Genomic DNA, 282,571 nt, shown 5'->3' with positions numbered 1-282,571 from the left:
CTGAGCAGATTGGAGCAACTGCAGATTTGGGTCTTCTCTCTCCCCCTCTGGTCCAGAAACTCATTGAGATGAATGATGGGTAGAATCCCCGATATTATTCAAATCATTCGTTTTCCTCTCAGTCTCTCCTTTCGGTATTTGCTGAGCCCATGTACCTGAATCGTCATAGGTTACTTGAGCATATGGTAAAAGGACTCCATCCAGCTGGGCAATCTATAACTACAATCCAGGGCTTTTGGTTAACTGCGTTGAGAATTGGGCTTAGGCCTGGGCCTACATCCGGCCTTTCTACCCTCAACCCCAGAAATGAAGACAGCTGGGCCTACAGTGCGAACTGACTCCCCTTCTAGCAGGTGTAGGTGGAACAGCTGCGAGAGGGTGAGACCAGCCCTCTGCCCCACACAGCTTCTGACGGGGAGAACGGAAAGGCCACGGCACCTGCCCACCGTTTAAACGTGACCCCACCCACTAGTAAATTATTAACTCTAAGCCTTAGGCTAGCTCCTCTTCCCTTAAGGAGAAGCAAGGAAGAGGGAGAGAGAAAGGCTGGAAGGGTTCTTTGTGGGCATTTGGATGGAAACACTTCCTTTACAGTGGAGGCAGCCACGTGAGGAGGGGATTGTAAACAGTGTGTGCTCCCCGCCTTCCCCCCCCACACACACACTTGCTGTGCAATCATTCCCTGGAGAGGGCTTAGCACAGGGCCTGGCACACGGTGAGGCTTCAAAAAATGTGAATTGTAGCACATAATAGTAGGTGACAATAGAATTACAAATATATTTTTAATAAATACAGATAAGGAAAATGAAGCTTAGGGGAAGTTGAGTAATATAGCCAGATTTATACTGCTAGTGGATTTACAAGCCCCTGTAACCTGGCTTCAGAACCATGCTTTTTTTTTTTTTTTATGCTTTTATTTTATTTTATTTTATTTTTAATTAATTAATTTATTTTTTTTTATTGCTTAAAGTATTACAAAGGGTATTACATATGTATCCATTTTATCCCCCCGCCCTAGACAGTCCCTTAGCCTCCCCTATCCGCCAGTGTCTTATGTCCATTGGTTATGCTTATATGCATGCATACAAGTCCTTTAGTTGATCGCTTACCCCCCTACCTCCTGCCCCCCAACCCTCCCCGGCCTTCCCGCTGCAGTTTGACAATCTGTTTGAGGCAGCTCTGCCTCTGTATCTATTATTGTTCAAAAGTTTATAATGGTCTCTATTGTCCATGAATGAGTGAGATCATGTGGTATTTTTCCTTTATTGACTGGCTTATTTCACTTAGCATAATGCTCTCCAGTTCCATCCATGACGTTGCAAATGGTAAGAGTTCCTTCCTTTTTAGAGCAGCATAGTATTCCATCGTGTAGATGTACCACAGTTTTCTAATCCATTCATCTACTGATGGGCACTTAGGCTGTTTCCAGATCTTAGCTATGGTGAATTGTGCTGCTATGAACATAGGGGTGCATATATCCTTTCTGATTGGTGTTTCTGGTTTCTTGGGATATATTCCTAGAAGTGGGATCACAGGGTCAAATGGGAGTTCCATTTTCAGTTTTTTAAGGAAACTCCATACTGTCTTCCATAGTGGCTGCACCAGTCTGCATTCCCACCAGCAGTGCACAAGTGTTCCTTTTTCTCCACATCCTCTCCAGCACTTGTCGTTTGTTGATTTGTTGATGATAGCCAGTCTGACCAGTGTGAGATGGTACCTCATTGCTGTTTTGATTTGCATCTCTCGGATGATTAGTGACTTTGAGCATGTTTTCATATGTCTCTTGGCTTTCTGAATGTCCTCTTTTGAAAGGTGTCTATTTAGGTCCTTTGCCCATTTTTTGATTGGATTGTTTATCTTCCTTTTGTTAAGTTGTATGAGTTCCCTATAAATTTTGGAGATTAGGCCCTTATCAGATATGTCATTGGCAAATATGTTTTCCCACACAGTGGGTTTTCTCGTTGTTTTGTTGATGGTTTCTTTTGCTGTGCAGAAGCTTTTTATTTTGATGTAGTCCCATTTGTTCATTTTTTCTTTAGTTTCAAGTGCCCTAGGAGCTGTATCAGTGAAGAAATTGCTTCGGCATATGTCTGAGATTTTGTTGCCTTTGGATTCTTCTAGAATTTTTATGGTTTCCTGTCGTACATTTAAGTCCTTTATCCATTTTGAGTTTATTTTTGTGTATGGTGTAAGTTGGTGGTCTAGTTTCATTTTCTTACATATATCTGTCCAATTTTCCCAACACCATTTATTGAAGAGACTATCTTGGCTCCATTGTATGTTCTTGCCTCCTTTGTCAAATATTAATTGAGCATATTGAAGAACCATGCTTTTTTTAAATTTTAATTTTTTTATTTTTTTAAACTAGGGGCCCGGTGCACGAAATTCGTGCACTGGGTGTGGTGGTGGGGGGGTGTCCCTCAGCCCAGCCTGCCCCCTCTCACATACTGGGAGCCCTCAGGCGTTGACCCCCATCACCCTCCAATCGCAGGATCAGCCCCTTGCCCAGGCCTGACGCCTCTGGCACCTGACGCCTCTGACAGAGGCGTCAGGCCTGGGCAGGGGACCCCCATTTCCCCCCCATCACTGGTTCTGCCCCCAGCCCAGGCCTGATGCCTCGGCCAGAGGTGTAGACCCCCATCACCCTCCGATCGCCTGATCAGCCCCTTGCCCAGGCCTGACGCCTCCACCAGAGGTGTCAGGCTTGGACAGGGGACCCCCATCTCCCCCTGATCACTGGCTCTGGCCCCCGCCCAGGCCTGAGGCCTCTGGCCCAGGAATCATGCCTGGGCAGGGGACCCCCATCTCCCTCTGATCGCTTGCTCCACCCCCCGCCCAAGCCTGACGCCTCTGACCCAGGCTTCAGGCCTGGGCAAGGGGACCATCATATCCCCCCAATCCCCGGCTCCGCCCCCGACCCAGGCCCGATGCCTCGGCCAGAGGAGTTGACCCTCATCACCCTCAGATCACCAATCACCGTATCGGCCCCTTGACCAGGCCTGAGGCCTCCGGCAGAGGTGTCAGGCCTGGGCAGGGGACCCCCAGCTCCCCGTGGTTGCAGGCTCCGCCCCTGCCCAGGCCTAACACCTCTGGCCTAGGTGTCTGGCCCGGGCAGCAGGGACCCGCAGCTGCAACGGCCCCGCGATCGTGGGCTTCGCTTTAGGCCCAGGCAAGCGACCCCTAGCTCCTGGGACTGCCAGCTTCGACTGTGCCCAGCTCCCATTGCTGGCTCCACCCCTACTTCCTGCTATCACTTGCCAGGGCGGCAAAGGCACCTGGGGCCGCCTTTGCCCTGCCCCCCAGCTCTTAGCTCCCCCCTGGGTTTCCGATCACTGTCAGTGGCAGGGGGCTTCTTCCTGCTTTCCCTTTCGCCTCCCTGCATTGTGCCTACATATGCAAATTAACCGCCATCTTGTTGACAGTTAACTGCCAATCTTAGTTGGCAGTTAATTTGCATATAGCCCTGATTAGCCAATGAAAAGGGTATCGTCGTACGCCAATTACCATTTTTCTCTTTTATTAGATAGGATTGATTTCAGAGAGGAAGGGTGAGGGAGAGATAGAAACATCAATGATGAGAGAGAATCATTGATTGGCTGCCTCCTGCAAGCCCCCTACTGGGGATCAAGCCTGCAACCTGGGCATGTGCCCCTGACCAGAATCGAACCCAGGACCCTTCAGTTTGCAGGCTGATGCTCTAACCATTGAGAAAAACTGGCTAGGACCAGAACCATGCTCTTAAGAATTCCACTCTAGCCCTGACAGGTTTGGTTCAGTGGATAGAGTGTCAGCCTGTGGACTGAAGAGTCTCAGGTTTGATTCTGGTCAAGGGCATGTACCTTGGTTGTGGGCACATTTCCAGTTAGGGGGTGTGCAGGAGGCAGCTGATCAATGTTTCTCTCTCATCGATGTTTCTAACTCTCTATCCCTCTCCCTTCCTCTCTGTAAAAAAAATTAAAATAAAATAAAATCAATAAAATAAAATAAAGAATTCCGCTCTACTTATTCACTGAAGTTGGGGCATTTTACTTTTCTAAATAATAACTGGTGATCCTGGAAACCTGCCAGATGAAATATAGTTGGTCCCCATCTTGAACTGTAATCAGGAACTGGTGTAGAAATTGGGGAGTAATTTGTTGATCCAGGTAATTATGAAACCCAGGGGAGGTATGGCTGTAGGCATGGCTGGATGGTACAGGGTAGATAAGGCTCTCCATTTCTTTCTTTCTTTTTAAAATTTTTTAAATTTATTGATTTTAGAGAGAGAAAGAAACATCAATTTGTTGTTCCACTAATTTACGCATTCATTGGTTGATTCTTGTATGTACCCTGACCGGGCGTATCAGGACAATGCTTAACCAACTGAGCTACCAGCCAGGGCCGAGGCTCTCCGTTTCTGACCCTGCTTGTTCTTATTTCTCTTTTCATGCTTGTCTCATTTCTTTTAGCCACAGCCAGACTCTCTCTCCTCTCAAATTCACAACCTAAGAGAAGAATCCTGTCCGTTCTATAATGTTCCTTCAGCAAATGGACTGGGAAGAACTGATTGGCTAAGACTAGGCTACGTGCCCCTTTGACCAGTCACCCGTTACAAGTGATGGGGCACCATTACTGTCCAAACCGTGACTACAGGGCCCAGTCCCACAGTTAGGTGGCAGTCAGTGCCCTGTGAGTGACCATCCCACTATGCCATGGAGTGGGGTCAGCCTGCCAGCGGAAAAAGAGGTGCCAGGAAAACTAAAGCAGGCATCCATTACCGGGAGGCAGACACTGTGGTAGGCACTGGGTTCTTGCGAGTTTGGACTCTGGGATCTGTCATTTCTGGTTGGGGTTGAAGGAAGCCTGGCTGGCGTGGCCTGGCACCAAGGGCGATGCAGCCGAGGGGTGATCCTATGCTGCTCCCACTCTCCCTGGAGGCCCACCTCCTCTGTGATTCCCCAGCTTCCCCAGCTCGGAGCAGTGAAAAGGGCAGTGAGTGGAGACATCAGAGCACTGGAATTCATGTTTAGCTCTGCTACCCACGCTGTGTGACCTTGTACTGATGGCATCAGGCATCAGCAAGGGAGGAGTTTGCACAGCAAGAGTGGGCCCTGGCTGGTGAAGCTCAGTGGGTAGAGTGTCCGCCCATGTACCAAAGGGTCTTGGATTCGATTTCTAGCCAGGGGCATGTATCTGAGTTGCAGGTTCCATCCCTAGCCCCAACCAGGACCCTGTGGGAGGCAGCCAGTTGATGTGTCTCGCACATTGATGTTTCTCTCTCTCTCTCCCTCTCCCTCTCCCTCTCTCCCTTCCACTCTTTCTAAAAATCAATGGAAAAAAATATCCTCAGGTGAGGATTAACCAAAAGAAAAAAAAAAGTGAAAGATCACCCCTTGGCTCATTGCTAAGTCTCTCCATGGACACTCCATACCCTTCCTTCTTTCTACTCAGCCCTTCCCTCTGCTAGGCTCTCTGAATTTGCCTGGCAGGGAGGAAGACAAGAGCAAAATGAAACCTTTTTGCAGCAAGCTGAGTGATATAATTTTCCATCCAAAATTTTAAATCATAAGCGGTGATAAGTAGTATATGTGCAATATACACGTGTGCGCCCTTTCCATCCACTACTACTGGTACCATTTTATTTCCCTCTACTTCATAAGGCAAACATTCTAATTATGATGATTGAATGTTTATAAATATTTTAAGGATGTTTATTTAACATTAAGGTAAGGTGCAAGTTACATCAATGTAGGAATTTAATTTTTAAAATAGATTTGAAGGGTTTATTAATCAGAAATGATAAGGAAATAGAAGCAATCAAAGTTAAGAATCACAGAACAGCTAATTACATGATCGTATATAGGCTATCTTGACAGCATGCTAAGCAGCCATTACAAATGAGAATCCTCAGCACAATGTCGCAACATGAAAAACCACTCCTGCTACATTATGTGAAAAAGCAGAACTAGAAATTTCATGTACCTCTACAGTTGTTTGTCTAGCACCCAGGAAGCCCTCGATAAATGGTACATATTATTATGATCAGTTGTAACAGTGTAAAAATATGTGTGCCTAGCCCGGCCGGTGTGGCTCAGTGGTTGAGCGTCAACCTTTGAACCAGGAGGTCTCGGTTTGATTCCCGGTCAGGGCACATGCCCAGGTTGTGGGCTTGATCCTCAGTATGGGCCATGCAGGAGGCAGCCGATCAATGATTCTCTCTCATCATTGATATTTCTATCTTTCTCTCCCTCTCCCCTCATCTCTGAAATCAATATATATATATATATTTGTTTTTTAAAAAAATATGTATGCCTATGGAAAAGAGCATCAAAGGACCACACCAAACATAACTGTGATTTTTGTGCTGAACGGGTATGGTTTTTTTCATTCTATAAAGTATATTCTCTAAGTAAAAATTTGGTTTTTATAAAAACTGACAACCCAATGAAACAATGAAATAGAAAAATGGACAGAGGATATGGACAGACAGTTCTCATAGTGAAAAATCAAGAGTCACACCAATGGAGAGAATGTTCAGGGTTCAGTGTGTGCTGTTAACTGATAAGGAGCAGGGTGTGGGACGGCGTGTCCAGTGCGTTCCCTTCTGTGGGAATAAGAGGGGAGCACGTTTACCACGCACAGACTACCTCTGGAACAATGCACAGAAGTCCTTACAGAGGCACCTGGGGCCGGGGTGGGGCAAAGCCCCTAAGAGACCAGGAGAAGGAGGTTTTGCATCATGTACTTTTTTATTTTGTTTTGTTTTAATTTTTTAGCTTTGGCATCTATAACTAATTCAAAACTAACTAACTAAAATAATGACTATTTAATTTAAGGACGTCAAAAGGTAATCACGGTTCTTTTAAAAATCAATAAAACCGTGGTCCTCCAAAAGATTTCTTAATTCAAACTTACTTACTGAGAAAACATAAAGGAGTAAATAAACTTACTTGCTGAGGTCACCTAGTTCAGTGGAATGGGAGCCTGGAGGTTCTGAGGACCCAGTTCTGGTCCTTCCCCTGACTCCAGGAGCCTTCCTTTCTCATCAGCACAACATGGAATCGGATTGGGTAATCCTAAAGTCCCTTTCACCCTATGAGGGCCTTCAAAAATATTTTGTCTACAAAAAAGAAAATATCATTCATAGATTTTTTAAAAATATATTTTATTGATTTTTTTTACAGAGAGGAAGGGAGAGGGATAGAGAGTTAGAAACATCGATGAGAGAGAAACATCGATCAGCTGCCTCCTGCACACCTCCTACTGGGGATGTGCCCACAACCAAGGTACATGCCCTTGACCGGAATCGAACCTGGGACCCTTCAGTCCGCAGGCCGACGCTTTATCCACTGAGCCAAACCGGTTTCGGCTATTCATAGATTTTTGTGAAAGCAAACATTTTATTGAAGTACTAGGGGCCCAGTGCACAAATTCGTGCACCTTGAAAGGAATTGTGGGCCGTGAGGCTGTGGTAGGTACAGGGGCGTGTCTCGGCCCATCCTCTGTACTCCCCCCATCCCCAGCCCCTCCCGCCGTGGCCCTGGTCCCCTGTCTGCTGCAGCCCTGCTCCTGCCACAGCCACTCCCATGCGCCGGTGGCAATGGCCCCCTAGCAACCACTGATCGCATGGAGCAATTGGGGCCGGCGCCAGCAGCGAGTGTGAGCAGGGCTGGTGCCATCAGTGGGTGCGAGCAGCGGCTGCTGCCCCGATCGCCCATCTGGAGCAGGGGGAGGTGGAGAAGCCCTCAGGGGCAATCAGGGCCAGCAGCCACCACTCACACCCGCTGATGGTGCTGAGTGATTGGGACCAGCGCCAGCCACCGGCAGTGGGTGCGAGTGGGGCAGCGCTGGCAGTGGGTGCAAGTGGCGGCTCCAGCGCCAGCAGTGGGTGCGAGCAGGGTTGGCACCGGCAGCGGGTGCGAGTGCCAGCAGAACCGTGGCACGCGAACAAAGAATTTTCAGTAACCACCAGGGCTAGCCCCAATGACAACGACCGGCGCCCTGCCTTGGTCTGGCGCCCCTGCTCACCTGCTCCACCATCCTGCCGTGACCAACGCCCTCCTTGTTCCGCACACACCCCCTGGTGGTCAGTGCTCATCATAGCGACCGGTTGTTCAGTTGTTCCGGTTGTTCCACCGTGCGGTCTATTTGCATATCAGCCTTTTATTATGTAGGATAACACACACGGAAAAGCTGGTGAGTAAAGTCAACATTCCCCCCTAGAGCAACCCTTCCCTAAATGGAGGGAAAACCATCACCTGCACCCCCAGAAACCCTCCCAGTCACCACCCACCCCAGGGCAACCATTACTCTGGCCCCCTAGATTCTTGTTTTGCCAAAGACAATTATAAGCAAATGCTCCCGGCACCTAGAACAATGGTTTCCGCATCTGTACTTTACTTTCCAGGCTTTTCAAGATGTAAGAGGGTGTCGTTGACAGAATACCGGTGACACCCAGGTTTGTCCCACCCCCTGCCCGTTCTCTGCCATTCCTAACCTAATGGCAAATTGTCATGAATAGCGTGTTTCTTTCCGCTGCCTGTTACAGTGTTAATAGGAAAATGCCATTACAGGCCTTTCTGGACAAATCGCTCTGGAGCAAAGTAAAGCCATGAACTGCCTGGAATCCTCTCTCAGGAGCTAAGGGGGAGATCCAGGCTGCCTTCTGACAACCTGCGCGAACAGGCAGGACTGTGCCCTGGTCGTCGGGCCGCAGTCCCCTGGCCTTGGGCTCCCGGGTTAGAAGAATCTGGATTCGCCGGGTCCACCTCCCCACAGTGTGTGGGGGTGACTTTTACCGCAGACTCTCCAGTTTCCATCTCTGCGTGAATATATATGTACACGCAGCCTCCCCCGTAAGCCCACGGCGCCTCTGTTGTGTGGTGTGGAAAGGGCTGTGGTGTTAAGAAGAGTTTGCCCAGCAGGATGCAAAGCCGCCACCCGGGACTTGAAGGCAGCGGGTGGGGTTTGGGGGGTGGGGGAGGGAGAGGGTTTCTGAGCCCCCGCCTGCCTGCCCCCCCCCCCCGCCCCATCCCCCACGGCCTGGAGCAGCCGGCAACCAGGCTCAGCTGGTGTCACCAGTGATTTATGGCCCGCGGGGCCCAGCTGTTGGCGTGGCCTGGGCAGCTGCTCAAGGTTGAGAGGCCTTACGTGAGGGACGCCTGCCATGGGGCTGCCCCAGGGCAGCTGCTGCCTCTCGGGGGTCAAGGGGGCGTCATGTCGCCGGTCTGGGAGCCAATACGAGCGAAGGAGAGGCTGCAGGCTCCCCACGTCCCCCACACGCACACCTCTCCCCCTTCCAGCGAAGGCGCGAACCTCTGCTCGCGGTCCTGGCCCTCAGCCAGCCAGCCCTGCAGGATCCGAACTGGGTTGTCCGAGCTGCCCCCACTGCTCCTGTGAATGTCACCCAGCGAAGGCACGCATCAGGGCAAGGGCTGAGAGCAGAGGGGCCATCAGCTCTTTCCACGGAACCCTGCTGTTCCCCGGCCCCGTGCCAAATGGCCTACTTGCAGTTTCTCATCGAATTCTTGCAATAAGCCAGTGAGGTTGATTTTGCTAATATTCCCCTGGACCTTCCGAAAACTGAGGTTCAGAGAGGTTAAGGAAACTGACCAAGATCACACAGCGAGCTGGAGCCAGAGCTTTTAACACCTAAAGTGCCCACTGCGAGGCAGGCAGTGTGCATGGGCTGCCGTCTCCACCCAGGCTCCTCATCCACCCTCACCCGCCAGCAGTGCCTGCTGGTCCCACTGGAGGGGAGGATGCAGGCTGTGTCTTTCCTAAGGTCGCGTAAAACACGAGTGGCAGAGCTGAGATTGTCCCTGTTGTATGGGACAGCAGACTTTGTGCTTTTTTTTCTATTCCTTCTATACCTTCTGCTACTTGGGGGGGGGGAGGGGGGGCGGCACCATTGACTTTTTGCCAAAGATGTAGGACAGTCTGGGTTGGGCCCTGCTTCCTACCTGCACCTTCCTGCCCACGTTGCTGCCTTGACACACAACCCATCCCCCTTCCCAAACACTCCTCTCTCGGCCTCAGCTGCACATTACCCAGGTTTCCCCTGCTCCAGTGACTGCTCCTAGTCAGCCTTCTGTCCTCAACCCCCTTCGTTCCTCCCTCCGACGAGGAAGGGTCTCAGGACTTGATCCCGAACCCTCTGACCCTCGATGCGTCTTTTCAGTGAGAGCTCAGCCAGGTGTGACCCGATAGCTTCTGAAGTTGCTCCTATTGCTCCAGTCTCTCCTCCAAGGGGCACACCGACTGTCCCCTAACACTCTTATTTTTTTAAATATATTTTTATTGATTTCAGAGAGGAAGGGAGAGGGGGAGAGAGAGAAACATCAATGATGAGAGAGAATCATGGGTCGGCCGCCTCCTGCACACCCCCTACTGGGGATCGAGCCCGCAACCCGGGCATGTGCCCTTGACTGGAATTGAACCCGGGCCTTCCAGTCTGCAGTCCAATGCTCTATCCACTGAGCCAAAACCAGCTAGGGTTTTTAAAAATATATGTCTATTTTTATTGATTTCAGAGAGGAAGTGAGAGGGAGAGATAGAAACATCAACGATGAGAGAGTGTCATTGACCCTTAACATTCTTTAACAAATTTATTGAGATGCACTTCACATACCATACAATTCATCCACCGAGAGCAAATAATTCATTGGTTTTAATACACAGAAGTCCCCCTTTAACCGCGGGTGATACGTTCCAAAACTCCCAGTGGAGGCCTAAAACCGTGGGTAGTACTTAACTCCTATACATACATACCCATGAAAAAGTTTAATTTATAAATTAGGCACAGTAGGAGATTAGCACAATAACTAATAATAAAATAGCACAATTATAGCAATAGATTGTAATAAAAGTTATGTGAATGTGGCCTCTTAAAATATGTTATTGCCCTGTACTCACCCTTCTTGTGAAGATATGAGATGATACAATGGCTGTGTGATGAGATGAAGTGAGGTGAATGGCGCAGGCACTGTGACACAGCACTAGGTTGCTGTCAGGGTGACTTGAAAACAAGCACTTTTGATACTGTGACAGCTGATCTGAACCCCAAGACGGCTACCAAGTGACTAATGGGCGGATAGTACACACAGCGTGGATATGCTGGACAAAGGGATGACCTACCTCCTGCGTGGGAAGATGGTACAAGATTTAATCTCGATACTTAGAGCAGCATTCAATTTAAAATTTATGAATTGTTTATTTCTGGAATTTTCTATTTAATACTTTTGGACCACTGTTGATTGCAGGTAACTAGAACTGGTTTGGCTCAGTGGAAAGAGTGTCGGCCTGCAGACTGAAGGGTCCCAGGTTCAATTCCAATCAAGGGCACATGCCTGGATTGCAAGCTTGATCCCTAGTAGGGGGTGTGCAGAAGGTTGCTGATCAATGATTCTCTCTCATCATAGATGTTTCTATCTCTCTCTCTTCCTCTCTGACATCTATAAAAATATATAAAAATAAGTAAAATAAAAGTTGTTCAACAGCCCTGACTGGTTTGGCTCAGTGGATAGAGCGTCGGCCTGCGGACTCAAGGGTCCCAGGTTTCATTCCAGTCAAGGACATGTACTTTGGTTGCGGGCACATCCCCAGTAGGGTGTGTGCAGGAGGCAGCTGATCGATGTTTCTCTCTCATCGATGTTTCTAACTCTCTATCCCTCTCCCTTCCTCTCTGTAGAAAAGTCAATAAAATATATATTTTTTAAAAAGTTGTTGAACAAAATATGTTACTTTAAAACAAACAAACAAATAAATAAATAAAACTGCAAAAAAGGAATCCATAGATAAGGGGGGACTTCTATATCCACACAGTATTTCAACTGTCAATTCTGTTTCAATGATCTGCATGCCTATCCTTCGTTTTGAAATCAGAAAGTTTCAGTCCTCCAACTGTTCTCTTCTTTTTCAAGATTATTTTGGCTATTCTTGGTCCCTTGCATTTTCATTTAAATATTAAAAACAGCTTGCCAATTTCTTTTTTAAAAGTCAGCTGGGATTTTGATAGAGATTGCATTGAATGTATAGATTAATCTGGGGTATAATGCAACCTTAAAATGTTAAGTCTTCTGAACTATGAATGTATAATGTCTTTCTATTTATTTAGATTTTATTTAATTTCTTTCAATGATGTCCTGTAGCTTTGATTGTGCAAGTCTTCCATATCTTTTGTTAACTCTATAGCTAAGTATTTTATTCTTTCGTTGCTATTGTAACAAATTGTTTTCTTTTTTATGTACATATTTTATTGATTTTTTACAGAGAGGAAAGGAGAGGGATAGAGAATTAGAAACATCGATGAGAGAAACATCGATCAGCTGCCTCCTGCACACACCCTACTGGGGATGTGCCTGCAACCAAGGTACATGCCCTTGACCGGAATCGAACCTGGGACCCTTCAGTCCTCAGGCCGACGCTCTATCCACTGAGCCAAACCAGTTAGGGCAACAAATTGTTTTCTTAGATTCATTTTTGGGATGTTCAGTTGCCAGCACACAATTGATGTCCACATATTGACCTTGTATCCTGCAATCTGTTGAGCACGTTTATTACTTTTAATAGTTTTCTTAGAAGTTCATATATACAAGATCATGTTATCGTAAATAGAGATAGTTTTACTTATTCCAGTCTAATATGAGTGCATTTTTTTCTTTTTCTTGCCTGATTACCCTGGCTGGAACCTCCAAACAGTGTTAAAAACAAGTGGTAACAGTGGACATACTTGCCTGTTCTGGATCTTAAGAGAACAATATTCAGCCCTAGCTGGTTTGGCTAAGTGGATAGAGCATCAGCCTGTGGACTGAAGGGTCCCAGGTTTGATTCCGGTCAAGGGCACATGCCTGGGTTGCGGGCTTGATCCCCAGTAGGGGACGTGCAGGAGGCAGCCAATCAATGATTCTCTCTCATCATTGATGTTTTTCTCTCTCTTTCCCTCTCCCTTCCTCTCTGAAATCAATAAAGATATATTTTTTTAAAAAAGAGAGAGAACAACATTCAGTCTTTCAGCATTGAGTTGAACCCATTAGCTATGGGTTTTTCTTATATACCCTTTCCCACCTTATAGAAGTTCCCTTCTGTTCTTAGTTTGTTGAATATTCTTATTGTGAAAGGACATTTCATTTTGTCAAATGCTTTTTTCTGCACCTATTGAGATGATCATATTTCTGTCCTTTATCCTATTTTTTCAAAATACGTTTTCATCAATTTCAGAGAGGAAAGGAGAGGGAGAGAGCGATAGAAACATCAATGATGAGAGAGAATCATTGATTGGCTGCCTCCTGCACGCCCACAACCCCGGCGTGTCCCCGCAGTCCGCAGGCTGACGCTCTATCCGCTGGGCCAAACCGGCTAGGGTTTTTATTCTGTTAATGTGATACAGAACATGAATTGATGTGGGTAGATGTGTTGGGGATCCCTAAGAGTACCTTCAGGATCAGCGAGTCACCAGGAGGAGTCGGAGGACTCAGCATGTCGTCCCACGCACAGCCAAGATTTACTATAGTGAGAGGACACAACGCCAAATGAGCAAAGGGAACCAGCACATGGGCCAACGTCCAGAGGAAACCAAAAGCTCCCAGAGGAGGCTCTGCCAGCGGAGTCAACATAGGACATGCCCATTCCTTCAGCAGCCGTGACCGCGTGTGAAGTGCTGTCTGCCAGGGAAGCGCACCTGAGACTCAGAACCCAAGGTCTTCATAGGCGCTGGTCAGGGGAGCACCCTCTCAGACTCCCAGAGGAAACCAGGCATTTAGCATAAACCGCATTGTCTGTACAAACAACGGAGGCACAGTGAGCCCCTCCTACCAGTCCTGACGGCATGTTCCCAGACGGCAGCCAAGGGCCAAACTCACAGGCAGGATGGCTAAGGACGGCGTCCTCCAGCTTGACATGGTCACTCTTTCCTGCACGTGGTGTTAAATCAACCCTGTATTCCTGAGATAAGCCCCACTGGATCATAGTATGTGATTCTTTTCTACATACAGGGTGTCCCCCAAACACGTTTACACACTTTAACAGCCGCTGGTTCAGCTTTGAAAGTGAAATGTATTTTAATGAACACTACCTTTATAATTATTCAAAGTGTGTATATACATTCTTTTGGAACATTCTTTATTGTTGGATTCAGTTCCCTGGTATTTTGTTCTGGATTTTTGTGTTTAAATTCATAAGGAAAATTGGTCTGTATTTTTTCTTGTAACATCTTTGTCTGGTTTTGGTGTCAGAGTAATACTGGCCACATACAAGGATTGGAAAGTGTCCCCTCCTCTTCTGTTTTTATTTTTTTAATTTAATTTCAGAGAGGAAGGGAGAGGGAGAGAGAGATAGAAACATCAATGATGAGAGAGAATCACTGATCGGCTGCCTTCTGCACGTGCCCTACTGGGGATCGAGCCTGCAACCCCAGGTGTGTGCCCTTGACCGGAATTGAACCTGGGACCCTTCAGTCCACAGACCGACACTCTATGCACTGAATCAAACTGGCTAGGGCCATCTTGAGATTCTTAATCACACCTGCAAAATCCTTTTTGTCCTCTAAATTAACATTCAAAGGTTCTCCAGATTAAGACATGGCTATCTTTAAGGAACCATTATTTAGCCTAAAAATGAATCACAACTAGTATTCATTCTTTTTATTTTTCTTGATTTCGGAGAGGAAGGGAGAAGGAGAGACAAATAGAAACATCAGTGATGAAAGAAAATCATTGATCAGCTGCCTCTTGCATGCCCCACACTGGGGATCGAGCCGCCAGGCATGTGCCCTGACTGGGAATTGAACTGTGACCTCCTGGTTCATAGATCAACGCTCAACCACTGAGCCACGCTGGCCAGACTCTTCTTTGAATGTTTGGTAGAATTCATCAGTGAAGCTATCTGGGGCTGGACTGTTCTTTGTGGGAAGTTTTTAATTACTAATTAAGTAGACATTTAATTCATGTCTTTACTTGTTATAAACCGATTCAGGGTTTCAGTTTCTTCCCGAGTCGTTTGATTTCCTAGGGGCCATGCTAATCTCTGTATCGTTCCAATTTTAGTGTATGTGCTGCTGACACAAGCACTAGTCAGTTTTAATATGTGTGTTTTCCTATAATTTGTCCATTTCATCTAAGTTATCTAATTTGTTGGACTACAGCTATTTGTATTAGGAGTTTATTCCTTTTTAGGGCTGAGTAGTATTCCATTGTATGGATGTACCACAGTTTATCTATTCACCTGTTGATGGTAATTTGGGTTGTTTCCAGGTTTTGACTATTACAAATAAATCTGTTCTGAAGAGTCAGTATTTGTATGGACATATATGCTTTTTTTCCCCCTCTTGGGTAAATATCTCCAACTTTCTTTTTTGCAGTAAAATATACTTAACAAAATTTGCCATTTTTACAGTTTTTAAGTATTCAGGTGGCATCAGGTATATTCACATTGTTGTGTTACCGTCACCCTATCCATTCCTAGAAATTTTTCAGCATCCCAAGTAGAAATTCTATACCTGTTAAACAATAATTCCCCTGCCCCTTCACCAGCCCCTCATAACCACTTCCTGTCTCTATGACTTTGTTTAGTCTAGGTCAGCTGTGGGCAAACTACGGCCCGCGGGCCGGATCTGGCCCGTTTGAAATGAATAAAACTATTGAAAAAAAAGACCGTACCCTTTTATGTAATGATGTTTACTTTGAATTTATATTAGTTCACACAAACACTCCATCCATGCTTTTGTTCCGGCCCTCCGGTCCAGTTTAAGAACCCATTGTGGCCCTCGAGTCAAAAAGTTTGTCCACCCCTGGTCTAGGTACTTCATAAAAGTAAAATCATACAATGTTTGTCCTTTTGTGTTTGGCTTTTTTTTCACTAAACATAATGTTTTCAAGGTTCATCCATGTTATAACATAAATCAGTACTTCATTTCTTTTTTATATATATATTTTATTTATTATTATTATTATTATTTTACTGATTTCAGAGAGGAAGGGAAAGGGAAAGAAAGATAGGAACATCAATGATGAGAGAAAATTTCACACTGGGGATTGAGCCCACGACCCGGGCATGTGCCCTGACCAGGAATCGAACCAAGACCTTCTGGTTCATAGGTGGGTGCTCAACCACTGAGCCATGCTGGCCAGGGCGTACTTCTTTTCTTTTATGGCTGAATAATATTTCATTGTATGTACATTTCATGTTTTGTTTATGCTTCGATCTGTTGATAGACACTTGGCTGTCTCCACCTTTTGGCTCTTTTGAATAATGCTGCTATGGAGAGGCGTGCACAAGTGCTTGAGTCCCTGCTTTCCATTCTTTGGGGTCTACATCTAGCAGTAGCATTGTTGGGTCACATGGTAATTCCAAGTTTAACTTTATGAGGAACCACCAAACTTTTTTTTCACTTTTGAGTGAAAAGGAATGGCGTTACTAATTATGTGGGACAACAGTGTAAACCACGACTGTCGCATGCAAATTGGGATGTCATCTTTCATGGACATGGATGTATGGGTGGAATGTGGCAGAGAAAACTATTTGTTCCCCGATACGTGTTCTGCACTTGGTCTGCGAAATGCAGGTGGGCACATGCCACTCGGAGCGAAATCCCCGCTTCCAAGGCTGCCTCGCAGCCAGGTGTGGCCATGGACCTAGGTGCTGGCCAGTGGGAGATGCAATGGCCGTGCAGCTTCTGGGAGCGCCTCCCCCCCTGCACACACACACACCCTCCCCGGGCGGGGCGCGCCTCCTCTCCCATTCCTCCTTCTCCTGGCTGCAACGGGAGTGTGATGGCTGCTAGAGCTTGGAGAGAGCTAACTCAGGAAAAGAAGAGGCACAGGCTGAGAGGGTAGGAGGGTAGGCTGGCTGGGTCCCCGATACCAGCTGAAGTCCCCAACACCAGCCCTGGGCCACCTACCTCTGCACTTTTACTGGAGAAAGAAAGACATTCTTATTTTATTTGTTTCGAGGTTTTCTATTCCTAATTCTTACAGGTACTCTTAGCAGCTAGTCACTGATTATTGTAACACTCTGAATGGGATCGTCGTAGGTTACTGACACTGTGGCCCTGCAGGAAGTGTGTGGCGGTCCAGCCCAGGCTCTGGCTTTCTTTGCTGTGTTGAACCCTAATCTATTTTGAGGGCCTCGCCCTTCACACCTCCCCTTGCCTTTTCTCCTTGGCCCTCGGCTCCCCCTTCCGTGGCAAACCAAGCCCCTTCCTCCAGCAGCGTGTTTTCACGCGCCAGCCTGGCTGCGTCCCTGGCTCCCTCACCTCCTATGCCTCGGGTTCTCACCTGCCGCCTCCCCTTGCTGGCTCTCACCTCTGTTCCTCAGTCTCCTCATGCCATTGCCTGTCACTCTGTCACACCCCTGGAGAACGAGGCATCTGGCCCATCAGGGGCAGGCGGCGGAAAGCAAAGGGCCTGAGAGTGAAGGTGCTAGTGACGGACCGTGGGAGCCATAGGAGGGTCTCAGCATCTCAGAAATCGTAGTCCCTAGCCTAGATGGGCCTGGCCAGTGTGGCTCAGCACTTGAGTGTCAATCTATGAACCTGGAGATAACGGTTTGATCCCTGGTCCAGGCAGATGCCCAGATGTCCGGGCTGTGGGCTTAATCTCCGGGGCGAAGGGGGGTGTGCAGGGGGGGCGGGGGGGGGGGTTGGGGGCGGTGTGCAGGAGGCTGCTGATCAACAATTCTCTCTCATCTGCCCTAACCGGTTTGGATCAGTGGATAGAGCCAAGCTAGCCTGTGGACTAAAGGGTCCTAGGTTCGATTCCAATCAAGGGCATGTACCTTGGTTGCGGGCACATCCCCAGTGGGGAGTGTGCAGGAGGCAGCTGATCGATGTTTCTCATCAATGTTTCTAACTCTCTATCCCTCTTCCTTCCTCTCTGTAAAAAACAATAGAATATATTTTTAAAAAAACAAAAACAAAAACAAAACCCAATTCTCTCTCATCATTGATGTTCCTATCTCTTTCTCCCTCTCCCTTCCTCTCTGAAATCAATTAAAAAAAAAAAAAAGGAGGGAGGAGAAAAAAAGAAATCTTAGTCTCTAACGACCCTCTAGCTGTCCCACTCCACCGCTCCCTCTGCCTCTCAGAAGCACTCCGCCCCCCAGTCCTTCCCCCTGAACCTCTTTCCTTTCTCTCCGCCTCCCCTTCATGCTGCTTTTCCTCCTGGGCTTGGGCTCACCGTCACCCTCTTGAAGCCGTTTATTATCTCTCCAGCCTCACCAGCCTCACCAGCATCTTTGACGTCTGTGCCCCAATCCCCGCTCCTGCCTCCTCTAGGGCAGGAGGCAGCCAACTTTCTGGAAAGGGCAAGAGAGTACACAGCACACAGCTGGCTCTATCGGGTACCCCTGTAGGTGTCACTTCATTAAGACTTGCCTCCAGCCACACCTTCTATTGAGGCGCCCCCAGCCCAGAGCGGATTCCTCTCTCCCGCTCTGTCCCCAGCAGCATCCTGTGGCCACCTGCTCCTCTCAAAGCAGGAGGCTCGCCAACCTCACTCCTTGGCCCTGAACTTCCACTTGGAGGTCAAGGATGGGGTCTGGTTTGTCTCTGTGTTTCTTGGGCTTGGTGGTCGCTGGCACAAAGTATTTGGTGATGCTTGGAAGGTGCTAAATGAAAGCACGAATACATGTGTTGGATTTTTTACTACCTCTTTCTCCATATCAGCCAATCTTCTGCTGCCGGCGTTATCTTCCCATAACAGGATTAGTGAGAGAGGATTGAATGACAGAATCAAGCCAAATTCTGGGCAGGTGCTACCACTTAGAAAATCCTTACCAAATATTAGCCTTTGTTGTTATAATGATCCTCTCTCTCCTTTTACCCCATCACCCAGCCGTTAAGTCTGTAGAGTCGACATTTTCACTATCTCTTAAGTCTGCCCCATCCTTTCTGCCCCCACTTCCTCCTTCTTAATTCAGCCTCTTGTCCTCTGATGACTGCAGAAGCTTCTTAACCGAGTCTTCTTGACTCCACGTGTGGCCCTTTTCAATCTTTTTTCCATATTTCTAGTGTGTCTTTTTCTGGAAACCGACTCAGCTCATGTCAGCTTCCGGCTGAGCTGAACTTTCAGTTCCTCAAATGGACGGAGTCCTGCTCTCCCTCAACAAACGCTGCTTCCTCTGCTGGGGCCTCTGGTCTCCGTGAGCCACCGCCACTGGCCGGCTCCCTCTTCTTTCTGCTCCCCACGTAAGCGTCAGGCAACCTGTCCACCTCCTAGACTCTGTGAGGTGCCCTGCTTGGTGTCACTTTCCTCCTAAGTTCCTCACTGTCCCCAATAGAGCACTTGCCACCTGTCACCACAGTGACGGCTCCAGTGACTGTCTTCCATCACTGGACTGGGAGCTCCGCGAGGCAAAGTCTCTGTGTTATTCACCACCGTATGCATTGCTAGTATTTGGCCAAGGCCTGGCCCATAATGGGAGCTCAATACATTTTAAGTGTATTTAATTTCTTTTTTATTTTTTTAAATATATTTTATTGGTTTTGTGTTGTTTTTTTACAGAGAGGAAGGGAGAGGGATAGAGAGTTAGAAACATCAATGAGAGAGAAACATCGATCAGCTGCCTCCTGCACACTCCCTACTGGGGATGTGCCCGCAACCAAGGTACATGCATGCCCTTGACAGGAATTGAACCTGGGACCCTTGAGTCCGCAGGCCGATGCTCTATCCATTGAGCCAAACCGGTTATGGCTTTAATTTATTTTTAATGGGTAATGCGTGTACCTAGTAGAAAATCCAAAAGGGTCAGAAAAATAAGTCTCTCTCCACCCTGATTCCCCAACCACCTTCCAAGTATCCTTCCAAGATAGTCTATGCAAACACAAGCATCAGGCACATATACTGTGGGTGTGGCAGCACCTTACCCCCAGTATTCTGCACTTGGTTATTTTCTCACGTAACAATGTATCTTGGAAGATATTCCTTTTCAGCCTATATAAAAATTTTTTAAAAATATGCATTGGTGTTCCCTTGTAAATATATGTCATACATTATTTAAGTAGTCCTCAGCCATTGGGTAATTAAGTTTCTAATATCTTGTTATTATAAACAGTGTTACCATGAGTATCCCTGAACATGTTACTGATAAGTTCCTAGAAATTGAAATAGCCGAGTCAAACCGTACATGCATTTCATAGCATGTTAGATATGCCAAATTGATTTCCGTACAAATTCACCAATGTACATACCCAACCTGCAGTGTGCTACTGAACATTCCTCCACCCGCTTGCCAACACAGCGTTATCGAGCTGCATGATCTTCGGCCAATCTGATAGTGACAAAAAGGATAAAGAACATCATAGTTTCGCTATCTCTTTTATAATTGAAGGTGAGCATCTTATCATACTTACGGATCCACTTGCAAAGTTGGACAAATAACAAACTGGGATAATACAAATTATATTAATCAGACAAGGACAAACAAGCCAGTGGAAAATTGAACAAAAACTTGAACTGGCGCGTCATAAAAGAAGAAATCCAAATGGACATGAAGAGAAATACAAATAAAAATCACACTAAGGCCCAGCCAGTGTGGCTCAGTGGTTCAATTCCAGTCAGGGCCACATGCCAGGGTTTCAGGCTTGATTCCTCAGTAGGGAGCCTGCAGGAGGCAGTCAATCTATGATTGTCTCATCATTAATGTTTCTCTCTCTCTCTCCCTCTCACTTCCTCTCTCTGAAATCAATATATGTATATATCTACACTAATAAAAGAGAAAAATGGTAATTGGCATACGGCGCTACCCTTTTCATTGGCTAATCAGGGCTATATGCAAATTAACTGCCAACTGAGATGGCAGTTAACTGCCAACAAAGATGGCGGCTAATTTGCATATGTAGGCACAATGCAGGGAGGCGAAAGGGAAAGCAGGAAGAAGCCCCCTGCCACTGACAGTGATCGGAAACCCAGGGGGGAGCTAAGAGCTGGGGGGCAGGGCAAAGGCGGCCCCAGGGCCGCCTTTGCCCTGCCCCCCAGCCATGATCAGAGAATCAGGCACCTTTGCTGCCCTGGACAGTGATAGCAGGAAGTAGGGGTGGAGCCAGCGATGGGAGCTGGGCACGGTCAAAGCTGGCAGTCCCGGGAGCTAGGGGTCCCTTGCCTGGGTCTAAAGCGGAGCCCACGATCGCGGGGCCACTGCAGCTGCAGGTCCCCGCTGCCCGAGCCGGACGCCTCAGCCAGAGGCATCCTGCAGGAGCAGGGGCGGAGCTCGCGTGATCGCGGCGCCCCCCCCCCACCCCCCCCCCAGCTGCCACTGCGGGTCCCCGCTGCCAGCCCAGGCCAGAGGCGTTAGGCCTGGGCAGGGGCGGAGCCTGCAACCGAGGGGAGGTGGGGATCCCCTGCCCAGGCCTGACACCTCTGCCGGAGGCCTCAGGCCTGGTCAAGGGGCCGATCCGGTGATTGGTGATCGGAGGGTGATGAGGGTCAGCTCCTCTGGCCGAGGCATCAGGCCTGGGCGGGGGGCTGGGGGTCCCCTGCCCAGGCCTGATGCCTGGGCCAGAGGCATCAGGCCTGGGTGGGGGGCGGAGCCGGGGATTGGGGGGATATGATGGTCCCCTTGCCCAGGCCTGAAGCCTGGGTCAGAGGCATCAGGCTTGGGCGGGGGGTGGAGCAAGTGATCAGAGGGAGATGGGGGTCCCTGCCCACACATGATTCCTGGGCCAGAGGCCTCAGGCCTGGGCGGGGGTCAGAGCCAGTGATCGGGGGGAGATGGGGGTCCCCTGTCCAAGCCTGACACCTCTGGCGGAGGCGTCAGGCCTGGGCAAGGGGCCGATCAGGAGATCGGAGGGTGATGGGGGTCTACGCCTCTGGCTGAGGCATCAGGCCTGGGCAAGGGGCAGAGTCAGCAATCGGAGGGGTCTGGGGGTCCCCTGCCCAGGCCTGACGCCTGGGCCAGAGGCATCAGGCCTGGGCTGGGGGCAGAACCAGTGATGGGGGGAAATGAGGGTCCCCTGCCCAGGCCTGACACCTCTGTCAGAGGCGTCAGGCCTGGGCAAGGGGCTGATCCTGCGATTGGAGGGTGATGGGGGTCAACGCCTGAGGGCTCCCAGTATGTGAGAGGTGGCAGGCTGGGCTGAGGGACACTCCCCCCCACACACACCCAGTGCACGAATTTCGTGCACCAGGCCCCTAGTATATATATATGTGTATATATATATATATATATATATATATATATATATATATATATATGATGTATATATATTAAAAATCACATGAAGACAGCACTGCATACCCCCCAGAGTGGTTAAAATGAAGAAGTCTGACAATACCAAATGTTGGTGATGAAGTTCAGCAGTAGAAACGCTCACACAGTTGGCAGAGTGTAAGTTGATAAAACTGATGATATGAATGTCCTACACCCCAGAAATTCCACTCCTAGTATCAAGCCTGCTTGAGAAAGTCAGGTAAATGAATGTTCAAAACAAAAGTGTTTCTAATAGAACAAAAATGGAAAGCCTTAAATGTCCGTCTATGGTAGCGTGGAAAAAAATTGTGGTTTATTAGCACAGTGGAAAACCAGGCAGCAAGAGAATGAGCAAATTGCAATTTCATGCATCAACATGGCTAGTTTGCATAAAAAGTTGAGCTAAATAAGTAAGTCACAAAAGGAGAGTATGATTCCCTTTATGTAAAGGTCAAAAATGGACTAAAATAAGCTGCTCTACAGCATCTGAGAGGCATGCATCGGAGGAAAAAACTCTATTAAAAAGACAAGGGACTGATAGCGGCTGGAGTCACCGTGGTGGTGGCCATGTCCTCAGAAAAGCAAGTGTGATAAGAGAGGCTACATAGCCAGGGGCGGGGCTCCCAAGACACTGGCTCTCTTTTATTTCATGACCTGGATGAGGGTTACACAAGTGTTGGCTTAGTCTTTAAATAGCACATATTTGTTTCATGCACTCCTCTGTGTGTGCGTGCTGTATTTTATAATTTAAAAAAAAAAGGGCCCTAGCTGGTTTGGTTCAGTGGATAGAGCACTGGCCTATGGACTGAAGGGTCCTGGGTTTGATTCCGGTTGGCGGCACATTTCCCGGGTTGCAGGCTTGATCCTCAGTGCAGGGGTTGGGGGGAGGAGGGCAGTGCAGGAGGCAGCTGATTGGTGATTCTCTCTCATCATTGATGTTTCTATCTCTCTTGCTACCTTCCTCTCTGAAATCATAAAAAAAAAATATTTTTTTAAAAAATGAAAAGGTTCAGAACAGCATATATATAGTAAGTAAGGAAAATATAAAGAAATATAAATTTGTTTGCTCAAGCATGCACTGATTAGCTCTGGATGCATATGCAAGAAATTGGTGACAAAGATTATCACTGGCTGGGGCACTGGGTGCCTGGGGGACAAGGGTAGGAGGAAAAATATACCCTTTATAATGTGTTGAACCATGTTAACATATTACCTACTTAAAAATACATTTGCTTTTTTAAAGAAAGAAGTCCCATTTGTATTTTCTTTCCTGATCTGTTGTATTAGTTTTCTATTGCTACATAATAAGTTATCATAAATTCAAATGATTTATACATTTATTGTCTCACAGTTTATGTGGGTCAGGAGTCCACATAGATTAGCTGGGTCCTCAGCACAGGGTCTCCCAGAGTTGTAATCAGTGTTGATTGGGTTGAATTTATTTATTTTATTTTAATTTTATTTATTTTATTTTATATTTTATTTTATTTTAATTTTATTTATTTTATTTTATTTTATTTTATTTTATTATTTTATTTTATTTTATTTTATTTTATTTTATTTTATTTTATTTTATTTTATTTTATTTTATTTTATTTTATTTTATTTTATGTTTTAGGGGAAGAAGAGGGCTAAGGGAAAGGAGAGGAAAATGGTGGGGAGAGTATGCTGGGCTGCATTTTCATCCAGAGGCTCAAAGCAGGAAGAATCTGCTTCCAAACTCATTCAGAGGGTGGACAGAACTCATTTCCTGGTAGCTATGTGACTGAGGGCCCCAGCCTTTTGTTGCTTTTGTCTGTTGACCTGCAATTCCTAGAGACCACCCACGTAAAACCTTCTTTTAAAAAAAAATATTTTTTTTTATTGATTTCAGAGAGGAAGGGAGAGGTAGAGAGAGATGGAAATATCAGTGATGAGAGAGAATCATTGATTGGCCGCCTCCTGCACGCCATCTATTGGGGATCGAGCCCGCGACCCAGGCATGTGCCCTTGACCAGAATCGAACCCGGGACCCTTCAGTCCGCAGGCTGACATCTATCCAGCCAAACCAGGTAGGGAGTAAAGGCTTCTTAATGTGGCTGTCAACTTTATCAAGCCAGCAAGGAGAATCTCTTTTTGTTCTTTTTTTCTTGTCTAAAGTTTTACATATGTCTCCCTTTTCCCCAATTGACCCCCCCTCTCCCGCCCAGCCATTCCCACCCTGGGCAAGCCCCCACTGCCCCAGTGTCTGTGTCCATTGTTTATGCTAATATGCATGCATACAAGTCCTTTGGCTGCTTTCTAACCCTCCTCCCCCGCACTCCCCCCCCCCCACCGCCATTTGTCTCTGGTTCTATTCTTGTTCATCAAATTAGCATGTTGATCATTATATCCCACATATGAGTGAGATCATGAGATATTTATCTTTCTCTGACTGGCTTATTACACTTAGCATAATGCTCTCCAGTTCCATCCATGCCGTTGCAAATGGTAAAAGTTTCTTCTTTTTTATAGCAGCATAGCATTCCATTGTGGAGATGTACCACCGTTTTTTAATCCACTCATCTGCTGATAAGGAGAATCTCTTGATGCAACCTTACCGAAGACTTGGTGCCATCTTACCTAACACAGCATGTTCCGGGAGTAAATCCCATCACCTTTGTCATATTCCATTAGTTAAACATGAGTCACAGATTCCGCCCACACGTAAGAGGAGGGGATAACACAGAGGCATGGACACCAGGAGGTGGGAATTATTGGGAGTCACCTGAGGGTGTGTCAACCACAAGTGACTTTTGTTGGAGGAGGCTTGCTTGCCCACTTTTTTTTCTATTTTTTCCCCCCTTATCCATTTGCAAGAGCTCTGTGGAGTCAATGGATTAACCCTTTGTTTGCCACGTGAGGTGCCAATTCAATACATTTATGATAAATTTTTAAAAAATATGTTTTTATTGATTTCAGAGAGAATAAGGGAGAAGGAGAGAGAGATAGAAACATCAGTAAGGAGAGAGAATCATTGATCGGCTGCCTCCTGCATGTCCCCTACTGGGGACTGAGCCTGCAACCTGGGCATGAGCTGTGACTGGGAATTGAACTGTGACCTCCTGGTTCATAGGTTGACGCTCAACCACTGAGCCATACCGGTTGGCCCATTTTTGATAAATTAATAAAAGATTTGGTGAATGTCCTACATGCTTTTAGCTGCAGCAACAGCGACTTCATCAGGCCTTTGTGGAGCCTGTTCCCATTACCTGGAAAGCTAAGCAGAGTCAAAGCCCAGAATCTAACTGAGGTTCAAGGATAGGGGAGAATATGGATTGGGACTTGACTTGAAATTGCTCTGACTTTGATTTATGCCAAGATGAGTCAAAGATGTAGTGCAGCCTGGCCCATGCTGCTTAGTGGTTGAGCGTCAATCTATGAACCAGGAGGCCACAATTCGATTCCCAGTCAGGGCACACGCCCGGGTTGCGGGCTCGATCCCCAGTTGGGGGCATGCAGGAGGCAGCCGATCGAGGATGCTTTCTCACCATTGATGTTTCTATCTTCCTCTCCCTTCCTCTCAGAAATGAATTTAAAAAAATATTAAAAAATAAAAAAAGAAATAGTGCAAAGGATAAAGCTGCAATGAGGCTGCAGGGAGGAGGCCAAGGCAGGACTCCACCTACGTCTTAGGGAGAAGTGCCTGAAGTCCTGGGGAGTGAGATGTTTGTTAGGTTGGCAGAGTGCGGAGCCGTGGTTTGCTGCCTCGTATGCCTCGAACCACCTCAACACCCCAAAGCATTGTATGCCACTGGGTAACACCACGCATTCAGCTCCCCGGCAAGCCGCATCACTGGCGCCCACTGTCCCGGCTCTGGGCTTCATGGTGTTTGCTGTGCCAGCTCAGGACACCCTCTCTTCAGTGTGCCTGGACTGCAGAGCCCAGGAGCGATACAGTTATTATTACTTTCCCCGCCGGGATTTACACTCTGAATCATTCGACGCTCAGCTCCTAGCCTGTCTCCTGGAGGAACATCCCAACTTCCAGGCCAAGCAGTTGTGCCATGGTGTTCTTAGCAGCTTCCATGTTAGCATTCACCAGAGTATTGTACTTGATTTACTGTATTTACATTTGTGTGTGTTTTTTAAAATAAATCGAGTAACGTTTCTTCTTAAAAGAAATATTTTTATTGATTTCAGAGAAGAAGGGAGAGGAAGAGAGAGAGAGAAACATCAGTGATGAGAGAGAATCACTGATCAGCTGCCTCCTGCACACCCCCTACTGGGGATCGAACGCGCAACCCAGGCATGTGCCCTTGAGCTGAATCGAACCTGGGTCCCTTCAGTCCGCAGGCCGATGCTCTATCCACTGAGCACCCAAAGCAGCTAGGGCCGTATTTCCATTTCTGTCTCTCACTCGATAGCGAGATCCTCCAGGGCAAGGATTGGGTCTGATTTCCCTATTCACCTGTACGTCCAGCTGTCCATGGGAGATCTCCATATGCGTTTTCCACAAGCACATCACCATGTCCATAGGAAGTACCCCTCTGAGTGTCAACATAGCACCCACGCCTCTCTCAGTGCATCCTGTGTGTTAGATTGCACTTTCCTGTTTCTAAGACTATCTCTCAGCAACTGAGAGCAGACAGCATGTGAACTGTATTTATTTTTACATCTCTGGAGCCCAGCAGAGTGCCTCTCATATAGGAGCCAGTCAAGAAATGTTCACTGCACTGAACTGGATGTCTGTATCTTCAGGGGCCGGTTCCGGAAGGGTACCTGGGAAATGCTCAGGCCGTGTTCGTTACATTAGATGCTGGGAAAGATGCTTCTCCCAAAGCCCTCTTCCCGCCCTCCGCTGGCAGGCTTGGATTAACACTGAGCCAATAGTTTGTCACATAGCAACAATAGTAAAGAATGAGCTACTGCCCAATAGAGCAGACGCTCGCCTGCCGCAGAGCGCAGAGCAGAGCTATTTTGAGATCCTTTAGGTAGAGTCACATTCTGATAGGCCCACGCATTGCGGCGATAGTTTCCATCAGCTGAGGGGTATAAGGCACTGAATATCTTATTTGCATATCCGTCTCTTTTGCCATCCTTTGGAGCACTGTTTTAGAATACAAAGGACCAAATTTGAGACCCTGGTTCTCTAATTTTGAAGTCAATCAGATTTTTATTTGCAATACTACTGAATTGTTGTACAGATGTGCAGGTTTATAGATCAAATGACCGCAAATTTCAAACGCAAACAAGTCCGAGGCCTCAGCCCAAGCTTCCTAGCGTGGCACACGAGGTTCTTTGTGGCCTGGCTGGGCCCCCTTGTTCCATAGCCTCTCCTACCTGGGCACCCTCATTAGCACGTGCTTCCGGCTTGGTGAGCAGCATCCAGGCGCCAAGGTGACAAGTGCTTTCACTCACAAATTACCCATCCGTGTTTGCCTTGAGAGAGCCTCCATCGCTCTGTATGGTATCTGTTTAGCTCTATGAGTTTCTCTCCAACTAGATAGTGTGCCCAGAGGACAGGAATAGTGGCTTGTCCATCTTAGAATGCACAGTACTCAGCACAGTGCTGGGCACAGAGAAGATGCTCAGTAAAGGTTGGCTCAGTAAAGGTTGGCTCCTTGGTTACTAGAGGCTCTGCTAGTCTGCTTCAGTCCTGCTGGTGGGACACCATGCCTGATGACATGGAAAGTTAAACATTCTGTGGCTGCTTTGGTGGCTTTGTCCTAATTTTATAGAAAAGATATTGTGTGTGTTTGTGAGGGTGTGTTTATGTATAAACCTTCATTCATTCATTCATTCATTCATTCAACAAACACCCATTTGCTATGAATTATGTGGTAGTTACTGTACGAGGACCGGAGACTTGAGGAAGCGTAAGACCTGCTTCCTGCCCTAAAAGTTCAGCGGTAAGGGGCCTGAATGTGGTGTTGGAAGACCTGAGTTCGAGCTTTCCCTTTGCCTCGGCTTGGGGTCTCATGAAGGTCATTTTACTTGCTTTAGAGCCCTCATTCCTAGATCATTAATGGACACAAATACTTATTCTCTTTATCTTGTAATTATAAAGACTCTGAGTCGAGATATTCAAGATCCCAGGAGAGAGGGAGATTGGCTGGCACCTTGATGGACAGAAAGGATGTATCACACCTTTTTCAGGACCAAAAGTCCTTGTTGCCGCAGTAGAACGGACCCACCCAGCCAGACCAGATTCACAAACCAATGCTATCTATTCTTTTGCTCAAGAAGTTGGAGTGGAATTCCTACTGTGCATCAGGTCCTGAGTTAGGAGATGGGGGTAGACAGATGAACAACATGGCCACCCTTCGGGCTGTTACAGGGAAAGGCCGACCAGGACTATAATTCAGTGTGAAATGGGAGGTAATTCAGAAGTGTAGGATATTAGCCATGGGAGGGCAGAGGAGTGTGTAGCCAGGATTCAGGGGGGACCAGGGAGGGCTAAATGTGCATAAAAAGGGATGTGTTAGCTGAGATCTGAAGGGTGTTGGAATTAGGTGAGTCAAAGGGGTGAGGGTGGTAAGTGTTTCAGACTGAAGGAGTGTATGCGTGAATCTCCCAAGGACAGAGAAAGCATGGCACAAGCAGAATAGAAATGATTCCACTTGGCCATAAGGAGAGATGATGAGAGAAATGAGATAGATAAGCCATGGCCATCTCTTGCCCATGGAATTTTATTCTGACAGCAAAGAGGAACAATTGAAGGTTGTTTTATTTGTTTTATAATGCTTTTTGGTTCTGATTTCACGTACCTCACCAAAAATGTATTATGTAGAATGAAAGCTCCCAGTAATTGCCGGAAGCCGGTCCATCCTTGCTGCTTGACACAGTCACTGCAGGGAAGAAACATCTGCACAGCCTATGTTCAAGGGACCTGGCGTATATGGCATACTGTTCTTGATATGTTTGCTCCCCTTCTTGGCACTATGTGTTTTAACCAAGGTCACCTCTCCGAGAAAGGTTGTTTCCCCAGGTAGGGATTTTTCCCTGAAGTTAGGGAGGGAATAAAACCCCTTAACTAAGTGCCAGGCGGGTGGTTAATCACTTTAACTACGAACAATCACACTTAAGCTACATAATCTTTACTCCCTGGAATGGAGATAAGAAACGCCCTAACCTTTGGAATAGAAATTGACAGGATTAAAATCAACTGGTATAAATACAGATGTAACAAGACAATAAAAGACAGAACTTGGCTGGAGATCCTGGCTAGATATCCTGGCTAGGCTGCTGATCAACTGAACGCTGTGTCCGTGTCATTCCTTCTTTGCTGACTCCGTCCACACCTTTGGGGACCCCTGGACCTGCTGGGGTTGAACCCCAACAAGTAATCATTTCGTTACCCCAACACTGTTAACAGTTTGGTGCCTATTCTCTCAGCTTCTAACTCATTGTTATTTACTACGTTTATAAAAATAGAACCATTCTATATCTGCTGTTCTTTTCTTTTTGTCCTTAGCAATATATGGATATCTTGCTATGGAAGTACCTATGTAGCTATTCATTTTTAAATTACTGCATAATATCGGCATCGTCGTAAGCCTAGGGGATATTCATTGTTTTATTTTTTACTGTGGTAAAATATATATAACATAAAAGTTACCATTTGGGCCCTGGCTGGTTTGGCTCAGTGGATAGGGCGTCGGCCTATGGACTGAAGGGTCCCAGATTCGATTCCAGTCAAGGGCACATGACCTGGTTGTGGGCTCACATGAGGCAGCCAATCGATGATTCTCTCTCATCATTGATGTTTCTGTCTCTCCCTACCTCTTCCTTCCTCTTTGAAATCAATAAAAAAAATATATTTTTACAAAGTTACCATTTGGACCATTAAGATTTTAAAATGAATGGTGGTAAAATACACAAAACATAACATCATAACCATTTTTAAGTGCAGTTTAGTGGCAATCAGTACATTCACACTGTTGTACAACCATCACCACCACTGATCTCCAGTTTTTCATTGTACCAAACTGAAACTCTGTTCCTATTAAACAGTATCTCCCCATTCTTCTCAGCCTCTGGCAACCACTGTTCTACTTTCTGAATCTATGAATGTGATTACTTTAAGGACTTCCTATAAGTGGAATCATATCCATAATGTATGTGGGTTTTTTTTTTTTAACCATTCATCTAGAGATGGGCTGTTGGTTTGTTTCTTCTTTTCTTGAGTCGGGGAGAGACTACTACGATGCTACAGGGAACATTTTCATATACAGTAGTTCCCCCTTATCTATGGGGCATATGTTCCAAGACCCCAGTGGCTGCCTGTAACCACAGTACTGCACCCTGTCTATACTATGTGCATGTTATGGCTTCTCTTTGGCATACCTGAATTGCCAGCATCACTACTCTTGCACTTTGGGGCCATTATTCAGTAAAATAAGGAGAACTTGAACATATACACTGTGATATCTCCACAGTCAATCTAATAACGGAGACAGCTATGCATATACAGCGTGGAGATGCTGAACAAAGAAATGATTCACATCCCAGGCAGGACAGAGCGGGACAGAGTGAGAGCTCATCACACTACTGAGAACGGTGCACAACTGAAAATTTATGAATTGTTTATTTTGGTAAGTTTCCATTTAGTATTTTTGGACAATGGTTGACCAAGGGTTACTGAAACTGTGGCAAGTGAAACCGTGGATAAAGAGAGACTACTTATACATCTCTGTACACTTGTAGAATACATCCTAGACATATTGGGATTTTCAAAGTCTACAAACATTTGGCATGAACCTAAAAGTTTATGCCATGCGTTATTACCACTAACAGTGTATGAAAGCAACAATTCTCAATGCCCTCACTAATATTGACTATTAAAGTTTTTTCAAGAACAGATTTAATTGGTTGATTCTTGTATGTGTGCCCTGCCAGGGATCAAACCCACATCCTTGGCATATTGGGACAATGCTCTCACCAACTGAGCTACCCGGCCAGGGCTCAAGAAGAGATTTTATTAAAGGTGTGATGAAAATAAAAATGTGTTCTTGCAAATGCTGGCAACACTGTAGAACAGTATCTAAATCGATAATCCTATCTAATAAAAGAGAAACATGGTAATTGGCGTACGACCGCTACCCTTCCCATTGGCTAATCAGGACAATATGCAAATTAACTGTCAGCCAAGATGGCGGCCGGCAGCCAGGCACCTTGAAACTAACATGAGGCTTGCTTGCTTCAGGGACGGAGGACTCCAACGTTCCCCGCCTGCCGCTGCAGGCCTCTGAGCTGCAAGCAACTATGTAACAAACATAGAAGCTAAACATGAGCTGCAAGCAACTATGTAACAAACATAGAAGCTAAACAAAACCCCAGAAACCTGCCGGGCTTCAGCCAGCAGGATCGCAACATTGTAAGCAAAGGCCAGAAACCTACTTTCAGCAGCGGAGGCCTAAGAGCTGGAGCCAAGCCTCAAAGCTAAAGCTGGCCCAGAATAAAAAAAAAAGAAAAAGAAAAAAAGGAGCGGTTGGGAGCTTCAGTCACCCCCAGCCTGAAAACAGCCCTCAGCTCCTCACCCAGACTGGCCAGGCACCCCAGTGGGGACCCCCACCCTGAAGGGTGTGTGACCAGCTGCAAACAGCCATCATCCCCTCACCCAGGCTGGCCAGGCACCCCAGTGGGGACCCCCACCCTGATCCAGGACACCCTTCAGGGCAAACCAGCCGGCCCCTACCCGTGCACCAGGCCTCTATCCTATATAGTAAAAGGGTAATATGCCTCCCAGCACCGGGATCAGCGTGACAGGGGGCAGCGCCCAAACCCCCTGATCGCCCTGCGGCTCTGTGTGTGACAGGGTGCGGCGCCCAACCCCCTGATCGGCCCTGTTCTGTGAGTGACAGGGGGAAATGCCCCAACCCCCTGATGGGCCCTGCTCTGTGCATGACAGGGGGCGGTGCCCCAACTCCCCAATTGGCCCTGCTCTGAGCCCGACCAGGGGCTGCACCTAGGGATTGGGCCTGCCCTCTGCCACCCGGGAGCAGGCCTAAGCCAGCAGGTCATTATTTCCTGAGGGGTCCCAGACTGCGAGAGGGCACAGGCCGGGCTGAGGGACCCCCCTCCCCCACGAGTGCACAAATTTTTGTGCACCGGGCCTCTAGTTTCTTATAAAAAATGTGCAGCCACTGTCACAATCCCAAGCACATTCACATTTGTGGCAGCAGCCCAAGCTCCTGAGCCATTTTCCCCTTGACAAGTATTTTGAAAAATATATATTGTTGAGGCCACTCCTTTGAGAACCCTTTTTAATTTTTGTTAACAGGTAATACTTGCACATGGTTCAACGTTCATTTGCTTTGGAAGGTCATTCAGGAAGTAGAATCCAGAGGACTTGATGACTGGGTGTGTGAAAGAAGGAATAGGGAGGACTATGTGGATTCATGGATGGCGTCTAGTTTTCCAGCTGGAATAGCAGGGGGACAGGGGGATCCTGCCTGGGAATAAGGCGTAGACCCTGGGGAAGGCTATGGTGCCTGTGGATCATGTGGGTAGCATCTTGATCATACGCAACTGATGAATTTATCCTGAGGTTAAACCTTTCTCCTATTCTTGTGTCCACTATCTAGGGGTCTCCTTTTTGGCAATCAGGGCACCTGGGAAGCCGGATTCGTCATCAGAAGGCTTCGAGGTGAACAGAGACGGTCTTAAAGGAGATGGGTGATCCTGTGAGACATTTCCTTCTGACTATGGAGAAGCCAAGGTGGTAGCCGGGAGCATTTGCCAGGCTCTGGGCTCTGCTAAACTCCTTCCGTGCAGCCATCACCTTTCATTCTCTTAGCAATTCTTTTGAGTTAGGTAAGATCCCTTCCCTTTTAGAACAAATAGGACTAGAAGCAGCTAAGGTATATTGAGTGCTTACTATTTGCCAGGCACTGTGGTGAGCATTATTCATAAACTACCTGCTTAATCTTCACTACAATAAAGTAGATCTTCTCAAGAAATTCCCTTTACAGATGAGGAGCCTGCCGGAGTCACACAGCTGCTAAGTGGCAGCACCAGAATTTAAACCCAGTTCTGGCTGACTTCAGTGCAACTGCTTATATCCGACGGTCTCTACTATCTCAGGTGTGTTTCTCTCCCCGCCGCCCCCCCCCCGCCCCCCCGGCTCCTGGCAGACAATTCCTTCTTCATGAATGCACTTTTAATCTACACATAGCACTACACAACTGATTACACTTCGTTTGATTAGGTTATATACAATCCATGCCGATGATTCAATTCTGCTTTCTTGAAACCATCTGAAGTCCCATCTTGATTGCATTAGTGTGATTCTGTTTTCTCCAGCACTTCCAACTCAGCTGACTTCAGGGTTCCAGGTAAAGACACAGAAAAGGGTGGCCCAGGAAGGAGCGGAATTCCCGTTTACAGCAGACCTCTTCCTTCTGGCCAGGTCCATGGCTCCTGACCCCAGACCTTCCTTTGATCTTGGAGAGGCTTCCCGTACCTGGCCCCACAGTCTTTTTGGCTAAGCTGGCCAGGTATGCTCGAATGCTGCTGAGACTCAAGATGGAGCCTCTGCAAAACTAGGCAAAGGTTTTCCCGAAGGTTAGAAATTCTTCCAAAAAATCAGGTGAGCAACCTCCCACGAGGAAATTACCGGCCACGCTTCCAGACATTTCTTTCCTCTGTTCTGTTTACTGTGAATGTGGGTCTAAACGATTAAAAATAACTGAAGGCCAATTTTGACCTTAGCCCTACATATTGGACCCATCCTATAACAACTTTTATTTTTTTATTTAAAAATAATATTGAGTTCAGAGAGGAAAGGAGAGGGAGAGAGAGAGAGAAATATCAATGCTGAGAGAGAATCACGGATGGAGCCTGCAACAGGGCATGTGCCCTTGGCTGGAATCGAACCTGCGACCCTTCAGTCTGCAAGCCGACACTCTAGCTACCGAGCCAAACCAGCCAGGGCCCATAACAACTTTAATAAGCGGGTATTGCCCTTTTCAGTTTGCTGCTTTTCTACTGCAGTTTGGATGAAGTAGGCCTGAACATCACACAACTTAATTTATCCTTGTTGGCAACCTGAGTTTCAGCTTGAGATTTTCACTCCTAGGTTCTTATTTACTCTCATCATTCATTTAAAATGCAAACCATAACAACAAAAACTGAAGTGAACGCAACAATAAGCCAGCACCAAGCGAGGCGCCGAATACTTTAAGTTTGTTAAAAAGCTTTTAACTCTCTCCACAGATGCTGGTTTGGGGGTTTCCTTGGGGAGCACTAACAACTTTCTCAAGTACCAATTTACCCAAGGCCAAACCCAGCGGAATCCTGTAATGTGCGGGAATGTGAGAGCAGGAGGCGGCTCGCCTCTGCAGAGCGCTCGTCTCGCACAGCGCACTTTATTTAAGCATTTCCTCCATCCTTACATTACCTACAGCACAGCACGTCTTTGCTTTTTTCCATAATTACATTATCTTGAAGGCACTGCATACACGTGGCTTTTTTATTAAGCTGATCTATGGGGGGTAAGTGAAAGGGAATGTCTTCCAATGTCCTCAGGTCCCAGAGGAGTTCAGAAAAAATAATTCAAGGCCCCTGTGGTGGCAGGGATCTCGGGCAGGGGCGTGTGGACACGTGGTCGGCAAGAAACGAATTTAGGTCTGGTCTTCCCACTGCTGTGATTTTTTGTTTTCCGATTCTCAAAATAATGTATGCTCGTTGTCAAAAACATTTGTAAAATTCAGAGAAAAAGTAAACAACTCGCAATCGGTGTGATTTGGGGGAGTAAACCGTTCGCTTTGGGAAAGCGATGGAGAGGAGAGGACACATTAGGTCTCCGGCCCGGAACACCGGGCAGCAGGGTACCCGATGGGCGGATTCAATCGGGGTTCGGAAGGCCGGCCACCCCGGGGACCAGGGCGCAGGGCCACCTCCTTTCCGCCGCCTGCGCGGCGACTGGCGCCTCCCCGGCGGGGCTGCCGGACTCCGTCGCCCGGTTCCTACGGTCCCCTACGCGGAGACCCTGCCCGGGGACCTGCCCCGTAAGTGTCTACCGACCGAAAATAGATGCCGAGTCCGTCCCCGGCCCCCTCCGCATCCTCCCCTTTAAAGGGAGCCACCGAGCGACTCCGGGGGGAGTTTGCGGAAGCGCCAGCCGCGGTCGGGCCTGGGCGGATCCCGCACGGGGCTGGCCCCGCCCCCGGCCCTCTCCCCTATTGTGCGAGCCGCTCGAGCCCAGGCCCCGCCCCCGGAGGCCCGGCCCCGCCCCTTCTCTCCCCCCCCTTGGCTCATTTCCGGCCGCCGCCGCTACCGCTAGCCCGTCAGGAGGGTTCGGCGGAGGGAAGAAACAACAGCCGCCATCTTGTTTGTGTGCTAGGCCGGGGGGAGCGAGGGAGCGGGCCAGCGGGCCAGCGGGACGCCAGGCTGCGTGCGGACTGCGGGAGCCAGAGCGCGGAGGGGCGCCGGGCCGGGGAGAGGCGGCAGGGGCCACGACAGTAGCGGGGGGCCCGGGGCGCACGAGCCGAAGCGATCGACCCCGAGCCCCCTCCCGCCTGCACACACCCCCACCGCGGCTCGGGAGCCGGGCCGGCGTCGACGCCTAGGGGGGACCATTACATAACCCCGCGCCCCGCGGCGCCTTCCCCGCCGCCGAGGGCGGCCCCGAGCGGAGCCCGGGGGGCGGGCGCTCCCGGCACCTGGCCCCGAGGGTGGGGGCCGGAGCGGCGGGCGTATTTATCTTCCGCGGGCGCGGAGGGCGAAGGAGAGCGCGGAGCGAGCGGAGGCTGCCTGCGCCACCGCCGTCGCCGGCCTCCTCGGTGGCTCGGCGTCCGCTCGGGCGGCGGCGCTGTTCGGATCGGCCCTCTGGTCGGGGAGCTGCGCGCCCGGCGTCCTGGCCGCGCCTCCGCCGCGCGATGTGAGTCGGCGGCGCCAGCCTGGCTCTCGGCTCGGGCGAGCTCCGTGGGGCCATTAGGGGCCGGTGCGGCGGCAGGAGAGTCGGGAGGGTGGGGGCGCAGGTCCGGGAGGGGGCACCGGGAGGAGGTGAGTGTGCCTCGTCGCCTCCTCCTCTCCCCCCCTTTCGCCCCCGCCTCCTGGTGGCGATGAGAAGGAGGAGGACAGCGCCGAGGAGGAAGAGGCTGATGGCGGCGGCGGAGCTCCGAGGGACCTCGGCTCGGCGGGGACCGGCCGCGGCGGGCCGGGGACTGCGCCGCTAGAGCCGCGAGTCGTCGGGAATTGGCCGCGGCGGACCCGCTCGGCGGATCGGTGTGCGCCCTCCTCCGGGCCTGCGCCAGGCCCGGCCCCTCGCACTTGCCCTTACCTTTCTGTCGGGTCCGCATCCCTTTCCAGCCACCGCGGCCCGGCAGCGAGAAAAAGGAACTTCCCCCAACCCCCCTCGGGGGCCGGCGGAGCCCCCCGAGCCCACCCCGGAGAGCGGGGCGGGGACCCCCTCCGAAGAAGAGATTTCCCCGGGATTCTCGTTTTCTCGCCTGGATCTCCGAAAGAATTAAAAATGGCCGAGAATGTGGTGGAACCGGGGCCGCCTTCAGCCAAGCGGCCTAAACTCTCATCTCCGGCCCTCTCGGCGTCGGCCAGCGATGGCACAGGTTAGTCCCGGAGCCTCGCCTTGCACATTCCCTTTCATCTTTTCGGCTCCGTGCACCTTTATTCTTCTCTCTGTGTATTTTTCCCCCCTTTTCTTTCTCCTCTTAGTTCTCTCTCTCTCTCTCTCTCGATTAATTTTAAAGGTGTTTGAATGAGCTGGTCGAAGACGTCCAGTCGCCCAACCATTTTCTTTGCTTCCTAATACATTCGTTGCAACATTATGTCATATCGATGTGTGTTCTGGAATTGGAGCTCTTTAGTGGTGCTATAGAGATGGCCTTTATTATTGCTCCCGTGCACTTTAATTTTGGAAATGCCAATGCATTTGTGTGTAAAGGTTTTTTATACAATTTTACTTTTTTAATTTTGTTGTTGGCAAATGAGGAATTACAAATCTTTTCTCCTTGGTTTCTCTTACTCTGTTTCCACTACTTTTCACTCTTCCTTTTCAGTATTTTCGTTGCACAACATTTTCTGTTGAGAATGAGGGTGTAAAAAAAAAATAAATCTTTGTTTTATTTATTTATGTGTATGTGTTCCAGGATTTCAGGTTTGACGTGAGGTTTAACGTCAAATGTGAAATTTGGTTGGAATTATTTTACCTACCATTCTTAGCTTTTTTTTTTTTTTTTTTTTTTGGCTTTAAGAATCAATATGGAGCGCAGTTCATTTTACATCTTCCATTCTTTGGTTTAGGACCGAAATACCTGAAACTCTGGGTTTTCAAGTTGGGAAAGAAGGGGATATTTTATTTGCAGTTTGTAGTCACTTTCTCTTTGGGGTGGGGAAGAAAAGAGATAACTGATTTTGTGGAGTTAGTTACTTGGAAATCAAGATAAGAAATGGAAAGAGTCCCAATTGTGGATTGCAAACATGAATTGATCGAACATGTTTGAAATGTGCATTAGGTTTAGCATCTGCGTGTTTTTACCTTTTTATGCTTTAAACATATTTGGAGATTTCTGTTTAAAAAGTTCTACGAATTCTTTACTTCACTCAGTTGTGGACTAGCCCTTTCTCAAGAGATAATTCAGGGAGACTTTCTTCCATCATTCCTTCCTTGCAGTTAGTTTGGTGCTGTCCTGGTGGCCACCGGCCTCTTTTGCTGTCATAGTTGTTGGAGGTGCCAGGATAATGAAGAGGAAGAATGGCGGGCCACCTGACAGTCCACAAGGTGTTCCCCCTGCCCACCAGCATCTCTCAGCTCCCCAGGAACAGGCTCAGCGCCATCCCTCCATCCACCAGCGAGAGTGCTTAATGGAGTTAAATGGACCCTTTGAATTTGTAGAGAACTTCTAAGCACGTTTCTAAGTAGGCTTCATTTTAAAGGGTGAAAATGTAAGGAGATAGCAAATGCTTTCGTTTCTTTTGCTTTTATAAGAAAGATAACCTGCAAAATTTAAGGATTTTTGCAGAGTTCCTCTACTTTTGCAGAGTTCCCATTACTTCAGGATGTAACATTGGCAATGCATGAACTCTGATCTGTCCTTATTCCTGTCGCCTTCAGGGATTTTTCTTAACCTGTCTTTTTTTCTCAATTCATGCACATAAATATTGTATTCCTTTGCACTTATTAAAGTCACTCAGAAATTCTTATAGATTACTATTAGACATGTTTTCACGTATAGATTTTTGGATTGTTTCTTTAATTTTTGTGTAATGTGGTAATGGATTTTACATTTGAGTTAGCTAGTGACTTGGGACATTTTAGAAACAAACTTCTTTTCTATGCATTATTTTGATGTCTCCTTATTTGAGCAGCTTAGTCTTGGAGTAATGCAAGGCCTGAAAGGAAGGCTCTGCTCAACTTCCAAACACCTCTGTTCAGTTGCACTACTGCGTTCTCCATACTTGATCTGTGTAGTTGGTAACTTTAGCTAACTCATCCTGGGATAGTGTTTCACATGTCTGTTACACAGAAACTATTTTGCTACTTGATATATCTTTGAATAGTTGAGTCCTAAATGTATCAAGTGGGTTTTTATAATTAAAAAAACTCTCAACATTGAGATTAACTCAGTCTTGGTACTAAGTGTTTATTTTTGTTAGCTTTCTCTAAATTTTATTGTGAAGGTTGGTTCCCACCCACCCCCCAAACACCCCAAGTCGCCCAATTAAGATTCTGTTCCAAGATTTTTTTTGTTCATTCTTAAAATCTTAATAGTCTGGGTTTTGTTTTGAGTTTTTGTTACTGTTGTAGGGGTGGGGAGGCAAGTGTCAAGAAAATACTGTCCCCCTGTGAACTTTAAGTTGGTTCCCATTACATTTTTATTTTTTTTGTCCACTAGTGTGTAGTATAAGTTTGCAGGCAACTTCTAACAGATACTTCACTTTTAACAACTTTAAAATTTCAAACTTGTAACTTCTACATTTTGAGTTTTGAGTTGTCACCTAGATATTTTACAAATGTGAAAGTAAGTTGTTCCTTATACTTGGCTGTGAATTTTATCTGGAGCTGGTCAAAATGATGCCATAATTCTAGACCTCAGAAACTTTTTTTTTCCTCTTAATAGTATTAAGTTTGCTTGTGCCAGTTTTATAGGACGGAAGACTAGAATCTAATTGGGTTGACATTCGAAAGCATTACAAAACAAATTAGCATAGGACTGGTGCAGAATAAAAATGTGTTACTCAACGATTCTAAAAAATGTCCAGGTTGATTCAAATAACTTGAATTAAGTTTTCATGTGTTGGAATGAGGAGGAAGAGATTTATTTTTTAGCTTTTGCATCTTTATGTTCCTGTTTCAGTATTTGCACTTGAGTCATTAAAAGTTTTACTTTACTATGGTTAGGTCGGAACTACTTGATAAATCAAATGATTTATTCTCTCCCCCCCCCCCCCAAAAAAAAAAAGATCATAAAAGCCACTTGTAAAAAAATGTTGGTACAATTATTGACAGAAAAGTTAACAGGTAAGTCCTGGAAGAATTTCTTGAACCTATTTCTAATAATAACCTGAGTGATGGGAATGAGGAGGATTACATGTTGCCTTCATTGCACACTGGACATGTTCTGTCACTGCTCTGTAAACACTTAATGCTGTATGCACTGAAAGAACAGACTCCAGAAAGATGGGTGACAGCAACAGCACTAGGATCTGGCATACTAAGTAGGTAAAGATCTTTCTGGTCCTGGTATAGTTTTGTGTCCCTACTGTGTACTCCCATGTCAGAATTGGCTTGAAGTTTCATGCCTGTTTTTCATTTTAAAGGCACAGGACAGCTAGAATGTAAAATATCCTGCATTTTAAATATATATATTTTTATTGATTTCAGGAAGGAAGAGAGAGAGAAGCATCAATGATGAATCATTGAGTGGCTGCCTCCTGCACACCCCACACAGGATTGAACCCGCAACCCGGCATGAGCCCTGACCAGAAATCAAACCATGACCTCCTGGTTCCTAGGTCGATGCTCAACCACTGAGCCATGACAGCCAGGCTAAAATATACTGCATTTTAACCACTAGAATGTACACAATAGAGAAGTGGCAAGGATTTTTTTTTTTTTTTTTTTGGTAGGGAGTGAGGGAGGGGGGTGGATGTAAGGGGTAGGGAGAGAGGAAGAGAGGGAGGGCCGGGGAAAAATCAATGTAAAAGAGAGAGAGAGAGAGAGAGAGAGAGAGAGAGAGAGAGAGAGAGCGCGCGTGCGCTAGAGATAGATAGATAGATAGATATTAATTGGTTGCCTCTCACATGCACCCATCTACATGCCCAGATGGAGCCTGCAACCCAGGTAGGAGCCCTTGACTGGGCATAGAACCTAAGAGCCTTCCCTGCAGGGGCCAACATTCTAACCACTGAGTAACACCTGCCAGGGCGTGGCAAGGATTTTTTAAATGTCCATTTTACTTCCTCAAAATACCATGGTATATTAGTGGCTTATCATCCTAACCAATGTTTTCGGTGGAAGCCATTTCTTTTTTCAGCTCTTAAACCTGCCAGATTATGTTTTAGTTTTTACACATTAATGTTTACATTAGAGTTTTGCTTCTGGAGTTTTTCAGTTATAGCTCTTTGACCCAGTAAGATATTGCTGTTAAAATTAAAGTGCAAGACATTTTACCAAGTGCCTTGAACTCTGGCAATTGCTTATTCTCAAAGCTTTGTAAGTTCATTTATAGGGCTTCAGGACGGCTATCTGTGCTTGATGTGAGGTAAAGTGCCTGTTGTTAAATTGTAATAAGTCTTCTATGTGTTACAATATGGGTGCCCTTTCCAGCGTAAGTTCATGTTCTGTTGCAGAGGTAAGAACTGTATTGGCATATCCAGTGAATGGATGATGGGGATGGAGGAAAGGGATCCTGCCTTGGTTGCCTTTTGGTATTTTCTGTTTTACTTTGCTTTTCTACCTTCTCCTAGTCTAGTCTATAAAAAAAGGGTGAAGGGTGTGTGATTAAAACAATAAATTGAGAATTGGTGCCTAGTGTTGTTTGTAGGGGCATTAAGTGATAAATAAGAAAGGGAAAAAAATAGCAAAAATGTTGCAACTATAGTGGGAATGTAACTTCCTGGTATATTTATAAAAGTATTTCAGGAGTTAATTCTGCTAAACACCCATTAATAATGGAAAAATAAGACATGCTTCTTTAGTGGGCTTTTTTTGTTGAGATTTTAGGGTCTCTCCTTTTAGAATTTTTGAAGTTGAATTTTTTTAGTGTGGCTTACATTAGAAAGATTAATGAAACATGGCCAGGTAACTCAGTTGATTAGAGCAGTGCTTGCCAACTGGTGGTCCGTGAGGTCTGAAAGGTTGGCAACCACTGGGTTAGAGCATCATCCCCATATACCAAGGTTGTGTGTTCCATCCCTAGTTAGGGAACATGAAAGAATCAACCAATGAATGCAAAAGTGAGTGGAACAAGTTTCTCTTTCTCTCTCTCCTTCCCTCCCTCGCCCCCTTCCTCTCTAAAATCAATCAATAAATGTAAGAAAAGAAATTAATGAGTAAGATAAAACTTAAATTATGCCAAGTGTAAAATTTTTACAATACTGAATTTTGCCAATGATTTTTTTTTTCATGTGATGGATGGTAGTTTTGAAATTTTCATGGGAATTTTTTATTATTCAGTTCTCAAAAAAAGGTTTAAGAGAATATTAATTGAGGTGTTAAGTCTCTTCTAAACAATTTGGATCTTACTTGTTTTTATATGTAGATCTTTTTAGATAAATGGCCAGGAAGGTAATTAGAAGCAATTTAAAGTTGAGAGAGAGAGAGAAATTAAAACTACTGAAAAAAAAGTGAGTGGTTAAAAGATTGGGTTTTGAAGTCAGCTACGTACTAGAGTTCAGGTCCCAGACCTACCTTTATTAACTAACTGTGAGCCTTAGGCCAGTTTCTTAACTTCTCTGTATTAGCTTCCTCTCCTATAGTACCCACATTATAGTATTGTGGCAAGGAATAAGGGAGAATTCTCTTTATCATATGCTTAAGATAGTGCTTGCTGTAGCATAGTATGTGTTCATTAATTGTTAACTGTTTTTAAATTAATAAAATATGGTAGATTTTAAAAACTTTTAAGATTTATTGATTTTTATAGAGAGGGGAAAGGGGGCAGAGAGGAAGATTGATTTGTTGTTGCACTTTTTTATGCATTCATTGGTTGCATTAAACTTTGGCATATAAGGCGATGCTTTCTAACTAATTGTTAAGCTACCCAGCCAGGGCAGTGGTAGACTTTTTAATGACTATATAGAGACTAGAAAAAGAAAGCCAAGTGCATGAAGTTCAGAGGGTAGTCTTAGAAGTAAGGCTTATGGTACAGAGTTAGTCTATATATCACCTACTCAGATTAAGTTTTTTGAGAATATAAGAATGTGGCAGCAGAGATAAAAATAAAAGTACTACATATACTACTGTCACATAGGATGTCTTGTTTATGTAATTGAAATTAAAAATCAAAGTTTTAAGACATAATGATAAATCAGAAAACAGATTTTCTTGGAAATGCTCCCGATAAGAATGGCTTTTTGCTAAAGAATTGTGTGGTTGAGCACTATTTTTTCTGTTACGTATTTGCTTATCTGGGTCTTAAAAGAATACTTTCTTATAAAGGAGGAAGGAAAGTAGGAGCAGTGCAGTGCTTCTCAAATTTTTTTTTACTACAAGAACTACATTTTGCGTATAAAAATAGAGACCCTGTCTTAGCAAGTGAACACATAATACCCTTACTATTTGTAATATTTGCATTTTTATTTGTAATAATTGCATTTCATAGTTGTGACCCACTATATTGAGTTCTTGCCCCTCTATTGGCCTATGACCCACAACTTGAAAAACACTGGCTTAGAAAAGTTGACAAGGTAACAGTTGTCCTGTATTGGACCAACATTTTCTCTGTTCTAGGTATTTGTCTTCAGTACAGGGAGTACTCTGATAATCCAGGCAGGCAGACCCTTCCTTCCTGGAACCTATAGATAGGGGAGAAGAACAACATTCAAGTCCGATGTGACCAGCATTGTACGTACTTGGGAAGTACAGTGTATAGTGGGAGAAACAGGAAGACCTAACCTGTAATTACTATTAATCTGGTGGCTATCTTTGAGGAATTGGTGTCTGATCTTGGGATCTGAAGGATAGATATATGGTTAGTAAGAGCGAACCAAGCTGGGAACAAGAGAGTATGGCCTGTTCAGATCCCCAAATGTCCGGAGAGATGAACAAGGGGCCAGTTATGCAGAGCTTATAATGCTTATTGGAGTTTAGACTTTCCATTTTAGCTCTTTTATTTTTTTTTATTTTTTTCTTTTTTTAAATGTGGAACACGTCACAGGATTTGCTGGACAGCCTTACGCAGGGGCCATGCAAATCTCTCTTCTCTGTATCGTTCCAATTTAGTATATGTGCTGCCGAAGCCAACACTTAGCTCTTTTAAATGAATGGAGCAGTATTGTACCTTAGATGATTGACTAAGTGAGGAATTATTTGGATAGGAGAGGGAAAAATATGAAGCTGAGAGACCAGTGAGATGCTTGTATTAGGATGCTAGCTGTGATGAGGGTGGCCTGGATTAGAAGACGGAAAGAAGTGAAAAAGATTTGAGGGAAGGTGATAGTCAACAGAACTTAGATGTTAGGATATTGCAGTGGAGGAATCAAGAATAAGTTCCAAGTTTCACGTTAGGGTAGCTGGATTGGTAAGGATGCCATTTACTAAAATAGCAAACATAGGAAAAGAAGTATTTATGTGTAGCCATGGGAATGGGGTGGTTATGATGAGTTAAATTTTGGACCTTTTGAAGTTGTGTGATTTTCCTAAATTGAGTAGTCACTGTTTCTATTTGGTATGCCTTTCTTTCATTTCAGCCAACAAACATTTACTACTCACCAAATTGTAGGCACTCTGAATTAAAGATGAATTAAAGTGTAGTTTCTGCTCTCAAGTTCTTTAGGATGTGGTGGGGTTGGTATACATGTATACACAATTTTCCCATAAATTATACTCTGGTAAGTTTTTTAAAATCTGAATAAAGGCAGAGAATAGGAATTATTTCTAACAGTGTGGGTTTACTGTATTTGGGAAAAACTTTATAAAGAAATGGGGTTAGAAGTAGGGAAAGTTGGATATTTCAGGTGGAACAAATACAAGTGATTCTTTTTTTATTATTATTGAAGATGTAGTCATTGATTTGAGAGAGAGAGAGAGAGAGAGAGAGAGAGAGAGAGAGAGAGATTGATAGATTGCCTCCGAGAGGGAGGGGGAGAGAGAGAGAGAGAGAATGAATTGATTGATTGATTGCCTCTGGCATGTGCCCCAACAGGGAATTGAACTTGTAACCTAGTTATGTGCCCTGACCAGGAATGGAACGGACAACCTTTTGGTGTACAGGACAATGCTACAACCAACTGAGCCACCCAGTCAGGGCCAAATACAAGTGGTTCTTATGTGACTGGAATATAGACTGTATGGTAGAGTGTTTTTTTGTTATTGTTTGTTTTTTTTAATATATATTCTTTATTGATTTTTTACAGAGAGGAAGGGTGAGGGATAGAGAGTTAGAAACATCAATGAGAGAGAAACATCGATCAGCTGCCTTCTGCACACCCCCCTCTGGGGATGTGCCCTCAACCAAGGTACATGCCCTTGACCAGAATCGAACCTGGGACCCTTTAGTCCACAGGCTGACGCTCTATCCACTGAGCCAAACCAGCCAGGGTAGTAGAGTGTTTTAATGGGAGACAGATTAAAAAGGATGTTGGGGTCCTTTTATGAAAAAACAGGCTAAGGAATGTGACATTCATCTTACCATCAGGATAGAAATTATGAGCCAGGGGAGTGACGTGGTCAGGGAAAGTGGGAAGAAGAATTCTGGTGACGGTGTACAGAATCAGTAGCAGGAAAAGATCCTAATGACAAGAGGACCATGGGTACGTCATTTATCTCGAAATGCATTTATCATTTGCTTTTGCAGTTTTTAGTAAATTGTAATTACCAAAGTGAATTTTTTTAAGATCCAAGTTTTGCCTTGGCCTGGCTGCTCAGTTGGTTGGAGTGCCATCTGGTGCACCAAAAGATTACGGGTTCAATCCCTGGTCCAGGCGTGTAGTGAGGGCAACTGATCACTATTTCTCTCTCACATAATGTTTCTCCCCCCCCCCCCCCCCCCCATCCCTTCCTTGGGTGAGGATTTAAACATATCCTTGGGTGAGGATTAAAAAAAAATGCAAGTTTTGTTTACCAGTTGACATAATTTTAGAATATAGCAGATAGTCCTACCAATATAGAGTTGATTATTTACAGGTTGAGTTAATAGGGTTCATATTCAATAACAAAATAGTGTAATCTTAGGGAAGCCAGTGTTAGCACCAGTTACTGCAGCTATACAATGATGAATCAGTTATTTCACACTTGAGTCTTCCCTAGCAGGGGCCATGTTCTAAGAGAACTGAGTAAGATGGGTCTTTATTTTCCCAATTGCTCTTCAACCAAAACTGTTCTGCTTTTTAATTTTATTTTTTTGTTTCCATGTAAACACTACTAAGATGATCCCGAAGGATCCTTTTGCTCTAGGTTAATAAATTTACACATTTATATGCTTTAGAATCTTTAAGAGGCATTTCATTGGTTCTTTTTTATTTTTTAATATATTTTTATTGATTTTAAGGAGGAGGGAGAGAGAGATAGAAACATCAGTGATGAAAGAGAATCATTGATCAGCTGCCTCCTGCACATCCCTACTGGGGATTGAGTCCACAATCTGGGCATGTGCCCTGACCGAGAATCAAACTGCGGCCTCCTGGCTCATAGGTTGACACTCAATCACTGAGCCATGCCAGCTGGGTTCACTGGTTCTTAAAACAATTCCATGAGGGAGGGAGGTAGAATAAGTGTTTTACTACCACAGTTGGAACGTGATGGCTCAATGAGGTCAGCTTGAAGACGGGTTTAAATCCAAGTCTTTAGACTCCTTGAGCAGTGCCAAGTTATATACCAGTGGTTGCTGATGGCATTTAGGAATCAGAAATGCCCAGAACTTTGAGGAACAATCAAAATAGCAAGAGTAATGACAGTCAGTGATATCAGATTAAATAATAGGGTCTGTTTGATTGGAGGTCAAAGTATATGTGACTTTTTTTACATAGTCTCCCAGTTTTAATCAATATAGTTAAAAGTAAATGGTTTAAAGTTGATGTAAGAGAACTTTCTATAAAGTTACTACTGGTAGCCCTGCGCACGAATCTGTGTGCCAGTAGCTCTCTGTGGGGCCTGGCTGCTCCACGCCCGCTGCCCAGAGGCCCATCCGTGGCCAGGTGCGGAACACTTGCCTCATGACGATGCAAGCGTGTCCCCCCCACCCCCACCCCCCGGCCACTTCATGCCTGCTGCCCAGAGGCTCTCCATGGCCAGGGTGGAACGCTTGCCTTGTCGCCATGGACACTGCCCACTCTCTGTGGGCACCCCCCCTGCCCCGGGACTGGGGGACTCGGCGGGGCAGAGAGTACTGGGTGCCACCATCTTGTGGCTATGGGCTCTGCCATCTTTGTGACTGAGTGACCATTAATTTGCATATTACCATTTTATTAGATAGGATAATACCCAATTAGATACAAGTAATTATAGTATGCAGTTGTAGAATTGCTAGAAACATCTTATTTCATGAGCATATCCTAGGTGCTATAGGAAATGTAAATAATAAATGAGACCCCTATTTTTCAGATACTTATAATTTGGTAAAGAAGTAAGATGTACACAAATACTATTTAGCTGTAACAAAAGATGGAAGATACGAAGTACATAGTTGAGGTTGTAACAAAGTGAGCCATCTTGGGAATTAGGACTACTGGGACCAGTCTTTGAGTGAAAACCTGAGTGGTAACTACAATTAGGTCTGTTGAATGTATAAGATTGCCATTAAAAAAAAGAATGACCCTAAACCTTTATTTTTCAAGATCTACCAATGTAAACTCTCCTGTCTGTTTCAAAATGGAGCCTAATTGTGTAATGTGAGGTCACATGTTTTTCATAAACATAAAACAGCAACCAAGTGCATTTGGCTTTAGAATCCTTCTATATAATAAAAGGCTAATATGCAAATTGTCCCCTCAACTGGGAGTTTGACCAGGGAACGGGGCCATCCGGCCAACCGCCTATGGTCAATCGGCCTGGACCCCACCCTTGCATGAATTTGTGCACTGGGCCTCTAGTAGGTTACATGAAAATCATAAAGACTCTAGGGTAGCCGTGGGCAAACTATGGCCCGCGGGTGGGATCCCGCCCGTTTGAAATGAATAAAACTATCGAAAAAAAAGACCGTACCCTTTTATGTAATGATGTTTACTTTGGATTTATATTAGTTCACACAAACACTCCATCCATGCTTTTGTTCCGGCCCTCCGGTCCAGTTTAAGAACCCATTGTGGCCCTCTAGTCAAAAGGTTTGCCCACCCCTGCTCTAGGGCCTAGAGTAAGATTTCTATATTACTGAAGTTAATTTCTCCTCAGTGAACTCTGTAAATGGCTGTTATCTACTGACATTGAGAGGACTACTAAGAATAATACAAATATTTTTTAAAAAGAATAATACAATTATTGAGGTGTTAAGAACAACGCTTGCCTCATTGAAAGTGCCTGATGAAAGCTTGCTCTTCTTATAAACCAGTCTTATTTCCTAGTAGGGTTATGATTCTATTGAATAATAATACTTAGTAACATTTTCATATTTTTAATATGTGCCAGCCAATATTTTAAATACTTTACATATATTAACTCATTTAATCTTCACAAATATCCAATGAGTATTGAAGTAATAAGCATATGGAAGTTCTCTATCCTATTGAATTTGAAATTTCCAATACATGGATTTTACTGGCCATGTAAGTATTCACAAATAACTTTCTTATTTATACAGAGTTGGAAACTAGGTTCTTCTGTATATACTTTAGAATCATCTTGTCTGGTTCCCTTAAAAACTGTAAGAATTTTTTTATTGGCACTGCATTGAATCTATTGGGGCAGAATAGATGTCTTTATGTAATACCAAAGATTTGTACCTAGGTGTTTAGGATATTATTCTATTTATTTATGTAGTTTTTACTTTCACAATTTACATATATTTTATAGTAACATATTGTTAGATTTTTTTTCTAAGTTTTCCCCATGCTATCATAAATTGTATTAAAATTTTTTTTTCTAAACATCACTGATGTACAGAAATGTAGTTTAATTTCTTTATATTTGTGGTATATTTAATCACCGTGCTAACCTCTCACTATTTCCATTTCTTTGCTTTGGATTTTCTATATTGATTTATCTCAATAAAGTTGTGTTTCTTCCTTCTCAGTTTTTTAACTTATAGTTGTTGTTTTTTAATATTATTGCTTTGGCTAGATACTCTAGTACAAGATTGAATAGAAGTGGCTGTCATGAGTATCTTTGTTTTGGTCTGATGCTAGACTACTTTTAATGTTGGTCCATTATGCATATTTGCTGTCAGATTTTAGAAAAAACTTTTTATCAATTTAAAGAAGTTCCCATCACTTTCTTGATTTTTTAAAATGTGATTTGGTATTGAGTTTTATGCAGTGCCTTTCTTGTTCCACTTATTTACGCATTCATTGGCTGATTCTTGTACGTGCCCTCACCGGGGTTCGAGCCTGCAGCCTTAGTGCATCGGGATGATGATCTTCCCTTGTGAGCTACCGGCCAGGGCCTCCAGTGCTTTTCTTGTAGCCATTGAGATTCATCTTATCCTTTCTTCTTTGTTAATATGGTGAATGACCATCTACATACCTGTAGTCTAAGGTTCCATTGCAAACCTTTCCCCTTTGGATTCCTGAGATATCCCAACTTGATCATGACAATACATTTTTAAGGCGCTAATGAACTTTGTTGCTTTCTTTTATTTTATTTTTTTTTAAGGGTTTTTGCTTCTGTGTTCATGGTTTTTACTGGCCATGTATGATTTTTAGAGTAGTCTGTTTTTTTAAGATATATTTTTATTGATATCAGAGAGGAAGGGGAAGGGAGAGAAGAGATAGAAACATCAATGATGAGAGAGAATCATCAGTTGGCTGCCTCAGTGAGCCCACAACCAGGGCATGTGCCCTTGACTGGAATTGAACCTGAGACCCATCAGTTTGCAGGTCGACGCTCTATCCACTGGGCTAAACCAGCCAGGGCTCTTTCTATTTTCTAGAAGTGTTTAAGATGAAGTTGTCTTTTCCTTGAAAGGTCAGAAGGACATGTCTGTAAAAACATTTAGATCTGGTGTTTTCTTTATGGAAAGACTAATAAGTGATTTATTTTTGTTAATAGTAATGGGATTATTCAGGCTCTTTATATCTCCTCCTTTTGAACTTTTTAAATGGGAAACTTCAATTTAGTAGGATAGAGAACTTGCATATGCTTATTAGTTTAAGTTACCAGTATTTTTGTGTGCCCCTCTCCCCCTCTTTTTAAAACTGGTTTGAATCAGAAGTTAAACAAGGTATATCTGGTTGTTGACTCTTTTACTTGATAATATCTTCTCTCATTCTCTTTTTTTGCCATTGATTTGTTGGAGAAACTGGGACATTTATCCTTTATAATTTATTTTTGATAAGGTTTGGTGAGTGTTTTATCAGGAATTTATTCATTTATGTCTCTTCAATTTTTTTTGCATGAAGTTGATTAGTATGTTGCTTTCTCCTTTTGTTTTATTTTTTCCTTAATTTTCCCAGAAATTTATCTTTATTACTCCTTCAAAGAACCAAATTCTGGTTTGTTGATACCTTCTCAGTTATATCTCTGTCTTTCTCATGTTAATAATTAACTGCTTTTTATCTTTTTAAAAAATATGTTCCCCTAGCCGGTTTTGCTTAGTGGGTAGAGCACCGGCCTGTGGACTCAAGAGTCCCAGGTTCGGTTCTGGTCAAGGGCACATGCCTGGGTTGCGGGCTCGATCCCCAGTGGGATCGAACCAGTCAGTGATTCTCTCTCATCATTGATGTTTCTATTTCTCTCTCCCCTCTCCCTCTCTGAAATCAATAAAAATATATTTTAAAAAATATGTGTTTTTTTTTTTAAGTGACAGGAAGAGATAGGGAGAGAGAGAAACATGGATTGGCTGCCTCCTGCACGCCCTCTACTGGGGATCAATTCCCTGACCTCTTGGCACAGGGTATCTTGCTCAACCAACTGAGCTACACCAGCCAGGCTGCTTTTTATCTTTGATCATCTTCCTGCTGTTCTTCTAACTTAATCATTTGGATACTTAACTCGTTAATTTTTAGCTTTATTTTCTAATAAAGCCTTTAAGTTTTGAAATCTAGTGTTGTTGTTACTCAGTTTCTTTTCTGATTTCATCTTTAATTTGTCACTTAGGTATATGTATGTTTTTTTAAATTTCTAAATGGGTAGAGATTTTTATTTTTCCGTAACTGTGCAACTGTAAAAATATATTTCTTTGTATACTTCAGGGGGAAAGTAGAATGCAAAATTGCTCATAAAGTATGTATGATCCCAGTTTTGTGAGTTATGTAAGTAGAAATGATTAAGGCAGGGGTTCTCAACCTGTGGGTCGCGACCCCTTTGGGGGTCAAACGACCCTTTCACAGGGGTCGCCTAAATACATCCTACATATCAGATATTTACATTACAATTCATAACAGTAGCAAAATTACAGTTATGAAATAGCAACGAAAATAATTTAATGGTTGGGGCTTACCACAACATGAGGAATTGTATTACAGGGTCGAGGCATTAGGACGGTTGAGAACCACTGGGTTAAGGAAATATATCAATATATTAAAGTTTTTTTTTTGAGTAATGATATCAAAAACATTTTGAGATCTATATTTCAAAACTATTCATAAGACATCTTTTATTATTTTTATATATATATATTTATTTATTTAGAGAGAGAGAGAGCAGGGAAGAGGGATAGAGAGATAGACACATCGATGAGAGAGAAATATCATGATTGATCGGCTGCCTCCTGCACACCCCCCACAAGGGATTGAGCCCTCAATCCAAGCATATGCCCTGACTGGGATCGAACCGGTGGCCTCTTGGTTCCTGGCTTGATGCTCAACCATTGAGCTACACCAACCGGGCAAGACACTTTTTATTCTTATGATGGATGGGCACATAGGATTTTTCAGAAGGAACGAAATTCCGTAAAAGTCTGGACTCTAAACAAGTCCTGAGATCCTGGGACCATTTGATTCGATTAAGATATGACCAGAATGCTTAACTGTGTTGGGCATTAGGCAAGGAGTTGGTCCATAAGTGATAAGATGTGTGCTTTCTAAAGAGCTACATGGGTGCAGGGGTGGGTGGGGAGGGGAGGGAGAGACAGACACACTATTTCAGTGCTGTGATAGAGAGCTATAAGAACTGGAAGGGCACGTAAAGGAGTTGTGCTTAAAAATCAAGATTGATTGGACCAAATAGATCATTTAAAGTGGAACCTTCTTTAAGCAATGAACTATTTTTAATGGGATAGTCCATTGTAGAGTCAGGTATATTTAATTATTAAATACCCAGTAATGCCTATTTAATATGAAAACGACTCGGAGAGCCGAAACCGGTTTGGCTCAGTGGATAGAGCGTCGGCTTGCGGACTGAAAGGTCCCAGGTTCGATTCCGGTCAAGGGCATGTGCCTGGGTTGCGGGCACATCTCCAGTAGGAGATGTGCAGGAGGCAGCTGATCGATGTTTCTCTCTCATAGATGTTTCTAACTATCTCCCTCCCTTCCTCTCTGTAAAAAATCAATAAAATATATTTTTTAAAAAAAGAAAGAAAACTACTCGGAGAATTAAAAAGGAAGAAAACTCAGCAGTAAAGAGAAAAAAAAGACAACTCAAATACCTAAATATATAAAATGAGTTAGGACTGTCAACAGGTCAACCAGGGACAGTTTTGCCCTTCCAAGAGATATTTTAGTGATACTGAGGACATTTTTGGTTGTCACAGATGGGGTATGGATACTAATGGCATTGAGAAGAGAGCGGGGATCTGTGGATTATCTTAACAATGCTCCCTTCCCTCACAACAAAGAATTATCCAGCCCAAAATGTTTAATAGTAGCAAGATTGAGAAAAACCTGGGCTAATCTCTAATTTCATCCTCTTTTTGGTGGCAGTGGGGCAGGAGTGTAGGGTGGGAGTGATTTGTGTGTTTTTCTATCCTATTCCAGCTAGATTTTGGTTAAGGAATCTAATCTGTAGGCTGAAGTCAGGTGAAAGCAAATTCACTCAGCAGATTGAGGATCTGTTTTGTGATAGAATTTGGCAAAAAATGGTAGACAGCCCCTTGTTTCATGAAGCTCACGCTGAATGTTCTACAAATGAAGGGTCTTTTGTATCAGTTGTCTTTATTATTATGATAGTTTAAACCTTTTGTTCTGAATTCGTTTGCGTTTGGTAAATAATTTTAACCTCTTCTATGGAATTCTGGAATATTATCTAACTTAATTGTACATCTTTTTTTATAACTACTAATACAGACTTTTAGCAACTCATAATGGGTGTTGTGCTGAGATCTAGTCCTTTTTCCTTGGTCTTATTTAAGTACAGTTCATTAAGTGTTTAAACTTGTTGGTATAATCAAACATTCTCCTGTTTTTAAATATGTAAATATCAGAAAAGGCTTTTTAGTATAACATGAAAAACCTCAATAGATAGTATTCCATAGAGTGAGGTATAAAAATGCAATGTTTATCAATAAAAAAATATAAAGCAGTTTTTAATTTTGATTTCGTCTAACTATAACCATTACCTTTTCTCTTGCTTTCAGATTTTGGCTCTCTATTTGACTTGGAGCATGACTTACCAGATGAATTAATCAACTCTACAGAATTGGGACTAACCAATGGTGGTGATATTAGTCAGCTTCAGACAAGTCTTGGCATGGTACAAGATGCAGCCTCTAAACATAAACAACTGTCAGAATTGTTACGGTCTGGTAGTTCCCCTAACCTCAACATGGGGGTTGGTGGCCCAGGCCAAGGCATGGCCAGCCAGGCCCAACAGAACAGTCCTGGATTAGGTTTGATAAATAGCATGGTCAAAAGCCCAATCCCCAACATGGGAATGGGCACTAGTGGGCCAAATCAGGGTCCCACACCACCATCTGCAACAGGTATGATGAACAGTCCAGTAAATCAACCTGCCATGGGAATGAACACAGGGATGAATGCTGGCATGAATCCTGGAATGTTGACTGCAGGCAATGGACAGGGGATGATGCCTAATCAAGTCATGAATGGTTCAATTGGAGCCGGCAGGGGGCGACCTAATATGCAGTACTCAAACCCAGGCATGGGAAATGCTGGCAACTTAATAACTGAGCCCCTGCAGCAAGGCTCTCCCCAGATGGGAGGACAGGCGGGACTGAGAGGCCCCCAGCCTCTTAAGGTAAGTGCAGTTTGGGTTTGTGTGCACTATCAGTATGTTTTTTAGTGTTCCAGTGTTGGAGGGAGGGGTGAGGTCAGTTCATTTATTTTTATTGTTCATATTTAATCTTCCATTGTGTAGCGTTTTCCACACATTTTTTTGCCAAGGCTCTACAAACCCTAAGTATTGTCACAAATTTTATGAAGCTCTTCTATTAAATTCAGTACAACATTTTACACAGCTTATTGGTATTGTATACCTTCACAGTTTGTTCCAAATTATTGCCAGCTAATTCCTGTTCTCTCTGGCACAAGTATTAGAATATTTTCATTTTATTTCTAAACCCACTTTAGTCTTCATAGCCTCCTTATAAAAATAAAATTTGAGATAGCTGCCATTATACTGTCTTCAGGTAGACATCATTTGTTACCACTGCTATGAATGTCCCTGGTTTTTAAGAGATATTTCTTTATTATAAGATTTTTTTAAATGTTATTTTTCCTTATTGCTTGATGGAAATTAAGGTGTATTCGTTTACTATGAAACCTTAGCTAATATTCCAGGTTTTCCAATGCCTACTGCTAGTTTTATGAATTAGAGAATGCTAAGTATGTTTTCAAAAAAAACCTTAAGATGAGTTCTCTCTATTGATTAAGACATTTTAAACACATTCTTGATGCTTATTCTGCCATATTTTTCCTGTATATTTTATTCCTTTTTCTTAAAATGGTATCACACTGTAATTGCCACTGCCTGGCATGTGTTTAGTAAATACTTGTTGAATAAAAGAGATGGCTTTGCTTGAAAGGTATTATTGGAGATTGGTAAGATTCTCACAAGGAGTCAAGAGCAGGTTTTTTCTGTAAGGAATAATTTTTAGCAGGCATTAGGATATTCGTGCTTCTGAGAATCATGATGGTGAGAGCCCTAGGATTAAATTAAGACGTAGGCATGAATCAGGAATATGGGAACTAGGGTCACATGTAGCTGTATGAAAGCCCTTAAAGCTTTTTTACTACATAGTAAAGAATATTTACCTTAAACTTGGGAAGGGATTCTGTTTGGCATCCCTACCTATGCTGTAGATTCTCTCTTGCTGGCACTTTTATGTTGCTGTGTTGATGTAGTTTACCTAGCATATTTGGAGTGAAAACCAGAAACAAGAGGTAAAATATTTATTAGGCACCTCTTCTAGGTTCTAGGAACATAGTTGTGAAGAGTCCCTGCCTTCCTGATACTTACATTCCAGTGGGGAGAAGAGGGATGACAGACAGTAAATCTTCACTGATTGATCAGATATTTATCAAGTACCAGCTTTGGTGCTGAAGATAGAGCAGTGAATAAACTTATTTCATGGAACTTACTTTCTAGTGTTCACATAAGATGTAAATGTATAGTATTCCAGGTAAGTGCTATGAAAAATAAAGTAAGGGTAAGGCTCATGGGGAGAATGACTCAGTTGGGAGTTGGGCACCGTTGTATTTATAATCTAAATCACAGATTTCTTTTTCCTTTTTTAAAAGATTTTAAAAATCGATATTTGGAGAGAGAGGAAGGGAGAGGGAGAGAAAGGGAAATACTGATCGGCTGCCTCCTGGGCATGGCCCTGACCATGAATTGAATCCTTGGACTTTTGGTGCATGGGATGACATTAACTAATTGAGCCACACTGACCAGGGCAAAATCACAGATTTCTTGCATTGCCATTGTTTGAGGAACTGGGTGTATACAATGAATAAAACAGACAAAATTCCCTGTCCTTGTGGAGCTTTAATTTCACAGGAAGGAGGGATCCAAATATAAAAACTTCATTATTAAAATATTTCCTTATTTCAGCCTTGGCCAGTTGCTCAGTGGTTAGAGAGTCTGAAGTATCTTGGGTTCGATTCCCAGTCAAGGGCACATACCTTGGTTGCAGGTTGGAGCCCTGGCCCTGGTCTGGGCACTTACGGGATGCAGCCAATCGATGTGCTTCTTTCACATTGATGTGCGTCTCTCTCGCGTGCGCTCTCTCGCTCTCTCTGTGTGTGTGTATTACACAAACACACATACACACACACACACACACACACTAGAGGCCCGGTGCACGAAATGTGTGCATGGGTAGGGTCCCTAGGCCTGGCCTGCGATCAGGGCTGATCAGGTACCCTGCCTCCCCGCCTCCTCCTTCCCTCACTCCTTCAGTGCCCTGCCACCACCGCTGGTTGCCTGCCATGTTCCACACTGCCCCCTGGTGGTCAGTGCATGTCATAGCGAGTGATCGAACTCCTGGTCTCCCAAACTCCTGAGGGGACAATTTGCATATTAGGCGCTATATATATATATATATATATACATACATACATACATACATACATACATATATATATATATATATATATGTAAATAAAATAAAAGGGTAATATGCAAATTGGTTCTAACAGCAGAATGACTGGGAATGAGTGGTCACTATGACACACACTGACCACCAGGGTGCAGACGCTCAATGCAGGAGTTGCCCCCTGGTGGTCAGTGTGGAGCTCTGCTCAGCCACAAGCCAGGCTGACAGCTGCCAGCACAGCGGTGGTGGTGGGAGCCTCTCTCGCCTCCTCAGCAGCACTTGCAGCTTAGGCCTGCTCCCCGCTGGCAAGTGGACATCCCCCGAGGGCTCCCGGGCTGCCAGAGGGATGTCTGACTGCCAGCAGGTGGACATCCCCAGAGGGGTCCCAGACTGCGAGAGGGCACAGGCATGGCTGAGGGATCCCCCCAAGTGCACACATTTTTGTGCACCAGGCCTCTAGTATATATATAAAAATAAATTAAAGCCTAATATGCTCAGTGTCCGGTTGTCCATTCAACCAATCAAAGCGTAATATGCTAATGATATGCTAAGGCCACTCAGCCACTTGCTATGATGTACACTGATCACAAGGGGGCAGACAGTCGACCAGTTGCTATGATGTGCACTGAACACCACGGGGCAGACGCTCCATCCAGTAGGTTAGCTTGCTGCTGGGGTCTGACCGATTGGGACTGAGTGAAACTGAGTGAGATGTGCTGGACATGCCCTAGAGCCCTCCCGCGATCCTTCCCCAGCTGCCCAACCTCCCGTGTCCCTCCCTGGCCCCAGTCCTGCACCGGTGGGATCCCTTGGCCAGGCCTGTGCCCTCTCACAATCCGGGACCCCTCGGGATGTCAGAGAGACGGTTTCGGCCTGATTTCACAGGCCAGGCCGAGGGACCCACTGCTGCATGAATTTGTGCACCGGGCCTCTAGTGTGTATATATATATATCTTTGCCTTCCTCCCTCCCTACTTTCCATTCTGTCTCAAAATCAATGGAGAAAATATCCTCAGGTGAGGATTAAAAGAGTACATATATTTCCTTGCTTTAAATGAGTGCCCAGGTTTTGAACCATACTACCTGAAGGATATGGGCTACCCCACATCCTCCTCTAAATTCAGCTGCATTTTGTGAAGCTTCTTGATTAAATCATTTCACAAGATATTATTATATCTGCCTCCTAAAAAATGCTGGTGACAAAAGAAATTTAAAATTTTGAAAATTATTTTTTTAAATAGCTGTCCTTTGTGTATGAAAGAAGAAATGAAGTTAACTAATACAAACATCATAATTAATGGTGTGGACTATGGAACTACACTACCTGGGTTAAAAATGGATCATCCACTTACATAGTAGCTATATTACATCAGGCAGTTTGCCTGCCGTGCCTCTGTTTTCTCATCTGTAGAATGTGAATAGTCAGAGTGAGGTGTAAACTACCTCAGAACTGTTGAAGAACTAAATGAATTGATAAAATAAGCTCTTTATGCGTGGTATATAGTGAGCACTTATTAGTGCAGTAGGAGGAGGAGGAGGAGGACTAGTAGTAGTAGCAGCAAGTGCTCAGTATTATTGTAGTTGCCATTCGTGATGATTTAAAGCATTTTTATGGGGTAGGAAAGAAATCAAAACTACATCATATGGTTAAGCTACAGTCTTTTAGAAGGGCAGCTGTCAGCTATAATGGAGAATAAATGGATGTACCACATGAACAGCAATTGACTAGAGCAGTGGTCGGCAAACTGCAGCTCGTGAGCCACATGCAGCTCTTTGGCCCCTTGAGTGTGGCTCTTCCACAAAATACCACGTGCGGGCGCGCACGTACAGTGCGATTGAAACTTTGTGGCCCATGCGCAGAAGTCGGTATTTTGTGGAAGAACCACACTCAAGGGGCCAAAGAGCCGCATGTGGCTCGCAAGCCTCAGTTTGCCGACCACTGGACTAGAGGATGTGGAAGATGCTACTAGTAGAGACTTCAGTGTGTTAATACATACTTTTGAAGGAAAGTTTACTTTCTTTGGACTAAGGATTATTTTAAAAGTGTTCATTAATATTCTGGAGTTTTTAGTTTTTGGTTTTTGTAGAAATAAATACAAAATAAATCTGTCTATGAAATAGCTTATTGTGATTAAGGTGACACTCAACCACTAAGCCATACTGGCTGGGCTCAAATTATTTTTAATGAAAGAAAAAATAGCCCTAACCAATTTGGCTCAGTGGATAGAGCGTCGGCCTGCAGACTGAAGGGTCCCAGGTTCAATTCCGGCCAAGGGCATGTACCTTGGTTGCAGGCACATACCCAGTAGGGAGTGTGCAGGAGGCAGCTGATCGATGTTCCTCTCTCATCGATGTTTCTGTCTATCCCTCTCCCTTCCTCCCTGTAAAAAAAAATCAATAAAATATATTTTCTGTTTTAGCTTCCTAGAACTGTTTGTGATTTCCTGGTCATTTGCCTTTTCAGTTTAGGTGGTTATCTGTATTGCTGTGGTCTAGGTAGGTGATGGGTAGTTGGTCATCTTGATCATGTTCACTATAGAGAAGGGAAAAAGAACACATCATTACAGTGTAGCAGAAATTAAATACAGTATATTCCCTTCCAATTATATTTGGTGAGGGAGTAGTTGGGTCTGGGGTTACTTCCGAACAGGCTGAGGAACTCTAAAGGAGACTGTAAAACTAAAGCCTGAGTCTGTTGGTCTGAGTGACCAAAAGTGTGGGGAATGAATACTATCAACTGACTAGCAGTCAGTATATTTGAGACCAGTCTGCTAGAGAGTAAACTTGGAGTTTCTAGGTAATGCATTGTGATTGAGGAAACAAGCAATTCAAGGAACTAATTGAAACTGTTAGTATAGGCAGGCAAGAAAGTGACTATATGAAGGACCAGATTCTGCTGGGATGTATTTGAATAAAGACAGACATTGTGCTTACTAACAAGAGACATTAAGGCAGCTTATAATCCTCTGCATTTTATTTATGTAAATAATGGGTACTTAAAAGCATAACTTATTAACTGTTGGTGTTTTATGTCCTGTCATGCAGGTTCTGTGATAGAATGGCTTCCATTTTATGTCGAGCACGAATTTCCATGCTAATAGCAAACACAATTAAGCGAAATATAACTCCCCCAGGTGTAGGTGTGCATATTATTGGAACTGTCTGTCTATATATAAAAGCCTAAGTGACCATTACGACAGAACGACCAGTCAACCAGTCGCTTTGATGCACACTGGCCACCAGAGGGCAGGCACTCAACACAGGAGCTGCTCCCTGGTGGTCAGTGCGCTCCCCAGAGGGAGAGGAGCGCCGCTCATCCAAAAGCCCTGCTCACAGCAGGCGCAGCAGGCCAGGGTGAGCAAGTGGTGCGGCCTGACTCGGGCTCCTCCCTGGCTGCTTGGTTCACTGCTACATCCCAGATGGTGGGGTGGGGGGGGTCCTGGATTGTGAGAGGGCGCAGGCCAGGCTGAGGGAATCCATGCACCAGGTCTCTAGTATTTGTATAAATATTAGTACTTTAAAAGCATATGTAGCAGCAGCAGCACTTGCAGCCACATTTGAAACTACCAAAAGGAGCCTAAACTTGCATCGAAGCATATTTCTGTATCTGATTGTCCTTATAATCTTACTGGCCAGATACACTTAGGAAATTCCAATTATTGGAGACCAAATCAGCAAGTTTTTTACTTTGGATGCTTTTCCATTAGTCTGCCCCATTCTTTTTTTTTTTTTTTTTTTTTAAATTCTTTATTATTGAAAGTATTACATATGTTTCCTTTTTACCCCCTTTGACCTCTCCCAGCCTGCTCCCGCCCCTTAGCACAGGCCTTCATCCCCTACTGTCAGTGTCCATTGGTTATGCTTATATGCAAGTCCTTTGGTTGATCTCTTACCCCTCTCCCCCCCCCCCCCACCCCATTCTTTTATGCTTTCACCCAAACCATGCCACTTCCCTTTCATCATTAGAGCACTAGGCAAGTTACTTAATTCCTAGGCTCCAATCTCATCTGGAAAATATGAATGTACTTACATTTTTTTCTTTATTATTTTGCCTTTCCATTAAAAGCAAACCTTTGAACTGATAAATATGTCATATTATAAATTTGTAGAGTATAGATATTGCATATGATTTTTAAAACTGAATTTTATTTACGGAGGTTTATGCCATTTATTTTGTGCCTTTTATAATTTGTTTTCCTGAGTTAACAAGCTCTGTTGTCAATCAGGTTATGGTGGTGGTGCTATAAAGATAAAATAAGGTTCTTTCCCTTTTGTGCATTTTCTGGGAATAGAGGCATACATTTTAACAAGTTATTTTGTCACCTGTATTGTATTATAAATAAAGTCATGAACATTTGTATCAAGATAGAAAGAGAGCTCTTTAGCTGTTTAGGACAATAAGCAGATGCTTCACAAAGATGGTAACTTTTGGATGAGTAGAATATGTAGCTGCTTCCTAGTGATAGTTGTACCAACTGACTAAGCAACCAAAAAAGTGAAAATTGGACTGCCTCTTTGTGAACTTGACTATTTTATTTCTTTTATAGGTTAGAATTCAGGAGTTAAATAGGAAAGGAAGATATGCCACTGCCTAGTTTTAGGGAAAAGGAAAAGCTTAAGGCAAATACTGGAGATTTAAGAAGCATGATGCCCTCAGATTTGCAAGTTATAGGATACCATGGAGAAATAGGCCTCATGCACACCATGAAGGCTCTGGTATACCATGATTTTTTCCCCCTTGCGAATTGAGTAAGTGAGGACAGAAGGCAAGAAAACCTGCTGGACACAGCCTCCATAGGCTGCGATGAGGGGTTTGAATTAAGACAGTGACAGCGGGCATGGATATATGGGAAGGATTTGGGTGTAGTGGTGTAGGAGGTAGAATTTGAAGGACCCTCTGATAGAATTGGATCTGACTGAGGAGAACAAAAATCTGGTATGACTCCTTTTAATTGGACAGTAGCTGTAGTGTCTTTAGTTTCTACTGAGTGCTTGCTGTATGTTTCTAGTAGGCAATGATTGGCTTATGGTGGGAATTTCTATGGAAGAATAGAATTGTAAGTTGCTTGCATTATCACCAAAACATTTGGCTCTTTGAATAATTAATACTCTGTTTCAAGTAATTATTATACAGTATGATGGCTCCAGATGGACCTACATAAACACAGGACCTGGGGAGGGGGTGGCGAGGGGTGAGGGGAGACTACTACTTTTTTTTTTTTTTTAATGTATTTTATTGATTTTTTTTACAGAGAGGAAGGGAGAGAGAGAGTTAGAAACATTGATGAGAGAGAAACATCGATCAGCTGCCTCCTGCACACCCCCTACTGGAGATGTGCCTGCAACCAAGGTACATGCCCTTGACTGGAATCAAACCCGAGACCCTTCAGTCCATAGGCCGATGCTCTATCCACTGAGCCAAACCGGTCAGGGCGACAGCTACTTTTTAAAGTACATAAAGGCTGCAAAGAAAATCAAATTACTTTTAAGTACCAAGTAGGTAATTTAATGAATAAAGAAGCTAGGTTTAAGAGAGCAAGAAGTGTGTGGACTCTGAAGTTTACATGCTTTGTATAAAGGATTTGGATTCAAAAAGTTTAAATCTCTCTGCCATCATGTTCCTAAATAAAAAAGGACATATCCCCCGATCTATCAGTCTTCTACCTTATATAAACAAAATGCCTGGAATAAACATTCACATGCTTTGACATATTAAACTCTTAATATGTTTAGGGATTAGGCAAGTTACTGAGTTGAATTCATTAAGCCCCATAGTTTGTACATTAAATGAAAGTGCATTTAATGCATTAAAAGTGGAGATGAATGATAAACATTGCTTAGCAGGTATAGCTAAATAAAAATGTTTGTAAGTTTTTCTGAAGTGCATTTATCTCAAATATTTACAGAAGATAGCCCTGTAAATTTGCTGTAACTTAGGGCCTTAAATCTTAATCGTTATTTTCTTGAGCATACTTCTACAATGTGTTCATATATGCAGAGGGTGTCCTTTATATTTTTCTTTGTTATTTAGGAAGTGACAAATAAAAGGGTCTATTAATGTTCTATTAATACTACAGGCCCAGTGCACGGGATTCGTAAACTGGTGGGGGACATGGACTGTGGGGATTGGTCCACTGTGGGAGCGCCGCTCATCCCAGTCAGCCGAGCAGCTATGGACCCACCCTCTGAGTGGTTCCGTGGAACTGGAGCCCTCACCTATCCCTGGGACCGGGTTGGGGCCGGACCCAGGGACAATAGAACTGAGAGGCAATGGAGTAGGCCTCAGCCCCGTGGTGACCACGAATCAGCCTCCAGGGTTATCTCTGCAGCCCGCGGCAGTGGTGCCTGCGAACCGCTCATCCCTGTTAGTCGAGCAGCGCTGCCCCTGGTGGTCAGTGCGCGTCATAGTGACTGGTCAACCAGTCATTCTGGTCGTTCTGCCATTCTGTCGCTGGGCTTTTACTGTTAGGATGGGGAATAAGATTTAATTTTTTTCTGTTTCTTGTTCTTAGATGGGAATGATGAACAACCCTAATCCTTATGGTTCACCGTACACTCAGAATTCTGGACAACAGATTGGAACCAGTGGCCTTGGTCTCCAAATTCAGACAAAGCCTGTACTGCCAAATAGCTTATCTCCATTTGCAATGGACAAAAAAGCAGTTCCTGGTGGAGGAATGCCCAACATGGTGGGTAGCAATCTATTTACAAATTTGTCTTCAAATTGGCATTTTAACAAAAGAATTATGTTAAACTTTCTTTCATCCCTTCTATGTACACATTACAATCACTGACCCCTGTGATTGAGGAGACTTGTATCCTCCTCCTCATTGTATTTTGTCACTTGTGAACAGTAAGGGTGCAGGCCCAAATAGGAGTAAGTAGGGTTTCTCTAGTGAAAGTTTTGGAGGTTTGCTATAAGCTTCTCTTGTGAGCATGTCTGTAGGATAGGAAAGTGGAACCATTCTCCCTGGGAAGGATCTCTGGCAAAGGATTCCAACTCCTAATGAACATATCTGCTGATTTGAATCTAATACTACACAAAAGGAACATCCCTCTTAAAGTTATGCATTGTTTTAAACATTGATTTTTTTTTTTTAATGAAAAAAATTTCTAACACTTTTAACACTGCTCTTTTTCTGAAGTAAAACTATTTCTAGTTGTAACTGTGTCAAGTTGTCCACATTCACTTTTTGGAAAAAAATTGTCCTATGGGAATACTTTTTCTCACTCAGATATTTTTAGTTTTTTTTGCTTTGTGTCATGTATTTATTGAATGCCGCCTATATTTGATACTCTAGGAAGTGAGGCAGTAACGATAAAAGGATGATTAAAACGTGGCATCTCTGTCCCCAGAAATGTTTGCCTTTTTATTGGGGAGAAAAAAACACACCAATTTCTTCCAGAATATTTAAAAGCTAATTTTTCAGCCGCCTAAATGCTTCTCAAGAAGCTCCTTTGTTTTTGTTTTTTTTTTTAAATATTTTATTGATTTTTTACAGAGAGGAAGGAGGAGGGATACAGAGTTAGAAACATCGATGAGGGAGAAACATCAATCAGCTGCCTCCTGCACACCCCCCATTGGGGATGTGCCCGCAACCAAGGTACATGCCCTTGACCGGACTCGAACCTGGGACCCTTGAGTCCGCAGGCCGATGCTCTATCCACTGAGCCAAACCGGTTAGGGCTCCTTTGTTCTTCAAAACCTTACTTGGACATGCTCCTCGCTATAGATGTCTTGCTTTTCCCTGTTCCCCTGGAGTTTACCATGTCCTTCTCTTTCTTCCCCTCTATGTTATACATTCTTTGATTATGTCATTTGGTAATACAGTATTTTGTTTTCTTAATAAGTTGAACTTCTCAATGGTAGGACCATTTATTTTGGAATCTTCTGTATCAAAAAAATGGAGTCTGGCTTATAGTAGACTGTCCTTAAAGGTTTTAATTGAAAATGTCCAGGTTTGTATTTATTAAAGAGATAGCACATTGTAACACCAAACACTAAGTGTATCTTTATGGTTTTCTCCCTTAGGGCCAACAGCAGGCCCCTCAGGTCCAGCAGCCAGGCCTTGTGACTCCAGTAGCCCAAGGGATGGGCTCTGGAGCCCACACGGCTGATCCGGAGAAGCGCAAACTCATCCAGCAGCAGCTTGTTCTCCTCCTGCACGCTCACAAGTGCCAGCGCCGGGAGCAGGCTAACGGGGAGGTGAGGCAGTGCAATCTTCCCCACTGTCGCACAATGAAGAACGTCCTCAACCATATGACACATTGCCAGTCAGGCAAGTCCTGCCAAGGTGCGTGTTCTCAGAGGGTTTGTGTGCTCAGCAAGTAATGTTTATATCAGAGAGAAGAGAGACAATAATGGTCAACTGTTTTGAGGCTCCTTTACTGATGTCTTCCTCTATGTAGTAGGATATTCTAAAATACAGTATCATTTTGTAAGTGAGTATCTAGGGATGTGGTAGGAGAAGAAAGTTTTAAAGGACTTCTTTTTTGTGTTGATACTTATTGACTCTGATTTCCCAGCATAGTATACCTAAAATATTGAGGGTTTGCTAACTGACATAATACAATTTATGTATTTGTGGAATCATTAGAAATCTACTTTTATAGAATAAAGTACACTGAACAGCTTGATGGTGAAAAATATGGGGCCTAGCCCTTGCCGGGTGACTGCCCTACACCAAAAGGTTGCAAGTTTAATTCCTGGTCAGGGCACATACCTAGGTTGTGGGTTCCTTCCCCTGTCAGGGTGCACAATGGAGGCAACTCACCGATATTTCTTCCTCCCTCCCTCCCACCCCTTTCCCTTCTCTCTAAAAATCAATTTTTCAAAAAAACATATCCTTGAGTGAGGATTTAAAAAAAGTGTGTTTTTTAATATGGGCTGTGGAGCTAGACTGCTTGAGATTGAATCCCATTTTGGGTACTCTGACTTTGTTTGTGTACATTGCCCACTTTTTGCCTGCTCTCTTAACTATGAAATGTGAGTACTAATAGCTACCCTGTAGGACTGTTACAAAGATGAAATCAGTTAATAACATCTGTGGCACTTGTTAAGTAGTCAATAAGTTAGCTGATACTAATGTAAAGATGTAACCTGCACTTGAAAAAAAGTTATTTTTCTTTTTTTTAGTGGCCCACTGTGCATCTTCTCGACAAATCATCTCCCACTGGAAGAACTGTACGAGGCATGACTGTCCTGTGTGTCTACCCCTGAAAAATGCGGGGGATAAGAGAAATCAGCAGTGTAAGCGATTAAATCTTTTATTTTTTTTTATAATATATTTCTTTATTAATTTCAGAGAGGAAGGGAGAGGGGAGAGAGATAGAAAGCAATTAAATCTTTTATACCAAAAGTATTCCTAGACTCCCTTCATACAATTTGGTGGGATTTAGAGTATTTGATTATGTGAAGTTCCTTTAGCTGCCTAGTTGTTTTCAGTTTTCATTAACTTCATATTAATAAAGTTAGAATTGAACTGTTTATTACCTAAAATAAGATCCAGAAACTTAGTCATTTTTTATGAAAAATGATGGCTGGCCTGGCCGGTGTGGTGAGGCTCAGTAGTTAGCATTGACCCAGGTACCAAGAGGTCACCCTTTGATTACCAATCAGGGCCATGCCTGGGTTGAGGCTCAATCCCCAAAAGGGGACATGCAGGAGGCAGCTAATCAATGATGTTTGTCTCTCATCGATGTTTCTGTCTATCTTTCACCCTTCCTCTCTAAAAATCAATAAAAACATTGAAACAAAAATGATGGGTGAATTTATGTTCCATTTTTAAATTCATGAAAATGTAAAAGATTAATGCTTTAACATTGGGCAAGTCATTCCTCTATATCTATGATCTAAATATTTAGATAATTTGAAATTATTTAAAAAGAGTGAAAAAATGGAAATTATTTTTAGAAACCTGAAGCGATGATATGCTTTTCATAGAGAAAAGGCAAGTCAAGAGTCGACAGATGAAGTTCAGCTACCACATCTCCACAATAGAAACAAAACATTAAGCATTTAGGATTGAAAGACAAATTCAGAGATACATATGGAGCATGTGTAAAAGAAATTAAACTTCATAAATTAATGAAGAAATCATAAGTAGCCCAGTAGAAAATTTAGACTGGGAAACAGACAATTCCCTAGCGGGAGGAAATACCAAAAAGTTCACTGTAAAGTAAGAAATGAAGTGCCATCTCTCCCATCACATCGGCAGAAGCAGTGCTCCCTAGTGTTGGCGTTGGTATGGCTCTGAGGGCTTCCTACACTATTGCTGGGACATTAACACAGCTTTCAGGAAGGATTTTGGGTATTTTGGATCAAAAGCCTTTTCATGCCAATGAACTCCTTTGACTAGTCAGTTCTCCATCTAGAAATTTTTTCCAGGGAAATAATGGGGGAAAGATGCATGTACTGAGATGTTTCACAAAAACAATTTTATGGTTTTAAAAGTCATTTAAACATGTTAGTCCTTTTTTAAAAAAAACCATCTTTAATACTGTAATTCTTTTTCTTTCTATAGCAATTCTGACTGGAACACCAGTTGGACTTGGAAATACTAGTTCTCTAGGTGTGGGTCAACAGTCTACACCCAGCCTAAGTACTGTTAGTCAGATTGACCCCAGCTCTATAGAAAGAGCCTATGCAGCCCTTGGACTACCCTATCAAGTAAATCAAATGCCGACACAGGCCCAGGTACAAGCAAAGAACCAGCAGAATCAGCAGTCGGGGCAGTCTCCCCAAGGCATGCGGCCCATGAGCAACATGAGTAAGTTTGTGTACTCCTAGTGAGAAATGTGATGTTGTGTCTGTAAATGCCATGTAAGATATAGGAGTAACTCCTTAGATTATTTACTCTATGTGTGTGTACCTGTTTCTCCCACACTCAATTTTTTTGTCACATGTTTAATTTTTGAAGTAATTTTTTTTTAAAGATTGTAGTTGCCTTGTAATCCACATACCAGAGGCAACTGCTACTGGTTTATATCCTTCTAAATCCTTTTAAGCATGTGTATCTTTAATTTCTAGAATAGAATCCCATGTGTTATTCTATAAGATAATTTATTTAACACAAAGTTGCCATCTTTCATTTTTTGTACTCAGTATTTCCTTTTTAGTGGTTGCATAGTGCTTCATTGTATAAAACAATCTCTAACAGATGGATATTTGGATTTCCAGGTTTTTTGTTTCTTTGTCTTTTGTTGTTATTTTACTTTATTTTTTAAAATATATTTTTATTGCCCGAACACTGTCGAACTATGAACCAGGAGGTTATGGTTCAGTTCCTGGTCAGAGCACATGCCCAGGTTGTGGGCTTGATCCCCAGTGTGAGGCAGCTGATAGATGTTACTCTGCCTCCCTCCTTCCTCTCTTTCTAAAATCAATAAAAATATTTAAAAAATAATATATATTCTGGGTTCTTAATAGTCATTGCAGGTTTAAGGTACAAAGTAGTATTTTGGTGACTTCTCCTTTCTGAGTACATTTTCTCCTAAATTTTAATTTGGACCAACATTTGTTCACTAATGTCATGTAATGTACAGTTTATATTTTAATTACTCCATTTGGTATGAACTAATTTTCATCTACTTTATGGAAATTCTGGAACTATTACCATCAAAAACTTCCCAAGTTTTGCACCCTCTTCTGAAAGCTTTGTATCTTGCCCTAGCTAGTTTGGCTCAGTGGAAAGAATGTCAGCCTGCGGACTGAAGGGTCCTGGGTTCGATTCCGGTCAAGGGCATATGCCCAGGTTGCAGGCTCGATTCCCAGTAGGGGGCGTGCGGGAGGCAGCCAATCAGTGATTCTCGTCATTGATGTTTCGTTCTCTCTCTCTCTTTCCCTTCCTCGCTGAAATCAATAAAATATATTTTTAAAAATAAATAAATAAAAGTTTGTATCTCAGTTATTTAGTAGATATCTCTATTTTATGCTTCCAAGCTGTTGGATTTTTAGAGAAAGTATTTATGTTTATGGGTCTCTGTCATAGCATCTTTATCTGAGGTGTGTAGTACTGGGGAGGATGAAACACCAAAGTAAACATTTATACTGATGCTTCCATGGGGAAGCTATAATCACCATGCCAACTTGATATTACAAGTGTGTCTCTGGCAGAACTGGCTGTAATGCTAGAATATTCTCAGAATTAAAAATTTTAGGTAGCTGTGATTGACAAGAGCATTTGGATAATTGAATAAGCAACATTCATTCAGATGTGCTTTGTGCTGAAAAAACATACCATAGGGAAATGTTCTTTGTAACATTTCTAGTCTGGATGGGCGTGTAAATAAACAAAAATACAGAATCTCTATTATATGTCAGGTTATCAAGATTCTGTATCAGGGAGGGGAAGAAGGAATCCCCTCTGGAGCCCCAAATTAGAGATTTTTACTGTAAAACTTCCACAATCACATTCTCAATCTTCTAGTTCCTATTTAATTCCCTTATTCTGGAAAGATTTTTTAGTGCCCACCTGGTGTGGCTCAGTGGTTGACCGTCAACCTATGAACCAGGAGGTCACAGTCAGTATAAAAATTTCTTGTGATAATTTCTTCAACACTTTTATAACTTTTCCTTCTTTTTTGGTGTTTTGCTGCTGCTGTTGTTGTTACTGGTATTTAAAATATTATATCTTTTTTTTTTGTTTTAACCTAGATGCTAGTCCTATGGGAGTAAATGGAGGTGTAGGCGTTCAAACATCAAATCTTCTTTCTGACTCGATGTTGCATTCAGCCATAAATTCTCAAAAGTAAGTTTTATTTTGGATGTGGTCTGTGTTGTTTTCTAAACATGTTAGAATTTCTTACAGTTTTCTTAGTTTCTTTGATTTGAAGATATTCTTAACGTATAAAGACAAATATGGTATTTGAGACCATACTTTTAGGCTTTCTATAACATATTTGAAATCGTATTAATTATGTGGGGTAACCTACAACTTCCCACATACTTCCTGTAGGAAGTTGCAAGTCTGTGCAGCTACTTAAAAAATGAATTTGCTCTATCCCATTGTTAAGAATTAGTCCATTGTCCAACGAATTCCCTAGGATAATCTGTGTCAAAATGCCAACATAGTCTTACAATACAAGAGTTAGGTGTCTTCCTCCCCTTCACACAATGAAATATTGTGGGTTAACACTTTCCCTCACAGAAGCACAAACACATTTACACTGTCTCCCCATACCATCCAACCCCACCCCACCCCACCCTGACTTCTTTATGTAATAGATAGACCTGTCACAGTGTATTAGACCTATCACTTTCCACTCTAGTTAAATGAGATCTCACTCCTGTCCTCTTCACTGAAACTATTTCTCCTTTTTAAGCCCAATGATGAGTGAAAATGCCAGTGTGGCCTCCTTGGGTCCTATGCCAACAGCAGCTCAACCATCCAGTACTGGAATTCGGAAACAATGGCATGAAGATATTACTCAGGATCTTCGAAATCATCTTGTTCACAAACTGTAAGATTGTAGGCATGTCTTATTCATAAAGAGTTACCATGTCAGTATGCTTCTAATCTGCCAGCCACTTAACCACAAGAGGAATATTATTGATTTTTCTCTAGCCTGGCTGTTGTTGCTAATATACTTCTGCTCCTGTGGCATTCTTGCTTCTTAGTTTCTGCTTCTCAAGTTTTTCATCATCTTTGTTAGTATCTCAACTTTAACTATTCTGCCTAGTGACAATAATAAATATATTAATTAAAAATTATTCACTTTATTGTTATTGCTTTTACAAAATTCATAATTTTAAAAGAAAAACTAGGTCTCAGCTCATTAGAATGCGGCAACAATTTTTTGTTATCCCTGGTAAAGCTTTTATTATGTTGACAAGTTAAATCTGGTAGGATGTTTTTCTGATCCTCCAATAGTATATGTATATGTGTGTGTGTGTGTGTGTGTGTGTGTGTGTGTGTGTGTGTATCAATAATTTGTGGAATAGTTCACACTATTTGATGAAAAGTTTATATTGAAAATTTCAGGCACTCTGCCTCACAAACACTGTCTTATTTTAAGAGTACTTGTTAGAATAAAGAGGGGAAAGGCAGATAGAGTGGGAAAATGTAATGCACCCAGTATCAAAAAGATAGAGCCTGGACCTCTCTGATTACAGAACTTACACTTCAGCACACAGCATTTTTATTTTTGTATAAAAGTCTTTGTCTCTTTTCTTCACTTAATAGAGGGATTTTGTTCATTCCATCCACATTTTTATTTAATGAACAGAGATAATTATTTGGGGTTGGTCATCTGACTTGATGTTATTTTTTTTACTAACTCAAGTACTCATCTAAACTTCCACTTATTTCTTCCTCTCCTGGCTCTTCAAGTACTATTAAACTGAACATGAGATAGCCAAATGATAAAATTAGTGGCTTGAAATCACATTGGTCAATTTTTAGGAATGCTAGTGCCAAGCATTTTGTAGGAAATGACCAGAGAGTAAGAGACTTTTAGCAGAATTATGATGCATTTCTGCCCCCTCCACTTCAAGTTTTTTATATTTTAAGATTTCATAGTGATGATTAGGTTTTATTTACTAAGCTGAATAAATTTAGGAAAGTAGAAGGATCTGAAGGCTGTTGCTAATTGATACTGTACCAAAGGTCAGGTTTCCTCACTTCCTTTATGCAAATTGTACAGTATAATTGTTTGTTACAAATTATAGTCATAGAGAGGGGCCAGAGTATTTTTATGGAGTCATTTCTTTATTCAGATCAGGAAAACCTTTTGTTTACCACAAAAGGACAATTTCATCTTGGTCAGTATTTTATATTAGAGCACATTCCACATCTTCCCTTTATTTATTTTTAAATGTTTTATTGGTTTCAGAGAGGAAGGGGGAGAGAAACATTAGTAATGAGAGAGAATCATTGTTTGGCTGCCTCCTGCACGCCCCACATGGATCGAGCCCAGCACGTGCCTGACGGGGAATCAAACCATGACCTAATTCATAGGTTGATGCTCACCCACTGAGCGACACCCACCAGGCTCACCCCTCACTTTTAAATTTAATTCAATGTGTACATTGTACAAAAATGAAAAAATTTAAAGTACTGTACTAGTATATTTCTATGATGAGTTCAAAAAGCCTTTGTGATATAACTGTTAGGATTCTCTATTCTTAGTGTTCAAGCCATATTTCCTACTCCGGATCCTGCTGCTTTAAAAGACAGACGGATGGAAAACCTAGTTGCATATGCCCGGAAAGTGGAAGGGGACATGTATGAATCTGCAAATAATCGAGTGAGCACCTTTTTTTATATATATAATGTCAGAAATGGCCCTGTTCTGGTTGCTTAATTTATTCCTCTTTGTAATATGTACTTCAGAAGATACCTTTAGCTGTCCTGTCTTATTTTCACTGTGCATAGTCAAGATAACAAAGTAATTTTCTTAAAGTGTACATCATCAAGACTTTTACATTTTTCCTCTTATTAATACAGTCCACTCATGTGGCACTTTATCTGGGTTGTCCTTCTGTCAACTTAGAAAGTGGTTGAGCTGTTTCCAGCTCTGTGCTATTTTCACTAGAATATGGTGAATCAGCTGCTTAGTCAAGTAGTATTGCAGTTTCTTTGAATCATTTGAACTTTCTTCTCTAAATTGGCACTTCTTAAAATATGTAGCACAGTCTTTGCATGTGCTGTAAATTGCCAGCACATACTTTGTAAACCGACTTTGAGAAGTCATACTTACTTTATAGATTCATAGTGAAGCTGCTTTTCACATGATCATTCCAAAATGAGCTCATGTTTGGAATGATCCAAGAAAGTAGACTAGGTTCTTCCCACTTTTGGTTTCTGCCTACTTAAGTGAAGCTAAAATCTCTTCTTAGTTCATTTTTTCTGTTACCAAATGGTAGTTCTTTTTTCCTCATCTCCATTTTATTTCCAAAACTTAAAAAGGCGGAATACTACCACCTGCTAGCTGAGAAGATCTATAAAATCCAGAAAGAACTAGAAGAAAAACGAAGGACTAGACTACAGAAACAAAACATGCTACCAAATGCTGCAGGCATGGTGCCAGTTTCCATGAATCCAGGGCCTAACATGGGGCAACCACAACCAGGAATGACTTCTAGTAAGTGCTTTTTGTTATATTTGATTTGGAGAAAATTTGGTAATAAATGATTTCTCACCAAAGTGATTAATTTGCATTAGCTTATGCAGCTATTCTAGTTTTCTTTGCATTTTTTGCCTATGCAAAGAAAATTTATCCTCTGGTAAAAAACAGTAGCTGAGCAGCACATTTAAGATTTCTGAGCATGGTACTTAACATGTCCTGATAATCTGGCATCATTTGAGAGCCCCAGATACTCTTCTCTCATAGTGACACTTAGGAAATGATAGCCCACAGGTTTTCACTAACTTGTACATGGTAGGCAACCAATAAATGTAGACTGAGCAGGTTCAAAGGCCCCACCAGTTTTCATACATCCTAAACACACACATGTTATGTATGTTGACACAATATGTTCCAAGTCTAAGAACTATTTTTTAGAAGCATCATTTAAAATTCATCTTGACACTTTGTATTCTGGTTATAGCAGCCTTCACAGCCTGATGATTGAACCAGATAGCCAGGATTGTTTACTTCCTTATTCATTCATTGACTGGTTGGTAGGTTTCAAGCAGTGGAGTTAGGGTACACAACAGTGAGAAAGAATATAGGTTATTTAAATGATGTGAAGAAAGGCTGTGATAGGGAAAACGCTGTATTTCTTGAGTCAGGGTAAGCCTACTACCTATAGGTAGCACCAGCTGAGCCAGCAGGTACCAACTCTTATATGCCATTAGTGGATTTATAGATGGATTTAGAAATTCATCCTCCTCAGGCCTCAACATAGTAAAGTAGAGAACTGTTGGTTGCCACTGGCCTGTAGCAACCTCATTTGTTAACTGCCACGCGCTAGGTATGTTTTCTCATTGGCTTATGATATGAAAAGAATTGAGAACACTGACATTTCTGACTGAAGAAACAGTGTTGTACACAAGGTCCACTGCCAAATGAGAGTGTGGGTATATTTCGAGTAGGTAAAGAACAGATGTTCAGAAACAAAGTCAAGACTAGAGTTGAGACTCCTTTAGTGCTAATGGTTTGAACTAGGGGCATAACTAAGTTACAGAGACAAGTGGACAAACTTGAGATACTTGGGTATGGTGAATTTACTTGAGTTTTTTAGAAATTTGAGCCAAGTTTAATGTCTATCATATATTAAATTGTAGTACTGTGTTAAAGACAGTATGGTACAATGCAGGATCACGTGTTAGTAGAAACACGTAGTCCTAAATATATGTTGACTTTTAGCTTATACTAAATCTGGCATTTTGTAGAAGATTAAGAAGGAGATTCCTACCATACCCAATACACAGATATTAATAGTAGAGAATTAAAAGTTTTAAACTTTAAACAAAAAACTAAAAGTATAATATAGAACTCTGAAGAAAACATAAAATGAAATGAGAAAGGTCTCTAAACCAAATGTTACCTGAAAGCTCTGAGGAAAAAAATCATAACAAAAGATACCATAATCTTAATAATGAACAAACCAAGGAAAATTTTTTCTTTTTTTTTAAATTTTCACCCTAGGATATTTTTCCATTGATTTTTAGAGAAAGCAGAAGAGAGAGGGAAAGACAGAGAGAAATATTGATGTGAGAAAAACACATCAATTGGTTGCCTCCTGCACGAGCCAGAGAGGAGCTTATAACTGATTCCTTGACTGGAATCGAACCTGGGACCTTTTGGTCCACAGGCCGATGTTATATCCACTGGGCCAAACCTGGCTAGGGCTCAAGGAAAATTTTTCCTCCCTCCCTCCCTCCCTCCCTTCCTCTCTTCCTCCCTCCCTCCCTCCCTCCCTCCCTCCCTCCCTCCCTTCCTCTCTTCCTCCCTCCCTCCCCCCTTCCACTCCTTCCCTCCCTCCCTCCCTCCCTTTCATTGATTTCAGAGAGGAAACGAAAGTAAGATAGTGCCGGGAGCCGGTCCATCCTTGCTGTTTCAAGGGACCTGACATATATGGCATACAGTTCTTAATATGTTTGCTCACCTTCTTGGCGCTGTGTTTTAACCAAGGTCACCTCTCCGAGAAAGGTTGAATCCCCAGGTAGGGATTTTCCCCTGAAGTTAGGGAGGGAATAAAACCCCTCAACTAAGTGCCAGGCGGGTAATTAATCCTTTTAACTACGAACAATCATGCTTAAACTACATAATCTTTTCTCCCTGGAATGGAGATAAGAAACGCCCTAACCTTTGTAATAGAGATTGATAGGATTGAATCAACTGGTATAAATACAGTTGTAACAAGACAGAAAGACTCAGAACTCAGGAGACAGAATTCAGAAGACAGAATCTACACGGAGCCTAGAGACAGAAGAACTTCGCTGGCGAGAGCATGCCAAAGGATCCTGGACCGGGACTGGCCTCGGAGCCTAGAGACAGAGCCTAGCGGGAGAACATGGCAAGGGATCCTGGACTGAACCTGACTACAGAGATTGGCAGGAGAACCTGACTGGAACCTGGACACTGAACCTGACTGGAGAGCCTGGACAGAACCTGGCTGGAGAACCTAGCGAGGGAACATGGCTACAGAACCTCGCTGGAGATCCAAAGCAGAGCCTCTCTGGAGATCAAGACCAGAACTTGGCTGGAGATCCTGGCTAGGCTGCTGATCAACTGAACGCTGTCTCCGTGACATTCCTTCTTCGCCGACTCCGTCCACACCTTTGGGGAACCCCTGGACCAGCTGGGGTCGGACCCCGGCAAGATAGAGAGAAACATCAATGATGAGAAAGAATCATTGATTGGCTGCCTCCTGCAAGCCCCCTACTAAGGGGAATCGAGCCCGCAACCCCAACATGTGCCCCGACTAGAATCGAACCTGGGACCCTTTAGTCTACAGGCTGACACTCTATCCACTGAGCCAAACCAGCTAGGGCAGTGTTCGGCAAACCGCGGCTCACAAGCCACATGCAGCTCTTTGGCCCCGTGATATGGGCCATGAAGTTTCAATCGCACTGTTTGTGCACGCCCGCACGTGGTATTTTCTGGAAGAGCCGCGCTCAAGGGGCCAGTTTGCTGACCACTGAGCTAGGGCAAGGAAAGTATTTTCAGTAGTGAAGATACTAATCGAAGAAACATTTGTGAAGAAAAGTAGGAAAAGGAAATTAAAGAATAAGTAAAATCAGTACATACCTTTTTGGATCTCTAAAGGTTAAAATGGGCGTTAGTGACAACATAACTTAAGATATGTACTGTTGGTAAGAATTTAAATGGTTCATTCGCTGAAATCTAATTGCTCCATTTCTAGGAATTTAATTCCAACCAATCTATACTAATAAAAAGTTAATATGCTAATTAGACCGGATGTCCTTCCGATCATCCTCCCTTCGGGACAAAGCAGGGAGCGAGGGCAGAGGCGGCAGAGGCCCCCCGGCTATGGCCACGGTGGGCGGGGGCCGGGGCCAAGGCCCTTGTTTGAATTTCATGCATTGGGCCTCTAGTAATGGTATAATTGCACAGAAATCATGGTAGCATAATTTATACTGTGGAAACATCAGAAATATCCTAAAAGTGCCCCAGCATTTAGCTTGGAGTACCCATGCATATTATTGACAGGAGAAAAAGTTCCTCTTATATTAAGTGAAAACTTCTTATTTTATAAAGTGTATGTGAATACATAATGTGGAAGATTAAAACTTTTAATAGAGGTTTATCTCTTTTTGCTATGTTCTCAAAATATTTATATAGTCAACACAGGTTACACATTAATTTTGCAAGTCTTCCACAGTTGCAAATAAAATTATATGACAGTGTTCAGCATTCTTCAGTTTTCAATTTGACTATATTATTGTTTTATTAGGAGCAATATTAGTGATAAGTCCTTATGAATTTAGTAACTTGAGTTGCAATAAACCACATAGTTGTGGGATCATTTTATTAAATGAACAAAAGTGACAGTAAAATTTGAGAGTTGTCTGATGTGGTGGGTTTATCTTTACAGCACAGTGTGCCACAAATGTTCCGAAGGCTTGAGCACACAACACTGGGTCGGGGGTGTACGGGATAGAACTGTTTCACTTCAAGCATTCTACCTTCCCCCCAGGGCTATAGAAATATTATTTTCTCTGTGCACTATGGTGTGAAATGGGTTGGGAATGTTGCACCAGAGGATGTGCACATAATCCAAGAAAATGTTAGAACCTTATATATTCACTAGAGGCCTGGTGCACAAAATTCTTGCACTTGGGGGCGGGTCCCTCAGCCTGGCCTGTGCCCTGTTGCAGTCTGGGATCCCTTGGGGGATGTCCTAAGCCATCAGTTAGACATCGGACATCCTTAGCGCTGCCGTAGAGGCAGGAGAGGCTCCCGCCACCGCCACTGTACTCGCCACCCCTGAGCCCTGCTCAGGGCTTCTGGCTGAGCGGCGCTCCCCCTGTGGGAATGCACTGACCACCAGGGGGCAGCTCCTGCGTTGAGTGTCTGCCCCCTGATGGTCAGTGTGCGTCATAGCTACCAGTCATTCTGCTGTTTGGTTGATTTACATACTAGCCTTTTGTTATATAGGATATTTTAATTGTATCTATTTTTTGTATTTATTTTAAGAGGTGCATAATATGTAATGCTGTATAATAAGTATTTTATTTAAAGCCAATATTCACAGCACTTAAAAAAAAAACATTATTGGGGTACACAATCAAATTTTGTTACTGGGCAAAATCTGTGGCCCTTGTCTCTGGAGGTATTCTGCTGCATACAAACCAAAGAATCTGGCTTAGTTAAATAATAGCATATTAAGTGCTATAATAGCATTTTATCTTTAAGATCTTCCTGTCCATACTGAAAGCACCATAGTTCATAAAGGAATGTACTAAAACCTTTTGGAGGCATTTTAAAAAATATTTCAGAACTAACATTTTCTTCTAGTTCCTGTTTGAGTCATAATTTTTTTTGTGTGGTTCAAACCAAATTCTTTAAAATATAACTAAAAATATTATGTGGGTTTTGTTTTTTTTTTCTTTTAAAGGGAAAGAAACCTAGCTGAAAGATGCTTTTCTAACCATTTCTCTATTCCACTCTAGACGGCCCTTTACCTGATCCATCTATGATCCGTGGCAGTGTGCCAAACCAGATGATGCCTCGGATAACTCCTCAACCTGGTAAGTTATGGAAGAAAACCATGCATTTACTGTGACCTCTATCAGAGTCCCTGGTTTAATACGAGATTATACTTGCACCTCAATTCTTGCCCCAGGCCAGCAGTAGGTATCATAATTGCTTGCCTGAGAAATCTGAAAACCTTTTGGTGTTTGGAGCCCAGGGAGGAAGGGAGGGGTGAAGAGCAGGTTGGCTGGCAGGTTGAGAGGCAAAAGACATTAAAGTGGTCAAGCATCCATTTAAAAACAATGGGCCAATATGAAATTGATGATAATAATGCCCCTCTATTGCTATTGTGAATTACACAGATTCATTTACAGTTGAAAACTGGTTCATTTATTTGTCCTTATAAAATGATGTAAAATCAGAAATAAGACCTGTCTTTTATTCTTTGATCCCATGAAAGTGTTCAGATCTAATATTTTACACTTACAGGTTTGAATCAATTTGGCCAGATGAATATGCCCCAACCCCCTATTGGGCCCCGGCAAACCTCTCCTCTTCAGCACCATGGACAGTTAGCTCAGCCTGGAACTCTCAACCCAGTAAGTTTGGCCTGTTTGGGTCATCTCTTTTGACCTTTACCCGACAATTTTAAAATCCTTTTTTTCTTTGTTTCTACTTTGTATATAAAAATTCTGACACTTGCTTAAACAGCTGACTATAAGTGATTCTTGTGTAATTCTATTTTATTCTATGGCCCTAATATAGACATTATTAAATGAGTATGTGTTTCAGAAATGAGAATAAATAGGCAGTCAACACTAAAATTAATTTTCACCTTTCTCTTTATCTACAAATTGTTTTTTCACAATTTATCCTACCGAAATAATCATTGAGATACTAAAAGGATATACTTTGAAGAAAATTTGTGTGAAAGATGTTACATTATATTCTCTCTTTTGAAATAAAACCATATCCTGAATGTGCATTGGGGGATTTGTTAGGTCAAATTATGGTACATCTATAAATTACAATGCTCTGTGTCAGAACTTATATAATGGCTTGAAAGCTTTAAATGGAAGAACCAGGTTTCTAAAGTGTGTGTGTGTGTGTGTGTGTGTGTGTGTGTGTGTATCCTGGGATTCAATATATATGTTAAGAACTGTCTTGATTGTAATCTATATAAAATACTATAGGAAAGATTTGCTTCCAACTACTGTTCATAGTCATAGTATTGGAAAGCTTATAAGAATGGCCAGTCACCTTTTGCTGGAATCTCAGTGTTTGGTAGCTTATACACTTTTACATAATCACCTCTCTTCTGTAATGCCTGTCTTCCCTAGGAAGGTAACTGTCTTTTGCAATGGAGGGGCAGTTGCCTGTTCTTAGAGACTGGAGGAAAAGGACTCTTAACATCTCATTGCTCCTATTGCAAACTCTAAACCTATTATCAACCTTTGGTTGGCCTCAACCCTTACCTTGTCTTTGCATTAGCTAGTGCCTCTAATTCCTGAGCCTCTCTAGCATTGTGTAGCATAATGTCTTCCATATTTAATGAGGAGGCTTATTAATCTTCATTTTAATATGTACATACCTTTCTTAGATTATGGCATTTTGGGGCCTTTGGTACTCCATAATCCTTCATTAAAGGCCTGTATTTGTTTGAGATAATTTTATAAATGAAATGTAACAATTCATTGGGGACCATGAATGCTACACCTTGTTCAGCACAACTTGTAATATTTTACTTCTTTGTACCCATTATGGAATCTTACTATTTACTCTATTACAATATCACTGACATAAGCAAAGAGCAAATGTCTCCTGAAATTTTTATTCATCCTTCTTCCTTAAGCAGCGTTTGTGAAGAAACAATTACCTCTATCAGAGTTCTAGGTGCATTTGTGTATCAGAGAATTCATTTGTCACCTCTTGTAATTTCTCTAAAGTAGGCTTAGGTAAACTGTGAGACTTTCCTACATTATCTTGGCATGAATACAACTGTTGCACCACTTTCTTCCTTTCTTGCCCTACCCCATCCTCCCCATAGCAGGGCCAGACCAGTTGGTGATTCCAGCTGCTCTAGTAGAATAACTGTAATGAAGCAATTTGGTGCTGTGTTTTTGTTTGCAGCCTATGGGCTATGGGCCTCGAATGCAGCAGCCTTCCAGCCAGAGCCAGTACCTTCCCCAGACTCCGTTCTCAACACAGGGAATGAATGTAACGAATATGCCTTTGGCTCCGCCTGGAGGTCAAGCACCAGTGTCTCAAGTATGTCTGACAAATGGATTTTCTTGGTTTTGTGATTCTTTTTTTTTTTTTTTTAATATATTTTATTGATTTTTCACAGAGAGGAAGGGAGAGAGATAGTTAGAAACATCGATGAGAGAGAAACATTGATCAGCTGCCTCCTGCACATCTCCTACTGGGGATATGCCCGCAACCCAGGTACATGCCCTTGACCGGAATCGAACCTGGGACCTTTCAGTCCGCAGGCCGACGCTCTATCCACTGAGCCAAACCGGTTTCGGCAGTTTTGTGATTCTTGAACCTGAACCTCTGGTCTAGGTTTTATACAGGGGAGGATGGCAACAATAGTGCATAAGAGTAGATGATTTTTTAAAAGTTTTTATTAAGAACAGTATAGCCCTAGCAGGTTTGACTCCGTGGATAGAGCATTATCCTGTGGACCGAAGGGCCCTGGGTTCAATTCTGGTCAAGGGCATGTACCTCGGCTGCAGGTTCCTCCCCAGTCGGGGCCCTGGACAGGGCACATGCAGGAGACAACCAATCGATGTGTTCCTCTCACATTGATATTTCCCTCTCTCTTCCACACTCTCTAAAAAGAAGAATGGACAAATGTCCTTGATGAGGATTGAAAAATAAACAGTATAGACATGTGGTATTCTGAACAGTGAAGTGAGTACTCTGTGGCATAGGCATGTTAATTGTTATAAACCAGGAAAGAAATTAAATTGATAGTTCATTAAATAATGAACACATTAAAATGAAATCTTGTTACAACTGCTGTGCAGAAGGAAGAACTCTAGCTGAAGAGAGCATAGGAAGGCCAAAATCCACTGTGTATGTGTACTCACCTGTCCCATGCCCCTGTAGAGACTGAGGCCGTTCAGCTGAATTTTTTGCCGTTTACTTAACTGTACTATATTATCCAAAGATATATGCCCCCAATAACAAGTTTTATCACATTTTTAAATGGAGGCATTCATTGTCATTTTTGTTTAATCAGTTTGTGTCCTTAAATGCATATAGCCTGCCTATGTAAATATTGCTTTAATTCTCTTCTTAATTTCCATCTTATGTTTCTCATTTTAACAGGCACAAATGTCCAGTTCTTCCTGCCCTGTGAACTCTCCTATAATGCCTCCAGGATCTCAAGGGAGCCACATTCACTGTCCCCCTCTTCCTCAACCAGCTCTGCATCAGAATTCACCCTCTCCTGTACCTAGTCGTACTCCCACCCCTCACCACACTCCCCCAAGCATAGGGGCTCAGCAGCCACCAGCAACAGCAATTCCAGCCCCTGTTCCTACACCTCCAGCAATGCCACCTGGGCCACAGTCCCAGGCTCTACATCCACCTCCAAGGCAGACACCTACACCTCCACCAACGCAACTTCCTCCCCAACTACAGCCTTCACTTCCTGCTGCTTCTTCAGCTGACCAGCTGCAGCAGCAGCCTCTCTCACAGCAGAGTACATCGGCGTCTGTTCCCACCCCAACGGCACCACTGCTGCCTCCACAGCCTGCCACTCCAGTAAGCAGACTTGGGTTTGGGTGGAATTGTTTCAACTGTACTGTGGTGTTAAAGTACTTTTGTGCTGTGTTAATTCTCTTGTCTCTTGTTGTCTGCCCAGCTAGACTAGATTCTACTTTCTTTTCTTTCTTTCTTACTTTCCCTACCCATTTTACTTTTCTTTTTTCCTGTTGTAGTACTAGCATAGATGGAGTTGAGAGATTTTGTTTAGGTCTGATGTTGACCATGCTGTTTCATGTTGTATTCTGAGGCTTTAAGGCATATAAGGGGACCATGAGGGGAGAGACTCAAGTACATTTAGTATACTCACATAAATTTTAAAGAATCTTTTTCAAATAGTCTGAGCTGTAGTATATGAGGGCAAATGAACAAAACAAAATCATGAATTTATAAGTGTTTGTGGTCCTAGCCAAGGTTAGAAAATTATGATCTAAGATGAGAAAAGTATGGGCTTGGAACAGCTTGTAGCTTCCTTGTGAGAGGCTCGTTTTATATATAGTAGACATCTAAATTCACATCTAATAGTTGCATCCTACTAACAGAACTCGATGGGTGAAGGCTTAGAATCTTCTACTTGATCCCTGATACTGTTTTTGTTCTCTGTCAATATTGAGCTAAAAGTCTACTTTATAAAACACTGTTCACTACTGACTGGTTCATCCTGGCCTTTGATGGGCAAGAGAGGGCAGAGTGCAAAAGGAAACTTGATTTTATTCTACGTAGGGTAGTTCCTGAAAATACTAATCTCTCATTATGAGGTTTCTTATTGGAAGACTTCAGAGAATGGACATTTACCCTTTAGAATGTGATTATTCCAAACAGCCATGCAGTATGAGGGTTCATTATATTCTGCTTTTCTGTACATTTGAAATGTCCTAATGAGAAGTGTTAAAAACAAAACAAGATAGGCAATCATCCTTTTTTCTTTTCTTTCCATTTCTCTATAAATGTGAGCTCCTCTAGGCAGTCACCTCTGAAACCTTCACCCCTCACACACTACCACAGAATGAGAATCAACAAAAGCCAGTTGATGGCTCTTTTATATGCAACTGGTCAACCAGTATTTTTAAGTCCTAAGTCTCCTGTTCTGAAGCATAATTTACGCTGGCCAGAGTGACTTGGTTGAGCGTCATCCCATGTACCAAAGGGTTGCTGGTGCAACTCTCAGTCAGGACACATACTTGGGTTATGGTTATGATCCCCAGTTTGGGAACATACGCAAGGCACCCAACCCATGTTTCTCTCTCACATCTATGTTTCTCTTTCTCCCCTCCTCTCTCTAAGCATATCCTCGAGTGAGGGTTTAAAATAAAATAAAGCATGCTTTATTACAAGGGGATGAAATAAGCAGTAAGTGAAAGCTCTATAAGATGTAATGATACCAGCCTAGAAATAGGGGGTTAACCATGCCATCCTATTGTGTAGCTTAAATTCTGGTTGTATAATTGGCAAATTTTTTGTGTTGTCCCCCCTCTCTGCCCAGCTTTCCCAGCCAGCTGTAAGCATTGAGGGTCAGGTGTCAAACCCTCCATCTACTAGTAGCACAGAAGTGAATTCTCAGGCCATTCCTGAGAAGCAGCCCTCACAGGAAGTGAAAATGGAGGCTAAAATGGAAGTGGATCAGCCAGAACCAGCAGATACTCAGCCAGAGGATATTCCAGAGGTGAGAGTAGGGCAATTACTATGATTTGGTAAGGAACTCAGTCTAGAAGCCCAATTAAACATGTTACAGGAACGTATTCTGATAATTAAATCTCATTTCATTGATTTCCATTTGAAAAAAGGGTCTTCAGATACTCGTGGGGGCGGCTGGGGGAGACAACGTAAGTCAGTCAGTGATCTTTACTGCTTCCAGTTGCATGTGTTCAGAATACTAAAATACCTACCTTGCCTTTTAGACTAAAGCAGAAGACTGTAAAGTGGAACCTACAGAAACAGAAGAGAGAGGCACTGAAATAAAAACTGAGACGAAAGAGGAGGAAGACCAGCCAAGTACTTCAGTTACCCAGTCGTCTCCAGCTCCAGGACAGTCAAAGAAGAAGAGTAAGTCCCGGGCTCTGTGTTCCTGAAGGCAGGGACAAACAGAACTTGAGAAGAATGGGATGAGGCTTCTTGGACCTCGGAAATGGACTCTCATGTGATTTCATTAAGCTTGGAGCCCTTGTCCTGGTCTTTTCGTTAACTAATGTTGGAAAAGAATTTATTTACCTATTTACTTACTTTATTTATTTTAAGGTATATTTCCTTCCTGGAATTATTGGGTCAGTCATACCCATCATTTCTTCAGGGTTGTATGTCAAAATTGTATTTTCCAGAGGAGAGAAATTAAGTAATATTCTTGAAATGCAAAAAATAACAGCAATAATAACATTGTTAACCTACTGTGCACCAGGCATTATGCCACACAACTGCATTGTCTCATTTGATAAGTTTATAAAAACTCTGATGCTGTTGATCCCATTATACAGAAAGGAAAACTGATGCTCAATAAGTAACTTGCCCCAGCTTACTCAGCTGCTAAGTGAACCCAGGTCAGCTATGAAGTCTCTGCTTTGAACCACCCTGCTGAATATTGATGAATCAAGTCGACAAAGCAGTGCTGCTTAACGCAGTGTTAAACTCAAACATTCCCACAGAAATTAGTGTAGGACTAGAACTTCCTGTAACTCTAGTGACCTCTTCAGTGGCACAGAACAGACAGGGCTTATCTCAAGGGAGAGTCTCCTGGCTCCTGGAGAGGATGTTTATAAAAGTGTTCCATTAATGTACTTTAAAATGTTGGGGTTAAGAAATTATTTTCACTTAAAAGTAAGGTTGTATATATTGAGTAGTTGTTTTAATGTGGGCTGCAACAAACCCAGTCTTACTATTCGGATTCTCTTTAAAACAGCTAATCACACAAGTTTGCTCAAAATCTGTTTATTTTGAATACAACCTAGTATGAGAGACAAAAGAAGCCATCTGTTTGTCTGATTTTTCTTTTTATGGCAGCCCCCATAATGAGGTGAAATATACCTGAAGTGCTAACATATCCCTTCCCGAAGATAAAATTTATTTGTAAATAGCAGAAATAAGGCCTGTGCTCTAAGTGTAATTTTAAAGCTCAAAATTGGACCTTTTATGGCTAGCTTCTTGAATGACAGCTTAAATTGATTCCATTTGGGACACACATGCAACTCTTTTCTGACTTTTGCAAAACACACTGGAACATAATTTGGTAAACTGAGTCCAGTGTTCTGGCAATAACAATTTAGTCTGTTTCCTTAGACTTAAACCTAACATTTGCCATTAAAATTGTAAATATGTCTTCCTCCTAAGTTCTGAAACATAATGAGGGACTATTCTTGGAGTGCTTCTGGTACCTTCAGCAATAAAACAATACCAGATCCAATTTCTAGCTTGTTAAATACTGATATTGTGAATGAGTTCTTTCTATTCTTACTTGATAGCATCCTCCTCCTCCTACATTACTTTGACAAGTCTCTTCATAAATTTTTGGAAGGTTTGGGATTCTTTTTCTACTTGGTCAAGACCATCTTAACTACCCTGACCATTGTGGCTCAGTTGGTTGGAGCATCGTCCCATACACTGAAAGGTCATGGGTTCCACTCCAGATGGGGCACGTACCTAGGTCCCAGGTTCAATTCCCTGTCAGGGCACATATACCTAGGTTGTAGGTTCCTTTCCGGATGGGGCACATACGAGAGGCAACCAACCTGTTTCTCACATTGATGCTTCTGTCTCTCTCTCCCTCTCTCTAAAAAATCGAATGGTTCCTTGGGTGAGGGAGAAACAAAATTTCTGACTGAAAAATTAGCTGAACCATAAAAGGTGTTTAAGGATTACAAGACATGGTGCTTTGAAGGTGCTACCCACCCTTAGTGATACTTCCATGGGGACAACATAGGCATTTTTGTATTTTGTGATTCTTGAGATATATTCATAGCTTTGACTTGAACTTTTTCTCTTTTTATGGTTAATTGGTAACTAATTTTAAATGTACTCTTAAAGTTTTCAAACCAGAAGAATTACGCCAGGCACTGATGCCAACATTGGAGGCACTTTACCGACAGGATCCAGAATCCCTCCCATTTCGTCAACCTGTGGACCCTCAGCTTCTAGGAATCCCTGTAAGTATGTGGTGGCACTTCTGATTTTGTTTTTTAACTTGTCAACAGCTTTATTCAGATATAATTCACATATGGTGTAAGTCATTCATGTGAAGTATATAATTCAATGGTTTTGTGCATTCACAGAAATATGTAACCATCACCACAGTCAGTTTGGGGTCATTTTTACCAGCCCACCAAAGAAAAGAAACCCCATATCCATGAGCAGTCATTCCCATCTGCTTCACAGCCGCCACTGCCAGTACCCCCAGTCAACCATAAGCCTGCTTTCTTGATTGTCCATTCTGGACATTTCACTAAACGGTGTTATACAGTATGTGGTGCTGGTAACTGGCTTATTTCACTGAGCATAATGTTTTCAGGGTTCATCCTGTTGTAGCACAAGTCAGTATTTCAGTTCTTTTTATGGCCCAGGAATAGTCCTTTGTGTGGTTATACCATATTTTCTTCACCAGTTTATTTTTTGTTAGACATTTGGGTTGTTTACACATTTTTTACTGTTGACACTGGTGTTGCTGGGAATATCCGCATCAAATATTTGTGTGGTGGATGTTTGTTTTTTGTTGGTTTTTTTTAATATATTTTTATTGATTTTTTACAGAGAGGAAGAGAGAGAGACAGAGAGTCAGAAACGTCGATAAGAGAGAAACATCGATCAGCTGCCTCCTGCACACCCCCTACTGGGGATGCGTCCGCAACCAAGGTACATGCCCTTGACTGGAATCGAACCCGGGACCCCTCATTCCGCAGGCCAAAGCTCTATCCACCGAGCCAAACCGATCAAGGCAGTGTGGTGAATGTTTTTATTTCTCTTGGATATATACTTAGTGGAATTCCTGAGTCATATAGTTTATCACTGGAGTAGCAGTATTTTTTTTTTTTTTTTATGGAAAAGATAGACCCAAATTAGCTTCATCAGCTTTTATTTTAGCTTTTATTTTTTTAAACTGGAAGACCTTAAAGGCCTATTTCAATCAGCTGCTATCTTAAGTTCTCCAGAGGATTTTTGTGGAGTTCTTTTGTTTTTTACTTTATTTCAGAGAGAGGGAGGGGGAGAGAAAAATGGAAAAAACATCAGAGAGATTGCGTCCTCCATGCCCCTACTGAGAATCGAACTGTGACTCCTGGCTCATGGGTAGACGCTCAACTTCTAAGCCACATTGGCCAGGCAACTTCATCTGCTTTTAAAGTTGCCTTTACACCAGTCTGCTAGCAGGTTCCCTTTGAGGATTTTAAGTAGTATTGAATAAGGCAATGGAGTGCTGCGAAGGATGGAAATCCGTCGGGAATTCCCTCTCCCACCCCCCACCCCCCTATATTTTCCTGTGGCCTTAGATGGAGCACTGATGTTGTGGACTTAGTTTCCTTCTAGTACTAAAATTTTAGGGTCTTTAAACTGATTGTACTTATACTATGTGGTAAAGCACCTGCAGTTGTTTCTGTAGACCATAAGCCTGGCATATGGAAAGTCTGTGGCAGCTCTGTTCTCTGCTCTTTCCTTTGACCTGCCTCACATCTCTGTAGACTAATGATTTAAAGGGTGTTGAATCAATCAACTCTTCTGAAATATAGACGGGTCAAAGACTCAACATTACCTGGAAATTAATGATGATAATAGGAAGATAGGCTATCTGCCTTAAATGTACTGAGACTTTGAGTAATGTTGCTTGGTGTTACTTGTCCTAGGATTACTTCGATATTGTGAAGATCCCCATGGATCTCTCCACCATCAAGAGGAAGTTAGACACTGGACAGTATCAGGAGCCCTGGCAGTATGTGGATGACATTTGGCTTATGTTCAACAACGCCTGGTTATATAACCGGAAAACATCGCGCGTGTACAAATACTGCTCCAAGCTCTCTGAGGTCTTTGAACAAGAAATTGACCCAGTCATGCAAAGCCTTGGATATTGTTGTGGTAGAAAGGTAAGAATTTTTTGCACAGATAATTGTTGTGTTGAAAACTTGACTAATTAGAATCCTGAATCATTAGATTATAAATTCATCTGGAGTAGGGATTTGATCATAACCTCCTGTGGGTGCATTCCACCTGTCGTGTACTTGTCTGCCTGTGCACCCCAATTCACATTAAGCTCCTCTTGTCCTATTGAGTTCTTTGGTAAGTCCTGAGAGGATATGACCACTAAGTCTACTCACAGTGGTGAAATAATAAATTAGTAAACTAGAACGGTTTTAGTTCTGTGAACTGTCTTGGAAACAGCACATTATGATTAACATAAATGAGAATTAAAACTTCACTGACTTGGTTTTTTATTTGCCCATGTAAATATTCTAGCTTGTCCTTCAGGCCTGTGTACTACTTAATGAATGGTTTCTTTTGCAGTTGGAATTCTCTCCACAGACACTCTGTTGCTATGGCAAACAGTTGTGCACAATCCCGCGTGATGCCACGTATTACAGTTACCAGAACAGGTAAGCTTGACCATGTGTGGCCCATGATCCATGTGTGTGCTTGTCTAGAGAGTGCATGCACATGGACCAACACACATAAGGTCATGGTTCATCTGTAACTTGCTTGAGAACAACTGTACAGCACAAGTTCTGGTTTTGCAATTTGCCTTTGTAGAAATACACAGTTTTATAGAAGAAAGTAGCCTTGCATCACTTGTTTGGGCCCTGGCTTATAATAATACTAGTGTCCAGTGCACGAATTTGTGCACATTGAAAAGAAACTGATTAGAAAAAATGTTTTAGTATTGCTATGTGCCCTTTCTCTATGATGTTTCCTTTTGGGCAGTAATTACAAAAATTTACTCACTGTTATCTTAACCATAATTTGTCTCCTGTTTTCAGTATGGGTATGGGAGTGTTTACTGTGGGCTCTGAGACAGTAAAGAGCAAGGCTAGTGATTAACACTCTTCTGTAATAAAACCAAGCCCATGGTGGTGTTTTCTCTGAACTTGTGTGCTACAGATGTAGTCCTAGCTTTGAAAGAGTCACTTCAACTTTTTGTTTTATTTACAAAAAGTTTGGTGCACTCCCTTAGTGCTTTGTAGTCATTCGTATCCATAGTGTTTTACTGATTAAAACCTGGAAAAAGTGGGTCTCAAGTTGTTTTAAGCACCTTATGTTCAAAAAATCAAATAACCACCAGCATGAAACTTCTCATGCTACAATCTTAACATTCATACCATTTTTGTATTTTTAACATCAATTTACACTGTTTGAAATCTTTGTACCAAGGAATCTACACACACCATTGCCTTCCTTTTGTCTTTTTAACTATATCAGTTGGTTACAATCCGTATTTAACTGCTTGTGCAAACTTTTCATTGAAAAACGTGTGGGCTTTTTTTTAATGTGGCTTCCTTGGGATCAAAAAGAAAATTTTTTCCAACCCACAGTTGGTTTTGGATTAGTTGTTCCCTGGTACTGTATCCATAATGGATTTTTTTTTTTAAAGAAGTGGGGAGAAGTGTGTGAAAATGATGTTTAGGTAACAGGATGGCAATTATTCTCTCCCCAGTATATTCTCCTTCCTTCTGATTAATTTGTATCAATTAGCATTAATTACTGAAATGAAGGGTGTAGGTCTATGTAAGTGAAACTTTTTTATTTGCTACTTGTGATCCCATTTGAGATATTTAATGCTAATCTGTGCTTTGCCTTGGCTTTCTGCTTTGTGTTGTCTTGTCTTGCATTTAATGTTGTTTTGTTATCCTGCAATCCCTCATTTCTTCCTTTGTTTTGTTTTGTGTTTTTTTTTTCCTCCCTCATGCTTGTCGTTGTCTGCATTTGGCTTTGATTGCAAAAAAAAAAAAACCAAAAAAAAAACAAAACCCATACTGTGGGGCCCATAAATCTGCATCATTGAATGTCCTTGTCGCCGTTGATGACCTGCTCTCTGCTCCCGTCCCCCTCCTTGGCCTGCTGTGATTGGTGGCTTCGTTGCTTGGCTTGGGCTGTGTTGTGTGAACGGAACAGTTCACCCCAGTATGGCCTTCTTGCCGACAGGTATCATTTCTGTGAGAAGTGTTTCAATGAAATCCAAGGGGAGAGCGTTTCTTTGGGGGATGACCCTTCCCAGCCTCAAACGTAAGTACCTGCTTCTTTTCAAAAGTGCCATCCTATTTCTGTTTATTTCCAGGTGATTATGCTTAGGCTTCTGAGTAGTCTTGGATTATGCTGTCCAATATGATAGCCATTAGCCCCAGACGGCTACTTAAATACAAACTAATTAAAAGTAAATACAATGTAAAGTTGTTTCTCACTTGCACTCGCTACTTATTAAATGCTTAATAGACATCTGTGGTTAGTGGCCGCCATATTGGTTAGCACAAATAAATTTCTATCAGTTCTGTTAGTGCTGACAGAGGGACTACATTAGTACTGGGTGGTCATTTTAGATATACTTCTTCTATAAGGAAACATTCAGCTTCTTTCCTAAATGTTGAAAGTGTGTAGTGCCAGGGAACTTCATTATTAACAGTTTTGAATTTGCGGGGAATTGAACAAAATCTTACAGCCTTCTCATCTTAGATAATAATACAGAAATCACTATAATTGTGAATAGCATTAAACAACCTTAAGGCTTTGTCAGAGTGGCTTAGAGACTTCGTTGGGCTTTTTGAGATCTTACAAGTTCTTTTTTGGTAAATGCCAAGGAAAAAAAATTTCAAACATGTCCCTAACTGCCTCATTGTACTTATTTTTTTGTTTTTTGTTAATCCTCACCTCAGTATATTTTTTCCATTGATTTTTAGAGCGAGGAAGGGGGAGGGATAGAGGGTGGAAGAGGGGGAACATCGATGTGAAAAAGACATATCGATTGCTTGCCTCCCACACACACCCTGACTTTGGCCAGGGCTCAGAGTACTTCTAATCTCTGAGATTTAGACAAACATTGTATTTCAAATTTGGACTGTTTTAGAATGAAAGAACTGTTTGGTATACTTTGAATATTCTTCAGCTTCTTTTCTGGTTTAACCCATAATAAACAAAAGCTGCTCCGAGCACTCCAAAAAAATATGGAATTGTGTTATGTTACTAGTAAAACAGGGCTTCTTTGAAAAACTGATTAATTTTTCCAAATTGGGCTTTTTGAAGTTGCACTTTAACTTTAATCACCATTGAAGTACAATTTAGTACAGTCAGGCTTTGATCTGGGGAGTAGGTACTAGGTCCCTTGAGCCTTATGGAGATTTTCTGACCGTTGGCTAAACCAGGGAAGTCAGGACTCTAGCTCGGTTTCCCTGATGCAGGAAAGGAAGGCAGCCTTCCTGTTGGCACTGTGGAGTGTCTTAGCACGTGTTCTCACAGTGCATCTGTGGCTTTGAAGAGTCAAGAAACCTCCTGCTGGTGCTGCAGGAGTGCTGTGGACCTCAAAGTCTGAGTTCAGGTCCACTGGTGCTGCTGGTCTCCAGAGTAGCGAGGCCTAGAGCCATGTAGAGATGTCCTGCTAGAGTGTAACTAGTAGGAAACCGTGTAGATGTGGAAGTGCCCTCATTTTTGTGAAGAATCACCCCAGCAGGCAGAGTTGGGCCCCCTGAAGTTTATCCTGGATGAAGCATGATAAGAGTGTTAGCTTCTGTGTTTGTGAGTCTGTCAGTGTGTGTGATGTGTCAGTTCCAGATGGTTGGGAGGCCATGTGAATATTTTTAAATAAATACTATAAGGAATTTTCACCTTTAAGACTAAAATATGTTTTCTTGATATTGACATTTTCTATTAATATAAAAAGTTATTTGACTAGACTTCCCTGAAAAATGGACTTAAATAATCCACTTATCATATGAGATTTGTTCCTTGGGATAGAACGGTGGTCAGAATGCTCACCTTTCTACATCGCTTTTTCTCATTGTGTCCCTCTTCTCTCTTTAGTACAATAAATAAAGAACAGTTTTCCAAGAGAAAAAATGACACACTGGATCCTGAACTGTAAGTAGATTTCCTTGAATAGTCAGTACACTTTGATTTTCCTTTCTTCCCTTCATTTTCTTGGTTTGCATGGCCAGTGAGATGATTCTATATCCTTGGACTGAATCTATATACATACAACTAATAACATAGACAGTAGAAATGTAGATGTTTACATTACAGTTAGTATTTGTTTACATTTCAGTAAAGCGACCAAATATTGGTGTTGCATAGGCCCGAGAGAAGCACCAAGCTACCTCTGCCCAGGGCCATGTGTTCATCCCTGTTGTCCTCCACATTTTGAAACAAGCTCACAGGCCCTCCTTTCTGGTGAGGCCTTGCATAGCGCTGGCATGTACCATTGTGGTGAGCATTCCTAGAGTGGCCAGGGTGGTGGCAGACTCATTTGGAAGCTTAAGCAGTAGAGATCATTCACATTTTACTGCCTTTCCAGTCACATTTTAAAATGTCACATTTAATTTCTTTGAAATTTGTTCTACCTGTAACAGTAAAGAGCTTTTAAAAACTTCTAAAAACTATTATTTCGAGTCTTTAGATATTTTGGCTTTTTTCTTCCAGGTTTGTTGAATGTACCGAATGTGGAAGAAAGATGCATCAGATCTGTGTCCTTCATCATGAGATGATCTGGCCATCTGGGTGAGACACCAGTATTTTATCTAGACTCTTTCTTTATCATGAGTCTTAATGAGTTTTTGTTTTTGTGGTTATTATATCTTCAAAGTTACTATCTCTGAAAATTGTTCTTTGGGTTGGGAAAAGCTAATTTAAACCCAGATTTAAAACATTAAATAACCTAGAATCAAAAAAACCATTATCTTGTTTGCATGCAGTTTTTTAATCCATATACAATTATTCTGCTGGTTTTTATTTTAAACTAGAGGCCCAGTGCATGAAATTCATGCACGCGGGGCGGGGGTGTCCCTCAGCTCGGCTTGGGCCCTCTTGCAGTTCAGGAGCCCTGGGAGCGGGGAGCCCTCAGAGGATGTCCAACTGATGGCTTAGGCCCCCTGGGGAGAGGGCCTAAGCCTGCAGGCGGACATCCTTAGCGCTGCCACGGAGGCAGGAAAGGCTCCTGCCACCACTGCTACAATCGCCAGGGTGAGCCCAGTTCAGAGCTTCTGGCTGAGTGCACTCCCCCTGTGGGAGCACACTCACCACCAGGTGGCAGCTCCTGCATTGAGTGTCTGCCCCCTGGTGGTCAGTGCACATCATAGTGACTGGTTGTTCTGCCATTTGGTCAATTTGCATATTAACCTTTTATTGTATAGGATTATTTTGTGATCTTTGGTTACATCAAAAGTAAATGCTTTTTAAAGATTTATGAATAGAGGTAACAAGAAATCTCTAGCACCTGGAGACTAGCAAGGAGATGTTAGATGCAATTAAATTTACCAAATTTTGAACATTTGCTTGTACTGCATTAGAAAAATTAGAAGATACAAGCCCTAACCAGTTTGGCTCAGTGGATAGAGCGTTGGCCTGCGGACTGAAAGGTCCCAGGTTCAATTCCGGTCAAGGGCACGTACTTTGGTTGCAGGCACATCCCCAGTAGGGGGTGTGCAGGAGGCAGCTGATCAATGTTTCTCTCTCATCGATGGTTCTAACTCTCTGGCCCTCTCCCTTCCTCCCTGTAAAAAATTAATAAAATATATATATTTTTTAAAAAGATACAAATATAAGGGGTGCTAAGGGAACACCTCTTTTTCCCTTTTGAGAAAACATTACACTGAATAGTATATTAAATGGTGGCCCTGGTTAGGATTAGACTTAAACATCTTTTGGGAGGTTGGGCGATAAGGTTAATGGCTATAGTAATAAGGTACATAGCTGTTGTTCAGTGAAAGGCAGAGTTGCATAAAGTGACTAGATACAGACTTCAGTTAACTAGCTGTTCTTGGGCCACATGTTCTATTTCTGAATATTCTGCATATATTTATCCAAGCTGCCCAGCGTCACTGGCTTCGATGTGGATTTTTTTGGACACTTAACCTGCTATTGCTATGGGCCACTTCTCACTCTCCAATAATGGGGCTGGTCCCCGCTCTGTCCAAGGGAAGGGGACGAGTGGGAGAGTCTGTGCATCAAGTGACTTGTTAGGATGGGGTCTCTGACTATACTGTCCTCTGCTCTTTCCTTGGATTATTGATGCTGATTTGAAGGTCACAGGAAAGAGAAGGCTAGCAAGTTTCCAGAAAATAACTCAGGAAACTCGTAGTTGGTATTTATATAGCTTGTCTTTAGATAGGAATTTTTAGTGTTCTCCTTAATTACAGAGTGGGTGAGAATAATGAACAGATTGGCAGTGATTCCAGCAACTTCTGATAGTCAGCTAGCTGATGACCTCTCAGGTTTTTGTAAGAAATTCAGCTCAGGTACACATCTTATGTAACTGCAGGAACAAAAAGAATGCACATTTTGCCCTGGCCGGGTGGCTGTTAATTGGAATATCGTTTCGTGTATCAGAAGGTCTCCGGTTCAATTTCCCATTCAGGAAATTTACCCGGTTTGATCCCTGTATGGGAGGCAACTTCTCTCTTTTTCTCTTTCTCTCCCTCTCCTTTCCTCTCTCTCTCTCTATAATCAATTTTTTTAATTAAAAACAAAATCTCAGGTGAGGATTTTTTTTAAATGTAAATTTTAAATCTATTGGTACTTCTGAATGTACTCACTTAAATACCTATCAGAAGCAAACAGACTGATACCAAAATTTTGCCAATAAAACCTAAATTCCTATCTTAATCTGTAATCCTTCATCATTTTCACATGTAAGGCAGTTTATATGCCCTTCACATTTCTTCATGTCTTTTATTTTTCAATTAGGTTTTTCCTTTTTTGTGTGTGAATGGTATCCACAAGCTCTTCACATGTTGCTTGTATTAACTTTCTGTTGCATATTTAGAAATGTTTCTATTTCTCCCAGGTCATCTTTTGAATTTTAACTTTATACATACCAGTATATAAGCTAGATTATGTAGTATACATTACTTTAAATGTTTCTCTAAGTTTTGTAAGCTAAGTCTTGGTTTACATTTTAGGTTTGTCTGTGATGGCTGTTTAAAGAAAACTGCACGAACTAGGAAAGAAAATAAGTTTTCTGCTAAAAGTAAGTTTCATTTTTACAGGTACAGCTTGGCAAAACTTCACTAAAGCATAGTTAAGAATAAACTATCTAAAATGAATGCTTTGTTTCAACCTTATTTAAAATATTTAACCAAATTAAAAATAAAACTTTTCTATACTGTATGTACTTAGAATTGAACTGCAGTGTACTTTTTGATGTGAAATTCGTTAGACCTAAGAAAAACATTTCAGGGATCAGGGTTTGTAAAATGTAGAATTTGTTTTCTTGTTTCTGCATTTCTCCATATTTGGACCATTTCTTAATGGGGGCCAGGTGTGAAAATATTTGGCCAGAATTGCTATCCCATGAGTGGTTCTCTAAGTTTTGTCCATACCATTAGTGGGGGCTGCTTTTAGACCTGTGACTTTTTCAATTGAGGGTTGGGGGGGGGGGGGGTTAAAAATTTTATACTATTAGTATTAATTTATCTTACAGTATTTGGTTTAGTTTCGTAAGTGCCTTTGCAATTCTTTGCTGACCTACAGGTCACTTTTATTCCTGCAAGGTTTCTCATAATATCCAACATTTTTAAAAAATATTTTTGTAGCACTGTGGCCGTGTGGCTCAGTTGATGGGTGTCATCCTGTGCAGTGAGGGGGGAGCTGGTTTGATTCCCGGTCAGGGCATATGCCTGGGTTTCGGGTTCGGTCCCAGGTGGGGGTGTGTACAGGAGGCAACTGGTCAATGTCTCTCTGTCACATTGACATTTCTTTTTCTTGCTCTGAAATAAACTTTTTTAAAAATTAGTTTTGCAAATTGAGGCAAACTGCATATGGATATTTGGTCTATTTTTTAACTTCTGAAATTATAAAGTTTTTCAAAATAAAAAGTTGGGGGAAATGACATTTAAAAAGTATTGACTACCATGCTTGCTTTAACTGCATATGCACTAAATTGGAATGATTCAGACAAGACCAGCAGGGCCCCTGAGCAAGGATGAGTGCACATTCATGCAGTCTTCCGTGGGGGGAATGCTTTGAGTATTGACTACATTGCTTGCTTTTAACAGTAATGATTTTGCATCTTGGTTACTACTGAACTTTTAACTTCTACATTCCTAGGGTTGCCATCCACTAGGCTTGGCACCTTTCTAGAGAATCGTGTGAATGATTTTCTGAGGAGACAAAATCACCCTGAGTCAGGAGAAGTCACTGTTCGTGTCGTTCATGCTTCTGACAAAACTGTGGAAGTCAAACCAGGCATGAAAGCAAGGTATCTAGTAATTTACTTTTTTATTCTCTTGTGGATCCACAATTGTTCATCCGCAGTTACTATTGATGACTCTAATCTGAATGACATGTTGTGTTTTTTCCCTCCAATCTGAATTGTGTAGATTTGTGGATAATGGAGAGATGGCAGAATCCTTTCCCTATCGAACCAAAGCCCTCTTTGCCTTTGAAGAGATTGATGGTGTTGACTTGTGCTTCTTTGGCATGCATGTTCAGGAGTATGGCTCGGACTGCCCTCCACCCAATCAGAGGTAAGGTTTACTAGGGTGGAAGTTTGTAGTTAATGAAAGGCAAAATGGGCAAAAGAACGTGTTTGATGTACTTGGTTTGGAAATGCAAACTCTCAAGTGTAGTATTGAAATGAAACCAAAAACACAAAGTACTGCTCAATACTGCTTTCCTGTGGTCATAGTAATAAGGAAAGCGTTGTGAGTAGCAGCCTGGAATGGGAAACAAACACTACTTTTCAGAAAATGGGCTTAAATCTAGATAGTACCTTGCTGAGAGGTATATGAATGAGTGTCATGCAGATCAGGTAGCAATATGGCTTAGAATCTGTTTCCAAAATAGTATAAAGGCCAGAATAAGAATGCTGCCAGAATACATTTGGATGCATAAATATTGGTTGATACACTATGTTTCAGGCACTACTGGGTGCTGAGATTAACACTAGAAAGACTGAAATTTAGTATATACCTATATTGCCCAAAAGCAGTCAAAATGACTGCATTGTGAAAGAATAATATTGGAGCACTCTTCACTTATGTTCCTTTGCTTTTCCAATAACTCACTTCTATTCGACATTTCTTTCATGAATTTAGGGCGCAAAAGAAATAAACAACTTATTAGAACAAGTATCACTGCATAAAGATTCGAATAACAAGCACTAGTTTAGCTTATTGAGCAACTGCAACTTATCAAGTATCGACAATTTATCATGTACTTGTATGTTATCATGTGACGGTAATCGAAAAAAATGAAAACTGTTATTTCAATACAGAGCCGAACTGGTCATATAAGAAATTTACTCAATTCAATAATAAGAGTTAAAATTTCCCAAGCAGTCAAAATGACTGCTTTTGGGCAATATAGGTATAACACATATATATATACCGGAAATGAAGGAGGGGGGGGTAACTACAATTATTAATAAACGCATTTATATGTTGTACAAAAAGTCACAAAATTCTAAGACATTGTGTCCTTATATACATAATTGTTTTTCTAATTGAAATTAAAAAGCACTCAAAATGACTTCCTTGGGCAATCTAGTGTTAAAATAGAGCCTTAGGCTCACTATGCTCCCCTAAAGGGTTCACAATCTAGTCATTTAAATACTTGACAATAATAACATGTTGACAAGGTGAGCTTTAAAAAACACGGAGAGAGAACATGTATTTTTAGCCGCATTGGTAAGAAATCATGTGATGACCTGACTTGGTTTCTTTCTCCCCACTTGTTACAGGAGAGTATACATATCATACCTCGACAGTGTTCACTTTTTCCGCCCGAAATGCTTGAGGACTGCAGTCTATTATGAAATCCTAATTGGATATTTAGAATATGTCAAGAAACTAGGGTAAGCGCATTAATAACAAATGGCATTTTTTAAAAATGGTTTAAATTAATTACCACTGTGGTATTGTGGTAAGATATAAATGGAAATATACAAATATATGACTTTTTGCCCTTTTTTCTCAGCTTTGGTTTTTATCTAATAGAATTGGAACCTCACTTTCGCTGGAGAGCTTTGATGTTATACCCATCCCAGATTAGTTTTATTTTGTCCAGTTAAGCTGTTTGGTACAGTTTTATTTCAGAGTTGATTGCTACTCATTTAGGATCAGAATCTTAACATTTGCATTGATCCTTTTACACCTAAGAATCAAAACCAAAAACAAAGTTCTGGAGATAAAAATTTGTCAGACTGGTTCCTTACACCTCACCTTGCAGGCTGTTCTCAACAACTTGCATTTTGTTTAGTTTTCTTATCGAAATGGATCTGTTTCCCTTTGCATTGTAGCTTTCATTTGATTTTTTTAAAATAATTTTTATTTCTTGAAGTATTACATATGTCTCCTTTTTTCCCCCCCTTGACATTCCCCCGGCCCCTACCCCCTAGTGTCTTGTGTCCATTGGTTATTCTTATATGCGTGCATATAAGTCCTTCGGTTGATCTCTTAACCGCGCCCACCTCCCAAACCCTCCCCAGGCTTCCCACTGTAGTTTGACAGTCTGTTCAATGCTGCTCTGCCTCTGCATCTACCCGTGTTCATCAGTCTATACTGATCCCCATTATCTGTCCCAACCTCACCGGGGCCGTTTCGGCCTCATTTGATTTTTAAATGCAAATTTGGGGTTTTGGGATCCCCCAAGAACTAGCCTCTGTGAAACCTCTAAGAAGCACCAGGCAATGTGAGCTCCATTGTTACTGGTGTGGGTTATGCTAGTTCTGGCCTAAGAACTTGGACCTAATGCTGGATTATATACTTTGTATTGTCTTGAGGGCGAATCATTGGTTTCCCTTTTGACTTCACCGTGTAGTTTAGTGTGTCGTTCTTCCCAGAATGATCATTTCTCTTAAATGTTCCTTCTCTTTGTATTGTTAGTTATACAACAGGGCATATTTGGGCATGTCCCCCAAGTGAAGGAGATGACTATATTTTCCATTGCCATCCGCCTGACCAGAAGATACCCAAGCCCAAGCGACTACAGGAGTGGTACAAAAAGATGCTTGACAAGTCCGTGTCGGAGCGAATTGTCCATGACTACAAGGTCAGGAGGAGTGGGGGGAGCGATAGAAGAGGAAATGCACTGATCCTGCTGCTCTGTGTTCTGTCACTTCACTGTCTTAAAAAGCTGCTATGTGTTCTCCCTCTTCCATGTAACTTGTAAAATTATGCTGATTTTGTAGTGTTTTTATTTTGCTTGGATTATTAAGATGACTTATGTCTGGCAAAATGTTTAAAAACTGTTAAATCTAGTCAGTTGAATATATCAGTGTTTAATATTCTCTTTTCTAGAGTCAAACTTTTTCAAAGTAAGAAAAACAAGAGTCTTAAATCAACAAATTTCTGTTTTAAAGATTTGACTAAGAATGTATTCTTAAAAGCCATTTGTTAATAATAGGGTCTCTCAAAATAAGAACTTGTACTGAATTTCGTACCTGTTTTTACTCTTGGGGAGGAAATCATTAGCTGGGTATTTTCCCAGCAGCACAACAGAACCTCTGTAGCCATTCAGTTCCTGGTATTTGTGTTGAACATATTGCTCAGTGAAAGCTGCTGGAACTCCCAAGGATGGGTCTGAGGCAGGCGTGCCTCACATGGCGCTGCCTTTGTCATCAGGAGTGGTCAAAGCCATCGTTCCTGCCAGGATAATTTACCACTTGGCTATGTAAAGACAGATAATCTTCCTGCCTTTGTGGGTAGAGGAAAAAGAAAACCAGAAATACTAACTTGAAATAGCCCTTTACTATTTATGACACTAAATGTCTTCCTAGGCATGGTGCTTAAATTTAAAAAAAAAAATCTCTGCCATCATTTTAGAACTTTTTTGGTAATCTTAACCGAAGGGTATTTTTTCTACTGTTTTGTTGTTGTTGTTTTTAAAGAATGAGGGGATGGGGGAGGGAGGGAGAGAGAAACATTGATGTGATTAGTTGCCTCCCACATGCACCCCTCCCCAGGGCCGGGGATTGAACCTACACCCCAGGTACATGCCCTTGACTGGGGATCAAATCCACGACCCTTGAGTGCACAGGCAGGCACTCACCACTGAACCACACGGCCAGGACTAGAAGACATTTTAATCTTTGGTGTTTTGTATGTGCATTAGCTGTGACTGCTTTTGTATAATACATGCCTTTGTAAAAAAAAATATATATATATAGAAATTTCATTTTGTGCATGGGTATTTTCACAGGATATTTTTAAACAAGCTACTGAAGATCGGTTAACAAGTGCAAAGGAATTGCCCTACTTTGAAGGTGATTTCTGGCCCAATGTTCTGGAAGAGAGCATTAAGGAACTGGAACAGGAGGAAGAAGAGAGGAAGCGAGAGGAAAACACCAGTAATGAAAGCACAGATGTAAGGGCTTTTCATTTTCCTTTCCAACTTGTACCTTGATTCTCATCTGTAAACCGGAAGTGTGCGTAAACTTTCAACTTGGTCTTACAGCTCTCAGGTGTGAAAGAGCTCTTTAATTTTTGTCTTTGTTAATCCTCACTGGAGGTTATTTTTAGAGAGTGGAAGGGAGCTGGGGGAGAGAGACATCAATATGAGAGAGCCACATCAATTGGTTGCCTCCCCAACAAGGGCAGGGAACCTGCAACCCAGTAGGTACCCTTGACTGGAATCAATTCCATGACCCTTTGATCCGGGGCCGATACTCTATCCATTGAACAACACTGGCCAGGGGCTGGAAGACCTCTTTAAATTGGGCAAGAAATACTGGCCAAGTTACCGAGGTTCCGTTTCTGTGGTTTTAGACCTTAGCATGAGACCCCTTTGTCAGTGGAATCTCGGATTTCCAGGATGGAAGCTGATCATGGAAACGGAGAGGAAACCTTGAATAACTGACACAAAAGTAGAAGGGGGTTGGTAAACTTCAGTTTCTGTCGAAGTCCAGATTATGAATATTTGGGGCCATGTATTGTCTCTGACGCTTTTTTTTTCCTTTTCATAACAAAACAGGCCTGACCACAGTTTACTAGTCCCCTGTGTACAGAGCCTGGTTTTGTAGGAGGATCATCTGAGGAGCTCTTCCAGTCTGTTTACTCATAGCCTGTCTAGAATTGCCCTCATTTAGTTTGGCCTTCTAAAGTCATCCTTAAATAGTCTGTAGAACTCTTTACAGCCTTATTGTTTAAATTCATTGATTGAATGTTTTTCAAGAGTTTTTTTTCAAGTAGGTCCATAAAATTCTAGAATGTGAGTATAAGGCAATGAGTCCAGGTCCTTGGCTCACCACTTCCGTGCACCCTTCACTGCCCCACACTGTGAGTCACTACTTGTTTCCTGTCCTCAATTCTGAGAGAGGATTGCTGGATCTGAAAGGTCTCCAAACTATGGGACTCTCCTGGTCAAAAGCTAAATTGCCATAATGAAGGGTCTCATGAAAGAAAATGTTTACCGTAAATAACAGCTTAAAAACAGAGTACAGAGCATTTGGTGGAAGACATAATATGATCTCTAGTTTCAAAGAAAGGAATCTTTTTTACCATTATTCCAATCACTTCCTAACAAAACATTAACATTTTATTGTCTCCTTTCTGCTATCCTGCAGGTGACAAAGGGAGACAGCAAAAATGCTAAAAAGAAGAATAATAAGAAAACCAGCAAAAACAAGAGCAGCCTGAGTAGAGGCAATAAGAAGAAGCCAGGCATGCCCAATGTATCCAACGACCTCTCGCAGAAACTGTATGCCACCATGGAGAAACACAAAGAGGTAAGATGGTGCCTCCAAGAATAGGAAAAAAGCAGGGCAGGACTTCTCAAACAACTGCCCACCATGGTTGGCATGTACTATGTGAGCCCCAGATTGGAAATTCAGAACAAAGAAGTCATTTGAATTAGAAGGAAGGGAGGGGGGGATGGCTAGGGTGTGTGATAAGAACAGGAAAATAAGGATGCTTTGAGTTGCAGCTGTCATAAATCTAGATGGTGTTGGGTTGTGTCTTACACGATCGTGTGCTGCCTTCTGACGTTTGGCCAGTGGTGGACTGCATCTACAGTGGTGGTCCCGTAAGATAATGAAGCTGAAAAATTCCTGTCACCTAGCAACATCACAGCTGGTGTAATGTCATAGCGCAAGATTACTCACGTTTATGGTGATGTGGTGTAAACAAACCTACAGTGTTGCCAGGCGTATAGAAGTATAGCATATACATCTAGGTTTGTGTAAGTACACTATGACTTCCGCATAATGATGCATTTCTTAGAACATATCCCAGTTGTAAGGTGGCACATGACAATGGATTTCGAAAGCATAGTTTATCTTGTTGGTGCACCATTGTTCAGGAGACCAAGTTCCTTAGAACACCACTGGAATGGGACTTTGGCCAAACAAATGAATCAAAACGTTGACTGTTGACCTTCCTGAAAGTGAATTGGGAGGTGGAGAGAATTGAAGAAGAAAAGTTAAGCCGTAACCGGTTTGGCTCAGTGGATAGAGCGTCGGCCTGCGGACTGAGAGGTCCCGGGTTCGATTCCGGTCAAGGGCATGTACCTGGGTTGCGGGCACATCCCCGGTGAGGGATGTGCGAGAGGCAGCTGATCGATGTTTCTCTCTCATCGATGTTTCTAACTCTATCTCTCTCCCTTCCTCTCTGTGAAAAATCAATAAAATATATTTTTTTAAAAAAGAAAAAAGGAAAAGTTAAACTTTCATAAATATACTTGTAACCTCTTAGAAAAGTTAAAACTTCGGAATTATTTCATCATTTAAATTACCTATTTGTTGTAGGGTGTGTTAGGGTTCTCTTTCCTTTCAGCAGCATCATTGGTGAGAGAAATCTTAAAGGGTAACTCATGTCAGATTTTTAATGTCACAGTTCAACTCTATTCAGACATCATAATCAAGTTCTTATAGGAAGTGACTAATTATGTGGGGAGGGAACTGAAGGCTGGAGTTTAAATATGGAATTACAACCAAATTAATTAAGCAAACTCCAAGAGAGAAGTGGTTATGGCAGAACCCTTCTTTAGAGTGTTACTTATTGTAGTGGTATTGACCTATACAGCTTTTGAAAGCATCTTTTCCCATACACCACTACTCTACCCCCAATGCCTTTTTATATATATCTCTATATATATCTGTGTGTGTGTGTATAAGCCTAAGCCACCGTTAGGACCAGTCGACCGATCACTATGACGATGCACTGACCACCAGGGAGCAGATGCTCAATGCAGGAACTGCCCCCTGTTGGTCAGTGCACTCCCACTGCCAGCCAACCTCCCGGATCCCTTGCCCCAACACTCCAGCCTGATCGTCCCAATCAGGGCCTACCAGCCAACCTCCTGCAGTCCCTCTCCCCAGTCAGCCGGCCAGCCAGCCCCTATCGGCCCCAATGGACCCTGATCGCCGGCCAGGCCGAGGGACCCCACCCATGCACGAAGTCGTGCACCAGGCCTCTAGTGTATATATAATTTTCTTTTATTGATTTCAAGAGAGGGAGAGATAGAAACATCAATAATGAGAGAGAAACACTGATTGGCTGCCTCCTGCATTCCTTCTACTGGTGTTCAAGACCGCAACCCTAGCATATGCCCTGACTGGGAATCAAACCGTGCCCTTCTGATTCATAGGTCAATGCTCAACCACTGAATCACACCAGCTGGACCCCCATGATCTCTTTGTTGAAGCCTAAAGAAATAAGGTCAACCGGCTAGCCTACAATGATAGAGGATGATACCACTGCCTCAGCCATGCTAATGAAACGGAGGAATTTCTTTCTAATGGGTGCCTTTCTGAGATGATAATTAGCTATTTAGAGCAATACGTAGTGCCACAAAATTCTAATATAACAGAGCAATTGGAAAAGGTCCTCTTGTGATTTGACTTAGATTGGACGTGTCCACTATTTAAGATGTAGGTAGTAGTAATCACCTGTTAGGAATTAAAATCTAAGGTGATCGATTCAGGTTAAATTCCAGTACTGTCTTAGCTATAGAGTGGCATACAATGGAATCAATCATGGTTGTTATTAGAGGGTTGGCCATGGTGCAAATTTCCTAGGGAGGCACCGGCTGGTTTTTGTTCGCCTCTATTTTGAATGGGTTAGGCATTCCCCACTTGTTAGAGTCAGTGTTTTCCTCTGTGTCACATTTTCAAACGCTATTTCTTGATTTATGAGTGCTTCCTTTGAGCCACAATCTTAAACCCAATATTACACAGTCAAACACCCATCACAGTCCTCCCTTTATGCTTTTAACTTCCGGCATCTGGTATTTGCCTCTACTCAGTGTGTGTTCTCTTCTCCTGTGTATCTTATCTGAAATGACTTGTTTTATGCAGACATGGCTTCCCAAGCTTATTGTGAGGCTCCCTGCTAGTTTGCACAGGCTTTAGTCTCTGGAAAACTGGCACAGCACAGAGGGCAGAACAGCACCTGCTCACAGCATCCTGGTCTCAGGAAGGTACCATTTTACATTTCATTAGGTTAATAAGAATTTATAGTTTATACACTAATTAACTTCAAACACATATATACCAGCTTCTTATGGCAGCCTTTCCACTAATGGTAATGAGAATTAATGGGTGTTGTGTGTTTTCTAACTTCCATGAGCAAAACATTTGCTGCTACAGCAAGGAATAAGATTTTGCTTTGTTTATCTTTCCCACTCCCATCAACATTTTTGTTGTTTCAAACTTATAGGAAAGTTTCATAAAGGACCTCCTCCCACACCCTTCACTTAGAGTCACCAATTGTTAACATTTTGCTACATTTTCTTTATCTCTGTTTCAGCAAGTATCTTCTAAAAAAGAAGACCACCTCTGCCTGGCCAAGCGGTGGTTTCGTACTCAGTGTCACTGTATGATGTCTGGTCCTTTTGTATGATCCAGTTCAGGAGTATGTTGAGCTGCCATGCCTTAGCTCCCAGCCTTATTTTCTTTCATGACATGGGCATTTGGTTGAAGTGTGCAGGCCAATTGTTTTGTAAAATTTCTTTTCTTTTTTTTCTCGTGATTACATTCAGATTAAACCATGGGGTTGCATCTTAAAAGTAGACTTTTCTGAGATGAAATGTCCACTGTACATGTACTGTACCTGACCTGTTTGTTCTTTATTTTAAAGAACTTATTGAATAAGGTAGAAAAGCTCAGGTGTAGATTGCAGGCCCATTGTAGACAATCTCAGAGGAAAAGACCAGAGACATGTGAAGCAGGAGGGGGACAGTGTCACTGACTCGGTGTTCATCGGCCTCACAGGGTCCAGTCTGGCTCACCTGTCCGCTGTTACTGACCCAGCGCTATGCGGTGCTCTAGTTCCAGAGTCAGAATGAGATCATCTGTTTTGCAGGTTTTCTTTGTCATCCGTCTCATCGCCGGCCCTGCCGCCAACTCCCTGCCTCCCATCATTGATCCTGACCCCCTCATCCCCTGCGACCTGATGGATGGGCGGGATGCCTTTCTCACCCTCGCCAGGGACAAGCACCTGGAGTTCTCATCCCTCCGGAGAGCGCAGTGGTCCACCATGTGCATGCTGGTGGAGCTGCACACCCAGAGCCAGGACCGCTTTGTCTACACCTGCAACGAGTGCAAGCACCACGTGGAGACGCGCTGGCACTGCACGGTCTGCGAGGTGGGTTCCAGGGGCCTGGCCTTCATATTTGAGTGATAGGACTAAAGGGGCTTTTGAGCTCGAGCAGAATATGTAAAACTAGAGGCCCATGCACCAGTGGGGTCCCTCAGCCTCGCCTGCGGGGATCAGGCCAGAACTGGTTCTCCGACATCCCCTAAGGCAGTGGTCGGCAAACTTAAGTTAAACTATATAGGTAGGTACATTGTTAGGCTTAGGAAGAGCCACACTCAAGGGGCCAAAGAGCTGCATGTGGCTCGCAAGCCGCAGTTTGCCGACCACGGCCCTAAAGGGTCCCAGATCACAAGAGGGTGGTTCTTGGGTGACACACAGCAGAATCGGGCTCCCTCCTCTCTGGTTCCGGGTGTATCAGAACCACAGCTGCCAAGTCACCACAGCTCAGCAGCTCCTGCATTGAGCATCTGCCCCCTGGTGGCCAGTGCACGTCACAGCACCGGTTAAACGGTTGCTTAGGCTTTTATACATATAGGTGCTTTTGAATGACTTCAGCCTTAGAGAGTTGACCTTACACCTGTGTTTTCCCCACCAGGATTATGATTTGTGTATCACCTGCTATAACACTAAAAACCATGACCACAAAATGGAGAAACTAGGTCTCGGCTTAGATGATGAGAGCAACAACCAGCAGGCTGCGGCCACCCAGAGCCCAGGAGACTCTCGCCGCCTGAGCATCCAGCGCTGCATCCAGTCTCTGGTCCACGCCTGCCAGTGCCGAAATGCCAACTGTTCCCTGCCCTCCTGCCAGAAGATGAAGCGGGTTGTGCAGCACACCAAGGGTTGCAAACGGAAAACCAATGGAGGCTGCCCCATCTGCAAGCAGCTCATTGCCCTCTGCTGCTACCATGCCAAGCACTGCCAGGAGAACAAGTGCCCTGTGCCGTTCTGCCTGAACATCAAGCAAAAGCTCCGGCAGCAGCAGCTGCAGCACCGGCTCCAGCAGGCCCAGATGCTCCGCAGGAGGATGGCCAGCATGCAGCGGACAGGTGTGGTGGGACAGCAGCAGGGCCTGCCCTCCCCAACTCCTGCCACTCCAACCACGCCGACCAGCCAACAGCCCACCACCCCGCAGACACCCCAACCTCAGCCCCCTTCCCAGCCTCAACCCACCCCTCCCAACAGCATGCCACCCTACCTGCCCAGGACTCAAGCTGCTGGCCCTGTGTCCCAGGGTAAAGCACCTGGCCAGGTGACCCCTCCAACCCCCCCTCAGACGGTTCAGCCACCCCTCCCAGGGCCCCCGCCTGCAGCAGTGGAAATAGCAATGCAGATTCAGAGGGCAGCTGAGACGCAGCGCCAGATGGCCCATGTGCAGATTTTTCAAAGGCCAATCCAGCACCAGATGCCCCCCATGGCCCCCATGGCCCCCATGGGTATGAACCCACCTCCCATGGCCAGAGGTCCCAGTGGACATTTGGAGCCAGGGATGGGGCCCACTGGGATGCAACAACAGCCACCGTGGGCCCAAGGAGGACTGCCTCAGCCCCAACAACTACAGTCCGGGATGCCAAGGCCTGCCATGATGTCAGTGGCCCAACATGGTCAGCCCTTGAACATGGCTCCCCAACCAGGATTGGGCCAGGTCGGTGTGAGCCCTCTCAAACCAGGCACTGTGTCTCAACAAGCCTTACAAAACCTTTTGCGGACTCTCAGGTCTCCCAGCTCTCCCCTCCAGCAGCAACAGGTGCTTAGTATCCTTCACGCCAACCCCCAGCTGTTGGCTGCATTCATCAAGCAGCGGGCTGCCAAGTACGCCAACTCTAATCCGCAAAACCTCCCTGGGCAGCCTGGCATGCCCCAGGGCCAGCCAGGGCTGCAGCCCCCTGCCATGCCTGTTCAGCAGGGGGTCCACTCCAATCCAGCCATGCAGAACATGAATCCCATGCAGGCGGGTGTCCAGAGGGCCGGCCTGCCCCCGCAGCAACCACAGCAGCAAATGCAGCCACCCATGGGAGGGATGAGCCCCCAGGCTCAGCAGATGAACATGAACCACAACACCATGCCTGCACAGTTCCGAGACATCCTGAGACGGCAGCAGATGATGCAGCAGCAGGGAGCAGGGCCCGGGATTGGCCCCGGGATGGCCAACCACAGCCAGTTCCAGCAACCCCAAGGAGTTGGCTACCCCCCACAGCAGCAGCAGCAGCAGCAACAAAGGATGCAGCATCACGTGCAACAGATGCAACAAGGGAACATGGGACAGATGGGCCAGCTCCCCCAAGCCTTGGGAGCAGAGGCTGGAGCCAGTCTGCAGGCCTACCAGCAGCGACTCCTTCAACAACAGATGGGTTCCCCTGCTCAGCCCAACCCCATGAGCCCCCAACAGCATATGCTCCCAAATCAGGCTCAGTCCCCACACCTACAAGGCCAGCAGATCCCTTCTTCTCTCTCCAATCAAGTGCGTTCTCCCCAGCCTGTCCCTTCTCCACGGCCGCAGTCTCAGCCCCCCCACTCCAGCCCTTCCCCGAGGATGCAACCTCAGCCTTCTCCACACCACGTTTCCCCACAAACCAGTTCTCCACATCCGGGGCTGGTAGCTGCCCAGGCCAACCCCATGGAACAAGGGCATTTTGCCAGCCCGGACCAGAATTCAATGCTCTCTCAGCTCACTGGCAATCCAGGCATGGCAAACCTCCATGGTGCAAGCGCCACGGACCTGGGACTCAGCACCGATAACTCAGACTTGAATTCAAACCTCTCACAGAGTACACTAGACATACACTAGAGACACCTTGTAGTATTTTGGGAGCAAAAAAATTATTTTCTCTTAACAAGACTGTTTTGTACTGAAAACAATTTTTTTGAAACTTTCTTAGCCTAAAAGACAATTTTCCTTGGAACACATACGAACTGTGCAGTAGCTGTTTGTGGTTTAAAGCAAACATGCAAGATGAACCTGAGGGATGATAGAACACAAAGAATATATTTTTGTTAGTGCTGGTTACCACCAGCCTTTTCCCCCTTTGTGTGTGTGGTTCAAGTGTGCACTGGGAGGACGCTAAGGCCTGTGAAGCCACCCACGTGCTCCTGCCTTGCACCTCCAATAGGTTTTATTTTTTTTTTAAATTAATGAAAATATGTAATATTAATAGTTATTATTTACTGGTGCAGATGGTTGACATTTTTCCCTATTTTCCTCACTTTATGTAAGAGTTAAAGAACATTTCTAAAACCAGAGGACAAAAGGGGTTAATGTTACTTTAAAATTACATTCTATATATATATATATATATATATAAATATATATAAATATATATTAAAAAACCAATTTTTTTCTCTGGGTGCAAAGATGTTCATTCTTTTTAAAATGTAAAAAAAAAAAAAAAAAAAAAATCCTTTCCTCCCCTCAAGTCAACTTTTGTGCTCCAGAAAATTTTCTATTCCATAAGTCTGAGCGTAAAAACTTCAAGTATTAAAATAATTTGTACATGTAGAGAGAAAAATGACTTTTTCAAAATATACAGGGGCAGCTGCCAAATTGATGTATTATATACTGTGGTTCTGTTTCTCGGAAGATTTTTTTTTGTTATTTTTACATCTAACAAAAAAAATTAAAAAGAGGGTAAGAAACAATTCCATTGGGATGATTTTAACATGAAACTGTCCCTGGGGTTTCTCTGCTTGCTTTCTTCCTCCTGACCCTGCCCCCTGACACACACACTTTCTGTAAAACTTGAAAATAGAAAGCAGAAACCCTCAACTGTTGTAAATCATGCAATTAAAATTGATTACTTATAAATATGAACTTTGGATCACTGTATAGACTGTTAAATTTGATTTCTTATTACCTATTGTTAAATAAACTGTGTGAGACAGACAGCTAACTTTGTTTCACTTCTTTCCGACACAACTTTGTCTTAGAAGGCATCAGTGTAAGTCCCTGATGCATAGGGTTCAGAGGAAAAAGCAAAGCCACTAACACACAGCCTAGCCTCTCTCTATATTCAAGTGAACTGAAAAACGGACTTTGGTAAATTTGTCCAACATTCAGGGAAAAACACTACAAGTACCAGCCAAATGTTAATTTTATCTATTTGAGTTGGTATTGATTAGTGTTTAACATGTTCTGTGATCCCCTATGGATGATTCATGGTCTTCCAATCAACCTTATCGGGATGAAAATGAGCAACTAAGTCACAGCTGTTTCTTGGAAAAGGAGTACTTACAGGGCTACAATACATCCATCTTCTGTCACACTCTGTGGCTGCTAACTGCCAACCAAGATGACAAGGAGTAGGGGGAAGAGGGGTCTAGCAGGAAAAGAAAACGGGTGAAAATAAGACTGGAAGGCTAAGAGAGAGCTTAATTATAACAGGGAGACCAGTACTTGCCAGGTATTAAAAAGAACTGAGGTGCTGGCTGGTTGCTCAGTGGTTAGTGTTGCCCACAGACCAAAAGCTTGCAGGTTCGATTCCTGGTCAAGGGCATGTACCTTGGTTGCAGGTTCTCAGTCCTGATAGGGGCTTGTGTGGGAGGCAACCAATCATGTCTCTTCATGTCTCTTTCCCTTCCACTCTAAAAATCAATGGAAAAAATACCCTAAGGCTGTGGTCGGCAAACCGCGGCTCGCGAGCCACGTGCGGCTCTTTGGCCCCTTGAGTGTGGCTCTTCCACAAGATACCACGTGCGGGCGCGCACGTACAGTGCGATTGAAACTTCGTGGCCCATGCGCAGAAGTCGGTTTTCGGCCTGGGCAAGTCTATTTTGAAGAAGTGGCGTTAGAAGAAGTGGGGGTACATTCGCTGAGGTCGACTCAGATTGAGGACGTTTTTAGCAAAGTTCAGCTTAGGAGAACCCTAATTAAGTTAATAACACTGTACCTACCTATATAGTTTAAGTTTAAAAAATTTGGCTCTCAAAAGAACTTTCGATCATTGTACTTTTGGTATTTGGCTCTGTTGACTAATGAGTTTGCCAACCACTGTCCTAAGGTAATTTTTTAAAAGCCCTAGCCGGTTTGGCTCACTGGATAGAGCATTGGCCTGTGGACTGAAGGGTCCCAGGTTTGATTCCTGGTCAAGAGTACATGCCCAGGTTGCAGGCTCATCCCCACTGGGGGAGTGCAGGGGGCAGCCTATCGGTGACTCTCATTGATGTTTCTCTCTCTCTCCCCCTCCTTCCTCTCTGAAATCAATAAAAATATATTTTAGCCCTGGCTTGTTTGGCTCCATGCATGGAGTGTCGGCCTACGGACTGAAGGGTCCCAGGTTCGATTCCAGTTGGGGGCACATGCCTGGGTTGTGGGCTCGATTCCCAGTGGGGTATATGCGGGAGGCAGCCGATCCATGATTCTCTCTCATCATTGATGTTTCTATCTCCCTCCCTCTCCATTCCTCTCTGAAATCAATAAAAACATATTTTTTTAAAAGTTTCTTAAATAAAAATAAAATTTTATATATATATATATATATATATATATATTTTTTTTTTTTTTAATTTGCCCCCCTGGTGTGGCTCAATGGTTGAGCATCAACTTATGAACCAGGAGGTCATGGTTCAATTTCCCATGAGGGCACATTCCTGGGTTGTGAGTTCGATACACAGTATGAGGCATGCAAGAGGCAGCCAATCGATGATTCTCATCATTTCTATCTCCCTTCCTCTCTGAAATCAATAAAAATATTTTTAAATAAATAAAAATAGAGATAACTGGTCCTCCAACTTCATATTACATTGGCTATGAACAAATTTGAAAAATTAGAAAAATACGGTTAACAAGCTGCTTTGGCATCATTTGGCAGGTCTTGTTTTTGTTATTCAAACTCCTTTTCATTCCTATTTTATATTGTCTCATCAAAAATAACTAGTATCGCCGAAACCGGTTTGGCTCAGTGGATAGAGCATCGGCCTGCGGACTGAAAGGTCCCAGGTTCGATTCCGGTCAAGGGCATGTACCTGGGTTGCGGGCACATCCCCAGTAGGGAGTGTGCAGGAGGCAGCTGATCGATGTTTCTCTCTCATCGATGTTTCTAACTCTCTCTCTCTCCCTTCCTCTCTGTAAAAAATCAATAAAATATATTTTTTTAAAAAATAACTAGTATCTTAATGTGAGGTAACCTTGTACACTCAGTATTTTTAGAGTCCTCCCCAGGAAGTGTATCAAGCATACACCTGCTCAGGTCAGCGGTCCAGCAGATGTACATGAAGCTACAATCTGTGCCAGGCCAGAGTACACATGGACAAGACGTAGCCCTGCCCTCAAGCAAGCCAGATTGCGATGCAGAAAAGAGACAGAATGATGCTGAAATAAGATGAAATAGAAAATGTTCACTGGTGTAAGCAGGAACAAGGTTCAGAGAATGGGGGTGGGGGGTGGGGGGAACCTGGCTGATGGGAATTGGGAGAGTTTCTGGAAAGGCTAGTATTTAAACTAGATTGGAGAGGAATGGGGAACTTCACCCAGAAGAGTGCAGAATTAGATCCTGTAGAGGAAAGCACTTCAGAACCACTTGGCTGAGACTAGACTGTAGATGATGGTGAATGCCTGTCACAGAGAGACATCCCCCCACTTTGCTTCCTATACTAGGGGCCCAGCATCTGAATCCCCAAAAAGGAAATATTTAGAATTCCAAGCAGTAAATTTCTGGCTTTTATAGTTCTAGCCTCTGACTAAAGACATGAAGGTTGCAGCATTAGACCACATTTCACCGCAATGTTGTACAGAAGTGAGGGAAGAAACGTAATTAAATAGGAAAGGGGGAAATAAAGCCGTCCTTGCCCGGGCCAGAGATAGTGCTGGTGCTGAGGAGGGGCAAAACAGAGATTATTCTAGAGCAGTGATGGCGAACCTTTTGAGCTCGGCGTGTCAGCATTTTGAAAAACCCTAACTTAACTCTGGTGCCGTGTCACATATAGAAATTTGTTGATATTTGCAACCATAGTAAAACAAAGATTTATATTTTTGATATTTTTTAAAATATATTTTATTGATTTTTTTACAGAGAGGAAGGGAGAGGGATAGAGAGTTAGAAACATCGATGAGAGAGAAACATTGATCAGCTGCCTCCCACACACTCCCCACTGGGGATGTGCCTTCAACCAAGGTACATGCCCTTGACCAGAATCGAACCTGGAACCCTTCAGTCCACAGGCCAACGCTCTATCCATTGAGCCAAACCAGTCAGGGCAATATATTTTTGATATTTATTTTATATATTTAAATGCCATTTAACAAAGAAAAGTCAACCAAAAAAATTGAGTTCATAGGTTCACCATCACTGTTCTAGAGTCAGGAATACAAGAACATGATTTCAATACTAATGAATATTTGAAAATTACCACAATGAAAAGCTGGCAAGAGCTAAAAGCCACAAATTGGGCTGTTTCTAACATGTCAACCTAGGCAGTGACCCCCTGGGGCTGGCAGTCCTCCAGCTGCTCTCACTGATTCAGCTCACTAAATCCCCCACAGCCCCAGCGGAACAATGAGAAAACTACAGCGCGGATGAGACAACTTGCTCAAATCTCACAGCCAGTAAAAGGCTTACCAGAAAGTCAGTCATCTCCCGTACTGTAGAGAAGCCCTAGTGATGGCTGCAGATTAACTAATACATATGACACGGTCCTGTTCCTGGTCCAAGCAAATTTAAAATACAGACAAAATGAAAGGTTTGGGGCTGAGGAATCATAAAGGTAAGATTTCCAGGCTTCTTTTTTTTCATTCCTCACCTGAGGATGTGCTTACAAAGGGGACTAGAAGGAGGGAGGGAGGGAGGGAGGGAGGGAGGGAGGGAGGGAGGGAGGGAGGGAGGGGCTGGGGAAGAGGGAGAGAGAGAGACAGAGAGAGAGAGAGAGGGAGAGAGAAAAACATCAATGTGAGAGAAACATTGATCAGCTGCCCTCAACACGCACCTCAAATGGGGACCAAACCCACAACCCAGGTATGCACCCTGGCAGGGACCGAACTGGCAACCTTGCAGTGCATAGGACGATGCTCAACCAACTGAAGCTCCCCAGCAGGGCACTCCAGGCTTCTTTTACAACCAAAGAAACTGGCCTCCATACAGATGGTTTCCTGGAATGTCATGTTCCTGATGACGTCACCTTAATTACAGAGCACTAAGACCAGCATCAAAAAGAATAAAATTTAACAAAAGAAGTACAAGACGTGCACACTGAAAACCCAAAAACATCACTGAAAAAAATCAAAGACCTAAATAAATGAAAAGACATCCATGGATGGGAAAACCAGGAGGACCTAATGTTGTTAAGAAAATACTACTCCCCTTGCCGAACCGGTTTGGCTCAGTGGATAGAGCGTCGGCCTGCGGACTGGGGGGTCCCGGGTTCGGTTCTGGTCAGGGGCATGTGCCTTGGTTGCGGGCACGTCCCCAGTGGGGGGCGTGCAGGAGGCAGCTGATGGATCTCTCCCATCGATGTTTCTAGCTCTCTGTCCCTCTCCCTTCTTCTCTGTGAAAAATCAATAAAAAAAAAATATATAAAAAAAAAAAAAGAAAAAAGAAAATACTACTCCCCAAATTGATCTAGAAATTCAAAGTAATCAGTATCAAAATATCTGCTGGTTTCTTTTTATAGGCAAAATTGACATGCTGATTTTAAAATGCATATGGAAATGCAAAGAAGTAAAAGTAGCCAAAACAAATCTTTAAAAAGAAGTATAAATTTGGAGCCCTGGCCAGGTAGCTCAGTTGGTTAGAGCATCATCTCCATACACCAAAGTTGCAAGTTCAATCCCCAGTCAGGGCACATAGAACAATCAACCAATGAATGCATAAATGAGTGGAACAACAAATCAATGTTTCTCTTTATCTCTCCCTCCCTCCCTCTCTCTAAAAAAAAATCAATAAATAAAGTGTTTTAAATAAAAAAATAAATTTGGAGAACTCACACTTTCCAATTATAAAACTTAAAACTACAAAGTTACAGTAACCAAGATTATAGTAGTGGCCTAAGAACAGACCTTCAGACCAATGAAACAGAGTCCAGAAATAAACCCACATATTTATAGGCAACTGATTTTCTACAAGTATGCCAAGACAACTCAAAGGAGAAAAATTAATCTTTTCAACAAATAATGCTGGGACAACTAGATATCTGCATTCAAAAGAATGAAGTTGGATCTCTAACACCAAATATGAAAATTAATCTAAATGGAAGAGCTAACCCTAGCTGGTTTGGCTCAGTGAACAGAGCATCAGCCGGTGGACTGAAGGGTCCCGAGTTCAATTCCTGTCAAGGGCACATGCGTGAGTTGTGTGCTCGATCTACAGTAGGGGACATGCAGGAGGCAGCCAATCAAATGATTCTCTCTCATCATTGATGTTTCTATCCCTCTCCCTTCCTCTCTGAAATCAATAAAAAAAATTTTAAAATAATAATAAATAAATAAAATGTAAGAGCTAAAACTATTAAAACCATAGAAGAAAATATAGGTATTAATCTGTATGACCCTGGATTAGCCAGTGGTTACTAACATATTATACCTGGAACAAAGATGACTGTAAATTTCTCATCAAAACTATGCAGCCAGAAAAAGAGAAAAGGAATAAAAATGTCAACTTAGAATTCTACAATCAGAAAAAATAACCTTCAAAAATGAAGATAAGCAGACCTTTCAAATGGAATTTTTTAAATTACTAAATTAATGTAAAAGATAACAGGGCAAAGGAGAAAATGTAATAAAGAACAGATAGAAAAACGAACAGCAAGATGTAAGATTTAAATTCAAACATAATAATTATAGTAAATGCAAATGTCCCAAAGTCTCCAGTTAAAAGGTAGACACTATTGCCCTGGCTGGTTTTCCTCAGTGGTTAGAGCTTTGGCCTGTGGACCAAAGGGTCACAGGTTCGATTCCCGGTGAAGGACACATAACTTGGTTGCAGGTTCCCCAGGCCCTGCAGGGGCGTGTGCAGACGGCAACCAATCAATGTGTCTTTCACATTGATGTTTCTCTCCGCCCCCACCCCCACCCTCCTTTCCACTCTCTCTAAAAATCAATGGAAAAAAATATGCTCAAGTGAGGGCTTTAAAAAAAGGTAGACAGCCCTAGGTGGTTTGGCTCAGTGGATAGAGCGTCGGTCTGCGGACTGAAGGGTTCCAGGTTCGATCCCAGTCAAGAGCACATGCCCGGGTTGTAGCCTGATCCCTAGTAGGGGGTGTGCAGGAGGCAACCCATCAATGATTCTCTCTCATCATTGATGTTCCTATATCTCTCTCCCTCTCCCTTCCTCTCTGAAATCAATAAAAATAAATTTTTTTAAGAAAAGGTAGACATTATCAGACTGGATTTTCAAAAAGACAAGACCCAACTATGTGCTCTCCATAAGGGCATATTTTATTTTTCTTATTTATATTTTATTTATCCTGCTTAGGGCTCTAACCACTGAGAAAACTGGCTAGTGCAGAAACCTGCTTTAAATGTAAAGACACAGGTTAAAAGCAAAAGATGGGAAAAGATATATTTGCAAATGTTAAGCAAAAAAAAAAAAAGAAAGAAATGCCAATCTATATATGTAAAAGCCTAAAATGCAAATTGTCCCCTCAGGAGTTCAACAGGGAGACTGGGAGTTTGATCACTCACTATGACGTGCACTGACCACCAGGGGGTGGCACAAAACTAAGGAAGGCCCCGGCCGGCAGCCAGAAGGCCCCGATCCACCTGATCACCAGCCAGGCCTAGGGACCCTACCCATGCACAACTTTTGTGCACTGGGCCTCTAGTGTTAACACAGAGAAAGAACACAGAACATCATAAGGGATAAAGAGGGACCTACCCTTGGCCCTGGCCAGGTAGCTCAGTTGGTTAGAGCGTTTTGTCCACATGCCAAGGTAGCGGGCTTAATCCCTGGTCAGGGCATACAAAAAGCAATTAATAAATGCATAAATAAGTGGAACAACAAATTGATCTCTCTCTCTCTCTCTCTCTCATCAATCAATAAATAAAAAATTAGCCCTAACCAGTTTGGCTCAGTAGATAGAGCATCAGCCTGCAGACTCAAGGGTCCCACGTTCGATTCCGGTCAAGGGCATGTGCCTTGCTTGTGGGCACATCCCCAGTAGGGAGTGTGCCGGAGGCAGCTGATCAATGTTTCTCTCTCATCGATGTTTCTAACTCTCTATCCCTCTCCCTTCCTCTCTGTAAAAAAATCAATAAAATATTTTTTTAAAAAAAATTAAAAGGGATATTTCCTCATGATAAAGATGTTAACTCATCAAGAAGATGTAACAAGCCAAAACCGGTTTGGCTCAGTGGATAGGGCGTCGGCCTGCGGACTGAAGGGTCCCAGGTTCGATTCCGGTCAAGGGCATGTGCCTGGGTTGCGGGCACATCCCCAGTGGGAGATGTGCAGGAGGCGGCTGATCGATGTTTCTCTCTCATCGATGTTTCTAACTCTCTATCTCTCTCCCTTCCTCTCTGTGAAAAATCAATAAAATATATTTAAAAAAAAAAAAGAAGATGTAACAGCCCTAACCAGTTTAGCTCAGTGGATAGAGTGTCGGCCTGCAGACTGAAGGGTCCCAGGTTCGATTCCGATCAAGAGCATGTACCTTGGTTGCTGGCACATCCCCAGTAGGGGGCGTGCAGGAGGCAGCTGATCGATGTCTGTCTCTCATCGATGTTTCTAACTATCCGTCTCTCTTCCTCTCTGTAAAAAATCCATAAAATATCTTTTTTTTAAAAAGAAGATGTAACAATCCTATGTGTACACCAATATATCTGACAATTTATATGAAACAGAAACATTCCTTGAAACACAAAATTACCAAAACCAATATAAGAGAAATAGAAAACCTGAATAGCTCCTAATCTATTTAAGAAATTGGATTTATAATTAAAACCTTCCCACAAACAAAATTCCAGACCAGCCAAGGTTATTTCAATGATGAATTCTATCAAACATATAAGGAAGAAATAATATAAATCATATACAAATTCTTTCAGAAAATAGCAGGAACACTTCTAATTTTATGAAATCAACACTACCCTGATTCCAAAATATTTTTTAAATTATAAGAAAAGTAAAGACCAATTGCCCTCATGAACATAATATGAAATAATCCTAAGCAAAATATTAACAAATTAAGTCCAGCAATATATAAAAAGGATACTGTATCATAATCAAGTGGGGTTTATCCCAAGAATTCTAGGTTTGCTTAATATTCAAAAATCAGTCTAATCCACCGTACTAACAGAATGAAGGAGACAAACAATATGATCATCTCAATAGATCACCTATTCATAATAAAAACTCCTGAGCAGCCCTATCTGGTTTGGCTCAGTGGATAGAGTGTCGGCCTGAGGACTGAAGGGTCCCAGGTTTGATTCCGGTCAAGGGCATGTACCTTGGTTGTGGGCACATCCCCAGTAGTGGGTATGCAGGAGATAGCTGATCAATGTTTCTCTCTCATCAATGTTTCTAACTCTATCCCTCTCCCTTCCTCTCTGTAAAAAATCAATAAAATGTATTAAAAAAAAAAAAAAAAAACCTTCTCAGCAAACTAGGAATAGAAATGAACCTCATAGACTAAAAATCTGCATCTACAAAAAAACCCACAGTTAATACCATCCCTCCTATATAATAAAAGCCTAATATGCAAATTGTTCCACCAAGAGTTCAACCACTTGCTATGATGTGCACTGACCACCAGGGGGCGGCTGGAACATGGCAGGTGATGGCGACACTGCACTGGCAGTGGGCGACAGTGAAGGCGCTGCCGGCCCGATGGGCGCTGAGGAGAGCAGGACCACAGGACCGCAGTGGGATGGTGGAGCAGGTGAGCGGGCGGTGCCAGACCAAGGCAGGGTGCCAGGTGGGGCTGTGGGACTGCAAGGCTGGGGGCAGGAGCTGGGGCTGTGAGCCTGGGGGTGTGAGCTGGGGCCTGATCCCTGCAGGCCATCCCAAGGGACCCCCCCCCCCCGTGCATGAATTCATGCATCAGGCCTCTAGTGTATACTATAAAGAGCAAATGCTTTGTCCCTACTCTAAGGAAGGAAGCAAGAATCTCCATCCTCACCAATTCTTTTCAACATTATGCTGGATATTCTAGCCAACAATATAAACCAAGAAAAATAAATCAAAGACAAAATTGTTGAAAAGAAAGAAGTAGAAAAGGTGTCATAATCATGTAAGTAAAAAACCATAGGGATCTATAAAAAAGCTACTCAAACTAATTAATGAATTTAACAAGGATGCAGGATACAAGAAAAATTTACAAAGATCACTTGCATTTCTATATACCAGCAATTAAGTTAGAAAATAAAACATATATTCCAGATATGAATCTCTGTCAAATATGTGGTTTGCAAATATTTTCTGCCTGTTTATGGTTTGTCTTTTCATCCTTTTAGCCAGGTTCTTACGGAGTAAAATTTTACATTTGATGAACTCCAATAACATTATCATTTTTTCTTTTATAAATCATGCGTTTGGCCCTAGCTGGTTTGGCTCAGTGGATAGCGCATCAGCCTGAGGACTGGAGGGTCCCGGGCTTCATCCCCGGTAGAAGGCGTGCAGGAGGCGGCCGATCTATGACTCTCTTACCACTGATGTTTCTACCTCTCTCTCCCTCTCCCTCCCTCTCTGAAATCAATGAAAATATATTTTAAAAAATGATGCTTTCTCCATTGAATTGCTTCTGCACCTTTGTAAAAGCTCATTTGGTTGTACTTTGTGTGGAGTTTGTGGGTTCTCCATTCTGTTCCATTGATCTGTCTGTCTATCCCTCTGCCAATACAACCACAGTCTTGAAAAATGTAGCTATAAGTCTGAAATCAGATAGAGTGGTTCTTCCCACTTTATTAATCTTGTTCAGAATTGTTTTAGCTCTTCTAGCTCTTTTGCCTTTACATATAAATTTTAGAATAACCTTATATATACTTATAAAATAAATCTTGCTGGGAGGCAGCTAACCAATGATTCTCTTTCATCATTGATTTTCTGTCTTTCTCTCCCTCTCCCTTCCTTTCTGAAATCAATGAAAATATATTTTTTTTAAAATCTTGCTATTTTTAAATTTATCTTGTAGTTTTAATAGGAATTGTGATAAACCTGTTTATCAATTGAGGGAGAATTGACATCTTTACTACGTTGAATCTTCCAATCCATGAATACAATGTCTGTTTATTTAGATCTTCTTTGATTTCTTTCATCAGCATTTTGTAGTTTTTAGAATACAAGTCCTGGACATGTTTTCTTTTCTTTTTTTTTTTTTAATATATTTTATTGATTTTTTACAGAGAGGAAGGGAGAGAGATAGAGAGTTAGAAACATCGATGAGAGAGAAACATCGATCAGCTGCCTCCTGCACATCTCCTACTGGAGATATGCCCGCAACCCAGGTACATGCCCTTGACCGGAATCGAACCTGGGACCTTCCAGTCCGCAGGCCGACGCTCTATCCACTGAGCCAAACCGGTTTCGGCTGGACATGTTTTCTTACATTTACACTTAATTTCTTTTCCTTCCTTCCTCCCTCCCTTCCTCCCTCCCTTCCTTTTTTCCTTTTTCTTTCTCTCTTTTGTGATTGTAAATATTATTGTACTTTTTAAAAAATTGATTTTAGCCGAAACCGGTTTGGCTCAGTGGATGGAGCATTGGCCTGCGGACTGAGGAGTCCCAGGTTTGATTCCAGTCAAGGGCATGTACGTTGGTTGCGGGCACATCCCCAGTGGGGGGTGTGCAGGAGGCAGCTGATTGATGTTTTTTGTTTTGTTTTGTTTTTTGTTTTTTGTTTTTTTTTTTAAATATATTTTATTGAGTTTTTACAGAGAGGAAAGGAGAGAGATAGAGAGTTAGAAACATCGATGAGAGAGAAACATTGACCAGCTGCCTCCTGCACACTCCCCACTGGGGATGTGCCCGCAACCCAGGTACATGCCCTTGACCGGAATCGAACCTGGGACCTTTCAGTCCGCAGGCCGACGCTCTATCCACTGAGCCAAACCGGTTTCGGCTGATGTTTCTCTCTCATCGATGTTTCTAGCTCTCTATCTCTCTCCCTTCCTCTCTGTAAAAAATCAATAAAAAATATCTTTAAAAAAATTGATTTTAGAGAGAGGAAGGGAGAGGGGGAAGAGAGAGAACATCGATTTGTTGTTCCATTTGTTTATGCATCATTGGCTGTTTCGTGCATGTGCCCTGACTGGGAATGAACCCACAACTGGCATTTCGGGAGGATGCTCTAACCACCTGAGCTATCTGGCCAGGGTTGTACTTTTAAGTGTGATTTCTATTTTTAAGGTTCTTAAATTTTCAGCCTCATGAATGGTATATAGAAATAGAATTGATTTTTGTATGTTTATCTTGTATCCTGTAACCTTACTAAACTCATTTATGAGGTCTAGTGAGTTTTTGTTTAACACTAGATTGCCCAAGGAAGTCATTTTGACTGCTTTTTAATTTCAATTAGAAAAACAATTATGTGGGAAACCAAGATGGCGGCATAGGTTAACGCCGGAGATTGCTGCCTCGAACAACCACTTCAAAAAACAACTAAAAGACGGAACGGACATCATCCAGAACCACAGGAAGGCTGGCTGAGTGGAAATTCTACAACTAGGAGGAAAGAGAATATCATACCCAGACTCAGAGGAGGCGCAGTGCTGAAGTGAAATACTCAGGTGCGGAGTGCGCGCGAGCGGGCTGGCGGCGGAGGGCGCGGTTGTTGTTTTCAATCGGGAGGGAGTTTCAGACTCTGAGCTCCAGATCCGGGCGAGTCTCTAGGGACCCAGACTCAAACGGGAGAAGCGGGACTGTCTGGCTTCGGTCGGAACTCGAAGGCAGCTTTCTCTCCGAAGTTTGCAGCGGTTGCTGGGACTCTGTGAGGCAGAGCCCCTAGGGACAGAACTGAGAGCAGCCATAACTGCTTGCTCCGCCCGCCCTGTGGATCCCCGGAACCCGCCCCGCCCAAGCCCTGCACAGAGCCATTTGCCGGATAGCCTCAGGCAAACACTAGATTAGCACCGCCCTAGAGATCCAGCACAGAAGCTCTCCCACTGCAGACACAGCGGACTCTCATAGCCAGTTAGCCTGGAGGTCAAATCACCCCCGGTATTGCCGACAACAATCAAGGCTTAACTACAACAAGACTGCGCACAAAGACCACTAGGGGGTGCACCAAGAAAGCATAAAAAATGCGGAGACAAAGAAACAGGACAAAACTGTCAATGGAGGATATTGAGTTCAGAACCACACTTTTAAGGTCTCTTAAGAACTGTCTAGAAGCCACCGATAAATATAGTGAGACCCTCAAGAAATCTAATGAGACCCTCAATGTTGTGATAAAGGACCAACTAGAAATTAAGCATACACGGACTGAAATAACGAATACTATACAGACTCCCAAGAGCAGACCAGAGGAGCGCAAGAATCAAGGCAAAGATTTGAAATGCGAAGAAGCAAAAAAACACCCAACCAGAAAAGCAAAATGAATAAAGAATCCGAAAATACGAAGATAGTGTAAGGAGCCTCTGGGACAACTTCAAGCGTACCAACATCAGAATTATAGGGGTGCCAGAAGATGAGAGAGACCAAGATATTGAAAACCTATTTGAAGAAATAATGACAGAAAACTTCCCCCACCTGGTGAAAGAAATAGACTTACAAGTCCAGGAAGCGCAGAGAACCCCAAACAAAAGGAATCCAAAGAGGACCACACCAAGACACATCATAATTAAAATGCCAAGAGCAAAAGACAAAGAGAGAATCTTAAAAGCAGCAAGAGAAAGAAACTCAGTTACCTACAAGGGAATACCCATACGACTGTCAGCTGATTTCTCAACAGAAACTTTGCAGGCCAGAAGGGAGTGGCAAGAAATATTCAAAGTGATGAATACCAAGAACCTACAACCAAGATTACTTTATCCAGCAAAGCTATCATTCAGAACGGAAGGTCAGATAAAGAGCTTCACAGATAAGGAAAAGCTAAAGGAGTTCATCACCACCAAACCAGTATTATATGAAATGCTGAAAGGTATCCTTTAAGAAGAGGAAGAAGAAGAAAAAGGTAAAGATACAAATTATGAACAACAAACATGCATTTATCAACAAGTGAATCTAAAAATCAAGTGAACAAATAATCTGGTGATCATAATAGAATCAGGGACATAGAAAGGGAATGGACTGACTATTCTTGGGGGGGAAAGGGGTGTGGGAGATGCGGGAAGAGACTGGACAAAAATCGTGCACCTATGGATGAGGACAGTGGGTGGGGAGTGAGGGCGGAGGGTGGGGCGGGAACTGGGAGGAGGGGAGTTATGGGGGAAAAAAGAGGAACAACTGTAATAATCTGAACAATAAAGATTTAATTAAAAAAAAAGAAAAACAATTATATATATAAGGACACAATGTCTTAGAATTTTGTGACTTTTTGTACAACATAAAAATGCGTTTATTAATAATTGTAGTTACCTCCCCCTCCTTCATTTCCGGTATATATATATATATGTGTTATACCTATATTGCCCAAAAGCAGTCATTTTGACTGCTTGGGAAATTTTAACTCTTATTATTGAATTGAGTAAATTTCTTATATGACCAGTTCGGCTCTGTATTGAAATAAGTTTTCATTTTTTTTGGATTACCGTCACATGATAACATACAAGTACATGATAAATTGTCGATACTTGATAAGTTGCAGTTGCTCAATAAGCTAAACTAGTACTTGTTATTCGAATCTTTATGCAGTGATACTTGTTCTAATAAGTTGTTTATTTCTTTTGCGCCCTAAATTCATGAAAGAAATGTCGAATAGAAGTGAGTTATTGGAAAAGCAAAGGAACATAAGTGAAGAGTGTTCCGATATTATTCTTTCACAATGCAGTCATTTTGACTGCTTTTGGGCAATATAGGTATATACTAAATTTCAGTCTTTCTAGTGTTAATTCCATGGGATTTTCTATATAGACCATCATGTCATCTGCAAAAAGAAATATTTTATTTCTTCTTTCCTAATCCACATCACAATTTTGGCCAATCCCTCAAGTATTGGTGTTTTTTAGATTGCTGCTACTCTCTTGGATGACCTCCTCCACTTTCTAAGTTTTACATAATAACCTCTATCTTGGGCCCAGATCTGGCCCATAAGCTTCAGGCCCACACTTTTCCCAAAGGTAAGGGAAACAGTCCCACCTCCAATGTGCTATAGACTCCTCCAACTCCATGTGCCCTGTACCAGGCCAATCACCCTCTCCTTAAACATGCCATGGGGGCCCATAAATGACCACTGACCCTCAGTTGCTCAACTAAGAAACCAGGAATTCTTCCTATATTCCTCCCTCCTATTAGTTCCCCCATCTAATGCAAGTCTTGCCTATTCTTTTTTTTAAAATATATTTTATTGATTTTTTTACAGAGAGGACAGGAGAGGGATAGAGAGTTAGAAACATTGATGGGAGAGAAACATCGATCAGCTGCCTCCTGCACACCTCCTACTGGGGATGTGCCTGCAAGCAAGGTACATGCCCTTGACTGGAATCGAACCTGGGACCTTTCAGTCCGCAGGCCGACGCTCTCTCCACTAAGCCAAACCAATTAGGGCAAGTCTTGCCTATTCTGAATCATTCATGAACTGTCCCCTTCTGTCCACCCCCACTGAGCTGGGTCAGGCCCTCAAAGATTCTCTTTCCTAGTCTATATGGTAACTTCCAAACTAGTCTCCTGATCTCCAGCCCTTCTCCCTCCAACGCATCCTCCTAACAACGTCCAGATTACCTCTGTCATTCTCTTGATTAAAAACTTTCTAGAACACAGCTTACCTATAGGTCAGATTCCAAATTCCAAATTGGCATGGCATTCACATCCAGTCTTGCTTCCTTCTCCATTATCACCTTCTTCCAACATCATCTTGCAACAATTCCAACCCATAAAACATCCACTATTTCTCATTAAACCACGCTTTGGATGTTTTCTCTTCCCCGGGCTCATGCTCCCTTTGTCTTCAATGCCTTGGCCATTGTTTCCTGGTAAACAATTCCCACTCGTCCTTCGGGACCCAGTACCATGTTCCCTTTCAATGCTCTCAGAACATGCGACACCTGTATTCCCCTCTGTAAGCATGTATCACCCTGCACGATCACTCTCTGCACTTGGCTCTGTCTCCACTAGATCGTGAGCTCCTAAAGCAGTCTCTCTCTCAGTCATCTGTTTCTCCACAGCCTAGAGCACACAGCACAGTGCTCAGCACAGAGTAGCTGCTCAGTAAATTTGGAATAAATAAATAGATGGGTAGATGGATGGATGAATGACTAAATGAAGTAAGGGAAGCCTAACCGGTTTGGCTCAGTGGATAGAGCATCGACCTGAGGACTGAAAGGTCCCAGGTTCGATTCCAGTCAAGGAATCATGTACCTGGGTTGCGGGCACATCCCCAGTAGAGGGTGTGCAAGAGGCAGCTGATCGATGTTTCTCTCTCATCGATGTTTCTAATTCTCTATCCCTCTCCCTTCCTCACTGTAAAAAATCAATAAAATATATATTTTTTTAAAATAAATGAAGGGAAAAAGGAAGTTCTTGGACCCCATGATTTCTACCTCATAATATTACACATCCATCTTCAATTCACTCCTCCTAAATATTCCTCTGATCTTTTCTTTCTATTTTATAAACAACTGAAAATTCTTGTATAAGCCATCACAGTGTTGGCCTGGTCAAGCAGTTGCCATGGAAACAGGAGAATTATTGCACAAACATCTCTAGAGATCCCTGATGCTCTTTACATCAACCCTGTTTCTTCTTCCTTCCCTAGCCAGTGGAGTGCAGAGAAAATCTACAAGGGCAGCCAAGGGGATTCAGAACTTTGGCCCAAATTTTCCCTTGCAGCTGATGAGTTCCAGGAAAAATCTGAAGTTAGAAGAAGCAACAACGGAAGAGCAGGTTCAAGGAGAAGTCTGGATGGTTTTCTTCTTAAAGAACTAAAGCAAGGCCCAGCTCAAGGTTCAGCTTCTCCATGGAGCCTACCCTACCACACCCTCCAGCACATGCCCAGTCCGTGTTGAACTCCAGCACATGTTGAACTCCATGCCATGTGCTGTGTTTATACACTTCATTGCATTGAACTCTCTAGATAGGACATTCTGTGATGGTGAAAAGTTCTAGATATGCACTGTCCAATACAGAGCCACTGGCCACATGTGGCTACTGAGTACTTGAAAGATGCCTAGTGAAAGTGGGGAATTGAATTTTGTTTAATTTTTTAAAAAATATTTGTATCGCCGAAACCGGTTTGGCTCAGTGGATAGAGCGTCGGCCTGCGGACTGAGGGGTCCCGGGTTTGATTCCAGTCAAGGGCATGTACCTGGGTTGCGGGCACATCCCCAGTGGGAGATGTGCAGGAGGCAGCTGATCGATGTTTCTAGCTCTCTATCTCTCTCCCTTCCCCTCTGTAGAAAATCAATAAAATATATTTAAAAATAAAATAAAATAACTCCTGGTGTCTTCACCTTTTAGAAAAAAAAAGTATTTGTATTGATTTTAGAAAGAAGGAGAGGGAGAGGGAGAAGCATCACTGAAAGAGAACCATCAATAAGCTGCCTCCCATCTGCCCCCCATTGAGGGTTGAGCCTGCAATGCAGGCATATGCCCTGACCAAGAATCAAACTGGCAATCTATCAAAATGGCAATCTCTCTTTTTAAATATATATATATATATATATATATATATATATATATATATATATATATATATACCAATTTCAGAGAGGTAGAAAAGGGAAAGAGAGATAGAAACATCAATGATGAGAGAGAATCAGCTGCCTCCTGCACACCCCCTACTGAGGATTGAGCCCAAAACCCGGACATGTGCCCGTGACTGGAATTGAATCCAGGCCGCAGGCTGATGCTTTATTCATTGAGCCAAACTGGCTAAGGCTTAAACGGATGAATTTTATTGAGAGAATTTGATTAGGATTGAATTGAATCTATATAGATCAAGTTGGGAAGAAATTACAACTTGACAATATTGAGTCTTCCTATCCATGAACATGGAATATCTCTCTGTTTAATTAATTCTTTGATATCTTTCATCAAAGTTTTATAGTTTTCCTCATACAGATTTTGTATGATATAATTTTTAAAAATGCAATAGATGTATTCAGTACATCAATTGCATTTTGTCCATGTAATCACTATCAATCTTTGAGGTCAGAGCCATGTCTGCTTAAGTAACAGATGGTCATGACAACATTTGCACATGTGGGTGTCAGAAATACTGATGAAAAGGAAAGCAATCTGATGGATTCCATTAGAATCTGGATTCTAGTTCCAGGTCAGCACCTAACTTCCTATATGACCTCTGGCAAGAAATATCCCTTGTAGTGTTGTATGAAAGGAGAGGTTAGTACCCCCCTTGACAAGGATGGAAGAGGCTCTCGGGCCTAACAACACGCATATGGTTAAGGCATTGCCACCTACTTCGTGGCATCTAACCACTGTTTTTAATAGATACAGAGGCAGAGCAGCATCGAACAGACTGTCAAACTACAGCGGGAAGGCCGGGGAGGGTTGGGGGGGGTAAGAGATCAACCAAAGGACTTGTATGCATGCATATAAGCATAACCAATGGACACAAGACGCCGGGGGTAGGGGAGGCCGGGGGAAGGTCAAGGGGAAAACAAAAAGAGAGACATATGTACCACTCTTTGTAATATTTTAAGCAATGAAACAAAATTTTTAAAAAATATCCCTTGTAGGCCTTAATAAGCAGTTCAACTAGACCAGAGGATCCCAAAACTGAACCAGGTTCCTAGAATCAACTTCCAAATGTTTTTTCAATAGGTCTGGGGTGGGTCTTGAAACAAAACCTGTATAATTAAAAATTTCCCCTGGTGTTTCTGATCTCTGGGATCCACTAACTTATTGGAGTAAAGGTTCCCAAATTTTCTCCATTCACATTGGCTTTGATGTTTCAATAACTGTTTGATGATACTCCTAGGCCTATAGAAATAACAGTCTGTTCTTTAAGAAGGTAAGTCCAGCCCTAGCTGGTTTGGCTCAGTGGATAGAGTGTCAGCCTTGGGACTGAAGGGTTCCAGGTTTGATTCCAATAGAGGGCACATGCCCAGGTTGTGGGCTTGATCCCCAGTAGAGGGCGTGCAAGAGGCAGCCAATCAATGATTCTCATCATTGATGTTTCTATCTCTCTCTCCTTCTCCCTTCCTCTCTGTAAAAAATCAATAAAATATATTTTAAAAAAAATAATAATATTTTTAAAAAGGGTAAGCCCAAAGAAACAGTATTTATGTCCTAAGAACACAATGCCTTTGGGACACCACACACCTTCTCGAACCTGGAATCACACAGGACACTGCTGTTGTTATTTCTTATTCCATATTAATTTGTACACAATACTTGCTTTTTACCACAAGAACATCCAAAACCTCAGCTTCAAAAAGATATGACATTATCAAAAGGAATGTAGTGCGAGCTAATGCAAAAACTGCCTCAAGCTAGCAGCCTGTGCAGGATCAGACAGATGTCACTGTGTTGTGAGCTGAATTATGTCCCCCCTTCAAATCCACATGTTGAAGTCCTAACCCGCAGTACCTCAGACTATGACTGTATTTGAAGATAGGGCCATTGAAGAAATAATCAAGGTCAATGAGGTCATATGGGTAGGTCCTAATCCAATATGACCGGTGCCCTTATAGGAAGGGGAGAGTAGGATGCAAATATGCATGCACCCAGAGGAAAGACCATGGAAGGACACAGTGAGAAGCTGGCCACCTGGACGCCAAAGAGAGAGGCCTCAGAAGGAACATAACCTGCCAACACTTTGATTTTGAACTTCTAGCCTCCAGAACTGTGAGAAAATTAATTTCTGCTGTTTAAGCCCCTGGCAACCTAGCACACACATACGCTGGGTATCCCCTAAGATTCTAAAACCCCCCTCAGCACCCCTGTGAGTTCTCTAACTGTGAGCACCTCAACACACAATTGGAGAGCCACCACCTGGGGGCTTACATATGCCATGAGTCTGACCCCACTCAAACCACTAATGGAAATAAATGGACATATTGCCAGGGTATAAGTCAGCTAGCAAATTTCCTTCAACACAAGTCAACATTTCTGCCCTAACACACCTGGTTCCTGGCTTCAGCAGGTATTAATCACCAGCTGGAAGCTGCCCCAGGCCAGTGACTTAGGGAGCCGTTGGGAGGCTGCTGTGGTGGTCGAGGAGAAAGCTGGTTATGACCCGGACAGGATGGTGGCAGTGAGAATGCAGGACAGGGGGCATATTGGGATATATTTTGTGGCGAAGTAGTTCTGACTCAGAACTTGCAGATGGATTTGTGAGTGGGAGAGAGCAGGATCAAGGATAATTCCTAGGGTTTGTTTATAATGGAGTCTATTTCTATTGTGACTGCACAATTTTTATTGAGAGCCTGCTTACTGCCATGCCATGTCCAAGGTGCTGTGCCACCGGGGTGGGAAAAATAGTGAAGTATCCATCTTATATAAAAACTGTTGTTTGGCCCTGACTGGTTTGGCTCAGTGGATAGAGTGCCGGCCTGCGGACTGAAGGGTTCCAGGTTCGATTCCAGTCAAGGGCATGTACCTTGGTTGCAGGCACATGCCCAGTAGGGTACGTGCAGGAGGCAGCTGATTGATGTTTCTCTCTCATCAATGTTTCTGACTCTCTATCCCTTTCCTTTCCTCTCTGTAAAAAATCAATAAAATATTTAAAAAAAAAACTGTTGTTTGAAACTTTAACCCTGATAGTATGGCTTCTGTCTTAAATGATAAGGAAAATAAGACTACTCCCATTCCAGAGAGGCCGTAAACTATGCCCCAGACAGAGTTGTCAGTGCTGACACCCAGACAGTTGCCAGGCCTTGAGATATGGTCTCATGGCCCCTTCCCAGCACACAGGCCTTCTCTCTCAGAAGGCCTGGAAGTCTCATTCCAAGTTTGGGAGACAAAGGACTGGAAAAAGTATAAATAAAGAGAGTTTCCTCCATACTGGGGGGCCCAGAATTTGAAAGACACATTTTTCTCTGGGCCTGCACAGAATCTAATAATAAAATGTAACTCCTGTAGTCGGCACTGCAGTTCAGCCTTTGTTTCGGCAGGGTGCTGTAACTGTAGTCGCTGGCCAGCTTAATAAAGGCTCCTTAATCTTGATTTGAGTCCGTGGTAGTCATCTCCACGGGTTGCCCCATTACAATAGAATTCTTACTTTTGCTTGATTAAGAGTGTGATGTTGGAGCTGGACTGCCTGGGTTCAAATCCCAGCTCTCCACTTATTTGCTGTGTGGCCTTGGGCAAGTTACTTAACCTACCTGGCTCAGTTTTCTCATCTGTAAAGTGGGGATAATAAAAGTATCCACCTTCTATTAGAACTGTTATAAGGATCAAATTAGATAATATATTAAAACACTTAGAATAATGCCTAACCAGTATAAGCATTCTATAAGTTTTAGCTTTGATAGTCCAGGGAGCTTTCATTCTAGTGGAAAGAGGCAGAAAATAAGCAAACAATACTATATCATGACTAGAGGCCCGGTGCACAAAAATTTGTGCACTTGGGGAGGGGTCCCTCAGCTCGGCCTGTGCCCTCTCGCAGTCTGGGACCCTTCGGGGGATGTCCACCTGCTGGCTTAGGCCCGCTTCCTGGGGGATCGGGCCTAAACTGGCAGTCAGACATTCCTCTGGCAGCCCAGGAGCCTTCAGGAGATGTCCACTTGCCAGTGGGGAGCAAGCCTAAACTGCAGTTGGACATCCTTAGCGCTGCTGAAGAGGCGGGAGAGGCTCCCGCCACCACCGTTGTGCTGGCTGCTGTCAGCCTGGCTTGTGTTTGAGCAGAGCTCCCCCTGTGGGAGCGCACTGACCACCAGCGGGCAGCTCCTGCATTGAGCGTCTCCCCCCTGGTGGTCAGTGTGTGTCATAGTGACTAGTCATTCCCAGTCGTTCTGCTGTTAGGGTCAACTTGCATATTACCCTTGTATTATATAGGATAAGTTTAATGAAGGAAATTTGAAAGGGTGATAGAAGACTTCATGAACTTTGGGTGCTCACGAAAGGCCTTTCAGAGGAGATGACATTTAAACTAAGACTTAGATGGCAAGAAGGAGCCAGGCGTGAGCATATCTAGGAAAAGAATAGTCTAGAAGGAATCAAATGTAAATTCCCTCAGGCAAGAACAAACTTGGCATGTGCCAGCGACAGGAAGAAGGGCAGCAGGGCTGGAATTCAATGAGGGAGCGAATGATGCCAAATGCAGTTGGCGAGGCTGGCAGCTGACAGATCAGGGCCGGAAATTCAGTTTTATTTTAGGAGGCATGGGAGCCAGGGGGATGGTGTGGTTTGACTCACATTTTAGAGACCAGCTGGACGACTGTATGAGCAGGTTTTGGGGTGGCAAGAGAGGACGCAGGGAGACTAGTTGGGAGGCTACTGAGGACTGCAGGCAAGAATGATGGCTTCCTCCGAGTGGAGGGGACAGGTCGGACAGGTCTGGGATGTGTCTTAGATGGAGCATCAGCTAGACTTGGACTTTACACACGGTTCTGCTGGACACAGTTCTGGAGAGTCCGCCCAGCACCGTCTTGGTGTTTCAGGGTGCAGCACAGACTTAGGTAAAGTTGAGGACAGACCGGAGCAGGTGGAACTGGGGGCAGGGAGGCCAGGAAAAGAACTCTTGCAGTTAGTTCAATGGAATGAATGTGGAAATGTCCAGTGACTGATAAAAATGTAACAGCCAGCATTGGCTGAGCTCTTTCTGTGTGGCCAGATTCCGAGGGAAGTGCTCTGTGTGCATCATCTCGTTCAACTTTCACAACTACCCTCTGAGCTAAGTACCAGTACCCCGTTGGACAGGGGAGGAGCTGTGAAGATGACTTGTGTAAGGGTCACACGGTGATGGAATTCAAAGCCCAGTTTTAAAAAAAGATGTTGTTTATATATATATTTCAGAGAGGAAGGGAGGGAGGGAAGGAGAGGGGGGAGAGGGAGGGAGGGAGAGAGAGAGAGAGAGAGAGAGAGAGAGAGAGAAACATCAATAATGAGAGAGAATCATTGATTGGCTGCCTCCCGCACGCCTTGTGCTGGGGATCAAGCCTGTAACCTGGGCTTGTGCCCTGACCAGGAATTGAACCGTGACCTCCTGGTTCACAGGTTGATGCTCAACCACACCGGCTGGGCGCACCCCTCCTTTTGGGATGTCAGGAGCATATTAAAGGAACCGATGCTGTTGGCACCCCACAGCACCATATTACCGCTAGAAGGGGAACTCTAACTTAACAATGGACTTACGAATGCGTATCTCCCCTGCTGTACAGGCTACGTTTTTAAGGCTCACTAATTGATTTCAATGTGATCAGCTGAAATGAGCCGAAGGCATGGTGGGCTGTCACGAGGACTCAATACAATACTCAAAAGCACCTGGCCTAGGTGGGTGTTCATTAAATATTTGTCGGCTCTGAACCTGGATCAACAACATCCGGTTTGGCTCAGCGGATTAGAGCGGCCGCCTGCGGACTCAAGGGTCCCAGGTTTGACTCCGGTCAAGGGCATGTACCTTGGTTGCAGGCGCATCCCCAATGGGGAGTGTGCAGGAGGCAGCTGATCGATGTTTCTCTCTCAATGTTTCTAATTCTCTATCCCTCTCCCTTTCTCTCTGTAAAAAATCAATAAAATATATATATTTTTAAAAGTGTTGTTTAGTGAAAAGGTGCCCGCACACCCTCTCTGCCTGTTTTATTAGTGAATACACTCCTCAAAAATGGGCATGTGAAAGGCACCTACCAATGAACTTTATACATCCAGAAATGGTACCACCAAATTTAAGGTTATTACCCTATAAATAAACAATTTCAGTTCCTTTAACGGATACTTCAAAATCTCTACTTACACTTCTCACGATCCTTCCAAGAATCTGCCAGAAGGTGGTCCTGTCAATAGAAAGGACACAAGCCATTATTTACCACCAATGCCGTCAAGATAACTGTTACTGAGAAAACCCAAAACGCTCAGCTGGAATTTTCAGAATTCAATCAACACACCGCCACCCCCACCCAACGACCTCCCCACTTTGCCTAAAGGACTCCTCACAGTTGATCCGGCCCAAACCACAGAGGAACATTAAAAAAATAACCATCATCAAAACTGCTGTGTCCTGGTCATCTGGTTTGCTGGGCTGTGGTGGTTGGTAGTTGGGGAGGGGCAAGCAGATCCGGCAAAAGTGTTGTTTTAAACTGGTAGCTAGGAGCTCGGATAATGAGGTCACAGGGTGGTTGTGTTTTGGAACTTTCTGCTCGTTCAAGGCAGTTGTCCCGAAAAGCCTTCGAGTTGGTCAGTGGCGCTGCTCCATCCTGCTCCCGGGGCGCATGAGCCGCTGGAGGACAGAACCCCTTCATCCCTAACCGGCGGCTGATCAGCTCGCCCTCTCGGCGAGTCAGCGTGAGGCGTCGCCTATGACAACGTCGCTGGAAGCGCTTTCCAAGTCGCATCGCACGACTTACGGGCGGTTCTGTTCTCCCAAGTCCGGCCGTTCCCAGGGGAGGAGACGGGTCCTGGAGACCACACGGCTTCCCACGGCCTCCGAGGATCAGGGCGGAGCGCGCCCGGGCGCCCCCTCCATCCACCCATCAGCCCTGCCCACCGCGCCCGGCCCCGCTCCTCCCCAGCCCAGCGCTGGGGACCAGAGCGCAGCGCCCCAGGTTCGCATCCCGGCTCCGCCGCCTGCAGGACCCGCGGCCCCTGACGGCTCCTGCCCGCCCGGGTGCGGGGCGGCCCCGGGGCAGCGGGGGCGTCATGGCAGTTGCCCAGGAGCTCAGTTATCGAACCCTCCCGCCCCGGGCGGTGCCCGCGCTGCGGCTGCAACCCCGGCCGGGACCCGCGGGCCCGCTCCGCGCCGGGCACCGAGCTGCTGGCTCCGGCCCCGCTGCTGGCGCGGCCCTCACCTCGGGGCACTGACCCGGGACGGGGTCTCGCCGTCCGCTCCCGGCTCTCCGGCTTCGCCGCCCGCCACGCCCCCCGCGCCTCCCGCCGCCCCGGCCATCGCGGACCCCCCGCCGGGACCCAGCTGCCCAGCGAGCCCGCGCCGCGCTCCGAGCCGCGGAGACCGGGCCGGCGGGGGCCGACGCTCGGCTTCCAGAAGCGAGTGGGGGCGCCGGGGGGCCGCGCGGGGGCGCCGGGGGGCGGGGCGGGGCGGGCGGAACGGCCGGCGGTTGGATTCCGCTCGGACGCGCACCGCCCCGCCACGTGACGGTCAGCCCCGCCCCGCGGGCCGGGAGTTGGCGGGGTGGGGGGTGGGTGGGGGCGGGGTGGGGGGTGGGTGGGGGCGGGGTGGGTAGTGTAACCACCACCTACCACGGGGCCCAGGGGCTGAGCTCCCTGTTATCAGCCCATTTTGCAGATGCGGCGAACTGAGTCCCGCCCAGGGGAGCAGGGAGCAAGCCGTGGGCCAACGCCGTCAGCGCCCCGCCGGCCGTCGTTTGGACCTGAAAGCACTGGCCTCCTTTCCCATCCAGCGATCACAGGCCCCAGTGATCAGATTGGAATGGAAGCCCCATGAGAGCAGGAACTTTGCTGTCCTCTCATTCACTGCTCCCTCCCCAAAGATTTTTTTAAAATATATTTTTGTTGATTTCAGAGAGGAAGGGAGAGGGAGAGAGAGATAGAAACATCAATGATAAGAGGGAATCATTGATTGGCTGCCTCCTGCACGCCCCACACTGGGGATGAGCCCACGACCCAATATATGCCTTTGACCAGAATGGAACCTGGGACCTTTCAGTCCACAGGCCGAAGCTCTATCCACTGAGCCAAACCGGCGAGGCTCTCGCCGCTAGGGCTCTCCCCAAAGAGCTTATAAAAATAATTGGGGGAAAGCCAGACAGAAGAGAGTGATATGATAAAGAGCATCCAGCCCTGGCCGGTGTGGCTCACTGGTTCCAGCGTTGTCCTGTGCATAGAAGGGTTCCGGTCAGGGCAGGTACCCAGGCTGCCATGTGGTCCTTGATCTGGGTGCTGCAGGAGGCAATTAATGGATGGTTCTTTCTCACATCAATGTTTCTCTCCCTCTTCTTTCCTCTCCCTCCCTCTCTCTCTCTCTCTCTCTCTCTCTCTCTCTCTAAAAATCAATAAACTCATGTGAGGATTAATTTAAAACAAAAGAGCACGCAGCCTATAGGTTTGGGGTAGTTAATTGATCGAATTTATGGGACAGCTCGAACACTTCAGTGGAATATAGAGGAGGAATGATGGTGGTCTGGAGTTGAGTGGTGACAGTGGAGATAGAAAGAAGTAGAAGTTGCCCCAGCCGGTTTGGCTCAGTGGATAGAGCCTTGGCCTGCAGACTGAAGGGTCCCAGGTTCGATTTCAGTCAAGGGCACACGCCCAGGTTTCGGGCTCAATCCCCAGTAGGGGGTGTGCAGGAGGCAACCAGTCAATGATTCTCTCATCATTGATGTTTCTATCTCTCTCTCCCTCTCCCTTCCTCTCTGAAATCAATAAAAATATATATTTAAAAAAAAAAAAAGAAGCCGAAACCGGTTTGGCTCAGTGGATAGAGCGTCGGCCTGCGGACTGAAAGGTCCCAGGTTCGATCCCGGTCAAGGGCATGTACCTGGGTTGCGGGCACTTCCCCATTGGGGGATGTGCAAGAGGCAGCTGATCAATGTTTCTCTCTCATTGATGTTTCTAACTCTCTATCTCTCTCTCTTCCTCTCTGTAAAAAATCAATAAAATATATTAAAAAAAAAAAAAAAGAAGTGGAAGTATTTGAGGAAGGATGGGGAAAAAATAAAAGATTTGCTGGTGGGTAGAAAGTGAGGGGTGGAGAAGGAGGAATCAGGAGGTTCCTGACTTGGTAGTGCTGTGCACTGACATGGTTTGGGGTGAGGAAATAAATTCCGTGGTTTATGATGCAATGTCGAGTGGGCATCTCTACAGAAGGACATAGGAATCTGGAGCTCAGAGGACAAGCGCATGGGCTGGAGATGTGAATCTGGGGCATATAAATGGCATTTACAGCACTGAGAATGAAAGACATCACTTATGGTGAAAAGTGAAAAGAAGAGCCCTGGAAAATGCCAGCCAATACTTAGCATTCAGGTAGAAGAAAGGAAAAAATAAATAAAAAGAATTCAGGTAGAAGAGGAAGGTCCTGAAAAGGAGAGAGAATTGGCCAGAGAGGCAGGGGCCCAAGAAAGGACAGCGGGTCATGAAGGAGGGGCGTGGCTATGCATCAGAGAAGCTGTGTGTGAACGCGACCAAGCAGTTTGGGTGGGGTGTGAGGATGCAGGGACTCTCATTCTGTCTTAAAGGGAGGATGCCAACACTGCAGAATTTAGATCTGCAGTCAGGGCTCTCTGATGAGCCCCAACTGCCTTCTTGCCCCCCCTTTTTTTTAATCCTCACCCAAGGAGTGAGGATATTTTTTCCCATTTTTCTTTAGAGAGAGAAAGAAACATTGAGGTGACAGAAATACAGCAATTGGTTGCCTCCCACCACCGGGGCCAGGGACCAAACCCGCAAATAAGGTACGTGCCCTTGACTGGGAATCGAACCCTCAACCCTTAGGTCCAAGGGCTGATGCTCTAACCACCCTGAACAACCAGCCAGGGCCCTTCTTGCCCTCTTGGAGACATCTCAGACGAAGTAAAATTCTTATTCCTCTATTCAGCTACCCAAACAATGTCTTTAATTTTTTTTTATTGATTTTTCTTTTTGTATTTAAAGAGAGAGGGAGGGCAAGAGAGAAAAACATCTATGTGAGAGAGAAACATTGGTCTGCTGCCTCCTGCACACCCTCTACCGGAGACAAAGCCTGCAACATGGGCATGTGCCCTGGCTGGGAATCGAACGGTCATCTCCTGGTTCATGGGTCAATGCTCAACCCACTGCGCCACACCGGCCAGGGCCCTCCTAAAATTGTTAACGATTACAGATCTCACTGTCTACCCAACTGACATGTTTGGAGTGATTCTGGATTCCTCCCTCTTCCAAACCCACTCCATGCAACTAATTACTGCTTCCAACTTTTTTCTCAAATTCCTCTACCTCTCTGCATGCCCTCTGCGCCTGCCCTGGTCCAAGCCATGATCACCCTTCCCCTGGATCATTAGAAGAGTCGCCCAACTTGGTCTCCCTGCTGCCTCTCTCCATCCTCTTCTAACCTATTCTCCACAGGGCAGCCAGAGAGGGAGCAATTCACACACAATCTGAGCCCTGGCTCCTGTGGCTCAGTTGGTTAGAATGTTGTCCAGGACACCGAAAGGTTGTGGGCAACCGATCAATGTTTCTCTCATATGTCAGTGTTTCTCTCTCTCTCTCTCTCTCTCTCTCTCTCTCTCTCTCTCTCTCTCTCTCTCCCTGTCTCGATCTCTCTTCTATTCCTTCTCTCTCTAAAGCAATAAACACATATCCTCTGGTGAGGAATGTAAAAAAACACAAATCAATTCACTCCCCTGCTTAAAGCCTTCACAAGTTTCCCATTATATTCTCCTGCGACTGGAGCAGTTCCCCTCCTTCCCTCAATTCTGTATCTCTGCCTGGGATGCCCTTCCCCTCTGCTCCTAACTGGCTCCTTCATACCCTGTAAGTCAAGGCTGTTTCTTAGGTAGCAGGCCTTCTCTGAACATCCCCGAACCGGGCGCTCCCTTCCCGTTTCTCCCGCACAGCGCCCTGCTCAGTGCCCTGCTCAGTGCCTTCCCGGCTGGAACTAGCTGTTTTCACTGTCTCCCTGCAGGAGGCAGGAAACTCCCGGAGGAAGAAATACGCACCCATGTCTTCTCAGAGTGCACACAGCCCTGGCACACAGTAGGCACTAAATAAATATTTAATGAGCACGGTGGTTCGCCATGAGTAGGTTCTCTACCTGTGAGATGTGCGGTTGCTCTCTGATAAAACTTAAAAGATTAAGTAAACCATGCCCTGACCAGATAATTCAGTTGCTTAGAGCATCATCACCATATGCAAAGGCTGCAGGTTCAATCCCTGGTCAACCAGTGAATGCAACTGATATTATTCTGGTTGCTGCCATTCTAATGTCTAGGACAGTGATAGCGAACCTATGACACGCGTGTCAGAGGTGACACGCGAACTCATTTTTTGGGTTGATTTTTCTTTGTTAAATGGCATTTAAATATATAAAATAAATATAAAAAATTTAAGTCTTTGTTTTACTATGGTTGCAAATATCAGAAAATTTCTATATGTGACACGGCACCAGCGTTAAGTTAGGGTTTTTCAAAATGCTGACACGCCGAGCTCAGAAGGTTCGCCGTCACTGGCCCAGGAGGATGGTAGTAGCTGCCATTGACTGCGTCCAGTCTATGCCATGGCAAGTGCTGCACATTGTGACTTCTAACAACAACCCAATGAGAGGGGCCCTGTATTTCCATTTTACAAATTAAAACCTCGACTCCATTTATTTATCATGTTTGACGTTTAGTCTTTTTTTAAAAAAATATATTTTATTGATTTTTTACAGAGAGGAAGGAAGAGGGATAGAGAGTTAGAAACATCAATCAGCCGCCTCCTGCACACCCCCCACTGGGGATGTGCCTGCAACCAAGGTACATGCCCTTGACTGGAATCGAACCCGGGACTCCTCAGTCCGCAGGCCGACGCTCTATCCACTGAGCCAAACCGGCCAGGGCTGACGTTTAGTCTTGAATTGCTTATTGTACTCTGAAATCATGGAACTCTTCAAGTTGAGTGAGATGAGCTCAATCCCGTTTACCTGATGAGGCAGGTGAGGCCCAGAGAAGGAAAGCCTAGCTCTCTTGGTGGGGGATCTGGGCCTGGACCCCGTTAATGGTAAAACAAGAGTTTGCAAGCGTCAGGAGAGCAAGCTACCCGCTCTAGTGTTCTCCCTGCAGGCAGCAGCGTCTTGTCAGACACAGAGAGACAAATACCGTACGACTTCACTCTTATGTGGAATCTAAAAAGAAAACAAGGAGACCAAGCCAAACAGAAACAGAGATTCACAGAGACAGAGAATAAACTGATGCTTGCCAGAGGGGAGGGGGGAAGGGCAAACAAGGTGAAGAGGATTGAGAGGAACAAACTTTCAGTTATCACATAAATAAGTCACAGTGATGTCATGTACAGCACAGGGAGTACAGTCAATTATAATGATTAATGTTGTTCGGTGACAGATGGTTACTAGACTTACTTCATAAAGTATAAGAATGTTGAATCACTTTGTTGTACACCTGAACTAATATAATATTATATGTCAACTATATTCTTTAATTTTTTTAAAGCAGCGGCCTGTTGTAATCCTTGAAGTCTTATTATTTAGCTCTTTAGTTATGAAGCGCCTCATGTATGCGAGGCTCTGTTCTTGGCTCTGGAAATACAGCAGAGAACAAGAGAGCCTGGGTTCCTGCCCTCATGGGGCTTACAATCCAGTGGTGGGAGAACGGCAATGAACAAGTAAATAAATGAACAGGATCATTTCAGACAGAAACGTCCTACCAAGGACTGTAAAACGGGTGAAGGGATACACAGCGAGGGGAGAGAACAGCTACTTTAAATAAGGTTCCTGAGAAGGCGACTTTGAGCTGAAACCTGAAAAATGAAGAGCCATCCTGGAGAAGAGCCATGGAAAGAATTTCCCGCACAAATGGAACAGCGAGTGCTAAGGCCCTGAGGCCAACTCAAGCCAGGCAGTCAAGAACAGGAAGAGGTGAGTGGATGGACACAATGGAAAGGTGGAGAGGATGGTACAAGAGGAGGCTGGAGAGACAGCTGGGGCCAGTCACTTAGGGTTCTTGGAATGTTTGGATTTTATTCGTCAAGTTTTAACCAAGAGAATAAACATGAACCAGTTTATGATATTAAAAGAGCACCTGTGCGGATTAAAGAAGGTGAGTTTTTCAAATAAGGAGACCAATCAGATGGCTGTTGCAGTGCACTGGTGGCTTATATTAGGATGGTGGTCGTGGAGGAATAAGGATATATATTGGAGATAGAACAATCAACAGTACTTATTGATAGCATGAAGGTAGAAAAGGTTGAAGGAAAGAGCCCAGGGAAGACTTTCACTTCTATGTAGTGGAACACAAATTTAGAAATATAATGCCCTGGCTTTGTAGCTCAGTTGGTTAGAGCATGGGCCAGATACAGCAAGTTTGTGGGTTTGATCCCCAGTCAGCACACATGCAAGAGTCAACCAATGAATGCATGGAAGGGCAGAGTGGCAAGTTGGTGCTTCTCTCTCTCAAACCAATCAATTAATAAATACATTTAAAATATATATATTTTTATTGATTTCAGAGAGGAAGGGAGAGAGAGAGAGAGAGAGAGAGAGAGAAACATCAATGATGAGAGAGAATCATGGATTGGCTGCCTCCTGCAAGCCCCCCGCTGGGGATCAAGCCTGCAATCCAGGCATGTGCCCTTGACCGGAATTGAACTTGGGACCTTTCAATCCACAGGCCAATGCTCAATCCACTGAGCCAAACTGGCCAGGGCAAATAAAATTTTAATACATTTTTTTTTTATTGATTTAGAGAGAGAGGAAGGGAAAGGAATAGAGAGAAACATTGACAAGAGAGAAACATCGATTGACTGCCTCCCGCATGCTCCCCACCTGGGGTCAAGCCCACAGCCCAGGCATGTGCCCTGACCAGGAACCAACCAGTGACCTCTTGATTCATGGGTCGCACCCAACCACTGAGCCACACTGGCTGGGCAATTTCAAAAAAATTTTATTAAAGAAATATATTTAACACATATTTAGCCTCCACTTACTACAGGGGTAAGATCAGGGGTCCTCAAACTACGGCCCTTGGGCCACATGCAAATACAAATATTGTATTTGTTCCCGTTTTGTTTTTTTACTTCAAAATAAGATATGTGCAGTGTGCATAGGAATTTGTTCATAGTTTTTTTTTTTAAACTATAGTCCGGCCCTCCAACAGTCTGAGGGACAGTGAACTGGCCCCCTGTTTAAAAAGTTTGAGGACCCCTGATTTAGATTCTCAATTAAATCAGAGCACAGCATAACATAGGGAAAGAATTTGAACTAATTCTTAAACTCCAATCCAGTGTGATCTTGGAAACTGTCTAAACACAAAGATGTTTCCTCATCTTTCAAAGGGTGAGGCGTCCCTGGATTTGAGGTGTTTGTGAAGCTCCAGGACAGCACCTGGCACCGGGAGCCTGAAGAAGGTTGTGGGAAATCCAAACGGAATGAGGCAGAGAGCCTCATACTTGAGGTTTTATTCAGGAGAGGGTGATGTAGGGCCAGTGTTGCAGGATTTTAAATATGCAGAACATGTATAGCATTGGGCATAAGAGTATTCCTGTTTCTCCCTGAATAGGAAATGAGTTTCTCTGCTAGGCACCTGGTCCTGGAAAAGCACCTGACTATCGCGGGTATCAATAGCTGACTAAGGCAGATGGGATCTGGGTGACGGGAGGAGGTTGTCTTGCAGTGGTTCTCAACCTTCCTAACTCCGCGACCCTTTAATACAGTTCCTCATGTTGTGGTGACCCCCAATTACATTGTGACAAATTGATCATAATTAAAGCATAGTGATTAATCACAAAAACAATATGTAATTATATATGTGTTTTCCGATGGTCTTAGGCGACCCCTGTGAAAGGGTCGTTGGACCCCCAAAGGGGTCGCGAGCCACAGGTTGAGAACCGCTGTAGAGAAATAAAAAGAACCAGCGCCCCGGCCACAAGCACCCCGGAATGAACTACAAGTCCCACAAGACCCCGCCTCAATGGGAGGCGGGGCGCAGGCGAGGGCGGCACCGGCTGTTCCTCTTTCTTGAAGCGTGATTGGCTCGCGGCTCTGGGAGGCGACCAATGAGCGCACTCGGGAAAAGCGGCGAGGCCAATATGGCCTCCTGCACCTGGTGACGGTTGTGGGAACTGTTGGGTCTCATGGAGAAGCCGCGCGGCGTCGAGGTGAGTGGGAGAGGACTTCGGCGGGAGGGAAAGGGAACCCCGAGAGCCCAGCTCGAGGGACGCCGCTGCGGGCCTTCCAGCGACGCCTTGCGGTGCTGGGTGGGGGGATGGATAAACAGGCTGAGCAGGGCCAGAGGGGTCGGTGCTGCCTTCTGGTCCGAGGTGGCTGGGGTCGGCGTCTGGGAGCAGTTCCCGGAGGAACCGCCTCCCTGGCCTCGGGAAGGGGAACCGGGTTGGGGGTCTGAGAGCTCCCGAATCCCCGTCGTCCCTCCTGTCGCGCGGCCCCGTTCTTTAGGGCTTGCGAGGCCTGTCACATCCCGGGTGACGTGACGGGAGACGAAGGCAGAATCAGCATTCCGTGTCTAGGCTGCCCACGTGCGCCGTCTCCCGGGACACGCACCACCGTCCTGGGTACTCTTTCGCTTTTACGGTTCTACTGGCTGCAGCTTCGGTAGCGAGACTCCAGGAAGTTCACGCCCCGGGAGGCGCAGGAGGCCGGCGCCACGCCCGGCCGGCGCCCAGACTCCATCTGTTAGGTCCCCGCTCTGCCGACCTGTGCCCCGCTCACTCGTTCATCATTGGCTTCCGGTCGCCTTGTGTTTTGTGTGTTTTTGTTTTTGTTTTTGGAGACCAGAAGGGAGAGGGAGAGAAACATCCATCGGCTGCCTCCTGCGCGCCCCCTACTGGGCATTTGGGGATCGACCCCCGCACCCCAGGCTGGTGCCCCGACGGAGATCCCAACTGGCCACCTCCTGGGACGCCGCCCAGCTAACAGCCTCCACGGCCAGGGCCTTGTCACCCTGTATTTGAATTCAGTTTCCTTTCTAGCACATTTGCATGTGTAGTTGGAACTATAAAGTGGAATCGCCCTTGAACCAGGGGGTCACGGTTGGATTCCGGGGGTTGGATTCCGGGTCAGAGCACACGCCTGGCTTGCGTGCTCCATCCCCAGTAGGAGGCCTGCAGGAGGCAGCCAGTTGTTGATTCTCTCTCATCACTGATGTTTCTCTCTCTCTCCCTCTCCCTTCCTCTCTCTGAAATCAATTGGAAAAAATAAATAAATATATATATTTAAGAATAATAGCTCACGCTTGAGAGCTGTCACTAAGTCCTGGAAACAGATCTCGGCTTTACATATCTCTATCTTCATAACAGTCTTCTAAAGGAGGCCTGCTTTTATTTCCCGTGCACTAGTGAAGAAACACAGAGCGGCAAGGGTGACTGTCTTGCACCAAAGCACACAAAAGTGGCAGAGCCAGGATTCAAACCTGGGCAGATCTGACTTGAAATGCCATGCTTTTAACCAGTAAAAATTGCCAATATTTATTGAATACTTACTATGTGCAGGTCACTGTTCCAGTGCTTTACATGTATTAATCCTTACTCTCCCCCAAAGCCTATGAAATAGGTGGTCTTGTGCTCATTTACAGATGGGGAAAGTGAGACACTGAAAGACTGACTGACTGCAGAGCATACCGCTGGTAAAAACTAGCAATGGGCCCTGGCCAGTGTACTCAGCGATGCAGCGGTTCTCAACCTGTGGGTCGGGACCCCTTTGGCGGTCGAACGGCCCTTTCACAGGGGTCGCCTAAGACCATCCTGCATATCAGATATTTACATTACGATTCATAACCGTAGCAACATTACAGTGATGAAGTAGCAACAAAAATAACTTTATGGTTGGGTCACAACATGAGGAACTGTATTTAAAGGGCCAGAAGGCTGAGAACCACTGGATTAGAGCATCACACTGCGCACCGAAGGGTTGCTCGCTCCCACCCGGTCGGTGGATGTGTGTGGGGAAGGCAACCAATAGATGTGTCTCTCTCAATGATGTTTCTCTTTCTCCTCCTCCCTCCCTCCCTCCCTCCCTCCCACACTCTCTCTAAAAGCAATGGAAAAAATATCCTCAGGTGAGGATTAACAACAACAACAAAACTAGAGATGGTGGTATTTGAGCCCTGACTTAGAGTCCAAATTCTTCACACCTTTTCTACTACACGCCAGGTAGATTCATATACACTATCTCATTTACATCTCACATCCTGTGAGCCAAGTTTTTTATTTATTTTATAGATAGGAAAATTGCGTTCCAGAGGTTAAATGCCTTGCCCCAGAGCCCCAGCTAGTTAGGCTCAGAGCTAAGTCCCAAGTTGTGGTCCATTCCACTGTGCCATAGCTAGTGTGTCTTCTGCCTTCCAAATCCTTCTTATGGCAGTCTGGGTCCCAAATTAACTTTTCTCTGACTTAAGTTGTTTTTGAGGTGATTTTGATGTACATATGCTGAAGGGCAAAGAATACATTTCTACTGAGTTCAGTTCCAGACCACCGCAACAAAGACAGTCGTAATCTTTTTGCTGGTGGAGAGTCTTGCCTTCAATTTGTGAAAATTGCAACATCTGTGAAGTGCAATAGACACCAAAATCTGCAGATGCTCAAGTCCCTTATATAAGATATCATAGTATTTGCAAATAACCTATGCACATCCTCCCATACACCTTAAATCATCTCCTGATTACTTATAATACCTAATACAATATAAATGCTATGTAAACAGTTGTTATCCTGTATCACTTGAGGAATAATGAAAAGAAAATTGTCTTCATATGTTCAGTACAGATGCGACCACAGGCCTAACTATATGGTACATGTCAGCAACACTAACATTGTGTTGATGTTTTTTTACGGGAATGTGGAACCCACTGATATGGAGGGCTGGCTGTATATTTCTTTCCCAGAAAGTCTTCATGAGGCACGTCACTTAGGATATTTTCATATCATTGTGTTCTATTGAATCATGTAAAATATCATCATTTACAAATCCACAGAAGGAGCTTGCTTAATTCCTAAAACATGTTTTTTTCTGTTTTAAGCTATTCTGTTGAAGTGTGCCTGCAAAGTGTATGAACAAGAGTAACAATTCTGGTGTTCCCAAAGGGGTGTTTGATTCTGCCTGCCATTTTGCCCAAAAATGTTGACTGACCAAAAACTGGAAAGGGAGCAGCTAGCGATCTGCAGCTGCCCTCCCTGTACACGAAGCCAACCAGGATTCCTGCCTGCTGTGTGTCCTCCTTTCTTGCACTAGGAGATTCCTTCTTCAGAACCCATGGAGGAGGAAGAGGAAGATGACGACTTGGAGCTCTTTGGTGGCTATGACAGCTTCCGGGGTTACAACAGCAGTGCGGGCAGCGAGAGCAGCTCCTATCTAGAGGAGTCCAGCGAAGCAGAAAACGAAGAGAGGGAAGCAGGGGAGCTGCCCACCTCCCCCCTGCATCTTCTCAGCCCTGGGACTCCTCGCTCCTTGGACGGCAGTGGTTCCGAGCCAGGTGCCCTCAGAGTGTTCCTGAAGATGGGAGGTTTCAGGAGGCTGTGGCGGAAGAGGGGGGGATATAGGCCGTGTGGACAGAGTTGTCAGGTGTAAAGGGCTGTTTGGTCTTAAGTATGAGGGATCCGATGTGTAAGGACCTGTGAGAGACAGAAGCACCCCAAGTATCCCCAAAGGTCATTTCCGCTGGTGCAGTCTGATTTCAAACTGTGATTTCACTCCTTTCATACAGCTGATTTTATTCAGCACATATTAGGTGCTAGTCATTAACATGGCACTGCTTTTACATTTGTGTGAATAGCTGGTGTATTTTTTAAAAATATTTTTTTAAATTAATTTCAGAGAGGAAGGGAGAAGGGAAAGAGAGATAGAAACATCAATGATGAAAGAGAATCATTGATCGGCTGCCTCCTGCATGCCCCCTACTGGGGATCGAGCCCACGACCCGGGCATGTGCCCTTGACCAGAATCGAACCCAGGACCCTTCAGTCCACAGGCCAATGCTCTATCCACTGAGCCAGGGTAACTGGTAGATTTTTTTAAAATATATTTTTATTGATTTCAGAGAGGAAGGGAGAGGGAGAGATAGATAGAAACATCAATGATGAGAGAGAATCACTGATTGGCTGCCTCCTGAGGATTGAGCCCGTAACCCAGGCATGTGCCCTTGACCGGGATCGAACCTGGGACCCTTCAGTCCACAGGCTGACGCTCTATCCACTGAGCCAAACCAGCGAGGGCAGCTGGTGGATTTTTAAGCGTGGATGTTGAGAAGGTAGGATACCTAAAGTGTTCTGATTATTATCCAGGAAGCAACAAGAAATAGCTTATGGTTTGGAAGTGACAGTGAGGGAAATAGAGAATAAAGTGACGCCTGGGTAAGAGGAGTAGGTGGTTGGGCAGATAAGAATCCCCATGGAGCATATGGAAGCCAGTTGGCTTCAGTGATGTGATGCTCGGACAGCTGCTGGACCCATGTCAGGGTCTCCACGTGTCACTGCCTGTGAAGAGAGGCAGGTTAGACGGTCTCTGAGGACTCTGTTCCTTGGTGCCCAGACTCTTCAGAACAATTATCTAAGACACTCTGCCACTTGAATCTTATTTCCTTTCTATTCATCCTGTGCTCTCTGCCTTCGTGTGTCTGTCTCCCTTCTGTCTTCTAGTTGTTCTCTTAGAATCTCAGAACTTTAGGAATAGAAAGACCCAAGAGAGACCATCGAGCCCAGGGTTCTCTAGCTCTGGCTTGGGCATTTTTAAGAGCCCCCAAGTGATTCTAATGTGAAGCTGGGGTTGAAACACTGATCTAGTTCAATCTCTTTATAGATGAGAAAAAAATAGACTCAGAAGTTAAATGATTTGGGCACTTTTTTCTACTTTTTTCCTCTGCAAACTTTCCAACACATGTTTCTTCGTGGATTTTTCCCCACTATTGACACACAGCCAAGGGATGCCAAGCAGCTTATCTTAGGTGAAGTAGATTCAGGATTTACCTGGTTAATGCAGTGCCAGGTTTTGAAGGGCCTATCATTCTGTTTGATTTGGGGTGACATATCAGGTGAGTCATGTGCTAAGTTCTCTTCCCAGCTGTCTGTGAGATGTGTGGTATCGTGGGTACAAGGGAAGCCTTCTTCTCCAAGACCAAGAGGTTCTGCAGCGTCTCCTGTTCCAGGAGCTACTCCTCCAACTCCAAGAAAGCCAGTATCTTGGCTAGATTACAGGTGAGAGGCAGTCACTTGGGAAGACCCTTCCTGGGGCCCAGGGTACTGAGACAGGAACAGCCAACTAACTGATGGCAAGGGGCCAAGAGGGCTTGGGGAGGATGTAAATTACCTGGTATTTATTATGATCTCAAACTTTAGAGGGCAGAGGAATCTATTTATGGAGCTTATTAACTTGCAGGTTCCTGGAGCTGCATTCACTTCATTCCCCACTCTGGGGAGGTTCAGTAAGTTTTAAACAAAAATGCCCTTGGTCCTTGCACCACACTTTTATAAATGTTCTGAAAGGAAACTGGGAGCCAGCCACAGGCTCAGCCATAGTGGGTTTAGATGGTTGATGCCTCATCTCTGACTCCATGTCATAGGCAGCCAGAAAGTCTTACCAGTCTCCAGTTAATTACTGACATTCATAGCAGTTTCACACATGGAGAGATTCTGATGTGCTGTCCGACCCGACGCTAACTGGGACGTGTGCTGAAGTCCAGAGGAAGAATGACTTGCTAGGGTGGCTCTGGGCTGAGGCAGCAGAGCGAGGCTGGAAGCGAATCTCAGGTGCTGGCCTCGTGTTGTTTGTGGTGACTGGCCGCCGTCCACAACGCCTGTTCTCAAACTTGACTGCATGTTGAGCTCACCCAGAAGGTTTTAAAAATATTGACGCTTGGGTCTTGCTCCCAAAGAGCCTGACTTAATTGGGATGAAGTGTGGCCTGGACACAGGGGCTTCAAAGAGCTCCTCAGGTGAACCTAGGGTGCGGGCAGGCTCCGGCCCCTGCTCTGATGTGTAGGAGTCAGGGAGCCAGTTCTGCTCAGTGCTTCCTACACTCGCTCACCGTCACGAGACCACTACTGTTGTTGCCCTCATTTTGTGGATTGTAGTCAAGGCATGGAAAATCCTTCCTCCGTGAGCTAGTAATATTGTAAATAGCTGCAATTTGGAGGTACTTACTAAGGGTTTGGCACTCTCAATGTAACCAGTGATCTCTAAAAATAATTTTTAAAAAGTCCTTTTAAAGGGCCAAAAATTTTTAGTAACTTGCTGAAAGGTACACAAATACACTTGATCTTAGCCAAAAGGCCGAGAAGCGATGAAAGGCACACAAGTAAAATTGAGCCAGGATTTGACCCCAGGTTTGTGTGGGTTCTAAACCCACATTTCTACTACACTGATCTCTAGCAAATTCTCTGGGCCTCTGAGCAGTGCTTAGGTTACAAATTACAGAATGGATCGACGTCCTTCAGCTTTAGGGGAGGACTCTGAGCACCTGATGGAAGCGGAACCTCCATGTATATACAAAATGTCTCCCGGTTCCGTTCACAGATCCCCCGAAGCCCATTCTCTGCCATAAATCTGTAGAAGCGCAGGAGCAAGTAATGGCTGAGAGTTCAAGCCACTAGGAAAAGGTTGCTGGAGGAAGCAAAAGTTTGAAAGATGGAACAGGTGTCCCTCTCTGCCTTACTGCTCAGCCATCTGTCCCCAGTGCCTCCCCAGTGAACAAGAGTTAAGCCCTTCTCCCCTCCTTGCAACCCTTATTGTTATTAGCATCACCTTGATTTACAAATGGAGAAACTGGAGCCCCGAGAGCTTACCAGGAACTGACCCATGTTAAGATTTAAACCTAAGCAGTCTAAGTCCAGAGCTAGATTCTTAGCCAACATTCTCCACACATCCTCTCTGCCCTGCAGGGAAAACCACCTACCAAGAAAGCCAAAGTCCTGCACAAAGCAGCCTGGTCTGCCAAAATTGGAGCCTTTCTCCACTCCCAAGGGACAGGACAGCTAGCAGATGGGACACCAACAGGGCAAGATGGTAAGCGGACAGAGGACTGTGCTCAGGGAGCTGCTGGGCATCGGTATGGGGGGCCAGGACTGGGTGGCCCACTCTGGGAGTGAGGAGAAAAGATGGTCTGCTAGAAAGAGCCCTGACCCAGTCTTACTGTGGGTTGCATCTTCCTCACCTGGTAGCTATTGTGGAAATGACTGCAGAAAATCCCTTCAGACACCGTAAATGGCAGGACCCCCACTGATCATTCAAAAGCCATGAATTAGCCTCTATTGTTTTGCAATGATGTTAGCTCTATGCTTTCTGTTTCCCGGGCGGTGGAAAACCAGGTCTAGTTGGGAGGGGTGGTGCAATAAGAAAGGGAACTTTGAGTGCCGAGCAATTTCTGAGCAAGTTAAATACAGGCACAAAGCAACTCTGCTCTGAGTGGTCTGAGTTTCTGACAGAAATCGAGCTCCATAGGCGTGAGGGTTGCCTGCTGTAGCCAATGACAGGTCAGGGGAGGTCTGAGGAATTTAAACTCAAGGGTCTTTGAATTTCATTTTCCTTTGGGGGAAGAAAGGCCAGGCATTTCCTTCTGATTGTTTACTCCTGAGAGTGGCAGCCTTTGGAGAAGGTCCTGATGGCCACTCGTGGGGCAGGTACGGGACAGATGGCCTCGCCATGCACTTGGGACTGAGCCGCTGCTGTGGTGGGAAAGGGACCTGCCTCCAGGCTCCTCAGGGGCCAGCTGCCTGGGGTGGCTGCTGCCTGAGCTCCGGACTCCACTCTCTTCAACTCCTTTGTCTGCAGCGCTGGTCTTGGGGTTCGACTGGGGGAAGTTCCTGAAGGATCACAGCTACAAGGCTGCTCCTGTCAGCTGTTTCAAGCACGTGAGTGCCCTGGCGGGGAGGAGAGGGAGCCGGGAACCCAGGGGCTCACCACCCACCTCACCTCACTGCCTCGCAAACACGGTTCCAGGCTGGACGCTGCACTGGCACCGTGAGAGGACAGTGGTGGTGGAGCAGGGTCCTGGTGGTCCAAGTCCAGCTTTGTTACTCGTTTACCTTTCTGTTCACTTCTTTGCAAGTCTTCCCTCGGACCCTCACTGAGGGCTTCTAGCACTGCACTGCCCCTCTGAGGGGAACTTGTTATTTACATAATGGAACTTGGTGCTAGCTTATGTCTGAGCACCAGATATGAACTCCTGTTCTCCTTTCTTCCCATTGTCCGTGTTTCCCATTGAAAGCTTGGTGCTTCTGAACTACCCTGGGCCACTTGGTCCCTGGGAGGCGGATGTGGATGCCTCCTGGAGCCCCTTCTGCAGGCGGCTCCCTGGCCCTATCATTGAGAAACACCAGCAGGGTGAGGCCCTGGGGGCTGGGCGTGGAGTGGAGGCACTGACTGTGTTGCAGGCCAGGAGGGAGGCCTAGAGCAGCACTCTTTTGTCTTTCAAGCCAATTTCCAAAACACCAGGAAATGTAGGTGGAGGCCTCTTACCAGAGTAAACCCGCCCCCTGGCCTCTCCTTTCTGAGCTGCTGCTGAACTCTGCAGGGTGCCCTGAACAGTGAAGAGCTGACCTTTGACTCCTCTGAATGGCTGGTGCAGGTGGCCTCTCCTAGTTGCCCTGAATTCTCTAGCACTCCTGGCACTGGCACCTTCGCTGCAGGGGAGTTAACAGCACACTTGCATTTAACATGTCCGGCTCATGTGCTCTGGGAAAAGCCCGCCCCTGTGTGCCTGGGTAGCATTCTGGGTCTATGATGAACCCAATCTCTGTGGCCAGGGACATGGGACAGGACACCCCGATTGGCTTAAGCAGGCTGGGATGCAGAAGAGGTGAGTTTCCCCGAAGGAGATGAGGTGCCATGGCAGCAAAGTGAGGGTTGGTCGGTGGGAAGGCACCCAAAAAGCAGCCCCTGCTGTCGGGGCACTTGTCCGGGCGGAGAGAGGACCAGCTGGAGGGGCGGGGAAAGAACACGCCGGAGTGGTGTGTGCTGGGCGGCTCTGTGAGAGCCCGGGGTCATGATCCTTACTGCCCAGGCTTGAGTGACGATTAAGGTGATATTTGTGCCAAGAACAGGGTTTGGCACGTGGTAAGCACTAGCAGCTGTAATGTGTCCTGCAGGGTGGCATGCAGGCTGGCACAGGTGTGATGTGCTCAAGATGCTACAGCGAGGGGCTGGTCCTGTACCGACTAGTACTCGGGGCTGCCTGACTGATCCCTGACGTCACCCTGGCCACCCCCATCTCCATTCCCTGACTGCTCTTCAAGGGCAGCAGACACACCTTGCTCACCTCTTCCCCCCTCGTCCTGTGCCTGTTTTCCTCATCAGTGACTGATGCGAAAGGCGAAAGACACAATCAGTTGGGAAACCGTGGGGCCAGCGCTCTTCTCTGCCAGCCCAGGCAGTGACTTCACTGTTTCCTTTGGGTTCTCTCGTCCCCACCCAGGTCCCACTCTATGACCAGTGGGAGGATGTGATGAAGGGGATGAAGGTGGAGGTGCTCAACAGTGACGCTGTGCTCCCCAGCCGGGTGTACTGGATCGCCTCTGTCATCCAGGCTGCAGGTGGGTGTCCTCTGGCCAAAGAGGAGCAGGGTCTGGAGAGGGGCGTCTGTAGATGGGTGGGCAGTGCTGTGGGCAACAAAACCCCACCTGCTGGGGTTGCTGGCGCCCTGGCAGCCCTACCTCGCCTGCCTTAGAGGGGACCACCGAGCTGGGTGAGTTTGGAAACTCCCATTTTTTTAAGGTTTATTCCAGGGATACTCAAGCTATAGAAAATTAATTCTCCCCATTATGCCGCACTGCTTTCCAAGTAAGTGGCATGGGTTTGTTTTGGCCACAACTCGGTGGACAGCAGAGACCACAGTGTCTGCAAGGAGTTCTTGGAGGTGGCAGCTGGAAGTCTGGGTTAGGCTGCGGAAGGAGGAAGGCCTAAGAACACCTTTCCCCTCGCACCTCCCTCACTGCGGCTCCTGTCCTCTCCAGGGTACCGAGTCCTGCTTCGGTACGAGGGCTTTGAAAACGATGGCAGCCACGACTTCTGGTGCAACCTGGGAACCGTGGATGTCCACCCCATCGGCTGGTGCGCCATCAACAGCAAGATCCTGGTGCCGCCCCGGAGTGAGTTTGAGGGTTCCGTGTGCTGGTGTCCGAGAGCCCTTCCGTTAGGCGGAACAGAACCCACTTGCCTCCTCTGTCCCAGAGGCCTCGTGGCAGCTCCAGGTTTAGAGCCTGATTGTATAGGATGAGGTGATTGCAGACCGACCGAAAGGCAGAAATAAGTCGTCCATCTCCTGGGGTGGCTCTGGCGCCCCCTGTCGGTGGAAGTGCTGTCAGCGTGTAACCAGGAATCTTCTGTCTCGCAGCCATCCACGCCAAATTCACCGACTGGAAGGGCTACCTCATGAAGCGGTTGGTGGGCTCCCGGACGCTTCCCGTGGATTTTCATATCAAGGTCTGGCACTGAGCCCTTTGGGTCTCCTAAGTGGTCTCCTTCCTGCCCCCCTATTTGATTTGCTTCCTGCTGCTTGTTGGTTCTTCCTAAGACCCTTGTTTAACAGTCATAGTGGCTCCATGGGGGCAGGCATTGCTACTAAGGTGCTACAAAAGCCATTCAGAGTCGCGGCCTGGTGAGGCCAGAGCTGGAATTGGATGGATGGAAGCAAAGGCGACTGCTCAGGAGGCTTGTGTGTGCCACCAGCAGGAGGCGGGCAGGAGAGGGGGGTGTGGGACACCTGTGGGTCAGAACACAGGTCCCGGAAGGAGCACAAGGCTGGATACTGGGATCAGGTTCAAGGCTCAGCTCTGGCACGAATGACTGTGACCCTGGGCAGGTCACCTGACCCTCTGGGCCCCCGCTTCCTTAGTCTGCAAAGGGTTCTGTAATTCCCTGCAGGTTTCTTTTCTTTTATTTTATTTTATTTTAGATAATGGGTTTTTTATTTATTTATTTTTTTAACATATTATTGATTTTTTACAGAGAGGAAGGGAGAGAGATAGAGTTAGAAACATCGATGAGAGAGAAACATTGATCAGCTGCCTCCTGCACATCTCCTACTGGGGATGTGCCCGCAACTCAGGTACATGCCCTTGACCGGAATCGAACCTGGGACCCTTCAGTCCACAGGCCAATGCTCTATCCACTGAGCCAAACCGGTTTCGGCCCCTGCAGGTTTCTTACTGGCATTCTGGTGTGCGCGTTGTGAGCTGCGTGCCTTCTCAGTGTCATCCTCAGGACGTGGAGGCCAGGGTGGAATCGGGGGACAGGAGGGCTCACTTCCTGACTCAGCGTTCGGGCGGCTCCACCCCACTTCCCTGTCCTCTGGTTGCTTGTACAAGGTGGTGGCAGGCCATGCCCACAGCAGCCTGTGCTCTGATGTTGCAGATGGTGGAGAGCATGAAGTACCCCTTCCGGCAGGGCATGCGGCTGGAGGTGGTGGACAAGTCCCAGGTGTCTCGGACCCGCATGGCCGTGGTGGACACGGTGATTGGGGGTCGCCTACGGCTCCTGTACGAGGATGGCGACAGTGACGACGACTTCTGGTGCCATATGTGGAGCCCCCTGATCCATCCAGTGGGTTGGTCACGGCGTGTCGGCCACGGCATCAAGCTGTCAGGTTAGCAGAGCCCCAGGCAGCCTGACCCCAGCTCTGCCACCCCGAGGCTGAGTGGGAGCACCTCTGTACCCCACAACAACCCCCTGTGGTATGGGTGCTCATCTCCACCCTGCAGTTGGCAATACTGAGGCCCAGAGAGGTTGAGTGACTTGACCAAGGTCACTCAGCTTGCAGGTGGTAAAACTGATTTGGAACTAGAGACCACAGGCCCCATCTTCCCCCTGTCACCTGGGAGGAGAATGGGTCTTGGGGCTAATAGTTCCCATAGAGCGTGCCTGACGCTTTTGTCTTCTAGTCCAGGCGGGTGGGGGCTGAGACACAGATTGCAGCATCTGCAGGGCAGCACCCGCGTTTCTGGGGAGTGTAGCGATGGCCCTGTTAGCAGCCTTCAACTCCCTTCTCTCCCTCACTCCCTCTGCCATCTCCCCAAAAGAGAGGCGCAGCGACATGGCCCATCATCCCACCTTCCGGAAAATCTACTGTGATGCTGTTCCTTACCTGTTCAAGAAGGTGAGGCACAGCTCTTGGGCCCTTTCCCCTTGATCTTGGGTCCAATCCAGGCCTTAGGACCCTGGCCCTCCCTGTTCCCTTCCCAGGCCTCTGGCAGGAGAGGCCTGCTCCCTCTGCCCTGCACTTGGGCTGTCCCAGGTGCCCCAGCTGTCCCATTCCTTTAAGGTTCGCGCTGTCTACACAGAAGGCGGTTGGTTTGAGGAGGGGATGAAGCTGGAGGCCATCGACCCCCTGAATCTGGGCAACATCTGCGTGGCAACCATCTGCAAGGTGAGCTTGTGGCTGCCTCAACCTCCAGGTGGCTCAGGGGAGGGAGCTGGTGCAGAGCCCTCACTCCATGTCCACCACATTCCGGCTGCATGCTTCTGGAGCCCTAAGTTCCATGAGCTCCCCACTGAGAACACAGTGGCACAAAGACAGACGTGGGCCCTGTGGGCACGCATTACTGTCCAGTGAGGAGGGTCAGTAATCTCAAGCATAGGCTTCAGAGTGCCGTAGCTGGAGCAGCAGCTCAGGGGAGCCATGGCCTCGTGTCCCACCACAGCCACCTTGCCCTGGGATGGGGTGCAGCTCATGATACTATGTTCTCTGGGTACCCCTCTCGACCACCCCCAGGTTCTCCTGGATGGCTACCTAATGATCTGTGTGGACGGGGGGGCCTCCACCGACGGCTCGGACTGGTTCTGTTACCACGCCTCCTCCCACGCCATCTTCCCAGCCACCTTCTGCCAAAAGAATGACATTGAGCTCACACTCCCAAAAGGTAAGACTGGCCTGACCAGGCTACAGGTGCCCCTTTGGCTGGTGCTCCCTCCTGGACTTCTCCCACTCCCCCTCCTCCTACTCCCCCTCCTCCCTCCACATCTCCTTCTGCTCCTCAGGCTACGACACACGCACTTTCAACTGGGACACCTACTTGGAGAAGACCAAGTCAAAAGCAGCTCCATCGAGACTCTTTAACATGGTGAGGAGACTGAGGACTGGGTACTTGGGTGACCTCGGATTGGCCCTGCCCACTGTCAGCGAGTATCTGCTGCTGAGATCAGCCACTTCCGGGGAGAGGGCCCCGCTCCTAACACAGGCACTGCGCCCTAATAGTCCAGCGGTCCCTTTCCCACAGGGACTGGTGCTTGGGCACAAAGTACAGGGGGGCCATTGGTCAGAGGGACCTTCCCCTGCAGGCACTCACCACTGGGGCAGGGAGCTGGCTGGCTAGGTCACTGCCTTCTTCCTCCTCCCAGGACTGCCCCAACCATGGCTTCAAGGTGGGCATGAAGCTGGAGGCCGTGGACCTGATGGAGCCCCGGCTCATCTGCGTGGCCACGGTGAAGCGGGTGGTGCATCGGCTCCTCAGCATCCACTTTGACGGCTGGGACAACGAGTATGACCAGTGGGTGGACTGTGAGTCCCCGGACATCTACCCCGTCGGCTGGTGCGAGCTCACCGGCTACCAGCTCCAGCCACCCGTGGCCACAGGTCTGGGTTCTTGCAGCCCTAAGGGGCTCCTGACTTTCATTTTTCCTTCCTTCCAACCACGCCCCCTGCCCCATGCCCACCTCATTCTGTGGCATGAGATCGAGAAGTCTCCTGGCCCACCCTTGCTCCTGACTTCTCTGTCTCCCTTTCCCTCTGGCCTGCAGAGCTCCTTCCTTGATCTTGCCCACTCTGTCATATGCTCGTGCCCTTATGCACCCAGGTAAACTACCCAGGTCCCTCGGTGCAGCCCTGGTGACGAGGGTGGGAAGGGACAGCTGCTCTCCAGTCCCTCCCCCAGCCCCTTCCCCTTTCTCATGCCCAACTTTGGCTTTCCTTCTTGGGGTGTCCCGAGTGTCAGGGAGGCTATGAGGGGTGGGCAGGGGTCTCGGGATGTGCCTCTACCCTGTGTCCTCTTAGAACTCTCTCCTCACCTCTTGTCCTTTTCTTTCAACAACAGAGCCAACCACACCTCTGAAGGCCAAAGAGGCCACGAAGAAAAGAAAGAAGCAGTTTGGGAAGAAAAGTAAGTGGCTCTAAAGCTGCCTGGGCTGGTGTGGGACCTGGATCAGCGGGGCCTGTGGCCCTGGGAGCAGAGCTTGGGTGTTGTCACTGAGGTCATGACGACGGTCCCTCCATCTCCTCCCCTTCCCATTTGGCCTCACAGGCCATCATCCTGTCTTCAGTGACCCAGAGCAGAGTAGGGAGCCTTTAGTCCCTGGCAGTGGTCAGATGCCAGGAAAAGACAGGAGGTTGTATTTGAGAGCAAGAAGGGGAGGGAGGGACCCCATGCTGCCCATGACAGGAACCGACCCCTCTGCTGTGCTCAGCTGCTGAGTGTGGAAGTCAGAGGTGCTGGAGGAAACGAAGCTGCTCCCCAGGCTGCCGGTCTTCCCTCTGCCCCCTCCAGGATGGGAGCAAAGGCAGCCACAGCTTCAGGGTCACTTCCCCAGGCGGCGCCACTCTCAGCAGGTCCTGAGTCCAGCAGGGGCTTGGCTCGGGGCAGCCGGTTGGAGGGGTCAGGGAGTAGAGGAGGGTGGTGGCGAGGTAGCCTCCATGATCGGCACCACCCAGAGAAGAGGTGCCCGCAGTGGGAGGCCACTGAGCAGGATTAAGGTTGTGAAGGGCTCTGAGCCTCGGGCACAGGGCCCGAGGGGTGAGGTCAGAAGTTCAGGCCAGTTCCCCTAAATCGGTACCATCCCCTCTGCTCTGCTGCCCAGCCGCTGGATGAGATCCAACCTTCAAGCCTCGCATGGATGTGACCCTAATGCCGGGTTTAATTCCGATTTTATTCAAAGGGAAAAGAATGCCACCGACCAAGACGCGGCCCCTGAGACAGGGGTCCAAGAAGCCCCTGCTGGATGAGGACCCACGGGCCACAGAGAAGGTCTCGGCAGGGGCCGCTCCCGATGAGAGTAAGAGCCCAGGGCGGGCTGGCGGGCAGGGCGGCCTGCGGCAGGGCTCAGGGGCGGCGCCTCTCCTTCCCCACCTGACACAGAAGGGTACAGTCAATTTTGAAGGGAATTTTTTGGGCACCAAGCAGCCCTTCTCAGACCACTGGGCAGAAGAGCTTCCGAAACACCCACCCCCAGATCTGAGCGGAGCCAAGCAGCTCAGCCTGGCCTCTCCACCTCTGCCCACCTCGTGCTTGGCAGGGTGAGCGGCAAAGGGGCAGGTGCAGCGTCTCTGGCACAGCCAGCCTGGCGGGCATGACGGGGCCTGGGCCTTCTCCGCACCTCATCCTGAGACCCCCATCTAGGGAGTGAGATCCCTTCCCCAGATCCGGAGCCCCCACCCTCCCAGCGTTACATGCACAGCCTCTCTCTCTCCCCCCACCCCCACCTCCTCCCTCTTCAGTCATCGCTGTGCGCGTGAAGGAAGAGCATGTGGAAGCTGCCACGCCTGACAAGGCCCTGAGTCCAGAGCTGCCTGTTTCCATCGAGAACATCAAACAGGAGGCAGACGACTGAGCCGCCCCTGCTGCCAGCCTGGCCACCGGGGCGGCCAGCGCAGGCTCCTCTGTCGCCACCTCCCTTCCACCCTCCTCAGTTTGGAGACTCAGCCTTTTTGCATAAATAACGCCTGGTGCTGAGGGCCCGGCACTGAAGGATGAGCCGGGTCTCCTTTGACCTGCCTTGTGACATCTGCCCTCTGGCAAGGCCTAGTGACTGGGGCTGCCTGGGGTCCCCACATGGTCGGAGTGGCTCCCTCTCCAGCTGCAGTTCCTGAAGCTCTCCCTTCCAGTAGCCCCCTCCACACCCCTCAGCCGCCGGGGTTGGGGGCTGTGGCCTGTGCTTGCCACACTGCAAGACAAAACAGTGAAGTGTGCGTGCACCTGTGTGTGCGGCCCAGCACGGCACATAGATAAAGGCCTGCAGCCGCTCTTGAGGGGGAGGCCTCGCCTGGTTGGGGTGAGTGGTGTGATGGTCTGAGCATTTTACCAAGTGGCCTGTCTTGCCTCCTGGGCTGTGCTCTTTGCTCCCAGCACCGCAGGGACAGCCATGTCTGTTGGGCAGCTGAGAAGCAGTGACCAGGAGGTGGGTTTCAGTGGCTTGTGAGGCGTCCTTGACCTATGTTCTCTGTTGGCAGGAGCACCAGTTCCCATTTCTAAAAGGGCAGAGGTGGGTTGTGCTCCCTGGCTGGGGGCTTGCAGGGACCTAGCAAGGGGAAGACCACACCAGCCCGTGCCCCTGGGGGAGCAGCAGGTGTGGGGGCCTCACCTGATTGGGAGACGACCTCCAGCCTCGATCTGAACCTGCTCCAGAGGCCGGCTGGGCTGGGGCCTGTCCTTGCCACTCCCCTTCTGTGAACCAGGGTCAGAGGCACAGGGCTGCGAGGGGAGTGTCAGCCCTGCTGGCGGAGGAGCCCGTGCAGGAGCTCCGGAAGCAGGGAGCAGGGGTAACAGGACACACTTCCTGGTTCCCTCTCCTCTGCTGTCCAAGCCCTTAACTCCTTAACACGGGTTTCCCTGCTCCTCTCGGAAATTACATTCTAGTTCACCTCCTGTTTGCCCAAATTAGTCTCCTTTGAAACTGTCTCCTTTCTGATCAGTCCTGTCTCTTCATTCGCTCCCCTTTCTGGAACCTAAGGCGGAAGCTGCAGGCCTCAGCCCTTTTCTTTCCTCTGCTGTGGGTAGGGAGCCGCACTGTCAGGGTCCACCTCTAAGGCGCAGCTGTGCTGGCCCGGAGTCCAGCTGCCGCCTCTGAGCTGGTCAATCAGGCTGCTGTGGCCTGTGTTTGCCACACGGGGTGCTGTCTGCTTGCTCAGGGCCTGGCTATGTGGTGTCATCCCAGAGATGGGTGATCAGCCCAAGGGGAGCCCATTTCCAGTCAGTGGGGAGAACATGGTCTGGTCTCCTTTGCTGAAGGCATTAGGCAGCCCCACACGGTGCAGAAACGAGCCCCAGAAAGCACCTTGTTGGTGCAGCCTGATTTCTCCAAAAAGTGACTCGATTTGCAAACAGTGAAGGCCAACAGCAGGGACAGACCTGGGTGTGACAGGCCGTGGCATCAACCCCCAGGGACGGAGACGGCCCAGGTGTTCCCTGTGGCTTCTGGGAAAACGAATCGCATGGCACTTTGGCCTTTAGTTCTCCTTGAATGAAGAAGTGACGCCTACAGGTGCCATGGGCACAAAAGCTCCTGGCGGCGGAGCTGAAGGACAAGTTTAGCTGCCACTCAGGCCCTGGACTGGCCTCCCCAGACAGTGAGATAATGAAATCCCTTACTTGCTGAAGTCCAGTTTGTCTGAGTTTTGTTCCTTACAGCAGCGTGTATTCTGATATACCGCCTCATAGTAACAATTGCGAGGTGAGTTCACATGTGAAGAAGCAATAAAGAATAAATGGCACCTGTCTCCTGAGCACCTGTCTCCATAGCAACCACACGTAGTGCCCTTATTTCTGCCATTCCCCTCCCCCAGACCCTGAGTTCCCCCGAGGCCGAGCGCCAGTGATGGCGAACCTAGGACACGCGTGTCAGAGGTGACACGCAAACTCATTTTTTGGGTTGATTTTTCTTTGTTAAATGGCATTTAAATATATAAAATAAATATCAAAATATAAGTCTTTGTTTTACTATGGTTACAAATATCAAAAAATTTCTCTATGTGACATGGCACCAGAGTTAAGTTAGGGTTTTTCAAAATGCTGACACGCCGAGCTCAAGAGGTTCGCCACCACTGCCCTAGCCTGTGCCTTGTCCCTCGTGCCCTCCGCATGGTCCTGGTACAATGAGTGTGTACGACATGAAGGGGTACGGATGGGGCCTAAAGGTCCGTTTGATGTGTCGCAGGTGCAAGAGTTGACCTCTGGGGCATTCTTCCCCAGGGCACAGAATGACCCTGTGTCTCAGCTCCCGATGGTCTCAGTGAGGCTGCTGGCTGGGAACCTGAAGGGCCTTCCGACTCCCTGCTTCTGCTGGACATGCCGCGGCTCCCGGTGCCGATTCGCCACGTCCAAATGCACCTCACACTTCCCTGCCACCTAGTCCGGACCTTCTCTGCCCAAGGGACTGAGAAGCAAGGGGACGGCCGTTTATGACAACTTCACATGCCGGCCCTGGTTTATACACATTTACAGCTTCATCTCCACAGGGGCCTGCAAGGAACATGCCTTCATTTTACAGACAGGAAAGGCTCCTGAAGGTCTAGTAACTTGGTTGCTTAAATTTACCACTTAAATGACAGCAGCGGGATTAAACCCTGGCTGATCAGCCATGTTGCTGCTGCACTTCATTCCCTCAACACTAAGCATCTTCCATGTGCTGGGCCCAAGCTAGAGGTTAGGCTCCAAGGAGAGGCAAGGTCAGCATCCCGACCCAGAGCATCCTGCCACAGCTCAGGACCCTTATCCTGCAATTCCTTTGTGTTCCTGGGGGAAAACTGCCACTTTCAACAAAATAAAACAAGCCCAGAACTCCAGGCTGGCCTTTGGTGGGGTATCTGCGTCTCAGGAAGGGTGGCTGGAGAGCATGGTCTGAGGTATCCCCATTCCTGCCGCACCACCGTACTCTGTGTGTGTTGGGGGGCGGGGGGCGGTCCCTTTGAGCTAAAGCCCTGGCCTGGAGCTGGGGCCGGCAGGTGTGCTCCAGGAGCTCCGGGCTGGCACCAGGAGAGCCCCGTGCTGTTCGTCAGCACGAGCCTGGCGCAAGTCCATGCACACGAGTGTCAGCTGGCCTCTGCTGCCGCTGTCACCACTCTTCCAGGCCTTGCTTCTAAGGCAGAACTGCTCACCTTCAGCTTAGGGTCCTATGAGGGGTTCCTTTCTACCCCCACAAGGAACACCGTTAGGGGTTGCATTATGTCCTCCAGAGAAATACCTCAGAATGAGACCTTATTTAGAAATAGAAACTTCACAGAGGTAATCAAGGTCAAATGAGGTCATTAGGGTGGACCCTAACCCAATAGTCTGTGTTCTTATAAGAAGGGGGCACAGGATGTCGCGAGATGATGTGAAGACAAGGAGATAACAGAAGTTGGAGCTGTGCTGCCACAGGCAAGGAGCATCCGGGGCCCCCAGAAGCTGGAAGGGGCAGGAAGGACCCCCCCAGAGCGTCAGAGGGAGCATGACCATGGCCATGCCTTGGTTCAGACTTTGATCTCTGGAACAGTGAGGTGATAAACATACCGTTTGTGGTACGTGGTTCTGCAGCCCCAGGGAACTGCTCCATCATCTAACGGTCCCCAGGCACCCCAAATCTTCCGATGCGGGTCCTCTCCCTCCCAGTGCCTCCTTGTTGTGTTCTCATTTCCCTCTGAGGACTGGCTGCTCCCCTATAGACCCTCCCGCCCCAGTGCCGTCACCACCCTGCACGGGCCCCACCTGGAGAGAGGTGCCCGCATCTCGCTCACTCTCCGCTGATGTGCTGAGATCTGGCTACAGCTGATCTTTCAGGTGTGAATGCATTTGTCAGGATGGTGAACACAGTGCCCAGGGGCTGACGGACTGCCGCAGAGTGGAGTCCCGCTGGTGGCCGAGCCGCAGGGGGCATCGGCACTGCTGGCCTGCCGGCCCCAGGGATAGCCAGGCCCTCGAGGTCAGAGTGGGAAATGGCTGAGTCAACAGGGATCCAGCCTTTCAGCGACAGTGGGATTGATTTCACGAACACGTCGGTCCAGTGTGCTGTGGCCTAGCGGAAAGGCCACTGTCCCACAGGATGAAATCACGTGAAGCAGCGAGCCCGACACACCCACCCCAGGCCCCGCCCAGAGGTAGAGGAGGTGAGGAGGCGGGCATGGGCATTCCTGAATGGAGGCAATGGGTCCTTGCCCAGATCTAGAACCACATGAAACTGAGACCAAGAGAAGCCAGAGCCCTGCTGCCCGGGAGCTCTGGAACCTGCCCCCCCCCAGGCCTCCCCGCACCTGCCAACCTTGTCTGCTCCCCGCCGACTCCCCTTCACGCGGGTTCTCCGGGCACTGGGGCCCTTGGCCTTCCTGGAAGCCCAGCTCGGGCAGGCTTCAAAGACAGCAACTGCAGCCTTCACCCTCTGGCCGCGGGCACTGGGCGGGGCGGCACAGGTGGCCCCCACGCGCAGGTTCAGCCCAGTGAGCCACCTGAGGAGAGAGAGTTCGGGGAACCCATGGTGCTGAGCTTTCCTGAGGCGAGGGCCTCGGGAATTTGGGGCAGTGGGGCCTCGTGCCTGAGAACCGACTCCAGAGAATCCTGGTTCAGCCGCTCACCAATTATGTGACCCTGAGCAAGTCTCTTCCAACCTCACATCCCTTCTCTGTAACAAGAGGGCAGTCGTGGTGATAAACACTTACGCAGGGCTGTAATGGCTCACACCAATCTATACACGTAACTAATTCAATGTAACTGCTCACAAGCCGCCGCCATGAGGTGGACACGATTACTATCAGCCCCTTACAGAAGGGGGTTGTGTGGCCCAAGTCAGACGGCCAGACAGGCAGGACTCCAGGTAATTGTTGCTTTCTCATGTAATTATGTGAAGCGCCCACGAATATTGATGAGGTCCGGCCCCGCTGGGCTGGGCAGATCTCATTCCCACTCTATGGCTGAGGGACTCGAGGCTCAGAGAAGCCACCCCAACTGTGCCCTGGCAGGACCCCGCTCCCCGAAAGCTGCTCAGCCGGGCAGACACGGGGCCCTGGAGAGCCAGTGGGGACTGGACTGAGAGCAGCTGGCGGGTCCCGCTGGGGGTCCAGGTGGAGGTGCTCACCTGTGAAGTGGGAGCAGCTGGCAGTCACAGCGGAAGGGATTGCCACTGAGGTCGACCAGCTCCAGCTGGCTGAGCTCGGGCAGGGCGGGCAGGGCCTGCAGCTGGTTCTTCTGCAGGTGGAGGCTCTGCAGCCGGGGCCCCAGGCCTGAGAAGGCCCCGGGAGAAACCTGCAAGGAAGCGCCAGGCCCTGGGGTGAGCTCCTGTCGGGCCAGGGAGGGAGGCCCGTGCTCCCCTAGCACAAGGCAGTGGGGACCCTCAGGTGGCCAAGCAGGAGGCAGCGCCTGGGTGGAAACGTAGGTGCCTCTGACGCCAAAGCGCTTGCCCTTTGCAAGTCACCTGGACCCGGTCACGGTGCTTTCTGCTTTGCCTGAGCCACCCCCACCCCCATCGCTGCAAAGCCCCTTGAGGCTCCACCCTGCCTCACAGTGCACAACAGTAGGGGACCCTGAGTCCCCGCCTCCTCCCTCCTCGGAGCCCCAGCAGTGCCCTCCCGGGCAGGCCTCTGTGTGGCATGGATTCAGATGCTCTGTCGCCCATACCCAGTTCCCTGGGCAGAGTAGTCTGGCTTATCTAAGGGTCCCCGTGCCCAGCCTCGGGCCTGGCACTGCCGGGCTGGCAGAGTTTGTTGAGTGAATGTTCCCTACATAGGACCAAGCTGCCCTCCCCCCCCCCCCCCCTGCCCACCTGCTCCAGGCCACTGCTGTTCAGGAAGAGGTGCTGCAGCGACCGGCCCACAGGCTGGAAGGCGCCATCCCGCAGGGCCCTGAGCGGGTTCCCCGAGAGCTGCAGCTCCAGGAGGGCAGGCAGCCCCTCCAGGGCCCCCGTGGGCACCTCTCGCAACTGGTTGCCGTCGAGGTGCAGCTTCTCCAGCTCCGGGGCGGGGCCCAGGGCGCCGGGGGACACCTGGGAGAGGCGGTTCCCGCTCAGGTAGAGCCAGCGCAAGGCCGGCGCGCCCGCCAGGTCCCCGGGCGCCAGGCGCTCCACCGCGTTGTCCTGCAGGTGCAGGGAGAAGAGGCGCGGCAGGGCGCGCAGGGCGGCCCCCGGCACCTGCAGGAAGCGGTTGCGCTCCAGGTACAGGTAGCCCAGGCGCGGGGCCCCTTCCAGGGCGGCGGCGCCCAGGCCCGAGAGCTGGTTGTCGGAGAGGTAGAGGTACAGCAGGCTGCCCAGCCCGGCCAGGGCGCCCGCCTCCAGCGCCGCGATGCCGCAGTGCTGCAGGTGCAGCGACACCAGCTGGCCCAGGCCCGGGAAGGCCGCGCGGGGCACCGCCGGGAAGCGGTTCCGCCGCAGGTCCAGGAGCTGGGTGTCGCCGGGGAAGCCGCGGGGCACGGCCTGCAGGCCTCGGCCCTCGCAGCTGCTGTGCCGGGACGCGGAGGCGCACACGCAGGCGCGCGGGCAGGGCTGGGCCGCGCCGTCCTCCTCCGCGGGGCCCGGAGGGGCGCGGGGCCGCGCGGCCGCCGGCTCCTCGTCCTCGTCCGGGTCCTCGGCCGGGTCCCCGGGGCAGCGCAGGTCTGCGGGCCGCAGGGCGTCCAGGGCCTCGCCCCGCAGGCGCCGGGGGCCCCGGCACGCGCCATCGGAGCGCACGCGCGCCCGCGCCAGCCACTCGAGCAGCGGCCGGGCCTGGCAGCCGCACCACAGCGGGTTCCCCTGCAGCCTCAGCCGGCGCAGCTGCCCCGGGCCCTGCAGCGGCGGCAGCGTGTCCAGCTGGTTCCCGCGGAGGTCCAGGGTGTGCAGGCGCGGGCAGTGGGCGAAGGCCCGGGCGTCCAGGGCCTGCAGGGCGCCGTGGTCCAGCACCAGCTCCCGCAGGCCGGGCAGGGCCAGCCCGTCCTCCTCGCCCGCGTACGTGAAGGGGTTGTGGCCCAGCTCCAGGCGCGCCAGGCCGCGGGCCTGGGACAGAGCCGCGCCGGGCAGGGCCTGCAGCTCGTTGTGGTGCAGGCTGAGCCTGCGCAGGGCGGGCAGGCCGGCCAGCGCCTCGGGGGCCAGCACGCTGAGCGCGTTGTGGGCCAGCCGCAGGCCGCGGGTGCGCAGCAGCCCCTGGAAGGCCATGGCGGGCAGGTAGACGAGGGCGTTGTGCGCCAGGTTGAGGGTGACCAGTGCGCCCAGCGCCCCGAAGGTCCCCGGCCGCAGCTCCTCCAGCAGGTTCCCCTCCAGCTCCAGCCGCCGCAGGGAGCCCAGCCCGTCCAGCGCCTCCTGGGGCAGCGCGCGCAGGCGGTTGGAGGCCAGGTTGAGGAAGAGCAGGCGGCCCAGGCCGCGGAAGGCACCCTCGGCCACCAGCTCCACCTGGCAGTGCCGCAGGTCCAGGTGGGTCAGGTAAGGCAGGTCCTGGAAGGCGGCGGGGCCGAGCACCTTCAGCAGGTTGCCCTGGAGGTCCAGCCGCTGGGTCAGCTGAGGGGCAGGGGAGAGGAGACAGCGCCACAGGAGGAGTGCGGCCCGGGCCCCTGGCCGCCCCTGGCCACGTCTCCTCCCCCTCACCTCCCTCATCCTCCTCCTCCCCTGCCACCTGGGCCTCCCCAGCTCTGGCACTTTTTGCGGTCAATTATCACTGCCTGTTTACTTTTTTTTCTTTTTTAAAAATATTTTTATTGATTTCAGAGAGGAAGGGCGAGAGAGAGAGAGAGAGAGAGAGAGAGAGAGAGAGACATCAATGATGAGAATTATCGATTGGCTGCCTACTGCACAGCCCACAGTGGGAATCGAGCCTGCAACCCAGGCATGTGCCTTGACCAGGAATCAAACCGTGACCTCCTGGTTCATAGGTCGACGCTCAACCACTGAGCCACACCGGCTGGGCATGCCCATTTACTTTTGTCCCCACTAGTTCGTGTCTCTAGAGCAGACACCATATCTTCCTCCAGTATATCTCCTGTTCTCTGCCACAGGGTCTGTAATTAATTCAATATTTATAGGTCAACTACTTATGCCAATCACAGAGGATTTTAAATAGCTTGTCTTCTTGTTGTTGCTTATTATCATTCCCATTTTACAGATGTGAAGACTGAGGCTCAGAAAGGAAAAGTGACTTTCCAAGGTCTCCTCCCAGCCAGGCAGAGGCAGGTCCTCTCATGCCAGCCAGAGTCCTCCTGCCACCCTCCCCCACCCCCTCACCCTGCTGACCTCAGGGATGGCGTTGGGCACCTCAGTGAGGTTCTGGTGCCGGCAGGCCACATGCCGCCTGGAGTTGTCACAGACGCAGGTCTGTGGGCAGCGCTGGGCGGCTGTGTGCCCAGTTGGGCCCAGGGGCAGCAGCAGAAACAGCAGCAGGACCGAGGAGATGCTTTGGGGACTGGGGGAGAGAGGGAGAGCCCATGTTCACAGGGCCAGGGTCCCACATTGTCCACTCACGGAGCCCAGGCTCTGGTCCTTTGGCCCCAGGGAAGGTGTCATCTCTCCCCTCCCCCACGCAGCAGAGGTTCTGTTGTTAGCCTTGCTTTACGCTGGAGGAAACTGAGGCTCAGAGAGGTGACCTGGCACCTGCCTTTGGTTGTCAGCCCTGTGTGCACGGAGGCCTTGCTAAATCCTAGAACGCCTCTGGGTTCAGCCTGTGCAGCTATAGGGAGGCTCCCAGTCCAGGGAGGCCTGGACCTCCCAGCCGAGGTGGGAGGTGTAGGCAGAAGCAGCCCCCGTGGTGGCAGGGAGCATAATGACACTCACCTCAAGAAGACAGGCTGCCAGCCAGAGGGGAGGGCTTAGGTCCAGCCCAGGTTGTGGGGTAAGACTTGGGGGACCAGGAATTATGGGGTCCGAGAGCCTTGAGGACCCTTAACGGCTGGTCAGAGCCACCTGACAGGTGAGCCAATGGCTCAGCCCTCTCCTCTCCTGTTTATTCCCTGTTGTCCTTTTCATTTTAGTGTCACTAGCTGGCCAGGACTGGGAAGGGAAACTGAGGGTCTGGGATTAGGGCTGAACTTTGGGCAAGGTCTGTCCCTCCACCCCCACCCCCACTCCTCCATCACCCACTGGGACCTCTTCATGTCACGTCAGCCACTGCCTATTGCTTCCTGGGGACAGTCGCTGCCACAGTGTGTCTCCTGCCTCAGCAACGCTCCGCTCAGCCCCAAAGGGAGCTTTCCAAAGTACAGATGGGCCCTGACAGCCCCGCTGAAAGCCCTCAGCACCTCCCAGCTGCCTGTGATGGCAAGTCCCGCTCCTGGTTCCAGTGGGAATCCGCTCAAACACTTGAGGTTCAGCGTGTGGCTCCCCCACCCTAAGCCCAGGGCTCCCTCCTCACCTGCAACACCTAACGCACCGGCTCTTCCTTCTGTTTACAGCTCTGTCAGGGCCCCTAGCAGCCTGTCCTGACCCCTGGACTCCGTTCCACCCTGGGCCTCCCCCATTTCCACTCACTGCTTTGTCACCATCTGTTTTTCACTCTCCTTGGGGTCTCAGGGCTCAGCCCTGGCCTTGGGGCTGGTGGCATCCCCCAGTCTGTGGCGAGGCTGAGGCTCAGGGTGGACCAGGGAGGGGGGCCTGGAGGAGGGGACAGATCCCTGAGGGACAAGCCCCCTCCCTGCCTCCTTGGAACCCATTTTGAGGCGACCCTTGGAGTCTCTGCCCAGGCAGATCCCAGAGGCCCGGAGAGGGGCGGGGTGGGCTGGGGGGGAAGGGGGCTTGACTGCAGCCGCTCTGCTTCTCTACTCCCCCCACCCCACTCTCCCGGGGCCCGAAGACTCACCCCTCCATGCCGTCTCATGGGCAGTCCAGCCTGGAAGAGCAGCAGCACAAGGGAAAGGCTGCGTCTGTCCCTGTCTGGATGCTGGCAGGAGCCCCCTCCCCGCCTGCAGGCCTGGCAGCGGGGACAGGGCTGAATGGGAGGCATTGTGGGCAGCTCAGCAGAGGCTGAGGTGAAGGAGGGGCGGGCAGGGGCGGGAGCAGCGGCTGGAGTTACACGGCCTCCTGCCCAGCGCCAGCTCAGGATTCCGGCCCAGGCCTGAAGGCCCGGCCTGGGCAGCCAATTCCCAGGGCGGCCCGGCAGGGAGGGACCTGGGGGGGCTGAGGGGCCTCCAGCTGTGGGGTCCTGTGTGGGGCTGTGCCTCACGGAGCCTCAGTTTCCTACTCTGTGAGGAGAAACCATAATTAGTAACTAGCTCAGTGGGTTCCTGTGGGCATTAAATTAGGCACCTGGCACATAGGTGCTTAAGAATGGTTAACTCTGTCTGTTCCGTTTGTGATTAAACATTACCTACATTGTTTAATACCATACATACAGCATTCTGCAATGTTTTTTTCCCACTCAATATCAAATTATTGTAAGCTATTCAAATTGATTCTTAGCCATACTCATTCATTTTGACAGCTGCATAGTATTTCCTGGTATAAATGTATCAACTTCACTTACCCATTAATTTCTGTTACTTCCAAGTCTTTGCTACAGTGTTGCAAAAAATATACAAATAATTACCTTCTTGGAAACATGTGTATTTATTTATTTAGGTTAATCTCACTTGAATATTTTTTCCATTGAATTTTTGAGAGAGTGGAAGGTAGGGGGAGAAGGAAAGGAGAGAGAGAAAGATAGCTGGGGATCAAACCTGCAACCCTTTGGTTTGAGAACGCTCTAACCATTGAGCACACAGTTGCATTTTTGAATGAAATAGTTCATCCAGACCATAGCAAACATGAAATTGCGTTTTTCATTATTTTAATTGACTTAATTTTTAAACATATTTTTAAAATTGATTTCAGAGAGGGAGAGGGGGAAAGAGAGATAGAAACATCAATGATGAGAATCATTGATCGGCTGTCTCCTGCATGCCCCGACTGGGGATTGAGCCCCCAACCCAGGCATGTGCCCTTGACAGGAATTGAACCTAGGACCCGTCAGTCCACAGGCCGACGCTCTATCCACTGAGCAAAACCAGCTAGGGCCCTTTTTATTTTTACTGATTTCAGAGAGAGAGGGAGAGATAAAACATCAGTGATGAGAGAGAATCATCAATTGGCTGCCTCCTGCACGCCCCCTACTGGGAATCAAGCCCAAAACCTGGGCATGTGCCCTGACCGGGAATTGTGGGCTGGCCTCATGGCTCATAAGTCAATGCTCAACCATTGAGCAACACCAGCTAAGCTTTTGTATCTTGTCTAAGCAGAAATAGACCCCCATCACACACAACCTCTGCATGTGCTATTTCACTCAGCAAATCCCCTATCAATGGAATCATGGTGCACACCTTTTATGTCCGGCTTTCTTCACTCAACGTTTAGTCTGTGAGACTCGCCTGTGATGCTGTTTTTTAATGTGTTCATTTTCACACGGCCCCCAGCATCCCCTCTGTAAGGACTCCACAACAGTGGCGGTTTATTCTCAACACGAGTCCTTGTTTTATGCTCCCCACGTTGCCAGGTCTTTCCACTCTCTCACCTTGTCTTCACTTCCATGGTATTTTCCCATCACACAGGCCAAGGCCCCATTTTAAGCTTTTTGTGTGTCCAGAACACTGCTCTCCTGTGTTCTATCTCCACTTGAAGAATATGGCTCTGAGGTGGACGGACTTGGGTCACTTCGAATGCTTGGTGCTCCCACCCCACCCTGTCCCCTGCCTTTCCCAGACTAAGTCCTATTGTGAATGCTGGGTTTAGCGCCACCCCCCCCCGTTTTTAAAAATATATTTTATTGATTTTTTACAGAGAGGAAGGGAGAGGGATAGAGAGCTAGAAACATCGATGAGAGAGAAACATCGATCAGCTGCCTCCTGCACATCTCCTATTGGGGATGTGCTCGCAACCAAGGTACATGCCCCTGACTGGAACCGAACCCGGGACCCTTCAGTCCACAGGCCGATGCGCTATCCACTGAGCCAAACTGGTCAGGGCAGCGCTCCTTTCATTGATAACAGTATCGCACATACAGACGGATGCCTAAACACACGTTAACGTGCTACTGCACCGCCCTGAGATTTTCTTCACTCAGCACCGTGTGGACTCACCTGTGGGTGCGTGGAACGCTCCCACCTGGCTGACACGTGTTCACCGTGTGGACCCTCCACTGGCCGGCATCGCATCTGGCCGATTTCCCCGATACTGGCCCCTGCCATCAGGATGTGCGGCTGGGGGCACCCCTGACCACACTTCCTGGCTTTCCTAGCGGAGCTTCAGAATGGGATTGGTGGGTTAGCCCCGAGCCAGAGGTGGAGTTCCCTTCAGTGGGGACCGCCTGGTGCTGAGCAGGCCCTTCACACGTGGGGCTCCCAGGCCAGAGCTCCCATGATCTTGCAGACCCCCAACCACGGTGCTTAGGGACTTGCAGCCTCTGCGATCTCAGGGTTGGCTAGAGCTCTCAGGACCCAGAGCTCTCCCGAACCTGCAGCCGGTGCGGGGGTCCCCACAGCTGAGCTGGCCTGAGATGAGTGGGGCTGGGCAGTCAGAGCCTGCACCCCTGGGACCGAGAGGAAAGCACAGCCAGGCCAGGAGCCTATTTCTCCACCTGTCAGTGTCTCCTGTGAGAAGTCCTATTTGAACCTCAAGACTCAGCTCTTGCGTCCCGAACTCTGGAGCTTCCCTGCCCTCGCTGCCACTGTCCCCACGATGGGCCTCGATTGTGGGTCTCCTGCACTGGCCTGGGGGCTCCCCAAAGGCAGCCGGCAGCTCCAGAGCCCAGCATTCCCGAGGCAGAGGTCTTCCCTGCTCCTCCCCCACCTGGTGAGGGTCACCTGAGTGGCCCATAGCCAGTAGGAAAACCTGCCCCCAGAAAACCAGAGGAGCTCTCCATCCAGTGGACCCCAGGGTGCCTGTTCTCCCGGCATGAGGTGAGGAGGGTCTGCGGGCCTGTCCTTCCACCACATGTGGCAATGGCAGGAAAGACCCTCCAGGGAGGTGTCCTCTCGTCCAGGCCCCACAGCCCAACACCCTTCAGTGGCTTCAGCCAGGCCCGGCCCTGTGCAGTGACCTTGTTGGCCAGCCCAGGGGGTCCTGACTGCAGACAGCGGAGCCTGTGGTGAAGTCAGCAGTGTCCAGCCCAGCCAGGCCCACAGATGGGGCAATGCTGGGACCCGCGGCGCTGTGCTCAGGGAGGGGGGAGGATGGCCTGGAGCCCGGCAGGTGAAACAGGCCTGGAGGGGAAGCCCTCCACCCCCCCCCAGCGCCCCCGAGCTGGAGCCTGGTCCTCGCACCACCGCTCGGCTGTCAGGGCGCTGGCGTGCCCACATGGAGGACGCATCGGGCCCTGGTGGGAGACCTGTCCCAGGTGATGACCCGAGGCTGGCACGGGGACTCCTCGGCAGGAATGACTGCCCCTTCAGCGGAGGTGGGGTGCCAGGTACGCAGGCCCCAAATGGCCGTGGGGGGAAGAGCTTCTCAGTCTCCACTGTTGTCACACGACTTTATTATGAAGCCTCAGGCACAGCCCGGACACGGAGCACGAAGGGAACACAGGACGCTGAGGGCATCGCTGGCCAGTCCAGCCCCCTGGCCCCACCCCTTCCTTTAAGAGCTCAGTAACACAGCTCAGGCAGCAGTGGGCCCGGCCCCCGCCCCCGCCCTCGCCCCCCAGGCTAGAGAACAGGTGTGGCCTATCCAGGTGCCCCTCCAGGCCAGTCACTGACATCTCCTCGGAGTCCAGAGCCAGCACCGTCGGGGCATCTTCTACTCCAGGACCCTCTGGTGTCGGCCCACTGGCTTTTGTCTTGTCCACATGGCACGGCACCAGGGTCTGGCCCTCTGCTGACCACCCCGGGGCTCCACCCACAGCCGTCTCCGTCTCTCACGGGAGGGTCAGCACAGCAGGGATGGACGGTGGGGACTGCGGTGGCTGCAGGGCCCGGGCTTGGTGACAGGAAGCAGAGGCCCAGGCAGTGAGAAAGGCAGCCGAGCCACAGCCCAGAGGGAGGACAGCACGTGGGCAGCAACGCCCCAGGCGCTGGTGCAGCCTGAGGGCAAGGAAGGCAAAGTGGTGGGAACAGCCACAGGCCGAGCCTGAGGCACAGACAAGCAGAGCGCCCTCAGATGGCGGTGAATTTAATGGCAGAGCAGCTCGCAGCTCACAGCCCTTTCTCCTGGGCCAGCTCCCCTCCGGCGGACCAGGGCCAGCCCAGCAGGGAGACGTTAAACACCCAGACCCCGACAGGAAGCACACACTGGCACGCATACCACACCGACACACATACTCGGACCAGCACGACACACGCAACAAAGACCCTCCCTGCCTCTGGCCAGAGTCCTTCGTCCGAGTCCCTTCCCGTCACTGGTCCAGGCTGAGGGTCGAGGAGAGGCCGCCTCGTGTCCAGGTCTAGACCTTGTACAGCGTCTGCAGCAGACTGTGGCGTGCGAAGGAGCAGGCCTCCAGGGCGCCGTTGGGCCTGTGGGGAAAGGCACCGGTGGGCGGGGAGCTCGGGTGGCAGCAGAGCGTGGGGCCATTTTTGCAGCTAGAAATGTGCCTGACTCCACTCTTCTAATTTTCACAACTTTTCTTTTTTAAATTTTCATAATATATTTTATTTAGCCCAATGGATCCAAAATATTATCCTTTCAATATATAATTACTATGAGATTAATGAAATACACGAAACTATTGCTGTATTTTGCACTGCCATGTTCTCGCTAAGTCTGTGGAACGCAGTGTTCCTCAGCCCTCAGCGTGCTGACCGTGTGGAGCCCAGGGCCACACGTGGCTGGCAGTAGAACGTCAGCACACAGCTCTCCGCTGTCCCCTAGCTCCTCAGTCTCTCCCAGTCCCTGTCTCCACTGCAGCCAGTGGGCGTATCTGCTGGTGTCACTGCTTTTTTAAGGTCCTTGCTTAATTCCATGCTGCTTCAGACTTCAAGACCCGTGATAATGGTAATAAGCTGTACTTACCTCTCCAGCCCCGTCTCACTCAACCCCACCCGAAACCCTACCCCGGATTCAGTTCATAGTGACTTTTCAAAGGGGATGCACACGCGGTGGGGGTGGCCCCGTCCACCCCTGCCCACCACTGTCCCCCGAGGCACTGGATTCACCTGCAGTGTGGCTGGTCAGAGCCCTTGGAGACAACCTTGGTTGGTCATATGGGGAGACTGAGGCTTGAGGCCTCCATGAGGACAGGGGCCCAGCCCACCCCCCATCCATGCTGGGCCCCAACAGGGCCCAGAGGCTCCTCATGACTTGACTGGTCAGCGCTCACCAGCCCCAGAATCCTCCAGGCCAAGGCCAAGGTTATCACGGCCGGTGGCTGTGCAGGGCCAGCACGACCAGGCCCCGTGGCCTCGGCTGCTGTGGGAGTGGACACAGAACTGCTCGGAGGAACGTCGCCGAGCGCCGGTGAGGGCAAGCTCCTAATTGACTGGGCTTCCCCTCTGGAAAATGGGGCGCTACGTCCTCAGTCTCTCGCAAGGAAAGGCTTTGTCCCCGAGTCCTGTGTCCTCAGCTGGGCCGGGGAGGAGGCCTCAGGAGTGGTGGTCACACAGAAGCGAGACCCAACACGGATGCCAAGAGCCTGGGAGGCACGAGGGCCTCTCACAAGCCGAGTGGAGGCCAGCAAGCCTCGGACCAGGCGCCGCCGGGGACACACTCACTTGGTCATGAATGCCTGCAGCAGGGGAGCAAGGGCCTTGGGGAAGTAGTCCTGTTGCACCATGTGGTTCAGTGCCATCAGGGGACCGTACAGGTTGGCAATGGCCTTGACCTTGTCTTCACTCTGTGAGGGGCACACACGGAGCTGCAGGTGAGCTTTGAGGTCCCCTGGGGGGGCCCAGGGCCTCCACCATCCAGTCCCTGCTCAGAAGCCCCACGGCCAAGGTGCTGGAGCAGAGCCAAGCCCAGGACGGGGTGGGTGGCAGGCCCTGACAGGACTCGTGTGGGACGGGGCGTGGAGCGTGGCCAGAACACCCGCTGGGGCACCCCCTCCAGCCCTCCCACCACTCCTTCCAGCCGCACCTTGAGCAGACCCATATGGATGAGGAGCCTGGTGAGGAAGACATTGGGGTTGAAGGAGGATGAGCTGAAGGCTTTCTTCATCAGGGCGTCTGCAAGGCAGAAGCAGCGTGGGCAGAGCGCTCACTGCCGCAAAGGGCGGGCCTCGGGCCAAAGGCCATCAGCCCTTCCTCAAGCCAGTCCCGCTGAGGGGACAGCTAGCACCGGGGAAGGGCTGGCTCTACCGGCTGTGACATCTTGGCCCTTCCCTGTCCTGGCCTCTCAAGTAAAATGGGCTCGGGGACCTCGCACGGCTGGGGTGGAGATGAAGTGAGGGTTCAGCCACTTTGTGGAGGCGAGGGAGATGGACAGGGAGACGGAGGAGAGTCTGTGCTGGGCTGCTCGGGGAAACAATTGGGTAACTTGTCCTCACAAATGGGGCTGGGCTCTCAGGGAGACCACCTGGAGACCCCTGCCTGGCTCTCACCCACCTACCCAGCCTCGTTGCTCAGTGACCCTCCTGCCCCAATGCTGCCTTTTCCGCGTGCTGTGCCCCTCACAGGCAGGCCCTTCCTCTCATCTGCCGAGCAGGACCTGGACCACCCCAGCACAAGCTGACAAGGTGGGAGGTTGATGGAGGTAACAGAGAACCAGGTGGGAAAGGGAACTCATGACAGGGCTTGGGGGAGGGGGACCAGAGATCCCGGAAAGCCTGGGAAAGGTATCAGGGAAGCAGGGGAACCTCCAGGTGGAGAGGACACGTGTGCAAAGGTTCAGAATTGGGGACAAAGGCTCAGTCTTCACACCCCTCCTCTGAGAGCAGTGCCTCCCCAGGGCCCTGGGCTGTGGCCAGCTGGTCTTCCTGTGTGGCTGTCCCGGCCCGAGTTCTAGATGCATAGAGCTGAGCTGACCTGGGAAAGGCCTCTGTCCCCCCATTTACAAAAACCAGAGAGGAGAGCCTCCAGCGAGAACCCAAGAGGAACAGGTGGGAGGGGCCGAGAGCAGCTCATACATCAGCGCTGGAGGGGATCCAATAACTGGAAACGTCCCGCCCTGGAGCAGCGAAGAGGCAGGAGCCCCCCAGGCCCCACCCCCACGTTACCTACTGCGTCCTGTACTGCCGTCCTCACTGTGGCTTCATCCTTGAACACAGAGGACACCTTCAGGAAGGCAGAGACCACCTTCTCCGGGTCAGAGGTGTCGGTCTGAGGACACAGGACACAGTGGCTGGTCAGCAGGGGCCAGAGCCCCAGGTCCTGCCTTGGCCCACACGGTCCCCGCAGAGCTGGCGTGGACCCGGCCCAGGCAGGTGGGCCACACACACTGAATGAAGCAGCAATCGCACCTGGTGACTCTGACCCCTTCCCATGATCTAACCTGAATAACCCCCGGTGCAGACATTCCCAGGCAACCAAGTAACCTCAACTTGACCGCTAACGAGAAAAGGCGCGACAACGCAAACGTCCAGAAACCGGGGCCGCCTGGCTGCTCCATCTCCTCCCCAGGCAAAGGGCACAGAGAGTTTTACTGACACAGGAAGACGATGAACCGTAGCCGATGGAAAGGTGGGCCACAAATAGGTTCACATTATACAATCTCACTTATCATGAAAACAAAACAAAAACAGATAAAACAAGGAAATCAGCCAAGCCAACCGAGAGTGAGCCCATTAAAAAAAACACACATATATTCTTATTGATTTCAGAGAGGAAGGGAGAGAGAGACAGAAACATCAATGAGAGAGAATCACTGATCGGCTGCCTCCTGCACGCCCCCTACTGGGGCATGTGCCCTTGACCGGAATGAAACCCGGGACCCTTCAGTCCGCAGGCCAAACCAGCTAGAGCTAGTGAGCCCATTTTATTTCTATTTATCACTCACCCTCTTCGAGCCTCAGTGTTTTCATCTGTACAGTAAGAGTAACAGGTCTCCATTTCTAGTTGCCAACAGTGTTAAAAAAAAACCACGCCCAGGTCTCAGAACAGTGCCTGGCAGACAGGAGGTGCTTGATAATCACCTCAGAATGAATGAGTGAAAGAATGGATGAATGACCAAACCCACTAACCAACCAGCAAGGGAGGCCAGAGCAAGGGCAGCCTGCCCACAATACACACGAGATGATGGCCACAGGAGTCCTGGGCAGCCGGCTGTTCTAGAGGCAGCTGGTCCTACAGACCATGCAGAGGGAAGCTAGGGCTGTGTGTGTAAGAGAACACACTCCCCAATTCCAGTCGTCTGAAGTGCGGCCGGCCTGCCCGTCTGCGTTCTGCCTTATAACGCCACACTCACTCACACGTCTACGTATAAAAGCGTCTGCGTATGAAAGGAACCCTGGCAGCCCACTCCCCTAACAGCCTCCCCTCTCGGTCCCACGCTCGGCTCGTCCCTTTTCTCCGGCAGCTCTGCTGCGGCAGGCCCGCACTCTCACCTGCTGGGCTATCAGCACGGAGCTCTTGGGCCCCAGGCGCAGCAGCTTCTCAGGGGAGGGGAAGGCCAGGAAGGTGGAGACATCAGCGGGAGGCGGGGAGGACAGCACGGGAGCTGGGTCCTGGATGGGGGCACAGGCAGCACGGTAAGGTCTGAACCCAGACTCCTCACCCAGAACACGAGCCAGTCACGGCTCAGAGTCTGAATTCTTCCTGCCACTCACATGCACTTCCCCAAAGGGCAGGCCCAGACACTGGCTCCCAGCGCTCAAGCCTCTGAGCTGGGGACAAGCCACCTCCCGAGGACTCCAAGAGCCTTTAAGACCAAGTGGGCCCTCGCCATGACGTGACATGCCCCAGGAATGACTCAGGAGGCATGGGGCCCTACCGTGGACCCCCAGACTGGATGGAGCCTGGCCCGAAGAAGCACGGCTAGTGAGCACCAGCGGTGCCCAGAGAAAAACTAAAACTGCCAAGTGGTGGCTGAAATGCTTCCCTAAAACTAGGAAAGCCAAACTCAGCAGAGCAGGGGACCCCTGTCCAACCCACAGTCCTCCGGAAGCTTTACTGGGGACCCTGGAGGGAACAGGATCAGTGAGGCAGGGCACGGCAGCCCTGGCTCCACCAGCCTCCTGGCCACGGAAGGGCACCACGTGCCAGCCGGGTCACGTCCCCGCCAGCCTACGGGATGGGCTGTCCCTACAGGTCACCACGATAACCCACCGAGGGGTGGGAAAATTCTCTCTCTATTCTTATTCTTTTACTGTTCTTTTAGAAATATTTATGTATGTCTTATACACAACATAGCAGCATTACATACGCTATAATTTCTAAGTAGACACATCTATACTGGGCTCAATACGAATACAGCAAATAGTTGGTGGCCTCTGTGTTCAAGTGGATTCCGCGCCTGCCCTGTGGCCCCGAGAAGCTCTCTCAGGATTTTAGGGTCAGTGGGCGGGGCTCTGATCCTGGCAAACGATGAGGAGCTCACCCCACTGTTAGGGTCCAGAATTTTCCTTGAGGGTGTGGATGACTCCTCTCCTTGCCCTCCCTGCTGTGGCTCTTCCTCCTCCTCCTCTTCCTCTTCTTCTTCCTCCTCTTCATCTTCCTCCTCTTCCTCCTCTTCTTCTCCTTCCTCCTCCTCCTCGTCCTCTTCATCCTCATCCTCACCCTCATCATCACTGCAGAGAGGAGTTGGCTAAAGCAGACCCTCCCAGCCCATGGCCCATGTTGGCTCTGAGGCCTGGCTCTGAACCCACAGACCCCAGCTGGGCAGCTGCTCTCAGGGTGGGGCAAGTGGGTCACCAGGGAGCCGGTCACTCATAGCTCAGAGCCCAGGGAAGCCCATGCTGAGAATCAGATCGCGTCCCTGTCCGAGCCCCCAGACCCACTGGGGGGACACAGGAAAGGAAGAGAACTGTCTCAGGGGGCCCGGGGTCTGGCAGGAACACTGCCAGGCTGAGATGCCCAGGGCCGTGCCCCCCTTATCTTGCTGACCACAAGCAGCCCCAGCTGGAGGGGCGGGGGGTTCCTGCCCCGAGGACAGCTGTTCTGTTTCCCCTGGACCCTGAGCCTTGAGCCCATCGAGTCCCCACATTCTAGGGGCAGCAGAGCTCTAGCAGTGACTGAGGATGACAGGGAATGAAGCCAACTTGGAGGTTACAGGGGCGGAGGGAGAGGGTGCTATCTACTGGAGGAGGCCGCCTTCCCCCCATGCCTCCAGTGGGCTCTGCAACCCAGAACCCCCACCCTCCTGCATGGGTCCCTCCCTTTCTAGACAGTCTCTGAGAGCAATGCGGAGCCCAGCCCCAGGCCACCCCGGCCTCATGCTGGCAGCCCTGCCTTATCCGTCAGCATCAGACCAGCCATCATCCCTTCAGAGCTCTCCCCAGCTCCCTGCGCTAAAGGGGACATTGCCCTCTGCCCTCCTTTGTCCCTCTGCTGAACATGTAATAATAATGTGGCTATTCTGGACCCCCTGCCCCACTAGAATGAAGTGGCACCTTCATTGTTGTATTTCCACATCCCTAATGCCTAGCACAGCACCTGGTACATAACAGCCTCAATCAATGTTTGTGAAATGAATAAAATGAATGAGTCCCTAACCGCCCAGAGCCCTACCTGAGGGATGCCAGCACCTGGGCCAGGTGGAAGCTGTCCAGAACCTCCTGGAGCTGCTCACAGCCTTCTTCTCCCAGGGCGTTGCCTGCTCCGGGCAGGGGAAAGGGGAGAAGAGGAAACAGGGTCAGGGTCAGACCCACCGGCAGGCCTGTGCTGAGGCCACCGCCACTACTTACCATTGAGGTCCAGCTTCTCCAGCTCGGCCTTGTCTGCCACAGCCTCAGCCACGGACAGAGCAGCATCTCTCTTGATTTCACAGAATGACAAGTTCAGCTCCTAAAAATAAGAGGAAGGGGTAGTGGCAGGCAGAAATGTGGGCCAGGAGAACCAGGTCCTCCTCGGAAGCCTCCATTTCCCCAGGGGAGGAAGGTAGGCTCCGTCCTCCAGATGGCCAGAATGACACCAACAGAAATGCCATGTACCCAGTGATGTGCCAGGTACCCAGTATGTTTATATACAGTCAACTATAATGATTTCATTTTAAAAATTAAGAAACTGTTCAGCCAGCATGGCTCAATGGTTGAGAGTTGACCGATGGACCAGGAGGTCATGGTTCGATTCCTGGTCAGGGCACATGCCAGGGTTGTAGGCATGATTCCCAGTGGGGGGCATACAGGAGGCAACTGATCAATGACTCTCTCTCATCATTGATGTTTCTGTCTCTCTCTCCCTCTCCCTTCCTCTCTGAACTTAATAAAAATGTTATTTTTTAAAGAAGAAACTGTGGCCCAAAGGGGAGAAGGCACTGGCACAACGGCACGAGGGAGGATGCAGAAGAACCCAGGCCCCGTGCCTCTGCCACCCCCTGACCAAGTGGGGGAAACCCTGACCCCAGAGGCACCTTCAGCTTGGGCAGGCCCCCGCGGACGGCGTCTGCAATGGCAACAGCGCCCTTGGAGCGCACCAGGCAGTCCCCGAAGTTGATCACCTCCACCTGCCGCAAGGTCTTCAGGGTCTGCAGGAGGAAGTGAGGGCCAGGGTGAGGCTGCAGGCCTCACCCAGGCCCCCTGAGCCAACGTCACACCCGGATCACCCGCCTCACCTTGGCCATGGCCACAGCGCCCTTCTCAGTGAAGGTGTTGTCGTTCAGGTTGATGACCCGCAGCAGGGGGTTGATGGCGAAAGCCTGGGCCAGGGCAGTGATGCCGGGGTGATTGATCCCATTCTGGGGCATGTGGACCTCCTTCAGAGTCCCTATGACCTGATGGTAAGAAACATGAAGATTTCTATATATGTGTAACAACTATAATTTGACATGAAACATCTGCGATTGCTATTGTTTTTTGTTTTTTTTTTTGTTTAAATATATTTTATTGATTTTTCACAGAGAGGAAGGGAGAGAGATAGAGTCAGAAACATCGATGAGAGAGAAACATCGACCAGCCGCCTCCTGCACATCCCCCACTGGGGATGTGCCCGCAACCCAGGTACATGCCCTTGACCGGAATCGAACCTGGAACCTTTCAGTCCGCAGGCCGACGCTCTATCCACTGAGCCAAACCGGTTTCGGCTGCGATTGCTACTGTTAACAAAGTCACAGACATTCTAAAGTTTACATTCCCGACTGAAGTGAGGTCATACGTTAGCCATGTTAATGATGAAAATCATGTGATTTCCCCCATCCATGTGCAAAGGCTCCCTGTTGTATCCAGGCTAGTGGGGTCCCATTGGCCCGGGTTAAGAACCCCGTCCCAAGGGCCCCAGAGGACACCTGAGGACAGCCCAGCACACCCACCACGCGCCTGTTCCCAGCACTGAGGACGGCGGCCGAGGGAGAGGGTGCAGAGAGGGCGCCTTCGTCTGCGAGGATGGTAACCTGCCCCGCCAGCTCCAGAGGGGAAGGCGCCCCTGCAGCCAGGGGCCCAGTCAGACACAGGCCCTCCTCCCCTGCCATGTCACTCTGACTTGAGGCAGCGAGCTTCGGCAGGGAGACCCCTCAGGGCAGGACTTTGGGGGACACTATTCTGGCCTGAGTACCGTTAACGCTGATAGAGTATTATTGGCCAAAGAAAACGTTTAAGTTAAGAGGAGGGGCACAGACCCTGTGGAGGCAGGTCTGGTCCTCTCACGGAGCTCACCACCAGGGACTCAGCAGGGTCCTGGGGGAGGAGGTGGGGCACCTGGGCCGCCGCTCCTTCCCACCTCCCTGTCTCAAGGGCCAGTCTGCCCTGCCCATTAGAGGCCAGAGACGCTGACCCCACCGCTCCAGCACCACCACGCCTGGCAGATGCCCCCGACTCTCAGAGCAGCCTCACAATCTTCTCAGGCAGCACACCAGGGGGCCACTGCCAGTTCACCTGGGTGAAGGGTTGTGCAACTTTCAGGCATACACAGAGCAACCAGCCCCCTGTAGGATGACCAGCAGGCTCAGGGCGGGGAAGCGACTTGCTTAGGTCTCAGCTGTCCCAGAGCTGGAGGCACTCCCAGGACATGCAGAACCACTCACCCCAAAGGCTTCTGCCAAGGCAGTGGCTCCGTCGTTCTCCAGACGGTTTCTGCCAGCCACGAAGACCTGCAGGGCCAGCGGCTTGCCTTGGGCACTGGACTTCCGGTAACACTCAGTCAGAGCTGCCGCCAGGATCTGTGGGGGGAAAGGTAAGAGGCCCAGGCCTACGCAGGAGGCCCTTCTCCCAGTAGGGCAGCAATGCCACTGAATGAGTCTTCAATGTCCATGCCACCCACTGGTGGTGGATACGGGAACAAAGAACTGCTCAAGCCCTAGCCGGGTAGCTCAGTTGGTTGGAGCATCGTCTCAAAACGCCAAGGTTGCGGGTTCAATCCCGGGTTGGGGCACATTTAAGAGACAACCAACGAATTCATAAATAAGTGGAACAACAAATCAATTCATATTCTCTCTCTCTCTCAAAATTTTTTAAAAAGAAAAAGAACTGCTCAAAAGCTGAATGGTCACCTCTCACATGTGCCCAGCACCCTATAATTTACAAAGAGCTTTTACATCTATTGCTTCATGTGCGGTCCCGCCACCCTGGGGGTGTAGCCTCATGGTAAAGATGGGTGACCAGGGCCCAGAGGGAAGGGAGAGACCAACACCAAGGGGCCAACTTGAAGCCAGGTCCGGGAAGGGCTTTCACAGTTAGCCACTGGACTGTCACAAGCCACGCAGGCTCAGGGAGGGACAGAATCGGTCCTACGGTTGGTTGCTAAGCAAGTGGCAGACTCTGGACAGGACCCAAGTCTTCCAGTGTCTCTCCCACGCTCCCCAAGATCTAAGGGGAGCCGGCCATGGAGACCAAGGCCCCCCTGAGCCCGTCTGAGACACGCCAGTGTGCAGGCAGCCACACAAAGCGGGGTCTCAGCTGCTGGGAGCAAAACCTAAACCCAGTCTCCCCTGTCCTTGGGTGGTGCCTGGAGCAGCTTCTAAGCCTCAGTTCCCTGGCAGAGGCGAGGTGAGGGGTGGAAAATGGAAGCATTTTACAGGGATGAGTCTGGCTCCCCCAACACATCACACTCTAGGCAGGGTTGGGCCCGATTTCTGTGCTGACTCAAATCTTTTAGGTGGTAACGCACACCAAGCTTATTTCCCGATCAGCTGGGGGGAGGGCGGGCCGGGACAGCAGGGGAGCGTGGCCCTTGCTCCCCCTCCCAGGGGGCAGGGAAACAGGCACCCTCTGCAGGGGAGGCCAATCTGGCTCCTCAGCCTGGAGCACTGCAAACGTCACACAGGTTCTTCCCGCTGCCCTGACAGGGCCACGTGGATGAACATTCAAGTCCCACATTATCTGGGGCACTCGACCCCAGATCTCTAAGCCCAGGTCTACTCATCTGAAAAGAGGGGGACAGCATCACCCACCTGTCACCATGGGTAGGAGAGTTAAGGTTATGCACATAACACAGCCTCAAAGGGAAGGTTCCCGACCGCTGTCAATTCCTGCATCCCAGCCCTTTTCTACTGTAGGTCAGAGCGTGAAGGGGAGGCACTGAGTCTTCCTAGAATCTGGGCCTAACAGAGCCAGAAAGGAGCAAGAAGAGGCTATAGAGCCTCCTCCCTCTGTGCAGGTTCTAGGAAGAAAAGAGGAGCCTTTCAACACTGACCAGCGGGCTGACCAGCAGGATGGGGGAGCACCGGGCCCCCCAGGAACAAAGGCGAGTTGCGCCCTCTCTCTCTGGGCTCCTTCCCCACATGCACAGCCAGGCCTCACGAGACTCTGCCAACTGCTCTGAGGGCACAGCAGGCCTAGGGACACCCAAAGCCCTGCATTTTGCAGAGCCAGCAAGTCGGAGCACATATGCAATACTGCCGGTGTTGCCAAGCAACAAAAGAACTGGGGTGGTTGCTTGGCAACCCCACCCTCACGAACTCCATCTCCTCTCCCCACTTGGCCACAGGCTGCCACCTTTGAGGCCTTTCTCCTTTGAAGAGAAAAGCAGGCCAACCAACCCAGATGGTGGGTGGCCAGGGCACACACTGCCAATGGAGGCAAGTGTAGTGGGGACTGGGCAGGGAGGGAGAGTGAAGGACAGCGGGGACGTGAAGGAGGGGCCCCTGCACCCACCTTGCCACCACCGATGCCCATGCCACAGTTGTTGAGCTTGAGCTCGTGCAGGGTGAAGCAGGCGGAACTCTTCAGCAGGGCCTCGAAGCCTCGAACTCCATCGGGCCCGAATGCATTGTCACTTAGGTCCAACTCCACCAGCTGGGCCCCGGCGGTGATGAGTCCCTCCCCTAGTGAGATCTGGGCACAGAGGGAGCTCATGTCAGTGTCCTACCAGGTGCTGCTTCTGTGCCGGGGGGCACTCAGGCTGGTGGGAACTGGCAGAGGGAGTGAGGCTTGGTGCATGCCAAGTGGTCAGGGGGTAACATCTGAACTCAGTCTGGATGAGAATCAGCCAATCAAACATGAGATTCCAGGCAGCAGTAAAAACATGAGCAGAGACATAAGCACAAAGCAGCACGTGTGTGCCTGGGGCGACAGCTGGTAGATTCCAGAGAGGCTGAGGCTAGAAGGGAATCGGGTTTTGCTACAAAGCAAGTGAGGCGTCAGACTGGGCAAGAGCCTTGAAGGCCAGGCCAAGAACTGTGAACTGAGACAGAACAATGGGCTTTGAGGTGGGTGAGGCGTGTGGAAGCAACAGCCCCCCAAGCTGAGGAGGCAGAGCGAGGGGCCGATGGAGGCTGGAGGCAAGTGCCCACCCAGGAGTGTGAGCAGCAATCTCGGGCCCCAGGCGGATGCTGCTGTCCAGCGTGCTGGGAGACGGAGGAGAGGAAACCGAAGCCTCTGCCCAGGACCAGCTGCGGCAAAAAGATGCTGAGCAATCCCGGGCCCTCCAGCCATGGGACCGCAGTGCCCAGGAGGAAGGGGGCGGAGAGGAGGCTGGGCAAAGATCAGGGAATGGGGGAGGGGAGGCAATGCCTAAGCTGGTCTCTGGCTGCCCCACCCACAGGAGCAGGCCCAGCCCTAAGATCTGCCCCAACTGACCTCTCGCCCTCAAGCAGGCAGAGCTGCTCAGACCCTCCGAGCCTGCTCCACCTTCCCTGGACTTCACGCAGGGCAGATGCTGTGCTCGCCAGCCTTCCGTGTCAGCATCTCAGTCACCCACAGGGCATATCCTGGCCTCCAGAAGGTGTTAGAAAAAGGCCTGGAATGGCCAGAGGGGGCGCACGCCGCGGCCCGTTCACTTACCAGGGCTGGTGGGATCTCCGACCGCAGCCGCCCTGTGAACATGTCGCTCCAGTGGCATCGCTTTGAAAGGAGGAGGAAGAGTTAGCTGAGGCCTCGCCTCATGGACTTACCCACCAAGCACTACAAGGCTTCTTCATCTGGGCTCTGTCAGCGAAAAGCTGGGCCCGCTCTGGCCAAAGCTGCTGGGGCCTGGAGACCCGCAAGGGCCGTGGGGGCTCAGCAGAAGGTTAGGAAAACCCCGATCTGCCCAAGCCTCTGGCTTCTGGGGGGTGGGGGGGGGGCACATGGGTGAGAGAAAGGAGATGCTCCGGGAACAAATGGCAGTGGCAGTGCCAGGACCAGGACCAGGACCAAGACGGCCAAGTGCTCCTTTCCAATAGTTTCCCACACGGGCTGGGGGGCAGCAACGTGAACATGACTGGGTGGTGGAGGAACAGCAACGTTAACAATGGGGGATCCAGCAGCAAGGAAATTACTCTTTCTGAGCCTCTTTTCAGCCTTCCTGCTGCCTCAGGAGCCGAGCTCGCCTTGAGGCTGCCGGGTCTTGCCCACCTCCCCACTTCTTACTCGTCTGCCTTTCGAGCCAAGGAGCAGACCTCGGGCTCAGGGCCTTGTGGGTTGGGACACCCGTGGATTGTGTGTGTGAAGTGCCCCAGGACAGGATAACATGTCCCCATTTATAGAAGGGACCGGGTTTGCTTTTCAATTACTTCAAAGTGAGCTGATTTCGAGGAAATACTAGGTAAATGGCACAGAAGTGGTGGCCACAGCACCCGTCTTATGCTGCCCAGCAGTTTAGTCTCAATGCATGGGCACTACCCTCCCCTCCCACTTTGGCCGCTGTGTCCATCTAAAACAGTGGTTCTCAACCTTCTGGCCCTTTAAATACAGTTCCTCATGTTGTGACCCAACCATAACATTATTTTCGTTGCTACTTCATCACTGTAATGTTGCTACTGTTATGAATCGTAATGGAAATATCTGATATGCAGGATGGCCTTAGGCAACCCCTGTGAAAGGGTCGTTCGACCCCCAAAGGGGTCGCGACCCACAGGTTGAGAACCACTGATCTAAACTATCACTCTGGCATCTCCAGCCTTTCCTGACCAAACCTGGGACTGATGAAACATGGCCTGGGTTCTGATTCTGACTTAACGGACCCCAGGATCAGAACCCTGGCCCGACAATCCCATCTCTGACTCTGAGAGAGGCTTCAGGCCTCACAATCTCAAGTGGCAGCACAGCAGTTAGGAGGCTAGTATCGGCTCCAATCCCGGCCCATTCCTGAGATGTGTAACTGTGGGCCACACCTTTCTCCTCTGTCACAACCTAACTGTGCACGTGTCACCACAGGGGAGGTAACATCTCCCGTCAGCATGTGCCAGAGCACAATGGGCATCAAGGGCAGCTCCCCCAGCCCCGGCCCCAGCCCTGGGCTCCTTCCTGCACAGAAGCAGGCCCGCGATGCTGGGCGGGTGACTCGAGGCACTGGGTCTGCACAGGGGACAGGACGCAGGCAGCGCTGCCCCTGGCCGCACTCTCATGACACGAGCCTGCATCTGGCCATCACAACCACCTCTCAGGGAGGAAAGACTTTTCATGAAGGAGCCCAGGCTCAGAGTTTAGTGCCAGGCCACGTAGCGCAAGGAGGTGGTGGTGCTGGGGCTTGAAGCCAGGCCCTTGGGTGCCGAAGCTCAGCTCCGCAGCCTCCAGGCCCAGGCCCAGGCCGCATCTGCTCCGTTCCCTTCCTGCACAGGCCACCAGCCACCGGGAAGGGCTAAACTCTTCTGAAGGAAAATGTCCAGCTTCTGCTCAAGGAAGGGCCTCCCGGGCAGGAGAACAGACACAAGCACTGCCGGCTGCTCACCCGACCATGACCTTCCTGAGCAAACAAGCACCAGGGGCCACTTCATAAACCGGCCGGCCCTCACTAGGCAAGTCCACTCCACTTCTCTCGTGGCCCAGCCCTGCACGCCCTCCCGTTCCCAAAGCCCAGGGGAGGAGCACTGGACGCAGGAGTACCAAATGCGTTCGGCCACTCAGCAACAGGAGGGTCCCGGGCCATTACTCAGCCCCCTGAGCCTCGGTCCCGTGACTTACAGAATGGACACTCTTTATGCCTGGGTGGCTGTGAGGACTAAGGGACCCGTGCAGAGGAGACCAACACGAGCCCAGCCTTTTATGAACTAAGCCGCTCTCACCTGCAAAGCAGGGCCCTTTCCCTCCGGACTCTTTGGGGGCTTTGCTACACTCACACACGCCGACCCCGGCAAACAAGAGCAGGCGGCAACATCTTCCTAGTGATTTGAATGTGGTGACCCACTTTTCCCAAAGAGCATCTTGACGTACTGGCGTTCAGTGGCACCCACATTGGGACGCACGAGGAGGGTCACCCCTTGGATCTAGCCCGTAAGAGGCCGCCAATCAGCCGTGAGGAGGGCAGTCAGCCGGCCGCCGAGGCATCCAAGCTAAGGCCGGGGCATTTCTGCCCAACACCAGACTCCCCTATAGGACAGGGCAGCCTTTGCTTGGAGCAGGCTGAGCGTTTGCGAGAGCAGGGAGGTTCCCATGCCGGTTCTGTGCCCGTCCCTCCTAACAGGCGCCAGAGCGGCCGTGCAGGTGAAGGCTCTCTCTGTCCCGTTCTGCTCCACCCCCTTTATCTCCACACGTGTAGCCCAATAAACCCGCTACACTCCCAATACCATCTCCCTGTCCCATTCGAGGACCCGAATGGACACATCATGCAAGAGCAGGACCCTGGCCAGTGCCGAGTGCTCTGGGGAAGCCAGAGGCAGAGCTGGCCGTGGGCCTGGGAAGGTCTGCGGCCGTGAGTGGAAGCTCATCCCCAGCCAGTCCCCTTGGGGCAGCTCGTCCCCTCGCAGGTCTCACCTTCAACTCCGACTTCTTCTCCAAGGCCTTGGCGATCACCCTGGCTGCTTCCACGCCCACCGTGTTGCCTTCCAGGCGCAGAGCCTCTAAGCCATCAAAGTCTTCAATCTCTTTAATCACATCCTTGGCTGCCCAAGACCAAAGGAGAGAATCTTAGACTTGGAATCACAAACAGCCGAGGCAGGAGAGCCCAGACACTACCTTGTCACTCAAGCTCCTACAGCGATGATGCACCTACCATGTGCCAGGCCCTGACTCACAAAGAACAATCACACAGGCTCACAGTCCAGCAGGGGACACAGCTACACAGACCGTTTTTCTGTAACAAGTGTTAAAACAAGGCATGCGTAAGGGTCTGGGAGCCAAGGGAAAGACCAACTGGCTGCTTGAGGCAAAGAAAGAGCTTGGACACCTACTGGGTGGTGTGCATGGAGCCTCCCAGGACAGGCAGGGCAGCAGGCCCAGTGGGAAAACGGCACCCAAGTTAGGGGGCCAGCAGCTACAATGGCACGAAGGCTTTCGAGCGTTCCATTACTCATGTTTGGGGTGTTCATCACTGTGCTGTTTTATTATGATGAAAAATTCCAAACAACCGAAATGTCCATCAACAGCAGATAGGTTGATATGTTATTTGTATTCTCTCTAGTATGTGCATATGAGCATATAAACAAACATACACATTCACACAATAAGGTCCAGAAAGATAGAAACCAAATGTTAAAGCAGTTATGTTTAGGTGGTGGGATTATAAGTGATTCAGGTTAATAAAGTAGCTTTTAAACTATCTGTAATATGATCCTAATTATTTTAAAAAAAGAAAAAAGAAAAAGGAACTCAGCTATGTTTAGGAAAAACACACACACAGCAAATGACTAAAAAAATGTACAAAAATTAACAGTAGTTGTATCCCTGGGCTGTGTGATAACAAAGTTATAGAGTTTTTTTTCCTTCTTCCAATGTTTCTGTATTCTATAATGTGCATGTATTAACTTTACAATCTGAACAAAACACACTAGTTACATGAAACAAATAGTGGAAAAGAGATGGAGATACATATGGGAGATAAAAGTTTGAACTTGACCTTCCAGGTTACAAAGCCCTCAGAGGGTCTTGAGAAAGGTTTTAACTTGCGATCGCTAAGGGGGTCCCTACAAAGCTTTCCAAGCTGGGGACCTCTGTACGACCCTGCCTCCCTCCGTCTCCCCTCCGCTGCACGTCCTCAGAAACCCTTGCTAAGCTCCCAACAGGGTCAAATCTTCACAGGCAGCACAGCCCCGATCTCCTATGGAGCCTGCTACAATGTTACACCGTCTAAATGAACTTCCTCATTATGGTGACTTTGTTAATACTGTCTTCCCACTGCTCACTACCTCCTCTGCTCACTACCTCATACAGATAAGCACTTAACACACTACCGTGTGAGTTTTCCACACATTGACTCCTACATTCCCCACATCATCTAATGAGGTGGTTACTGTTACAGCTATTTTATGTGACTGTATTAAGACACAGAGAGGGGAAGTAAATGCCTACCAACGTCACCCAGGTAGAAAACGAATGACCCAGCATCCATTTTCCATTTCTCAACAGGGAGGCTGGACAGGAATGGGCCTCCATTCATAAAAGAGGAAGCTGAGGTTTCAAGGAATGAAGCAACATTGCCCAGGAGCTCAGGGAAGCCAGCAGGGCTGCTTTTCCAAAACTGAACGTACATGCTCCCCCCTCTACCCTTGCCTCTGTGTACAACCATGGACTTCAAGCAGCCCCTCAGCAGAGAAGCTCCTTAATCCCTCCCCTCCCCTCCCTGGCCCCTCTCCTGGGTGACTGCACCCTGTGCAAGGGCTGAATGACCTGTTCCAAAGGGGAGCGCCCCTTAACACCCAGGGACTGGCCAGGTCAACAAGGGGCGAGGAGGGCTGCTCAAGGCATGTTTACAGAGTCCTTGAAAGCAGGGCCCCAAGGGAAGACAACATATGCTGCCTCAGTGACCTAAGGACAGAAATAGGTGCTGTACTTTCCACAGACCAACCTGGGAAGGAAATGCACCAAAACGGGAAGAGCAGGGACAGGAGGAGGTGGGGGCCACACGTGAGTTGCCTCTCTCACTTCGTTTCCAATCCAAATGGAGTGACACTAACTTAACAACAGATCAGAAATGGGCCCCAACCACCCCTAAATAACCAGCTGTCACGTGGCTCCATGGCAGGGATTTCTCTCCTCAGCCTCTGTCGCCTCACAAATTAACAAGCTCCAGGTTTCATTACTCTGCCACACAAAGCAGAAAGGCCTTTCTTTGGTCCTTAAATGACTTCCTGGGGAGAAAAGGGCCTGACCTAATCATCAGACACATGGCCTCCTTGCACAGGCCCTTGCCCAACCCTGTCTGCGCTGGCTCACTCCCAGCCAAGACAGAGCCCTTTGTGGGTCCAAGATGAGGCCGCCAGGCTCCTCAGCACAGCATTCAAGGGCCTCTGCCCTGGGTCCCTGTGGGACTCTGACTTTTTTTTTTTTAATTGTTTTATTGCTTAAAGTATTACAAAGAGTATTACATATGTCTCTTTTTTCCTCGCCCTTGACAACCCCCTGGCCTCCCCTACCCCCCAGTGTCTTATGTCCATCGGTTATGCTTATATGCATGCATACAAGTCCTTCAGTTGATCTCTTACCCCACTCCCTCCTGACCCCAACCCTCCCCGGCCTTCCTGCTGTAGTTTGACAGTCTGTTTGAGGCAGCTCTGCCTCTGTATCTATTATTGTTTATAAGTTTATAATGGTCTTTATTATCCATGAATGAGTGAGATCATGTGGTATTTTTCCTTTATTGACTGGCTTATTTCACTTAGCATAATGCTCTCCAGTTCCATCCATGCTGTTGCAAATGGTAAGAGTTCCTTCTTTTTTACAGCAGCATAGTATTCCATCGTGTAGATGTACCAGTTTTCTAATCCATTCATCTACTGATGGGCACTTAGGCTGTTTCCAGATCTTAGCTATGGTGAATTGTTCTGCTATGAACATAGGGGTGCATATATCCTTTGTGATTGTTGTTTCTGGTTTCTTGGGATATATTCCTAGAAGTGGGATCACAGGGTCAAATGGGAGTTCCATTTTTAATTTTTTGAGGAAACTCCAGACTGTCTTCCATAGTGGCTGCACCAGTCTGCATTCCCACCAGCAGTGCACGGGGACTCTGACTTTTCTTCCAAGCCCACCCTGTGGGTCTCAGCGTCGGTGTCTGGCTCACGTGTTTCTCCCAGCCTGCAGTGCGCTCTCTCCTTAAATCTTCCTTCCACGACAGTTCAAATACACCTCATCCACAGAGACGTCCTGGACCTCCTACACTCAAAGTGGTCCCTTTCCCAAACTACACGCTTCCCTGAGCCTTCCACTCAGGTCTCAGAGTGTATTTCACCTTCCACCTCCTGTTCGTTACTGAGTACCTCACTCCCATTCCACATGAGCTCCTCCGAGGCTGGGGCTGGAGGGGGCATCCTGAGTGACCGAATCGGGAGGCAGCATGTCCAGCCTGTGCTGGTGAAGTGCTTGGCTATCTGCACGGATTTTAGGGCCACAGAAACCTGAGTTCGAATCCAGCTGCACTACTTACAGCTGTGCCCTCAGGCAAATCATACCACCTCCCTGAGCCTTAATGGAGATGAAACCTACTTCACGGGCTTTGAGAGGATAAACCGAGATGCTATTTGTAAGGCACTTAAGACCCTGCCTGACACTGTTCAATGAATAGCGTTTATTAGCAAATCCACGTTGACGGCACTGAGCTGAATGTCCACGGAGAAGCAGAGGAACAGGATGCAGCCGGACCTCTCTCAACATCCTGGCCCTGTTTACCAGCTGTATGACCTTGGGCAAGTTATTTAAGTTTCCAAAGTCCTTTTTCCCTATTTCTAAAATAGCAACATTTGTATCTCAGGGATGACGCAAGAATCAAAAGTAACAAAAACACAGGGAGGAGCTGGGTACATTTTAAGAGCCTATAGCATGTTAGGAGTGTGCAGCAGCAAAAACTGAAGCAGTCTCTGACATGGCGGGGGCAAGCCTGCCACGCACACTCCGGGCCAGTTTCCTGGTTGGGCCAAAAGTACCAACATAGGTGCCTTCACTTCCAGACACCAGGGGAATCAGGGATGGTCAGTGCCAGGCTTGCCTTGGCCAGGGATGGAAAGACAGGTCTGCACTCTGATTCCTAGTTCTCTCCCATCCTGGTGCCTGCACACAGACAGGGGCGGCCACCCTCCCTCGGGGAGATGCAGCTGCATCGGCCAGACCTCCCAAGAGGGACCAGACTGTTGTTTCCATGCAGCGCCAGGGGGAGGGCCTCAGCCCTGGGGAAGGTGACAGGTATTCCCAGACCATCTTGGGGTCATGGGGGTGAAGGTGGGAGTGGATCTGAAGTAAGAAGTTAGCAACTAGACCTTGGGGCTGCCACTAACTGTGGTCGCTCACTGCCTCCGTCCCCCCAAGAGATAAAGGGGCCCTCCCCACCTGCCAGCCTGAGCCATCCTGGCAGGAATGCCCACCGCAAACATAGAGACCGGCAGGGAAGCCTGCGCATGCTCAAGGGCAAGTCATCTTTGAGCCTCACTGTTAGATGGGCCCAGTGATACCTCTCAGAGCTGCAGGGACAAAATGTGACAATGTAGCTAAATGAGCCTGACAACCAGTAAGAGTGAGCACTCGTTCCCACACTCCCTTTCCTCCCCTGGGCCAGCCCACCCCGGAACTCACCATCTTCTGCAGTGTTGAGTTTGAGGCTCTTGCCCTTGAAACTCAGCTGTCCCCCAGCCACCTGGGTTTTGGCTAGCGTCTCTGCCAACTTGGCAATGTCTTCAGAGGCCATGCTGGACACACTGGTGGGCTCCCCCAGAAACCTGCAAACTGAGGTGACCAAAGTTTCATTAAGAGAGAGGAGGCTCATTTCCAGAGAACATCGCAGAGCTGCTTGGCACATGAAATGCACCCACGAATCGTTTATAAGCAAGCTATGTTAGCAAATCAGTTCAAGTCATAAGTATACACAAGTGCTGTAGGATGTCACTGATGTGATTAGTTTTGTGCTTTAAAGAAAATCTTTAACACGATGGAATACTATGCTGCTATAAAAAGGAAGGAACTCTTACCATTTGCAACGTCATGGATGGAACTGGAGAGCATTATGCTAAGTGAAATAAGCCAGTCAATAAAGGAAAAATACCACATGATCTCACTCATTCATGGACAATAGAGACCATTATAAACTTTTGAACAATAATAGATACAGAGGCAGAGCTGCCTCAAACAGATTGTCGAGCTGCAGCGGGAAGGCCGGGGAGGGTTGGGGGGCAGGAGGTAGGGGGGTAAGAGATCAACTAAAGGACTTGTATGCATGCATATAAGCATAACCAATGGACATAAGACACTGGGTAATAGGGGAGGCTAGGGGACTGTCTAGGGCGGGGGGATAAAATGGATACATATGTAATACCCTTTGTAATACTTTAAGCAATAAAAAAATAAAAAAAAATAAAAATAAATAAAAATAAATAAATAAAATCTTTAAATGGTAGAAAACAATCCAATTTGGGAGAACGGTACTTTGTGGTAAGATGGAGAATGGCTATGAGTACTGTGTGCACCACATCAGGTTCACTGGTTAGCTGGTGGCAGACCGCTCAGAAGCAACATCAAATTTATGGCAGTCTGCATTTTTCTTTCACAGGATGACAAAGAATGCTATCTTACTGCCCTCTTCAGTGACGACAGGTGGCTGACATTACTATGCCCTATAAACATATATGTACTTTGTGTGTGGGAAAAACCCAAACAAATATACTTTATCTCTATTTTTAAAGTAATGATAGCTACAATGAACGAGAAGGTAACTGAGACCCATGTTATGGAGAGAATGTTTTCATATTTAATGTTTGTAATTATTTTCTTTTATTTTTTATGTTATTCTTTACTTTTTATTTAATGTATTGTGGTGACACTGGTTAACAAAATGATACAGGTTTCAAAAAAATGATACAGGTTTCAGGTGCACAATTCTACAACACATCACTTGTACACTGTATTGTGTTCATCACCCCAAGTCAAGTTTCCTTCCATCACTTCTTATAAAGAGTCTGCCCCCCACCCCTCCTTGTAATTATTTTCATTATAATGTAATCTGTTGCTAAAGCTAATGTTATTGTAAAACTCGAGTTTCTGTATAATTTTAAAACTGCACAAAACTGTACCTGAATACTTGGAACAGAATTTTATAACTTGTTTTAAAATCTTTCAAATGAAATCTTTAAATCAGTTCAACGAAAATTTTTTTGTTAAAAAATTTAAATGTGCCCTGGCTGGTAGTGTCGTTGGCCCTCACACCGAAGGTTTGCAGGTTCGATTCCCGGTCAAGGCCATGTACCTGGGCTGCAGGTTTGATTCCTGGCCTCAGGCTCCGGTCTGGGCACATTCTTGGGGGCAACCAATCTATGTCTCTCACATTGATGTCTCTCTCCACGCCCTCCCCCACCCCTTCCTCACTAAAAAAAAAAAAAAAAAAAAAAAAGAGAAAATACATTCTAATGTGAGGATTAACCAAAATAATAATAATAATAAACAAATAAAAATGCTACATATAAAAGAGAGACAGAGTGGGGGAAGAAAGGAGAGACTCCTGGGTCCCTGGTTGGGGAGAACCCAACTGCCCCAGCTGGGACCTAGCAAAGCCCTGTGAGTTGCCCAGTTCCTGGGCCCCAGGGAGAGGCAGTTAACTCCCAGACCCATGGCTGTAAGGAGTCTGCCCCAGGCACACACCTGCCTGATCATCTTGGCTACGTTCTGCTGGAGGGTCCCATTCCTCAAACAGGACATAGAAGGCTACGGGATCCAGGTCATCCATCCCAGAGAATGCCCCACCACCCACGCTGGCATGACTCTGGGGGTGGGGCAGAGGGGTCAGCCCACTGCACATCTGGTTTCAACCTTGGCCAGGGGACTAGGCAGCCCACGGTGGTCAGACCTCAGGGGTTCCTAGGACACCAGAGATCTCTACATCACAACAGCCACCATCACAATAGACCAGGGGCAGAGCTGCTGGAAAAAGGAGCTACCAGCCGGGAGTCCAGCAGACTCAGAAAGGACCACTCCATTTCTCCAGGGGAAACGGCAGGTAACAGGGGAGATCAAGGCAGACAGAACTAAGGGACTCCACAGATACTGCTTCCATCCAGACGGCTTCCTCCCCAATCTACTCACCCTCAACGTACAGTTGTGATAGCTCCCCATCTTCTCACTCCCCCTGGCTTCCTCTGGGCCTAAGCAGCCAGCTTCCCATCCCCTTCTCCTGATCTTAACCCTTATCACCCTAGTCCAGTGGTGGGCAAACTGCGGCTCGCGAGCCACACGCGGCTCTTTGGCCCCTTGAGTGTGGCTCTTCCACAAAATACCGACTTCTGTGCATGGACCACTAAGTTTCAATCGTACTGTACGTGTACGCCCACTAGTGGTATTTTGTGGAAGAGCCACACTCAAGGGGCCAAAGAGCCACATGTGGCTCGAGAGCCGCATTTTGCGGACCACTGCCCTAGTCTGTCCTTTTTTTCTTCTTTTTTTTTCCTTTTTTAAGAGAGAGGAAAGGAAAGAGAAACATCAATTTATTCTTTCACTTATTTATGCCTTCATTGGCTGGTTGTTATTATGTGTCCTGACCGGAGATCGAACCCACAACCTTTGAATATTGGCACGATGCTCTAACCAACTGAGCTACCCAGCCAGGGCCTGTCTGTTTTTATCAATAAGCATGAATTATTCTTCTGGGGTAAGGAGGCAGTCTTCCACTCATTCATTCAGCATTTATGAGTACTGGTGTGTGCTGGACATCGTTCCAGGTACCAGCAGTGCATGATGAAACAAAGTCCTGCACTGTGGAAACACGTTCTAAACAAGCTATTTAGTAACTTAAACAAGATACTCAGTATCTGAAGAAAAATAAACAGAAAAAGGGGTGGGTAAACAATTTTCTTGGTGTGCGCCCGCGCAATTTCAAGTAGTGTGGTTAGAGAACTTATTAGGAAAGAAAGACTGGGAGGAAGCGCATTCTTGCAAATGCAACTGCTCTTGTGGGGGAAGGAGTTGGGGCAGGGGGAAGGGGGCGGGGGGGGGGGGGGGGGACTACAAGGAGGCCAGCGGGGCTGGAGCAAAGAGAGCTGGGAGGAAGGAGGGAAGAAATGAGGAAAGAAAACGAACAAAGGCCCAAGTCACAAAGGTCATGGGAAGAACGGTGGCTTCTATTCTGAGTGGCGAGGAGAACCACGGACGGTTCCTAGCAGAGGAGAGGGGTGACCTGCCACGACCACTCTTACCCGCGTGGCATTTAGAAAGTGCGCCGACCGCGGTCTGAAACGGAATAAGAATTACCCCGAAACTCCCCCACCTCTGGCAGTTCTTGGAGGGGACAATTTGAGGCTAAAAAGTGGAGGTGAGGCCTCCAAAGGTAGTAATAGGCGCACAGAACTAACTTATCAGCTGGAGAGGAGCCCACCCTTCAGTCTAGCGCACACACCGACCCACGAGGCCAGGAACCCCAAGCCAGAGGGGTGCGTTCACTTGTGCAAAGTCTGCAAAGCAGCGAAGACAAACAGTAAACACACGCACAGCCTCCCCGTTCGCGGGAGGGGCGGCACACGCTTTCTGATGCACAGCCATCGCCCCCGCGAGGCGCCCGCGGTGACGCACGCCAGCCCGGCCCTCGGCGGCGGGCGTGGAGGCAGCGGTGGCGGCGAGCGCGGGCCGCGAATGACAGGCGGGCGGCGCGGGGGCCCCACCCGGGACCCGGGAGGACGCGCACCGCCCCCAGCTGACACCGACGCCAACAGGAAACGCCACTGCCCGCGGCGGCGTGCGGGGCGCCCCGGCCAGGCGAGCCAGGCGCCCTAAGCCTCAGTGTCCCCACTGGTGAGGGGGGCCGGCCCCCCACTCCCAGCCCCTCCGCGCTCGGCCATGGAAGGCGCAGGGGAGGCCACGCTCAGGAGGCCCCACACCTCCCACGTCCAGTTCCAGGGACGCGCCACCCCCGCCCCGCACCCCATCCCCGGCAGGTGACGGGAAAGGAAGGGGACCCGACTCTACCGTAAACAGCCGGCGCCGCCGCGCGGGGAGACCCGAGCAGGCGCGAACTCCGCCGGGGCGAGGACGTGGGGTCCGGCAGCGCAGGTCGGAGTCGCCGCCTCCGAGTCCAGCGGTCCCGATGCCCAGCCCGCCCGTCAGTTCTCCTGACGGTTCTCCCCACTCGCGTCTCGACACCACCTGCTCGCCGCACGGCGGAGGATGATGGCGGAGGAGGAGGATTTTGAAAGCCGGCAGTTTCTTTCCTTCGATTTGATTTGTTCGAGGCCCTGACGGCTTCCCCGGCCCCCGCGCGTGTGGCCTACGGGGAGTGGTAGTCCAGTTCTCCCGCTTGGGGCGCGGCAGAGAGCGGCCGCGAACTACCAATCCCGTGATGCAACGCGCCCAGAGCGCCGCCGCCGGCCCCTCTCCGCCCTCCCTTTTCAGCTTCTGGCTCTTTCTGCGGGAGACCATGGGGCGGCGTTTAGACGTGAGCGTCCCGGAAGACTACAATTCCCTTTATGCCTTGCGGCCTAGCATCCCCGCCCTTCCGGAAAGGTGCAAACTCACTTAACAAAGCCGTAGAGCCGAAGGCACGCTGTTGGGTCAGTTCAGCATGCGGTAGGTATTTCCTAAAAGGAAAGCTGCGCCTTTTTTTTTTTTTTTTTGTCCCATGAACTTGAAAGGATATTGGAAGCTTTCCATGTAAATAGCCACAAATTACTTGATAATTAAAAAGGAAAAAAAAAAAAAAAAGGAAAATAGTAACCCTATGATAGAGAAACTCGGTGACACTACACTACCTTAACCCAAATCGTCCACCTGAACATTGATAACAGGACAAACTGGCATCCATCGTACACCTCCCGATGTGGTGCACTGAGAACGGAGCATCACCATCCAGTGAGCAATGCATACAATTCATCTAATAACGAGGGAACATCAGACAATCCCAAACAAGTTCCAGAATAACTAGTCTGTACTCTTCCAAAAACCTTCTGTCGTGAAAAAGACAAAGAAAGGCCGAGGAATTGTTGCAGATTAAGGGAGGCTAACAAAACAGGACAACTAAATGCAATACATGATCCTGTACTATAAAGGGTAATATGGAGCCCGGCTAGCATGGCTCCGTGGTTGAGCGCGGATCTATGAACCAGGAGGTCACGACACATGCTCTGCCCCTCCCCCCTTGATCCCCAGTAGGGGCTCCAGTAGGGGGCGTGCAGGAGAGCCAATCCATTAGTCTCTCTCATCACCATTATTCTCTCTCATCATTGATGTTTCTCTCTCTCTCCCTCTCCCTTCCTCTCTGAAATCAATTAAAAAAATTTTTTTAAAAAAAGGTAATATTGAGACAATTAGCAGAAGTTGAAAAGGGAGGGTGAAGAGGGGACCCGCGGCAGCGCTCTGGGCATGTTGCATCATAGGACTGAAAGATAACAGTATTGTATCAATTAAATTTATTGATTTTTATTACTGTACTGGGTTATGTAGGAGACTGCCCTTGTTCTTGGGAAAATACATGCTGAAATTATTAGGAGCATGAGGCCTGCAACTTATTCTCAAATGATTCAAGCATTCCTGTAAGCCTTCATGATGTAAAGCCAAGAAGCAATTACCATTAATTTAAATGGGAAAAATTTTAAGGGTTCCCAGACTCAAAAAATAACCTACCCAATCATATCAAATAACACATAAAATCTAAGCTAACACAAGCATAGAGTAAAAGCAAGAATGATGTGATACACGGCCTATATAAAGTAGAAATAACGTATTTACAGTGCAGTTTCACTTTCTACAGCACACTGTGTGTATAACAGCTCACTGCAAAACCCAAAGGTAGCTCACCACAAACACTAACGCTATTTTTAGTTTTCGTCTATTTTCTGAAATCTTTCTGATTTCTTTCAGTTAGGAAAAAGAGGTAGTCATCCCTCAATATCCATGGTGGATGGGTTCCAGGACCCCACCAGAGTGCCAAAATCTGCAGATGCTCAAGTCCCTTATGTAAAATAGTGTAGTATTTGCATATAACCTAAGCACATCATCCTGTATACTTTATCCATCTCTAGATTACTTGTAATACCTAACCCAATGTAAATGCTGTGTAAACAGTTGCTGTACTATATTGTTTAGGGAGCAATGACAGGAAAGAAAGTCTACCTGTTTGGTACAGATGTAACCACTATAAGGCCTAATTACACGGTACAACAGCATAACTTTTCCCCAAAAAATATTTCCAGCCCTGTTGATTGAACCTGAGGATGCAGAGCCCGCAGGGACAGTGGGCTGAGACCACAGTGTAGGTCTTTCATAAAAAAGAGTGGCATAGCAAACTTTCAAAAACAGGGAGATAAATAGAGAGAGAAAGAGAGAGAGAGAGAGAAGAGGGGGGGGAGCGCGTGCAAATGTGGCAAAATGTTAACAGTAAATGAATATGAGAATTTTTGAATATTTTGGCTTTTCTGTAGGTGTGACTTTTCTAATACACAAGTAGCTTTTCCTTTTTTCTTTTCATAGAAACTGTTTTAACCATTATATAAATAACACATGCTCATCATAATCACTTCAACCAATATAAAACAGGATACAGGGAAAAGCAAACATTACCCAGAAACTCTCGCACCCAGAGATAATGACCGTCAACATATGCAGCTGTCTTTTCCAAGGTTCCCTCTCACAACTTGGCCCGCACACATGCTTTGGCTCTACCTGCAATTCGGTTACATACAGGATGGGGCAAACGTAGGTTTACAGTTTTAATAATACAAGAATAAACTGTTTTGTGTACTCACAGCTGTAAACCTACTTTTACAAGCCCGATTCTTTCGCACACAGCTAATTTAATCTTTATAACCACAAAGGAGGTGGACATCATTACCACCCTTCCCAGCTCAAAGGTGAGAAAACTGAAGCTCCAGCCGGGTGCACACAACATGCGGGCTGTCTTTCTATCCTCTTTTTCATCCTTTGCCTACAAGGCTCATATCCAAGGCCCCCTTGTTCAGGAGGCTTCCCTACACCCTCCAGCCAGGGTGAGTCACTTTCCGACGGCCCCCACAGCACGCTGAAAACCCCCGCAGCACGTGGTCTGTGGGCTTTTTCACAGCCAGAGTTCATGGTGTCCTTGTCAGCTTCCTCCTCAACCTGGGGGAGCCTCTAGGATAGGACTATTTCCGTCCTGGCAGCATCCTCTGGGGCCAGGCCTGTCACAGGTGCTTCAGGTTTCCTCGTTTGAATGGGATTCCAGCCAGAGTCACGGGATGTTTCCTAAAAATGAATCATCATCCCTACCTGGTTTGGTTCAGTCGATGGAGCGTCGGCCTGTGGGCCGGAGGGTCCCCGGTTTGATTCTAGTCAAGGGCACGTACTTTGGTTGCAGGCTCCTCCCTGGCCTGGGCCCTGGTCGGGGCTCGCACAGGAGGCAACGAATGGACATGCTTCTCTCTGTCTCTCCCTACCTCTTCCAATCTCCCTAAAAATCAAAGGAAAAATATCCTGGGGTGAGGATTAAAAAAATAATAATAAAATGAAGCATCATCTGAGAATTCCCGTGCTGACTCCAGCTAGGATCCATCAAGTCTGAGGTTACCTTGGGGTGATCCCCAGGCTCCTTCTAGGTTACTTCCTGAGCCTTTCTGGGCCCTCAGACACATACTGCCCAAAGAGAAGAGGAAGATGGGGGGCAGTAGGACATATTAGGCGATCTTCCCTTTCACAGCCAGAGTTCATGCTGTGAATCCAGCTGATGGATCAGGGGTTTCAGAACTGGTGGTGGGGGGTGGGGTGTCTTAGCAGAAACTTTATGACCTTCAAAGGTCAGGGAGGTAATGGGAGGTAACGGGGGTCAGTGAGGCTGGTGGAGAACTCGAGAGTAGGTGTTCCGCTTGAAGATGTTCACATTCCAAGCTAAAAATCACGAACCCAGCCTGTCAGATTCCGTTTGCCATCCTGAATCTAGATTCTAGCTCGAACCCCTTTAAGATGGAGACTGGGGTTTAAAAATAAGAAGGAAAAGGGGTTTGCCCGAGGGTGTACAGTGAGTCAGAAGTGTCCAGAACCATCATGTTTCCAAGCAACCCATTTGTCATCTTCTCTCATTCCTTCCCTTTCTCCAACTCCCTCTCCTTTGTTACCACAGGAGAGCTGGTCTGTTTGCCTGGCTCTAGAAGTGCAATCATAGCCTTTGCAGGCAGATAAAGCTATCTTAGCTACCCCTTTCCTCTTTAAAATAGACGAAGCCCTGCAGCCCAGAGAGGTCAAGTAACCTGCCCAAGTTATACAGAAATTTAGACTAGAGACAGAAGCCGGGTCTCGAGGCTTCAAGTCTACCCTCCCCCCCCCCCCCCCCCGCACCCCTCCACCCACAGCACACACACACACACACACACACACACACAACAAGTCATTTTGTGAGTGTGAGGTGGGAATAAGAGGAGGGGGAATGTTCCAGACCTTTCTCTGTTTGTTGCACAGTGTGTTTTGTTTTCTTTTTTAGCGTTTTGAAGAGGAAAGCAGGCTGCCTCTGATTAGGTTTGGCTTATTTTAAACTGAGTGTTTTAAATTCCATTCTGGTGCCTGAAATCAAACTTAATCTGCCAATTATAAATGATATAAATAATATTTACCCTGGTTTCCTGAAGAGATACCAAGGCTGCAGACTTGCCATTTAGTCATATCAAAAACAAATGCCATAAGCATGCGAAACAGTGAGGAGGAATGTGGAGAGACATTCCTAAGATCCAAATGAGTGCCGCCCTTGGGCCTAGGAGAGAGATGTGTGGGCCTGGCCTACCCACATGCAGGGGAGCCTGCCCCTCATTCCCAGGGGACACCTCCTGGTGGGAGGGGGTCTCTACACAGTTTACAAAAGACAACTCAACCCACATTCCCCCTGGGTGCAAGCCCAGGGCTCTCCATCAGAACATACTCTCTTTTTTTAACCTCGATAAACACCCATAATTAAAATAATTCATTAACTCTATTAATAGTTACCAAGCATCTACTCTGTGCCAGGCACTGTTCCAGCTCCTGAGCAGACAGTGATGAATGAAAAAAGAAAAGGATGGTGTCTGCAGAGGAGCTTAAATTCCGAACTAGCATTTGTGAAGGGTTTTCTAGTACCAGATGCTTTGGGTAGATTATTTTCTCCTTTAATAAGTATCTTGTTCCAAAACAGCAATTTAAAAAAAAAAGAAGAAGAAAACTGCTGGTAATTAAGAAAATTAGTATAAATGCAAAAGAGCATAAAGAAGAAAGTTAAAAATTATGTTTTTTTTAGCCCTAACTGGTTTGGCTCAGTGGATAGAGCGTCGGACTGTGGACTGAAGGGTCCCGGGTTTGATTCTGGTCAAGGGCATGTACCTTGGTTGGGGGCGCGTTCCTAGTGGGGGGTGTGCGGGAGGCAGCTGGTCGATGTTTCTAACTCTCTATCCCTCTCCCTTCCTCTCTGTAGAAAATCAATAAAATATATTTTTTTAAAAATTATGTTTTTTAAATTTTATATATATTTTAAAGGTTTGCATTTTTTAAAAAAATATATTTTTATTGATTTCAGAGGGGAAGGGAGAGGGAAAGAGAGATAAAAACATCAATGATGAGCCCTGGTTGGTTTGGCTCAGTAGATAGAGCGTCGGCCTGCGGACCGAAGGGTCCCGGGTTCAATTCCAGTCAAGGGCATGTACCTTGGTTGAGGGCATATCCCCAGTGGGGGGTGTGCAGGAGGCAGCTGATCAATGTTTCTCTCTCATCAATATTCTAATTCTCTACCCCTCTCCCTTCCTCTCTGTAAAAAATCAATAAAATATATTTTAAAAAAACACATCAATGATGAGAGAGAATCATTGATTGCCTGCCTCCTGCACGCCCCCTGCTAGGGATCGAGTCGGAAACCCAGGCATGTGCCCCTGACCAGAATGGAACCCGGGACCCTTCAGTCTGCAGGCCAACACTCTATCCACTGAGCCAAACCAGCTGGGGCCTGTTTTGTTTTTATTTTTATTTTTTATTATTTTAAAAATATATATATTTTATTGATTTTTTACAGAGAGGAAGGGAGAGGGATACAGAGTTAGAAACATCGATGAGAGAGAAACATTGATCAGCTGCCTCCTGCACACCCCCTACTGGGGATGTGCCTGCAACTAAGGTACATGCCTTTGGCCAGAATTGAACCTGGGACCATTCAGTCCGCAGGCCAACACTCTATCCACTGGGTCAACCCGGTTAGGGCAGGGCCTGTTTTGTTTTTAACATAAATGTTATGTGGATTGCTGGATGGATGGATGAATAGAAGGATAAATATGTGACAGAGCAAATACAACAAAAGGTTCCCAATCGTAGAATAATCTAGGGCATTCGAATACAGTTCTCTCAACTTTCTGCATGCTCAAACACTTTTATAATAACACTAGGGGCCCGGTGCACGAAATTCGTGCACTGGGTGTGTGTGGGGAGGAGTGTCCCTCAGCCCAGCCTGCCCCCTCTCACATACTGGGAGCCCTCAGGCCTTGACCCCCATCACCCTCCAATCACAGGATCGGCCCCTTGCCCAGGCCTGACGCCTCCGCCAGAGGTGTCAGGCTTGGACAGGGGACCCCCATCTCCCCCCGATCACTGGCTCTGGCCCCCGCCCAGGCCTGAGGCCTCTGGCCCAGGAATCATGCCTGGGCAGGGGACCCCCATTTCCCTCTGATCGCTTGCTCCACCCCCCGCCCAAGCCTGACGCCTCTGACCCAGGCTTCAGGCCTGGGCAAGGGGACCATCATATCCCCCCAATCCCCGGCTCCGCCCCCCACCCAGGCCTGATGCCTCGGCCAGAGGAGTTGACCCTCATCACCCTCCGATCACCAATCACCGGACCGGCCCCTTGACCAGGCCTGAGGCCTCCGGCAGAGGTGTCAGGCCTGGGCAGGGGACCCCCAGATCCCCGTGGTTGCAGGCTCCGCCCCTGCCCAGGCCTAACGCCTCTGGCCTAGGCGTCCAGCCCGGGCAGCGGGGACCCACAGCTGCAGCAGCCCCGCGATTGTGGGCTTCGCTTTAGGCCCAGGCAAGGGACCCCTAGCTCCCAGGACTGCCAGCTTCGACCATGCCCAGCTCCCATCGCTGGCTCCTCCCCTACTTCCTGCTATCACTGGCCAGGGCGGCAAAGGCGCCTGATTCTCCGATCATGGCTGGGGGGCAGGGCAAAGGCGGCCCTGGGGCCGCCTTTGCCCTGCCCCCCAGCTCTTAGCTCCCCCCTGGGTTTCCGATCACTGTCAGTGGCAGGGGGCTTCTTCCTGCTTTCCCTTTCGCCTCCCTGCATTGTGCCTACATATGCAAATTAACCGCCATCTTGTTGGCAGTTAACTGCCAATCTTAGTTGGCAGTTAATTTGCATATAGCCCTGATTAGCCAATGAAAAGGGTAGCTCGTACGCCAATTACCATTTTTCTCTTTTATTAGTGTTGACTAGAGGCCTGATGCACAAAGATTCGTGCAAGAATGGGACTTCCTTCCCCTGACTGCCGGCACCACCTTTGCTCGGGTCGGAGGTGCCTTTCCGTCTTCCCACACTGCCCAGAGCTCCGGAGGCTTGGGCGGTGAGGAAAGCAAATTAACCTGCCATCTTTGTTGGGTTAATTTGCATACCCACTCCTGATTGGCTGGTGGGCACGAAGGTACGGTCAATTTGCATCTTTCCCTTTTATTAGTGTGGATATGGGGGACAAATGTGACCACGTTTTATGGCCTGCATTTCATCCTCTGTATTACAGGCTGACCTCTAGGCTCATGGGACCTGCCCTCTCTTTTCTTAAGTCACCTTTGAGAATCTGAATTCTATGGACTATTTCCCAGAAGGATGTATTTTTTTTTTAAATATATTTTATTGATTTTTTTACAGAGAGGAAGGGAGAGAGATAGAGAGTTAGAAACATCGATGAGAGAGAAACATCGATCAGCCGCCTCCTGCACACCTCCCACTGGGGATGTGCCCGCAACCCAGGCACATGCCCTTGACCGGAATCGAACCTGGGACCCCTCAGTCCGCAGGCTGACGCTCTATCCACTGAGCCAAACCGGTTTTGGCTAGGATGTATTTTTTATTTATTTTCTCGTTAACCACACATTTATCAGTGCTTTGCATGCTTAATCCTCATAGTGACACTATTGAGGAAAGTGCTCTTACTATCCCCAACCTAAGCCTGAAATTGTGCCTACATCCTCAGGGGCCTTTCCTAGGCCCCAAGGTGAGCATCTGTGCCGGAGCCCACCAGAGCTGTGGGCACATGGGGCTTCTCTGCACTCCCAGGACCCAGCGAAGAAAGGAATATGTGTCAAGTGAGTGAAGAAACTGCACATGGTTACAGCTAAGGTTGCCATGTGCTCAGGCCCTGCCCAGGACACAGCAAGGCATCTCTGGGGGCCGGGTGGTGGCAGACCCGCGCCCAGAGCAGGAGGTGCTCACTGGAGAAGGGATATAACTGTCTGTTCCTCAAAGGTCGGAGCAGGAGTGTCCAGCTCCCATTCTCCTGCAACCCACTCACGTGACAGGCCCTCGTGATGCATTCGGATGGAAGATGTCCACGGCTCGGTGGGTGCAGTGGCCAGGCCTTTCAGGTGGACAAGCCTGGGATTGAACCGTCTCTCTGCCTCTTTCTGAGCCGTGTCATCTCAACCAAGTCACTTCCTACTTTGTGTCTGTTTCTTCACCTGAAAACCCTACCTTACAGGGGCTTGGAGAGGGTAAAGAATCAACATGTGCAGAGTGTGGCTCATCCTATATAATAAAGCAGTAATATGCAAATTGACCCTCACACCCTCGCATCATCACAAGATGGCTGCCCCACGTCCTCACAAGATGGCCACCCCCATGTGGTCACAAGATGGCTGGCAGGGGAGGGCAGTTGCGGGGGGGACCAGGCCTACAGGAGATGGCAGTTGGGGGCGACCAGGCCTGCAGGGGAGGGCGGGGGGGGGGCAATTGGGCGGCAGGGGAGCAGTTAGGTGTCAATCAGGCTGGCAGGGGAGTGGTTAGGGGGTGATCAGGCTGGCAGGGGAGCAGTTAGGGGCAATCAGGCAGGCAGGGGAGTGGTTAGGGGGTGATCAGGCTGGCAGGGGAGCAGTTAGGGGCAATCAGGCAGGCAGGCAGGTGATGGGATTGGGCCTAAACCGGCAGTCGGACATCCCCTGAGAGGTCCCAGATTGGAGAGGGTGCAGGCTGGGCTGAGGGAAACCCTCCCCCCCCCCAGTGCACCGATTTTGTGCACCGGGCCTCTAGTGGTAAATAAGAAGTGGTGGCTGTTACTATTGTGTGGGGTTTGGGGAGGGTAAAAAAATCAACATGTGCTGAGTGTGGCTCATCTGGGGGCGGGGAACACTGCTGCCCAAGGGACATTGGGCACTGGGGTTTCCCAGAAAACAACCTGCCGGTGCCAGCCTTGCCGCCTTTCTCTCCAAAGCGCCACCACCTCTGGGTGGGGTCTTGCCAAGGCCCACTGACCATCTCAGAGAGTTTAACTAGTTGGTGCCAAATGAAGAGACAGCGGGGCTGGCGTCCAGCTGAATTCCCGCTTGCATGAGGAGTGCCTCGAGGGTTACAGCTGGTCTCCCTCCTCGGTAGCCTCCCTCACCTTCTGGGTCTTCCAAGCTGCCTCACCTCCTTGCAGGAAAGATCCCACTCATAGAGCACCAACCCAGCGAGGTCCCCAGGCCTCTCTGAGCCTCAGGGCCTCGCCCGGGACAAGACACGACGCAGCTGGGGCTTTGGGAAGCCTTCAGCGAACGCTCCCTGGAAGCCCAGGCGCTTTTCACACACCCGGGAAGGGCGGAGGCGTGAGCCGGACCGGCGTCCGCCCAGAACTGCCCAAAGAACAAGCCTGAAAAGAGAAGACACTTAGAGAAAGTAACGATGAATTCCAGGCGTGAGCTTTCCCGGGGAAGCGGGACTGCCCCGCCCCCGGGCCCCCAGGTGCGCCCCGCGCCGCCCCCACCCCGGCGCCTGGCTGGGGAGCCGCGCTAGGACCCGAGGAGGAAGCGCCGCGGCTCGGACGGGCCTCCACCCGGTGCTGCCCCAGCGGCGGCCGAGCGGCTGCTGATGGAAGTGCAGCGCCGGGGCCGCATGCACGGAGCTGCCGGGGCGGCGGCGCCGCGAGCAGGATGCGGCCGCCCGTAATTAAATAGCACTTACTCTTATTATTACTAATAATAATAACGTAATCATACCTCTAGTCATAGCATACCACTTATCGGGCTCGGCGCGGGCCCGCGGGGAGCGCAGCCGGAGAGGTGAGTGCAGCGGCGCCCGCGCCCCGGGCGAGGCCGGGCCGAGCGTCCGGGCGACCGGCGGGAGGGCGCCGGGCCGGGCGCGGGGCGGAGGCGCGGGGCCCGGGGGCGGCGAGGGAGCCCGGCCCGGCCGGAGCTGCGCGGGGCCACCTGGAAAGTGCGTTTGGCGGAACCTAAGCCATGGCCCCCCCACCCCCATGTCCTCCTTTTGGGGGCTCCCCCTCCCGGTCCCCGGCCCCGGCCCCAAAGTTTCAAAGTTCTTGGGCGGCCGGGGGCACCTGCCGCTGGGTGATCGGGGCGCCCCTGGAGCTCGGGGGGTGGGGGGTGCCTGGGAATTTTCTTTAGGGGGTGCTTTCGGCGATCGGAGCTTGGGGGTGCGCGGCGGCTCGGCCCGTGCCCGCGAAGGGGCCCAGCCTTTTGTGTGCGCCTTGGCCCCGCAGCGCTGGGAGCTGGGGGGACCCCAGCGAGAGCCGTGGACTGCGCCCGCCGACGCGCCGCCCCAGCCGGCTGCGGCGGCCACGCGAGCCCGGGGATTCCGGGCCTGCCGCCCGGCGGGAGGGGGGGCAGGAAAGGGGGGCGCGGTCGGGGCGGTGGGCCTTTCCGGTCGCGGGGCCGGTTCTGGAGCCCCGAGTCCTGGGAGGAGCGGGGCGCACGGGGGCTGCGAGGGACGCCCCAGCGCCTGGCGTGTGGGGGGGCGCCCCTGGGAGAGGGGTCCCCCGGAGCTGCCGACCCCCAGCCTCGGACCCCCTCCCATCCCAGCGGCCTCGGACCGCCCGGGCCTGCTCCCTGGTTTTTACCCATTCCCCCGTAAAATCCGCCTACAGGTTTGGGGGTCACAGACACAAAGCCGGTTTCCCAGGGGAAATCAGGTGGGAGGGGTCCCTGGCAGACCCTGATGGCGGGGTGACAAATGGCATTAGTGGGGAACAGTGGAGTTGGGGTCCAGGATGGGGGCTGAGGGGGGGCCGGGCAGGAGTGGGGGCTGGGGTTCCACCGCAGCTGTGTCAGGAATTTCATTCCTCCCGGGGTTGCTCACTGGGACTGTGGTTCCCAGGGACCAGACTACGAACCCCAACTTCTTACCATTTCTCTCAGTGCCTGGAGTGCATCAAGTCTCATGAAAATAGCAGAACGCAGATCCTTGAATTGTCACAAGAATTCCATAATCATAGAACATTGAGCAATGGTTGGAAGCAGGATTCCAGCTGAATCTTCAGTGGTACCACCATGAGGGCCCCTCCCCTTTCCCCACATACAACCAAGCCCACAGTGTCATCTTCCTCCATGTCCACTTCCCATAGGAACCAGCCCAAAGCGCGGTTGGAGCAGGTTTGAGGGCCGGATGCCGGATGCCTTAGGCCGGGAAGGAGGGACCCGTGTGGAGGAGGGATGAGATCTGAGGAGGGGAGAGAGATTTGTGGCCCCTGAGCTGGGCTGGGGTTTGCGTTCCATGGATGCAGTGAATTCTCAGCTCCTGGCTTTTTGTTTCTGATGGACAGTTAAGAATGTGGGTTTGGGTCTGGCCGGCGTGGCTCAGTGGTTAAGCGTCCACCTATGAACCAGGAGGTCACGGTTCCGAGTCCCAGTCTAGGCACATGCCCCAGTGGGAGGCGTGTATGAGGCAGCTGATCAACGATTCTCTCTCATCATTGAAATATGGGTTTGGGCCGAAACCGGTTTGGCTCAGTGGATAGAGCGTCGGTCTGCGGACTGAGGGGTCCCAGGTTTGATTCCGGTCAAGGGCATGTACCTGGGTTGCGGGCACATCCCCAGTGGGAGATGTGCAGGAGGCGGCTGATCGATTTTTCTCTCCCATCGATGTTTCTAACTCTCTATCTCTCTCCCTTCCTCTCTGTAAAAATCAATAAAAATATATTAAAAAAAAAAAAAGAAATGTGGGTTTGGGTGGCTAAGGAGCTCTGTGGAATGAGCTAGTCTCTTGAGTCTCAGGTATAGGAAACTTGAGGCGTCAGTAGGTTTGGATGTGAGAGTCTGCAAATAATATACGCTCGCTTAACTAGCACTTCTAGCTCATAACAAAAGGGCTTCCACGTGTGTCGGCTCCTCTGCCCTCCACAGCAGCCATGTCAGGGCGACATTTTTCAATCCTCACTTTCCGGTTGAGAAACCCGACGCTTCGCGAATAGAATGTCTCGCTGTGTAACTTTCCTGCCTGGTTTTCTGATTCCAAGTCTTCACCCCTTCCCAGAATCCTGGGCTCCCCTAGCGAGCCACTTTTCAAGCGCCTCTTGTGACCATGGGGAGGCGCTACGGGGCAGCCTTGGGGGTGCATTTTTCCCTTTGAGTCTGCCTGGAGAGGGAACGCGAACCCTAGTGAACCAAGGAGAGAACAAGGAAGCGCTTAAGACTGGGGTCAAGCAGAGGCAGTGGAAGGAAGAGAGAGCTCTTGGGTAACCCGGGCAAGTTAGGGAAGCCGTCCTCCGGGAAGTGGGGCTTGCACGTGAAAGGACGGGGAGGCGTGGCTGGGTGGAGAGGATGTCATTCCTGGGCTCCCCACACTTGCCTCTGCGCTGGGAGGCTGACACACGCTTTCTCTCTGATTCTTTCTCTCTAGCTCTGTGAGGGGTGGGTGTTGCTAATCTCCGTTTCACAGTGGAAGACACCGAGAAACACAGGATTTACGTGGCTGGCCCCAGAGCGCCCAGCCGGATTTGCACCCAGGCCTGTGAGACTGTTGGCAACACAATGGCTGTACTAGGTGACACCATGTTATCGGCCAGCTCCGTCTTAGATGTGTAGACAAGAACAGAGACCAGCACAGTCTGAACTGGCAAGTGCAATAGGGGTGGAGGCGTCAGCTAAAAGGCCAGCAGGCTCCCCAAGGCCAGGGAGCTTTATTAAAATGGCCCTGTGTCCCAGCGCCTCGCAGGGCTGGCCCAGTAAATGTGCTCTCTCGGAGATTTCTGGAAGTGAGACTGGGGAAGGCAGGATGGCCCTGGAAGGAGGGTTGGGCCCCGAGCATGGAGATCTAAGTTCAGTTCCTTCGTGCCTGCCGGGTACCTGGTGGGGTACCATGGGGGAGCTCGTGGCTTGGACAGGAAAAAGATCTGGATGATTAACTTGAGCTGCCCAAGGACAGGAAGTGGGTCTGACTCACTCTGTGCCCCAGGCCTCAGTGGAGGTGCCTGGAGGACGCTTCCAGCCATTGTGCTGTCAAAGTGAATTATGTCCCACCGGAAAGGAGGACCGCTTGTTTTGTCTGGAGGTGGGAGTTCTTCCTAGAAGTGCCGTTTGAATATTTGAAAGGTGGCTTGAGAAAGGCCATGCCAAGGGCATTCTAAGGAGATGCACTGAGAGGTAGAAGGGCAGGGCCACGTAAGGAAGGAACAGGCAGACCATCTGGTGCAGCCACAGTATAGGTGACAGGCCCTGGCCAGTGTGGCTCAGTGAGGTGGAGCGTTGTGCTGTACACCAAAAGGTTGGGGGTTCGATCCCCAGTTGGGGCGCGTGCTGGAGGCAGCCGGTCGATGTTTCTTTCTCACATTGATGTTTCTCTCTCTTCCCCCCCTCTCTCTAAATGTCAATAAAATACTAGTATGTATGTGACAGGTATGAGTTCAGGTTCAAGTCTGGCCCTGCCACTGAGCTCCCTCAGAGTCTCTGGGCCTAAGTTTTCCTTCCTGAAAATGAGCCCTGAGATTTGATGATGTTTGATGGTAACTTGCGGGAGAAGCTCAGTGCCCTGAGATCAGGACAGGAGACACAGATGAGAGGAACTAGAGGAGTGTATACATTTTTAATAATTTAAAAACACCGATCTGGCAGTTACCTAGTGGTCAGGCCCTGTGTGAGTTCTTTTCCCTAGATTAGCTTATTTAATTTTTATAATAGCCCTATAGGTAGGCACTATAATTATCCCCATTTTATTTATTTATTACTTTTATTATTTTTAACTGATCTTAGAGAGAGGAAGGGAGGGAGAGAGAAACATCAATGTGAGAGAGAAAAATCAATCAGCTGCCTCCTGCATGGGCCCTGACCGGCAATCCAACACCCCACCTTTTGGTTGGGGTACAGGATGACGCTCCAACCAACTGAGCCACACCGGCCAGGGCTAATTACCCCATTTCACAGATGAAGAAACTGTGGCACAGAGACTGTGACATTCTGTAAGGGGCCGAGCTGGAGAGCAAACCCAGGGAGTCTGGCTCTTGAGCGAGGCCAGTGTGGGCCTAGGTCGGCTGGGAGGCAGGGAGGGGACCGTCGGGGCCAGCGAGGTGGTCTTCAGACAGAAGGCGGAGGGGTCCCCTGAGGAAGTCGGGCTGCAGTATGAAGCTGGAGCCTCAGCCGGAGTTGATGAAGTGACAGCTCCGTGTCAGCTCCCAGGAGCCTCCACAGAAGCCAGCTCTTTTCATCACATTTAATGGCCCATAGAACACAGGCTCATTTTCCTTTCTCTGTCATCACCAGCCACCGGGCCGCCGTCCCCCTCACTCATTTCCCCTGCTAGTCTGCTTTCTCTGCGAGCGTCCTGATGGCTTCTGCAGGTGCATTAGCGCTGCTCCCCATCAGGCTGTGGAGGCCCAGAGGAAGGGGCAGCGCATTTCTGATTCAGAACCCATCTACAGCCGACTTCCGGTCAGCAGCAACTCCTGAGCCCCACGTCAGCCCCGGGACACCAGCCTGATGGTAACGGTGGCAGTCGCCACAGCGGCCACCGCATGTTTAGCACTGCTCTGTGCCAGCACGGCGCTTGGCACTTTGTGTCTTACTGAAACCTCTTAACAACTCGTTGAGTCAGGAGTGATTATCAACAGCCCCATTTTGCAGACGAGAAGACTGAGGGTCCAAGGCCACACGCTGTGGGGGAGCAGGGGTCAGAGGGAGCCGGGCACAGGAGGCTCCCGAGCCTGAGGTCTTAGCTGCCGTGCAGGGGTGACGCCTTTGTGTTAGTTTGGTCTCCACGGAGCTCTTTTCTTACTGTCTGGAAACTCTAATTATCTAACGTCTGTGTCACGCTTTGCCCACCGTCTCTCATTAATCCTCCTGGCAGTCCTTTAAGGTAAGAGATGTCCCTCTTTTCCAGAAGGAGAAAACGGAGGGTCACCCACCCTCCAGCTCCTCCTACCCTGTCCACACTGCGCCTCAGAAAAGGGACAGCGTGTTAGGGTCGTGTCTTCCGAAGTGCGGGGTCAGCCAGCGAGCAGCCGCTGAGCACTCCCCAGCGAGGGCCGCAGGGGGGTGGCCGCCGTGACCCTGCTGGGGTTTTCCGAGGTCCATCGGCTCTTGTTCCCACAGCATTCCCCGTCCTGTCATTCCCCCTCCTCCGCAGGCAGCGGAGTGCAGGGCAGGGAGTCCAAGGTCCTGCGGTTCGCTCCCGGCTCCAGCACGTGCTGGCTGCGTGATCCGGGGCTCGAGCGTTTCACCAGGCGTGGCCTCAGTCTCCTGGTCTGCGAAATGGCCGTGCTGGTTCAGTCCCGTCCGCCTGGGGTTTGCCGGGAGCCTCAAATGAGGGAACCCTGAAGGCTATAAAGACCACCCAGTGTCTTCATAGGGCATAGCTGTGGTTCCGTGAGCATGTAATAACTTCCAGAATGTTCCTGAACTGGCTCCACAGCCCTCCTGACCCAGGCCTGGACCACGACCACTGCAGTCGCCTCCCCACTCATTTCCAGCTTCCCCTCTCGGCATCCATCCTCAGTGCAGCCGCCCAAGGCATCTTCTCAAGGTTTAAATGAGCCCTGTCACTCCTCTGCGGAACACCTCCCGGTGGTTTCCTGACACGCGCGGAGCCCGGCGCCGTCTCCGGCGTGGCCTGCGCCTCGCACCTTGCCTCCCGCTTGGCTTGCCTTCCCTGCAGCGCGGACACACGGGCCTCTGTCTCTTCAGTAACGTCCTGAGCTCGTTCCCACCCCAGGGCCGTTGCCTTGGCTGCATCCTCGGCCGGGTGCCCTCGGACCCACCTCCCATGTCCACGTGCGGGCTCCTTTTGTCTCTTAAAGGCCACCCCCTCCGAAGGGCCTCCCCCATCACTCCCTGCCATTTCCTATCTTAGTTTCTTTGTAACTCTCAGCTGCGTCTTTACTTGTGCATGTAACACTGACCTGTTTGTCTTCCCGGGCCTGGGACACAAACCCCACAAGGCCAGGGACTTGGTTAGCCTCGGCCCCAGCGTCTGGCAGCACCCCTTGCACCTGCAGATGTTCTGTGGGTATTCGTTGAATCAATGAGTGATAGTAGCAGGATGTTGCCAAGCACGAGTGGCCTAGACAGAAACCGCAAAGACACGGGTGTGCACTCATGGAAAAGGACTGTAGGCTGGTTTTGTGAGTTGCCAGGGTTCTCTCGGCATCCAGCTCAGCAGAAACGCAAATTTCCCAGCTCCGCGGTGGGGGGCACCCTTCGGGCATCTGCAGGTTGTCTTGTCTTGCCCAGGGCCTGTTTTTAGCTCCATATTGCCAAGGACGAAAGCTTAGGCTCAGAGAGGTGCCCGAAAGCCAGTGTGAGGCGGCGCTGGGATTGGAACCCAGGTCCGGCCTGCACACGGCTCCTGGCACCGACCCGACCTGCCTCCCTGTCTTCAGGCCGGGGAGTCGGCAGAGCAGCCTGTGAACCCCTCGGCGCTCTGTGTACCAGGTGGCGCAGCCACCAGGACTTCCGAGCTCCCGCCAGCAGGGGTGGCTTCTCAGTGGCTCGAAAGAAAGAAACTCCACATATTAAGCGGCCACTCTGAGCTACGGGACGCGGAGCATTTCCTGTTTTGTTTTGTTAATACTTGCCCATAATTCCCAAGGGTTGTACAATGAGCTTCTGTTACTTTTCTGTTAAAAAAAAAAAAAAAAAGAGTTCTCGTTGAAACATCTCACTGGAGCCCCACGGCTGGCGGGTGGGGTGGGGGTGCCGCAGGGGCCTGGCCCCGACCGCAGATGTGGCTTCCGGCCCTTCCTGTGCAGTTTGGCCCCCAGGTTGTTGGGAGCCTGAGACGAGATGATGGCAGTTGCAGCTCCCTGTGACCGGACGCGGAACGCGCGGCCGGAGAAGCAAGCTCTGCTGCTGCCGCCTCCTAGTGCGGTTTACGGTGGGGCAGTGGGAGGGTCTGGGGGCCGTTTCCTGAACTTGGGTTTCTGTTGAGGTGGCCACTTTAAAGAAACAAAGTGCGGGTTGCTGAGGCCTGGGCGGGGGCGGGGGCATTCCGTTCCACAGTCACTCCTTCCCAGGGTCTCCCGGTGGCGCCTGGGGCCCGAGCGGGTCCCGCCAGCTTTCTCCCTCGGCAACCCCGTGGCCCTGGGCAAGTCACGGACCCGCCAAGCCTCCCTTTTTTGTTTTATTTTTTACATATACTTTTATTGATTTCAAAGAAGGGAGAGAGAGAGAGAGAAACATCAGTGACGAGAGAGAATCATTGATCCGCTGCTTCCTGCACGCCCCACACTGGGGCTCGAACCCACAACCCGGGCGTGTGCCCTGACCGGGAATCGAACCATGACCACTGAGCCACACGGGCCGGGCTCACTTTTTATTTTTTCAAGCCTGGCTTTTCTGTGGAAAATGGGGATAATAACACCTGGGGGTGAGATGATTGGAGGGATAAAACATGATTCCTTAGAACAGAGCTTTTAAGCCGTCGCTGCCCCGCTGCCCCGGCGGCGGCCTGGGGAGGCCTCCCTAGGGGCTGCTTTGAAATGCGTTAAGCTGGAAGTGCACAGGATGGCAGAGGACACCGGTCCTGTTGGCCTGTGGCCGTGCTTTTCCATCAATGCGCTCAAAAGCAAGACCCAGCGGTGACAACGTAACTACCATAGCTTCGCGCTTGTGACGGGTGTGAGCAGTAGTTTGTTATGTCTGCAGTAGCTGAAAGGTGACGGGGAAAGCAGTGATTTCTAGCACAGACTAGAGCGGTGGATTGCCTACATCCATAGTTGAAGGGCATGCTAAATATCCGGTAGAGGTTCGTGAAAAAAGCTTGAAGATGGCCCTCGCCGGCGGGCTCAGTGGTTAGAGCGTCGACCTGGGCACTGAAGGCTGGCAGGTTGGATGCAGGTCAAGGACACACACCTGGGTTGCAGGCTTGATCCCTGGCCCCAGTTAGGGTCAGTGCGGGAGGCAACCAGTCGATGTGTTTCTCTCACATCATTGTTTCTCTCTCTCTCTCTCTCTCTCTCCCCTCGACCCCCTCCTCCTTTCTCCTTTCTCTGAAAATCAATAGGGGAAAATATTCTCGGGTGAGGATTAAAAAACAAAACAAAACAAGCAAACTTCTAAGTGGACCCCTGAATTCTCTCGTGGGCCCCAGTTCAAACCCCCTGCCATAGAAGGTGCTTGATGCTCAGTGATAACCTCCAAAAATGAGCTGAAACCCCTGCCTGACCTCCTGGGAGCCGAGGGTCCGAGGGTGGACTGGCAGGGCCCGTAGCACTGTGGGGTAGGGATCGGCCCAGACCTAGAATGCTGACTGGGGAGGTCGGGATGGCGAGAAGAAACCTTCCCAGGTCTCTGAGTAAGCCATGGAGGCTGGTGAGTCAGGAGACGGCCAGGGATCTTGCAGATGACATAACCTCAGGTAGCGTGCGAGCGTGTGTGCGTGTGTGTGCGTGCGTGTGTGCGTGAACGTGTGTGTGCGTGTGTGTGTGTGTGTGTGGTCTGCAGTCTGCACTGGCTGCTACTTTTTCAAGAAACCTGGGACAGGTGAGTGCCAGGCGGTGGCGTGTGGGCTGAGACTGGCGACGTCCTGTGGGTGTGGGGATGGGGAGGAACACCGCTGGGTTGGGAGGTGACTGGTGGCCTCCAGAGTCGACTGCCAGGGTTCAAACCCCAGCTCATCACTTACTAACTGTCAGACCATGTCACTTCCTGGTGCCTTGGTTTCCTCATCTGTAAAATGGGGATGATGACAGTGCCGTCTTAGGGGATGTGGTGAGGATTGAGGGTTACATTTAAAGCTCCGAGAACAATGTCTGGTAGGAGAAAGTGCTTAATGCCTGGGGACTGAAATCAGCCTCCACACTGTTATTCTAGGGTTCGCGAGGCTCCCCTTCCCACAGTGGGTTCAGGCCTGTCCTCTGGCCCTCAGAGATGACCCAGGGGCAGCCTGTGCCTTCAGGGAGCTCATAGCTTGGAGAGAGCTGGGGACACAGCTCCTGATGTCAGTTAACCAGGACAAGTTGTGGTGAGCTCGGGGCTGTGCGAGGGCCCTCGGGGAAGGCAGGCTTCCTGTAGAGGACCCTCTGGGCTGAGCTTCACTGAAGCACCGGGCACTGGCCAGGGTGGGAAGGCAGCGAGGGTATGAAGGGCGTTCCAGACAGATGGGCAGCGTGAATGCGACGTTGCCAGAGTGTAAGAGTCCAGGCTGGGCCCGGGCTGGAAGGAGGCCGTGCCTACAGTGGTGTGTGCCCGGGACTTGCCCTGCTAGTGGGTGTCATGGAAGGTTTGTTTGTTTAACTTTTTATTCACAGGAAATTGCAAAAATAGCACAGCGTTCCCTACCCAGCTTTCCCGGATGGTAATATATAGTTGTCTTATCTTATCAGACCCAGAAAACTGGCATTGCTACATCACTAGACGACTGAGTGTATTTGGTTTTCACCCTTTAAAAGAGCCTGCACCCTGTGTGTGTCTGCGTGCGCACACCCGGAAGGGTGTTGAGCAGGGGCGTGGCACTGACGTGTGTTAGACAGATATCCTTGACCGCCAACCCCTGGCAGCAGGTTGGAGGGCCTCCCTGGAGGCTGCTGGCAGGAGATAGTGAGGGCCTGAGAGACAGCCCCGGTTTGGAGGGGAGGGCAGGAGCTGCGGAGGGAGGAAAGTTTAACAGGTAAAGGTGGAAGATTGAACAGGATGGCAGTCGCAGCTATGACTAGAGTTGGGGGTTCATGGAAGAGAAACAGGGTTAGGAGAGGCTGCTGAGTTGAGATTGGGATGTGTTGCCCAGCCAGTGTGGCTCAGTGGTTGAATGTAGACCTATGAACCAGGAGGTCACAGTTCGAGTCCCAGTCGGGGCACATGCCTGGGTTGCAGGCTCGATCCCCAGTGGGGGGGGGGGGGGTGTGCAGAAGGCAGCCATCAATGATCCTCTGTCATCATTGATGTTTCTATCTCTCCCTCCCTCTCCCTTCCTCTCTGAAATTAATAATAAAAATATATTTTTAAAAAGATTGGAATGATATGAGTTCGAGGATCAACCAACCCAGTGGGGGTGGCATCAGGGAGGATTTTCTGGATATGGGAGGCATCTGAGCTGGGTCTTTTTATTTTTATTTTTATTGATTTCAGAGAGGAAGAGAGAAGGAGAGAGATAGAAACATCCATAATGAGAGAGAACCATGGATCAACTGCCTCCAGCATGCCCCACACTGGAGATCGAGCCTGCAACCCGGACATGTGTCCTGACCGGGAATCGAACCTTGACCTCCTCCTGGTTCATAGGTCGACACTCAACCACCAAGCCACGACGGCTGGGCTGAGCTGGGCCTTAAAGGATGAATGGAATTGGCTGGGGCGGGGTGGGGGGGAGCATTCTAGGTAGAGAGCCTAGGATTGGGAAAGGCATGGGAGTCATTAGCAGCCTGGGTGTTGGACATCCAGGTAGCTCTACCCAGAAAGTCAGGGACAGGAATCTGAAATATTGGGGAGGGGGTGGCCTGGTGGGCGGAGCAGGTTTGTGAGTCATCGACATGACTCAGGAGGTCACCAAGTGCAAGGGCTCACCTGGGGAGAGCGCGTGGACTGAGGAGAACAGGAGTCTTGTCCCTTATGGAAGCCCAGGTGATTTGGGGGACCTGGGCAGGGGAAGAGGAGCCCTATCGGACGGAGCAGGAATGCTCGGAGAGGTGACGGTGAGGGGGCCGGGCAGGTGCAGCGGGAGGGCCAGGAAAGGTGAGTGCCACCTGTCCCTCTGCCGGACTCAGCAGTGAGGAGGTCCCTGGGGTGGGAGAGCCCTCGGCAGGCGGCTGTGGAGCAGTGGGAGTGGGTGGCCGTGGGTGGGGGTGGTGGGGGAGGTGAGGATGTGGAGACGGTGTGGACAACTCTTTCACTACACGTGACCAGGAAAGGGAGGGGAGGTTGTGCAGCAGGCAGCGGGGAACCGGGCCAGGGAGGGAATGATTTTGAGCCTGATGACAGGCTGAGGGGTCCCTGAGGGGTGGGGGGGGCGGCAATTGCTTAGTGGGTGACAGGAAGGGTGATGGTGACGTGTGGGGGCTCTGGAGCCAGGTTGCGGGGTTTGAATCTCAGCTCCCCCATGAACTAGCTGTGTGACCTTGGGCAAGTCTCTTCAGCTTCTCTGTGCCTCTGTTTCCTCCTCTGCAAAATGGGCACATGATGGCAGCCCCGACTCAGGGCAGTGCGGGGAGTAAGGGTTAAGGAAGGAACCGCGTGTAAAACGATCGTGACAACGCGGTTAGCACTCTGCAACTGTTCGCGTATTATTATCTGATTGTTAACGTCTCAGGGTCAGTTCTTCTCGTTCACTTATTCTTACCTATAGAAAGTTGGGTGAGTTGCTACTCATTCATCTATTTCTCTCACCACCATGTATTGTATGAAGATGGTGCACGTAGGGCTGAGTGGAGGGGCTACTGGGGGGGGGGGGGCATGAAAGGAGAGGGGCCTGGGTTCAAATCCGGCCTCAGCTGTACGCCAGCTCATGACGGGGCCTCCCTGAGCTCCAGCTCCTCCTGGGTAAGAGGGGCAGAATGACACCTGCCTCGCTGTGCTGTTGAACGATTCAGTAAGAGCCTTAGACGAGTGCCTGGCCCAGTGTGTGGCGCTACACTGTATCTATAGTCAGGGGCAACATTTTACTTTTTCTGTCTCTTCTCCCCAGACTGAGTTTGAAGGTTGCACAAGGTTTTTCCCTTGAACTCGAGGGTGTCCCGTGCAGTATTGCAGCCCAAGCCATGCTGTGGGAAAGGGCAGGGGGCCTCCATGCAGCCCCTTGGCCACCGAGGGCACTGTACAAACTCCACGTCTGGGGGACTCGGGCGGGGAGGGCAGGAGCTGCATGGCGTGGCTCAGTCTTTGGAGGCCCTGAGACAGGTTCCTGCCCTCAGTGCCTCCCCTCTGCTCCTGCGAAAGGGATGAGTGAGGGCGAGTCCCTGGTGGGGGGCAGATGGCGCCGGCCCCTGCTGACGGACCGATGTACTGTTCTCTCCCCCAGAGACTGATGGAGAGGCAGAGACGGAAGGCGGACATCGAGAAGGGGCTGCAGTTCATTCAGTGAGTGCGCACTGGGCGGCTGAGCAGGGGTCCTCCAGTCTCCTCTTCCTGCTCACGGAGCCTTTGCTGCTCTGGTTCCTGTGTGCGTGGGGGAGGGTGGGGTGGGGTGTGCTAGGAAGGGGCTGGCATGGCAGGGGCTCGGGGGCTGGATCTGCGAACCCCACGTGTGAGCCACGAACCCCACAGGCACACGCGCTCCCTGGCCCCGGTTCCCTTTCGGTCTTGTCCCCGTACGCCATGTCCCCTACTGTCCGCCTGTGCTCGTTAATTCTCTCGCTTGCCTTGCACATCGTAGAGTAAGTCAGTGGTTCCCACTTAATGAGCACATCCTCCAGGCTCCGTGCTGGGCCTTCCCATGCATCGTTGTTCTCACCTTCACAACGGCCCAGCAAAGGAGGCGGTCTTGTCTCCATTGTGCAGATGAGAAGGCTGAGGTTCAGAGATAAGGAACTTGTTTAGGGTCTCACCGGACTCAAAGAATCCTAGGGGCTCTGAGTGTGCCTGGCATCGGCTGGGTCCTGTGCGTTCTGTGGGAGGGGAAGGAGAAGGGGCCGGGGCGGACTGCTGGTGGTGCCGGGGCCTGCAGTTGCGGGTCTGGTTGGTGGGCACGGTCATTCCCAGAGGCCCGGTCTCAGGCAGAGGACAGCCGGCTCACCTAGAGCATCTGCTCCTGGGAAAGCCGGCTGCCGGGCCTGGGGCAGACACGAGCCTTCCTCCCTCCCTTTTACGGGGGATGGAAGGCCAGCGTGGTGAGGGTTTAGGGAGAAAAAAGTGCTGTCCCCGCACCCTAATCGCCAAGCTGACATCTGAGGACGGAGCTGGAGGAGCCACTCCAGGCATGATCTCTGTCCCGTGGCCCCTGGCTCCTGGACCTCCGTGCGCCCGGACCCCTGGGCTCACCAGACCTCGTGTTCCTCTCCTTTTCCTGCCAGGTCGACCCTACCCCTAAAGCAAGAAGAATATGAGGTGAGTGTCGGCTGCCGGGCTGGGGATGGTGAAGGGGCGTGGAGGCCGGGGGCCGGGCTGGGGCTGGATGGAGAAAGCCCCTGAGCCCCTCTGTGCCCTCCCCCCGGCAGGCCTTTCTGCTCAAGCTGGTGCAGAACCTGTTTGCTGAGGGCAATGACCTGTTCCGGGAGAAGGACCACAAGCAGGCCCTGGTGCAATACATGGAGGGGCTGAACGTGGCCGAATACGCCGCCTCTGACCAGGTGGACCTGCCCCGGGAGCTGCTGTGCAAGCTGCATGTCAACAGAGCCGCCTGCTACTTCACCATGGTGAGCCTGGCGCCCCCCGCCCCCCGCTCGCCACGCCCCCAGACGCCCAGTGAGCCAGGCCCATTCCGCGGGAGCCCCTGCAAGGCCGGCTGTACATCCTCCTGTCTGACCCTCACCGTCACCCCCTGGGCTCTCAGCCCGGCTGCACAGCACACTCACCTGGAGCTTTAAAGTCCTAATACATAATAACAATTCTTAAGTGATACTGTTGGCCAGCCCTGGCTGGGGTGCTCAGTGGTTAGAGCATTGTCCCGATACACCAAGGTTGCAGATTTGATCCCTGATTAGGGCACATACAAGAGTCAACCATGAGTGCATGACTAAGTGGAACAACAAATCGACGTTTCTCTCTCTCTCTCTCTCTCTCTCTCTCTCTCTCTCTTTCTCTCCATTTCTCTAAAATCTGTGAGAGTTGTGATATCCACGTCCTGCGTGGCTTGGGTTCAGGACCTGGAGAAGGGTCGCGCTCAAATGACAAGACTAGACAAGAAATATGAATTTGGAAACGGGGGGCCAGGCGGAGAGCCCAACTCTAGTGGGAGGGCTTCACTGGTGCCCAGGCCCTGCCAACCTTTTATTCAGTTTAGATACACATATTGCCCTTAGTCAGGGAGGCAATTCTGGTAGCAGACAGACTATCTTAAAGGTCAGTGAGTACTAATAAAGATTTACTTTGAGACTATTAGATCAGGAAATTGCTTGAGCGACCATTGTCTCGACTAAACAATTGGTGCATAGCTTTGGCCCTTGCCGGAGCTCAATGTCCATCAGCATTCTGGGTTCCTTGTTTATACTTTCCTGATAGCGTAGACCAGTGATGGCGAACCTTTTGAGCTCGGCATGTCAGCATTTTGAAAAACCCTAACTTAACTCTGGTGCCTTGTCACATATAGAAATTTTTTGATATTTGCAACCATAGTAAAACAAAGATTTATATTTTTGATATTTATTTTATATATTTAAATGCCATTTAACAAAGAAAAATCAACCAAAAAAATGAGTTTGTGTGTCACCTCTGACACACATGTCATAGGTTCGCCATCACTGGCATAGACAATGGGTAGCTTCCACATCTCCCCCTTTTCGTTTCCTTAATAAATCTTGAAAAGTGAATGCTGCCTGAAGGGTTCGAGTCCTTTCTTTCTTTCTTTTTTTTTTTTTAATATATTTTATTGATTTTTTACAGAGAGGAAGGGAGAGAGATAGAGAGTTAGAAACATCGATGAGAGAGAAACATCGATCAGCCGCCTCCTGCACATCTCCTACTGGGGATGTGCCCGCAACCCAGGTACATGCCCTTGACCGGAATCGAACCTAGGACCTTTCAGTCCGCAGGCTCGAGTCCTTTTAAGACTCTTCATTCCGCATCTGCTGACTAGAAATAAACATATAAGAATGAGAATGAGACAGGCAATAGTGGTTATGCTGAGAGGCAAATGTAAGGAGATTCAGTGGAAGGGATTAAATTCTTTCATGTCCTTTTAAAATTGTTGCCAGCATGTAAGGAATTAGTTCGTAAGTTTGCCTGGGATAATTGTACAGTATGCTGTTGTAATTCTAAAATATCAAGGGTTGTGTTACCTTTACTCCAAGCACCAAGAAGGTGATTTTTTATTGATTCCCAAGGGTGTAAGGTACTATTATAGGGAACGGGGGTAACACAAATCCGGTAAAAATCTTAATTGTCTATGCTATCAGGAAAGTATAAACAAAGTACCCAGAATGCTGATGGACCTTGAGCTCTGGCAAGGGCCAAAGCTATGCACCAATTGTTTGGTTGAGACAATGGTGGCTCAAGCAAAAATCAATCAATAAATAAAAATGTTTCAGATAAAGAAACAATTTTTAAAATGGTACTGGTGCTCTAGCTGGTTTTTCTCAGTGGATAGAGTATCAGCCTGCGAACTGCAGAGTCCCAGGTTTGTGACCAGTCAAGGGCACATGCCGGGGTTGTGGGCTCAATCCCCAGTAGGGGGCATGCAGGAGGCAGCCAATCAATGATTTTCTCTCATCACTGATGTTTCTATCTCTATCTCTCTCCCTCTCCCTTCCTCTCTGAAATCAATAAAATATATATTTAAAAAAGAAATAAATAAAATAGTATTGGTGCCTAAGCACAAACCCAGATTAGAATCTGGGCGGGGGGGTGGGGGGGCTGAGCATTGGCAGGAGTCTGTGGCAGTCAGAGCTGAGAACCCCTCTTCTCATCGCCCTGCCTCTTTCTGCAAACCTCTGGCCTCTTGCTCCTCCCTCCTGAGCTCCTTGCCTCCCATCACACCCTCACTTCTTTCTCCACACTTCAGTCTCCTCTCCTCCTCAGAGCTCCAGCCTCCCCCTCGTCCCTGCCCTGCTCACTCGCTGACTCAGGCACTGGCCAGGTCCTGTGGAGGCTGTGCTGTGGGCTCAGTGACACCTGGAACTCACAGGTTCTGGATAAACGGGCCAGCCAGGTGCCTGTTCACACCTCTCTGTACGCTGGCTGCCTTCCTGAGTTCACTTCCTCTTGAAGGCGCCTTTATTATTCTCAGTCCATGGTGTCCTCTTTTTTTTTTTTAAAGACTTTTTGTGGATTTTTTTTGGGGGGGAGAGGGAGAGAGAGAAACATAGATGTGAGAGCAGAACATTGATCGGCTGCCTCCTACACGCCCCCAACTGGAGATCAAGCCTGCAACCGGGGCATGTGCCCTAACCAGGGATCGAACCAGCAACCTTTTGGTGCACAGGATGATGCCCAACCCACTGAGCACACCAGCCCGGGCTCAGTCCATGGTGTGCTGAACTGAAGGCAGACACGGAATAGACGTGTCTGAGTGACTGGGCTCGTCACTGTGGCATGAAGGCCCTCCCTCCAGTGTCCTGACAATTGGCCGCCCCTGCAGCTGGACACAGGGATGCCCTTGACCGGAGTGTGAACACCAGAGCTGTTTCCTGGAGCTCTGGAGCCTCTCCCTGAGCCGGGTCCTCCGGCATCCTCTGTCTCTGCAGGGAAGGGAGGCTGGTCTTGGGGGGGGAGGGGGCAAAGGCTTGGGGGAGGTGGGTACGGGCTGACAGAGCACCTGCTCCTCTCTGCAGGGCCTGTATGAGAAGGCGCTGGAGGACAGCGAGAAGGCGCTGAGCCTGGACGCCGAGAACATCCGGGCGCTGTTCCGCAAGGCGCGCGCCCTCAACGAGCTGGGACGCCACAAGGAGGCCTATGAGTGCAGCAGCCGCTGCTCGCTCGCCCTGCCCCACGTGAGTGTGGCTCTGCATCCACGCCAGGGGCCAGGCTTAGGGCCCTCACTCCCGCCAAGCCACCCCGTCTTTCTGAGCCTCAGTTTCCTCTGTTACGTGGAGCTGCAGATACTTTTGTTAGCACTGAGCTGAGTGCCAGGCATTGCTGAAGATACATTGTATCAACTCAGTTGCAACAGACAACCCTTTGAGGTGGATCAGTGATCCCCATTTTAAAGATGAGGGAGGAGAGGAAGGAACTTCCCCACCGTCACTGCTAGGGGGCGGCAGAGCTGAGATTTGCACCCAGGCTGTCTGATCATAGAGTCGGTGAGACGCTGAGTACAGGGTTGCAGTGAGACTAAAAGGGGTGCCATGTGTGTGGGGTCCTAATGTCCAGGCTGTTTATTAGGTCGGAAGGAGACAATGGGAAATGGCCAATAGAGAGCATTGCTTGCACCAGCCCGTGCACGCTGGGCACATCCCCCCTCCCCATTTATCCATCCACTCAGCAGGTATTAACTACGTGCCCACACGGTGCCCCATCTGTGCCTTCCGGGGACCCACAATCTACTAGGAGACAGATGGAAATATCCCAGTTTAGGCCTGGCTCCACCCTTGACCCCTGGCATGGCTTTAGACCAGTGGTCGGCAAACTGCGGCTCAGCAAACCGCGGCTCGCCAGCCACATGCGGCTCTTTGGCCCCTTGAGTGTGGCTCTTCCACAAAATACCGACTTCCGCGCATGGGCCACGAAGTTTCAATCAGACTGTACGTGCGCGTCCGCACGTGGTATTTTGTGGAAGAGCCACACTGAAGGGGCCAAAGAGCCGCATGTGGCTGGCGAGCCGCGGTTTGCCAACCACGGCTTTAGATAAAGCACTTCCCCTCTCTGCATATCAGCTCCACGTTTATAACGTGTCCATCCTACTTCATCCCTGAAATAATGGGTGAGAGGGCTTGGGGATGGGTAAATGCTTTCTGGGAAGGGCTGGGAGGACTCCCTGAGGAGGCGGGGCTTGAGCGGGGCTGGAAGAAGCAAGAAAGATTTGGGTGAGCAGAGCAGAGCAGGAAGTCACTGCACGGTGGTCAAAGATATCGGTGCCAGGTTGCTGGCCTGGCTTTGGGTCCTAATCTTGGGTCTGCCACCTGCTAGCTATATGACCTTGGACACATGGCGTAGCCTCTCTGAACCTTGGTTTGCACCCCTGCAGAATGGGGAGATGGCATGCCATGCGTCATAGGGCTGTGCTGAGGATGGAATCAGAAAATCAGACAAGGCCGTTCGGAAACCACACAAGTCACACAGCTGGAGCATGGTGGGCGCCCTCGGCTGGGTACTTTCCTTCGGCAAGTTGCCAGCCCTCGCTGGGCTCTATAGGGGTGGTAAAGCCACTTGCCCTCCCAGGAGTCATAGCTGTGACAACTGGATGACAGGGACCTGCTGTGAATGCTGGAAAATGCCGTGTGGATTGGGGACAACTGTCAAAAGAAAGGTTCTCATTGTGAACGAAACTGAATTGGGGGAGCAAGAATAATAGACAGAAAGTAGAATAACAGTGAATGTTTTCTGAACGCTTACTGTGTCCGGCAACTGGACAATATTAATAGAAACAAAAATTATTCCATTGCTCTCCCTACAAGAAAAAAACAGAAGCGAGGGTGCCTGGTCCCAGCCCACCACGCTCTAGCCGTGTGCCTGGCAGCCAGGTCCCCTCCCGGGGCGGGCTCCTTGTCGCAGCGTGGGTTGCCGGCGGCCCCTTGCAGGCCGCAGCGGGTGTGGCAGCCCAGCGGGGTGAGCCAGGCGGACGAACCTGCTCCACGCGTGTCTGTCTCCCCAGGATGAGAGCGTCACCCAGCTCGGTCAGGAGCTGGCTCAGAAGCTGGGGCTGCGAGTTCGGAAGGCGTATAAGAGGCCCCAGGTAGGTGGGCTCGGGGTGCTGGGGGCCGGCGGGGGTGGCGGTGGGGAGACCGGAAGAAGGGGCCGGGCCCCGTTGGGGGAAGTAGGTGAGGGTGGCCAGAGCCAGGCCAGGAGAGAGGGAGTGACAGCAGGTGATCCTCCCTCTCTGGCTGAAAGCCCTGGAACGACTTTCAGGATCTTTAGGGACAGGAAAGAGCAGCCAAAGCTTCCAGCTCACCTGACACCAGCTGTTGGCGCCGCTCCCTCCCCTCCCTGGGCTTCAGCGCCGGGCCTTAGCTGACAGTGCGTCCTTCAGCCTTGTGTCCTCAAATAACCCCCGATGGCGCATATGTGAAATGTTGGTGTCTGTGTGGTTCACTTGGCACCTACTGTGCGCCGGGAAGGGTCCGGCTCACGAGTCTTGCTGCGACCTTGAGCAAGTTACTTCTCTCTCCACCTGGAACGTGGGACAATGGTGCCCACCCCAGAGGTTCATGGGAGGATCAAAACGAGAGGATGACATGGCACCTGGGGCCGTGCCTGGCACACAGTAGGAGTGTGTGCTTGGAAGTCCTCTCTCCAGGTCATGGTTGCAGGAAGGAGAGACCCAAATATGACCCAGAGAGCGTGCAGGTGACTCCCAGCAGACCCGGCGGCAGGGAGCCTGGAGGGACCGCAGACCCCGACCGTCGGGTAATGGGACCCTGAGCACCTTTCCCGGATCTTCATCTCTTCCCCCCTCTCCAATCTCTGGCAGGAATTGGAAACCTTTTCTCTGCTCAGTAACGGCACTGCGGCTGGTGCGGCAGATCAGGTAGGGTGGCCAGGGCCCCTCGCCTCCCTCCCCACCTCTAGGAGCAGCCTGTCGTGGTTCACCCATCACCAGAGCTTTGAACCCACTCTCTGGGGTGTCTGTGACCTCAGGCAGCAGGTGCCGGGGCATCAGACTGAAGGATTCAGTCCATCCTTATCCCCCTGCTGAGCCAGGCACCTGCTCTGGGAAGAGGGGTGACTGCAGCCTGGGCCTGGGCCTGGCTTGTGAGGACAGCTCTGGGGTGCACGGCGTGGGGACAGGCGGTGCTGCTGGTGGTGGGAGTGGTCACTGCAGGGGACCATCAGGGATAGCCCATGGCCCCTTGAGAAAGGAAACCATGGCCGCAGGAGGGAGGGCATAAGGCAGTGGAAGGAAAGGCGGTTGGGGCCAGCCACGCAGGCCTCCTCATGTGGGTGTGGCAGGGCTCAGCATACACGGACTGCTTGGTGGGCTGTGAGGCTTTCTGCAAGGTGAGGGACGGGCTGTAAGAGTACGGTGGAGCCTACGTCCTGCCTCATTATCCATAAGGAGAGACTGAGGCACAGAGTGGGCGGGGGACTTGGCCAGTGTCACCCAGCAAGGCAGCAGCAGGCCTCCCTCAGGGGCGCTATAGCACTTTCATCCACCCACTCCACACCGCCCAGGGAAACCCTGCTAAGCCGTGGGCGCCGCTGTGCCGGGCTGCGGGAGGCATGGCCTTGCCCTTGGGGGCCTCGCAGGCGGCAGGGAGGCAAGCGTGATCTCACCGGGTTTGTAACCGGCACTCCTCATCGTGTGTAACCAGAAACTATTGGCCTCGCACATACTGGGTGTTCAAAAATACAGTGAATGAACGTATTTGTCTGTTCGGGCTGCTATAGCGAAGGGTCGCCTGGGTGATTTATAAACAAGAGTTACCTTCAGTGCTGGAGACTGGGATGTGCAAGACCAGGGCGCTGGCAGATCCGACTGCAGGACCCAGGGGCAGGGGAGGACGTGCCGGCCGAGGAAGGACGGCCACGGCCGGGGGGAGGAGCCACGCACGTCCGCGGGACCGAATGTGGAGGCTGCGGTGAGAACCCCGCTCACCAGGCCAGCTCTGAGCGCTTGGGCTTAACCTTTCACGTTACACGTTTGTCAGACCCGTGAAGCCCTCCGTGTGGGTCGGGCATGTTCCAGGCTCGGTGCAGGTGTCCAGTGATTCTCCTTTCAAAGCCCAGGAGGGGGTGACTGGTACCCACTTGACACAAGGAAACGGGCCAGAGAGGATGAGGCCTCGGCAGGTCCCACCCGCCCACTCAGCCGGGGGCGGGGACTGGGGTGGGGACTGGGGCGGACACTGGTGACTCAGGGAGTGGCACTTCGGTGCCTTCCCGTCCCGTCCCGTCCCATGGTTAATAGCAGCGGTGGTCCCTCGGGCCCAGGTGACACCCCGAGTGCTGGGCGCCGTGGCCTCCCAGCCCGGGTCTGCCTGACCCGCTGTGTCCTTCCTCCCACAGGGAACTTCCAATGGACTGGGGTCCATCGATGACATCGAGACAGGTAGTGTCCCTCACTCAAGGGGGCAGGGTGGAGATGGGGCCCAGGGAAGGGCTCAGCCAGCCCCAGCCCTGCAGACAAGGGCTCCTGGGGACTCCCTGAAACATGAGAGCAAATAGTGGGTTCAGGAAGAGTCCCCGCAGGGAGGGGAAAGCACCCCTCCAGCCTGGGGGGGGGGGGGCAGGGACCACCGCACAGTGAGGGGTGCTGGTCCCATGTTCTCCACTCCCGCCCCTCACCCGGGAGTCCACCTCTGTCAAACCTCTGCCTTTGTTCTCACTGGCTTCCCGGGAGGCCCCTTTAACAGTGTCCCTCAGAGAAGGCACCGCTTGCCCCAGGTTGGGGTTTTCAGGCTCCGCGCCAGGCCCGTCAGGGACGTATCGTGGGGCTCCAGGACCCGCCCCCACTTCCTTGACTATGACTGAGCCTCGGCCGCTGGGTCAGGCCAGCGGGCGGGCAGGGTTAGGGTAGGAGCCGGGGCAAGGAGGGAGGTGTTGGGTGAGGACTTCGGGGCCCTGGGACACGGCCCCCCTCCCACCAAGCAGGACCTCCTGCAGCGACTGAGCCCCCCCACCCCACAGACTGCTACGTGGACCTGCGAGGCTCCCCGGCCCTCCTCCCCTCGACCCCCACGATGCCCCTGTTCCCCCACGTTCTGGACCTGCTGGCGCCCCTGGACAGCAGCAGCAGGGCGCTGCCCAGCACCGAGGGCCTGGACGACTTCTCCGACGGGGACGTCTTTGGTCCTGAGCTGGACACCCTCCTGGACTCACTGGTGAGCCCTGCTGCTCGCTCCGAACCCCCTCCTGCCTGGGACCCCCTCACAGTCATCCTCACGTCCCACGGGGGCGGGGGGGGAGGCCTTGGGGACAGAAACGCGAAGCTGCAGGGGGGGGACGGCAGTGAAGGTTCCGGGTTCCCCCAGGGGTCAGGCGGGGCTGAGGTCCCGGGGCTGGCTTGTCCCAGTGCCGACTGTGCCAGGCCTGGGCAGGGAGCTCTCTGACCCCCGTTCTCCTTGCAGTCCCTGGTCCAGAGCGGCCTGCCTGGCAGCGGTGTGCCCAGCGAGCTGCCCCAGCTGATACCCGTGTTCCCCGGCGGGACCCCGCTGCTGCCACCCGTGGTGGGGGGGTCCATCCCCGTCTCCAGCCCACTGCCCCCCGCCTCCTTTGGCCTGGTCATGGACCCCTCCAAGAAGCTGGCTGCCTCTGTGCTGGATGCCCTCGAGCCCCCGGGCTCTGCCTTGGACTCCCTGGACCTGCTGCCCTACTCAGAGACCCGCCTGGACGCCTTGGACAGCTTTGGGTCAACCCGGGGCTCCCTGGACAAGCCCAGCGCCTTCCTGGGTGAGGCCTGGGTGGCAGGCACCCCTCCCCCCCTTGACATTGTGCAAGGTGCCGTCACGGCTCCAGTCTCCAGAGCGCGGAGTTGGGATTACAGCTGTTTGCCAAAGCCCAGGTCCTGTCACCCACCGTCAGGGCCCGGGGCCATGTCCCCTGCAGCTCTCAGTGTCGGGCTGGTATCTTATTCAAAATCGAACAGCAGAGCTGGGGTCAGCTAGGGCTCCAGCCCTGTGGTCTGGTGCTCTCTGTCCAGCCTCCCAGGGACTGGGGTCGCTAGGCCGGTGGGTTCAAGGCCATGGACTCCCTCAGTACCACACAGCTGGGTGCCAGGAACCCAGACAGGCAGCAGGCCCGCGTGGGCCCTTCCAGGCAGGGCTTTCCCCAGACCCGGCCCAGAGAGCTCTCAGCTGAGGGGAGCCCAGAGGGGAGCCCAGAGGGGCTTCCCGGGGGAGGTGATGGCGCCTCCTGCAGGAGGCATCTGCCAGCAGGGGGAGCAGTTGACACAGGCCCGCATGACGGAGGGAGGTCTCCCAAGGCAGAGGAGCAGGGTCGGAGGGCGGGCAGGATGGGGGCCTTGAAGACCGAGCTAGTCTCGGAGGCCGCACCTGCGGCCGAGCTGCGGCTGTCTCCTGGGACCCGAGGGGGTGCGGGGGGTGTGGGGACGTGCTCAGGCTGGGATGCTTCCCTGTTCCCCGGGGGTGGAGTGAGGGGATCAGCATGAATAGGAGAAGGTGTATAGCTGGGAGGCTTCTCTGGGTTCGAAATATGGAGCAGAGTCCTCGGAGGGCCCCTCACCCCCTTCCGGGCAGGGCCGTGACCCCCTGTGTCTTCTCCTCGCCCAGAGGATCCCAGCTCACAGGACCATCGTCCCCCCAGCGGCACTCAGAAGCCAGCCCCCTCGGTGAGTGACGTGGTGAGGATGCGTGACCAGGCACCCCATGCCCCCAGGGGTGCAAGGCGAGTGGCTGTGGGCTCCGGAGTGGGGTGAGCCCTCTACCTGGGACAAGGGGCTGCACCCTCTCCCCCCCCCCCCCCCGGGAGGGGCCCGGGAGCAGATGGTCTCGCAGCCCTTCCCAACTGAGCCGCGTGCTGGGAGGGCGAGCAAAGGGCCTGGGGCTGGCAGAAGAGGACACTGAGGCTCAGGGGGGCTGAGTAACTTCTCCAGCGTTAGTCACATCCCTGGTTTCGGGACTCAGCCAGGCTCTGAGGGTGGGCGCGCACTTGACCAGGCGTTAGGCAGCCTGGCCTCCTGCCTCAGCTGGACAGTAGCTCTGTGGCCCCAGGGAAGTGCCTGACCTCCCCTCGTCCTGTGGGGCTTGGGAAATGGCGGCCGGGGCGTGCACAGCCCCACGGGCCCACTCCTCTTGCTCTGCTTCATGCTGGGCTGCTACCCAAGGGGAGGCTCTAGGGCGAGATCAGGTTACCCCCGAGGCTTCTCCAGTCCTATGTTCTGGATTCTTGGATCAGATAAGGAGCTCCCTGGCCGGGAGGACAGAGGAAGAGGGAGGGTCCTGGGCTGTAGCCCTCGGATGGGGTGGAAGGGTCATAGAGCCCCCCCACCCCTTCTGGTGCCCAGGCTGGCCCTGGTGGCTCCAGCCCTCACCCAGGGCCCAAGATGCCCAACTTCCTCTTGTCACAGCCAGAGCCCTCCATGCCCAACACCGCCTTGCTCATCAAGAACCCCTTGGCTGCCACCCACGAGTTCAAGCAGGCCTGCCAGCTCTGCTACCCCAAAACAGGTAACGTGCACCCTCACCTCTGCCCCGAGATGCTGGGGATCTCCGGAGCGTGGGCCCCAGAATGACAGGGCCTCGTGTGCCAGTCAGAGATGAGGCGGGAACAGGAGCAGACAGGTAGACAGTGTGGGGGTGGGGCTTGCACAAGTGCCGGGAAGGCTGGAGGGCGGGGAGGGCGCTGCCGGTGCATCTCGGCGCCCTGCAGCCCAGAGGCTGGGACCGGGCTGCGGAGGGCAGAGCCGCCTCTCCACGCTCCCGAGTGCCTCCCACGGGGTGACTGCAAACCCTGCCCAGCACCCAGGGGGCAGAGGAGCGTGGGAGAGGACACTAGCTGTGTGGCCCCAGGGGAGTCCCCAGACCCCAAGTCCAAGGGGGGCGGTGGACGTCGTTCAGAGAGGCCCAGGATCGGGAGAAATTTTCAGCTCACCCAGAGTCTCGGGAGTCTAGACTCTCAGGCTTAGGGTGGCATCTGCCAGAAGCCCACGGCCCCGAAGTTCTAGACGATATAGGGTCCCAGGTTAGAAATCTCAGCAGTCTACGTCCTCCCTCTCAGGGTGTTGGAGCTGGCAGGGCCTTAGGGGTCATGCAGTTACTGTCATCCACCGGCTGCAAGACCTCCCTGGCCCACCCCCCAATGCATGTCGCCCCTGCCTGAGTCAGCCCACAGCGCTCCATGGGGCCGTTTCCCGTTGGTCTCTTTAAGGAGATCACCCCTCTCCACTGTCTGGGGACAGGGGGCCCTTGGCCAGCAGATTTTAAAGGACCAGGAAGAGAAAGGAGCAGGGGAGGGAGGATGAACCTGGGCAATGCCATTCAGACAGGAAAAGAAGGGGGGGCGTGTGGAGGTCTGCTCTCTGCTGGGCACTGTCTTCATAATTCATTTAGGGACACACAGAAACGCTCAGGCTCACTGGAGGGCCAGGGGGAGGGGGGCGGGTGCTGAGAAGGGACTCCTTGAAGGGCTTCCCCCGACCCAGGCCCCAGAGAGCATATGGCATGGGGGGGTGGGGGTGGTGGAGGCCCAGGTGAAAGAGGCAGGTGTGTAGACAGGGGCCCGGTTTCCTCTGCTTGGGCCCGGCAGCCATCAGCCTTCGGTTCTGCTCCCGGAGTCACGTCCCTACGTCCCTATCCCCCTGCACCTACAGGCCCCCGGGCAGGCGACTACACCTACCGCGAGGGCCTGGAGCACAAGTGCAAGCGGGACCTGCTGCTCGGCCGGCTCCGGAGCTCCGAGGACCAGACCTGGAAGCGGATCCGGCCCCGGCCCACCAAGACCAGCTTCGTGGGCTCCTACTACCTGTGCAAAGGTGGGTGGCCGGTGACAGGCGGCTGTTCGCACGCCAGGCTGCTGCTCTGCTCCTCCCAGGGGGCAGGTGGGCAGAGCAGGTGTGGCCCATCGAGGATGAATCCCGCATCCAGAGAGCGTCTCCCACCCGGACCAGCTCTGCAGACGGGCGGGGACATTCGGGAGTTCCGTTCGAGCTGGTGGCCGCGCTCTCGAGTGAGAGGGCCGCACAGTTAGTGGAGAGCTAGCCTGCTACCGCGGCAGGGCCCACAGCTGTGGGAAGGTGCGGAAAGAATCCGGTACAGCATTGAGGACTGGCACATAGTGAGGCTCGATAAATGTTAGCTTTTATTTATTTTTTTTTTTTGTATTTATATTTCGTTAACCCTCTCTCGAGGATATTTTTCCATTGGTCTTTTATAGAGCAGTGGTTCTCAACATTCTGGCCCTTTAAATACAGTTCCTCATGTTGTGACCCAACCATAAAATTATTTTCGTTGCTACTTCATAAATGTAACGTTGCTACTGTTATGAATCGTCATGTAAATATCTAATATGCAGGATGGTCTTAGGTGACTCCTGTGAAAGGGTCGTTCGACTGCCAAAGGGGTCATGACCCACAGGTTGAGAACTGCTGTTTTAGAGAGAGTGGGAGAGGGAAAGACAGACAGAAACATCGATGTAAGAGAAACACATTGATGGGTTGCCTCCTGCACATGCCCTGACCAGGGCCCGGGCTGGGGAGGAGCCTGCAACCAAGGTACGTGCCCTTGATTGGAATCGAACCCAGGACCCTTTGGTCCACAGGCTGACGCTCTATCCACTGAGCCAGACTGGCCAGGACAATAAAAGTTAGCTTTTAAAAAGTATTCTGTTGCCATTGCCCTCATGCCTGGCTCATGCCAACTTGGTTGAAATTTAATAGACAGTTATGTACCTTCTATGCTTCTATGCCTCACCCAAGCGTCTTGGTGCATCTACATAGCAACATACGACAGTCACAGTATTGTTAAGTGCTTTCTATTGTCACCTTTTTGTACCCACCGTCACGCAGCCTCAGACTCTGGGTGGTGCCTGATGATAGCCATGTTTTGCAGATGAAGATGCGACTCCCCACCCCCACCCACCCGGGTGTAGAGCAAAGAGGAGGCCGCCCCTCCCCAGTCCTCGTGGCAGGCAGAGCCCAGGGCCCACGTGTGGGAGATGAGCCCAGGGCCCGCCAGGGGGTTGCTGGCACCCCCGGGCCGCAGCGGCGGTCCTGGGGGCGCTGGGGGCCGCCTTCCCGCCTGGCAGAACGTGTGTCCTGTTGCCTCTTTGCAGACATGATTAACAAGCAGGACTGTAAGTACGGGGATAACTGCACCTTCGCCTACCATCAGGAGGAGATCGACGTGTGGACCGAGGAGCGCAAGGGCACCCTCAACCGCGACCTGCTCTTCGACCCGCTGGGGGGCGTCAAGCGCGGCAGCCTCACCATCGCCAAGCTCCTCAAGGAGCACCAGGGCATCTTCACGTTCCTCTGCGAGGTACCTGCCCGCCCGCCCCGCCCCACCCGCCCGCCTCCTCCACCGGTGGGGGCACAGGCAGGGCTGGGGAGAGCTCCCTGGCGCATTCCCCTGGAATGGCAGCCCTGGAACAGGTGGTGTTGGAGGCCTGACCCTAGAGTACATAGGTCCTTGGACGGTTAGAAAGTTAGGCTCAGAGGCTCGGTCACGCTAGAGCCCCGATCCTGCCCAGCCCCTCACCGAGGGCAGGCGGACACTGAGGCAGAAGAGAAATGACCATACCTGCTCTTCCCTCCGGCCGTCCTGGGCCAGGCGGGGGCCAGGTGCTTTAGGTCTCATTCCACACCCTCACCGCCTTGTCCGGCTGTGCTGACTTCAATGCCCGCTGCACCGTCCTGCCTACTTCTCTGCGCATGTCCAGCCTGTATCCTCTCCCGGGAGCATCCTCAGACCCCCAGGCCCAGCTGTGATCCAGCCCCACCGGCTGCTGTTCACTCCCTCCCCAGAGCTGCCACAGAAGGCCCCTTGGGCCCTGCCTCCCCACCAGCCGTAGCCTGTGAGGGTCCAGATCTGGGAAGGGAGAGCTCTGGTCCTGGATGCTGGCAGGGTCTGGTGCAGCTCAGCCCCACCCCGATCCATCACACAGCCAGCCCTCCGTCCGACTCGAGCAGGCCGCCTGGTGTCAGCTCCCGTCGGACGGCTGCATGTGCTTTTCAGAGCACTGCGGTTCAGTTCTGTCCTTTCTGAGCTTCCCAGGGAACCTGTGGGACAGCCCCTGTGTGGTTATCCCCAGTTTACAGTTAAGGAAACGGAGGCTGAGGCACAGAGTAACCCCTGCCCTCGGCCTGGCATGGTGAATCCCCACCCAGTGCCGGGTGGGATCAGAGAGCTGGGGCCAGGGTACCTGTGAGCGAGAGCCAGAGAGGCAGGGACCGCAGACCCTGGCCCTCCCTTCCTCCCTTCCCCGACTCAGGCACTCAGAACAGGGCTTATGGGGACCCGTCTGTCCACCCCCCACCCTGGGTGGTCATGCGGGTTCCAGCCCAGGCCCTCCCCGGGCAGATCTGCTTTGACAGTAAACCCCGGATCATCAGCAAGGGCACGAAGGACTCTCCCTCTGTCTGCTCCAACCTGGCTGCCAAGCACAGCTTCTATAACAACAAGTGAGTGTGACCCACAGCCCAGCCCGGGGACGGGGCGCATGGAGAGGCTCCCTGGGGCGGCTCAGATGCCTGGGAGCAGCTGAGGTCAGAGGGTGGACGGAGGGTGTCAAGGCGAGGGGCAGAATTTGGGACTCAGAGCTGGCACCCAGCTGGAAGGGTCAGACAGACCACCTTGATGGAGCAGCTCTATTCCAAGCCTCCTTTTGGGTATCACTGACCCCCTAGTCCTGTGAGGGCAGAGATGCTGTCTGTGTTGTACGGATGACCCTCTGACTCCTGTCTGGTGCCCCCACTCTCGTGACATCAGCGAGGGCAGAGTGGGAGGGGTGGGTGAGCCAGGGCCCACGTTCGCTCCCTCCGACCCCCTTGGCTCTGCCCCATCGGGGACGACGGAGCCCAGGCCCTGGAGTCCCAGCTGGTCAGGGAGTGGCCTGTCCTGTGTCCTCTGGCCACCCTGACCCTCGGGTCCTCATCGTACAGTCGATGATTCCGAGTCTCCTAAGGTTGCTGGGAGGGTGACTAACGTCGCTGGCCCGAAGGAGGGCCTTATTCCCCTGGGGGCAGGACCAGTTCTGGAGCATCGGGCTGGGGAGCCCAAGGGAAGTGCCCCTTCTCCACCCGTGGGCACTCCCTTCTCCCAGCCCCGTAGCAGGTGGGAGCTGCTGTCCTGCTCCTGCTGGCAGCTCTGCCCTTGAGCTTGCCCCAGACTGAGGGGGGCGGGGCACACAGCTGGACTCTAACCGGGGCTGCCTGAGTGAGGGACCCCCCCACCTGCTGCCTCCTGTGCCATCGCTTATAGATGCGGTCAGCAGGGAGGAGGCACCCAGAGAGGAGCCCCTCCCTCAGGCCCACCTGCAGCCTGCATTTCCCCCACCCGCCCCCAGGTGCCTGGTGCACATCGTCCGCTCCACCTCCCTCAAGTACTCCAAGATCCGCCAGTTCCAGGAGCACTTCCAGTTCGACGTGTGCCGCCACGAGGTGCGCTACGGCTGCCTGCGGGAGGACAGCTGCCACTTCGCCCACAGCTTCATCGAGCTCAAAGTCTGGCTGCTGCAGCAGTACTCAGGTGGGGCTGGGCGGGGCAGGCTCCTGCGAGGGAGGCGGGCAGGTGGAGAGAGGGGGGCACCTCCTGGGGGGCTCCCTCGGGGCGGGGGGAGCCGGTGCTTCCTAAGCATCACAGAGGCTCTGCTCTCAGGCAGCGGGGCACGGCCAGGGGGCGGGCGGAGGCAGGTGGAGCCTGGGTAGCACCAGCACCTCTCAGATCGCTGCCTCGCCTGGCTGAGCTCCTTCAAGGACACCATGTCCGCTCTCGCCCTCCCCAGGCATGACCCACGAAGACATCGTCCAGGAATCCAAGAAATACTGGCAGCAGATGGAGGCCCACGCGGGGAAGGCCAGCAGCGGCTTGGTAAGGCCTGGCCTTGGGATGCACATCAGTTCAGATTTTCCAGAAAATTCTGAGAATCGTGCATAGAGTATATGTATACCCTCTTCTGGATTCCCCAGGTGTTAACATTTTACCACATCCACGCTGTGTCCCTTGTGTGTGTGTGTGTGTGTGTGTGTGTGTGTGTGTGTACCTACACACATACATTTATATACAGAAGGCACACACTTGTTTCTGAACTATTTGAGAATAAGTTGCAGACGTGATGCCCCATTTCCCCTAAATACGTCAGCATGTATTTTCTAAACACACAGGCGCTCTCTTCCATAGTAACCACAGGACAGCGACCAGCACCACAGTTCACATCGGTGCACCTGTGTGGAGTCTGGCGAGCTGCGTTCAGGGCTTGCGAGTCATTCCCAAATCCCGAGTCCCACGCAGCATTCCCACGGTGTCTCTTTAGTGTCCTTTAACCCGGAGCAGCCCCTCAGTCTCTCTGTCCTTCGTGACCTTGACATTTGTGAAGAGCCGGTTGCCTTGTCAAAGGCCCGTCCGCCCGGCATTGTCCGACGGTTCCTCAAACCTCAGGGTGATGTTATGTCCTTCTCGGGTCTCTCAGCGGGAGGCACGTCGTCCGACTTGTCCTCTTACTGGTGATGACTTGACATAAGGTGCCTCACTGTCAGGTTTCTCTGCTGTGCGGTTGTACTTTCCCCCTTTGTCGGTAATAACTGTCTTCCGGGAGGTACTTGAAACCATGTCAATATCCTGGTGCCCCTCACACTTTCACCCACTGATTATACCGCCTCCCCTCCCTCTTGATCCTCACCCGGGTCCTGAAGATGGCACTGCGGCATCATGGCTTCTGCAGACGCCATGGCTCAGGGCGGAGGCTCAGGGCATTCTCAGACCTGCCCAGGGCACACTTAGTGGAGTAAATCCCAGCTTCTCTGACGTCTGGTCTGGAGCCCGCTCTGCTCCCTCCCACCCTGCACCATGCCCGTCACCCCTGAGGGTTCCTCATCCATAAAATCGGGAGCACAGTCCTGCCTGCCATCTCCCAGGGCAGGGTTGAGGCTCACAGGAGCCGATCACGCCGCAGCTCGCTGAGCCCCTCTGTGCACTAGCCCTGTGCCTCCCCATCCTCACCGCGGCCCCAGGAGGCAGGGATCCTTGTAACTTAGGTGACAGCGGGGAGAGAAGGGATGGCCTCGGCACAGGAGATGGTGACTGTGATATGACGCCCCTGTGCCATCCACACAGGAGGGCCGACCCCCTCACTCTGCCAGGCCCACCTGAGGCCAGCCTGGGTGTGGCAGGGACCAGGGAGCAGGGCAGGCTGGTTGGTCAACAGAGCTGCCCAGCCCCCTCGGGCCTTCCCTCTCTTCTTAGCCCCTTGTTGCTGGTCCTTTTTCTTTCTCTCCCCTGTTCCTGGCTGCTCCCTTCCTCTGTCGCTCTCCCATGGGTTTAGTTTTGCTCCTGGCCGGGCACCAGTGAGGGGCTAAGCCTGGACGTGCAGCATCATCTTTTAGAGAGAATACTGTCCTTGCCACCACCTGGCCTTCTGACCCCCTTCGTCCCACCCAGGGCGGCTGCCAGGGTCCCCAGGAACGGGGCAGGCCCGGCTGCTCAAGGTACCACGACAGCTTTCCACCCCCTCCTGCTGCCAGGCCCCCTCTACCCACCAAGATGCCTCTCTCGGGCCTGGCTCCGTACGGGGCTTCTGGCCAGGCCCGGTCATGTGGGCATGGGCGTCTTGTTTGTTTGCCGTCATAGGGTGGGGCCGGTGGCACTGTGGGACCGAGAGCGAGATGCCAGGGTATCTGGCCAGGGCCTGTGGCACAGCTGTGCCCTCCCACAGAGAAGCGCGAGCACCCTCCTCTCGCCAGGTCCCTGTCCTCGGGCCGCCTACCGGTGGGTGGGTCAGTGACCTGGGTCCGAGGGGAATGACCACCCCCCCCCCAGGCTGTAGCGAGGGGAGGTGGCTGTTGTGAAAGTGAACGGGTGTGGCAGTTCACTCACCAGGGCTGAGCCACAGCGCCCCGCCAGGCCCCACTCACCTCCCCTCGAAGTGATAAAGGTGTGGTTTTATGTCATCATCGGGACGATGTGTGTGATCCTGGGATGGAGCCAGGGCTCAGTCAGCGCCCAACAAGGACAGAACCCCTTCCTGCCCCAGGCAGCCCCTGGGCTGGGTGGTGCCAGGGACAAGTGCACCCGTGGCTGGGGACTGGAACCTGCAGCCTAGCGGAGAGAGTGCTGCCTGGAGGGGTGGCCCCGTATCAGATTCCAGGGAGGCTGGGAGGCTCTAGCTGACGGAGGGACAGCGAGGTTGCAGGGAGGGAGGCTGAGTGGGCATCTTCTCACCGCCTGCCCCACCCTGACCCAGGGATGCTCAAGAGCAGGAGCTCCTGCCTGCAAGGGAAAGGCTGGGGCAGAGGACGGGGCATGGACATGTGGGATTTAGAGAGTCCAGGGCTGCCCAGTGGTCCGTCCCACCGCCCATCGCAGGTCCCTCCATCCCCACCCACTGCGGCGGGCTGTCCACCTCCTGGGCCCTGCTCTCCAGCAGGCCTGGCCCTCGTAACTGGATGAGTCCGTCCACATGGGGTAGCTTGGTACTGTGGGAGCTCAGAGGATGGGCAGCTGCCACTTAGGAGAGCTCTAGGAAGGCTTCCTGAAGGGGGCGCTTGAGCTGAGTCTTGAAAGTTTCTAGACCAAACCCATGAAGAACGGAGAAAGGGCATTCCAGGAAGGGGGAACAGCGTGTGCAAAGGCAGGGAGGCATGAGGTCGCATGCTGTGCCCAGAGAAATGCCAGCAGCCCCACAGACCAGGCGGATGTGGACTAGCCAGCCAAGGCGGAGAGCACTGGATCAGGAGTCAGGATTCCCATTCCAGGCCTCGCTCCCACATGGAGCAGCTACGGGCCTGGAGCTGGGGGTCACTTCCTACCAGTAAGTGGTGATGGACCTGCCCATTCTAAGGCTCCGGGCAGTCCTAATGCCCCTGGGGGGCCTTCCTGATGGACCTCAGGCCTTAGCCCTGGTGCCTGTGGCTTCACCAGCCCCTCTGCCCACAGGGTGCCCCGCGGACACATGGGCCCAGCACCTTTGACCTGCAGATGAAGTTCGTGTGTGGCCAGTGCTGGAGGAACGGGCAGGTGGTGGAGCCTGACAAAGACCTCAAGTACTGCAGTGCCAAAGCCCGGCACTGGTGAGTGGGCACGGGCTGGGCGGGGGCGCGGGCACTGGTGAGTGGGCGTGGGCTGGGTGGGGGCGCGGGCACGGGTGAGTGGACACGGGCTGGGCGGGGGCGCTGGCACGGGTGAGGAGGCCACACAGCCGAGGCTCTGCCCCGCCTCCCCGACGGCCCTCGCTCTGCCCTGCAGCTGGACCAAGGAGCGGCGGGTCCTTCTGGTGATGTCCAAGGCCAAGAGGAAATGGGTGTCAGTGAGGCCACTGCCGTCCATTCGCAACTTCCCACAGCAATACGACGTGAGTGCTGGTGGGCGGGGTGGCCGTGGGACCTCAGATGGGTGCGCGGGCCCCGGGAGGGCTTGCCCTCGGGTGGGGCGGGGTGGCCGTGGGACCTCAGATGGGTGCGCGGGCCCCGGGAGGGCTTGCCCTCGGGTGGGGCAGCGACGCCACCCGGCGGTACTCAGCAGGACCCCCCTCGCCTCCCACAGCTCTGCATCCACGCGCAGAACGGCCGCAAGTGCCAGTACGTGGGGAACTGCTCCTTCGCACACAGCCCGGAGGAGAGGGACATGTGGACGTTCATGAAGGAGAACAAGAGTGAGTGGCCGATCGGGAAGGCGGGGCCTGGCCCTGTGTCCCTTGTGGCCGGACACCCCGACTCCTCAGCAGGCCTGAGAGCCCCTCGGCCGCGGGCCCTTCTCCAGGTGACCAGGCCACACGCTCCCTGGTCTCTCTGGGGCTGACCGGGCAGCCCAGCAGCAGGGCCTGAGAGGCCCCAGTTCTCCCGCAGGGGTCGCAGGGCAGAATGGAGGGCGCATCCTCCCCATGACTCTGTCCGTTTCCCTCCAGTCCTGGACATGCAGCAGACCTACGACATGTGGCTGAAGAAGCACAACCCAGGGAAGCCGGGGGAAGGCACCCCCATCAGCTCCCGGGAAGGGGAGAAGCAGATCCAGATGCCCACGGACTACGCCGACATCATGGTAATGCCCGGGCGCGCGGGCAGCGGGGAGGGGCTCGGCCTCCGGGCGGAGGTGTGAGGAGTGAGGAGCGGGCGCCCACGGTGGCTGTGCCCCCAGATGGGCTACCACTGCTGGCTCTGCGGCAAGAACAGCAACAGCAAGAAGCAGTGGCAGCAGCACATCCAGTCCGAGAAGCACAAGGAGAAGGTCTTCACGTCCGACAGCGATGCCAGCGGCTGGGCCTACCGCTTCCCCATGGGCGAGTTTCGGCTCTGCGACAGGTGCTGGCGGGGGCGGGGGCGGGGGCGGGGAGGGCGGACATGCCGTGGCCCCGGGAACGGAGGCCGTGGCTAGCTCCGGCTCTTCTGGGTCCGGAGATGGCACTCGAGGGATGGTGTGTCCAGAAACAGCTGCTCCTGGACTGAGGAGCCCGGCGCCGGGCAGGACAGGGTTGGAGGGGTGAGGCGGGTGGGCCTGGCCAGACCCTACTTCGCAGCCCTGGGTCCCTGAAAAGGCTGGGCCGGGCCAGCTTGCAGCAGCACCGAAGCTCCCCGGGGTGGAGCTTGTCTGGGGGGAGGCTAAGCTGCTGGCCCAGGTCCAGCAGCCCGTGGTGGACAGGGCGCAGGGCGTGGGCAGTGAGCCTCCTGCTGCCAACAGGCTCCAGAAGGGCAAGGCCTGCCCGGACGGGGACAAGTGCCGCTGCGCCCACGGGCAGGAGGAGCTCAACGAGTGGCTGGACCGGCGCGAGGTGCTGAAGCAGAAGCTGGCCAAGGCCCGCAAGGACATGCTTCTGTGTCCGCGGGACGACGACTTTGGCAAATACAACTTCCTGCTGCAAGAGGACAGCACTGCTGGTGCCGCCCCCGAAGCCCCTGCTGCCGCCACGGTCCCCGGGGAGTAGGCAGGTCTTGCTTGCGGGTGAAGTCCTAGGGTCATGGGTGTGGATGGGAACAGAAGGCCTGGCAGAAGGGCCGGGGCAGCCTGGGGGTGGGGTGGGGGGGCGCCCTCATCAGGCAGCCCCTGGCCCTGGAGGCCCTTCCCATCCCATCTGCACCCACTACCCAGTGTGCAAGCCAGGTGCACATGCTGCGGCCTCAAGGGGTCCCAGGGTCCTCATCCTGCTGGAGCCCTGGGCAGCCCCCTGCCCCCAGCCCCAGCGCCCCTGGTTGGACCCTTCCAGCTTCAGCTACAGCTTTAACTTCTGTCTGCTCCTAAGGGGGGCCTGAAGCTCAGGGCTGGGGAGCCTGGGGTCCCCACTTGAATCTGCAGCAAGGAGGGTCCTCTCTACCCACCTTCATTCCACCCCCACCTCCCTGGGGACAGATCAGGACATAACAGAGGGTAGGAGGCCCCAATTAGCTTTAAGATGCAGCCCCAGAATGGAGCTGGGACACGGTATTGGTCACTTACCCTCTGGGGCCTCAATTTTCCCTCCGGTTGGAAGAGTGGGAGGGACTGGGCTAGATGATCTCTGGGGTCTGGCCCTTTAGTGAGGCCGCCAGCCCAGCCCCTCTCATTCTTGAGCCATTGAATGTAGATTGTAGATCCTCAGAGCCTTTGGTGATGACCCAGCCCAAAGCCCCCATTCTACAGATAGGAAAACTGAGGCCTAAAGGGAAGGAGTGATCTACACAGGGTCTCCATCCCACGGCATGAGGTAGACCTGGGGTGCAAACTGGTCAGGAGACTCAGGGCCCGTCATTAGGTATGTGACCGCCTCTGGATCAGTGTGCAGCTGGGGTCCCAGGCAGCGCCACCCAGCGGCTGGGGAAGGAAGCTCAGGGGTTTGGTCTTGTCAGCACGGAGGAGGGGGAGTCCTCCCCTGAGGATGGTTGTGGGGAGCGTCCAGCAAAGTTCTCTTCCCACACCACTCAGGGACCGGTGGGGGGGCAGGGAATGAGGTACTGAGGCGAGGGGCTGCTGAGAGAAGGGAGACATGACCCTGGGGCATCATGGGCCATTCTGGGACCAGACACAGCCCCTCTTTTTGGGGGACCCATCATGGTCCTTTCCCCCTTCTCCCTTAGACCCAGAAGTACAATTATGACTGTCTGTCCTGGCCGCTCCCTGCTCCCTGGCTCTGCCAGCTGCCTAGGACCCCAGCTGACCCCCCAGCCCCTGCTCCCACCCACCAAGCCCCTCTCCTGCCCTCGTGTAGCCTAATGTCTGTGTGCACCCTCTGGTCTCCATCCTACCCCCTGTGTGCAGTCCCAGTCTCCCCTGGTTCCCTAGACATTCCAGAATGCCCCACACCATTGGCACAGAAGTGGGGCTCCCCCAGAAGGAACCAGGGACCAAGGCTGGGGTCGGGGGTGAGACGGAGAGTATAGCGCGCCCCTTACTTCTCCCCAAGCAAGGATTGACAGTGTGTGATGATACGATGACGGGCATCCAGGCTGCAGAGAAGCCTGTTTCTCTTGCCACCACTGCCCACCCTTTCCCCAATAATTGAGGCATGCATCCCTCCCTCCCCCTGCCCCTCCCCCCCGCAGGCCAGCACTGCAGAGTGTGGGTGCTGGTGGCGTGGCTGGAGGGCAGGAGAGACCACACCCAGTGTGGGGGCCGTGGCCATGAAATGTCAATGACACTTGTTTTCCCTGATCCGTGGTGTTGCCGTCTGTTGTCACCAGCCTTGTTTTTAGTGTGTATATATGTCGCCCCCGTGATGCATATATACACAGGTATTAAATATATCGCTCTATATAATATTATATACGTGTGTGGTATCCGACGAATCACTTCTATTGAGGGCTAACGATAAAGAATTTGGCCAGAAAATGCAGCCACCCTGGTGTAATGTGGAGAGGTTTTCAAGGTCGTCAGGCCATTTCCGGGGATTCAGGGACTAGGGCCAGGGCCAGAGTGGACTGGGCAGCAGGGACAGAGGTGGCTTTGCTGGGGCCCAGCTCTGCTGACGGCTTCAGCGCCCCCTCCTGGGCAGAGAGCAGGAGTGCACCCCGTTTTCGTCCCAGGGCCTCCGGATCCGGGCCTTCCTGGCCTGGCGGAGCTGTATCCCTCGCAGGAGGCAGGAAGGGGTGGGGAGGGAAGCGGGAGTGCACTCGGAATGATGAGGGCGATGTTTTCAGTTGTGACCCTGACTGGGAGGCTCAGAGAGGGGAACCAGGGCCTGTGCCCACCGCCATCAGGCAGGGACCAGAGGTCGTGCAGCGTGGTGACGGGGCAGGCGCCCTTGATGGGAGTGTCCCTTTGGGGCGGGACAGCCAGGGATGCTGCATTTCTCAGCTGGGCAGGAATCAATCCAATGGTCCTTTTAAAATGTGTATTACAATTTTAAGAATACCACACTTTAATATTAAATATTCATAAGGTCTAGTATCTTGATAATAATGTAGATGTTTTAATAACAACTTTTGTCCTTCTTAAAATAAAATGAAAGAAACTCGCGTCTTTTAGCCTTTGTTCTAGAAAATAAACGTGTGCATTTTGACCTCTGTCCCCCAGGTGTCGCTCCTGTTCCTCCCTGCCTGGCACTTGCGCCTTGGGCAGAGCTGGCTGGTGCCGGGCAGGCCTCAGCCAGACATTCCAAGGGGTGCAGGGCAGGTCTGTCCCTGTGTAAACAGGGCAACTCAGCTGACCCTGGCTCGGGCAGCCTGGGCTGACGGGGACAAGCTGTGCTCTGCCTAAGTGGCCCCAGTCGCCACCCTCTGCTGGCTCTTCTGCAGCCTGCCTGCCGTGGCGCTCCCTGCGGGCTGTCCAGCAGCACCCACGCCTCCCTGCGTTCACCATGTGCACAGTCCTGGGGTCCAGAGGTCTAGCTCTGTGCCCTTTCAGGGTGTGGCTTTTCCAGAAAGGTGAGGGGGCATGTCATGCTTTGGAATATGATCCTGACCGCGACCCAGACTCCTCTGGGCCCAGTCACAGGGGCTTCCTCATCTTTAAAAGGGGAGTGTGTTAGACCAGGAGTTCTCAATGAGGAACATCTGTATCTGCTGGAGGTACTTTTCCACATCTCGGATTAGGTGTGGTTGCGGGTGATGGAGGGGGTGCCTGGTGGGCGGGGCTGCACATGCTCATGGGCAAGCTCTCCCGACAGCTTGAAACAACAGTACAACCCTAGCTGGTTTGGCCCAGTGGATAGAGCACTGGTCTGCGGACTGAACAGTCCTAGGTTCAATTCTGGTCAAGGACGCATGCCCGGGTTGTGGATTTGATCCCCAGTAGGGGGTGTGCAGGAGGCAGCCGATCAGTGATTCTCTCTCGTCATTGATGTTTCTATCTTTCCCTCCCTTCCTCTCTGAAATCAATAAAAATATTTTTAAAAAATAAATAAACGACAGTACAGAGGCTCTAGGAGCAGAGGTCCAAGACCTGGAACTTCTCCGAGAATAGGGAGCCATTTGGGCCTGGTGTACAGTAGGGGCTAAGATGCTTGAAAAATGACCAGAGGAAGAGCAGCAGCCAATCTGACTGAGGACCATCCGTGCACCAGGCTCTGTGGATGCAGCGGGTCTGTTCACAACAACCCTGCACGGTCAGCACAGGTTCCAGGACCTTCAGGAAGGAGGTTGCAAAAAGACCCAGAACCACTGGGAACTGGCCCATCAGCAGAGGTCCCTTCAGCTCCGACATCTGGGGTTCTCAGCATCCCTGGCCACGCCCAGACAAACCCAAGTGGCGTGACCAGGTACTGCTCCCAGAAGAAAAGTGCAGCCCCATCCTGGCCTACATCACGACCTCCCTTGAACTCAGGAAATCAAAGAGAGTAAAATAAGGAAGTGGACTAAGCTCTTAAATTCTCACAAATTCCCCTAAATTCTCCTCTGGTCCTTGTTTAGCTCGGGTTTGTAAGCATGAACTGAGCACCCACCCCATCTCAGATCCTGGGGATGCAGATTACTGAAGAATCATGGCTTTCCTGAATCCATCATCTGCTAGGGAGACAGACCTGCAGGGATGAATGTAGGATGATGTGACAGGCTCAGTTGTGGGACAGACACTCCAAGTGCTAGGGAAGACACCTCATCCAGGCTGAGGGGACCAGGAGGGCTTCCTGGAGGAGGTGACACTGGAATTGAGGCTGTAAAAAATTGTATCATTGTAATCAGTGTGCACTTACTGTTCTGCATCTTTCTTTTTTTCTTTCAATTGTATTTCACGTTTGCATCTCCATGCCCCAGTGTAACCTAGATATTTATGGTCAGTGGCTGGCACTTCAAGGTGCCAGAGCTGGCTTGAGCAGCCCCCAGTTATTGAATGCAGGCTCATTTCTGGTCTTCAGTCCTGTGACGAGGGACTGTGGTGACCACTACTGCCACCAATGCAGGCTCCTCCTCCTCCCTGCCTTTGGGGAAACTGCCTTCGAGGAGAGATGGCTGTCAGGGACTTGGGAGTGCAGATGAGAGCTCTGCCAGAAACTGCATCCACATATACCATGACGAGGGGAGCCATCTCAGCAAGACCTCTGAGCAAGGAAACCCAAGAAGTGCAGACAGCCCTGGCTGGTATGGCTCAGTGGATAGAGCATCAACCTGCAGACTGAAGGGTCCTGGGTTTGATTCCAGTCAAGGGCACATGCTCAGGATGCAGGCTCCATCCCCAGGAGGCAGCCGATCAATGATTCTCTCTCATCATTGATGTTTCTCTCTCTCCCTCTCCCTTCCTCTCTGAAATCAATAAAAATATATTTTTTTTAAAGTGCAGACAATCACAACACACCTGCCATGTGGCTCCTCTGAATGTCCCCAGGCTTGTATATGGCCTCCCTCTCCATACCTCTGTCCTCCCTAGCATCTTTTTTGTTGTTATTAATCTTTACCCGAGGATATTTTTCCATTGATTTTTAGAGAGAGTGGAAGGGAGAGGGAGAGACAGAGAAAGAGAAACATTGATGTGAGACAGACACATCAATTGGTTGCCTCCCGCACACACCGACTGGGGCTGGGGATCAAACCTGCAACCAAGGTATGTGCACTTGACTGGGAATTGAACCCAGGACCCTTCAGTCTGTGAGCCGACGCTCTATCCACGGAACCAAAAGGCTATGGCATCCCTAGCATCTTGATTCAGCAACCTGCTGATGTGGCCCGTCCGTGACCATAGGTGATACTGCCGGCCGGACACCCCGGGTGCCGAGTGGGGGTGCCAGGCGGACTGACTCAGTGGCATGAAATTCCTTAAAGGGAGGGACTTGCTGGCTGTGTTTGTTGTTTGACTTTAACACAAGAGCGAGGCTGGGCCAGGGATGCAGAAAGCACTCGTTCCTACACAGAAGGGGTCTGCAGAGAGCTCGCGGGAACAGAGCTCCGAGAATGAAATGTCATGCAGCCGGGAGGTGTTTGGAGACATGTAGGGTACGTCCTATTGCCTCTGAAATCACGCTCCGTGGGCACCTACCCACTCCACCTTGTGGCAAGCCTACCTTGCACATGACGGGGTTTTTGGGCCAAGGAATGGTGACTGTACCAGCTCAGCCTCAGTCAGCCCCAGCCTGCAAGTCCAGGCAGCCTGCACACCAGGCCACCGCGTCCCCGCGTCCTCGCGTCCTTGCCCCGGGCTCACAGAGGCAAAGGGCACTAGAAGGCTAAACACAAAATTAAATGTGTCATGAGGAAGGGGAGTGGGGAGGAGGGACAGGGATAGATATGACATGTTTAAAGGATGCCTTTATCAAAAGTTTTGAGCTTTGAGCCCTATACTGTTTTATTAAATTTAAAAATTAACATTAATTTTCATTCATTTGGGAAAAGAACATGGTTTGGGGAGGGCTCTTAGGAAGGGAGGGAGGGTAATTAGAAGGTAAGATGAGGGCTGTTTGGAAGAGGCCAGGAAAGGTTCCTGGAGTATGTTTGATTCTGTGCAAAATGGGATGTTGGAGAGCAGTGGAGGACTGCACAGAGATCAGCTACAGTAAAGGAAGCAACTGCTTACTGCAGCCGACTGGAGTGTCAGAGACAGAGCCCCAGCCGAAGGTTACAGTGTCCAGTAGTTTTGGTCACAATGTCCAGTAGTTTTGGCCCGGAGACCCAGACTATCTGCACAGCTTGTTCAAGATCCCACATCAGTGTGTGGCATGATGGACAGCTGACAACCCCTACTCTGATGTTAGTCTTCCGTGGAAGGTGACATACAGAACCTTGGCTTCAGCCACACATTCAAGTGGCCTGGGGACCACACAGGCCAGTACCCTGGTGAGAGGGCCAGGGAGAGGACTATAGCAAAGAGCCAATCGTCACCCAGGTTCCTAGGATGGGCTGGGAAGCAGGACAAGCCTGAGCCAGGTCTGGCAGAGCTGCCCCCTCCCAGCTGGCACCTGCCTCTTCCTCCCTCTCCGGAAGACCAAAGGGACCCCAGGCTGCAGGTTTGTCACTTCCCTTACGAGAACAGACTTCAGGCTCTGCAGATGGCAGAAAGCCCCAATGCCACATGCACACCCGTGCACCTAGCAGGGCACACGTGGGTCAGCTTCAAAACCCACAAACAACCCCTGGAGGCTCGCAAGCGCGCAGGTGACTGCATGATGTGCCTTCACGTGCCCGTAAGCACCAACACGGAGTTTATCCTTTGTGCTGAGCTGCCTGCAGTGCCGAGCCTCACGTCCCAGCTGAGCTGGTTTCCATGGCAGGCCCTGCTATCCGCTGCACCAGGGCACCTCTGTCCAGCGTGCCTGAATGTGCGGTGCACCTCGCTGTGGGCATGGAGCTGGCTTCCGGTTCTCACCTGGCAGGCCCTGGTCATGGCTCCCAGCCTGGGGGAGAACTTCCCTTAGCAAAGTTAGATAACAGCACGGTCTCCCTGTCAGAGGATTGGCGCAGTGGCTCCACGTGTTGCAGCTGGCACAAGGCCAGGCTGCCTTGCCAGGCAGCGGGAAGGGAAGGCCTGGCTGCAGCCAGGGCTGGCAGGTGGCCAATCTGGGGGGTGGATGGGCGGGCCAGGGTCCATGCTGCCCATTGGCTGCCTCCGGCTCCCGCCCCGCCCACCTCCAGAGCCTGTGGCTCCCAGGCCAGCTTCTGCCTCTCCAGCTGCTTCTAAACTCCCAGAGCAAGCTCCTCCTGCCGGGCCATGTCGAGCTGCGACCGGATCGGGGTGGCCCCTGCCATGGACATGCCTGAGGTCCTCAAGTCCCTGCTGGAGCACTCTCTGCCTTGGCCAGAGAAGAGGGCAGGTAGGAACGGAGGTGGCCGGCATTGGCTGGCCGCCCAGGTGCCCAAGGGGTGGGGGGCAGCCACAGACACAGTGGCAGGACAGGCATCTCCAACCTAGCGAGGGTCCCCGGCAGGGGTCTATTGATCCTTGGTCCCTTCCTGAGCAGGAGGAAGGGCTGGGGTGCAGAGAGAGACATGGTGGGAGGGCCGCTGCAACTCGGGGACTGCCCCTCCGCCTGCTAGCCGGCGGAAGCCACCAGTGTGTGGCCACTGACAGGTGTGGGCTCACATGGGCCAAGAGCAGGACCAGAGGGCCCTGCTGAGAGAATGCACTGGATGCAATTGCCTATTAAGTTCTCTCCCTCTGCATGTCGGGGTGGCAGAGACTGTGGACTTGGGCAGCCTCCTGCCTGGAGGGCAGGCTTCTTCCACGCGCCTGCTTCAGCTCCTGCTCGCTGGAGGGCTGAGCCCATGGATGGGAGGGAAGCTGTTATGTAACAGGACCACAGGCTCCGAGCCCGCGTTCCTAGGATACCACAGGCAAACACGGGACGAGGGAGCCGGCAGAGGAGGGCGTGGACGGAGGGGCAGAGCCCGCAGCCAGCACCAGGTGTCCCCCAAGTCCTGCCTGAGAAACCCAAGGCCACGGCTAGCTTTGGGGGCCACCTGCTCAGGCGAATCCCCTGATAAATGTTTCTCCACTCTCTTCTGTTCTAAGCTGTGAGGGGCTCACACCCGGTCCCCACTGCTCAAACTGCCCAGGCGCCTTTAAAGGAGCCCAGCTGTCTTCTGCTGCCTGAGTCTGACTTGGGGGCCCCGGGGGTCCCTCAGGCGACCGTGCTCAGGCCTCTTCCTCATCCTGCTGTGCTGGCAACTGATGTACCTCATCACCAGGTAGCCTGGATGTCCCCACGGGACTTCATCCCCAGGACTCCCAGCCCACTCCCAAACTTGGGAGCCTAAGGAAAGACAGCGAAGCCCAGGCCCCCTCTCACCCCTCGGGGAGCGGGCTCAGGGAAAGGGGGCAGCAGGCTCTGCTCGGAGAACTGGCTGAGGAAAGAAAGTGGGTCCCAGAGCTCAGGGCCGGGTCCCTGTGGGCTCTCACAGAGCTCTAGGCCCCGGCTCCTCAGACCACACCTGTGGTTTCTGCTGGGGCGGTCTGGGCCGCCCTCGGAGGCGGGCATCACAGGAGTTCCTGTGCCCTCCTCGCACTCAGGACCCCTGCTGCCCACCAGGAGAAGCGCGTCTCCTCAGGACACCCTCAACTCATGGCGGATGAGTCACAGCTGACTTTTTCTTGCCACCTCTGAACGGCCGTGTGGGTAGGTGAAGCTGAAGGCCTTCCAGAAGCTAGAGGTGGGGCTCTAGCTTCTGGGTCCAGGCACCCAGGGAAGGTGGGGGTCCAGGATGGCTCAGTGCATGCACAGGGAGCGGCTTGCAGGGACAGCTCCCAGCGGGGCAGGGAAGGGTTCTGGGGGCAGCTCAGGGTGCTGCTCCTCCTCCGATGAGGATAGAAGGCCTTTGAAGGGTGGCAGCAGCTGCTGGTCGCTGGTTCCCAGCTGGTCCGCAGGGCCCTGTGACAGCCGGAAAATCCCCATCACTCACTGTGGATGAGCAAAGTTGGGGCCCAGCGCTGCGAGGACTTGCCAAAGGTCTGGGCCAGAGCTTTGCCAAGCGTTGGCAAGCCCTGGCTGAGGATCAGTTGTCTGCATAAGCTGGGTGGGTCAAGGCGTGTGGACCAGTGTCTCAGGCCACCTCCTGTCACTTCCCCATGTGCTATCTCACTGAGGGTCAGAAGCATGAGGCCCCGTGGGACTGACAGATGCCAAGGGGTAGATAAAATGAGGGGTCAGTGCGCCCACAAAGACCTCACTCACACTATTGCCCCAACCTGGAATCACCACTTCCAAAGCTCCCAGGCTCTCCAAATCTTTTATAAAAATAAATCTACCTGAAAGGCTGTATACTTGGGTAAAAAGAGAGTGCACACGCTGCACAGCGCTGGAGTTCCTAGCTGTCAAGGAGCTTGTGCTCTAAGTTGTTGATGAAGCGCTTCTGTCCCTGGGTCCCCCACTCCGGCTGGGACCTGTCGGAGGAAGGCGGCCGAGGTGTCAGGTGCCCCGGAAACAGCTGCCCTCAGGATCACTTGCCCTTGGCCGTGACGTATAAGGGCAGGTTTCTCGTGGGGGACTGAGACCCGTGTACAAACTCCTCGCTTTCTCCAGCCCGCTGCCTGCTTCCGCACACATGCAGGCCACGTGCAGAGCAGAGCTTGGGCCCAGCGTGAAGGAATTTCAGGGGAAGGCGAGTGGCGTGGGAGAAATGCCAGGTGTGCTCTCACGAGACTGCTCTCCCCACAGCCTCCCGCTTTCTAGTTCGAAGACGCTCCCTGAGAGCGGCCTTGGGGCTTCTCCCTGTCCCGTGTGCCTCCCACCCGATCCTGCACACAGGCCCCACCCCTTTCTTGTCCCTCGGGAAGCAGCTTTTGTCCAGCAGAGCTGGCCGGGCTCCAGCCGCCCTTGGCTCCAGGTTTCAATGGCCACCTGGCCGCCCCACACTCTGGGCCACCAGTTTGACCAACTTTCCCGTGGGCAGAGAAATCCATGTCCGGCGAAAGGGTGGTCTGTACCCCAAGCCCCGACTCAACTTCCCCTCTGTCTTTGAGCTCTTCCTGTTTCCACAGGATCCTCTTCCAGGCTTCTGTCCCAGCCTGCTCACTCGCTCTTTTCTTCCTCTGCTTCTCTAAACCATGCTGTCAGCTCTCCACCCCCCTCCCTTACCTCACCCTATAGGGCCTTGGCTGTGCTCAGAGGCTGGTCCCCCACCTTCCCGCCAGCTTGGGTCACTCGGGCCTTCCAAGGAGCCATGTAGCCTGAAACACACCCACAGGTTGAACAAGGCCTCCACTCTGAGCTGGCCAGGCAGCGTCCCCACCTCAGGGAGCTCCCACTGGAATCACTAGTGGGCCACCCAGTAGGGTGTCCTAGACACACCTCTCCCCCGCCATCCCCCATCTGTAAAAGTGGGGAAAAGAATAGCGGCTGCACTGGCTTGTTGCCGGGTCACATGTTATCCCATGTGAAAGTGTTTGCCAACTGTGAAGTCCACGCTGTTTTCTCTTGAAAGCAAAGAGCAGCCTGGCCTGGCACTATGCTCCTTCCACCAACATCACATCCGCCACCCGACCCTCATGTCCTTTCTACCCTCCTTCCTGTGAATAGTCTCCCTTAAAACAACTGAATGTTGCAAGTTTGTGCTGTCTCCTTGGAAACGTGTGCTGAGGCTCTTGGGGACATGGTGCCATCAGCCCTGCTGGACTGGCCCGGGAAACAGCTGAATGATAACAGGCGGGAAGCCAGGGGGACTTCCTGGGACAGAGGCAGCAGTGCAGAGGAGGAGCCTGGGTCGCTTCCTCTTGGAGGATTGAGCTAAATGGCCCAAGAGTGTGGACTCCCTGCAGCCGGGCTGTCCTGAGGTTAGGCCCATGTAAGGCCCATGTGGGCGCCTCCACGCCCAGCCTGGGGTAACCAGGCAAAGCCAAGAGATCGTGAAGTTTTCTTCCAGGGAAGAGGAGGTGGAGGAAGCCTTATGAGCTGGAAGCCTTAGCTCCCTTAATCCTTACTACTACCTTCTAGATGCCGAGGAAATGCACTCCGAGGTTGGCCAGCCTCTCTCCTTGCTCCAGCCTTAGGGACCCAACTACCTTCTCTGCCTGCCCCCCGTCACTAACGTGAGAAACTCAATCTCACCAGGGCCAGGAACTGACAGCAGTGTCCAGGAGCCCCCCTGCCATATGGCTTTGCATCTTGACGGGGCCTGACCCAAGGCCAGGCTGCTCAAGGAATGCATCCTGAATCCCAGGCCACTGTTCCTGGGTGTTGTGCTAAGTGCTCTGACATCACCGCTTGTGAAATGGCTTGGCAAGGGAGGTGTCATGATCAGTTCTACAGATGGGGAGACTGAGGCTCAGAGATGGGAAGGCCTCGGCTGTAAGGGGTTCCAACCCATCTCCGCCTGCTTCCAGGCTCGGCCCTCCCACAGAACCCCAGGGTCTCTGAAACCGAGACTCGGGGCAGCACCTCTTGGGTCCTCCTTTGCTTTTTCATCATTTGCTTATCCAACATTGGCTACACTGGTGGCATGGAGTGAGACATGCATGGCCCCACTCGCCTGGCAGCTGCACTCCCTGGGAAAGGACAGTCAGCAATCAGGAGTCAGGGCCGTCTCCGAGGGGGGTCACATGGTCACATTTAAACCAAGGCCTGGACAGTGAGGAAGAGCCAGCTGCGCCAAGAGCTTTCAGGCTGAGGGAACGGCACCTGCAAAGGCCCTTTCCCAGGGCAGGAAGGACACGTGTCTGAGCAATAAAAGGCCACTGTGGCTGCAGAAGGTGAGCAAGGGGGGAGAGAAGGAAGAGGTGAGGCTGGAGGGACCTGGAACAGGGAGAGCCTGCAAGGCCCTAAAGGTCATAAAGGTAGTGAGGCTGTCATCTCCCTGTCTGCAAGGCCCCACCCACCCACCCACCCACTATTCTCAGGGAAGTGGCAGGTGGTGGAGGGGAGTGAGGTAGTCCCAGAACAATTCAAGACGGGATTATACCAAGAGTTAACTTCAATTGAGCATTTGCTATGCAGTGTGCCTGAATCGCCTCCTTTGCTTCTGACACTCAGGCACAGAGAGGTTAAGTAACTTGCCTGAGGTCACACAGTTAGGAAGTAGTCAAACCAGGAATCAGACCCTCATGGCCCGACTCTGGAGCCCGCACCCTGCCGCTGCACCCCAACACGGCTCGTACAGGAGAATCCCTGGCCGTCAGCAGTGGCTGTTGAGATGGCAGAGACTGGAGCTGAGGGCTTCGCTCTGCAAATGGCCCTCTTGGGGCAGCTCTTCCTCTGCCACCCCAGATCTGAATCCTGGGAGTGGGCAAAATGCAAGCCAAACAGGAATTAGTGCTCTTGAGAGTCCTGGAGAGACGGACAAGAGTTAGTGAAGGGCCTTCGCCCACCACTTCTGCCCTAGGACACACTGCGACCAGGCACAAACCAGCCACGGGTACGTGGGCTCGAAAGCAGGCAGCTGTTGGTTAGGCTAGTGCTGGGGGGCTTGCCATGTCATTCCAAGTTCGACTGTGAAGTCCAGTGACTGTTATTTAATGTTAATAACGTTCCAGATGTATCGGACTTGGCTCTGAAAGATTCTGTTAACCAGCACCAACAACAAACGAGCCAGCAAATATTGACTGCGTTACTACCTGGAACAGAGCTGCGTACGCGCCTGCATTTGGTATTGGCAAAGCGCACCGACAACTGGGCTTTGTTAGAGCTCAACGGAAGCCTTACTATTGCCCTGTTCTTCCACACACAAGATTGCTATCACATATTTCAGGAAGTCGAAAGATGGAATGGTCCTGTCCTACTAGACACTGAATATGGGGCGAAAGAGATAATTTTGGGGCTCCCATGCTAGAGTTTTAGCTCCTCTAAACTCTGAGTTTAAATGATAATACTCCAAACTGGGGTAATGGCTTGATGAAAGGCACCTGTTCTGCATCTGCTCAATTGAATTGAATTAAGTTTTAAACTTGGGTTGGTTAGCAGGTTTCTGGAACATGAAAGAGTAGAATTTAAAGCCAGCCCAGCTCAAGGACACTCCGGCGGCCACCCTCAACCACACAGCCTTGTCCCCACACCCCAAATAATTCTCCTCCAGGCCCCACACAGCTGAGTGGAAGCGGGGGGGCGGAAGCACCCCCTCTCCATGCCACACCGTTCATTGTGAGAAGCGCTTGTCATTGCTTCTCACACTGAATCCTCACAGCCACTCCGTGGGGAAGCATACCCATCTGTCTCCAAGAGAAAGCACCTCAGGCTGAGGCAGAAGTCGCTTGCCCAGGCCGCATGGCTGGTCAGCATCCGAGGGGAGATTTTATTTTATTAATATTATTATTTTTAAAATATAATTTTTTTATTTCAGAGAGAAAGGGAGAGGGAGAGAGAGAGACACATCTATGATGAGAGACAGTCATTGACTGGCTGCCTCCTACACGCCCCCTACTGGGGATTGAGCCCCAAACCCAGGCATGTGCCCTTGACGGGAATGGAGCCTGGGACCCTGCAGTCGGCAGGTCCACTCTATCCACTGAGCCACACCGGCTAGGGCCCAGGGGAGATTTTACCTCGGTCGGCCTCCCGAGCCCACAAAGCTGTCCCCGGGACCACGCTTTCACGCTTTCCTCAAGTGGCGGCACTGAAAGCCTGTGACTAAAGAACACCGAGGAACCTTTGGAGCCTTAACCACGTAATCACATGTTCTTTTTACAGAGTTGATTTCTTTGGAAGGGCTCACAAACGCGGTGGGAATTAGCTAATTACGTCTCACCACATTTATTTCTCCCCGGAGAGAAGGGGCCAGGCTGCACTTCGTTGACAGGAACCGGAGGTGGGGGGGCGGCTGTGGCTCTTGCCGGGTCAGCTGCAGAACCAAGCCTAGAACAGAATGGCTCCCGCCTCCAGGACGGTGCTGCTGACGGCTGCCAGCCCGCAGTGTAGCTCACCCCCAGCTTGCAAGCAGGCACGAGAGAGAACATGCCTGCGGTGTTCCTGCGTGTTGGTGACACACCACTTACCCTGTGGTTATCCAGGGGGAAAACCCTCTCTGGGCAGTGTCGGGACACGAACAGAGAACCAAATCAAAAAAACCCAACTTTTGCAGCCTTGGCCTGCGTGCCTCCCTTCTCACCAGTGCCTCCCCCAGACAACTGGGCTTGGCCGGTTGCTCCAGGCTGGATGATGAGTGGAGTAGGCATTTCCCCCTTTGGATAATTGCAGCTTTAACAATATCTAAATCTTTATCCTTAATACATCCCACTCCTGCTGTAAACCAATGCTGGAACTTTCCACTGTTATCCTATAAAACCTCCCTAATACCTTGAGAATTATTTTGCCCCTTCAACCATGGCACATCAGCCATGAAAATACACATTTGACTCTAGCCCAGGAAAGTCTCTTTTCCACCAAAGTAGCTATTTAAAAAAAAAAAAAAAAAAAAGCAGCTTCATATATTGTTTTAATCAATCTCCCTTAGATACTCCTTTAAAATTTCTTCCTGAAAGCCTCTAGGTCAGCTTCACCTAAAGATCTCTTAGCCACGGGCAGAATCCCCACTCACCCTGCAACACAACAGACGTCCTGTTTCCGCTAAAACGGGAGGGACGGGCCCCGGGCCGGCCGCCAGGATAATGGATACACCAGGCGGTGGATTCGTACCCGTTCGCTTCATTTCTTTTTAGTCTGATAAAAACTACGGGAACTCCCATTTGTTGCAGGTTTCCAACCGTGCATTTTACATACACTGGCCTCCGGACGGCCCACAAGGTGGGTCCATGTGGCTTGTAAGGGAAGCAGCGACGGGCTGAGGTCATCGGGTCAGACAGGGAGTCTCCCGGGGCCGGCGGTCACCCTGGGTCCCGGAGTCAGACCCCCCCGCCCGCGCGCCCATCGCACCAGCGGGACGGCGCCCCGGCCCGCGAACCCCGGCTCCGTCCTCCCGCCCCCCGCGCCCCGCCTCGGCAGCTGCGGGATAAACAGGCCGAAGTCCGGGCCTCCGGGAGCGGGGCAGGCGGAGGCTCGCGTGGTCTGGGCCCTAACGGGGGACAAGGTCTGGGCGCGCCGGCTCCACCGCTGGGTGCCCCGCAGCGTTTCATTCCCCGAGGGACACCCCCACCCCCCGCGTGTTTGCATTTAATGGCGGCGGCTTTCCCACAGGCGTGTCTTCGGTTTCTTGTCCCTACGGTAAGGGTGGGGAGGTCCCGGCGAGGAACAGCCTTCAGAGCGGATCTAGCCCAACTCCCGGAACGAGGAAGCGGGCTCCTCGAGGGAAGCAACTGGACTTTCCCAAGGTCACACCCAGCACAGAGCTGGGGGGGCGGGGAGACGGTACCCCAGCCCTTGGCTCCGAGCGGGGCCCGTCTCTCCACCTCACCTCACCCCACTCGGCCCCGCCCCGGCCTCAGGAATGCTCCCGCCACGCTAGTGTTTATCTGGCCGCCACGCCCGCAGAAACCGGGATCCGTGAGGAACCCGACACCCCCTTCAGCGGCCGCCAAGCCAGCTCCTGCTCGGGCCACCCCTCGGGGAAGGGCAGGTCGCCGTCCGCCGCCCTGCCCTCAGCCAACCTCTGGGTCGCGGGGGAGGAGGGGCGCGAGCTCGACTCCGTGTCCCGGCCCCACGACCCCGGGCAGTACCCGGTACAAAAGGCCCGCCAGCCCCGCCCCACCCCTCTCCTCCCCTCTCCTCCCCGCAGCAGGCCGCACGTGCTGCGCCTCCTGCACGGACTCGGGCCCCGCCCCCGCCCTCCATTGGCTGCTCCTCGATTTCCTCCTCTCTCCTCCTCCCCACGCGACGGGACTCGGCTGGGGCTCCACGTGACCTGCGGAGGCCGGGCCTTGCGGCCCGAACAGGCTCTGTGATAGGTTCTCCGGACGCTCCCGGCCCCGCCTCCCTCCAGTGCCGAGTCCCGAAGGTGGCGAGATTGGGATGAGAGGGAACAGAGAGCGGTCACGATGGTCTGGGAGGAGAGTGGGGGTTACGAAGAGGAAGGCGAAGGCGAAACCTCTGGTAGAAGGGAAGGAGCTGCCGCCGAAGAAGGCCTGCGGCACAGACTCCAGCCGGCGCCAATCAGGTGACCCGGGAGGGCGGGGCGGGGCCTCTGGCGTTGCTCCTCACCTGGCCCCGCACGTGTCTCACTTACCCCGTCAGCCTAACCAATCGCGGCCCGGAAGGCTGCTCCCGCCCTCCTCGCTGGGTGGGCCAATCCAAGGCCACGATCTGGGGACGCTGGCCTGGCCTCATGAATAATGAATATCCCAGAGCTAGTCCACTGGCGGGCTTGGGATGGAGGGAGGCGGGGGAGCTGTGGGGCGCCTGCGCAGTAGCTGCCCGAGTCGGCAGCTGCGGCGGGTCGCACGGCTCCGGCCTTTCTCGGGGGGCGGGCGGGGGAGGCGAGGCGCGCGAGCGGAGCGCGGAGCACGATGTCCAACACGGGCGGCGGAAAGAAGCCGCCTGTGGAGCCGCAGGCGGGGCCAGGCCCAGGGCCGGGGCGCGCAGCTGGGGAAAAGGGCCTGCCGGGCTCCTTCCCGCTGGTCCTGAGGAAGCTGATGGAGAACCCCCCGCGCGAGGCGCGCCTCGGTGAGGGCGGGGGTCCGCGCGTGCCCGGGGGCGGGGTCTTGCAGGGGCGGGGCCGGGGGAGGGCGGGGCCGGGGAGGTCGGAGGTCCGGGCGCAGTGGTCCCGCTGCGGGGCTCGGGGCCCGGGGCCCGGGATGACGGAGGCCCTGGTGGGTGAGGCGGGAAGGATGGGAGCTGGTCGCGGGGCGTTGAGAGCGGTTGGGCCGGACGGGCGTTGGCGGAAAAAGGGTCCGGGAGGAGCAGAGGGGTCGTGGCGAGGAGGTTCTTGGGGGCGCCCTGCGCGCGCGAGCTGCCGGGTTCCGAGCAGGCCGAAGCGGGTCGCAGCAGCCCCTTGGGCGACGCTCCAGGGCGCCTTCCCGGGGACCGCTTCCTCGGGACCCCGTGGGACGCTTGTTTAGAATGCCGGCTCCTGGGCGCCGCCCATCGCCCCGCACCTGCAGCTCCGGGGCCAGGCGCCTGCACCTCCAGGAGCCCCCCACCGCCGTGTTCCCGAGTCCACTAAAGTTTGAGGAGCGCCGATTTCCCCGGCAGGTGGTCCTCAGCAGATGGCTTTGCCCCCTCCCGGGAGGAGCACCCGTCTTCCCCCCACCCCTAGGCGCACCCTGGAGGTTTTCTGGAGTGTGTCTCAGGGTTGCTGCTGGGGTGGGGAGGGTGTCAGGAGAAGGGGTGCCCAGGCACCTTCTGGGAGCACGAGGGGGGCGAGGCAGGTGAGGGAGGGAGGTCAGAGTAAGGCCCTTCACCTGGTTTCGGGGGATCGGCCCTGGACCGGGGGCCACAGTGGCGGAGCTGAGCTTCCTCCCCTTTCCTAGGCCACACGGGTCCCTGGGGCCTGTGTGGAGAGCAGGTTTGGCCTTGTTTTTCTGGCCTGGGAACAGGAGGTTCAGGGAGCAGCAGAGCACCGCCTATTGTGGTTTGAGGTGCACAAGGTCCGCCTTCCATCTGAGACCTTTGAATTCCCAAGACCGTCAGCGTGGTTTAGGGATTTGAGAGGGAGCAGGCCTTCTGTGAATTACCTGTCTTGGGGAATTAATTTTCTCTTTTTAAATGCCACCTCTTCCTTTCCCCGGTGTGCTCTGAGGCTTCCATTCCGGTGGCTTGTCTCCATTGGGTTATAAATAGCTTCAGCATATCAGGTGAGACCAGGCATTCTCCTCCGGCTGCGGGCACTTCGTGTGCACAGACCCTTTTGTTTTTAAGGCAGTGCTTTGTTCCAGTTCTGGGGCTGAGACAAGCTGCTGGGACAGGTATACACATCTGTCAGGTTCTTGTTCAAGATTGCCAAATAAGAGCCATCCATAACAATAATTCTACTTTACGTTAGCAGAATGCTCACAAAGCACTTGGACGGAATTCCTGTTTTATTTCCTCTTCCACTGCAGTCCTGTAGTGTTATCCCCGCTTCCCAGATCAGGGAAGTTGAAGCTCAGAGGGGAAGGGGGATGCTTCTTCAAGGTCACATAGCCAGGCCTTAGAACTCTCAGTCTGGTGCTTTTTACTGTATCACTGGCAACCACTAATGCCAATCCCTGTGACCTGAGTGATGGGCCTAATTTTTTTAAAAGTATATTTTGATATTTTACAGAGAGGAAGGGAGAGGGATAGAGAGTTAGAAACATCGATCAGCTGCCTCCTGCACACCCCCTACTGGGGATGTGCCCGCAACCAAGGTACATGCCCTTGACCGGAATCAAACCCGGGACCCTCTAGTCCGCAGGCCGACACTCTCTCCACTAAACCAAACAGGTTAGGGCGGGCCTAATTCTTTATCATCTCTTCCAGTTAAAACATTTTCTAAAAATATTGATTTAAAATATCCTTAATTGCTTAGGCCAGGCAAAATCTGGAACTTGCTGTTATTTGTCCTTCAGTGTGGCTGTTTTTCTATCTCCTTCCTTCTCCTGTCTCCTTTGATCCCCATGACCCTACCCAGTATGGATCTGAACAGAATGTAGGTCAGGATCTCCAGGAGCAGAACAGCGGGGCCATCTGGCCCACCCAGCCCACCGAAGCTTGGCTTTCTTACTTCCCATTTGGTTTTCAACCAAAGCCTGGTACAGAAAACAGTTGCAAAAATTCAGGTTAATTTGTCTTAGAAGCCATTACCAAATTCTGTTTGTCAAAACCTCCACCTTCTTAACCCACTGGTGTGTCCATTTTTATTGGACCAATAGGCTTCTTTTTGGCCGGCTAAGGTCTGGGAGTCCATGCATGACTGGTTATTTCCACCATAATTATATTTGATTTCTCTTTTTCACTTCAGAATCCAGAGTTCAAAGTTGTCTCCCTCAATTTGAAAACCCAGTATGAACTTGTCATGATTTTATCTCCCGCTTCCCCGATTATCCTTCCTGTCACTTTGATTTCCTTTCAACCGTGTCACATTTCTCTCTTGTCTTTTTTTCCCTAATTTGCTCTTTCTTTAATATCCACACAGGTAACTTTTTGACTGAGACAACTGAGGTGAGATCCAGTCCCTGCTAATTTATTAGTTTTGCTTTGAATGGGAGCAAGCTTTCTTCTTCAGTTCTCCCTCCTCCTTCCCAGAAAACTTGCCTTCAGTCTTCTCTGCTTATTCAGGAATAAACTTCTCTTGAAACTGTTGCTCTGAAAAGGTCCTGAAAAGACAGCTCCAGCATTCTTCATTCAGTATGCAAATTTTCCCATAGCCCACGGTCAGCCTGCTCCTGTGTTGGACCTGAAATGTAGAAATGAATCAGACACAGAATCAGTGAGTTCACTGTAGTAATGAATACCTGCCATTTGCCAGGACCTATATAAGACACTTGCATATGTTATCTCTAGTCTACACACCAAAGCTTTATTTTTATATACAATGGATGACACTGAGGTTGGGAGAGGTTAAACACAAAGCTAAATTAACACACCACAGCAACTGGTTGGTAGAACTGGTATCCGAGCCCTGGGCTGAGTTGCTGTGGAGAAGCATATCTGGTAGGGACAAGACAGGAGAAAACACAAGTTCTTGGCCTGAGGAATCACCCTTTCCTACCACAGGGATAAGATATCAGGAAGACTCAGAAATTCCATTTCCTCCCTGTAGCCTCTCTTTTCCAAATGCTAATTCCACAGCCCATTCTGAACCACATTAAGCCTTAGAACTTGTGGCGAACGTTCTGGAAAGCCCAAGCGTGGATAAGGACATGCTGCCATCTCTAAAGGAGACCAGTGGGCCTGGGTCACGCATCAGGTTATAATGAGAACACAGTGGGCTCTTGAAATGCATGGGAAGGATCAGGACGCGAGAGCTGGGCCAGCCCTGTGAGGCCCACTGCTCCCCTCTTGGGGTTGAATTACCCTCTTGTGTGGTGTCTCATCACAGATTTTGTGTCTGCAGATAAGGAAAAGGGGAAGGAAAAGCTGGAGGAAGACGAGGCCGCAGCAGCCAGCACCATGGCCGTTTCAGCCTCTCTCATGCCACCTATCTGGGACAAGACCATCCCGTATGATGGCGAGTCCTTCCATCTGGAGTACATGGACCTGGACGAGTTCCTGCTGGAGAATGGCATCCCTGCCAGCCCCACCCACCTGGCCCAGAACCTGCTGCTGCCGGTGGCCGAGCTGGAAGGGAAGGAATCGGCCAGCTCTTCCACGGCGTCTCCACCATCCTCTTCCAACGCCATCTTTCAGCCCTCTGAAACTGTGTCCAGCACAGGTTGGTGACGAGCCTTTGGGCAGGGCCACCTGTCCTATCTAAGGAAGTCCATTTCCCACTGAAGGCTTCTTGTGTCTACACACGCAGTGAGCCCCTTCTCTCAGGGAGGTCCTGGTGGGCCTGCAGTGTGGAGAAACCCTCTGCTCCCCACCCTTCAGCACGGTCCCCAAGACTAAGGAGAAAATAGCAGTCACATCGGTTTTGTCGGAGCCTTTCTGTTGGTTGGTGTGCTGCAAATGGTCAGGACAGTAGAGCAAGATCTTCCAGTCTGAGGTTCTGCAGGGTAGAAATCCCATTCTGCATTTTATCAGCACAGCTCTTTACCCCCCACCCTCCACTCATGCACTTTGCCACAGATTATTGGGAAGCTTGGGTAATAATAATAATAATAATACCAGCTAACATTTATTTAGCACTTACTCTGTGCCAGGCATTAATATGTAATCCTCACAGCAACCTTATCAAATTGGTAGTATTATCTGTGTGTTATAGGTGAGAAACTGAGAAGTTAAGTAACTTGCCCAAGGTCACACAGCTGGTAGGTAGTAGAGGCAGCACTTGAACCCAGGATGTCTGACTCCGTAGCCAAGTACTGCTTAGGAACAGGCACGAAGAAGGCATCATCTTCAGGATTTCTCCTTAGTCCTCTTGTCCTTTTTCTGTTTTACCTCTGGGGGTTGGTTAGTTGATTATTTGGTTATTTGGTTTTCATGCCACTTGGACATGAACCCTCCAGAGGACCAATGACCCCTGTTTCAGGAGTCTCTGCAAAGCTTTCTTTAGGCTCAGTTAGAGGCATGCAGCCTGATGGCTCCTGGAAGGACCCCAGGCGCTGGTGTGGAACCCAGGGAACCCACACCCAAAGAATTCTCATGCTCTGTTTTTTTAATTTTTTTTTAAATTTTATTTTAATCATCACTGAGGATATGTTTTTATTGATTTTTTAGAGAAAGAGGAGGTGGGGGTGGAGAGAGAGAGAAACATTGATGTCAGAGAGAAACATTGATTGGTTGCCTTCTGTACACGCCCTGATCAGGAATTGAACCCGAAACCTTTTGGTGTACAGGACAACGCTCCAGCCAACTGAGTAGTGTTCATGCTCTGTTTTGTTTTGTTTTAATTTTACTTTTTATTATGGACAAATTTTCAAATACAAAAATAAAAAACTAATGAACATCCATGTAACCATTCAGCTTCCATAATTCTTAATTTATAGCCTATCTTGTTTTCTGTAACCTCTTCCATTCCCCTCACTTAATTATTTACAATCAAATACTACATATTATTTCAGCCATAAATATTTCAGTAAGTATATAAAATACAAAGGTTCTTTTTAAAAAGTAACAAAAACACCAGTTTTACATCTGAATTGGACAGTAAACTCATCAGCATTCAAATTTTGAAAAAGTTGTCTCATAAATGCTATTGTTTTGCGGTTTGTTTGATTCAGGATCCAAACAAGACCCACACATTCCATTTAGTTATGCCTCTTAAATCTCTAGTAATTTATAGGGTCCCCTCTCTCTCTCCTTTTTATTTTTTCTTTGCAATTTGTTGAAGAAATGGAATCATTTATCCTGTAGAGTTTATCACATGCTGTTTTTTTCTGACTATATCCCCGTGATCCCATTTATCATGCTCCTCTACACCTTGATTTTCCTCTTGTAAACGGGTTAAAGCTTCAGCTGATTCCAGCCAAATTCTTGATGAAGGCAGATCATTTTTGTGCTGGTTGGGTTGTCCTAGAGCAGTGATGGAGAACCTTCTGAGCTCGGCGTGTCAGCATTTTGAAAAACCCTAACTTAACTCTGGTGCCATGTCACATATAGAAATTTTCTGATATTTGCAACCATAGTAAAACAAAGACTTATATTTTTTATATTTATTTTATATATTTAAATGCCATTTAACAAAGAAAAATCAACCAAAAAAATGAGTTCGCATGTCACCTCTGACACGTGTGTCATAGGTTCGCCATCACTGTCTTACAGGGCTGGTTTCATGTGTGGGTAGGGAGCAAAGTTGAAAATGAGCCCCCATCTTGTACCTTAGACCACCTATGTAACATTTTCCTTTGATTTTGTTTTTAAGTAAATATTCTTAAATATTGTTACGGCCAAAGGTGAGCCTGGGTCGGGGGGCGGTGAAAGGATTGAGAAAAGACAGACGAGAATGGAAGCTGGGTCTCGGCGGGACGCTGCTCCCTGATGCAGAGACAGCGCCAGCACCCACAAGCCGTGTCTTTATTTTATAGCAGATGCCACGAGGCAAAGTAGGGACGTGATCAAGTTGTTTACAGCATTCTCGTGAGTTTCAACCTCACTCCACTACATGCACCTGAACTCTATCACAAGGCACATGGGGCTACATGTTGGGACCATAGGTTCAAGCTTACAACTATAGTTGTTGGCTATAATTGTGCTGGGAGGGCCCTGCCCTCCAGCTGGGACTTGCACATGGCAATGAGAGGACCCTGTCCTTTCATTAGTCGGAGGCTTGAACCTGGCCAAAACACTGTAGCCGCATCCCACAAAATATGGTACACAAAAGTGCCCGCATCATAAGTATACACCTCAATGAATCTTCACAAAGTGAACCCACCCATGTGATCCACCCAAATCAGGAAATAGAATATTATTGGTGTTCCCAAAGTGCCTTGTGACCCCACTCACTCATTACTCCCCAGAGGTGGCCACTATCTTTATTTCCATCACCAAAGATTCCTTTTCCTTGTAACTGAACATTCTATAAATGTAATTGTATATTATGTCCTCTTTTTTGTTTTTAACTATTATATGTTGGTTACTTTTATACTTGCTTACATTGATAGCTTTCTGTAGCTAGCTTTATAGCTACAGACGTAAATTATGTGGGCACCAAATCTCCTTACACTAACAACATAGATTTACAGAACATGCTTATGGAATACTCCTGTAACAGAGAGTATTTATTTATTTATGAGAACCGTTCATGTTGTTGCCTATAGCATAATTTGTTCATTTTCTTTTTTTTTTTTTAATATATTTTATTGATTTTTTACAGAGAGGAAGGGAGAGGGATAGAGAGTTAGAAACATCGATGAGAGAGAAACATCGATCAGCTGCCTCCTGCACATCCCCCACTGGGGAAGTGCCCGCAACCCAGGTACATGCCCTCGACCGGAATCGAACCTGGGACCCTTCAGTCCGCAGGCCGACGCTCTATCCGCTGAGCCAAACCAGCTTTGGCAGTTTGTTCATTTTCATTGCCAAATGGTGTTCCGTTGTCTGACTATACCACAGGTTTCCATTCTACAGCGATGGACCTTTTGGTTTGGGGTTATGCATAGCAATGCCATGAACATTTGTATACATATCATTTGTTAAATATATGTGTACATTCGAATAGTCATTTACCTAGGAGTAGAGTGGCTGCGTCATTGGACATATGCATATATTCAGCTTTTATAGATAGTGCCAAGTACTGTACAATGTTGTTGTAGCCATTGATGACTCCCACCAGTGGGGTATGGGTGTTCTAGGTGTCAGCCTATGGTACCTTGAGCAAGAAGGCAAAAGGTCTGTGTCTTTTTTAGTTTTATTTTTTTAATATGTTTTTATTGATTTCAGAGACGGCGAGAGAGATAGACACATCAATGATGAGAGAAAATCATTGATCGGCTGTCTCCCACATACATCCCACGGGGGATCGAGCCCACAACCCGGGCATGTGCCCTGACCAGGATTCGAACCATGATCTCCTGGTGCATAGGTCAATGCTCAACCACTTACCCATACCGGCTGGGCAACCTTTGAATTCTCAAAGTGCCTTAAATCCAATGTCCACTATAAAATGGCAGCCAGGTAGGACAGAGGAGAATGATTCGGAATCAGCCAGAATCAGACTCAAATTTTAGTTCAGTCTCTTACCTTCTATGTGACCCTGGGAAAACCATGTCCTTTCTCTGAGCCTTAGTTTCCTCATCTGTAAAATAAGGTTAATACCCATCTTGCTTTCAGAGTTGTCATAAGACTAAATGAGCACTGCGACTGATAGGTCTCTAGGGAGTCCATTGTGGAAGCCGTTTCATTATTCAGCCTGTCCCCAACCCATATGGTTCACAGAGGTTCAGCTGTTTCTCATTACTTCAGAGCTTGAAACCACAGGAAGTTAAGGAGGGTAATGATTTCATGTTTTGCTTAATATTTCAGGGGGGGGGGGGCTGAAAACCCTGTCTTTTTCAAGGGCCTCTGTTTCCTTTTGAATATTTTATTCCTAAAGGAAGTATTTATTTTTTCTGTGTTTGTGTTATTGATCTGAATCTCATATGCCAGTCTAGCTTGGGGATTGGTCCCTCCAAGTAGCAGTGGCTGTGCAACATGAGCTTCACGCAGGTGTCTGGTGTGTGACATAGGTCTTTGCTGTCCAGTGGCTGCTTCAGGACCGCCTGCCTCTGTCTTTCAGAATCCTCCCTGGAAAAGGAAAGGGAGACACCCAGTCCCATTGACCCCAGCTGTGTGGAGGTGGATGTGAACTTCAATCCTGACCCTGCCGACTTGGTCCTCTCCAGTGTGCCAGGCGGGGAGCTCTTCAACCCTCGGAAGCACAAGTTTGCAGAGGAGGACCTGAAGCCCCAGCCTATGATCAAAAAGGCCAAGAAGGTCTTTGTGCCCGATGAGCAGAAGGTAATCTGGTGTCTGTATAAGGGAAGGTACAGCATTGGTTCAAGAGCCGAGGGCTGCGCTTCCTCACGTTTGATTTTATCTGGAGGTTCCTCCCTCCTATGGACACCATTTAGAAAGGCATGAGTTCAGAGCATAGGGCCATACCCTTCCTGCAGCAGCTGGTAGAAAGAAAGGGAGTCAAGTCGCATTTGGCCCCAGCGTGACTCCCTGTGGCTTCTCTGTTTCCTGACTGGCTGCTGGCTGTGTTGATGTTCTTGCTTCTCTGGCTGTAGCCCAGCCTTCGGGCAAGAGCTCACTGGGCCACAGGAACTGGGCTGAACAAGCCCTCGCTTTGAAGGACAAAAGACAGTTGTATTGTTACCACCCCAGGGAGGAGCAAACAGCTTTCAAGCTGATGGTTTGATAGGAGTTGGGGTGGGCAGGGAGAGGAGCATTCTGTAGTTTTTCCATCCTCTCCTATGGAAAGCTCACAGGAAGGGCTTTTCATCCAAGCTTTGGAGTTAGGCAGAGCTGCGTCCAGACCCCACTGTGCCACCGAGAACTACCTGGGCCTCAGGTTCCTCATTTGTAAAATGGGAACAACTACTGTACCTGCCTCTCAGGAGGTTACTGAGGCTTTCATCATAATGATGATGAACATGTAAACCTTCCTGTGATCCTTACTGTGAGAAGCACTTTGCACACATTAACTCATTTAATCCTCAAACAACTCCATGAGGCAGTTATTGTTACCCCCATTGTAAAGAGGAGGAACCTGAGACGTGGAGAGGTGAAGGAACTCACATGGTTCCACTGCTGGTAAGGGACAGAGCCAAGACTTGAACTCAGGAGACTGACCTTAGCCATAACCAAAATGACTGGGCGGCAAGGTGTAGATCAGGGGTCCTCAAACTACGGCCCGCGGGCCACGTGCAAATACAAATATTGTATTTGTTCCCGTTTTGTTTTTTTACTTCAAAATAAGATATGTGCAGTGTGCATAGGAATCTGTTGATAGTTTTTTTTAAACTATAGTCCGGCCCTCCAACGGTCTGAGGGACAGTGAACTGGCCCCCTGTTTAAAAAGTTTGAGGACCCTGGTGTAGATAGTGCTTTATGTTGGAGCAGCACAGAGCAGGCTCCCAGTAAGTGAAGGCCCCTTCCCTCCACTGCTTCCTCCCAGATGGCTGTTTCTCATCCTGGCAAAGGGGAGGGCCCCTGGCTGTCCTTGGCACATGCATCTTCTTCCCTGGGTCCCGCTTCCGTTCTGACTGCACCAGATGAGTGATAAGAGGAATCTGGGGTATGGCTTGCTGGCAGGAGGAGAGAGGCTCTTGAACCAATGCTGTACTTTCCCCTTGTGGGGAAAGAGGAAAGACTAACAGAGGAACTTCCCCACAGGATGAAAAGTACTGGACAAGACGCAAGAAGAACAATGTGGCTGCCAAACGGTCCCGGGACGCACGGCGCTTGAAGGAGAACCAGATCACCATCCGGGCGGCCTTCCTGGAGAAGGAGAACACGGCCCTGCGGACGGAGGTGGCTGAGCTACGCAAGGAGGTGGGCAAGTGCAAGACCATCGTGTCCAAGTATGAGACCAAGTACGGGCCCTTGTAACTCATGCCTCGCCCAGGCCGCGCTGCCTACACCCAGCCTCTGCCTGAGGGCTCCCTGAAACCCCACACACATGTGGAGACTTAGGACTCCTCGAGGGCCAATGGCGGCGCACCTGCTCCAGGAGTGGTCACGTTCAAGCTTCATTATCACATGGTCAGCGCACGTGGCAACTTCCCTAGGGGACCAGCCTCCTCACTGGTGAAGCCGCAAGGGAATCGACGTAGACGGGTGCATCAGCCTTAGTTTCTATTCTTGGATGTCCCAATTGAATCAGAAGGGGGCCTCTGAGGACAGCTCTCCTTTCCCAGGGGCTCAGGCTGCCCTGACTCTCCCTCGGTCTCCACAGAACGAGTCCATCATTGTCGCGTCTTCTCAGGTAGCAGGGTGTGTTTCCAGGTGGACTGTCCGCGGTCCACCTCACCCTCCCCAGAAAGTTTGAGAGAAGCATCCATTTCCATCTCCCTCAGCAGTAGAAAGACACGCCTGCTCCTCCATAGTTTCTGCATGGGTACCAGCCCACCAGAGCCGGGTCTCTGCAGCCTGGGATGGGGTTTGGGTCTGGAGCCTGCAGCAGAAGTGCACCCAACCATTCTTAGCTCTCACACCCCTTTACTCTGTGGCTCCGAGGCCTGGAAGCCCGGGAGGAGGTGCTGGCAGTCGGCTGTCTGTTTTGTCTGCTGTGAAGGAGACTCCCAGGTTGGCCAGACTCTGAGCCCTAATCACAGTGCTGAGAGGGGCTTTTGCATCTCCTCTTCTCCAGGTCACTTGTGGATACCACCTGAATCTTGTTTGTCCTCCTAGACTGGGCTTCTAGGCCTGTTTCTCTTCACCCAGTGATCAATCTCAGATCTTGGATTTAAAAGGAAAACCCCCCTCATCTACGAAACTTAATTTTCTGGAGACAGGATGCACCTTCTGCATGGTGTTCAGAAAACCGGCCTCCACAGCCCCTTACACTGCGGGCAGGGAGCTGGGCCATGTGTCTCCATTTTGTCTTGCTCTGTTCTCCGGTGTGGGCCAGGCCAGAGGAAAGAAGAAGAGGGCTTCCCAGTTCTTGATTCAAGATCCCTCCCTGTGCAAGCTGCCTAGAGCCACCTGCTGGGCAGGACAGCCGGCCAGGGTCCCAGCACAACTCATGGAACAGCCAGTTCTCGGGACATTTATCCACTAGAGTCCCCTCAGCTGGGTCCCTGAAGATATGGGCCACCCACACAAGCCTGGCCGTGGTATGTGGAGGGGTCCTTGCAGCTGTGGCTCTACCTCACAGCTGTTTTCTCTTGTGTCTGGCTGGACTCGTCCTTTTGCTCCACCCGGGAGATTCATTGAGGAAATCTGTGGAACACACTGTTCCTTGTGGCCAGCCGGAGCACCTGCAGATAGGTGCATTTATTGGCTCAGGGCCAGGCAGCCTGTGGTTAAGAGGGGTCAGAGGTGACGGGTACATTTTGTCATGTTTTCCACTGGCTTTATTTAAAGTGGTAGCTCCAAGACCCGGGCTCTGACCCCTACAAACTTTATATAACATGTTAAGACCCGGGGACGCCAGCCACTGGCCGTGGACCGCACCCAGGGGAACACCATGGTCCTCTGGGGACCTACATACCCACCTCTCCTGGGGACTTGACAAGGGTGCCTGAGGCCAAGGGAGGTCACTGACTCCCTCCAGGCCCCTGACTTTTATTTTGTGGTTCTATAAAAACCATGTTCACACTTTCCACTCTATTGTAACCACAACAGGGCAGTTGCATCCGGCATGTCAGTGTCCTGCCCTGGGCAGCTCGCCCGCCCGGGCACTCGCCCTCTGGTCTGGCGACCCACCAAGAGGGCAGTTCTCATTTTGTTATTAGTAGAAGAGCTTCCAGCGTAAAAGCTCTTCATTTTCTTTGGCCAGAAAGTGTATGGTTTGTTTTTGTTTGTTTTTTTTAAAGAATGGAGACTTAATCTCTGAATGGTGTCCATGTTCTGATCCCCATGGGTGGGATAATGGCCTGACATCTCCTCTTTGTCCCACCTTCTGCCTGTTCAGTGGGTGGCTGGTTCCTTCCCAAAGTGCTTACTTGGAAAGAATGTGGCTGCTGGCCTCTTCTGGAAGAGCCCTTTGGAGCCAGGGCCTAGCAGAGACAGGAAGGAGAGCTCCATGAAGGTGGACATGTGGGGAAAGGAGTGCTCAGGGAAGCGTGTCTCCTTCCCAGGCCCACGAATTGAGTCCTTTCAGGGGGAGGGTCGGTGCCTGCTAGTTTCCATCATGGAATTGGGAGTCTCCTTGACTCCCTCCTTGGGGCTGACAGCCAAAGACTGAGGCTCCTTTGCTCAAATCTTTGACATCTCCTGAAAAGCACTGGAGGCCTGAAGAGCCAAAGTAAATGGCTTTCCGGGGCTTGTGATGGGCTGGGAAGCACCATCCCTTCCTAAGCGCCCTGTTCTCAGTTTCCTGGCAGCTTTGTTGCAACCTCAGAACAGACAAATCATGAATGAGCTAGAATGTTGCAAGAATGTAATAAATGTATATCTAGATACAGAAATATATATATTGAGAGAGCTTTCACAATGGGCAGCAGCCTGTGGAGGACCTGGGTCACTTACCCTTGGCCAAAGGTAGGTAGGTAGGGGTTTGCTTGTCTGGATCCTGAGGTTGGAGAAGGCACTGAGCAGTGAACCTTGACTGGGTAAGTGTCACCCTGCTGAGCGGCTGCTGGGGCGGCTGCAGCCCTCCATCCTGAGGCTGGGTGGCAGGCCTGGGAGCCCGCAGAAGAGGGCCCCTTTGTGCTGGGCGGCTCCCTACCCGGGCCCTGCGAGCTCTGCTTCCCGTAACACAAAGGGCCAAGAGCTCCTTTAACATCTGTTAATTAAGTGCAATAAATTTTTCTAGAAAATGGCAAAGATGACTTCCAGGTGGATGTTGCTATTTTGTGGTGTTGGGGATGCCAGATCACCACTTGGTTTTATTTTTCTAAGTGCATGTGATGTGACAGAGTGTGTGGGGCTCTGCGTCCTCCCTTGGGAGCTGGGATTCCAGCGAGCCCCTTTTTCTTACCTGTGTTGGGGGAAGGAGGCAAGGAGAAAATTCCTTCTTCCCAGCTGGCAACGGCAGAAGCAGACGACAGCCCGTTGGCCTTATGTGCGTATGTGCGTGCGAGTGTGTCACTGCTGGTGGGCCGGAGTGATGTGGCAGGGAGGGAAGCCGGGAATGTAACCTTTTCAAAACAAAATTAAATATTTTGAGATGAGAATTGTGGGGCTGTCTTTTCTGTCCTCCTCCCCTCTGTGTCTCCTCTGTGTGCACGTTGGCCTAGGACAGTGGTTCTCAACCTCTGGCCCTTTAAATACAGTTCCTCATGTGGTGACCCAACCATAAAATTATTTTCGTTGCTACTTCATAACTGTCATGTTGCTACTGTTATGAATCGTCATGTAAATATCTGATATGCAGGATGGTCTTAGGCGACCCTGTGAAAGGGTCGTTCGACCACCAAAGGGGTCGCGACCCACAGGTTGAGAACCACTGGCCTAGGAGTTTGAGGGTTATCCCTGGCACCCCTGCATCACTAGCCAGGCACCCTTGGCCAAGTCACCTAACCACTCTGTGCCTCAGTTTCCTCATCTGCCAGGTGGAAGTAATTCCTGCTTACCTCACAGTTTACCGAGAAAGGACATCAGACCAAAAGCAGTTTGAACAGTAAAGTGCTGTACAACTGGTAGAAAGATAGGGACCTGCTCATGGGAAGTGTTCCCATACGGAACAGTTGATGGCAACCACGGAAAACACACAGAAACACCAACACTAGAAGAGTTGGGTCTTGGTGAGGTTCTGGAGGTTTTCTCCTTTTGCCCGATTTCTGTCGGTGGCCATGGGAACTTCACAATTAAAAAACAAGTTAATATGCTAGAGCAGCCACTTGAAGGGCTCCTGCGCTGCTCTTACTGATTCACTCAGCACTGGTGTCCCCAGGTCCCCTGCTAAGGGCTGTCCAGCCCCCCCCACAGGCTTTCATTAAGGCAGTGGCTCTCAACCTTCCTAATGCCGCGACCCTTTAATACAGTTCATGTTGTGATCCCCAACCATAAAATTATTTTCATTGCTACTTCATAACTAATTTTGCTACTGTTACGAATTGTAAATATCTGATATGCAGGATGTATTTTCATTGTTCACGACCCACATGTTGAGAACCGCTGCATTAAGGGGTGATGCCATAGGGTGCACCACCTGTGGCACTGCCCCTGCAAGTCCCCCTCCCCTCTTCCAGCTCCACCGTCTTGCCATGCTTCTTGCTCTGTTGCCTCGAGTGTGGAGCCCAAGTGTCTTCTTCCTCGGTGAGATCTGGAAGGGCTGCCTTCTTACAGCCAAGGCTGCTCTGCCCTGTTCCACCACCCCCCTTCCACGCTGCATGGTGTTGGTGCTCAGGCTCCCTGTTGCTTGAGGGGCCAAGAACCACTTGTAATTCTAAGGAGGAAGACATATATTTGGAGGTTGGAGACAGGCTGGCAAGGTGGACTTTGATTATTTTTTAATCCTCATCTGAGGAGATGCTTTTTATTGTCTCTAGAGAAAGAGAGAGGGAAACATCAATGTGCGAGAGAAGCATCGATCAGCTGCCTTCCGCACATACCTCTATCAGGGATCAAACCCACAACCTGGGTATGTGCCCTGACTGGGAATTGAACCCACAACCAACTACGCCACCCAGGCAGGACAAGGTCGACTTCTTAAAATGGCCATTTTACAAATAAGCATTGAGGCTCAGAAATCAGAGTAATATGCCCCAAATCACAGCTGCGGAACTAAAATTCATACCCAGAGTGGGTTTCAAATCTTCAAATTGCAATTCCCCAAACAGTAACAGCAGGCAGGCTGTTCCCAGCCTGGGATCAGGGTAGTGTCTCATATTCCACCTCCTTACAGCTTACACAGCCTACAGCTCAGCCTCCCCCTCATTCTAGCTCCGGAATCTTGAGCACCTGTGACATCCTTATCTGTAGAATGGGACACCGTCCTCACAGGTGCTCAACACATGTAGCTGCCACTGTGGCCATGATGTAGATGGAACTGACCGACCTTGAGATGAGCCCTGCAGACCTAACAGCTGTGGGTCCAGTAGACAGCGGGATGCAGCCAGGTTCCAACCAGATGTGTGGCTGGTTTGGGGCAAGTCCCTCCACCTCCCTGAGCTATTTATCTTTACAGTGTGGATGTGCTGCTCAAATGTGTGAGTACCAGACACAATTCAGCTCTTCTTACCTCCCAGCTCCCTGGAGGACAAATTTTCCAAAGCACAGGCCCCCTTCCTTGAGTGTTCCCATCTACCAGACAGCCCTCATACACCTCCCCTGACGTCAGCAGCTAATCCGGGAAAGCTGCCAGGCGGAGAGAGGGGCGAGCAGCAAAGGAAATCAGAAACAGGTTTCAGGGTGGGTGCCCCCAGCCAGCCCCTCCTGTGCTCTCATCAGCTTCTCACTTCAGCAGCGCCTCCCAACCATGCAGGCTGACACCTGGGCCCAGTGGAGCAGGAGCCTTTTGTTGTGAGCAGTTTCGCTGTCAGCAGGAGCTGGGGCTGCACAGTGCGCCATGCTCAGCCTCCCCCAACTCTGAGTCTGCAAACTAGGGAGGGGCTTCCACTTGGGCCTGGATTCCAGGCTGACTCCAGTCCGGACTCAGGGCAGAAGGGTGAGTGGGTCCTTGGTGCTGCTCCAAGGCCCATGCTGGTCCCATGTGGGCTACAAGGAAAGCAGAGGAAGAAGGGATCTCAGCCAGTCCTCAGAGCCTGAGCTGGGTGCACCTTCCCCACTGCTCTTCTGTTCCAGCCCCTCAGCACCTGAGGGGGGGGCCTCTCCATCTCATAGAGGAAACCAAGACTTCGTAAGGTCTTAGGTGACTTGCCCAAGCTCTCACAGCTGCTACATATCAGAGCTGAGATTCTAACGCAGGCCTGGTGGCTCCTAAGCCCAAGCTCTTTCTGCCATCTCGGCGATCTCCTGACCTAGGTGCTGGTGCTGCCTGGACCTGTCCCCCACCCTCCACCTCCCTTTGGCCAGCAGAGGTCAGCCAGCCAAAACAGCCAGATCAGTGCCGATCTGACATCTTCCATGGGCTGCCCTAGCCACCCTGGCCAGCAGCAACAAGGCCCAGCCCAGCCGTGGGTGGTGGGCAGGAAAAGACTGACATTTGATGCTGGGCCGGGACCTGCACGGTAACTGCGTTTGACAAGTGTGGAAACAGGCTCGGAGGAGACGTGTCTTCCCCAAGACCACACTGTTTCTCCACCCCACCCTCCTTCCAACCTCTTCCTTGGTCCCCACACAGCCCTGGACCCATCTCTCTCCCTTCCTCCTCATGCCATTTCTTCTCCCCTTGGGTGCCAGGGTCAGAGGCTTTGGACAACAAAGACCTTAGACGTTACCACATCCAGCCCTAGATGGTTTGGCTCAGTGGATAGAGTATCAGCCTGGGGACCAAAGGCTGGTACAAGAGGCAACCAATCAATGTGTTTCTCTCACATCAATGTTTCTCTCTGTCTTTCCCTCTCTCTTCTACTCTCCCTAAAAATCAATGGAAAAATATCCTCAGGTGAGGATTAACAAAAATAAAAAATAATAAAAATAAAATAGAAAATGGTTCTCTCTCATCATGGATGTTTCTATCTCCCTTTCCCTTCCTCTCTGAAATCAATAAAAATAAAAATAAAAAGACACAGCTCAGATGCCTCCATATCCAGAAAGTCCTCCCTGGTGCCACCCCCGCTGGGTTGGTTGATCCTCGAACTCATAACATTCTAATCTTTTTGAAAATATATTTTTATTATTGATTTTAGAGAGGGAGAGAGAGGTAGAAAAATCAATAATGACAGAGGATCATTGATGGCTGCCTTCTGCACACCCCCACACTGGGGATCGAGCCCCACAACCGGGGCATGTGCCCTGATGGGGAATTGAACCGATACCTCCTGGTTCACAGGTCGATGATCAGCCACTGAGCCACACCGGCCAGGCTTGCTGTGTTTCTCCTTGCTTTGGGCCTAGTTTCCCCTTCTAGCCTCCTCACAGCAGCCATTTAAAGTTTAAACCATCCACTCTGGCTTGTTTGGCCCAGTGGATAGAGCGTTGGCCTGTGGACCGAAGGGTTCCAGGTTGCAGGCTTGATCCCCAGCAGAGGACGTGCAGGAGGCAGCCTATTAATGATTCTCCCTCATCACTGATGTTTCTATCTTTCCCTCTCCCTTCCTCTCTGAAATCAATAAAAATATATTTAAAGTTTAAACCATCCATCATAGTCTGTGGCTCTTCATCACACTCAGAAATAAGTCTGAACTCCTCACTGCAGCCCAAAAGCCCTGTGAGACCTGGCCACCACCCTGGTCCACTCCCCACCCCTACACCTCAGCATCCAGGTCTAGTCATGCTGACCCCTCTGCTCCTCTTGCGTTACACCCAACTCCTCACCTCAGAGCCGTCGTACTTGCTGTTCCGTCTCCTAGGCAGTGATGGCGAACCTATGACACGCGTGTCAGAGTTGACACGTGAACTCATTTTTTTTGGTTGATTTTTCTTTGTTAAATGGCATTTACATATATAAAATAAATATCAAAAATATAAGTCTTTGTTTTACTATGGTTGCAAATATCAAAAAATTTCTAAATGTGACACGGCACCAGCGTTAAGTTAGGGTTTTTCAAAATGCTGACACGCCGAGCTCAAAAAGTTCGCCATCACTGGCCTAGAGTGATGTCCCCTGGACCGTCTCAGCCTAGCCCCATCCTCAGTGCAGGGCCCACCCAGTGCTTGGCATGTAGTAGCTGCTCACTAAATACCTGCTAACCTCACAGGGATAGACGACAGGACCAGGGCTGGGTGTGACAGGAGTGCCATCTCACCACCAGGTGGTGCTGTAAACACATCCCTCGGAAGTGACCTCGGATCCAGCCTCCGGATTTGTCCTCTCAGCAAAGCCTACCAGGGTTGGGCCAGGCGTGGCTGTGGGGCACCAGCTGACTCACCGTCTTACCCCCCCGCCCCAGCGTCCCCCCCGCCTGCCCCCCCGCCCGCCGCCTGTCCCGCGGTGGCTACTGGCAAACATGGGTCAGGGGATCCACAGAAGCCTGGGAGCAGAGAGGGCTGGCTGCCTCCCATGGCCTGTACCTCTGGGCTCTTTCTGGGAGGGAGTGGATGTGTGGGCATGAGGAGGAGTGGTAGGGGGACTGGGATGAGGGGCTCTGGGAAGGCCTTGCACCTGGAGTCTGTGCAGTGAGCCTGAGTTTGCATCCCGCCTCCTCCAGGCCCCCTCACGCCTTTGACAAGCCTGGTCCTGGCTCTGAGCCTCCAGTTTGTTTCCTCATCTGTCGACAGGGGACAAAAATGTGAGCAAGAACTGAAACCGCGTGGCCGCTCTGTTAGAATGAGGCTGAGGAACTTTTTTTGCGGGGGGGGGGGGGGTGGGCTCCCAGCGGTGGGTGGTGTGAGCAGGCGGGAAGTGTGTGGGTTGGGGGGGAAAACAAGTGGACAGGAAATCAGCAGCCTTCTGCTCCATCAAACCGCTTCCCCAGGCCCCCCCTGCCCTGAGGCCTGTGACCTGAAGTGTGTCTGTGAGTCCCTGGGTACACATGTGTGTATGTCTGTGTTTGAATGACAGTGTGTGTGTCCACATCTGGGAGTCCATGGGTGAGGACAGGCTGCTGTCACCTTGGCAGAGGAGGATGGGGGACTCCAGGGAAGAGGGGCCCTGAGGGCACCCCACTTCTGTTCCAGCCCCCAGCACCCGGTAGCTGCATCTTCTCTCTCCATCTTTGCCCCAGAGCACCTGGGCTTCCTGACTGGCATTGATTTGCTTTCAGACCCCCGGCCTCCCTCATTCTCACACCTGACCTGTGGACTTCCTGAGGGCCAGGGCGCCGGGATTAAGTTGGAGGAGCCAGTCCCCAGCCTCCCCACTTCCTCCCACAGAGAGTCAGTCTGGCTCTTTCCCTTAAGAGATATAATTATGAAGCACTTACTGTGTGCCAGACGCTTCGTATACCTGTTCATTATGTCCTCACAACAGCCCTTTAAAGTATCTTTACTCTCATTTTACAGGCAAGAAAACCGGTTCAGAGAGATGAAGTGACGTGTGAGATGGGAACCCGCTCTGGTGAACTTTCTATTGACACAGCTGGGATGTGGGAATGAGGGGTACCCAGGTTCCCTCTTTTCTGGCTCCTAACCTCCTGGTAACAAGCCATCTGTTTAGCCACCTGGCTCTTGCTCTTTTGCCTCAAGTGACCCCCTGGGGGGTGAGGGGGGTGTGGGCGTTAGTGGCAGAAGACAAAGCAAAGCCGCTGCTGAGGGTTAGGGTTCCTGAGCTGATTCGGCCTCTCCCCGCACAGCCACCCCTGTGTAGTCAGGAGGTTTTCTCTTCAATTATTTCCCCCAGACCAACTGAGCAGCTATCCCCCAACTCCTGATGGCTACTCCCAGACACTGCCCGAAGAGGCCACCCTTCCAGGCCCAGCTGCAAGGTTGCTTCTTCCTGGAGGCCCTCCCGGATGTCCCATCAGAAGTGACCTCTCCCGCAGCATTGCCCCTTCTCTCTCTGGACTTCTGAGTCCCTTGGGGGCAGAGGCCCTGTCTGATTCCCAGGAGCCAGAGCAGAGCTGCCAGGGTAAAGCTTCAGTGAGTGCTTGTTTATGGATAATAATAATAATGTTAATAAGATCTGCTATTGGCTAAATGTTCACTAAGTGTCCAGCCATTAAGTGCTTTTTGGGCAGTTGGTCAAGCAGTCTTTCCCACAACCCTCCATATGCTTCCTATCATTATCCTCATTTTACAGGTGAGGAAACTGAGGCACAGAGAGGTGAAGTGACTCACCCAAAGTCACACAGCCAAGGAATGCCACAGGCAGGCTTCCAACCGGGCCTATCTGGGTCCAGAGTCTGTGTTGCACTGAAGTGAACTATCAAGACATGGAGATGCTAAGGAAGCGGTTCTCAACCTGTGGGTCGCGACCCCTTTGGCGGTCGAACGACCCTTTCACAGGGGTCGCCTAAGACCATCCTGCATATCAGATATTTGCATGACGATGTGTAACAGTAGCAACATGACAGTGATGAAGTAGCCACGAAAATAATGTTATGGCTGGGTCACCGCATGAGGAACTGTATTTAAAGGGCCAGGAGGTTGAGAACCGCTGTTCTCAGGACTTATCCTCGCCGGGTCTCTGGGCCACAGGGGTGTCTTAGACCAAAAACTCTAGGCTGGGATGTGTATTCGTAAGGTAGGTCACTCTCAGCTCTCACAGGGCTGCAGGCCAGGGCGCCCTGGATTCCAGCCACCACACAATCACTCTTCCCCTTTGGGCTTTCATTTCCCCATTTGCCGAAAGAGGGTTCTGGCCCGTGCCCAGCCCCCCCGGGCAGTTGTGAGGATAGAGGAGTCAACGCTGCCATTTTCAAATGGATTTTTCCAGGAGAACCTCATTTTATGCCACAATCTTATCTAAAAGGCCAACATATGAAATTGATAAATCAGCATAAATTTCTTTTCTTTTTTTTAAATCCTCAATCAAGGATATTTTTTCCATTGATTTTTTTTAGAGAGAGTGAAGAGGGGGGAGGGGAGAGGGAGAGAGAGAGGAGAGAGAGAGTGAGAGAGAGAGAGAGAGAGAGAGAGAGAGAGAGAGAGAGAGAGAAAGAAATATCGATGTGAGGCACATTGATTGGTTACTTCCCGAATGTGCCCCGACCGGGCCAGGGATTGAGCCTGTATGTGCCCTTGACAGAGAATCGAACCCATGACCCTTTAATCTGTGGGTCGATGCTCTAACCACTGAGCAACTTGCTAGGGCAGCATAAATTTCTAAGCTCAGGGTGCTGACAGGCCCTTAGCCTAAAGTCACTTAAGAGGGTGTGTCACAATTGTGATGGACACGTATCCTGCCCAGGGTGTGGGTGAGGGCTGTGTGCAGCTGGGAGGTACCCCAGCACCCAGTCTATTTCTGAAGCTTATCTGAGCTGCATGGCATCAAGGAACCTTGAGGCCCACTGGCAAAAACCTGTTGTTCTTTAAATGAATTCAAATCAAGTTTTGGTGACAGCTCCAAGGCTCAGCCTGGGGTTCTAGGGGCCTACAGAGCCATCTGATGACCCCCAGCCCCGGCTGTGGGGCTTTCGGCAAGTCTCTCGCCCTCTTTGGGCTTCAGGAGGCACTGGAGGCTGGAGTCCGCCTCCAGGAGCCCATCGGTTTACCTCGGCAGGTCTGGATTTGGTGATGGAGATTTGGCCAATGGCCTGGCTCCTCACGGCCCCTCAAAAGCCTGGTCAGTGTGGGTCAGGCAACAGAGTATGTGTGGAGAGAACCTTCCAAACCTGCCCTGGGTGCTCAGCTGGGGGGTGGGAAACAGGGTAAACAGAATGAGGTGGGGTGTGAAGGGGAGGGGGCGGGGAGCTGACCGAGCCCTGAGAGTTTAAAAATAAATCCTACCCGAGTGCTGTCAGCTACCGCCAGCCAGGGCTCCCAGGGCCTGGTGACATCACCAGGGCACAGGATGTCCCTGGCAGGGGCTGGGGGTGGCAGAGGGGACATGGCAGGGGGGATGGGGGAGGGGCCCTGATGTGCCCTTTCTGCACCTGGGAGCTATTTGTGTGTGGGGAGAGCCAGCCTGGGTTGTCCTGGGCCAGAGGGGCTGCCCGGGTCCCTCCTCCCCCATTTTCCATTTGCCTCTGAGAACACTGAGGGCCAGGGAGGTTGTGGCTTGTCTAAGGCCTCTTAGACACAAACTGTGGCGCTGAAGAACTCAAAGCCAGAAGTTCTGGCTCTCAAGTACTGGTTCTTTTTTTTTTTTTTTTTTTAATTGATTTTTACAGAGAGGAAGGGAGAGGGATAGAGAGTTAGAAACATCGATGAGAGAGAAACATCGATCAGCTGCCTCCTGCACACCCGCTACTGGGGATGCGCCCGCAGCCCAGGTACATGCCCTTGGCAGGAATCGAACCTGGGACCCTTCAGTCCGCAGGCCGAGGCTCCATCCGCTGAGCCAAACCGGTCAGGGCGTCACGTACTGGTTCTGGAAGCTTGGTGGCACGGGGTGGGGGGCCATTTCGGAGAAGGCTCACCTGATGGAGGGCAGAGAGGAGGCATCAAATGAGCCATGGCTGGCACTGTGCTGGGCACTGGTCAGACCCGCTCCTCACACTGACCCTGAGGAAGGAGGCGGGGACTAATGCTGCCCCATTTTATAGATGAGGAAACTGAGACCCAGGGAGACAAAATCACCTACTCCCGGCCTCACAGCCAGCACATCACGCCCAGCTGGGATGGGGTCCGGGGCCCCCAGGCAGTCAGTCCCAGCGTGGGCGGCTGAGAGAAAGAGACCTAAAGTGGGGCCAAGGTGGGTGCAGGGGGGTGGGGGAAAGAGGGGCTGCCATGGGTGGACAGGGAGGGGTAGGAGGGAGGCCCTGCTCTGCAGGTCGGTGCCCCTGTTCACTAGCCGCCCTGCCATTCCTTCTCCTCCCGGGGGGTTGGTCACGCGCTCAGGACAAAGCCCAGCCCCTGGCCCGGCCCAGGCTCTCCCTGCGCAGCCGGCCTCTCTCTCATCACATACGTGCCGCACGCTAAGCCTCAGCCTCACCAGCTGCTCCCAGATCCCTCCAGCAACTGCTATTTCAGGCCTCTGAGCAGCTGAACAAGCTGTTCCCGCATCTTCCCGGGGGACTCCTGTTCACCCTCCCAGGTCAGCCCTGAGCCCTCGTGCCTCCTCAGGCCACAGTTATGCTTGTGACTAGGATGGCTGTTGGCTGCCCATCTCTTCCTGGACCCACAGCTCTTCCGGGGGGAAAAACTATATTGTACTTCTCCCTCTGTGCCAGGGTCTAGCCAGTGGGCGAAGGAATGAAAATAAGGCTCTGACCCTGTTCCTGTCTCACCAGGGGTTTTGTCCAAGTCACATCCCCTCTGGGAGCCTCCTGAAGTGGGGACAAGTCCCATTTTGCAGGGTTGCTGGCAAATGGTGGGACCTACTGCATCGCTGAGTGGGCATTAAAGGGCTTTACCATAGCCCTAGCCGGTTTGGCCCAGGGGACAGAGCGTTGGCCTGTGGACTGAAGGGTTCCGGGTTCGATTCCAGGCAAGGGCATATGCCCGGGTTGCAAACTCAATCCCCAGTGGGGGGCATGCAGGAGGTAGCTGATCAATGATTCTCTCTTATCATTGATGTTTCAATCTCTCTCTCCCTCTCCCTTCCTCTCTGAAATCAATACAAATACATTAAAAAAAGGGGGGGGGGCTTTCCCGTGGGGGTGTTGCCCCGAGGAGGCCACAATTCACACTTCACACATTCTCTAGCCAAGTCCCTCATCTACCCTCCCCCCAGGCCCTCACTTGCTCTGCCCCCTCTCCCGTCTGCCCTGTCTTTCCATCCACCCCAGGGAATCAGAGCAGGGGGTGCCAGCCTGTGAGCTCCCTCCCCCAAAGGCAGCCCTGGGCTCCCAGCCCTCCGAAAGCCCAGCATTCCCCTGGGGAGCGTGTTTCGGGTGCAGAGTCCCGGCCTCATCCCCACGAGGCCCATTCCGAGGGGCCCGGCGTGGGACCGGGAATCAGCCTCGTTAAGCCGCGTCCCAGTCCCCACATCCCGCTGTAGGACCCTCCTGGGGCGGGGGTGGGGGGGCCAAAGGGGAGCCCAAGATGATGCCCTGACCAGGGCGGAGGAGGGAGGGCGGGCCAGTGCAGCCAGGGTGGGACTGGGGGAGGGATGACCGCTGCTGCGTCCTTCCTCCTTGCCCAAGGCCAAGGTGAGCCAGGCCTCGGTAAGGGGCTTCCTGGGTCCACGGGCCAAAGGCGCCCGCCCCCGCCCCGCCCCCGCCCCGCCTCTGCTGCACCGGGTGTCCGTGCAGGCTCAGGGCCGTCGGCTGGGACGCAGACGCCGATGTACACAACCACGAGGCCAGGCGGAGCAAGTGCGAGGGAGAGGCAGGGACGGCCCCGAGCTCCCTGGGGTCCCCAAGGACCTCCGGGGAGGAAGCGGGGGCTCCGGGCCCCGAGGCCGGGCAGCAGGCTGAGCTGCTGGCATCTGGGCCGCCAGCGGGCGGTGTGCCGGTCCCGGGCGAGGAGTCCGCGGCCCCTCCGCCCGCCCCGCCCCGCGCCGCGCACCGCGGAGTCCGCCTCCACCGCGCGCTGCGGCTCCGCGGGCGGGCGGGCGGGCGGGCGGGCGGGCGCGGAGGGGGCTGTTCCGAGTCCCGAGGACGGAACAGCCGGGCTCATTCCTAGGGGCACCCCCATTGGTTCCCTCCCCTCCTGGGGCTGACGCCCCGCCCCCCGAGCCGCCCGTTACGTAATCCTGCCCCCCTCCTGCCTCCGCGGCAATGGGGGGCGGATCAGGAGAGGAGAGGCTGGGCCCCTCACTTGGCGCAGCCAGCCCTGGCCCAGCACCCCGCCTCTGCTCAGCGCCCAAGGGGAAACTGAGGCCGCTGTCCAACCAGGGGGTGGCCGCGGGGCTGGGGGGACAGCCCTCGGTGTGGGCCTAGGTCTCCAGGGCATCCGGCTCCACCTGGGGCCACGCTTCCTCTTCTGAGCCAAGTTTCCCTCCCTGGCTCCGACTTGGGGCGCTGGCGGTGCCTGCGGGGAAGCCCTCCAAGCTCTCCCACCCCACTGTGCTGGGCACTCGGTCTCTAGAATTCTCAGTCCGGCGCTGAGGCCCGGAGATGAGCCCTCCACCCGCCCTCTGGGTGACCTTGGGTAAACCTGGCCTCCCTGAGCCTGTGTCCCCGCCTCAAATGGGCCAACGACGGGCCCTCTTTCTAGTGTCGCAGGGAAAATCCAGGCTGTCAGCACCTGCTGAGTACTTAGCAAGGCAGCTGAGCTGTCCCCCCCGCCCCTCCCCCAGCCGGGACCTGGGCCCGCGCCAGAGCTGGGCCTGGCTCTGGGCTGGTAGGTGGTGCCCGCTGGACCAGTCAGCGCCCTGTGGGCCTTGGCCTTTGCCCAGGGAGCACGTGGTGCAGGCCTGCCCTGTGGCCTGGGGGGCGGGGGGGCTGGTCCTATGGGGCTGGGCCTGCAGGTGGGTGCAGCAAGGGGCCCAGCCTGGCTGCCCTCGCACAGAGCCTCCGGGAGGCCCCCCGCAGGCCCCCCATGGTCTTACTCCCTGACGTAGCCCACCCAGCACCTGTTTGGAGCAGCTCCTAAGAGAGATTTAGAATGAGGGCGGCATCTGCCCCGGCCTTTTCTGCTCCGCTGAGAAACCAAGGCGGCCTCCATCTCTGCATCTGCCCATGGGGATAACACCCCCCCCCCCCCCCCCCCCCCCGCTCCCGGGCTCAGCCTCCCTCCCTGCTCCCACTGACCTGGGCCTGGCCTGCCCCCCCCCCCCCCCCCCCCGCTCCCGGGCTCAGCCTCCCTCCCTGCTCCCACTGACCTGGGCCTGGCCTGCCCCCCCCCCCCCGCTCCCGGGCTCAGCCTCCCTCCCTGCTCCCACTGACCTGGGCCTGGCCTGGGGGCCCCCCCGCTGGCTTTGTGCTGATTTTACCTTCAAACAGCAACCTGAGGGGACCTGGCGGCCTTTTACAGCTGAGGAACCAAGAGGCGGAGCAACGCCAAGGGCGGGGTGACCAGCTGCCTCGGTTGGCCCAGGACTGAGGGGTTTCAGTGGGAAAACCGGGGACACACATCTTACAGGCGACCGTGTCTGAGTCCACAGTCTGGCCACGCTCGGCAGCACCGAGTGTATTTCCCTCAGTCAGTGTTCCCCCACCTGCCCGGCCCTCGCTGCGCCCCTCAGCTCATGCATCTGATCCAGTGTGGACCCCGCCAGGAGTGTCCTGTGAGAAGCAAGAGAGGGCTCTGGGCTCGGCCCCTCCCTGGCTGTGGTCAGGCGGAGGGAACCCCCAGGGTCCACCCATCAGCCCCTTACCCTCTGCCTGCAGGGGAGGCTGGGTTCCCACGGGGGAGCCACTCCCCCTTCTCCCCTCTGTGTCACTCTGCTTCTTGGAGCCCAGTTTCCCTCACCTCCGAAGTGAGGCTGATAAAACCTGCCTTCTGGGTGCTGGGAGGACTCAGGACAATGTAGGCAAGGCGGGCACACAGGGGCCCTCAATACCTCATTGTTATTGCTGCTTATTAATGTGCTAATTACAGCAAGCTACTCCATCAAAAGCTTCCTCCCTCGGGGAGGGGAACTGTACTAAATGCTTCCCACATCAAAGACTAAAGACGCAGATGCCTGTGTTTTCTTTTCAGGTAAAGATCTGAGTTTCAGAGAGGTGGTGACCTGCCCAAGGTCACAGCAGTCAGGGTCAGGGCCAGCGCTGGCAGGGCTCTGCACTCTTGCAGAACTTACTTCAACTAAGGACAGTTGGTGGCGGGATGGGGAAACCAAGGCACAGGGTAGGGAGAGATTGTCGAGGTGCCCACAGGCTGCCAGGTCCCCTGCCTGCCTCCCAGACAGGCTGGTCCTCTCCTTGCCCAAGGTGGCAGGACACGGTATAGGAAAAAGTCCTTTGCTTAGGCCAGTCTGCTCTCCCCCCTAGTTGGCCGGCTGCCCGTACCCGCTGCCAGCCACTGTTCCCTGTCAGCCAGCCAAGGCATGGAGCGGTCCAGGACATTGTGTTCAGAAAGAGGGCCAAGTCCCCCCCCCCCCCCCCCACTGGTGGCCCCTGACCTCCCGTCCTGTCCCTCCGGGCCTCAGGCCAACCTGGCCTGGCCCTGGCCCTGGCGTGAAAAGGAGGCCACAGCTGCCCTCTCAGAGGCCAGGACTGTGCCCCCTGCTACGGTCCATGCCCTCTCCCCAGAAGACAAGGAAATCCTGGGAGACCGGCCCACAGGGCGCCTCTCAGGAGAAGCCAGCTGGGCTCCTGAGATGCCTGTTCTCCTGCCCTTGGTAGCTTTGCTCTGCCTGTCTCCAAATCCAGCCGAGCCAAGGTGAGAGGCCGCTCAGGCAGAGAACCAACTGTGTGTGCCCAGGTGAGCTGGGCACAGCCATATCTCCTTACTGAAGGAAGTTGAGGCTGGGATTCGTGCAAAGCCGCGCAGCCAAGCTGAGACCCCACGGAGTGGGAGCAGGACAGGGCTGAGGGACAGTGACGATGGGGAGGGGGCAGTCTCAGAGAGGCAGGGGTCTGTGAGACCCTCCTGGTCTTAGCTTAACTGCCCAGACACACCTTCCTTCACCCCCTCCCCCAGGCAGAGGAGAGCCCCCACTCCTGTTTTTGCCTGAGGACATTTCTCCGGTGGCTTTTCTTGTTGGTCAGATGGATTGCTCACCTTGGCCTCTAGAACATGAACCGATGAGGACAGGGCTCCGTTTCCCCCTGCTGCACGTCCAGTGCCAAACAGGCTCTCACACACAGTAGGAGGTCAATACGTATTCATCGAACGAACGATTAAACTTTGGCTGTGCCTTTCAGTACTTTGGACACTTCTCACTTCTTTCTTTTTGAAATAGCGTTATTGAAGAAGATTGGCATACAGTGAGCTGCACGTCCTTAAAGATTATAATTTTATGTTTTGACACATTATACACCCCTGACCGTCATCACCACCATCAAGATAATGAATATATCCGTCACCCCCAAAGGTTTCCTTGTTCCCCTTTTTAATCCCTCCCTCCTGTCCCTAGGCAATGCTAAACTGCCTTCTGTTGCTACATGATTAGTTTGCATTTTCTAGAATTTTCTGTAAATGGATTCAAACAGTACCCATTGTTGGTTGGTTTGTGTTTTGGCCTGGCTTTCAGCATTATTACTTTGAGAGTCCTCCATGTTGCTGCATGCATTATTTCTTCATTTCTTTTTATGGCTGAGGAATATTCCCTCGTGTGACTGTATAGGAGTTGGTTCAGCCATTCAGGCCTTGAAAGACA

At 49.9% G+C, this 282,571-nt stretch overlaps 6 protein-coding genes, 3 non-coding genes and 1 pseudogene across 20 annotated transcripts; 5 read left to right on the top strand and 5 right to left on the bottom strand.

Moving 5' to 3' along the window:
* Nucleotides 1-14,937: 14,937 nt before the first annotated feature.
* On the bottom strand, nt 14,938-15,044 carry LOC132228959 (U6 spliceosomal RNA). The gene has a single exon (XR_009451551.1). It is a non-coding gene; the product is annotated as a U6 spliceosomal RNA (small nuclear RNA).
* Nucleotides 15,045-36,555: 21,511 nt separating this feature from the next.
* On the top strand, nt 36,556-108,224 carry EP300 (E1A binding protein p300). 4 transcript variants are annotated; one of them, XM_059681437.1, is made up of 31 exons: nt 36,556-36,689; nt 52,905-53,524; nt 62,335-62,511; nt 63,855-64,116; nt 64,959-65,072; nt 66,346-66,591; nt 68,478-68,571; nt 69,146-69,283; nt 70,951-71,068; nt 71,731-71,905; nt 76,906-76,983; nt 77,417-77,526; nt 79,058-79,195; nt 80,264-80,701; nt 82,185-82,364; nt 82,600-82,744; nt 84,713-84,831; nt 86,518-86,757; nt 87,176-87,264; nt 88,808-88,888; nt 90,674-90,730; nt 91,289-91,366; nt 93,766-93,833; nt 94,913-95,063; nt 95,185-95,331; nt 96,546-96,659; nt 97,690-97,855; nt 99,005-99,169; nt 100,368-100,529; nt 104,104-104,385; nt 104,933-108,224. In XM_059681437.1, exons 1-31 carry the CDS (start codon nt 36,596-36,598, stop codon nt 107,123-107,125), a joined length of 7,239 nt encoding a protein of 2,412 aa, XP_059537420.1. In that variant the 5' UTR covers nt 36,556-36,595; the 3' UTR covers nt 107,126-108,224. The 4 variants fall into 4 exon arrangements, with proteins under 4 accessions (XP_059537420.1, XP_059537419.1, XP_059537421.1 ...); XM_059681436.1 differs by having other exon boundaries at nt 88,778-88,888; XM_059681438.1 differs by lacking the exon at nt 79,058-79,195 and having other exon boundaries at nt 88,778-88,888.
* On the bottom strand, nt 43,439-43,549 carry LOC132228942 (U6 spliceosomal RNA). Its single transcript, XR_009451541.1, has one exon. It is a non-coding gene; the product is annotated as a U6 spliceosomal RNA (small nuclear RNA).
* Nucleotides 108,225-125,674: 17,450 nt separating the features above from the next.
* Nucleotides 125,675-125,797, top strand: LOC132229067 (U6atac minor spliceosomal RNA). The gene has a single exon (XR_009451634.1). It is a non-coding gene; the product is annotated as a U6atac minor spliceosomal RNA (small nuclear RNA).
* A 14,329-nt stretch (nt 125,798-140,126) lies between these two features.
* L3MBTL2 (L3MBTL histone methyl-lysine binding protein 2) lies at nt 140,127-157,506 on the top strand. Of its 3 annotated transcripts, none has more exons than XR_009450985.1 (17): nt 140,127-140,234; nt 143,320-143,560; nt 145,144-145,277; nt 146,960-147,083; nt 147,849-147,928; nt 149,491-149,608; nt 150,029-150,163; nt 150,409-150,497; nt 151,428-151,659; nt 152,093-152,169; nt 152,335-152,439; nt 152,785-152,932; nt 153,051-153,133; nt 153,411-153,645; nt 153,810-153,865; nt 154,103-154,168; nt 154,941-154,982. XR_009450985.1 is itself a non-coding variant. In XM_059680780.1 (17 exons), the coding sequence occupies exons 1-17, from the start codon at nt 140,211-140,213 to the stop codon at nt 155,610-155,612; spliced, it is 2,121 nt and encodes a 706-aa protein (XP_059536763.1). In that variant the 5' UTR covers nt 140,127-140,210; the 3' UTR covers nt 155,613-157,506. The 3 variants fall into 3 exon arrangements, 2 of the variants coding, with proteins under 2 accessions (XP_059536763.1, XP_059536764.1); XM_059680780.1 differs by lacking the exon at nt 153,810-153,865 and adding an exon at nt 155,500-157,506 and having other exon boundaries at nt 154,941-155,057; XM_059680781.1 differs by lacking the exons at nt 140,127-140,234; nt 153,810-153,865 and adding exons at nt 142,145-142,241; nt 155,500-157,506 and having other exon boundaries at nt 154,941-155,057.
* On the bottom strand, nt 146,206-146,363 carry LOC132228815 (U2 spliceosomal RNA; annotated as a pseudogene).
* On the bottom strand, nt 154,913-167,394 carry CHADL (chondroadherin like). 2 transcript variants are annotated; one of them, XM_059680779.1, is made up of 6 exons: nt 165,493-167,394; nt 163,935-164,103; nt 161,508-163,205; nt 160,824-160,990; nt 160,014-160,197; nt 154,913-155,131 (listed from the first exon to the last, which is right to left on the bottom strand). In XM_059680779.1, exons 1-6 carry the CDS (start codon nt 165,498-165,500, stop codon nt 155,105-155,107), a joined length of 2,253 nt encoding a protein of 750 aa, XP_059536762.1. In that variant the 5' UTR covers nt 165,501-167,394; the 3' UTR covers nt 154,913-155,104. The 2 variants fall into 2 exon arrangements, with proteins under 2 accessions (XP_059536762.1, XP_059536761.1); XM_059680778.1 differs by lacking the exon at nt 165,493-167,394 and adding an exon at nt 165,165-165,375.
* A 1,723-nt stretch (nt 167,395-169,117) lies between these two features.
* On the bottom strand, nt 169,118-194,196 carry RANGAP1 (Ran GTPase activating protein 1). 3 transcript variants are annotated; one of them, XM_059680786.1, is made up of 16 exons: nt 193,837-194,196; nt 189,469-189,611; nt 184,723-184,850; nt 181,834-181,893; nt 180,706-180,885; nt 178,638-178,772; nt 177,234-177,392; nt 177,033-177,146; nt 176,368-176,467; nt 176,192-176,276; nt 175,062-175,251; nt 174,070-174,189; nt 172,744-172,846; nt 171,666-171,754; nt 171,305-171,426; nt 169,118-170,110 (listed from the first exon to the last, which is right to left on the bottom strand). In XM_059680786.1, exons 2-16 carry the CDS (start codon nt 189,578-189,580, stop codon nt 170,041-170,043), a joined length of 1,767 nt encoding a protein of 588 aa, XP_059536769.1. In that variant the 5' UTR covers nt 189,581-189,611; nt 193,837-194,196; the 3' UTR covers nt 169,118-170,040. The 3 variants fall into 3 exon arrangements, with proteins under 3 accessions (XP_059536769.1, XP_059536768.1, XP_059536770.1); XM_059680785.1 differs by having other exon boundaries at nt 189,469-189,618; nt 193,837-194,192; XM_059680787.1 differs by lacking the exon at nt 189,469-189,611 and having other exon boundaries at nt 193,837-194,192.
* Nucleotides 194,197-203,793: 9,597 nt separating this feature from the next.
* On the top strand, nt 203,794-240,946 carry ZC3H7B (zinc finger CCCH-type containing 7B). The gene is made up of 23 exons (XM_059680769.1): nt 203,794-204,078; nt 216,193-216,249; nt 217,182-217,215; nt 217,326-217,523; nt 220,596-220,754; nt 222,575-222,655; nt 223,391-223,447; nt 224,926-224,968; nt 225,547-225,740; nt 225,987-226,308; nt 227,148-227,206; nt 227,945-228,044; nt 229,187-229,348; nt 230,647-230,852; nt 231,894-231,994; nt 232,879-233,060; nt 233,317-233,402; nt 236,463-236,596; nt 236,772-236,877; nt 237,069-237,177; nt 237,430-237,563; nt 237,660-237,823; nt 238,200-240,946. The coding sequence occupies exons 2-23, from the start codon at nt 216,197-216,199 to the stop codon at nt 238,441-238,443; spliced, it is 2,928 nt and encodes a 975-aa protein (XP_059536752.1). The 5' UTR covers nt 203,794-204,078; nt 216,193-216,196; the 3' UTR covers nt 238,444-240,946.
* A 4,565-nt stretch (nt 240,947-245,511) lies between these two features.
* TEF (TEF transcription factor, PAR bZIP family member) lies at nt 245,512-266,272 on the top strand. Of its 4 annotated transcripts, none has more exons than XM_059680809.1 (4): nt 245,512-245,664; nt 258,182-258,499; nt 262,943-263,163; nt 264,544-266,272. In XM_059680809.1, the coding sequence occupies exons 1-4, from the start codon at nt 245,562-245,564 to the stop codon at nt 264,757-264,759; spliced, it is 858 nt and encodes a 285-aa protein (XP_059536792.1). In that variant the 5' UTR covers nt 245,512-245,561; the 3' UTR covers nt 264,760-266,272. The 4 variants fall into 4 exon arrangements, with proteins under 4 accessions (XP_059536792.1, XP_059536791.1, XP_059536790.1 ...); XM_059680808.1 differs by lacking the exon at nt 245,512-245,664 and adding an exon at nt 254,138-254,323; XM_059680807.1 differs by lacking the exon at nt 245,512-245,664 and adding an exon at nt 254,569-254,829.
* Nucleotides 266,273-282,571: the final 16,299 nt, after the last annotated feature.

The sequence above is a fragment of the Myotis daubentonii genome, chromosome 2 (assembly GCF_963259705.1).
Source record: "Myotis daubentonii chromosome 2, mMyoDau2.1, whole genome shotgun sequence".
NCBI lineage: Eukaryota > Metazoa > Chordata > Mammalia > Chiroptera > Vespertilionidae > Myotis > Myotis daubentonii.
The sequence above is the reverse complement of the archived record's forward strand: the minus strand, read 5'-3'. Positions and strand labels throughout refer to the sequence as shown.

Excerpts from the sequence above, each read along its gene's own strand:
- EP300 (XM_059681436.1), top strand. The coding sequence starts at position 36,596 with ATGGCCGAGAATGTGGTGGAACCGGGGCCGCCTTCAGCCAAGCGGCCT. Across the intron at positions 66,592-68,477 it reads GCGGCCCATGAGCAACATGA|ATGCTAGTCCTATGGGAGTA; the intron begins GTAAGTTTGTGT and ends GTTTTAACCTAG. Across the intron at positions 104,386-104,932 it reads GGCACTGCACGGTCTGCGAG|GATTATGATTTGTGTATCAC; the intron begins GTGGGTTCCAGG and ends TTTCCCCACCAG.
- L3MBTL2 (XM_059680780.1), top strand. The coding sequence starts at position 140,211 with ATGGAGAAGCCGCGCGGCGTCGAG. Across the intron at positions 152,933-153,050 it reads TGAGCTCACACTCCCAAAAG|GCTACGACACACGCACTTTC; the intron begins GTAAGACTGGCC and ends TCTGCTCCTCAG. Across the intron at positions 153,134-153,410 it reads CATCGAGACTCTTTAACATG|GACTGCCCCAACCATGGCTT; the intron begins GTGAGGAGACTG and ends TCCTCCTCCCAG.
- CHADL (XM_059680778.1), bottom strand. Across the intron at positions 163,206-163,934 it reads TGCCCAACGCCATCCCTGAG|CTGACCCAGCGGCTGGACCT; the intron begins GTCAGCAGGGTG and ends CCTGCCCCTCAG. Across the intron at positions 160,198-160,823 it reads CAGCTGCTCCCACTTCACAG|GTGGCTCACTGGGCTGAACC; the intron begins GTGAGCACCTCC and ends CTCTCTCCTCAG.
- RANGAP1 (XM_059680786.1), bottom strand. The coding sequence starts at position 189,580 with ATGGCCTCTGAAGACATTGCCAAGTTGGCAGAGACGCTAGCCAAAACC. Across the intron at positions 177,393-178,637 it reads CCTTGGCAGAAGCCTTTGGG|GTCATAGGGACTCTGAAGGA; the intron begins GTGAGTGGTTCT and ends TCTTACCATCAG. Across the intron at positions 176,277-176,367 it reads GGAGAAGCTGGACCTCAATG|GCAACGCCCTGGGAGAAGAA; the intron begins GTAAGTAGTGGC and ends TGCCCGGAGCAG.
- ZC3H7B (XM_059680769.1), top strand. The coding sequence starts at position 216,197 with ATGGAGAGGCAGAGACGGAAGGCGGACATCGAGAAGGGGCTGCAGTTC. Across the intron at positions 217,524-220,595 it reads CCGCCTGCTACTTCACCATG|GGCCTGTATGAGAAGGCGCT; the intron begins GTGAGCCTGGCG and ends TCCTCTCTGCAG. Across the intron at positions 237,178-237,429 it reads GTTCATGAAGGAGAACAAGA|TCCTGGACATGCAGCAGACC; the intron begins GTGAGTGGCCGA and ends GTTTCCCTCCAG.
- TEF (XM_059680807.1), top strand. The coding sequence starts at position 254,673 with ATGTCCAACACGGGCGGCGGAAAGAAGCCGCCTGTGGAGCCGCAGGCG. Across the intron at positions 254,830-258,181 it reads CCCGCGCGAGGCGCGCCTCG|ATAAGGAAAAGGGGAAGGAA; the intron begins GTGAGGGCGGGG and ends TTGTGTCTGCAG. Across the intron at positions 258,500-262,942 it reads TGAAACTGTGTCCAGCACAG|AATCCTCCCTGGAAAAGGAA; the intron begins GTTGGTGACGAG and ends TCTGTCTTTCAG.